Consider the following 288,358-nt stretch of genomic DNA (forward strand, 5'->3'; position numbering starts at 1 on the left):
GTTACAATACCACTTCTATGTCTCCTTGAGAAAACACTTAGGGCGATGATGGAAGAGGAGGTGGCCCAGGAGGAGGAGGAGGAAGAGGGGTCATTTTTAGCACTTTCAGGCCAGTCTCTTCGAAGTGACTCAGAGGGAGGTTTTTTGCAACAGCAGAGGCCAGGTACAAATGTGGCCAGACAGGGCCCACTACTGGAGGACGAGGAGGACGAGGAGGAGGTGGAGGAGGATGAGGATGAAGCAGGTTCATAGCAAGCTGGCACCCAACGCAGCTCGGGCCCATCACTGGTGCGTGGCTGGGGGGAAACGCAGGACGATGACGATACGCCTCCCACAGAGGACAGCTTGTCCTTACCTCTGGGCAGCCTGGCACATATGAGCGACTACATGCTGCAGTGCCTACGCAACGACAGCAGAGTTGCCCACATTTTAACGTGTGCGGACTACTGGGTTGCCACCCTGCTGGATCCACGGTACAAAGACAATGTGCCTACCTTACTTCATGCACTGGAGCGTGATAGTAAAATGCGCGAGTACAAGCGCACGTTGGTAGACGCGCTACTGAGAGCATTCCAAAATGTCACAGGGGAACAAGTGGAAGCCCAAGGCGAAGGCAGAGGAGGAGCAAGAGGTCGCCAACGCAGCTGTGTCACGGCCAGCTCCTCTGAGGGCAGGGTTAGCATGGCAGAGATGTGGAAAAGTTTTGTCACCACGCCACAGCTAACTGCACCACCACCTGATACGGAACGTGTTAGCAGGAGGCAACATTTCAATAAGATGGTGGAACAGTACCTGTGCACACCCCTCCACGTACTGACTGATGGTTCGGCCCCATTCAACTTCTGGGTCTCCAAATTGTCCACGTGGCCAGAGCAAGCCTTTTATGCCTTGGAGGTGCTGGCCTGCCCGGCGGCCAGCGTTTTGTCTGAACGTGTATTCAGCACGGCAGGGGGCGTCATTACAGACAAATGCAGCCGCCTGTCTACAGCCAATGTGGACAAGCTGACGTTCATAAAAATGAACCAGGCATGGATCCCACAGGACCTGTCCATCCCTTGTGCAGATTAGACATTAACTACCTCCCCTTAACAATATATTATTGTACTCCAGGGCACTTCCTCATTCAATCCTATTTTTATTTCCATTTTACCATTATATTGCGGGGCAACCCAAAGTTGAATGAACCTCTCCTCTGTCTGGGTGCCGGGGCCTAAATATGTGACAGTGGCCTGTTCCAGTGGTGGGTGACGTGAAGCCTGATTCTCTGCTATAACATGAAGACTGATTCTGTGCTGACATGAAGCCAGATTCTCTGTTACGGGACCTCTCTCCTCTGTCTGGGTGCCGGGGCCTAAATATGTGACAGTGGCCTGTTCCAGTGGTGGGTGACGTGAAGCCTGATTCTCTGCTATGACATGAAGACTGATTCTCTGCTGACATGAAGCCAGATTCTCTGTTACGGGACCTCTCTCCTCTGTCTGGGTGCCGGGGCCTAAATATGTGACAGTGGCCTGTTCCAGTGGTGGGTGACGTGAACCCTGATTCTCTGCTATAACATGAAGACTGATTCTGTGCTGACATGAAGCCAGATTCTCTGTTACGGGACCTCTCTCCTCTTCCTGGGTGCCTGGGCCTAAATATGTGACAGTGGCCTGTTCCAGTGGTGGGTGACGTGAAGCCTGATTCTCTGCTATGACATGAAGACTGATTCTGTGCTGACATGTAGCCAGATTCTCTGTTACGGGACCTCTCTCCTCTGCCTGGGTGCCTGGGCCTAAATATGTGACAGTGGCCTGTTCCAGTGGTGGGTGACGTGAAGCCTGATTCTCTGCTATAACATGAAGACTGATTCTGTGCTGACATGAAGCCAGATTCTCTGTTATGGGACCTCTCTCCTCTGCCTCGGTGCCGGGGCCTAAATATGTGACAGTAGCCTGTTCCAGTGGTGGGTGACGTGAAGCCTGATTCTCTGCTATGACATGAAGACAGATTCTGTGCTGACATAAGGCCAGATTCTCTGTTACGGGACCTCTCTCCTCTGCCTGGGTGCCTGGGCCTAAATATGTGACAGTGGCCTGTTCCAGTGGTGGGTGACGTGAAGCCTGATTCTCTGCTATGACATGAAGACTGATTCTGTGCTGACATGAAGCCAGATTCTCTGTTACGGGACCTCTCTCCTCTGTCTGGGTGCCGGGGCCTAAATATGTGACAGTGGCCTGTTCCAGTGGTGGGTGACGTGAAGCCTGATTCTCTGCTATGACATGAAGACTGATTCTGTGCTGACATGAAGCCAGATTCTCTGTTACGGGACCTCTCTCCTCTTCCTGGGTGCCTGGGCCTAAATATGTGACAGTGGCCTGTTCCAGTGGTGGGTGACGTGAAGCCTGATTCTCTGCTATGACATGAAGACTGATTCTGTGCTGACATGTAGCCAGATTCTCTGTTACGGGACCTCTCTCCTCTGCCTGGGTGCCTGGGCCTAAATATGTGACAGTGGCCTGTTCCAGTGGTGGGTGACGTGAAGCCTGATTCTCTGCTATAACATGAAGACTGATTCTGTGCTGACATGAAGCCAGATTCTCTGTTATGGGACCTCTCTCCTCTGCCTGGGTGCCTGGGCCTAAATATGTGACAGTGGCCTGTTCCAGTGGTGGGTGACGTGAAGCCTGATTCTCTGCTATGACATGAAGACTGATTCTGTGCTGACATGTAGCCAGATTCTCTGTTACGGGACCTCTCTCCTCTGCCTGGGTGCCTGGGCCTAAATATGTGACAGTGGCCTGTTCCAGTGGTGGGTGACGTGAAGCCTGATTCTCTGCTATGACATGAAGACAGATTCTGTGCTGACATAAGGCCAGATTCTCTGTTACGGGACCTCTCTCCTCTGCCTGGGTGCCTGGGCCTAAATATGTGACAGTGGCCTGTTCCAGTGGTGGGTGACGTGAAGCCTGATTCTCTGCTATGACATGAAGACTGATTCTGTGCTGACATGAAGCCATATTCTCTGTTACGGGACCTCTCTCCTCTGCCTCGGTGCCGGGGCCTAAATATGTGACAGTAGCCTGTTCCAGTGGTGGGTGACGTGAAGCCTGATTCTCTGCTATGACATGAAGACTGATTCTCTGCTGACATGAAGCCAGATTCTCTGCTATGGCATGAAGGGACTGATTCTCTGCTGACGTGAAGCCAGATTCTCTGCTATGGGACCTCTGTCCAATTGATATTGGTTAATTTTTATTTTTTTTATTTTTATTTTTATTCATTTCCCTATCCACATTTGTTTGCAGGGGATTTACCTACCTGTTGCTGCCTTTTGCAGCCCTCTAGCTCTTTCCTGGGCTGTTTTACAGCCTTTTTAGTGCCGAAAAGTTCGGGTTCCCATTGACTTCAATGGGGTTCGGGACGAAGTTCGGGTCGGGTTCGGATCCCGAACCCGAACATTTCCGGAAAGTTCGGCCGAACTTCTCGAACCCGAACATCCAGGTGTTCGCTCAACTCTACTTTTGATGAATAAGAAGAAAGGAAAAATAAACAGTGATGTCAACATGGCCAAACAGTGACACTAGTGGCCCTGTAACAGACTAGTGAGGGTGGCAACAGCATGAAGAGTCACAATACTGGCCCCCTAACAGAGTGGTGAGGGTGGCAACAGCGCAAAGAGTGACAATAGTGGCCCTAGAGCAGACTGGTGAGGATGGCAACAGCATAAAGAGTCACAATAGTGCCCCCTGTAACAGACTGGTTAAGATGGCAACAGCATGAAAAGTCACAATAGTGGCCCAGTAACAGAGTGGGGAGTTGGGGGCAACAGCAATGGCAGTAACAGTACAAAGATGAGAGCAGATCACAGTAGGAATAGATGGCAGTAGAGACTGCAGTCATGTGGCATCAGGCTGGTGATAGGATCAGAATAGAGGCAGTAGCACGTAGAAGTAATGGCCCATTTGTCACAATATTCCAATGTGGCATCACACTACAGTCAGATCATTACTGCCAGAATAATCTAGTCTGTTGTATCAGGCACTGGTGTCTGAAAATCCTGGTTGATCCAGGACTGTTTCATCTTTATAAAGGTTAGTTTCTCAACATTTTGTGTTGAAAGGCTAGTTCTCTTTGGAGTAACTATGAACTAAACACCCGCTCTGATGCCACACTACTGGCCAAACAGGAAAGCTTGCCCAGGGAAAACTCAGCCAGTTGTGGCCACAATTCATGTTTAGATGCCCAGTAGTCCAGGGGATCTCAGATATGAGGTGACAGGGTGCAGTCCAAGTATGTCACCACCTGCTGGTTCAGATTTTGCTCCATGTCCTGCTGCATGGTTTCTTCACTAGGCAGGTGAAGAAAAGTGCTTATTAGAGACTCAAGACTTAAGTTGCTGTTGTTGCTGGTGCTGCTCCTGTCCCCTCATCCCCCTCCCGCAGTAATGGCGGTGGAGCGTGAGCTCAGATGTTTCCCCCGGTTAGACCTTCGTGAGGATGGACGATGGCAGATGTAGGTAGGCATTGCCCAACTGAGTACAAAGAAAGTCTCGATAGTAGTTGAGTTTTCATCCTTCTCAGAAAATATAAAAAAGGCCACCATTTTGGACCTGTAGTGAGGGTCTAACTTTGTGGAGAGCCAGTAGTCATTTCTCTGCCGAATGGTAATAATGCGGCTGTCACTACACAAGCAACTCAGCATGCATCTAGCCATTTGTGCAAGGTGCTCAGACGGACTTCCTGCCTCTATCTCCACTGCATACTGCCAAGGTCTGTCGGGGCCATCTGCATCGTCTTCGTCATCGCCCTCTAGCTCCAACTGCTCCTCCTGCTCCTCTCCTGCCCCTTGGGCAGATAAACCACCTAGTTTTGTATAGAATTCCTTGGCGTTTATGTCCCCCTACTTGTCCTCCTCCTGTGCCAGTACAGCCTCTATAGGGCTCAGGTGGCCATGAGATCGTGAGATGTAGGAGCCACATCTTCTGTCCCCTCGCCATTCAGATTTATCAGCATCCCCTCCAGGACATGAAGGAGTGGAATTACATCATTCATCCTATATTCCTGGCGACTGACAAATAAAGTAGCCTCCTCAAATAGCCTGAGCAAATGGCGGGTGTCACGCATGAACTGCCACTAGCTAACATCAAAATTACACCAGGGAGTAGTCCTGTCCAACTGCATCATCAAGAAATCGGTCACAGGTTTTCTCTGCTCATACAGTGGGTCCAAAATGTGGAGTGCGGAGTTCCAAGGTGTGGAAACGTCGCATATGAGGCAATATAGGGGAACACCATTCTGCCTTTGCAGCTCAAGGAGGGCATATTTTGCATGGTAAGAGTGGCTGAAGTGCATGCACAGTTTCCATTATATTTTCAAGACGTCTTGCAGTTGAGTGGAAGACTTCAGGAACCGGGAGACAACCAAATTGAAGACGTGCGCCATGCAGGGCGCATTGGTTCAGACCTCCCTGATGTAGCGCAGACAAAATGTTCTTCCTGTATAGTCACTATCTCCAGTTGGCGAGAAGACAGCCAGGATTCGATTTCTTGGTTGATCATGCGGAGCAGTTCCACTTCACCCAGACTGACCAGGTGCAGAAGTGCATGACAATCCAGCGCGCTGCATATACTGGAGGACCATTCTGAACTGTACCTACAGTGGAGGCTAAGGACAAGGTGGAGGATGAGGAGGCAGAGGAAGACATTGGCTCAGAAATCCCAAGGAGGCGGCATTGCCAACAAATGGGCAAGTTGCTGGTGTGCCTGGGCCAGACCCACATTTACCCAGTGGGCTATAAAGGACATATATTGTCCTTGACCATAGTTACAACTCCACACTTCAGCGCTGGCATGAACTGCACCAGACATCGGCAGGCTCAATGACTGGCCCACCTTCTGCTCAGCATACGTCTGGAGGGCTGGTACAGCTTTTTGGAGAAGTAATGACTAGAGATGAGCAAATCAAAGTTGACAAAGTGGAATTCGATCTGAAATTCAGGAAAAATTCACCGAATCTGAATTTCCTCACGCTTTGTGGTAATGAATCAAATTTTTTCCTAAAATGGCTGCTGCATGTGTGAGGACATGGAGCAAGGAACACTGGGAAAATGGGATCACCCATAATGCCATGCATGCAGCCAATCAGCAGCCAGCCAGCCTTGTGATGTCACAGCCCTATAAATAGCCTCAGCCATCTTGGATTCTGCCATTTTCCAGTGTACTTAGTGCAGGGAGAGACGTCAGCAGGCGCTAGGAACAGTGCTAGGAAAGACTTCATTGTACTAAAAAAAACGATTTACAAATTGAGGGAAAGATTACCTGGGTAATAGGAACGATCCTATTACACCTTGCTGCACTGACTGGAGATCCAAATTGCCATTATACAGCTCTGTAATTCCAGCAAACCGTTCTTGTTATTGGGGTGCAAGTGCTGTTTGATACAGCCATTAACAGGGTTTATTACAAGGAAATAATTCTATGTCTTATTTGCCCTTGTGCAGTGCAGTTATATGTTCTAAAGCATTTTTTGGCTTGTATTAGTGGGAAAATAGGCTTATTAGCCGTTGTGTGGTTAAGTGCAAAAATTACAGCCCTTTTTGGCGTGTATTAGTGGCACAAACAAAAAGTTTATTTGCCGTTGAGCAGTGCAGTTATATGTTCTAAAGCCCTTTTTGTCATGTATTAGTGGCAAAAGAAAAATATATTTGCCGTTCAGCAGTGCAGTTATATGTTCTAAAGCCTTTTGTGGAGTGTATAAGTGGAAAAAAGAAATATATATTTGCTGTTCAGCGGTGCAGTTATACGTTCTAAAGCCTTTTGTGTCGTATATAAGTGGAAAAAAATAAGGGCCTATTTGCCGTTCAGCGGTGCAGTTATATGTTCTAAAGCCTTATGTGTCGTGTATAAGTGGAAAAAAATAAGGGCCTATTTGCCATTCAGTGGTGCAGTTTTATGTTCTAAAGCCCTTTTGTGGAGTGGAAAAGTGAAAAAATGAAAAATATATTTGCCATTCAGTGGTGCAGTTATACAGTCAGATTCAAAAATATTGGGACATTGACACAATTCTAACATTTTTGGCTCTATACACCACCACAATGGATTTGAAATGAAACAAACAAGATGTGCTTTAACTGCAGACTGTCAGCTTTAATTTGAGGGTATTTACATCCAAATCAGGTAAACGGTGTAGGAATTACAACAGTTTGCATATGTGCCTCCCACTTGTTAAATGACCAAAATTAATAGGACAATTGGCTTCTCAGCTGTTCCATGGCCAGGTGTGTGTTATTCCCTCATTATCCCAATAACAATGAGCAGCTAAAAGGCCCAGAGTTAATTTCAAGTGTGCTATTTGCATTTGGAATCTGTTGCTGTCAACTCTCAAGATGAGATCCAAAGAGCTGTCACTATCAGTGAAGCAAGCCATTATTAGGCTAAAAAAAACAAACAAACCCATCAGAGAGATGGCAAAAACATTAGGCGTGGCCAAAACAACTGTTTGGAACATTCCTAAAAAGAAAGAACACATCGGTGAGCTCAGCAACACCAAAAGACCCGGAAGACCACGGAAAACAACTGTGGTAGATGACCGAAGAATTTTTACCCTGGTGAAGAAAACACCCTTCACAACAGTTGGCCAGATCAAGAACACTCTCCAGGAGGTAGGTGTATGTGTGTCAAAGTCAACAATCAAGAGAAGACTTCACCAGAGTGAATACCGAGGGTTCACCACAAGATGTAAACCATTGGTGAGCCTCAAAAACAGGAAGGTCAGATTAGAGTTTGCCAAGCCTTCACAGATCTGGAACAACATCCTATGGACAGATGAGACCAAGATCAACTTGTACCAGAGTGATGGGAAGAGAAGAGTATGGAGAAGGAAATGAACAGCTCATGATCCTAAGCATACCACCTCATCAGTGAAGCATGGTGGTGGTAGTGTCATGGCGTGGGCATGTATGGCTGCCAATGTAACTTGTATTTATTGATGATGTGACTGCTGACAAAAACAGCAGGATGAATTCTGAAGTGTTTCGGGCAATATTATCTGCTCATATTCAGCCAAATGCTTCAGAACTCATTGGACGGCGCTTCACAGTGCAGATGGACAATGACCCAAAGCATACTGCAAAAGCAACCAAAGAGTTTTTTAAGGGAAAGAAGTGGAATGTTATGCAATGGCATAATCCGATTGGGCATGCATTTCACTTGCTGAAGACAAAACGGAAGGGAAAATGCCCCAAGAACAAGCAGGAACTCAAGACAGTTGCAGTAGAGGCCTGGCAGAGCATCACCAGGGATGAAACCTAGCATCTGGTGATGTCTATGCGTTCCATACTTCAGACTGTAATTGACTGCAAAGGATTTGCAACCAAGTATTAAAAAGTGAAAGTTTGATTTATAATTATCATTAGTATGTCCCATTACTTTTGGTCCCTCAAAAAGTGGGAGGCACATATGCAAACTGTTGTAATTCCTACACCGTTCACCTGATTTGGATGTAAATACCCTCAAATTAAAGCTGACAGTCTGCAGTTAAAGCACATCTTGTTCATTTCATTTCAAATCCATTGTGGTGGTGTATAGAGCCAAAAATGTTAGAATTGTGTAGATGTCCCAATATTTATGGACCTGACTGTATGTTCTAAAGCCTTTTGTGGAGTGTATAAGAAGAAAAAAGAAAAATATATTTGCCGTGCAGTGGTGCAGTTATACACTCACCTAAAGAATTATTAAGAACACCATACTAATACGGTGTTGGACCCCCTTTTGCCTTCAGAACTGCCTTAATTCTACGTGGCATTGATTCAACAAGGTGCTGATAGCATTCTTTAGAAATGTTGGCCCATATGGATAGGATAGCATCTTGCAGTTGATGGAGATTTGAGGGATGCACATCCAGGGCACGAAGCTCCCGTTCCACCACATCCCAAAGATGCTCTATTGGGTTGAGATCTGGTGACTGTGGGGGCCATTTTAGTACAGTGAACTCATTGTCATGTTCAAGAAACCATGGTGTGACATGGTGCATTGTCCTGCTGGAAATAGCCATTAGAGGATGGATACATGTTCTCATTCTGTTTACGCCAAATTCGGACTCTACCATTTGAATGTATCAACAGAAATCGAGACTCATCAGACCAGGCAACATTTTTCCAGTCTTCAACAGTCCAATTTTGGTGAGCTCGTGCAAATTGTAGCCTCTTTTTCCTATTTGTAGTGGAGATGAGTGGTACCCGGTGGGGTCTTCTGCTGTTGTAGACCATCCGCCTCAAGGTTGTGCGTGTTGTGGCTTCACAAATGCCTCTCAAGCGATGTTGAAGGTAGAGATGGACCTGTAATGGTGGATCGCCATATTGGAAGGTGCCAAGCGTGTTCGCCCCTGTACGTTGTTGGATAACAGGGCAGGTAAGCCCTAGAAAGCCCTATGTGAGGGACAGGGACTGTTACCCCCTACCTATCTATACGAGGAACTTGCACCACAAGGGGCGTCCCCGTCCGGATACCTGACCCTGTGGGGGCGGAATCCCTAATAAACCCTATGTGGGTACTCCCGACGTGTCACGTTTCATTCCGTGAGTGAAATCTTCAGGGGAGAAAATCGTTAATTTCTAACGATAATTTGTTTTCCCTTAGTCCTAACAGTGGCACAAATGGGGTATTCTGCCCCTGTGGACTGGTTAGGACAGGTGGAATTTTAATGAAACAATCAAACAAAAAACACTGGCAGGCACACGCCCTCCCTGCCCCCAATAAAGAGGGGTGTGACCCTCCAACCCATGTGTAATTACAAGTAGACAACCACAATCTCAATTAATAAATATAGGGGGGGAAAATTGTGTGCCACTGTTAGGACTAAGGGAAAACAAATTATCGTTAGAAATTAACGATTCCCTTACGTCCTAACCAGTGGCACAAATGGGGATTTAGCAAGTAGAAACCCCCATGGGAGGGTCCTCATGCCTGGCGGAAGATAACACTGTCCGGCCAAATGAGGAATAACTATGTATTCTGGTATCCACTCTATAGTGTGAGATAAAAGTGGAGTGAGAACTCCAAGAAGCTGACTTACAGATCACATCCAATGGGATCGAGCTTCTCTCTGCAAAAGAAGTGGCCACTGCTCGAGTAGAGTGGGCCCTTACAAATTCAGGGGGCTCCGAGCCCTGAGACATATAAGACTCCCGAATTGCCTCTTTAATCCAACGACTGATGGAGGGCTTAGAGGCTTTCCTCCCCTTATGGGTACCGGAAAAAAGGATAAGGAGGTTTTCATCCTTCCTAAATACCTTGGAGCGTTCCAGGTAAATCCTAAGACATCTCGCAATATTGAGGGTATGGAGCCCTCTTTCCTCAGAGGAGGGGGGTGGAGCCAAAGTTGGTAGGGAGATCACCTGATTGATATTGTCAAAGGAAGGAACCTTTGGGATGAAGGTAGGTAAAAATTTTAGAAGTACCCGATCCTGTAGGAACTTTGTATATGGCTCAAAGGCAGAAAAAGCCTGGAGTTCCCCAACTCGCTTTGCAGAGGTAACAGCTAACAAGAAGGTGACTTTCCAGGTCAGGAACCTGAATCCCGCCTCCTCTAGGGGCTCAAAGGGGGGAGATGATAACCCCCTGAGCACGACCGACAAATCCCAGGCCGGGATAGGTCTGATTATTGTAGGCTTTAATCTTGAGGCTCCCTTTAGGAATCTCTTGATAAGGGGGTCTTGAGAAATAGCTCTGTTGAGACAAGCAGAGATAGCTGAAATCTGCACTTTAAGGGTAGCTGGTGATAGCCCCCTGTCCAGACCGTCCTGAAGAAATTGGAGGATCATCGGGATGGAAGCTTCAGCGGATCTTTGCTGATGTCCTGTACACCAGGATGAAAAGATCTTCCAGATTCTGGAGTAGGCTTTATTAGTAGCTTCTGATCTGGAGTGCTCCAGGGTTCTCAAGACAGACCCCGATAGCCCTTCTATCCCTGGAAGGGACTGATCAACCTCCAGGCCGTCAGGTTGAACATTTGAAGATTTGAGGAGACCTGGGTGCCCCCCGACACCAGTACTCTCTCTGGGGGAAGCCTCAGAAATTGACCCCGACTCATCTGTAAGAGTTGGGTAAACCAAGCTCTTTTCGGCCAGTATGGGATAATGGCGATAACTGACGCTTGGTCCTGCCTGATCTTCATCAAGACCCTTGGTATCAAGGAAATTGGAGGGAAGATGTAGGCCAGCCTGAACCTCCATGGGATTGACAGTGCATCTATTGCCACCGGGTTGTCCTCCCTGTAAAGGGAGCAATACTTCTCCACCTTGGTGTTGAACCTCGTTGCCATGAGATCGATCTCTGGCATGCCCCACCTGAGCGTTATCTCCTTGAAGACCTCTGGATGGAGTGACCATTCTCCGGTTGGAAGACCTCGGCTCAGACGATCCGCAATCACATTGTGAACTCCGCGAATGTGAACGGCTGATAAGTGGGTGAGGTTCAGTTCTGCCCAATCCAAAATCACACCTATCTCTCTCAGGAGACTTTGTGACCTCGTGCCTCCCTGCTTGTTGATATACAGTACAGCGGTCATGCTGTCTGACTGTACCTTTACTGCTTTCCCTCGAATGATGGGAGCAAAATGAAGAAGAGCTAGTCTGATTGCTCTGATCTCCAGGAGATTCAATGACAATAACCTCTCCTGAGGTGTCCAAGTTCCCTGGACTGTCTTGTCCTGAAGATGCGCACCCCAGCCTACTAGGGATGCGTCTGAAGTAAGTATGATCCAAGAGGGTTGGATCAGGGACTTGCCGTCCGTGAGGTGGGACCACCACCTCAGAGAGGATCGGACTTTGTAAGGCAGGGAGAGCACGGAATTGAGTCCCACCGGACTGTGATTCCACTTGGCTAATACCTCCGACTGGAGCGGACGTAGGTGCCATAATGCCCAAGGTACCGCCTCTGTGGTTGAAGACATTAGTCCCAACATTCTCATCCATGTTCGAATCGTTACCTGTCTTGGTACAGAGAGAGAACGGGCTGTTTGTTGCACGGATTGCCTTCTTTCGGGAGTGAGATGAATTGTCACCCTGATTGAATCCACCATGAACCCCAGGAACCTTACCGAGGTGGCTGGTTGAAGTTGGGATTTGTCCCAATTGATTATCCATCCTAACTGATGTAGGAATGTAACAGCCAGTTGGATGTGTTGGGACAGGATCGCTTGGGAAGGAGCTCTGAGGAGCCAGTCGTCCAGGTATGGAACTATGCTCAGGCCCTGAAGCCTTAGAGCGGCCACCACAGAGACCACTACTTTGGTGAAAGTGTGTGGGGCTGAAGAAATCCCAAATGGGAGGGCCACAAACTGAAAATGTCTTAGGACCCCCCCGATATTTACCGCGATCCTTAAGAATCTTCTGGACCCAGGATGGATGGGAATATGGAGATAAGCATCCTTGAGGTCTAAGGTTGCCAAGAAATCTCCCGGCATAAGAAGATTGGTCACTGACTGGATAGTTTCCATACGGAACTTCTTCTGTTTTATGAAACGGTTGAAGAACCTCAGATCTATAATCATCCTCCAACCACCGGTACTCTTGGGTACCAGGAAAACTGGGGAGTAGATACCTGTTCCCCTCTCTTGGAGAGGAACCTCCTCTAGGGCCCCCTTCTGGAAGTATTCTAGCACGTAGCTTTCTAGAATCTTCTGCTTGTTGCTGGGAAGAAGCCTTGTCTGGACAAACTTGTCCAGAGGCAAACTGCTCAGGTCTACAAGGTAGCCATGAGAAATTACACGCAGGACCCAATTGTCCTGGATATGATTCTGCCAACAAGGTAGAAAGTGCTGTAGGCGGCCGCCTACAGGAATGTGGGGAGAAGGGAGCCCGAGATCTCCAGTCAGACCGGCTAAATACCAAGAGCCTCGAGGAGGCCCGCAATCAGAGCGCCGAGGACTTCTTGGGGGGTCTAGAACCCCGAGAGGATCTTCCTCCTCTACGGGAACCCGAATTCCTCTGGGGTCTGGGTTGCGGTTCCGCTCTGGAACTATACCCCCTGCCCCGACCACGAAAAGACTGCTGGGGAAGGGACTTGCCCTTCTTGTCCGACAGCCCCTCCATTATGTGGTCAAGCTCTGCACCAAAAAGTTTGCCGGGTTCATATGCCATGGCACAGAGGTTATGCTTTGAGGTCGTATCGGCCTTCCAGGGCTTCAACCAAAGCGGACGCCTGCCCGCGGTTGAAAGCGCCATGGTCTTGGATGCCAGCTTCAGTTGTTGTGGAGCTGCGTCACACAAGAAGTCAATGGGTAGGCTGGCCGTCTTACATGAGGCCAGAATGTCATCCCTAGAGGTCAGACTGTATTTGAGCAAATCTAGACTTTAGAAAATTCGCCACTTCGGACGAGGAAATGGCGACTAAGGCGGAAGCGGAGGCTGAGGAGTAAGCGCGCCTAAGGGCGCAGTCCGCCTTCCGGTCCATCGGGTCCAGCAAACTTGACCCGTCGTCTGAGGGGATCAGGGTCCTTCTGGATAATTTTGCTATTGCCATGTCCACTTTGGGGACAGGCCCCCAGGACGATACCTGATCCTCTTTAACCGGGAACACCGCCTTGAACCTTCTGGTCAACACTGGACCCTTCTCTGGCTTTCTCCACTCTGTTTTCATCAGAGACAGGAGAGAATCATCCGCTTTAAAGGCCCTAGGCCCCCTAGAGGCAGAGGATGAGGCTTCCCCCGGATCAACGTCCTGGTCCCCCGACCGGACGGATTTTAGTAGTCGCTGGGCCTTCTCCAGCGGAAAAAAATATGCAAAACCATCCTCCTCATCCGAGGAGGAAGAGGCTCAACCCTCTCTCGCCTCCTGACCCCCCGAGACCTCCATAGCACGATGGGGGGAGGAGGGACGATGACGCTTGGAGACCAGGGCACTCTTCAATTCCTGAATGGAGGCGTTGACCTGGGTCATGTTGGACTCCATGTACCCCTTCACCCAATCGACCACGTCGTGGACAGATGGCTCCAGCTGGGGGAGGGTCTTGGCCCTGCAGGATGGGCACCGGGAGAAATCATAAGAGTCCTCCAGGACAATCTGACAGTCATGGCACTGCAGGTGGCGCCTCTTGCCCGCGGACTTCCTGCTGGGCTCTCGCTCACCGTCACCGGTAGACGACATGGCTGAAAATTAAAAAGAGACATGAATTTAGCAAAATTCAAGAAAACAGTGCTTAATCGCAAGCTTCAGGACCTTTACCCAGAAGATCCTAGCAAGCTCTATATAAATCAGCACACAAAGAAGTTTTTCAGCACAGAGGTAACAACACTCTAGCACCAAACCACACTCAAGGTTGACAGCAAGCTGCGCTCCAGGAGACTGAACCTGGAGCTTCATCCAGTTTAAATAGGGTTTGTTGGCGCCAAAAAAAGGAAGCCCACAAAGGGGCGGGGTAAACCTCTGAGTTTATATCTTATCTAAAAGAAAAAACTAAAAGACAAAACTATATATTTAGGATCCAAAGAGGGACCCTGAAGCATTTAAAGGCCCCCCACGGCCTCATAACGTAAAAATACACCTCCGGCCGACGACTCAATCGGCCGGAGCGAAAACCCGGAAGTGACGTCACCCGACGTCACTTCCGCCGGAAGGCGGCGCCCGGCCGAACATGCGGGACGCCGCCACCGCCGCTCCAGCACCCAGCTCAGAGAAGGTAAGAGAAGCAGGGCTATCAACAAGGGCGGCAAAGAGCGGCATAAACCGGAGGACATCCTCCGCCGCTCCCAAGGGAACAAAATAAGACCCCCGAGATGATCAAAAAAAGGGGGAAAAAACAAACACTCTCTCCACCGCAGGGATGGAGGAGTGCACCACCCGTCCCGTCCTGTCCGCAGGACAGAAAAAAACACATGGGTTGGAGGGTCACACCCCTCTTTATTGGGGGCAGGGAGGGCGTGTGCCTGCCAGTGTTTTTTGTTTGATTGTTTCATTAAAATTCCACCTGTCCTAACCAGTCCACAGGGGCAGAATACCCCATTTGTGCCACTGGTTAGGACGTAAGGGAATGGTAGTAACAAGACTATGGATGGGGCTTGTATAACCAGAAAAAGATGGTAGAAAAAGGGATTTTGCAAAGGTCAGTCATTAGAAAAAGGACATACAGTGGGGGAAATAATTATTTGACCCCTCACTGATTTTGTAAGTTTGTCCAATGACAAAGAAATGAAAAGTCTCAGAACAGTATCATTTCAATGGTAGGTTTATTGTAACAGTGGCAGATAGCACATCAAAAGGAAAATCGAAAAAATAACTTTAAATAAAAGATAGCAACTGATTTGCATTTCATTGAGTGAAATAAGTATTTGAACCCCTACCAACCATTAAGAGTTCTGGCTCCCACAGAGTGGTTAGACACTTCTACTCAATTAGTCACCCTCATTAAGGACACCTGTCTTAACTAGTCACCTGTATAAAAGACACCTGTCCACAGAATCAATCAATCAAGCAGACTCCAAACTCTCCAACATGGGAAAGACCAAAGAGCTGTCCAAGGATGTCAGAGACAAAATTGTAGACCTGCACAAGGCTGGAATGGGCTACAAAACCATTAGCAAGAAGCTGGGAGAGAAGGTGACAACTGTTGGTGCGATTGTTCGAAAATGGAAGGAGCACAAAATGACCATCAATCGACCTCGCTCTGGGGCTCCACGCAAGATCTCACCTCGTGGGGTGTCAATGGTTCTGAGAAAGGTGAAAAAGCATCCTAGAACTACACGGGAGGAGTTAGTTAATGACCTCAAATTAGCAGGGACCACAGTCACCAAGAAAACCATTGGAAACACATTACACCGCAATGGATTAAAATCCTGCAGGGCTCGCAAGGTCCCCCTGCTCAGGAAGGCACATGTGCAGGCCCGTCTGAAGTTTGCCAATGAACACCTGAATGATTCAGAGAGTGACTGGGAGAAGGTGCTGTGGTCTGATGAGACCAAAATAGAGCTCTTTGGCATTAACTCAACTCGCTGTGTTTGGAGGAAGAAAAATGCTGCCTATGACCCCCAAAACACCGTCCCCACCGTCAAGCATGGGGGTGGAAACATTTTGCTTTGGGGGTGTTTTTCTGCTAAGGGCACAGGACAACTTATTCGCATAAACGGGAAAATGGACGGAGCCATGTATCGTGAAATCCTGAGCGACAACCTCCTTCCCTCTGCCAGGAAACTGAAAATGGGTCGTGGATGGGTGTTCCAGCACGACAATGACCCAAAACATACAGCAAAGGCAACAAAGGAGTGGCTCAAGAAGAAGCACATTAAGGTCATGGAGTGGCCTAGTCAGTCTCCGGACCTTAATCCAATCGAAAACCTATGGAGGGAGCTCAAGCTCAGAGTTGCACAGAGACAGCCTCGAAACCTTAGGGATTTAGAGATGATCTGCAAAGAGGAGTGGACCAACATTCCTCCTAAAATGTGCGCAAACTTGGTCATCAATTACAAGAAACGTTTGACCTCTGTGCTTGCAAACAAGGGTTTTTCCACCAAGTATTAAGTCTTTTTTTGTTAGAGGGTTCAAATACTTATTTCACTCAATGAAATGCAAATCAGTTGCTATCTTTTATTTAAAGTTATTTTTTCGATTTTCCTTTTGATGTGCTATCTGCCACTGTTACAATAAACCTACCATTGAAATGATACTGTTCTGAGACTTTTCATTTCTTTGTCATTGGACAAACTTACAAAATCAGTGAGGGGTCAAATAATTATTTCCCCCACTGTAGGTGAATGGTCAGTCGGACAAAAACACCAGTGAATGACCGCAGCAAACCTCTTAATTAGAGTACAGGTACACCAGTGGGTGATACCTGACAAAGTCAAATTATGACCGCAGGATAATCAAAATCCAAGTGGGCTGTCAGCAGAGAGTGCCCACCTGTCAGCGCCTTTTAAAATGTGCCGAGAATCCGGCCTGTTGCCCTGTAACGCCCTACTTCCGGTCACGTGACTCCGGTGAAAGGAAGTCACGTGTCCGGTGAAACGCAAGGAAGTGAGCGTGCGTTCCAGGGCGATGCGATCTGGAGTGCGCGGCACCACAGGATGACATCACGCATCACGTGGCGAAGCACATGATCGTGAGGGAGCCGACTGCAGAGAGCATCACAGCTAGTAGGCAACGCCCGCAAACTATGCGCCGGAGTAGGAGCGGTTATATGTGTATACAGGGGGCGGGACTGGGCACAGAGCAACCATATTGTCACAAAATGAATGTGAACCAGCATGGTGGTGATTGGGGCCCATAGTTAAAGGGATCCCCTGGTAACAAAATAATAATAATAATATACCAAACTATTAGAGGCAGGCTCTAAGAGACACCAGCCCCAGGGAAGATAAGACTGGTGAAAGCATGGAGATTAGGAATTGGGTAGAAAAAATCTGAAGTTTAAATAAAACAACCAAAATTTAACTGCTCATTCAGGCCCAAAGGGGCCATGGTTTTGAGGTAGTAAATCCAGCGTGTCTCCCGCTGCAGGATGGCGTGATCCCAATCTCCCCCACGTTTAGGGGGTAAGATCACGTGACCGGAAGTAGGGCGTTACAGGGCAACAGGTGCGATTATCGGCACATTTTAAAAGGTGCTGACAGGTGGGCACTCTCTGCTGACAGCCCACTTGGATTTTAATTATCCTGCGGTCATAATTTGACTTTGTCAGGTATCACCCACTGGTGTACCTGTACTCTAATTAAGAGGTTTGCTGCGATCATTCACTGGTGTTTTTGTCCGACTGACCATTCACCTATGTCCTTTTTCTAATGACTGACCTTTGCAAAACCCCTTTTTCTACCATCTTTTTCTGGTTATACAAGCCCCATCCATAGTCTTGTTACTACCATTTTCTCCCCTGAAGATTTCACTCACGGAATGAAACGTGACACGTCGGGAGTACCCACATAGGGTTTATTAGGGATTCCGCCCCCACAGGGTCAGGTATCCGGACGGGGACGCCCCTTGCGGGGCAAGTTCCTCGTATAGATAGGTAGGCCGTAACAGCCCCTGTCCCTCACATAGGGCTTTCTAGGGCTTACCTGCCCTGTTATCCAACAACGTACAGGGGCGAACACGCTTGGCACCTTCCAGTATGGCGATCCACCATTACAGGTCCATCTCTACCTTCAACATCGTTTGAGAGTACCCTCGGTCTACCTCCACACCTGGGTGAGAACGTTCCTGTATATATATTTTTTCACCATATTGTACGTGTATGTTTAGTCTAGGTCCTTAGGGCTGTTTCATGTTGTTTGTCACAGAGGTTCACCCTCTAGCGTCTATCTATTTTAGAATTACCTATATTAAATGCTAAGTTTTACCCCTCTGTCCCCTAGGGGATTAGTACCATTACCATTCTTTGTAAACCTTAGAAATGGTTGTGCGTGAAAATCCCAGTAACTGAGCAGATTGTGAAATACTCAGACCAGCCCGTCTGGCACCAACAACCATGCCACGCTCAAAATTGCTTAAATCACCTTTCTTTCCCATTCTGACATTCAGTTTGGCGTTCAGGAGATTTTCTTGACCAGGACCACACCCCTAAATGCATTGAAGCAACTGCCATGTGATTGGTTGACTAGATAATTGCATTAATGAGAAATAGAACAGGTGTTCCTAATAATTCTTTAGGTGAGTGTATGTTCTAAAACCTTTTGTGGAGTGTATAAGTGGAAAAAAAATAACGGTCTATTTGCCGTTCAGCGGTGCAGTTATATGTTCTAAAGCCCTTTTGTGTACTGTATAAGTGGAAAAAAGAAAAATATATTTGCCATTCAGCGATGCAGTTATATGTTCTAAAGCCCTTTTGTGGAGTGTAGATAAGGGAAGGAAACAGAACACGGCAAAGCAAACAAAACAACTGACTAGGCCCGAAATGCTAGGCAACAAAGGGGTCACCTCTTAGCAATCCCTAAGCTGCTATGCCCATGTGGATATCTCGATGGTAGATATGCACATGCCCATGTATCTAAGACTATAACACACTGAACCAAACCCTCAGCTGTAGGGAAGAGGGAAAGAGACACCCAGATCCTTCAGCAACCAAAGGAACTAGCGAAAAACAGACACAGAAGGAAAAAGGGAAAAGGACTTATCTAGAGATGTGTTGGAGCAGACAAAACACCAAACTTCCAGAGCTCACACAAGGCAGAACTATAACCCGCAAAGGGCTATAGGGAGAGGGAGGAATAGATAGCCTTACCAATTACATAAAGAACATGTCACGAGTTAGAGGTCCCAGGAGAGACCACCGAGTCGTCAAGCAATAAACGGAAATCAGGTACAGACACATAAGAGTTTATTGCACAAACAAAAACATGAAAGGCAGCACAGAGAAAACATGGGCTCTATGTACCGTCAGCACAGTGGGAGAAAACCCCCACTGCGCCACTGTCTAGTAATACTCCAGAGGGGCATGACTAAGCAACTCCTGGTGTTCACTAGAGCCCTAGATGGTAGGGTTAGACTTTGCCGCAGGAAGTTGCCAGGGTCCACTCTGGAGCGTGAACTAGACAGTGACAGCAGGAGCGAATGGACAACAGGTACCAGAAGGTACCGACGGCACATAGGCAAACATAACAGACAGGTAAATACAAAACAGGGCAAATAATAACACAAGCAGGAGTTCATGCAAGGGAGCAGGAGTGGCAATGAGCAGAGAAGGACTTGCTCCACCAGTAGTAAACTGCATGGCCTTGTCATGCCACTCTGCTGCAAAGGCTTGCTGAACACAGAAATATGAATACAAAACAGGGGAACTAATAATATGAGCAGGAGTTCACGCAAGGGAGCAGGAGTGGCAATGAGCAGAGAAGGACTTGCTCCACCAGTAGTAAACTGCATGGCCTTGTCATGCCACTCTGCTACAAAGGCTTGCTGAACACAGACATCAGAATAAACACAAAGTAACTAAAACATAACAGGCAGAACAGATAACAGACAGACGACGTTAATGAACAAGTAGGGAAACCCACAGAGCACAGACAGACAGACACGGATCCTATGGGTCAGCAGCATGGGAGAGAGAGTACAAACCAGGAGCAGGACAGGACAAGACAACACACACCAGGAGAGCTTACACAGAACTGAGGAAACCTCAGCCTTATATACAGGTTCCATGGGTGCAGCAGAGAGGCCACACCCATGGAGCAGACAGAGGATTAACTCCTAATAGGAACACAGGGGAGTTAACCCATACAGAACCACAAACACACAGAAACGAAATCTCAGCAAGGAGCGCTGAACGAGCAAGGACGGAAGGTCACAGTCAGAGGTAACGACTGTGACAGAACAACATCTGGGAAGAGGTGGGATACTGTTCAAACCCACAACAAAACAAACTGTCAGATCGAGTCACGTGCAGCAATTCTGACAGATCTCCTCAGAACACCCACAGGGCAGGGTGTGACAGTACCCCCCCCCCCCCCCCTCTACGGGTGGCCTCCAGACACCCAGGCCCAACTTTATCTGGGTGTGCCCTGTGAAAGGCATTCACAAGGCGACTAGCATTAACATTGGTAGCCGGAACCCACATTCTTTCCTCTGGACCGTATCCCCTCTAATGCACCAGGTATGAAGGGAACCCAGAAGAACACGTGAGTTGAGAATTCTAGAGATCTAAAACTCCAGATCACCATCAACCAAAACAGGAGGAGGAGGCAAAGGAGATGGTTCCGCAAGTTCCACATATTTCTTCAACAAGGACCTGTGAAACACATTATGGATCTTCCAGGCCTGCGGAAGTTCCAGACGAAACGCCACCGAATTGACAATGGCCGAGATTTTGTAATGGCCAATAAATCTTGGACCCAATTTCCAAGAGTGTACCTTCAGCTTAATGTTTTTAGTGGACAACCACACCAAATCTCCCCCACAAAGGTCTGGACCAGTCATACGACTCTTGTCAGCCATCCGTTTATATCTTTCATCCATTTTTTTTTTATTAACTTGAATCTCCCGCCAGATAGATGACAAAGAGGAAGAGAATCTTTCCTCTTCCGGTATCCGAGAAGATTTGGTCCCAGAAAAAGTACCAAACTGAGGGTGAATATGCGCCAAAAAATGGTGACTTATCAGTTGACTCCTGTCTACAGTTATTCAAGGCAAACTTAGCTAAAGACAAGAACGAGGACCACTCATCCTGATTCTCAGCTACAAAACACCTCAAATAGGTCTCCAGGTTTTGGTTAGTGCGCTCAGTTTGACCATTCGACTGAGGATGAAAAGCCAAAGAGAAAGACAACTGAATACCCAGACGAGAACAAAACGCCCATCAAAACCTGACAACAAATTGCGTCCCGCTATCAGACACCACACCAGAGGGAATGCCATGTAATTTCACAATGTTATCAATAAAAACCTGAGCGAGAGTTTTCGCATTGGACAAACCTGATAATGGTACAAAGTGAGCCATCTTGCTGAAGCGGTCCACTACCACCAAAATCACAGTTTTCCCAGAGGAACTCGGCAAATCAGTAATGAAGTCCAAGGATGAGATGGGATGGACAAAGAAAGAAGAGATCCTGTTGGCCGAGTGTGAGCCACCTTCGCGCATGCACAGGTCTCACAAGCTGCTACATAACCCTCAACACTTTTACACAACCCTGGCCACCAGATTCTACAGTGGATCTACTTCCAGGATGCCCCGCAAGGACAGTATCATGATGTTCCTTGAACATCTTGTATCGCAGTTCAGAAGGAACAAACAACTTGCCTGGAGGACAAGAATCAGGTGCCTCCTCTTGAGCCCCCAATACTTCCGTCTCCAGCTCGGGGAAAAGAGCGGAAACCACCACCCCATCAGCCAAAATCGGAGCGGATCCCCCAAATCTCCCCCCCCCCCCTCGGAATCCCAGGGCAATAGGTGACCACAAAATTGAACCTGGTCAAAAACAATGACCATTTAGCCTGCCTACGATTTAAACGCTTTGCAAATTGCAGGTAAGCCATATTCTTATGGTCAGTAAATACCGTAATCGGATGGGTAGCCCCTTCTAGCCAATAACGCCACACTTCAAAGGCCAATTTGATGGCCAGCAACTCTCTATTCCCAACATGATCATTTCTTTCGGCGGCCGAGAGTTTCTTGGAGAAAAAAGCACAAGGGTGCCATTTGCTAGGAGAGGGACCCTGCGACAAGACTGCTCCAACTCTCACTTCTGACTCGTCAACCTCCACAATGAAGGGTTGAGACAAATCAGGTTGCATCAGAATGGGAGCAGAAGCAAAACATTTCTTAATAGCAGAAAAAGCCTGTAATGCCTCATCTGACCAGACAGAGAATTCAGCGCCCTTCCTAGTTATATCTGTCAAAGGTTTGACAATGGTGGAATAATTTAGGATGAATTTTCTGTAGTAATTAGTAAATCTTAAAAACCGCATCAAAGCTTTCTGATTCTCCGGCCGCTCCCATTCCAGTACCCCACGGACCTTTTCGGGATTCATACGAAAACCGGCGGCAGAAAGCAAGTACCCCAAAAACGTCAGCTCCTGAACAGCAAACACACATTTTTCCAACTTAGCATACAATTTATTCTCCCGAAGGATCAATAACACTTGTCTCAAATGATCCTGATGAGTCTTCATATCGGGTTAGTAAATTAGTATGTCATCGAGGTAAATAACAACGAACCTCCCCACCAAATGATGAAAAATTTAATTGATAAAGCACTGAAAGACTGCTGGAGCATTAGTTAAACCAAAGGGCATGACTAGGTTCTCGAAGTGACCCTCGAGGGTATTAAAGGCCGTTTTCCATTCATCCCCTTCCCTGATTCTGATCAGATTATAAGCACCTCTTAAATCCAACTTAGAAAACACCTTGGCACCAACAATCTAATCAAATAGATCCAGAATCCAGGGAAGGGGATAAGGATCACGGACAGTAATGAGATTCAGTTCCCGGAAATCTAGCCATGGTCTAAGGGATCCGTCCTTCTTCTTTACAAAAAAGAAGCCAGCGTCCATAGGAGACTTAGATGGTCTAATATGTCCCTTTGCCAAACTCTCGGCAATATACAGGGAGTGCAGAATTATTAGGCAAATGAGTATTTTGACCACATCATCCTCTTTATGCATGTTGTCTTACTCCAAGCTGTATAGGCTCGAAAGCCTACTACCAATTAAGCATATTAGGTGATGTGCATCTCTGTAATGAGAAGGGGTGTGGTCTAATGACATCAACACCCTATATCAGGTGTGCATAATTAGTAGGCAACTTCCTTTCCTTTGGCAAAATGGGTCAAAAGAAGGACTTGACAGGCTCAGAAAAGTCAAAAATAGTGAGATATCTTGCAGAGGGATGCAGCACTCTTAAAATTGCAAAGCTTCTGAAGCGTGATCATCGAACAATCAAGCGTTTCATTCAAAATAGTCAACAGGGTCGCAAGAAGCGTGTGGAAAAACCAAGGCGCAAAATAACTGCCCATGAACTGAGAAAAGTCAAGCGTGCAGCTGCCAAGATGCCACTTGCCACCAGTTTGGCCATATTCCAGAGCTGCAACATCACTGGAGTGCCCAAAAGCACAAGGTGTGCAATACTCAGAGACATGGCCAAGGTAAGAAAGGCTGAAAGACGACCACCACTGAACAAGACACACAAGCTGAAACGTCAAGATTGGGCCAAGAAATATCTCAAGACTGATTTTTCTAAGGTTTTATGGACTGATGAAATGAGAGTGAGTCTTGATGGGCCAGATGGATGGGCCCGTGGCTGGATTGGTAAAGGGCAGAGAGCTCCAGTCTGACTCAGACGCCAGCAAGGTGGAGGTGGAGTACTGGTTTGGGCTGGTATAATCAAAGATGAGCTTGTGGGGCCTTTTCGGGTTGAGGATGGAGTCAAGCTCAACTCCCAGTCCTACTGCCAGTTTCTGGAAGACACCTTCTTCAAGCAGTGGTACAGGAAGAAGTCTGCATCCTTCAAGAAAAACATGATTTTCATGCAGGACAATGCTCCATCACACGCGTCCAAGTACTCCACAGCGTGGCTGGCAAGAAAGGGTATAAAAGAAGAAAATCTAATGACATGGCCTCCTTGTTCACCTGATCTGAACCCCATTGAGAACCTGTGGTCCATCATCAAATGTGAGATTTACAAGGAGGGAAAACAGTACACCTCTCTGAACAGTGTCTGGGAGGCTGTGGTTGCTGCTGCACGCAATGTTGATGGTGAACAGATCAAAACACTGACAGAATCCATGGATGGCAGGCTTTTGAGTGTCCTTGCAAAGAAAGGTGGCTATATTGGTCACTGATTTGTTTTTGTTTTGTTTTTGAATGTCAGAAATGTATATTTGTGAATGTTGAGATGTTATATTGGTTTCACTGGTAAAAATAAATAATTGAAATGGGTATATATTTGTTTTTTGTTAAGTTGCCTAATAATTATGCACAGTAATAGTCACCTGCACACACAGATATCCCCCTAAAATAGCTAAAACTAAAAACAAACTAAAAACTACTTCCAAAAATATTCAGCTTTGATATTAATGAGTTTTTTGGGTTCATTGAGAACATGGTTGTTGTTCAATAATAAAATTAATCCTCAAAAATACAACTTGCCTAATAATTCTGCACTCCCTGTACTCCCGCATAGCTACTCTTTCAGGTTGAGAAAGTGTCATGCCCCACTCTGACGATGTGCGGAGGTCAGCCAGGATTGCAGCACGAGTTTAGGTTTTGTTTTGATGCCGTGCTGGATCCGCCTCGCATCAGGTGCACTGGGTGGAGTCATTAGTTTAAATGGTCTCCAGCTAAGTGCTCTGAGCGGATTATACTGTTCATTTTGGTCTGGGAAGTTTGGAGGGAAGGTTGGCTGTCAGTTCCTGCTTTTAGCCGATAAGTGTCATTTCTTGTTTGGTTGTTTATGTCATCTATCCCATCCAGGTTCTGTGCGAGCAGGCTGCTCCTTTCTCCCCACTTCACCATCTCAGGGAGTTCAGGGTTCTGTCAGTACAGGCTGGAGGACACAGAAAGCCTACCTTTAAGGTCTGTCTGTGGGCTGAGCAGTGCAGGGAAAGAGGTCAGGGATAAACTAGGAGGTGACCCTTCCCCTGTCTCTCGTCCAGAGCCTGGTTGGTGTGTTATCTGTTATACTGTGCATGTCCGCCGTGACAGAAAGATAAATTAATCGAGATTTTGGCAATTTTGCTCCGGGGGTAAGATTGACCGGACAATCATACTCTCGGTGAGGGGGCAGCTCCTGAGCTCCACCCTCCGAGAATACATCCAAAAAATTGGAAAGAAACTGAGGCAGCACCTTAGTGGACACCCCCGAAATAGAGGCACTAAAACAGTTGTTCATACAAAATTCTCTCCAATTACTGATTTGTCTTGTTTGCCAGTCAATGGTAGGGTTATGTTTTATCAACCATGGTAAACCTAGAACCATCGGAGCAGGCAAACCTTTCATAACAAAACAAGAAATGAATGCAACATGAGACTCACCCACCCTCAAATGAATATCCTGAACAATATGAGTTAGACATTTTTGCGATAGGGGTGGCTGAATCCATAGCAAACACTGGTATCTCTTTGCTTAATGCGCTAGTTTTAAAACCATGACTCTGAAGAAATTGAAAATCAATAAGATTAACCCCTGCGCCACTGTCAACAAATACCTTTAACTCAAAATTTCCAGTCTAGTGCCACCATGGCAGGCAGAAGGAATCGGGTATTGCAGGTAGGATACGAATATGCCTGCTCTGACTCCCCATTCACACTACCAAGAGTAAGGGACCTTTTTTTCCTTTGAAGGAATCCCCTATTTGTTTTTCATTACCACTTTGAGGTTTAATAAAAGGGCACACATTAACAAAATGACCTTCTTTACCACAGAAGTAACAGTCTATTCAGCTTCCTAAAGTTCCTATTACCAGAGCAAGAAGTAACCTGACCCAATTGCATAGGCTCCTCTCTAGCCCCTAATTCAAGTGTCATAGTACCCCGAGGGACAGATTCCCCACCAGACAGCACCCCCTGCCCGAGAGGAACCTTGCACCTCTCCCTAAGATGTCTATCAATCCGTACGGCCAAAGACATGGACGCCTCCAAAGAATCAGGTTTTTCATGAAACTCAAGGGCATCTTTTAATCTCTCAGATAGCCCCTGACAGAACTGACTACAGAGGGCAGGATCATTCCACTCCGAGTCAGTCGCCCATCTTCTAAATTCCGGACAATATGACTCACCAGTACGTTCTCCCTGGCACAAGCTGCACAACTTAGATTCAGCCATAGAGAACCGGTCAGGGTCATCATAAATCAGGCCCAGGGCTCCGAAAAATTCATTCACCGACCGGTGGGACTGTGAACCGGTCGGCAGAGAAAAAGCCCAAGACTGAGCGTCACCTTTTAGCAGAGAAATAATAATCCCTACTCTTTGGTTTTCGTCTCCAGATAAAATCGGACGCAGACGAAAATGCAATTTACATGACTCCATGAACCGAACAAAGTTCTCACTTCCCCCGGAAAACCTATCAGGGAGAGCGACCTTAAGTTCCAGGCAGACCTGGTTTTCCCCGGCGGCGCCAGACTACCAAGTACTCTGACACCTCTGACAGCTCTGATTAGTGTAGGGATAGGATGCTGCTGCTGTGAGGGAGAGAATTGGACAGAATCTTTAATCAGAAGTGCTTGTTAACTCAGCGATCTACCTAGATTTTATTTTGTGGGTGCAGTGCACAATCTTTTTACCCTGCCCTAAGCCCAGTGACCCAGAAAAACAACTTTTATCCATCTGTTAGTTAGGTGGGCGGCAGTGGCGGCCATTTTATGCAAGTTCTGTGCAACAGCACAGCATATATGCATTTGTGGCAGTCAAATAGAAGCAAAAAAATATATATATATTTCATTATTTCCCTGGTTCTTTTCTAGCCCTTTATTTACATGCAACATGCAATAAAACAATCTCTGCCCCTCCCCCTGCTCTGCTAAGGGAGTGGATACAAGTGCTGCTCTGAGTGTCATGTCTGCCTGCTGGGAGAATCAGCAGCATGTTGTATGTGTAGGACTACAAGTCCCAGCTGTATAATGACACTGCTAAGGGAGTGGATACAAGTGCTGCCCTGAGTGACATGTTTGCCTGCTGGGAGAATCAGCAGCATGTTGTATGTGTAGAACTACAAGTTCCACCTGTATAATGACATTGCTAATACACACAGGATCTTCCGCCTACCTTATTGTGCAATGCTCTCTCTAGTCTGTCAGCTCCTGTGCCCAGAATTGTCACTGCCTGCAGCTAGTGTCACGACCGCTATCCCAGCAGCAGTCGTGTCGCACCAGACGGAGGGGAAGGGGGACCCTTATCTACGGATGGGAATAGTATGGCCACCCCTGACTAACCCTAAGCTGGCACCTGTCTGCCCCGATACCCTAGACGGGGTGTGAACCCGTGCGGCGAGCAGTATGCCTAAACCCTCAGTCACCCTAACAAGCCTAGAGTGGGGAAAGGCCGATGGGAGCACTAGTCACCATCACTCATGTCTAGGAGAACAGCAGGGGAAGACAGCAACAAACAAACTATAGCAGAGATAGACTTATCCAGTCACGAGCAGAGAAGGCGATCCCAATCACGACAGTCCACGCCGGACAAGAGCTTCACAGCAACACCATCAAACGATCTCCTTCAAAGGTCAGAATAGAACTGGAAGTAAGGACTATATCTGGCAATGACTGCAAGTGAAACTGAAACTAATATAGTAGCTGGGAGTGGCAGACAGGACTCACCTGAGAAGGATGCCTACAAACTCCCAGTCAGGACAAAAAGGTTCACAAGGCAAAACCCGGATGACATACCCTGAACCATGGAGCAAACTCACAAGCTATCGCGAGTAGCAAGTCGCTGCGACCTTCTCCTCCCAGACCTGTCTGGATCAGTCACAGTCGTGACAGTACCCCCCTTTCTACGAGGGGCCCCCGGACCCTCAAGACCAGGCCTCTTCGGATGGGAGCTATGAAAAGCCCTAATGAGTCTGTCCGCTTTTATCTCTGAAGCTGGAACCCACATTCTCTCTTCGGAACCATAACCTCTCCAGTGCACCAGGTACTGAAGAGAGCGGCGAACATATCGTGAGTCAACAATCTTTTCTACCTGAAACTCAAGACTGCCATCAACAACCACCAGTGGAGGCGGTAGTGGCAATGGTTCTGGAGGTTCTACATATCTCTTAAGCAGAGATCTGTGGAAGACATTATGGATCCTTAGAGTCTGAGGTAGCTCCAGACGAAAAGCCACCGGGTTAATGATCTTAATTACCCTATAAGGACCAATAAATCTCGGACCTAATTTCCACGAGGGAACCTTCAACTTGATATTTCTGGTAGACAACCACACCAAGTCATTCACCCCAAGGTCCGGACCTTCAGAGCGCCTCCTATCAGCCACACGTTTGTATCTACCACCCATTCTCTTCAAACTTTCTTGCACACTCTGCCACACTGAAAAAAGTGAAGACGCAAATCGTTCCTCCTCGGGAATCCCAGACGGCCCCCCCTCACTAAACGTACAAAACTGAGGATGGAAACCATACGCACCAAAAAATGGTGACTTATCGGTGGATTCTTGACAACGATTATTAATGGCAAACTCGGCTAACGGTAAATAGGATGCCCATTCCTCCTGATTTTCGGAAACAAAGCATCTCAAATATGTCTCTAGGTTTTGATTGGTACTTTCAGTCTGACCGTGGATGGAAAGATGAAGAAAACGACAGATGAACCCCTAAACGAGAACAAAAAGCTTTCCAAAATTTAGAAACGAATTGGGTACCACGATCCGAAACAATATCGGAAGGGACCCCGTGAAGCTTTACGATGTGGTCAATAAAAACCTGAGCCAGTGTGTTAGCATTAGGCAATGCGGCAAGAGCAATAAAGTGCACCATTTTACTGAATCTGTCAACAACTACAAGAATAACAGTTTTCCCCGCTGATACTGGTAGATCCGTAATGAAAACCATTGATAGGTGCGTCCAAGGCCTGTTGGGGATGGCTAGAGGTAGAAGACGCCCTGCCGGACGAGTATGATCTACCTTAGAACGAGCACAGGTAGCACATGCAGACACAAAATTCAACACCTCCTGGCGCCACTTAGGCCACCAGAACCGACGAGACACTAATTCAGAGGTTGCCCTACTACCTGGGTGTCCTGCCAGTGTGGAGTTATGGTGTTCTTTTAGTATCTCCAGGCGTAAATTTTCTGGCACAAACAGTTTACCCGAGGGGCAGGAGGCCGGGGCGTCCCCCTGAGCTTCCAACACCCTCCCCTCTAAACCTGAGTGTAATGCAGAGACCACCACCCCCTTTTGCAAAATGGGCTCTGGTACCTCAACATCCCCCCCTCCAGGAAAACTTCGAGACAATGCATCCGCCTTAGTATTTTTTGCCCCCGGGCGATAGGTTATTACAAAATTAAACCTAGTAAAAAATAACGACCACCGAGCCTGTCTAGGGGTGAGACGTTTAGCAGACTCCAGATATAATAAGTTTTTGTGATCAGTAATCACCGTGACGGGATTAACCGCCCCCTCCAAAAAATGACGCCACTCCTCAAAAGCCAACTTAATAGCCAAAAGTTCCCTGTTTCCAATATCATAGTTCCTTTCTGCAGTAGACAATTTCTTCGAAAAGAAAGCACACGGACGCCATTCACCAGGGGACGGGCCCTGAGATAGTACCGCTCCCACCCCCACCTCTGATGCGTCAACCTCTACAATAAAAGGAAGCGAGACATCTGGCTGTACGAGAATAGGGGCCGAGGTGAATCTCTCCTTCAGAGATGCAAAGGCAGTTTTGGCTGCATGTGACCATTTGGAAAAATCGGATCCCTTTCGGGTCATGTCCGTCAGTGGTTTGACCACCAAGGAATAGTTCTTTATAAACTTTCTATAAAAATTGGCAAACCCCAGGAAGCGTTGCAATGCCTTCAGGTTCTCAGGCAGATCCCAGTCTATAATCGCCTGGACTTTCTCTGGATCCATGCGGAAACCTGAATCTGACAACACATACCCCAGAAATGGCAGTTCTTTTACGGCGAACACACATTTTTCTAACTTAGCAAACAATTTGTTGGCCCTTAATATCTGCAGCACTTGTCTCACATGGATCTTATGTGTATCCAGATCCGGGGAATAGACCAGGATGTCATCAAGATATATCACAACAAATCTCCCGATAAGGTGACTAAAAATATCGTTGACAAAATGTTGGAATATCGCAGGCGCATTAGTAAGACCAAATGGCATGACCAGATTTTCATAATGCCCTTCCGGAGTATTAAAAGCCGTCTTCCACTCATCCCCCTCTTTGATGCGAACCAGGTTATAGGCTTCTCTGAGATCCATTTTGGAGAACCATTTAGCACCAGCAACCTGATTAAAGAGGTCGGGAATGAGAGGAAGAGGATAGGGATCTCGGATAGTTATCCGGTTTAATTCCCGGAAATCCAGGCAAGGACGTAGGCCCCCATCTTTCTTTTTAACGAAAAAGAACCCTGCAGCCACAGGTGAAGAAGAGGGTCTGATGTGTCCCTTAGCCAAACTCTCCGAAATATAATCTTTCATAGCCTTCCTCTCCGGGCCGGAAAGATTGTATAACCGGGTTTTAGGTAGTTTTGCCCCAGGTAATAGATTAATCGGGCAATCATATGGACGATGAGGTGGTAACCCCTGACAACCCTTCTCAGAGAACACATCCATAAAATCTGACAGAAAGGCAGGTAAAGATGTTACAGAGAGTGTAGAGCACCTACTACTCAAGCAGTTGTCCTTACAATGTTCACTCCACTCCACAATCTCCCCGGCCTGCCAATCCACCACTGGATTGTGAGTCACCAGCCCCACTGTCCAAAAAGACGGAACAGATCTCAGTCTTATTGCCCGCCTCAACGGTAGCGGACAACAAAAACTGAGACATGCGTATAGAGGAAATGAATACGCCCAGACTGTTATCCTCCGCACAATCTGGGGACTCTAGTTTTCCGGCGGCTCCTTTGTTTGTGGTCTCTTGGGTTCTGAGGGACAAACCTTTACAAAATGACCCCTCCCCCCACAATGAAAACAAACCTCTGACCTACGGCGGAACTTAGGAGGATTCACCCGTCTAGTGGCGCCCCCTATTTGCATTGGTTCGACTGGATCATAACAAACCGATCCCTGCCCTATAGAGGCCTCCGTAAAATTTAATAGTCTCTCCCTGAGTCGTCTGTCGATTCTTATGGACAGAGACATAGCAGCCTCCAGAGACCCAGGGACCTCGTATACCGCCAGCGCGTCTTTTCATTTTTCAGACAACCCCTGGCAGAACTGACTCCTAAGGGCTGAGTCGTTCCATAACGTATCAGTAGCCCACCTACGGAATTCGGAACAATATAGTTCAGCAGACCGGTTCTCTTTGCCGAAGTCTACGTAGCTTAGACTCAGCCAGTGAGATCCTGTCCGGGTCATCATATACGAGACCCAGGGCTTTAAAAAACTCCTCCACTGATCGTAAGGCCAGAGAGTCTGATGGTAGGGAGAAAGCCCAAGCCTGCGGATCTCCTTGCAGGAGAGAAATTACAATGCCCACACGTTGTTCCTCACCGCCGGAGGATCTAGGGCGTAACCTGAAGAACAATTTGCAAGCTTCTCTGAAGGTTACAAATTGGTCTCTCCCTCCTGAGAACCTATCAGGTAAAGCCACTTTTGGCTCAGGAGTACCTTGGTTTCCCGTAGCAACGGTGGAACCCAAGGATGGCTGCTGCTGCTGCAGCACTGTTGCTTTTAATCCTGCCACTTCAAGGGATAATCCCTGTAATTGTTTCGCCAAAACCGTAACCGGATCCATAGTGGAACAGAAAAATACAAAGCAAAACAGCAAGCAAAAAAAAAAAAAAAAGAAATGTCACTTTTTTTTTTTTTTTTTAAAAGGCCAGATATACTGTCACGACCGCTATCCCAGCAGCAGTCGTGACGCACCAGACGGAGGGGAAGGGGGACCCTTATCTACGGATGGGAATAGTATGGCCACCCTGACTAACCCTAAGCTGGCACCTGTCTGCCCTGATACCCTAGACGGGGTGTGAACCCGTGCGGCGAGCAGTATGCCTAAACCCTCAGTCACCCTAACAAGCCTAGAGTGGGGAAAGGCCGATGGGAGCACTAGTCACCATCACTCATGTCTAAGAGAACAGCAGGGGAAGACAGCAACAAACAAACTATAGCAGAGATAGACTTATCCAGTCACGAGCAGAGAAGGCGATCCCAATCACGACAGTCCACGCCGGACAAGAGCTCCACAGCAACACCATCAAACGATCTCCTTCAAAGGTCAGAATAGAACTGGAAGTAAGGACTATATCTGGCAATGACTGCAAGTGAAACTGAAACTAATATAGTAGCTGGGAGTGGCAGACAGGACTCACCTGAGAAGGATGCCTACAAACTCCCAGTCAGGACAAAAAGGTTCACAAGGCAAAACCCGGATGACATACCCTGAACCATGGAGCAAACTCACAAGCTATCGCGAGTAGCAAGTCGCTGCGACCTTCTCCTCCCAGACCTGTCTGGATCAGTCACAGTCGTGACAGCTAGCCAGTCTGTGCACCTGAAGGGGTTAAGAATCCTAGGAGACAGCAGACAGCCCGGCAGTGAAGGTGGCGTGGTCAGCTCAGTGACGTCTCGTTTACAAGCTTGTAAACCAACTTTATCAGAGCAGGGAGAGAAGCTGACATCACAGGTCATGTGACCCTCAGTCAAATCTGATAAACCAGGCACTGCAGATAAAGTGAGTTAATTGTAAAGTTGTTATATTTGCCTAGTTAGGAACATAGAAAGAACAAAAAAAAACTCGGACAACCCCTTTAATTTGCGGCTTTGTCTGCATCTGTCAGTGTGAAATTCAAGCGTTATATACTGCTGTCATATTCTGTTATTAAAAAAAACACCCTTTTTGGGCAAAGTACTTAATATTGCAGCCATTACTGCATCTGTGATTGTTAAAAACAAGCTTGAAATACTTTCATAATTTTCTGGGTTTTAAAAAACAACACTTTTTGGCAATACCTTCCATCTGGGGCCTCTGCCGCATTAGTCAGTGTGCAATTTAAGCTAGAAATACAGCTATAATTTTTGGGGTTTTAAAAAATACCTTTTTTGGGCAAAATACTAAATTTTACAGCCCTTGCTGCATCTGTATGTGTGAAATTCAAGCGTTATATACTGCTGTCCTATTCTGTTATTAAATAAACACCCATTTTGGGAAAAAAACAAAATTTACGGCCTTGTCTACATCTGTCAGTGTGAGATACAATCTTGAAATACAGCAATAATATTCTCATTTTGGGCAAAGTACTTAATATTGCAGCCCTTGCTGCATCTGTCAGTGAAAGATACATGCGTTAGATACTGCTGTTCTATTCGGTTATTAAAAAAAACACCCATTTTGGGCCAAAAACTAAATTTGGGACCTTGTCTGCATCTGTCAGTGTGAGATAAACCCTTTAGATACTGTTGTTCTATTCTGCTATTAAAAAAACACCCATTTTGGTAAAAAAAAACTAAATTTTGAAGCCTTTGCTGCATCTGTCATTGTGAGATACACCCTTTAGATACTGTTGTTCTATTCTGCTATTAAAAAAACACATATTTAGGGAAAAAATCTTAATTTCACAGCCTTTGCTGCATCTGTCATTGTGAGATACTCTTCTATTCTGTTATTAAAAAAAACACCCATCTTGGGCAAGATCCTAAATTTGAGAAATATGAGTAGAGTGTCAAATAAGGGACATGGTCCCCGTCGTGGTGCTGCTGGTGGAGCTGCTGTTGCAGAGAGAGGACGTGGTCAATCTGTGCCAGCTACACACACAAGTAAAACAACTTCCTCAGGTGCGAGTAGGCAACAGAACCTTCAGCGGTATTTGGTCGGGCCTAATGCGGTTCTACGAATGGTGAGGCCAGAATAAGTACAGGCGATAGTAGATTGGGTTGCTGACAGTGCCTCCAGTTCCTTTACATTGTCTCCCACCCAGTCTCCTGCTGAAAGATCAGAGTTGGCTCCTGCAGCCAATGTCCATCAGTCTTTCACCTCATCCCCTTGCAAATCAGCCAATCAGTCTGAGCCCCAAGTCATGCAGCAGTCTTTTCTGCTTTTTGATGACTCTACTAGCAGGGTTTGCCAGGGCCATCCACCTAACCCTGCCCCAGAAGTGGAAGATATTGAGTGCACTGATGCCCAACCACTTATGTTTCAAGATGAGTACATGGGAGGACCATCACAGCACGTCTCGGATGATGGCGAAAAATAGGTGCCAACTGCTGTGGCTTTTTGCAGTGTGCAGACCGACAAGGAGGGCAGGGGTGAAGACTGGGTGGAAGATGATGTGGAGGACGATGAGGTCCTCGACCCCACATGGAATCAAGGTCATGCGAATGACCTGTGTAGTTCGGAGGAAGAGGCAGTGGTTGCACAGAGCCACCAGCACAGCTCCTAGACAGTACGCCTGCTACTGCCCACCACAGCAAGTGACCGAGCACACCAAAGCCAGCTCCAAGGAGTTCCCTGGCGTGGCAGTTCTTTAGACAATGTGCTGACGACAAGACATGAGAGGTTTGCACGCTGTGCAATCAGAGTCTGAAGCGAGGCATAAACGTTCTCAACCTGAGCACAACCTGCATGACCAGGCATCTAAGTGCAAAGCACAAGCTGCAGTGGAGTAGACACCTCAAAAACCAAGAAAGGTCTCTGGCTCCTCCTGCTTCCTCTTCTGCTGCAGTCTCGGCCTCTTCATTAACCTTTGGAGTGACAGTGGCCCTGGCCACACCGCAAACAGAGGATCTGACAGCAACACCACAACCTGGGTCACCAAGCATCTCCACAATGTCCCGGAAGCGTTCATCTCTCCATCTCCCAAACACTGGAGCTGAAGAGGAAGTACCCCCCTACTATGAGCTGTGCGCTGCGATTGGCCAGCACTGCAGCAAGGGACACGCCTCATACAAAAAATCAGTCAGAGGGAGCGCAGACACCGGAGCCTATACCGGGTGAACGGAGCTGCGCCCAGACATACTAGTAAGTGCAGGGGGACCCCTGGGCGCCGCTCTGCCCACTGATATAGTTAGTTTTTAGTTTGTACAGTAGTGGAAGGTCCTCTTTAAGCATGGATCCGGTTTCAGCCTTGATTGACCGCATGCAGGGTCTTTCACTGGAGGTAGCAGATCTCCGTAAAACTGTGTCTCAGTTTCAGGTTACCAGTTCTGCTTGCGTTCATGGAGTTTGTTCCGAGCCTAAGATCTCGCTTCTGGATGCGTTCTCCAGGGGTAGTGAGAATTTTGTTTGTTTTAGAGAGGCTTGCAAACTCCATTTTCGCCTACTTCCCCATTCCTCTGGTGATGAGGAGCAGAGGGTGGAGATCATCATCTCGCTGCTCAGGGATAACGCTAAGTCTTGGGCATTTTCGCTGCCAGAGGGGGCACGGCCCCTCCGATCGGTGGATGAATTTTTTGTAGCCCTGGGGCAGATATATGACGACCCTGATCGTATTGCTCTGGCTGAAGCTAAACTGCATCTTTTATGCCAGGGTAAACAGTCCGCAGAGATATATTGTTCAGAATTTCGGAGATGGGCAGCTGATACTGGTTGGAATGATGCTGCACTTCGAATTCAATTTTGCCATGGTCTTTCGGAGGGATTAAAAGATGCATTTGCCTTTCATGAGAGACCTGCCTCGTTGGAGTCTGCCATGTCTCGAGTAGAGTTGAGCGAACACCTGGATGTTCGGGTTCGAGAAGTTCGGTCGAACTTCCCGGAAATGTTCGGGTTCGGGATCCGAACCCGACCCGAACTTCGTCCCGAACCCGAACCGCATTGAAGTCAATGGGGACCCGAACTTTTGGGCACTAAAAAGGCTGTAAAACAGCCCAGGAAAGAGCTAGAGGGCTGCAAAAGGCAGCAACATGTAGGTAAATCCCCTGCAAACAAATGTGGATAGGGAAATGAATTAAAATAAAAATTAAAAAAAAAAAAATTAAACAATATCAATTGGACAGAGGTCCCATAGCAGAGAATCTGGCTTCCCGTCAGCAGAGAATCAGTCTCTTCATGCCATAGCAAAGAATCTGGCTTCATGTCAGCAGAGAATCAGTCTCTTCATGCCATAGCAGAGAATCTGGCTTCATGTCAGCGCAGAATCAGTCTTCATGTCATAGCAGAGAATCAGGCTTCACGTCACCCACCACTGGAACAGGCCACTGTCACATATTTAGGCCCCGGCACCCAGACAGAGGAGAGAGGTCCCGTAACAGAGAATCTGGACTTATGTCAGCGCAGAATCAGTCTTCATGTCATAGCAGAGAATCAGGCTTCACGTCACCCACCACTGGAACAGGCCACTGTCACATATTTAGGCCCAGGCACCCAGGCAGAGGAGAGAGGTCCCGTAACAGAGAATCTGGCCTTATGTCAGCACAGAATCTGTCTTCATGTCATAGCAGAGAATCAGGCTTCACGTCACCCACCACTGGAACAGGCCACTGTCACATATTTGGGCCCCGGCACCCAGACAGAGGAGAGAGGTCCCGTAACAGAGAATCTGGCCTTATATCAGCGCAGAATCAGTCTTCATGTCATAGCAGAGAATCAGGCTTCACGTCACCCACCACTGGAACAGGCCACTGTCACATATTTAGGCCCAGGCACCCAGGCAGAGGAGAAAGGTCCCGTAACAGAGAATCTGGCCTTATGTCAGCGCAGAATCATTCTTCATGTCATAGCAGAGAATCAGGCTTCACGTCACCCACCACTGGAACAGGCCACTGTCACACATTTAGGCCCCGGCACCCAGGCAGAGGAGAGAGGTCCCGTAACAGAGAATCTGGCCTTATGTCAGCGCAGAATCAGTCTTCATGTCATAGCAGAGAATCAGGCTTCACGTCACCCACCACTGGAACAGGCCACTGTCACACATTTAGGCCCAGGCACCCAGGCAGAGGAGAGGTTCATTCAACTTTGGGTTGCCCCGCAATATAATGGTAAAATGAAAATAAAAATAGTATTGTATGAGGAAGTGCCCTGGAGTAGAATAATATATTGTTAAGGGGAGGTAGTTAATATCTAATCTGCACAAGGGATGGACAGGTCCTGTGGGATCCATGCCTGGTTCATTTTTATGAACGTCAGCTTGTCCACATTGGCTGTAGACAGGCTGCTGCGTTTGTCTGTAATGACGCCCCATGCCGTGCTGAATACACGTTCAGACAAAACGCTGTACGCCGGGCAGGCCAGCACCTCCAAGGCATAAAAGGCTAGCTCTGGCCACGTGGACAATTTGGAGACCCAGAAGTTGAATGGGGCCGAACCATCAGTCAGTACGTGGAGGGGTATGCACAGGTACTGTTCCACCATGTTAGTGAAATGTTGCCTCCTGCTAACACGTTCCGTATCAGGTGGTGGTGCAGTTAGCTGTGGCGTGGTGACAAAACTTTTCCACATCTCTGCCATGCTAACCCTGTCCTCAGAGGAGCTGGCCGTGACACAGCTGCGTTGGCGACCTCTTACTCCTCCTCTGCCTTCGCCTTGGGCTTCCACTGGTTCCCCTGTGACATTTGGGAATGCTCTCAGTAGCGCGTCTACCAACGTGCGCTTGTACTCGCGCATCTTCCTATCACGCTCCAGTGTAGGAAGTAAGGTGGGCACATTGTCTTTGTACCGGGGATCCAGCAGGGTGGCAACCCAGTAGTCCGCACACGTTAAAATGTGGGCAACTCTGCTGTCGTTGCGCAGGCACTGCAGCATGTAGTCGCTCATGTGTGCCAGGCTGCCCAGAGGTAAGGACAAGCTGTCCTCTGTGGGAGGCGTATCGTCATCGTCCTGTGTTTCCCCCCAGCCACGCACCAGTGATGGGCCCGAGCTGCTTTGAGTGCCACCCCACTGTGAACATGCTTCATCCTCATCCTCCTCCACCTCCTCCTCATCCTCGTCCTCCTCGTCCTCCAGTAGTGGGCCCTGTCTGGCCACATTTTACCTGGCCTCTGGTGTTGCAAAAAACCTCCCTCTGAGTCACTTCGAAGAGACTGGCCTGAAAGTGCTAAAAATGACCCCTCTTCCTCCTCTTCCTCCTGGGACACCTCCTCTTCCATCATCGCCCTAAGTGTTTTCTCAAGGAGACATAGAAGTGGTATTGTAACGCTGATAACGGCGTCATCGCCACTGGCCATGTTGGTGGAGTACTCGAAACAGCGCAACAGGGCACACAGGTCTCGCATGGAGGCCCAGTCATTGGTGGTAAAGTGGGGCTGATCCGCAGTGCGACTGACCCGTGCGTGCTGCAGCTGAAACTCCACTATGGCCTGCTGCTGCTCGACAGTCTGTCCAGCATATGCAAGGTGGAGTTCCACCTGGTGGGCACGTCGCATATGAGGCGGTGAGCGGGAAGGCCGAAGTTACGCTGTAGCGCAGACAGGCGAGCAGCGGCAGGGTGTGAACGCCGGAAGCGTGAACAGACGGCCCGCACTTTATGCAGCAGCTCTGACATGTCGGGGTAGTTGCGAATGAACTTCTGCACCACCAAATTCAGCACATGCGCCAGGCAAGGGATGTGCGTCAAACCGGCTAGTCCCAGAGCTGCAACGAGATTTCGCCCATTATCGCACACCACCAGGCCGGGCTTGAGGCTCACCGGCAGCAACCACTCATCGGTCTGTTGTTCTATACCCCGCCACAACTCCTGTGCGGTGTGGGGCCTGTCCCCCAAACATATGAGTTTCAGAACGGCCTGCTGACGTTTAACCCGGGCTGTGCTGAAGTTGGTGGTGAAGGTGTGTGGCTGACTGGATGAGCAGGTGGAAGAAGAGGAGGAGGAAGCTGAGTAGGAGGAGGAGGAGACAGGAGGCAAAGAATGTTGCCCTGCGATCCTTGGCGGCGGAAGGACGTGCGCCAAACAGCTCTCGGCCTGGGGCCCAGCCGCCACTACATTTACCCAGTGTGCAGTTAGGGAGATATAGCGTCCCTGGCCGTGCTTACTGGTCCACGTATCTGTGGTTAGGTGGACCTTGCCACAGATGGCGTTGCGCAGTGCACACTTGATTTTATCGGACACTTGGTTGTGCAGGGAAGGCACGGCTCTCTTGGAGAAGTAGTGCCAGCTGGGAACAACATACTGTGGGACAGCAAGCGACATGAGCTGTTTGAAGCTGTGTGTGTCCACCAGCCTAAATGACAGCATTTCATAGGCCAGTAGTTTAGAAATGCTGGCATTCAGGGCCAGGGATCGAGGGTGGCTAGGTGGGAATTTACGCTTTCTCTCAAATGTTTGTGAGATGGAGAGCTGAACGCTGCCGTGTGACATGGTTGAGATGCTTGGTGACGCAGGTGGTGGTGTTGGTGGTACATCCCATGTTTGCTGGGCGGCAGGTGCCCACGTTCCTCCAGAGGCAGAGGAAGAGGCCGAGGCGGCAGCAGCAGAAGAGGCCGAGGCGGCAGCAGCAGAAGTGGTAGCAGGGGTAGCCTGAGTGACTTCCTTGTTTTTAAGGTGTTTACTCCACTGCAGTTCATGCTTTGCATGCAGGTGCCTGGTCATGCAGGTTGTGCTAAGGTTCAGAACGTTAATGCCTCGCTTCAGGCTCTGATGGCACAGCGTGCAAACCACTCGGGTCTTGTCGTCAGCACAATGTTTGAAGAAGTGCCATGCCAGGGAACTCCTTGAAGCTGCCTTTGGGGTGCTCGGTCCCAGATGGCGGCGGTCAGTAGCATGGGGAGTCTCTTGGCGGCGGGTGTTCTGATTTTGCCCACTGCTCCCTCTTTTTCTACGCTGTTGGCTCGGTCTCACCACTGCCTCTTCCTCCGAACTGTGAAAGTCAGTGGCACGACCTTCATTCCATGTGGGGTCTAGGACCTCATCGTCCCCTGCATCGTCTTCCACCCAGTCTTGATCCCTGACCTCCTGTTCAGTCTGCACACTGCAGAAAGACGCAGCAGTTGGCACCTGTGTTTCGTCATCATCAGAGACGTGCTGAGGTGGTATTCCCATGTCCTCATCAGGAAAAATAAGTGGTTGTGCGTTAGTGCATTCTATCTCTTCCACCCCTGGGGAAGGGCTAGGTGGATGCCGTTGGGAAACTCTGGCAGCAGAGTCTTCAAACAGAATAAGAGACTGCTGCATAACTTGAGGCTCAGACAGTTTCCCTGATATGCATGGGGGTGATGTGACAGACCGATGGGCTTGGTTTTCATGCGCCATCTGTGCGCTTTCTGCAGAAGACTGGGTGGGAGATAATGTGAACGTGCTGGATCCACTGTCGGCCACCCAATTGACTAATGCCTGTACCTGCTCAGGCCTTACCATCCTTAGAACGGCATTGGGCCCCACCAAATATCGCTGTAAATTCTGCTGGCTACTGGGACCTGAGGTAGTTGGTTCACTAGGACGTGTGGCTGTGGCAGAACGGCCATGTCCTCTTCCAGCACCAGAGGGTCCACTAACACCACCACGACCATGTCCACGTCCGCGTCCGCGTCCCTTATTAGATGTTTTCCTCATTGTTCCCGTTCACCACAATTTTGAGAATGGCAAATTTGGGAATAGTTTTTCAACCCAGAACAAAAAGTGTGCTTTTACGGTCACTACAAATAACTTGACCAGCTAAAACAGTACAGATTTGGTTGAATAGAAATGTGAGGCCTGTTTTTTTTTGCGCTGTGTGACAGGTATATGTTTAATCACAGAATTAGACTTCTATCTGCACGGTAGCGTGTGACTTAGGTTTTTCTGAATGACACTATCAGCACCTTCAATGTAAGATATCCTTTTTGGGATAGAGTTCAAGTAGGCCTCATATAGCAGAATCTAGTTATTTTGAGAAAGGCAAATTTGGGAATAGTTTTTCAACCCAGAACAAAAAATGTGCTTTTACGGTCACTACAAATAACTTGACCAGCTAAAACAGTAAAGATTTGGTTGAATAGAAATGTGAGGCCTGTTTTTTTTTTGCGCTGTGTGACAGGTATAGGTTTAATCACAGAATTAGACTTCTATCTGCATGGTAGCGTGTGTCTTAGGTTTTTCTGAATGACACTATTAGCTCCTTCAATGTAAGATATCCTTTTTGGGATAGATTTCAAGTAGGCCTCATATAGCAGAAACTAGTTATTTTGAGAATGGCAAATTTGGGAATAGTTTTTCAACCCAGAACAAAAAGTGTGCTTTTACGGTCACTACAAATAACTTGACCAGCTAAAACAGTACAGATTTGGTTGAATAGAAATGTGAGGCCTGTTTTTTTTTTGCGCTGTGTGACAGGTATAGGTTTAATCACAGAATTAGACTTCGATCTGCACGGTAGCGTGTGTCTTAGGTTTTTCTGAATGACACTATCAGCACCTTTAATGTAAGATATCCTTTTTGGGATAGATTTCAAGTAGGCCTCATATAGCAGAAACTAGTTATTTTGAGAATGGCAAATTTGGGAATAGTTTTTCAACCCAGAACAAAAAGTGTGCTTTTACGGTCACTACAAATAACTTGACCAGCTAAAACAGTCCAAATTTGGTTTAATAGAAATGTCAGGACTATTTTTTAGGCGCTGGGTGACAGGCTCAACTTGCCCCTGATGTAGTATATGGCCAAAAAATAACCACACTATTGATGGTTAAATGCACTTGGGTGACACAGGCTCAGCCTGCACCAGATGTAGTATATGGCCAAAAAATAACCAGACTGTTGATGGTTAAATGCACTTCGGTGACACAGGCTCAGCCTGCAGCTGATGTAGTATATGGCCAAAAAATAACCAGACTGTTGATGGTTAAATGCACTTCGGTGACACAGGCTCAGCCTGCAGCTGATGTAGGATATAGCACAAAATAACCACACTATTGATGGTTAAATACACTTGGTGATAGCTTGTGCTGGCGCACCACAAGCCACAAAATGGCCGCCGATCACCCCAGAAAAATGTGATCTAAAAACGCTCTGGGCAGCCTCAAAAAAGTGAGCAAGTCGATATTAGCACTTCAATGATCCACAGCTGCAGATCGATCACAGAATGAAGTCTTTTGGAGGAGTTAATCTGCCTAATCTCGCCCTAACGTCGCAGCTGCAACCTCTCCCTATGCTTGAATCAGCAGAGTGACGTGCACCTCTACGTGACCCAAGCTTACAGTCATGTGAAAAAATTAGGACACCCTTTGAAAGCATGTGGTTTTTTGTAACATTTTTAATAAATGGTTATTTCATCTCCGTTTCAACAATACAGAGAGATTAAAGTAATCCGACTAAACAAAGAAAACTGAAGAAAAGTCTTTTCAAGATCTTCTGTAAATGTCATTCTACAAAAATGCCTATTCTAACTGAGGAAAAAGATAGGACACCCTTGCCCCTAATAGCGAGTGTTACCTCCTTTGGCTGAAATAACTGCAGTGAGACGGTTCTTGTAGCCATCTACCAGTCTTCGACATCGGTCTGAGGAAATTTTACCCCACTCCTCAATGCAGAACTTTTTCAGCTGTGAGATGTTTGAGGGGTTTCTTGCACGTACAGCCCTTTTCAAGTCACCCCACAGCATCTCAATGGGATTCAAATCTGGACTTTGACTTGGCCATTCCAGGACTCTCCATTTCTTCTTTTTCAGCCAATCTTTGGTTGATTTACTAGTCTGTTTTGGGTCATTGTCATGTTGCATGGTCCAGTTCCGCTTCAGCTTTAATTTTCTAACTGATGGTCTCACATGTTCTTCAAGCACCTTCTGATACACAGTAGAATTCATCGTGGATTCTATGATGGTGAGCTGACCAGGTCCTGCTGCAGCAAAGCAGCCCCAAACCATGACACTTCCACCTCCATGCTTCACAGTTGGTATGAGGTTCTTTTCTTGGAATGCTGTGTTTGGTTTACGCCAAACATGTCCTCTGCTGTTGTGTCCAAATAATTCAATTTTGGACTCATCTGTCCAAAGAACATTATTCCAGAAGTCCTGGTCTTTGTCAACTTTATCGCTGGCAAATGTCAGTCTGGCCTCGATGTTTCTCTTGGAAAGCAAAGGTTTCCTCCTTGCACACCTCCCATGCAAGTTAAACTTGTACAGTCTCTTTCTGATTGTAGAGGCATGTACTTCTACATCAACAGTAGCCAGAGTCTGCTGTAGTTCTCGAGATGACACTTTAGGGTTTTTGGATACCTCTTTTAGCATCTTGCGGTCTGCTCTTGGGGTGAACTTGCTGGGGCGACCAGTCCTGGGCATGTTGGCAGTTGTTTTGAAAGCCCTCCACTTGTAGACTATCTTCCGGACAGTGGAATGGCTGATTTCAAAATCTTTTGAGATCTTTTTAAATCCCTTCCCAGACTCATAGGCTGCTACAATCTTTTTTCTGAAGTCCTCTGACAGCTCTTTTGCTCTCACCATGGTGCTCACTCTCACTTCAACAGTCAGGAGCACACCAAACTAAATGTCTGAGGTTTAAATAGGGCAAGCCTCATTCAACATGCAGAGTAACGATCTACTAATTATGTGCACCTGGTGTGATATACCTGTGTGAGATCTGAGCCAATTTAAGAGGGAATACATGTGAGGGTGTCCTATCTTTTTCCTCAGTTAGAATAGGCATTTTTGTAGAATGACATTTACAGAAGATCTTGAAAAGACTTTTCTTCAGTTTTCTTTGTTTAGTTGGATTACTTTAATCTCTCTGTATTGTTGAAACGGAGATGAAATAACCATTTATTAAAAATGTTACAAAAAACCACATGCTTTCAAAGGGTGTCCTAATTTTTTCACATGACTGTATATAGAGGCTGGGTCACATGCTGCACTGGCCAATCACAGCCATGCCAATAGTAGGCAAGGCTGTGATGGCCTCTTGGGGCAAGAAGTATGACGCTTGTTGATTGGCTGCTTTGCAGCCTTTCAAAAAGCGGCAAGAAAGCGCCGAACACCGAACCCGAACCCGGACTTTTACGAAAATGTTCGGGTTCGGGTCCGTGTCACGGACACCCAAAAATTCGCTCATCCCTAGTCTCGAGCTGTTCGTATTGACAGGCGTCTTAGAGAGAGAGGAGAGATCACTCCTTCCTGTCATATTCAGTCCAAGGACAGTGGGGCGGTCTCATTCAGTGCGCAGGGGCCTCAGTCTCTCTCAATCACCTCTGAGGAGGAGGCCATGCAGCTGGGTTTGCTTGCCTCTGATAGTAGAGGATTCAGCTCTCAGAGGAGGGTTTGTTTCTGTTGTGGAGGTATAAATCATTTGGCAAATGTTTGCCCGTCTAGGAGATTCAGGGAGTTTTCTGAGGGTAATAAAGAAACAAAAAGAAAAACTATTGGCAAGGTTGATGTGGAAATTGAAGGTTTGCCGTTTGCTTGTAGTTCCCGTTTTGTCCTACCTGCCAGGGTGGCACTAGATAGCAAGAACATTGTTTGTGAGATTTTTGTAGATAGTGGAGCAGCTGTCAATCTCATTGATAATCAATTTGCTATAACACATGGCTTCCAGATATGCACTTTGGGAAAGGATATACCTGTTTTTGCTATCGATTCCGCTCCACTTTCTCAAAAATCGTTAAAGGGCATAGTTCACAATATCCGTTTGACTGTGGGTGATGCTCATGTTGAGGATATGTCATGTTTCGTCCTAAGCGGATTACCTACTCCTCTAGCGTTGGGACTACCCAGGCTCACTAAACATAACCCCACCATTGATTGGCAAGCAAGTTGGAGTGACTTTTGCAGATAGAATTGCCTCATGGCGTCTCTTTCAGAGGTTTCTACCAAGACTGTACCATCTTTTCTCTCTAAATTTTCGGATGTGTTTTTAGAGAGTGGTGTCCAGGAGCTACCCCCTCACCGGGAGTACGATTGCCCTATTAATCTCATCCCAGGCGCCAAGCTGCCAAAATCACGTTTATACAATCTCTCCCAACCTGAAAGAGTCGCTATACGTACTTATATCTCTGAGAGCCTGAGAAAGGGACACATCCGACCCTCGAAGTCACCTGTTGCCGCTATTTTTTTTTTGTTAAGAAAAAAGATGGTTAAGACCATGTCTGGATTTCAGGGAGCTGAACTGTATCACAATTCGTGACCCTTATCCGCTTCCTCTGATCCCGGACCTGTTTAACCAGATTGTTGGGGCTAAAGTTTTTTCTAAGTTGGATTTAAGAGGGGCATACAACCTAGTCAGGGTCAGGGAAGGGGACGAATGGAAGATGGCCTTCAATACCCCTGAGGGCCATTTCGAGAATTTGGTTATGCCCTTTGGTTTGATGAATGCTCCAGCCGTCTTCCAACATTTTGTGAACAGCATTTTTTATCATTTAATGGGGAAATTTGTACTGGTGTATCTAGATGACATTTGGATTTTTTCTCCTGATTTCAAAACTCATAGGGACCAGCTACGTCAGGTCTTGCTCATTCTGCGGGAGAATAAATTGTACGCTAAACTGGAAAAATGTGTTTGCGGTTCCAGAAATTAAATTTCTGGGTTTTCTTCTCTCCGCTTCTGGTTTTCGCAAGGACCCTGAGAAGGTCCACGCTGTGCTTGATTGGGAGCTTCTTGAGAATCAGAAGGTGCTGATGCGGTTTTTGGGTTTTGCCAATTATTACAGGAAGTTCATTTTGAATTATTCCTCTGTTGTTAAGACACTCACTGATATGACTAAAAAGGGGGTAGATTTTCCCTCCTGGTCGTTAGATGCGCTTAAGGCCTTTTCTAGTATCAAAGAGAGTTTTGCTTCCACTCCGATCTTGGTACAACCTGATGTCTCTCTGCCTTTCATTGTTGAGGTTGACGCTTCTGAGGTGGGTATGGGTGCGGTCAAATGGAGACTGTGTGCCTTTTTCTCAAGGAAACTCTCCTCTGCAGAGAGAAATTACGATGTGGGAGATAGGGAGTTGTTGGCCATCAAATTAGCTTTTGTGGAATGGCGCCATTGGCTAGAGGGAGCCAGACACCCGATTACCGTGTTTACTGACCATAAGAATCTGGCCTACTTGGAATCAGCCAAGCGTCTGAACCCGAGACAGGCCAGATGGTCTTTATTCTTTTCTAGGTTTTATTTTGTTGTCACGTTCCGCCCTGGGGTTAAAAATGTGAAGGCGGATGCCCTGTCACGTTGTTTTCCGGGAGGGGGGAACTTTGAAGACCCGGGTCCCATTTTGGCTGAAGGGGTGGTCGTTTCTGCTCTTTATCCTGATTTGGAGGCAGAGGTTCAGGCAGCCCAGGCAGAGGCTCCTGATCTTTGTCCTCCTGGGAGGTTGTTTGTGCCTCTCGCTTTACGACACAAGGTTTTTAAATAGTGTTGAGCGAACTTGTGTTTTAAGTTCGGCGTCTAAAGTTCGGGTTCGGGTTATCGAAGTATCCCGTTATGGATTCCGCTACCACGGACCATAACGGAATTTAGAATCCATAACGGGATACTTCGATAACCCGAACTTTAGACGCCGAACTTAAAACACAAGTTCGCTCAACACTATTTTTAAGGAGCACCACAATACTGTCCTTGCTGGGCACCCGGGGAGTAGAGCCACAGTGGATCTCATTGCTCAGAGATTCTGGTGGCCGGCTCTTCGTAAGACCGTTGAGGGTTTTGTGGCAGCCTGTGAGACCTGCGCTCGTGCCAATGTCTCTCATTCACGGCCATCGGGTTCTCTCCTCCCGTTACCCATTCCTTCCCGTCCTTGGACGCATCTGTCCATGGACTTCATTACGGACCTGCCTCGTTCCTCGGGGAAGACTGTGATTCTGGTAGTAGTGGACCGTTTTAGCAAAATGGCGCATTTCATTCCCTTTCCTGGGTTACCCAATGCTAAAACGCTGGCGCAAGCATTTGTTGATCAAATTGTCAAATTGCATGGCATTCCTTCAGACATAGTTTCTGATAGGGGCACACAGTTTGTTTCCAGATTCTGGAAGGCCTTCTGTTCTCGCTTGGGGGTTCGGTTGTCGTTCTCTTCTGCTTTTCACCCGCAGTCGAATGGCCAGACCGAACGCGTCAATCAGAATCTGGAGACATATCTGCGCTGTTTTGTGGCAGAGAATCAGGAGGATTGGTGTTCTTTTTTGTCCCTTGCTGAGTTTGCTTTAAATAACCGTCACCAGGAGTCCTCAGATAAGTCACCATTTTTTGGTGCATATGGGTTTCATCCGCAGTTTGGGACATTCTTTTGAGAGGGGTCTTCTGGTTTACCTGATGAGGAGAGATTTTCCTCGTCTTTGTCATTTATTTGGCAAAAGATTCAGGGTAATCTGAACAGGATGAGTGAGAGATATAAGCGTGTGGCGGATAAGAGACGTGTGCCTGGTCCGGACCTGAATGTGGGTGATCTGGTATGGTTGTCTACAAAGAACATCAAACTGAAGGTTCCCTCCTGGAAGTTGGGTCCTAAGTTTATTGGGCCTTACAAGATCTTGTCCGTCATCAATCCCGTTGCCTTCCATCTTGATCTTCCTCAGACTTGGAAGATCCATAATGTTTTTCACAGGTCCCTATTAAAACCGTATGTCCAACCCACTGTACCCTCCTCTTTGCCTCCCTCTCCGATTGTTGTTGATGGTAATCTTAAATTTCAGGTCTCTAGGATTGTGGATTCTCGCATTATCCGCGGTTCTCTCCAGTACCTCGTTCATTGGGAGGGTTATGGTCCTGAGGAGAGGATGTGGGTCCCAGTGGCGGACATTAAGGCCACTCGTCTTATCAGGTCTTTCCATAGGTCCCATCCTCAGAAGGTGGGCTCTGAGTGTCCGGAGTCCACTCGTAGAGGGAGGGGTACTGTCACCGCCAGCTCTCTGAGAATCTCTGGCAGACGTTCTGCTGTACCTCTTGCATGATGTTCTTTATTTTGGTTTAACTTTGTCATCTCTTTTCCTTCTCCCAGCTGTCATCTATTTACACTGATTGCCTCCCTTTATATTCCCTCCCATACTGCCTCACTTTGCGGTTTATACTACTTCCTGGATTGTGTTCACTGCTAGAGGCTTCAACTGCTGGTTCCTCAGATAAGTCTTTTCCTTTATTTGTGTTTCCGTGCTGGCTTGATTCTAGGTGACCCTGACTTCCTCCGTATTAAGTGCAGGGAGCCGGTGGTCGTGTCCCCTCACTATTATAGGGTTTTCATGTGTCACACAGTCTAGGTACGAGGGCATGCAATTATCTATCATAAAGATCTTTGCATGGGAAAAGCAGTCAGGGAGAGCTCTAGGGGTTTTATAGGGCTCACCCATATGTTCCTTAGTTTGGGATCAAGTCAGTCGGATGTTTATTTATAACTTCCAGTTTTCTGCAACACCATCCGTGACAGCCTCAAGCCCAGCCTGGTGGTGTGCGATAATGGGCGAAATCTCGTAGCAGCTCTGGGACTAGCTTGTTTGACGCACATCCCTTGCCTGGCGCATGTGCCGAATTTGGTAGTGCAGAGGTTCCTTAAAAATTACCCCGATATGTCAGAGCTGCTGCATAAAGTGCGCGCTTTCGGCATTCTCACCCTGCTGCTGCTCGCCTGTCAGTGCTGTAGCGTAACTTCGGCCTACCCGCTCACCGCCTCATATGCGACGTGCCCAAAAGGTGGAACTGCACCTTGCACATGCTGGCCAGACTGTGCGAGCAGCAGCAGGCTATAGTGGAGTTTCAGCTGCAGCACGCACGGGTGAGTCACTCTGCGGAACAGAACCACTTCACCACAAATGACTGGGCCTCCATGCTAGACCTGTGTTCCTTGTTGTGCTGTTTCGAGTACTCCACCAACATGGCCAGTGCCGATAACGCCGTTCTCAGCGTTACTATCCCACTTCTATGCCTCTTTGAAAAAACGCTGCTGGCGATGATGGAAGAGGATGTGGCACAGGAGGAGGAAGAGGAAGAGGGATCATTTCATAGGGTTTCCGGCCAGTCATTCACAAGTGGCTCCGAGGGTGGGTTCCTCCACCCACAAACGCCAGGTACACAGTTGTCCAGCCAGGGTTCTGGAGGATGACGTGGTGGAGGATGAGGAGGAAGAGATGGGGGAGAAGGAACCGTGTTCACAGCAGGGTGGCACCCAAACCAGCTCATGGCCATCACTGGTGCATGGCTGGGGGGATACAAAGGACGCAGACCATACACCTCCCACAGAGGCCAGCTTTTCATTGCCTCTGGGCAGCCTGGCACACAGGAGCGATTACATGCTGCAGTGTCTCCGCAACGACCGCCGAGTTGCCCACATTCTAACTTGTGCTGATTACTGGGTGGCCACACTTCTGGATCCCCGTTACAAGGACAATGTACCGTCCTTAATTCTGTCACTGGAGCATGATTGTAAGATGCGCGAGTACAAGCGCACACTGAAAGACGCGCTGCTGGTCCCACCTGACAGCGGGGACACAGTGGAAGCACAAGGCGAAGGCAGAGGAGGAGGAAGAGGTCGCCAACGCAGCTGGGGCACCACCAGCACCTCAGAAGGCAGGATTAGCATGGCCGAAATGTGGAAAAGCTTTGTCAGCATGCCACAACAACCAGCACCACCAGCTGATATGGAACATCTTAGCAGGAGGCAGCATTTCAGCAACATGGTGGAGCAGTATGTGTGCACACGCCTACACTTACTGAATGACGGGTCTCCCCCCTTCAACTTCTGGGTCTCCTTTACGCCTTAGAGGTGCTGGCCTGCCCTGCAGCCAGTGTATTGTCTGAACGTGTGTTTAGCACAGCAGGAGGTGTTATTACAGACAAGCGCAGCCGCCTGTCCACAGCCAATGTTGACAAGCTCACGTTCATTAAAATGAACCAGGCATGGATCCCACAGGACTTGTCCATACCTTGTGCAGAATAGACATGTATACCGGCCTTAACCAGCCATTGTTATACTACAGCGCAATTGCTCATTGTTGTACTTTGAATATTTCTCTTTTGGAGTGTACCCTAATAAAATAAATAAAAATTAAACAAAAAAACGGTGTTGGCTACCTTGTCCTCCTCCACCGCCGCTTCCAACTACATCGCTACGTCCACCGCCTCCTCAAACTCCTACTCCATATGGACCTCCACCTCATAAATCAAGTTTATTTTTTTTAATTTATACGTATTTTATTTTATTTTATGTAATTTCACTAATTTGTCTGTTACATTTTCAGGTGAAAATCACCAATTTATGGGTGTGATATACCTCTGCTGTACCTAGTAGACAGGTAAAATTTCACTAAATTGTCTGTTACATATTCGGGTGAAATTCTCCACTTTTTGGGTGTGATATACCCCGGCTGTACCTACTAGAAAGGTAAAAACTTTTCACTAATTTCTCTGTTACATATTCGGGTGAAATTCACAAATTTTTGGGTGTGATATACCCCTGCTCTACCTAGTAGACAGGTAACATTTCACTAATTTGTCTGTTACATTCTCGGGTGAAATTAGCAAATTTTTGGCCGTGATATACCCCTGCTATACCTAGTAGACAGGTAAAAACATTTCACTAATTTGTCTGTTACATTCTTGGGGGACATAAATTTCAAAAAATGATCTGTTACAAGGTGACTTTTACCAATTTTGCCGTATACAAACCCCTGCTCTGCATAGCTGACAGGGAATTAAATTTCAAAAATTCTTCTTTAATTGATGCGCGCCCCCTCCTTTCATTCAATACTTAAAGGGAACCTGTCACCAGTTTTATGGTGTCTTAACTAAGGGCAACATAAATAAGTGATTGATTCTCTTAGCACAATGCTGGGTCACTTTCTTTAATTGACCCAGTCAATCTGCCAACATCTTGTATTGAAAAGCTCCAGCTGATAATGATGAGTCCACCTGCTGCTGAATGACAGTTTGTTTCCATATGAACCAGCAGCAGGTGGGCAGGGGAGTGGCTATAGCTCTGAATTAAATATACGCTGGACTCAATGACATCACGCTGGACTCAAATCAGCTCATTAGCATGCGGCATCTTTGTGTGTATATTATGAGATAACCATCTGTCACACCAGTAAGTGAATACATCTAAGGTACTTTTTAGTAGTTAATGATTGTATATAATTAGTTAGATTATAATCAAATATCCACATGACAGGTTCCCTTTAATCTTTAACAACTTGTCCCACATTTGAGCTTCAATAAATTGTCCCACTTTTCCGCTCTATCATATTTAATTTAAAAAAATTAACCTCCCTTGGATGTGGTCTCTCTTTCTCACGCTCCCTCTCCGGCGTGGAACCCTGATTCGCCGATAACCGTGATCAACATGGTAGGCGCAGAAAAGAACATCGAAAGTTGATAGAGCAGATATCCAATTGGACCGTGAACATCACGGGGACGTGCGACATGGTGGGGTAGTATGAGATAACCATCTGTCACACCAGTAAGTGAATACATCTAAGGTACTTTTTAGTAGTTAATGATTGTATATAATTACTTAGATTATAATCAAATATCCACATGACAGGTTCCCTTTAAACTTTAACAACTTGTCCCACATTTGAGCTTCAATAAATTGTCCCACTTTTCCGCTCTATCATATTTAATTTAAAAAAATTAACCTCCCTTGGATGTGGTCTCTCTTTCTCACGCTCCCTCTCCGGCGTGGAACCCTGATTCGCCGATAACCGTGATCAACATGGTAGGCGCAGAAAAGAACATCGAAAGTTGATAGAGAAGATATCCAAATGGATCGTGGACGTCACGGTGACGTGCGATGAGGCAGAAGTTATCTAGAGTCAACAAAGCGGCAGCAGCACCTCTCCTGTGTAACGTTTCCAAATCCTAAATGTATAGTGACATTCCCTATAATTTTTTATTAATCATTCCAATAACAGGGCATCTTAAGAGTCCTGTATTGTTATTTATCGTCACTACCTCCCCAAGTCAGGAGTTGGTAGTTGCCGCGTGCCCCCTCCTTTCCTTTGAGTCTTCCGTTTTAATAACTTTTCCCACATTTCCACTCCATCACAATAAAATTTCATCCATTGATCTCCCTTGGATGTGGTCTCTCTTTCTCACGCTCCCTTTCCGGCGTGGAACCCTGATTCGCCATTAACCATGATCAACAGATATCCAATTGGATCATGAACATCACGGGGACGTGCGACATGGTGGGGCAGTATGTGTGCACATGCCTACACGAACTGACTAATGGGTCTGCCCCCTGCAACTTCTGGGTCTCCAAATTGGGCACGTGGCCTGAGCTTGCCCTTTACACCTCGGAGGTGCTGGCCTGCTCTGCAGCCAGTGTATTGTCTGAATGTGTGTTTAGCACGACTGGAGGGGGTTATTACAGGTTATATTTCCCAATGTTTTGGGGTGTACCCTAATTTTAAAAAATATAAATAAATTTAAAACCAAAAAGCAGTGTAGGATACCTCCTCCTACTCCACTGCCGCTTCCACCTACACTGCCACATCCACTGCCTCCTCAACCTCCTACTCCATATGGACCTCCTAGATCAAGATTATTATTTTTTATTTTTACGTATTTTATGTTATTTAAAGTAATTTCCTGTCCACATTTGTTTGCAGAGCACTTGCCATGCTCTTAACCACATTTTGATGCCATTTGCAGCCCTCTAGCCCTTTCCATGACATTTTTAGAGCCATTTTAATGCTCAAAAGTTAGGGTCCCCATTGACTTCAATGGGGCTCGGGTTCGGGGTCAAGTTCGGGTGCCGAACTTGAAATTTATTGTGAAGTTCGGCCAAACCCGTCGAACCCGAATATCCAGGTGTCCGCTCAACTCTAGTGGTGAAGTGAGAAAATTACAGCCCTTTTTGGCGTGTATTAGTGGGAAAAAAAGGACATTAGCCGTTGTGTGGTAAAGTGAGAAAATTTACAGACTTTTTTAGGGAGTTTTTCCTTTTTATTTATTTATTTTGAACTAACAGTATGTCAGACAGAGAAGTACCAGGCCCTGCACAGGTGAGTGGCAGAGACCTATATGTTTCTGGCATAAGCACAGGTTGCAGTGGAGTAAGGGGGCGTGGCAGCAGGAGTCGCAGCGAGAGGCCTTAGCTCCCGATGTCATCTAGCAGTCGTGTCTTGACCAGCAACCCAGCAGTTCTTGAATGGTTAACTCAGTAATCCACTTCGTCCCAAGTGACATCAGATACCACCAGCCAAGAGTCATTGGGTTTGGCAGACACACCCCTTAGTTGGCATGGCCCGGGAGCAGGCCCTGTCCCCTCACCTGTCCTCAACCTGCCTCACCTGTCCTCCTTTTCTGTTCCCTCAGCCACAGAAGTATTATATGCTGTGGGCTCAGCCCCACTATACAGCGAGGAAGAGCTACTAGAGGACAGTCAGCAGCTACTGGCCAGCCAAAATGTGGAGGAAACATCCGCCGCTTCCTCCGGTTGGCGGGCAAGTAGTGATGAGGAGAGTGGCGTGGGAGCTGGTGTTTTGAGCGACGAGGCTCCTGACCAAGAGACCCGAAAGGGATATTCGTTGCACAGGGAAATATTCATGGGTTGGAGGTCTGATGCCTCATCTTAGCATACCAGCATAAACCTGCCTGAAGAAAACCGCTAACAGTTTGGTGTCAGAAGTGGGATCCACCAGAATACAGTATCGGGTAAGTGATTCTATATTTAAGATATATATTATTACTGCCCTATACTGTAAGAGTGGATTATTTGAACCCGGTAAGCGCTTCTGATAAGCGTCTCCCAGGAATCTGATATTCCTAAAGAAATAGAGGGATCTGATGTCCCCCAGGAATCTGATATTCCTGAAGAAAAAATGGGGTCTGTAGTCCCCTAATCTGAAAAAAACAGTATTTTGTGCAACGAATATCCTTTGCTAAAACTTGTATATTGCTGTATAGTTGCTTAAGCATTTTTTAGTCGTTATATATATAAAGTTGAATTTTACTGTATAGACTGTGTATAGATTATGTATAGATTGTATGTGAGTTCATGCTGAAATTGAAGGTATAAAATTGGCCATCAATAGTTTAAAATCTGCCATAAATTCAGGAGTAGTTATGAACCTGAATTAGAAGAAATAGGATAAAAAAAAAAAAAAAACACAAACTGATAAGCATAAGGTTTATCAGTAAGTATTTTTGCACTGAACACAAACATCCTTTAATAAACCTCCAAATTCAGCTGATCTCACTGTATATTTTAGCTAAGTAAAAATGGGCAATTCTTATGGTAAGGAGGATCCCAAAAAGAAATTGAATTTTAAATTTAGAACTGAAAATCATGTCCCTAAGTCTGCTGCGAATCACTCTATGGTAAAACTGTCTCCTAAAAATGAATTGGTGAAAAGTCCAAAAATGTTTGTCCAGAGGTGTTTAGGTCCATTTTATACTGATCCTTGGGTTGATAATATGCGTAATTGGACAGAAGGAATGAAATGTACTGACCCGTTCCCAAAAGAAGGTTTTTTTTCAGACTTTCATATGGCCATGATCAAGGGCCTATGTCTGAATGACATAGACACTTTTCCATGGTACAAAGGAGACCCTCATTGGAATAAAATGTATATGAAAACTTGTGGCCAAGCATGGCTATCTGTGCAAAAGTTTTGGACTGACTTGTGCAGTTCAAACACAAGACAACAAAGTAAAACCCCCATTGTGATTCCATCTCCTGGTCCACCCCCATATCTGCCATTGTACCCTGTAGAAACAAAATTAACAACAGAATCAGATGATGAGGTATGCGCACACTTGACTCTACCACAGGCTCCTGGCTTTACAGAACCTGTGGAACAAGTTTTGTCTGAGCATGCTAATCAGCCTGGTGTACAGCCCAGTAGAACAATATATGCAAGGGCTGCAAAGATTAAGGGGTTTGAACCAGAAGATACCTCTCCCATAGCAGCTGAAGCATTCCCTTTTGTAATAATGGGAAATCAAATGATAATGAAGCCATTACCATCCACTGTCTTAAATGATATTATTAAGAATTCACCAGACCCCAGAAAAACCCCCGCAGCCACTGTATCATACTTGAAAAGGATGTGTAAGGGACAGCAGTACACTGTAGAGGATTACAGATTGATTCTAGAGGGGGTCACAGGATATCAGGATCCAGCAGAAGGTGGTTTTAATTTTGAAACATGTGACACACTTTTAATACCCGGTGCAGATATCACGCCTGCCAATTATCCTTTACGGACTTCTGTCCAGATAGAGTCAATGTGGACTCAAGTATTGGCGCAATTAAAAAAGATGCATGGTGATAGGAAAGATATTGGAATAGCCACCGCGTGTAAACAGAAACCTGGGGAAAGTGTGTCAGATTTTTCAAAGAGATTTAGACAAATTTGGATAGAGGAAGCAGGTTTGGCAACTGCAGATGATATGGGTTTAGTGTATACACAGACATTTGTTGCAAATTTGCTGCCAGAAGTCGCTAAAACTTATAAAATGATTGTTGATAGTTGGCCTACATTGACCCCTGTAGAATTGCAGTGGCCAATATGGCGGAACTGCTCAAACCCCAAACACTGTAGCGTGTTTCTCATTGGGCGAGCAGTCCCATCGCATGTGAACCACAGAAATATCGTGGCAGATATGGAGGAGCTGCTCAAACCCCAAACACTGTAGCGTGTTTCTCATTGGGGGAGCAGTCCCACCACATGTGGACCGCAGCAAACGACCATCCCGAGCAAATAATGTGTACAAAGGAGGACGCCAACGCGGTCCACATGCACCACAAAAGCATCCTGCACAGGCCAGAGCATTGTGCGGATGAAAATACAATTATATAAATCACTGAAAAAAATGCACCAAAAGGATATGCCACTGACTATACTAGCTGGTCATACAAGCAGATATTAAAAGCTGAGACTTTCGCCAATATATTCCTGTCAGGAAAATATCGTAGCCCTTCATGCACCACGTCACGGTCACTCAGCATGGCAAAGGGTCCTACCACTACGCTAACTGTGGTGTGAACACGGTCTGAAGGTGATGTAATCCAGCTCACAGCCCAGCCTGCACACAAATGCCTAGCAGGACAGCCAGTGCAATGTGAACAAATCAAGACTGTGAGCCCCACCCATATCAGACCATGTGATGGAGGATTCCAGGTGCAAAGGAATGTTCAATTGCCAGATGAAGGCACATTCAAGACATATAAAACAAAATCACTGTAGAATTGCAGTGGCCAATATGGCGGAACTGCTCAAACCCCAAACACTGTAGCGTGTTTCTCATTGGGCGAGCAGTCCCATCGCATGTGAACCACAGAAATATCGTGGCAGATATGGAGGAGCTGCTCAAACCCCAAACACTGTAGCGTGTTTCTCATTGGGGGGAGCAGTCCCACCGCATGTGGACCGCAGCAAACGACCATCCCGAGCAAATAATGCGTACAAAGGAGGACGCCAGCACGGTCCACATGCACCACAAAAGCATCCTGCACAGGCCAGAGCATTGTGCGGATGAAAATACAATTATATAAATCACTGAAAAAAATGCACCAAAAGGATATGCCACTGACTATACTAGCTGGTCATACAAGCAGATATTAAAAGCTGAGACTTTCGCCAATATATTCCTGTCAGGAAAATATCGGAGCCCTTCTTGCTCGGGATGGTCGTTTGCTGCGGTCCACATGCGGTGGGACTGCTCCCCCAATGAGAAACACGCTACAGTGTTTGGGGTTTGAGCAGCTCCTCCATATCTGCCACAATATTTCTGTGGTTCACATGCGATGGGACTGCTCGCCCAATGAGAAACACGCTACAGTGTTTGGGGTTTGAGCAGTTCCGCCATATTGGCCACTGCAATTCTACAGTGATTTTGTTTTATATGTCTTGAATGTGCCTTCATCTGGCAATTGAACATTCCTTTGCACCTGGAATCCTCCATCACATGGTCTGATATGGGTGGGGCTCACAGTCTTGCTTTGTTCACATTGCACTGGCTACATTGACCCCAACACAAACCACGAGACAAGCCATAGCAAAAGACTCAGCGGGATGTTTTGAGGTCCAAAGGCAGACCATAAAATCATCAGCGCATGATATACATTTCTCCCAGCCCCCCCCCCCTCACCATGACAATAGGGGTAGATATACAGACAAGCGCGGTTTCCAGCAGCACACAGGACCTAGACAAACCCCATATGTATGTTTTAGGTGTGAACAACCAGGGCATTTTGTTAGAGACTGCCCTTACCCTCCCCCAGACCAGACTCAGCAAATGCCCATTCAGAGTCAACAAACACAGATTAAATATCCCATTCAGTGGGGAATGAATAGAGCAAACCCACAATGAAGTTGCCCAAACTCCATCGCCATGTGTGATCTAACCTGCACTGCAGAAGAAGTAGCGCATGCACAACTCATCTCAAATCTCCTTGCAGCAATTCAATCCCCAGAGGCCATTGCCGTCATTAAATGTCAGGCGCACACAACCTCAATGACACTAGTTGCCCAGGGAAACAGGTTAGCAGACAGGCACGCAAAAGCAGCCTCCCATGTCACACAAAAGTGTGCAACCAAAGTTTTTATAAATCCCCCGCTAGTACCGCTCACGCCTAAAAAATAAATAAATAAATAAATAAATAAAAAATAAAATAAAATAACATAAAGTTGTCCCAGCTCCAAACATTTGCAACATCAGCAGACATCGCTCATTGGGAGATTCAAGGGCTGACCAAAGACTCTAGCGGTCTATGGTCAAAGGGAGGAGTAGTGTCTAGATGGGAAGACCCTTCCCAACCCCATGGACAAAGGGTCCATTAATTCTGATGCCTAGAGACTTGCAGCAGATATAAGAGGAATATGTGGCAAAACTGATTAAGAAATTAAACATTGACTATGATGATATTTCGCTCTTGTTTCCCTTGCCAACAGGTGCACCAATCCACTTACAGGAATAGATGGCGCTGGATTTTCTTTTTGCTTCTTAGGGGGGTTTCTGTGAGTTTATAGGAGAGGACTACAGATACCAGGGATAAAGTCCAGGCCCATATGGATAAGATCACTGTAATTGAGATAGGGCTATTACTGAGGGATAGAATCCTTTCGCAGCTTTGGGTGGTTTTGGAGATTTCCTGTTTTCATAGGTAACTGGTTGAAGGAAATAGGAATATATATATACTCATGTTGTTGTTTTTCTCTTTATCATATATATCCTGGTGAGATGCTCCTGCTGGTTGGTTGATCGATCGGATCTCCCAGTGACGTGCAGATAATCACATCCTAATCGCAGCTCCCAGATACACCACGGATCAACCTATGTCTTTGATGGAAAGGATGTCCAACTAAACGTTCATCGCCACGCCACACCTTACCACATCAGGACCTGCCTCAGAGTCAACTCCCCAAAGAATCGAACCGAAGGATGGAGCATCATCATGGAGGCAATTACACCCAAGGAGCACCACAATCGACGAGGGCAAGCTGAGAAAACCGAAGATTCAGCAAGAGACTCAAAGAACACAGGGGACATATGACAGAGAGGAGGGAACTGTCGTGGAAAGTTTTATTAAGCATAGGATGACTATAGTAGACTTTCTTTTTGGCTTAGGAATGGTATGTAGGTTTATTTTCTATATGCCTCCCTGTGTAAGGTCTGACCTGATTACGGTTATGAGAGCGTGATCGGGTCAGGTCGTTGCAAGGGAAATTCTATAAATCAGCACTCTGGTCCCTACTCCCCATGTGAAAGCCGCCACCGTTGGTTTGAGAGGGATCTAATGGCTGCTGGCTCTGAGAGAAATGTTCTTAGTGAAAGCTACCAGCGGATCCGCATCAGCAACGGTGGGGTATGGCACACTGATGCCGGTCTCACTGAACCATGGGCGCCCCAACATTGGAACATTGGTTGGTGGGACTGGTGTCCATGTAAATGCTATATCACCTTTATTGGTCGACTCTGTTTTAAAAGACCTTCCTCAGGGACTGATCCCCCCTGTCGGAACCATGTCTAACAGAGATTCACTGTAGGTCAGTAGCATATTTGTACCAGATTAAATAGATGTTGTCCGATTAGGGCCACATTTGTTTAAAAGAAGGCTGATTCATTTGGGAGCATTTGCGCATGTTCTGGGTGTGGTAGTGGATGGTGAGTGTTTGAGCGCCACCCACCGCCACTCTCGGGGAATGTGTGCCTTCCAGGTCTAAAAATAATTTCTATTGGTCAAGGCCTATCTATGTGTAGAGCTTGCATGCCTTCTCACTTTTCTTTTTTCTCTTTCTTCACTATGCAGGAGATTTTTTCCTACTCTGCGCCAAATTACACAGAAGTTTTTTTTTATCTCCTTCATAGTCTTCAGTGTCTTCATGTGTCACACACACACACGCACGATATATATATATATATATATATATATATATACATACATACACACACACACACGGCCTTAGATGGAGGAAAACGTACAGTGATCCCGTTTTTTTATAAATATATATATATATATATATATATATATATAAAAGTTGGGATTAATGGTTGGATCGAAAAGGATATTCGTTGCACAGGGAAATATTCATGGGTTGGAGGTCTGATGCCTCATCTTAGCATACCAGCATAAACCTGCCTTAAGAAAACCGCTAACAAGACCGTTGAGGAGGACATCGGTGATGTGCAGACAGTACTCGATAATGATGATGCAGCTGATCGCACTTGGGAGCCGGAGGAATTAGAAGCTTCATCATCATCAGGAGAAGGGGTGGCCAAGTCAATCAGGTCAGGTGATTGACTTGGCCATTGCAATTGCATAACAATCCACTTTTTTCCCTTAAAAAAACTCTTTGGTTGCTTTTGCAGTATGCTTTGGGTCATTGTCCATCTGCACTGTGAAGCGCCGTCCAATGAGTTCTGAAGCATTTGGCTGAATATGAGCAGATAATATTGCCCGAAACACTTCAGAATTCATCCTGCTGCTTTTGTCAGCAGTCACATCATAAATAAATACAAGAGAATCAGTTCCATTGGCAGCCATACATGCCCACGCCATGATACTACCACCACCATGCTTCACTGATGAGGTGGTATGCTTAGGATCATGAGCAGTTCCTTTCCTTCTCCATACTCTTCTCTTCCTATCACTCTGGATAAAGTTGATCTCATCTGAGTTGGTCTCATCTGTCCACAGGATGTTGTTCCAGAACTGTGAAGGCTTTTTTAGATGTCGTTTGGCAAACTCTAATCTGGCCTTCCTGTTTTTGAGGCTCACCAATGGTTTACATCTTGTGGTGAACCCTCTGTATTCACTCTGGTGAAGTCTTCTCTTGATTGTTGACTTGGACACACATACACCTACCTCCTGGAGAGTGTTCTTGATCTGGCCAACTGTTGTGAAGGGTGTTTTTTTCACCAGGGAAAGAATTCTTCGGTCATCCACCACAGTTGTTTTCCATGGTCTTTTGGGTCCTTTGGTGTTGCTGAGCTCACCGGTGCGTTCCTTCTTTTTGAAGAATGTTCCAAACTGTTGTTTTGGCCACTCCTAATGTTTTTGCTATCTCTCTGATGGGTTTGTTTTTTGTTTTTTCAGCCTAATGATGGCTTGATTCACTGATAGTTACAGCTCTTTGGATCTCATCTTGAGAATTGACAGCAACAGATTCCAAATGCAAATAGCACACTTGAAATGATTTCTGGACCTTTTATCTGCTCATTGTAATTGGGATAATGAGGGAATAACACACACCTGGCCATGGAACAGCTGAGAAGCCAATTGTCCCATTACTTTTGGATCCTTAACAAGTGGGAGGCACAGATGCAAACTGTTGTAATTCCTAAACCGTTCACCTGATTTGGATGTAAATACCCTCAAATTAAAGCTGACAGTCTGCAGTTAAAGCACATCTTGTTTGTTTTATTTCAAATCCATTGTGGTGGTGTATAGAGCCAAAAATGTTACAATTGTGTCGATGTCCCAATATTTATGGACCTGGCTGTAGCTGTTTGAGAAGGCAGCAGTGCTTGCAATAGTTCGGCAGCCTTCTCGAGGTTTCCTGCAAGCAAGTTCCATCACAATTATTATCACTGGCCTGGGAGCGGCTAAGGCCAGTTCACTTTGGAACCCTGCCGATAAATCCAAAGGATAGATCATTAGTAGTGTTAGTTCGAGTAGAACAGAGCACCAGTAATGAGCGGCAGTGATGAGCGGCAGGGCCAATATTCGAATTTGCAATATTTTGTGAATATTTGGGCGAATATTCATCATATATTCGCGAATTTGAGAATTTGTGATCTCGCCATTATTTTCTCGATTGCAAAAATCGGTAATTGGAAAATTCATGATATGAAAATTCGCAATCAACACTATTCCTAATGTCAAAGATATTGCAGCCTTCTCATTGGCTGGGAGGGATCATGGGTACTGATGAAAAAAAATCGAGAATATTCGCGATTACGAAGATATAGCACTATATTGTAGATATTCGCAAATTCTCAAAGTGCCAATGTTAGTGATAAAAATTCACGGATAGAATATTTGTGATCAACACTACAGAGCACCCGAGCACAATGGAAGTCAATTGGAGAACTAGAGCATTAAACCAGGCACCCCCTGCTCTGAAGAGGGGAAGGTGTCTGGTTCACCGGAAAAGGTCAGAAATTGATGGAAACACCACTGAAATGGTTCGGGAACAGCATAGGGGGGATGTCTGGATGCATCTTGGACTCCCAGGTCGCTGCTGGGGACGATGTTGTCCGAGTAGTACGCCACTTTTACAGACTGACAATAATGCGCACAAAACCAAAGATAAAATAGATTTTAGAGGAAAAATTGTTAGGAAACATTCTTTCCTGTATATTTACTTGTATATAAAGTGCAAGTGCTGCCAAAAATTACAAGGATAATATATACAACCTGTACATCACATAAAGGAGGGACTCATTCACATTGTGGTACAATTGTTCAGGTAGTAGGACTCCTACACTCGTAAATCCTAGGCACTAAGTGAAAGGGCTGCCAAAGATTTACAAGGAACAGGAACTACAATTCACCCTTTATTACATATAAAGGAGGACATCCTCCACACCCTTGACAAAATATGATTGATAGCCTGCTGGTGACCCTCAAAAACTATTGGAGTCGGCCTGCTGATCTGACCATCTAAAACATTAGGGGCATGGGCCTGCTGCTGAGCTGACCCTCTAAAACATTAAGGGCGAGTGCCTTCTGCTAATCTGACCCTCTAAAACATTAGGCGTGAGGGTCTGCTGCTGAGCTGACCCTATAAAACATTAGGAGTGAGTGCCTGCTGCTGATCTGACCAACTAAAACATTAGGGGCAAGTGCCTGCCGGTGACCCTCAAAAACATTATGAACAAGGGCCTGCTGGAGACCCTCAAAAACATTATGGGTGAGGGCCTGCTGCTGAGATGACCCTCTAAAACATTAGGAGCGAGGGCAGCCTAAGAAGCATGTTGATATGATGGAGGAGGAAGACGAGAAAAGGGAGATTGAACCATATACCCTTTTTAGTGGTGGAAGTGGTGTATTGAATACACCATAAAAGCCACGTTTAGAGTGCCTTTATGGCTTTCCTCTGGTAGAGTAGAGAAGTCAGGGGCAATCCAGGCCTTGTTCATTTTGATAAGAGTTAACCTGTCAGCATTTTCAGTTGACAGGCGGATGCGCTTATCAGTTATCATGCCTCCAGCAGCACTAAATACATGCTCTGACAAAACGCTGGCGGTGGGGCAGGCCAGCACCTCCAAGACGTAGAGCGCCAGTTCGTGCCACATGTCCAGCTTGGACACCCAACAGTTGTAAGGCACAGAGGGATCACTGAGGACGCTGACGCGGTCTGCTACGTACTCCTTCACCATCTTCCAAAATGTTTCCCTCCTTGTGACACTAGGCCACGCATCAGGTTGAGGGTGCTGGCGTGGTGTCATAAAATGGTCCCAGGCCTTGGACAGTGTTGCCCTGCCTTTGTTGGAACTGCTGTGTGTTCCCCTCGTATCCCCACCTCAGTTGGCCAAGGAACTACGTACTCTGCAGCCAGCATTGTCACCTGAAAATTTTTGGAGCAATTTTTCCATTGAGATGAGAAGTTCTCTTTGTAGCGGGGGTCGAGCCAGTAATCACTGTTGGCCAAAATGAGTACAACGCAAGGGTCAAAAAGGCAGACTAACATAAAGTCAGCCAGAGTCCCAACAGACAAGACTTCGCTGTCCTCATCAGGAGGATGACTCTCAATCTCCTAATCCTTTTCCTCCTCTTCTACCCATCCACGCTGAACAGATGGAAAAAAAGGTCTATGGGTACTACACTCTGTAGTGGAAGCAACCGTCTCCTGCTCCTCCTCCTCATCATCCAGTGCTGAGAAGACGAACGGAGGGTGGTCTGTCTTCCCCCATTTCCACCTCTACCACATGCAAAGCACCCTCCTTAATTGTGAGCAGCAAGCGTTTAAGTAGACACAGAAGTGGGATGGTTACGCTGATAATAGCGTTATCACCCCTCAACATTTGTGTTGATTCTTGAAAGTTGTGTAACATCAATGCCCACTCATCGCTTGTGAAGAGCGGAAGCTGATTGGAAAGGCGACGACCCTGTTTCAGCTGGTATTCCACTACTGCCCTCTGCTGCTCACAAAGCCTGGCCAACATTTGGAACGTCGAGTTCCAGTGCATGCTCACATCGCACAACAGTCGGTGAGCTGGCAATTGCAAGCGCTGCTGCAGCATTGCTAGACCGGCGGAAGCTATTGATGACTTGTGTAAATGGGCACACATGCGGCGCACCTTCACCAGTAGCTCAGGCAAATTGGGGTAGGTCTTGAAAAACCGCTGAGCCACTAGGTTAAACATGTGGGCTAGGCATGGTATGTGTGTGAGCTTGCCGAGCTCCAATGCCGCCTCCAAGTTACTGCCATTATCAGACACAACCATGCCCGGTTCTAGGTTGAGTGGCGAGAGCCACAGCTCAGTCTGGTCCCTTATCCCCTGCCACAGCTGTCACGGCTGAGGATGGGGAAAACCCCTGAGCCGTGCGGTGCCAGAAGATGGAAAGGTCGCTACTTGGCCAGAACCACAGAATTAGGGAGCAGGTCACCTACTAGAGCTTCCCTAATCTGACCCCGACTCCTAGCTGCATGAGCCGCCGATCCCTTAGCTAGTAGCTGGGTAGACAGCCCGTTCCTCCTGGACGCGGAGAAACAGGAGTCTAAAGTGGCCAAGCTCTAAGGGGAACAGAAACAACTTATGGCAATGGCAGGTAAATGCAACAAACACCACACTCACCTGCCACAGACAACAAAGCCTGGAACCCATGTGCAAGTGCTGCTGTCCAGAACACAAACGAAGACAGCACACACCACACATCTCACAGGAACCCAGGATCATAAGCTGCAATAACAATGAGACCACACACACACCTTCATAACACCATGTAACGTAATTTATGACCACAAGGGTGGCCCTCACTGACAGATGGTATTAGCCAGGAGGATGACTTCAGCTAACCATGGCTGAAGAACCCCTCAGAGTCTGGCATCCAGCAGGAGCTAAATAGCCCCAAGTGGCCACACCCACACACAGTGTTCACAAACTAAGAAGGGAGTTAACCCTTCCTACACCAGGCAAGGGAAAAAGCCACTTAAAGGGGAAGTGTCCAAATAAACATCACACTGCAGCTGTTACCGCAGGCAACGACATGCGTGGCAACCATGTCCTGGGAGTCAGCCAGAAGGCAGAGACACTGCCACCACATGTACACAATACCAAACGTTGCCAGGGCAGCCACAGTGAAGGGAAGTGTCACAGTGCACACCTACATAAACCTCGTGCACACCAGACATACAAAGTGCATGCATACACACACACCCAACCAGGTGTAACCGCATGCACTTGACAGCAAGCTGCCCAGCAACAGCTCAGGCTGCTATACTGCCAAGTACAAAATCATGTTACCAGCGGCAACCACACGTGAGGCAACATACCAGCAGCCCTCACCATGTGGTTGACAATAAAACCAAACCGCAGGCAACTGCATGCGGATCCTGAGTCACGACCATGACCATGGTCGTGACAACAGCTCTGCGGCGGTGTGCTGCTTGTCACCTAATCAGTTTAAGCAGGCCTGTTGCCGCTTCCCCACTGCAGTGCTACACTGCTTCCAGCTACTGACTGATGTCTGACTGGTGCTGCAAAATGATAATTCAGAGGTGGAAGCGGAGGAGGAGAGGGAGGGAGGAGGAGAAGTGGGGATTCCAGCCACTAATGTAGGTGGTGGCGGAAACTCTGATGGAAGTAGGGCCCGCAAACTTTGGTGTCGGTATCACCTGTGCCATCCCAGGGTATGACTCGCTCCCAGCTTGCACAACGTTCACCCAGTGTGCAGTCAGGGAAATGTAGCGTCCCTGGCCAAAAGCACTTTTCTGTGTCAGTCGTTAAATGGACCTTCCCAAATACTGCGTTGGTCAGGGCACGATTGATGTTACAGGATACATGCTGGTGTAAGGCTAGGACTGCACACCGTTAAAAATATTGGCAGCTGCGGACAGAGTAACGTGGGACGGCCACCGCCATCAGGCTGCGGAATGCCTCAGTGTCCACAAGCCTAAATGGCAACATTTCCAGGGCCAGCAATTTGGAAAGGTGCGCATTTAGTGCTATGGCCTGTCGGTGGGTGGCTGGGTATTTGCGCTTTCATTCAAAGGCCTGGGGTATAGACATCTGTATGCTGCGCTGGGACACAGAAGTGGATGTGCTAGCTGATGGTGCTTGCAAAGGTCCACGTGCATGGCGGGAGGCATCCAGCCCTGCATCTTGGACAGGGGATTGGCCAGCATGTAACACATGGGAAGAGGAGGTAATGGTGGGACCCACAGACACTGATTGTGGACCCAGGCGTTTGGCCCACCGATTACGGTGCTTTGATGCCATGTGGCGGATCATGCTGGTGGTGGTGAGGCTGCTAGTGTTCACGCCCCTGCTCATTTTGGTACTGCAAAGGTTGCAAATGACAATTCTTTTATCGTTCGCACTTTCCTCAAAAAAGCGTCGGACTGCGGAACATCTACCCCTTGGCAATGGAGATTGCCACAAGGGCATGCTCCGGGGAACAGTTGCGGGCCTGTTTGGTGTGGCCCACCTTCTCCCTTTTGCCACCCCACTGCCTCTTCCAGCCTGTTGCAGTGCTGCGGTCAGTGACTTCATCGTCCACCACCTCCTTTTCTACTTCCTCACTCTAGTTATCCTCCTGACTTGTTGACTTAATAACAACCTCAGTTATTGACAACTGTGTCTCATCCTCATCATGAACCTCTTGAGACACTAATTGCGGTTGACTTATTGGCAACTGTGTCTCATCATCATCATCCACCTCGTGAAACACTAATTGCCGTTCCCTACCATTATCTTCTTGTGACTGTGGACGCTCAAGAGTTTGGGAATCAGGGCAAAATATTTCCTCATGTCCCTCTTCAAGCAGGCTTGTCGAAAGGCCCAAATCAAGGGAGGAAGATGTGAGGATTCTGTTGACCAGACTCTTGGTTACTGAGACTGGACTTTGTAGAAGACAGGGTGGTGCTTAACCGACTGGAAGCATTATCTTCTGCAATCCAACTGACCACCTTCTCGCACTGGTCTGACTTCGAGAGTGGTATCCTGCGCAGCCCTGCAAACTAGGACATGAAGCTAGGTATCGTGGATGAGTGTGTTTCTTGTGCTCTGGCAGCAGGCACAGTTTCACCACGACCAGAGCCACGGCCTCTGCGTGCACCATCAGCAGCACGGCCACTTCCCCATCCCTTACTGCTTGCCTTGCACATATAGGGCCAGATTTATCATTAGCTCAGGTCAGAATAATGGAGTGAAAAAGTCCCAAAAAAGTCCCAAACGCTAAAACTGCGCACAAATTTGCGACTTTTTTCTGCTCTGCACTATGCTCGCCAGTTTTCTGAAAGTGGGCGTGTTTTCTTATGTAAATGAATCTCTAGACAGATTTACTATTGGGACTATTTAAAAAAGTCGCAAAAAAGTCGCAAAAAAGTCCCAATTTCACTCCAGTGAGGACCATGCTTATCTTATGAGACTTTTTAATAGAACATGCGACTTTTTCATAAAAACGTGCGACTTTTTCGTAAAGATGTGCGACTTTTGTAAAGCTGCTTACTGACGGATAAACTGCTACCGTCAAACCAGATTTATTACAGTCTTAAAGGGCCGATCATAAATCTGATTTGGCTAAAACTGACTTTAGCCATATGTGAAAGTGGAGTGAGCTGTCAGAGGAATGATAAATCTGGCCCATTAAATGGTATATATACAGTACAGACCAAAAGTTTGGACACACCTTCTCATTCAAAGAGTTTTCTTTATTTTCATGACTAAAATGTATTGAGCTTAAAGGGGTTGTCCGAGTTCTGAAAAAAAAAAATTATAGCACTGAAAATCTGATGGGCAGCAATATATAAATAAGCTAAGCAAGTTTTATGCAAAAAAATATATACAGTACAGACCAAAAGTTTGGACACACCTTCTCATTCAAAGAGTTTTCTTTATTTTCATGACTATGAAAATTGTAGATTCACACTGAAGGCATCAAAACTATGAATTAACACATGTGGAATTATATACATAACAAAAAAGTGTGAAACAACTGAAAATATGTCATATTCTAGGTTCTTCAAAGTAGCCACCTTTTGCTTTGATTACTGCTTTGCACACTCTAGGCATTCTCTTGATGAGCTTCAAGAGGTAGTCACCTGAAATGGTTTTCACTTCACAGGTGTGCCCTGTCAGGTTTAATAAGTGGGATTTCTTGCCTTATAAATGGGGTTGGGACCATCAGTCGCGTTGAGGAGAAGTCAGGTGGATACACAGCTGATAGTCCTACTGAATAGACTGTTAGAATTTGTATTATGGCAAGAAAAAAGCAGCTAAGTAAAGAAAAACAAGTGGCCATCATTACTTTAAGAAATGAAGGTCAGTCAGTCAGCCGAAAAATTGGGAAAACGTTGAAAGTAAGGGCTATTTGACCATGAAGGAGATTGATGGGGTGCTGCGCCAGATGACCTGGCCTCCACAGTCACCGGACCTGAACCCAATCGAGATGGTTTGGGGTGAGCTGGACCGCAGAGTGAAGGCAAAAGGGCCAACAAGTGCTAAGCATCTCTGGGAACTCCTTCAAAACTGTTGGAAGACCATTTCAGGGGACTACCTCTTGAAGCTCATCAAGAGAATGCCAAGAGTGTGCAAAGCAGTAATCAAAGCAAAAGATGGCTACTTTGAAGAACCTAGAATATGACATATTTCAGTTGTTTCACACTTGTTTGTTATGTATATAATTCCACATGTGTTAATTCATAGTTTTGATGCCTTCATAGTCATGAAAATAAAGAAAACTCTTTGAATGAGAAGGTGTGTCCAAACTTTTGGTCTGTACTGTATGTCACATGTACAGTAGCGCAGGTTTTGTAAGTGCATGCGCAAATAAAGTACACAGAATGTCACAGATATTTTTAGGATGTGTACACGTTAAACAGGAAATGTAGCACAGATAATGTCGCTGTCCGCAGCGTCTATGAAAAAAGTACACTGAATGTCACAGATAATTTTAGGATTCGCAAACGTTATACAGGAGGTATAGTGCAAGTAATGTCGCTGTTACCAGCTGCTAATAAAAAATTACACTGAATGAATGTCACTGATATTTAGGATGAGCAAACATTATACAGGAGGTATAGCGCAAGTAATGTCGCTGTCACCATCACCAGCGGCTAATAAAAAATTACACTGAATTAATGTCACTGATATTTAGGATGCGCAAATGTTATACAGGAGGTATAGCGCAAGTAATGTCGCTGTCACCAGCAGCTAATAAAAAATTACACTGAATTAATATCACTGATATTTAGGATGCGCAAACGTTATACAGGAGATGTAGCGCTGGTAATGTCACTGTCACCAGCGGCCAAATAATTGCACTGAATGTCGCAGATATTTAAGCTGCGCAAATGTAAACCAAAAGATGTAGCAGAGGTTGTGTCACTATCAGAAGCTGCACTAACAATTGCACGCAATTTAGCGCAGGTTGCGCTAATAATATGTATTGCAGCCAGATACAACTATAGTCCTTAAAAGGACTTTTGGGTCTCTTACAATTCCACGCAATTTAGCGCTGGTTGCTCTAATAATTATATTGCTGCCAGATGCAACAATAGTCCTTAAAAGGACTTTTGGGTCATTCTAACAATTCCACGCAATTTACCTCAGGTTGCGCTAATAATTATATTGCGGCCAGATACAACTATAGTCCTTAAAAGGACTTTTGGGTCTCTAACAAGTTTTTTCACTAAAATATTACTATTTCACTACCTACACTATCTGTCCCTTCTTCAGCACAGCTCTCCCTGACTATGGGTCCATTCACATATTCGTGTGTGTTTTGCGGATCAACAGAACACGGACACCGGCAATGTGCGTTCCGCATTTTTGCGGACCGCATATCGCCGGCACTAAATAGAATATGCCTAATCTTGCGGACAAGAATAGGACATGTTCTATTTTTTTCGGGAACGGAAATGCGTACCCGGAAGTGCGGGTCCACATTTCCGGATCCGGGCAGCACATCGTGCGGCCCCATAGAAATGAATGGGTCCGCAATTCCATTCCGCAAAATGCGGAACAGAATTGCGGATGTGTGAATGGACCCTAAGATTGAGCCAAACACGTGTCATCGAGTGCTATCTAGCACCTGATGACGCGTTCTGGCCAGCCAATCACTGTAATGCCAGTAGCCAACATGGTGCGTAGCAGCCAACAAACGTGCGGGGAGGAGACTCGAGCATGCTCGCTCAACACTAATTATTAGTAATAAAAAGGTGTAGAACCCCTTTAATATCAATACTGCAATTGCTTTTAATTCTTTCTCCTAAGCATTATACTGTTTGATATAGTGTATACAATGCTCTCAGTTTCATTTCTACAATGGAACTTTTTTCAAAAATAGTTTTTCATTCAGACACACTAATACATTATTTTGTAACCTGTGGCTCAGGTGTAAAACCAGTTAAATGACTATACAGGAAAAATTCTGCACTTCATCTTTTCAGTCTACCCAATCATTATATGTTTCCATTGCACATTTGACATTTGCAATCATAAACTGCTGGCAACATGCTGGTGGAGAATATTTCACACACATTTTGTAGGGGAATTTACTCATTAATTATCTATATGAGATTAAAGACATGTATAATCAGGTGTAGGATTAAAATGTAAATGTTTGGTGGGGATGCTGTGTATCCCCTTCAGTGATCTAAGACATGTTTGTTGATATGGGAACATTCTAGCTTCGATATAGCTCCAATCAGGACTATGGACAAGATTGATCCTGTTTTATGTTGTAGTAAATTTTATTTTATTCTATCTTTTCATGGGACAACACTGAAGGTATGACACTTTGATTAAATGTAAAGTAGTCAATGTACAACTTGTATAACAGTGTAAATTTGGTGTGCCCTCAAAATAACTCAACACACATTAATGTCTAAAGAGCTGGCAACAAAAGTGAGTACATCCCTAAGTGAAAATCTCCAAACTGTGCCCAAAGTGTCAATATTTGGTTTGGCCACCATTATTTTTTAGCACTGCCTTAACTATCTTGGGCATGGAGTTCACTAGAGCTTCTCAGGTTGCCGCTGGAATCCTTTTCCACTCCTCCATGACAACATCACAGAGCTGGTGGATGTTAGAGACCTTTCGCTCCTCCACCTTCCGTTTGAGGATGCCCCACAGATGCTCAATAAGGTTTAGGTCTAGAGAGTAGAGACATGCTTGGCCAGTCCAGCACCTTTACCCTCAGTTTCTTTAGCAAGTCAGTGGTCATCTTGAAGGTGTGTTTGGGGTCATTATCATGTTGAGATACTGCCCTGCGGTCCAGTTTCCGAAGGGATAGGATCATGCTCTGCTTCAGTATATCACAGTACATGTTGGCATTCATGAACTCAATGAACTGTAGTTCTCCACAGCCGACAGCAGTCATGCTGCCCTAAACCATGACACTCCCACCACAATGCTTGACTGTAGGCAAGACACACTTGTCTTTGGCGGCAACCAGGTGAGGAGTACAAACACGCTTGACACCATCTGAACCAAATAAATTTATCTTGGTCTCATCAGACCACAGGATATGGTTCCAGTAATCCTTGTCCTTAGTCTGCTGATCTTCAGCAAACTGTTTACAGGTTTTGTTCTGCAACATTTTCAGAAAAGACCAATTTGACGCAGTGAATGGCGTATGGTTTGAGCACTGACAGGCTGATCCGCCACCCCCACCCCTTTAACCTCTGCAGCAAGGCTGGCAGCACTCATACGTCTATTTTGAAAAGACAACCTTTGGATATGATGCTGAGCACGTACACTCAACTTCTTTGGTTGACCATGGCAAGGCTAGTTCTGAGTGGAACCTGCTTGTTAAACCGCTATATGGTCTTGGCCACCGTGCTGCAGCTCAGTTTCGGGGTGTTAGCAATCTTGTTATAGCCTAGGCAATCTTTATGTAGAGCCACAATTCTGTTTTTCAGATCCTCAGAGAGTTCTTTGCTACGAGATGCCATGTTGAACTTCAAGTGACCAGTATGAGAGAGTATGAGAGTGATGACACCAAATTTAACACACCTGCTCCCCATTCACACCTGAGACATTGTGACACTAAAACGTCACATAACACAGGGGAGGGAAAATGACTAATTGGACACAATTTGGCTATTTTCACTTAGGGGTGTACTCATTTTTGTTGTCAGAGTACAGTATATGAACCGCTTGGAATTATCTTGATTTCTTCACATTATTAACTACACGGTAGCTGTTTGCTCAAGACATGACTGGTGCAACTGTTTGTGTGTCATTAGTTCAATTGTGTTTGTCTATACTTGTGACAGATAAAAAGCAAGCCACATTTTATTAGCAATTAAGGCAGAAATCCAGGTAATTCTCTTACTTTCTCTTCCCACTATATGAGCCAGAACAGAAATCCACTAGCTAGACTAGTCAGAGCCTTCCTTGTGTTACAATAATGGGCATTCATCTGAATGGCCACCATGAAATACAAGATTTTCTCAGCAGCAGCCATTGCTATATGCAGCAGTTGCTATATGAATTGAATTGAACTGGTGACAGCATGCCTACAAGAACAGGAAAATGAGAATATTTTTTTTTTCTTTCTGGGGACATATTTTAATGTAAATCATTTTATTCCTACAGGACAATGACAAATCTTGATTTAATGCAATGTATTAAAAAATTAATTCTTAAAAAAATATGATACATTTTTGCAGTCATAAAAATATATCTTTTCATAATAAATAATAATGCATATTAGGTTCTGTTAACACTGATGTAATGGCTTCTGTTTATAACAAAAGTTATCACATTGTGACATATCCATTGCATGATATGACGTATAATTGGGTTGGTGTTTCTTTGAGGTTCCCACCCTTTTGATGGCAACAATAGTGCTTGTATCTCCAGTACTATATATGAGAACAAGGATTTCAGTTTCCCATACAGTTTCCCAGTCTTAATCTCTCCCCTTCTTGCTTTCAATGCACTGCAATTATAAATAGATGCATTCATCTTTATATTTGTGGTGCATTTTTGCAGGTCTGTGCAACGAAGCAGAGATTTAGACCAGCAATGGGGCTCGTCTAGATCTCTGCTATAATCTAGGCCAGTTTCCTTGTGTAGATTATAATACATGTGACAGACCACCTACTCCGGCCCCTCATTGCTCGCCAATGAGTAAAATCCCCAAAAAGGTCAAAAAATCCTGTGCAACAGCAGCGTGCGCCAAAGTTTGTTACTTTTTAACACCACTTTCTGCAGCAGAGGAGAATATTAATGTGCACTTAATATGAAACCAGAAATTATGTTAAAGGCTTTGTCCCATCTCAACATTTATGGCCAGATGGGTCAATCCCTTCAATTAAGATTTATTGCCAAAGATTCTGTTTTATGCCAGACAGGGCATAAATTATTTGTTTTAATTATTATTTCTTAATTTATATATTTTATTTACTGCTGCCTTGTGTTGATTTAGCATACATATTTTTTCTTATATAACATTCATTATGTATTACTTTAAAAGGTAATTGTCATAGAAGATTATGAAGTGCCATTTTTCTTAATTAGATAATGAAAATGAGATAACCTTCTCAAACTAATATAAAAAATAAATCAGAAAACATTGATATGGATAATCAGCATATAGACTTCTGTTTTGCTGTTGTAACAATCCTGGTAAACACAGACAGATGGAATAGTTGCTCAGCATATGCAGTTGTCAGCGATTAAAAGGGTGACCAGGATTAGTGGCATAAGGAACACAGGGCTTATGGTTCTTTGGGCGTCGTGGGACAACATTAATATATTCACTCTGTTGAATTTGCATTCTTCTTTTGTTTCTCTGCAAAAAAAAAGTTGCATATTTGTAATAAGGAAATGAAGACAGTATTACAAGAGCCTCTACCACGAATCATAATGTTCATTTTGGAGGAGTTGTACTAAAGGGGTTTTCTGCTTTTTTAGGATAGGTCATCAATATCAGATTGGTGGGGGAGCCAACTGCTGGCACCCCACCAATCAGCTGTTTGAAGAGAACGCAGCAATCGTATGAGTGCAGTGTTCTCTTGTCTGTTTACCTGCTCGCCGTCCACATTGCAGCTAATTTCTTGAGTAGGAAGGAGCCACCCCACTGAAGTGAATGAGGACGGTGGAGTTGTAATTACACCTGCACACCGCTGCATTGTCGAGCGCTATGTTTTCATCATCGGTGGGGGGCTGACTATGGATAGGTTGTCAATATAAAAAAGCAGGCAACCCCTTTTAAGAGATTGTATAGCACTGTTATTAGAGCCATGGTTACTGTTTGTGGATATTATTAGAGTACTTTGTGGTGATATTTACATTGTGTGCCACTGCAGTACTGTATAACTTTTTCATTTAGGCAACTGTATGGAAGTATTATTCATTTGAGATATGACATTGATATTTGGCCATTATTCTGTAGGAGACTTATAATTAGGAATTGTATGATATGGTTAGATGTAATATGAGTGGGGCATCAAAAGAAAGCATATGTACAGTATGTCTATGGAGTTGCTGTTGAAGTGGCAATAAAGCTATTCAATGCTTCATTTTTATTGGGTGTAATTTACAAAGTAATAAAACAAAAAATGAGCCATAGTTTCCTTACCATAATATATACAAATGATGTAGTGATTATAAGGCTGTATGCTGTAAGACATCCCAGTATTATCAAAAGACTCAGGGGCAGATTCTGAATTTCTACAACTTCTGGAAAAAAAAATATTAAAGGGATTGTCCGAGTTGTTTTTTTTTTTTTTTTTGTTCTTTCTATGTTCCTAACTAGGCAAATATAACAACTTTACAATTAACTCACTTTATCTGCAGTGCCTGGTTTATCAGATTTGACTGAGGGTCACATGACCTGTGATGTCAGCTTCTCTCCCTGCTCTGATAAAGTTCATTGCACAAGCCTGTAAACAAGATGTCACTGTGCTGGCCATGCCCCCCTTCACTGCCGGGCTGCCTGCTCTCTCCTAGGATTCTTAACCCCTTCAGCTGCACAGACACTACATTGTATGCCATATTAAATGATGGCATTAGAAAGTACAACTTTTCCCGAAAAAACAAACCCACATATGGATCTATGAATGGAAAAAGCTAGTTGAGTGACTACATCACCGTAACACATGCCTCCTTACAGATTCTTTGCACATAGCTCTGCCATGTGCACAAAGCATTAGAATGATAAAAAGTAATGGCATTATTGGTACTTTATTCAATTGAATAATATACATGTATTTATGACACTATTTCTGCAAAGGAGATGGCCCTGACCATACAGTGGAGATCGTACTTACCTTTTTTCGTGAAAATTCCTGTCAAAAATGATAAAACGTAATATATGAGAAAAACTGATTAACCTCCAATGTACTTGTTATAATGCAATAGCAATTACAACACTGCAAAAAGATTTGTGGTATTTAGGAATAATCAATAAGGTAAAAAATAATGATGTCTCTTCAATAAAATAAAATAACAAATAACATAACAGAAAAATAAAATAAAAAAGATAGAGTTTTTAAAATAATGATGGTATTGCAGCAATTTTAGGACAAGTCCCAAACTCTGGGACTTTACCTTGTTTCCCTCTGTGTTTCGAATGAGTTAATAGTCATCCCCTGAGCCCAGGGGGTCAGTCAGCCTAAGAATAAATGACGCAAGCACCTTGCTGTTATGGATTCTAAATATCAAATAACCAATCAAAATGTACATCAATGTGACCAATCAAAGACGTACAGCAACAGAGTGATGTAATTTGTGATGATATTTGTAATGAGGATCCGTTCTGATATGTTATAAACTATGATACTATTTCTTAATATGCAAATATGTTTTTTGGTGCAATGAGGGTGTCATCTTTGCTCTTCTTGCACCCCGGCTTCATTTCTGTGGCCAGCTCCTCCCTCACTGCTTTGATTGACAGGGCCAGGCAATGGCAAATCAGCAAGGAAGAGGCAGGCCCAGCATCAGACTGGCCTACCAAAGTACCAGAGGATCCTCCGGCGGGCCCAGGCTCTTATGCCATAGAGGGCCCTGTTAATGTAATTGACTCAATTTTGTCTTCAAAACAAACTTTTCTAAACTGCTAAAGGACATTCCAATATAAGGTGTGGGAGGGGGTGGGCTACAAGACTTGTTTCGGTTGCCAAGGGCTAAGGCTAGGCAGACCCCGTCCACATATTCCACTATAACCTGCTTTGTCCTCACATGAGGCTATCATGCCCTGTTATCTATAATCTGATTGGTCAGTGCTCTATATCATAAACATCTGATTGGTTTTGTGTTTGTGTCTTTCTGTATAAATATACACTGAGGAAGGGGAAACCTGGACTCTATTGTACACCAACTTTGTGTGTGCTTGATGTCCCCTGGCCAGTGAATCGCCTGAACCTCGAAAACTAAATTTTTATTAGAGAAAGCTACTCTAACAGCCCCAAAGGTCCAGAAGAAAAAAAATGTATTTGGAGCTGCCTTTGGAACCAATCACTTGCTACTAAGGTCTATTTCTTTGAATCAAAAATCAGACTTTATTGATGACATAAGGGTTGGGCCCCAAAAATAATTGCCTCTGGTGGGCCTAAGGAACCCCAGTTCAACACTGGGCCGGCCACAGAAAGGAGCAGGGTTTCGGAGCAAAAAGAGCAATGGTGACACCCTCATTACACCAAAGGACTAATTTAATATTAAGAAAAACAAAAGAAAAACTGTGCATTATTCAGGTGGACATGGCTTTATGCCTATGCAAACAGTCAGATAGGGAGGTCACTGGTGACAGACTACCTTTAACAACTGGAATGGCTGCGTCAGGAGAGCTAACAGGTATGTGGTTATTGCTATGAAAGATCACATGGGAAGTTCTTCAGGATACAGGATGCTGTGCTAAGCAGTAGTGTCGGGCGAGAATATTCGAATAGTGAATATTAACTTCGAGAATTCGCGAATATTTAGAATATAGTGATATATATTCGTAATTTCGAATATTCTAGATTTTTTTTTTCTCAGTAACCTCCCTTTTTGCTTGTGGGCCAATGAGAAGGCTGCAATGTCTTTGTCTGAGCTTAGCAACATCCCTAGCAACCAATACAAAAGTTTTCTACCCCTTACTATATAAGAACCTCCCCAGCAGCCCTTGTATGCAGTATTTTGCAGATCTGAGAGAGACAGCAGTGTTATTGCTGTGCTCTCTGCTTTCCTGTGTCATTATATTAGATAGTTAGTTACTTACTTAGTTAGTTAGTTAGTTAGTTAGCTTATATATATAATACAGATAGTTAGTGGGAGATAGTCAGTGTAGGTTGGATAGTGATATAGTGTAGCTGATAGGTTCTGCTGTCCATACATACATGATACATACATAGTGCTGTATGCTTGTATGTATGTTTGTATGTATGCTACATACATACATACATACATACATAGTGCTGTGATGTCACAAGTTCACAACAATACTTAGTGCACCAATCACTAATAAGTAGTCAGACCTGTTAAATTGTGCACGTATTGCACCTAAATATTCGCATCATTAGTGCTGATTTTGTAATTGCGAATATATTAGAGCACTCTATCTGCATATAAAGCTATTGTAATGTTCTGCCATGCCAACCATTTTCTCCAGTCTCAGGAATCTTCTAGCAGCTTGAAAAATGTAGCTATAGTGACACGCCTGTATTTCAGGCGCATTACGCAGAAATTATATTGCCGATTTTTCACAATCAAGAAAATAATCTTGAATTTGCAAATATATCATGAATATTCTACCAAATATTTGTGAAATATCGCAAATTCGGATATTGCCCCTGCCGCTTATCACTACTAAGCACTATGGTTTTGTTGGAACAATTGTCTGTACTTACCTTTGACCTGTATGATAGAGCCTTCGTCACACTTGCAGATGTAAGGAGGGGGATAAGCAACCTCCATGCAAAAGAAGTAAATATCTGTATCATTCTCACGGAGACTGGGTAGATGAAAGATGACTTGAGTTGCTGATGGAATTGCTTGGCATCCGTTATAAACAATGGGTAGCAGGGTAGTATTAAAGGATCCTTCAAAAAATCTTCTTGTCTTGTTAATTCCTCCATACAATAACACCCGGAATTCACAGCTTGTGTTATAAAAATTATGGCAATTGCTTGTTTCATTGATATTATGGTAAAACGTTATACTATTGTTGTTGTGAGCCTCAAAAGTGTATCTGGTTTTTACTGGTGGGGAATAAAAAAGAAATGCATAAAGTCAGCAGTCATATTATTAACTAAAGGTGCACTTTAATTTCAGCAAAAATATGTTGTTATAAAGTGATGCAATTTCTGTCCATATAGTTTTTCAGATCTCTGCTTGCTATTGTTTAATAGCTCAAGAATAATATGGAGTTTTGGAGACACTTGCTAGAATGATGACACTTTGTGTGAAGACAAATCATTTAATCGTTAATTTCTAATGATAATTTGTTTTCCCTTAGTCCTAACAGCAGCACAGATGGGGTTAACCACCCCCATGGACTGGTAGGACCGGCAGAATTTTTAATGAGCCCAAGTAATAATTAAACACTTAAACCTCCCCTATAAAGGAGGGAATCACCTCCAGCCCATTGTGTTATAGCAAGAAAAAACTAGTCTTACTAGGGTGGGAAATTTGTGTGCTGCTGTTAGGACTAAGGGAAAACAAATTATCGTTAGAAATTAACAATTCCCTTACATCCTACCAGCAGCACAGATGGGGAGATAGCAAGAAGAAACCCTAGGGAGGGCCATCATGCCTGGCAGAACTAAGAATAGTCTGCCCAAAGGCCGAGTACTCAGCTAATCTGGCATCTAGTCTATAATGGGAGATGAATGTGGATTCAGAGCTCCAGGAGGCAGATTTACAAATCATGTCGAGCGGAAGAAGACTCCTCTCGGCAAAAGAAGTAGCTACAGCCCTCATAGAATGGGCTTTTACAAACCCCGGAGGGTCTAGAGATTGGGAAACAAAGGATTCCCCATTAGCCTCCTTAATCCATCGACTGATGGATGGTTTAGACGCCTTACGGCCTTTAAACTTACCGGCAAACAGGATTAGAAGATTTTCATCTTTCCTGAACTCCTTGATCTATCCACATAGATCCGGAGGCATCTCAAGACATCCAAAGGATGTATAGCAGGTTCCTCGGAGGAGGTAGAAGGTCTAGAAAGAACCGGGAGGGATATCACCTGGTTGATATTCTGGAAAGAAGGAACCTTAGGCCTAAAGTACGGGAGAAATCTTAAAAAGACCCGGTCTTGCAACAAAATGGTATAGGGCTCGTGCGCTGATAGAGCTTGAAGCTCAGAGACCCTCTTGGCCGAAGTCACAGCAAGGAGAAAAACAAGTTTCCATGTGACAAACTTGAAATCTGCCTCCTCCAAAGGCTCAAAAGGGGGAGATGCTAACCCCTTGAGAATTACTGATAAATCCCATTGAGGGATGGGTTTCAGTACTGTAGGCTTTAATCTTTCAGCTCCTCTAAGGAACCGTTTGATGAGCGGGTCCTGCGAAAAAGACTTGTTGAAACAAGCTGAAATGGCTGAAACTTGAACCCTCAGGTAGATGGAGCAAGGCCTTTGTCACGGCCATCTTGCAGAAACTGAAGGATGATGGGGAGGGGCGGATCTGCAGACGCCACCTCCTTTGAGGAACACCAAGAAGAGAATATCCTCATAATCTGTGAGTAGGCTCTCTTAGTAGAGTCTGCTCTTGAATAAGACTGCGTTCTCAGGACCGACTCTGAAAGCCCTTCTATTCTGGGAAGGGACTGATCAACCTCCAGGCTGTCAGGTTGAACCTGTGCAGATCTGGGCAGAGGGGAGTGTCCCATGACACCAGGGTCTGCAGTGGGGGGAGCCTCCAATAATGTCCCCGACTCATCTGAATGAGCTGGGTTAAACAGGATCTCTTGGGCCAAAACGGTATGATGGCTATTACCGAGGCCTGATCCTGACGAATTTTCATCAATACCCTCGGTATCATGGAAAAGGGAGGGAAGATATAAGCCAGCCTGAACCTCCAGGATATTGACAGAACATCTATCGCCAGGGGGTTGTCCTCCCTGTAAAGGGAGCTAAACCTCTCCACCTTGGCGTTGAACCTTCTTGCCATAAGATCCACCTCTGGCATTCCACACTTAAGGACTATCTGCTTGAATATCTCCGGATGTAAAGACCACTCCACTGTTGGAAGACCGCGGCTCAACCGATCCGCTATCATATTGAGGGAGCCTCGAATGTGGATCGCAGATAAGTGTGAAAGGTTCAATTCTGCCCAATCCAGAATCACCCCGATCTCTGATAAGAGGATAAGTGATCTTGTGCCTCCCTGCTTGTTGATGTAAAGTACCGCAGTCATATTGTCTGACTGGACTTTCACCGCGTTGCCACGGATCTGAGGGGCGAAGTGAAGGAGGGCTAGCCGGATAGCTTGAATCTCGTGGAGATTGGATGAGAGGAGCCGCTCCTGAGTAGACCAGGATCTGTGCACTGGAGAATCATCTGGATGAGCACCCCAGCCTACTTGGGACGCATCTGTTGTCAATATGATCCAGGTTGGCTGGGTCATAGACTTCCCATCTAAAAGATGGCTCCACCATCTGAGGGAATGCCAAGTTTGCCAAGACAGGGAGCACAGGGAGTTCAGCCCGGTGGGGCTGCCATTCCATTTGGAGAGAACCTCCGACTGCAGCGGCCGGAGGTGCCATAAAGCCCAAGGGACTGCTTACGCAGACGCTGACATGAGCCCCAACATCTTCATGAGAGTCAAAATTGGAACTCGCCAAGGCACGGATAGGAATTCTGCCATGTTCTGTATTCGGGATCTTCTTTCTGGAGTCAACCGGAGAGATCTCCCAACGGAGTCGATTATGAAGCCTAAATATCTTACTGAAGTCGACGGGCTCACGTTCGACTTCTGCCAGTTGATGATCCACCTTAGGCGGAACAGAAAGGAAATCGCTACATGAAGATGGTGGGTCAGGACCACAAAGGAAGAGGCTTTTAAAAGCCAATTGTCCAGATAAGGAAAGATGGTCAGTCCTTGGAGTCTTGGCCGCCACCATAGAAACTACCACCTTGGTGAAAGTGTGAGGGGCAGAAGAAATGCCGAAGGGAAGGGCAACGAACTGAAGGTGTCTGGTGACACCTGACACCTGGACCGAGATCCTGAGATATTTCCTGGAAGCAGGATGAATCGGGATGTGCAAATATGCATCCTTGAGGTTGCCGTCACATCTCCAGGATTGAGAACGTGAACCACTGACCTGATGGTTTCCATACGGAACCTTACTTTCCTTACGTATCGATTGAAGAATCTCAAATCGATAATCATCCGGAGATCCCCTGATGCCTTGGGAACCAGAAACACTGGTGAGTAAATCCCTAACCCCCGTTCCCCTGCCGGAACCTTCTCCAGAGCCCCCTTGTGGATGTAATCCTGAATGTAAGCCTCCAGAACCGACTGCCTTGCGGCCTGTGGAAGTTTGGTTCTGATGAACCTGTCCGGAGACAGAGAAAGAAGATTGATTGAGTACCCCTCTGATATGACATTCAGGACCCAGGGATCCGAAATCTCTCGGATCCAGATGTCCTTGAAATGGAAGAGCTGACCTCCGATGGGAAGATGAGGCAGGGGAGTGGGGAAGTCTTCTGGCAGGATGGCAGGAGTCACGGGAGTCATCTAAGAGCCTTGAGGAGGCCCGTAGTCAGGATGTGGATTTTTTATCCTTGGCTCCTTCACGAGAGCGCCTCGAACCTCTTTGCTGCGCTCCCCAGTCCCTCCGGGCTCTTGACTGCTGGTCAGACCTACCACCACGGTTTTGTCTGCTCCGCCCCTGAAAGGACTGATGGGGAAGACTCTTCCCCTTTTTATCTGACAGGTCTTCCATAATCTTATCCAACTCTGAGTCGAACAAATGGTTGGGCTCAAAGTGAAGGCTACATAAATTACATTTAGAGGAATTGTCAGCGACCCAAGGCTTAAGCCACAAAGGCCTGCGGGCCGCTGATACCAGGGTCATGGTTTTGGCCGCCAACTTCAGCTGTTGTTGCGCTGTATCAGACAGTAAATCCATTGCCAGGTTGACAGTCTTGAAAGCTTTTTTAAGTCAACAGAACTAGGGATTCCCAACCAGTCTCCCAAGCTGGTATTCGCCAAGCCTTAAGCTGCTTATCTTCTGCAATCTGATGAGTGCAGGTACACTCAGCTTAGAATAACCTTTGACCGCCAGAGACACCTTCTGATCCACATCCATCTGGATCTGGTTTAATCAAGACCGGAGGTAGAACTTCTGTAGCAGCGATGGCCGTGGACGCGGAAGCTGCAGCTGCTGTATAACCTCTCCTGAGTGTGCACTCTGCTCTCCTGTCAAGGGGATCCTGCAGACTCGACCCATCGTCCGCAGGAACCAGAGTGTGCTTGGACAGTTTGGCAATCGCCATGTCCACCTTGGGAATGGAACCCCACGATTTCACCAAGGGTTTAGCCATCGGAAACATGGTTCTGAATCTTTAGTTAGAATCTGACATTTTTCGGGTTTCTTCCACTCTGTGCGCATGACAGAAAGGAGGGTCTCATCCGCTTTAAAGACACGAAGTGCCCGACTAGCGAGATCAGAGGACTCCCCCAGGTCAACATCATGGTCCCCCGACCTGATGGACTTAAGCAACTTTTGCGTCTTATCAGGAGGAAAGAAGCATGAAGTAAGCTCCTCCTCTGAGGAGGAGGAGGAACTCAAGGAGACTACGGAAGGTCTCTCTACTGGAGCCGAAGACTCCATAGGAGTCTGAGTGAGAAGCCTCTCATCTAGCAGGCTTATAACCCCTTTGATGGATCCATCAACATAGGTCTTCACCCACTGATACATATCCTGCATCGTAGGTTCAGTTTGGACCCTCGGACGGCAGCCGTCGCACCTGGAGTAGGGACAGCTATCCTCCAAAAGCGTGCTACAATCATAGCACGCTAAATGTTTCCGCTTGGAACCCGCCTTTCTGCCATTCGAATCCCGTGGAGCGACATCACTGCAGGAAAAGAAGGATAAGTAAAACATTTGTAAACAACCAATAAATGTTTCAGGAGAAAGGTAAAAGAAAGGCAGACCGGCGGAAGCTGAAAATGAGGACCAGAAATAAATGGAGGAACACCAGCTTATAGGACTCTGGGAGCTAGCTTAAAAAGCATGTGCAGCCAGAGAACGACCTGGTTCACAATGTTTCCTTAAATAGGGGAGGGAGTGGTTCAGAACTGAGTCCCCGCCCCCAGGAGAAAAACACATATCAGTAAATAAAAAGGTTTCACCCCAGGAAGGAATACAATAAAACCTCCAATCGCGAATTATATATATAAAAAAATCGCGATAATGACACGAAATCGCGTCGCAAGGAAAAATTCCGTAAGTGACGTCAGATTCCAACATCACTTCCGGAAGATTGCCATGCTCAGCGGCCGCAAGGAAGAAAACCGAGGGCGCCGAAAAACGCACCGCAGCGAAGCACTGCTGCGCAGCGCCGGCAGCAGGTAAGCTGCCGGACAAGCCATAGTAGTAAAAGCGGAGGCAAAGCCCGCAGATAACATGAAAAAAAGATCCCCCCCCCTAAGAGAGGGAGAATCACTGCCTAGTCCACCTGTCCGGAGGACAGAAAAAAACACAATGGGCTGGAGGTGATTCCCTCCTTTATAGGGGAGGTTTAAGTGTTTAATTATTACTTGGGCTCATTAAAAATTCCGCCGATCCTACCAGTCCATGGGGGGTGGTTAACCCCATCTGTGCTGCTGGTAGGACGTAAGGGAATTTGTCTTTATTTAGACTACACATTCATTAAGCCTTAATGCAATTGCAACAAACCTCAGGATTTATTATGCAATAGTTTTAGCAGGTGTGGGGAAAATGCTGCAAAGTAAGAATGCTTTCAAAAATAGAATCGTTAATAGTTTATTTTAGCAATTAACAAAATGCAAAGTGAATGAACAAAGAGAAACAAAGAGAAATTGAAATCAAATCAATGTTTGATGTTTGCGTTCAAGTCAAGGTAACTGCGCCCCCTTCCCTGCCCCTTCACTGTGACTGACAGCGCTTATGCCCGACAGCCAGCTGTCAGTCACAGGCGAAGGGGCAGGGAAGGGGGCGCGCTTACCTTGACTTGAAGCAAAGAGGCCGCTGTCCCTTGACTTCAAGCCTGACTGAAAAATGGCACGGACGGAGGATAAAAGAACCTTTTTCCCACTTCTGCTTCATCTGAATGCATTAAGAAAATCATCATTAAAAACTCACTGCCGACTACTTGAAGGTACTGCTGGCGGTTTGGGATGGCTATTGCTGCTGACAGGTTCCCTTTAAACTATTGTCACTTTTACTTTTGAAAGCATTCTTACTTTGCAGCATTTTTCCACAACTACCTAAAATGATTGCACAGTGCTGAAAGTAATAAAACAGGAAGGAGAAATTACATCATAAGTTTAAGTCATAGGTCAAATCATCAAAGCACCCTTGGTTAGATTTGAACCCAAATCTCAAGTCATGCAACTCACCATCCTTAAATGGGTTGGCCACCTTTTGGTTACTGTTGACCAATGTATTTGTGAGATGTTTATATGGTACCGTACTTACTAACAGGACTGGCTCCAGGTTCATGTGAGCCCTTGGGCGATAAATCTCAGTAGGCCCTCCACATAGTATAATGAGGACACAGTGGCCCTCCATTCAGAAAAATGCCCCCCAGTCGCCCCCCATTCAGAATAATGACCCCCAGTCGCCCCCACACTGGGGGTTATATTGTATGGAGGGGGCACTGGGGATCAATATACTGTGTAAGGGGCTCTCACTAGCTAGAACTGACTGGGCCACGCAGCAAGTTTTTGCACGACCCCCCCCGTCACCCCAGTGGGTTCACATCACATTTTTCTATCCGTTCACATCACGTTTTTCTATCCGCTTGATATATACAAATGTGCAGCACGCCTCGTTTTTGTATCCTGCAGAGTCCAGTAAAAAATACATATGTTAACATATATCTTTTTTTACTATGGAACTGTATGGTGAACGTCCGCCACTGTATAGCATCAGTCTGAAGCATCTGTTAATGTATACGTTTTTGGTACACATTAAACGGATGGAAAAAATGTGATGTGAACCAATTCTTAGTGTCAGAATAAGCAATAGTACATAGCGGAGCAGAGAGGGGAAGCACCATGGACTGACAGAGCACAGCCTAGTTCTGGTGGTCGGCAATCTGCAACTTTTCCCCACTCATGCCAGGTCTAAAAAAGGTGGCGAGGGCAGGGAAGGGGATACAGTTATGGCCATACAGTGACTGGATACTTCCATACAGTGACCAGATAAAACTGCCATATAGTGACTGGATAACACCACCATATAGTGACTGGATAGCACCACCATACAGTAACCAGATAAAACCACCATACAGTGACTGGATAACACCGCCATACAGTGACTGGATACTTCCATACAGAGACCAGATAAAACCGCCATACAGTAACTGGATAACACCACCATGCAGTGACTGGATAGTAGTGTTGAGCGCGAATATTCGAATATCGAAATTGTTTTGCGAATATCGTCACTTCGCTAATTCGCGAATATTTCGAATATAGTGCTATAAATTCGATATTTCGTTTTTAAAAAAAATTTTTTTATTGTTATATTTTTTTCTTTTTTCTTTCCCACTTCCCAAAAGTAGTTCTTACCTGTCCTTAGGATTCCTGGCTTCCTGGCTGCTCCAGTCAGTGCCCGTTGCCGCTTCTAACAACTTCCGTGCTCATGGAGCGTCCCCATCACCATGGGAACGTCTCCATACTAGAATGTACTGTCGGATTTGAGAATTACGTTGAAATCGCAATTCGATTAATTCAAGTTATAATAATCGAATTGCGATTTCAACTTAGCACTGTTATATTCCATATTAGGCTAGAATTAACGAATATGGAATATAACGAATATGGAATATAGCAGTGCTAAGTTGAAATCGCAATTTGATTATTATAACTTGAATTAATCGCATTGCTATTTCAACTTGGACCTGGTTTACTATGGTTGGCTTGGTAGAATTAGCGAATATGACAAATGATATTCGTCATATTCCTCAAAACGAAGATAACGAAGTATTCTCCATCTTCGTTTTAGCTCCATATTCGTCAACTTCGCTAATTCTAGCAGTCAAATAGGAAAGTTGACTATAGAGACAGCTAAGTTTAATTCGCTATGCGATTATATTACTTTGATTTAAAAAAAAAAATTGAATAGTTATAAATAATTCTTGATTATTATAATGATTCTATTTCTAAAAAAAAAAAAAGCAAAGTAATATAATCGCATAGCGAATTAAACACAGCTGTCTATATAGTCAACCTTCCTTTTTGATTGCTAGAATTAGCGAAGTTGACGAATATGGAGCTAAAACGAAGATGGAGAATACTTCGTTATCTTCGTTTTGAGGAATATGACGAATACATTCGTCATATTCGCTAATTCTACCAAGCCAACCATAGTAAACCAGGTCCAAGTTGAAATAGCAATGCGATTAATTCAAGTTATAATAATTGAATAGCGATTTCAACTTGGCACTGCTATATTCCATATTCGTTAATTCTAGCCTAATATGGAATATAGCAGTGCTAAGTTGAAATCGCAAGTCGATTATTATAACTTGAATTAATCGAATTGCGATTTCAACTTAGACCTGGTTTACTATGGTTGGCTTGGTAGAATTAGCGAATATGACGAATGTATTCGTCATATTCCTCAAAACGAAGATAACGAAGTATTGTCCATCTTCGTTTTAGCTACCTATTCGTCAACTTCGCTAATTCTAGCAATCAAATAGGAAGGTTGACTATAGAGACAGCTGTGTTTAATTCGCTATGCGATTATATTACTTTGCTTTTTTTATTTTTATAAATAGAATCATTATAATAATCAAGTATTTAACTATTCAATTAAAAAAAAAAGCAAAGTAATATAATCGCATAGCGAATTAAACTTAGCTGTCTCTATAGTCAACTTTCCTATTTGATTGCTAGAATTAGTGAAGCTGACGAATAGGTAGCTAAAACGAAGATGGAGAATATTTCGTTATCTTCGTTTTGAGGAATATGACGTATACATTCGTCATATTTGTCATCTTCGCTAATTCTAGATATCAAACCAATAGGAAAGTAGCCTTAAAGGGACACTGACAGGGCCAATAAGCATATTGAGGTATATATATGGCAGTACAGGTCTTATAATGGGTATTACAATCATCTAAGTATCCCCCCTGTCCACATTATACATACAGTAAACTTAAGTTTTATAACCTGCTCCAACGGTCTTCAATCTGCCCAAGGGGCGGCGTTTCACCTCTCTTGCGCCCAGCCAGCCTCCCCCAACTGCCGCTTTGAAGCGCCGCCCAGCTCATGAATATTCAGTTTGCTGGGCGGCTTCTGCTGTCCCCGCTCTGAAGCGCTGCGCTTAACAGTGCCCGGCGCATGCACCGGATCTTGTGAAGTCCGGTACAGTAAGCGCCGCCCAGCTCATCAATATTCTCTTCGCTGGGCGGCGCTTACTGTCCCCGACTTCACAAGATCCGGCGCATGCGCAGGGCACTGTTAAGCGCAAAAATATTTGTATAGGTTAATCATGCCCCCCCCTTAGATGTCTCTTCTCAAGAATAAATAAATGTAATCTTTCTTCATCACTAAGACCCTCCATTCCCCTTATCAGTTTAGTCACTCTCCTCTGTACTTTTTCCAGCTGCAGTGCATCCTTTCTATGGACTGGTGCCCAGAACTGAACTGCATATTCCAGATGAGGCCACACCAACGCTTTGTAAAGTGGTAGTATTACCGTATATCCCTGTCCCGTGAGTCCATGCCTCGTTTAATGCATGAGAATATCCTGGTAGCCTTAGAAGCAGCTGATTGACATTGTATGCTGTTACTTAATCTACGATCTACAAGGACACCCAGATCCTTCTCTACAAGTGACTCTCCCAGTGTTACATCACCTAGGACATATGAAGCACAGAGATTATTACTACCAAGATGCGTAACTTTCCATTTATCCACATTGAACCTCATTTGCCACATTGATACCCAATCACTCATAGTATCCAAGTCAGCTTGTAGTTTATGGAAATCTTTCATAGACTGCAAAGTACTACATAGCTTAGTGTCATCTGTGAAAATAGAAATGGTGCTATTTATCCCATCCTCAATATCACTGACCCCTTAAGGACCCGTGTCGTACATGTACGGCGCAGCTGGTTGTGGCTTAAGGACCAGCGCCGTACCTGTACGGCGCAAGGTCCGCCGCATGCTGGGGGAGGATCGAGGGGAATTCGGTGCACCATGGCAGCAACACCCCCCTGCAGCTCCAAGCACTGCGATTGGGCGGTCAATGAAGACCGCATTGGCAGGGCCAAAAGCTGAAAGAAGTTGCCGAGCAGGTCGGGTGGGGGTCAGGGGGAGGTGACCGGTGCTGAACTGGGGTCAGCACGGGTCTCCTCTGAGGTGAGGCAGGGGACACTGTTGTTTGGCGTCCCCTGACAGCTCTGCGATTGGCTGGAACAACGCTCCAGCCAATGGCAGCACTATAGCTGCACAGGAAAGGGCTGAACCTCCCTGCAAGAAGCCATTCTAGCTGGTGACTGCATGTAGAGAGGTTCCTTGCTTTTCTGTGCTGCTGTTGGCTTCCTGGGACTTGTGGTGCACCACCACTGCTATTTCACATTTTCCTGAAGAAAGAAGAAAAGAAGAACATCTGTTCCAGATCCCTAAACCACCCTCCGTCCTTTTTTTACAGACGCCATTTGGTCCGTGCACTTTTTTTTTTTTTTACAATTTTCCAGCTCTCCACCACTTTTTCTGTGTGCGAGCTGTGACCACCAAGTGCTGTTCAGTGCATACCTGCCTGATCAGCACCTGGGGATTATTCTTTGCACATTTTTTTTCACATCTGTGTTTTTGCCAATTTTTCCTTTTTATGGTTCGAAAAGAAGAAATTGTAATTAGGGCTTTATATAAATATATATAGAGAGTTCTATATTTCTAAAGTCAGGTCCATAAATATTGGGACATCGACGCAATTCTAACATTTTCGGCTCTATACACTACCACGATGGATTTGAAATGAAACTAACAAGATGTGCTTTAACTGCAGACTGTCAGCTTTAATATGAGAGTATTAACATCCAAATCAGGTGAACGGTGTAGGAATTACAACAGTTTGCATATGTGCCTCCAACTTGTTAGGGGACCAAAAGTAATGGGACAATTGGCTTCTCAGCTGTTCCACGGCCAGGTGTGTGTTATTCCCTCATTATCCCAATTACAATGAGCAGAAAAAAGGTCCAGAGTTCATTTCAAGTGTGCTATTTGCATTTGGAATCTGTTGCTGTCAACTCTCAAGATGAGATTCAAAGAGCTGTCACTATCAGTGAAGCAAGCCATCATTAGGCTGAAAAAACAAAACCAACCCATCAGAGAGATAGCAAAAGCATTAGGCGTGGCCAATAAACTGTTTGGAACATTCTTAAAAAGTAGGAACGCATCGGTGAGCTCAGGAACACCAAAAGACCCGAAAGACCACAGAAAACAACTGTGGTGGATGACCGAAGAATTCTTTCCCTGGTGAAGAAAACACCCTTCACAACAGTTGGCCAGATCAAGAACACTCTCCAGTAGGTAGGTGTATGTGTGTCAAAGTCAACAATCAAGAGAAGACTTCACCAGAGTGAATACAAAGGGTTCACCACAAGATGTAAACCATTGGTGATCCTCAAAAACAGGAAGGCCGGAATAGAGTTTGCCAAACGACATCTAAAAAAGCCTTCACAGTTCTGGAACTACATCCTATGGACAGATGAGACCAAGATCAACTTGTACCAGAGTGATGGGAAGAGAAGAGTATGGAGAAGGAAAGGAACTGATCATGATCTCAAGCATGCCACCTCATCAGTGAAGCATGGTGGTGGTAGTTTCATGGCGTGAGCATGTATGGCTGCCAATGGAACTGGTTTTCTTATATTTATTGATGATGTAACTGTTGACAAAATCAGCAGGATGAATTCTGAAGTGTTTCGGGCAATATTATCTGCTCATAATCCGCCAAATGCTTCAGAACTCATTGGATGGCGCTTCACAGTGCAGATGGACATTGACCCAAAGCATACTGCAAAAGCAACCAAATAGTTTTTTAAGGGAAAGAAGTGGAATAGTATGCAATGGCCAAGTCAATCACCTGACCTGAATCCGATTAAGCATGCATTTCGCTTGCTGAAGACGAAACTGAAGGGAAAATGCCCCAAGAACAAGCAGGAACTGAAGACAGTTGCAGTAGAGGCCTGGAAGAGCATCACCAGGGATGAAACCCAGCTTCTGGTGATGTCTATGCGTTCCAGACTTCAGGCTGTAATTGACTGCAAAGGATTTGCAACCAAGTATTAAAAAGTGAAAGTTTGATTTATGATTATTATTCTGTCCCATTACTTTTGGTCCCTTAACAAGTGGGAGGCACATATGCAAACTGTTGTAATTCCTACACCGTTCACCTGATTTGGATGTAAATACCCTCAAATTATAGCTGACAGTCTGCAGTTAAAGCACATCTTGTTCATTTCATTTCAAATCCATTGTGGTGGTGTATAGAGCCAAAAATGTTAGAATTGTGTCGATGTCCCAATATTTATGGACCTGACTTGTATATATATATATAGCTATAAATACATTTTTAGCCAGTGTTCACTTTTTTAACACTGTAGTGAATTTTTTATACTACAGTTTTTGCTGCAGAGCACCAATTGGTAGTGTGCTCATTTACATCTGCACATTTTTGTGTGAAAAAAGACCTGCAGTTAGTTAGATATAGATATATATTCAGTTAGTGTCAGTTTAGACACTATCTGCGTGCGTGTATTTTGCAGATCACTGTAGTGAATTTTTATACTACAGTTTTTGCACGCACGATCTGTGTGCGTGCGTGCTGCAGAGCAAAGATCAGTAGTGTGCTCATTTACATCTGCACATTTTTATTTTATTTTTATTTATTTTGTTTGGGTGAAAAAATACCTGCAGTTAGTGGTATTTAGTGATATATATATATATATATATATATATATATATACTGTATATATATTGTAAGGGATCGCTGTAACGGTCACGTCCACACACACACAGGGGGAAGGGTAGTGACTAGTGTTGAGCGAACAGTTCGAGCATAGTTCGGGTCCGTACCGAATTTTGGGGTGTTCGTGACACGGACCCGAACCCGAACTTTTTCGTAAAAGTTCGGGTTCGGGTTCGTCGTTCGGCATGTATTTTGGCGCATTTTGAAAGGCTGCAAAGCAGCCAATCAACATGCATCATACTACTTGCCCTAAGATGCCATCGCAGCCATGCCTACTATTGGCAAGGCTGTGATTGGCCAAGTGCAGCATGTGACTCAGCCTCTTTATAAGCTTGTGCGCACGTCGGGACGTGCTCACTCCCGATGTGAATAGAACAGGGATAGACGCAGCTGATGCTAGGGCGAGAATAGGGAGGGATAATTGAATAACTGGAAGCAAATTTCTCTCCTCCACCTGTGATTCATCTGAACAACTGCAGCTGAGCTGCTTTTTTGATAGGGATTGGCTATTTTTAGAGTGGCCAGAGTGATTTTTTCCATCCACATGTACCTGGGCTGACCGCCGGCCGCCATTTTGCGACTTGTAGTGCTGCAGCAGAAGCTGCCACAGTGTGCATTCCAAAGCTCCAAACAAGTCAGACATCTACACCTGGGATTCAGACCAATAGCGATTTAGCAGCACAGTCCAAGGCTATTTTTTTTTAAAGGTTGTGCAGACCATTTTGTGGCACATGTTACTGGGCTGATAGGCGGCGGCCATCTTGGGACTAGTGCTGCAGCACAATCTCTCCCAACGTCCATTAATCACTTGTAATAGTGGTCTGTGCCATAGAAATCCTACATCAGGGACTTGGGTGTGCTTGTGTCACCCCTACTAATACCAGTCCACCTGTAATCCATACAGTGAAAAGCCATAAAGTATTCCAGTGAGGGAATTTTTTTTTTATTTAAAAAAGGCCAAGTTAGTTTATCTGGCGTTCAATATACTAGATACAGTTAGGCCTGCGTTTCATACATCTGGAATTAGCAAACTAATGTGCTGGGGTTGGGAAAACATATATGTACCCATACTAGAATCTGTCAAAGAAAGCGGGTACTCACATATAACAGTCATTCCATCTGTAATCCATACAGTCAAAAGACTGAAAGTATTCCAGTGAGGGAATTTTTTTTATTTAAAAAAGGCCAAGTTAGTTTATCTGGCGTTCAATATACTAGATACAGTTAGGCCTGCGTTTCATACATCTGGAATTAGCAAACTAATGTGCTGGGGTTGGGAAAACATATATGTACCCATACTAGAATCTGTCAAAGAAAGCGGTACTCACATATAACAGTCATTCCATCTGTAATCCATACAGTCAAAAGACTGAAAGTATTCCAGTGAGGGGATTTTTTTTATTTAAAAAAGGCCAAGTTAGTTTATCTGGCGTTCAATATACTAGATACAGTTAGGCCTGCGTTTCATACATCTGGAATTAGAAAACTAATGTGCTGGGGTTGGGAAAACATATATGTACCCATACTAGAATCTGTCAAAGAAAGCGGTACTCACATATAACAGTCATTCCATCTGTAATCCATACAGTCAAAAGACTGAAAGTATTCCAGTGAGGGAATTTTTTTTTTATTTAAAAAAGGCCAAGTTAGTTTATCTGGCGTTCAATATACTAGATACAGTTAGGCCTGCGTTTCATACATCTGGAATTAGCAAACTAATGTGCTGGGGTTGGGAAAACATATATGTACCCATACTAGAATCTGTCAAAGAAAGCGGTACTCACATATAACAGTCATTCCATCTGTAATCCATACAGTCAAAAGACTGAAAGTATTCCAGTGAGGGAATTTTTTTTATTTAAAAAAGGCCAAGTTAGTTTATCTGGCGTTCAATATACTAGATACAGTTAGGCCTGCGTTTCATACATCTGGAATTAGCAAACTAATGTGCTGGGGTTGGGAAAACATATATGTACCCATACTAGAATCTGTCAAAGAAAGCGGGTACTCACATATAACAGTCATTCCATCTGTAATCCATACAGTCAAAAGACTGAAAGTATTCCAGTGAGGGAATTTTTTTTTTATTTAAAAAAGGCCAAGTTAGTTTATCTGGCGTTCAATATACTAGATACAGTTAGGCCTGCGTTTCATACATCTGGAATTAGCAAACTAATGTGCTGGGGTTGGGAAAACATATATGTACCCATACTAGAATCTGTCAAAGAAAGCGGTACTCACATATAACAGTCATTCCATCTGTAATCCATACAGTCAAAAGACTGAAAGTATTCCAGTGAGGGAATTTTTTTTATTTAAAAAAGGCCAAGTTAGTTTATCTGGCGTTCAATATACTAGATACAGTTAGGCCTGCGTTTCATACATCTGGAATTAGCAAACTAATGTGCTGGGGTTGGGAAAACATATATGTACCCATACTAGAATCTGTCAAAGAAAGCGGTACTCACATATAACAGTCATTCCATCTGTAATCCATACAGTCAAAAGACTGAAAGTATTCCAGTGAGGGAATTTTTTTTTTATTTAAAAAAGGCCAAGTTAGTTTATCTGGCGTTCAATATACTAGATACAGTTAGGCCTGCGTTTCATACATCTGGAATTAGCAAACTAATGTGCTGGGGTTGGGAAAACATATATGTACCCATACTAGAATCTGTCAAAGAAAGCGGTACTCACATATAACAGTCATTCCATCTGTAATCCATACAGTCAAAAGACTGAAAGTATTCCAGTGAGGGGATTTTGCTTATAAAAAATAATATATTTCATTGTGGTGCGAGTTGAATCGCAACAATGAAGAAAAATACTATTAAGGGACGAGGACGTGGTCGTGGTGGTGTCCGTGGAGCCTCTGTTGCTGGTAGAGGACGTGGCCGTTCGGCCCCAGGCGCACACAGTAGGGAACGAACTCCCTCAACTAGCCGGCAGAATGTACCGCAATATCTCGTGGGGCCCAATGCCGCTCTTAGGATGGTAAGGCCTGAGCAGGTACAGGCATTAATCGATTGGGTGGCCGACAGTGCTTCCAGCACGTTCACCACATGGTCTTCCACCCAGTCTTCTGCGGAAAGCGCACAGGTGGCACCTGAAAACCAAGCCCATCAGTCTGTCACATCACCCCCAAGCATATCAGGGAAACGGTCTGAGCCACAAGTTATGCAGCAGTCTCTTCTTCTGTTTGAAGACTCTGCTTCCAGGGTTTCCCAGGGGCGTCCACCTAGCCCTTCCCCAGTGGAGGAAGACATACCATGCACTGACGCACAACCACTTATGTCTCCAGATGAAGAGGACATGGGAATACCACCACAGCAGAGTCACCGACTCTCTGATGATGACGAAACACAGGTGCCCACTGCCGCGTCTTTTTGCAGTGTGCAGACTGAACAGGAGGAGGTCAGGGAGGGAGACTGGGTGGAAGACGATGCAGAGGACGATGAGGTCTTAGACCCCACATGGACTGAAGGTCGTGGCGATGACTTTCACAGTTCAGATGAAGAGGTAGTGGTGAGACCGAGACAACAGCGAAGCCAAAGAGGGAGCAGGGGGCCAAAGCAGACGAGCCGCCGCCCCCAGAGTTCGCCTGCTACTGGACATCGCCAACAGGGACCCAGCCCCACAAAGGCAGCTTCAAAGAGTTCCCTGGCATGGCACTTCTTTAAACAATGTCCTACCGACAAGACCCGAGTGACTTGCACGCTCTGCCATCAGAGCCTGAGGCGAGGCATTAACGTTCTGAACCTCAGCACAACCTGCATGACCAGGCATCTACATGCAAAGCATGAACTGCAGTGGGGTACACACCTTAAAAACCAGGCACTCGCTGAGGCTCCCCCTGCTCCCTCTACCGCTGCTGCCTCGGCTTCCGCCTCGAGAGGAATGTTGCCACCTGCCGAGCAGCAAACAGAGGATGTGCCACCGACACCACCACCACCGCCACCGTCAACTAGCGTCTCCACTATATCACACAGCAGCGTTCAGCTCTCAATATCTCAAACCTTAGAGAGGAAGCGCAAATTCCCCCCGAGTCACCCTCGAGCCCTTGGCCTGAACGCCAGCATTTCTAAACTGCTGGCCTTTGAAATGCTGTCATTCCGGCTGGTGGACACAGACAGCTTCAAACAGCTGATGGCCATGGCTGTCCCGCAGTATGTGGTTCCCAGCCGCCACTACTTCTCCAAGACAGCCGTGCCTTCCCTGCACATGCAAGTGTCCGATAAAATCAAGTGTGCACTGCGCAACGCCATTTGTGGCAAGGTCCACCTAACCACAGATACGTGGACCAGTAAGCACGGCCAGGGACGCTATATCTCACTAACTGCACACTGGATGAATGTAGTGGCGGCTGGGCCCCCGGCGGACAGTTCCTTGGCGCACGTCCTTCCGCCCCCTAGGATCGCAGGGCATCATTCTCTGCCTCCTGTAGCCTCCTCCTCCTACTCGGCTTCCTCCTCCACTGCTTCCACCAGCTCATCCGGTCAGCCACACACCTTCACCACCAACTTCAGCACAGCCCGGGGTAAACGTCAGCAGGCCATTCTGAAACTCATATGTTTGGGGGACAGGCCCCACAGCGCAAAGGAGTTGTGGCGGGGTATTGAACAACAGACCGACGAGTGGTTTCTGCCGGTGGGCCTCAAGCCAGGCCTGGTGGTATGCGATAATGGGCGAAATCTCGTGGCAGCTCTGGGACTAGCCGGTTTGACGCACATCCCTTGCCTGGCGCATGTGCTGAACTTGGTGGTGCAGAGGTTCATTCACCACTACCCCAACATGTCAGAGCTGCTGCATAAAGTGCGGGCCGTCTGTGCGCGCTTCCGCCGTTCACATCCTGCCGCTGCTCGCCTGTCTGCGCTACAGCGGAACTTCGGCCTTCCCGCTCACCGCCTCATATGCGACGTGCCCACCCGGTGGAACTCCACCTTGCACATGCTGGAGAGACTGTGCGAGCAGCAGCAGGCCATAGTGGAGTTTCAGCTGCAGCACGCTCGCGTCAGTCGTACTGCCGAACAGCACCACTTCACCACCAATGATTGGGCCTCCATGCGAGACCTGTGTGCCCTGCTGCGCTGTTTCGAGTACTCCACCAACATGGCCAGTGGCGATGACACTGTTATCAGCGTTACAATACCACTTCTATGTCTCCTTGAGAAAACACTTAGGGCAATGATGTTAGAGGAGGTGGCCCAGGTGGAGGAGGAGGAGGAGGATGAGGGCTCGTTTCTAACACTTTCGGGCCAGTCTGTTCGAAGTGGCTCAGAGGGAGGTTTGTTTAAGCAGCAGAGGACAGGTTCACAAGTCGCCAGCCAAGGCACTGTACTGGAGGACGAGGAGGATGAGGAGGAGGAGGTGGAGGGGGGACGAGGATGACGCAAGTTCACAGCGGGGGTGGCAGCCCAGGCCCATCACTGGTGCGTGGCTGGGGGGATACGGTGGACGATGACGATACGCCTCCCACAGAGGACAGCTTGTCCTTACCCATGGGTTAGCCTGGCCCACATGAGCGAATATATGCTCCAATGCCTGCGCAACGACAGCAGAGTTGCCCACGTTTTAACGTGTGCAGACTACTGGGTGGCCACCCTGCTGGATCCCCGGTTATAAAGACAATGTGCCCACTTTAATTCCTGAACTGGAGCGCGACCGTAAGATGCGCGAGTACAAGCGCACGCTGATAGAGGCGCTCTTGAGAGCATTCCCACATGTCACAGGGGAACAGGTGGAAGGTGAAGGCAGAGGAGTGGCAAGAGGTCGCCAACGCAGCTGTGTCACGGCCAGCTCATCTGAGGGCAGGGTTAGCATGGCAGAAATGTGGAAAAGTTTTGTCTCCACGCCACAGCTATCTGCACCGACACCTGATACGGAACGTGTTAGCAGGAGGCAGCATTTCACTAACATGGTATGAACAGTATGTCTGCACACCCCTCCACATCCTGACGGATGGTTCGGCCCCATTCAACTACTGGGTTTCGAAATTGTCCACGTGGCCAGAGTTAGCATGTTATGCCTTGGAGGTGCTTTCCTGCCCGGCGGCCAGCGTTTTATCTGAACGCGTATTCAGCACGGCAGGGGGCGTCATTACTGACAAGCGCAGCCGCCTGTCCACAGCCAACGTGGACAAGCTGACCTTCATAAAGATGAACCAGGCATGGATCCCACAGGACCTGTCCCTCCCTTGTGCAGAGTAGTCCTTATTAACTGCCTAAAACATGTCTTGTTGTGCTACGGGCCACTTCTTTATTTGATACAAATTTTATGAAACCCACAGTTGAATGAAACTCTTCTCTGTCTGGGCGCCGGGGCCTAACCAGATGAAAGTGGCCGGTTAAACTAACGGGTGACATGAAGCCATAACCTCTGCCATGCTACCTCTGTCTTCTGTCTGGGTGCTGAGGCCTAAGTCAAATAAAGCGGTCTTCTGCTGTGCTGGGGGATATGAAGCTAATCTCTGACCTCTCTCCTCTGTCTGGGTCCAAAGGCCTAAATCACTGAAAGAGGCCTTCTCCTGTGGTGTGTGATATGATGCCAGAATATGTGCTGTGGGGCCTCTCTCCTCTTCCTGGGTGCAGGGGTCAAATAAACTAAATTGTGGCCTACTCCTGTGGTGGTTGATATGATGCCTGATTCTCTGATGTGGAACCTCTCTCCTCTGTTTGGGGTGAAGGGGTCAAAGTAACTAAATGGTGGCTTCTCCTGTGGTGGCTGATATGATGCCAGAATATGTGCTGTGGTGCCTCTCTCCTCTTCCTGGGTGCAGGGGTCAAAGTAACTAAATGGTGGCTTCTCCTGTGGTGGCTTGATATGATGCCAGAATATGTGCTGTGGGGCCTCTCTCCTCTTCCTGGGTGCAGGGGTCAAAGTAACTCAATGGTGGCTTCTCCTGTGGTGGCTGATATGATGCCAGAATATGTGCTGTGGTGCCTCTCTCCTCTTCCTGGGTGCAGGGGTCAAAGTAACTAAATGGTGGCTTCTCCTGTGGTGGCTGATATGATGCCAGGAATATGTGCTGTGGTGCCTCTCTCCTCCTTCATGGGTGCAGGGGTCAAAGTAACTAAATGGCTGGCTTCTCCTGTGGTGGCTGATATGATGCCAGAATATGTGCTGTGGGGCCTCTCTCCTCTTCCTGGGTGCAGGGGTCAAAGTTAACTCAATGGTGGCTTCTCCTGTGGTGGCTGATATGATGCAGAATATGTGCTGTGGTTCCTCTGTCTGGGTCCAAAGGCCCTAAATCACTGAAAGAGGCCTTCTCCTGTGGTGTGTGATATGATGCCCTGAATATGTGCTGTGGTGCCTCTCTCCTCTTCTGGGTGCAGGGGTCAAGTAACTCAATGGTGGCTTCTCCTGTGGTGGCTGATATGATGCCAGAATATGTGCTGTGGTGCCTCTCTCCTCTTCCTGGGTGCGGGGGTCAAAGTAACTCAATGGTGGGCTTATCCTGTGGTGGCTGATATGATGCCAGAATATGTGCTGTGGGGCCTCTCTCCTCTTCTGGGTGCAGGGGTCAAAGTAACTCAATGGTGGCTTCTCCTGTGGTGGTTAGTATGATGCCAGAATATGTGCTGTGGGGCCTCTCTCCTCTTCCTGGGTGCAGGGGTCAAAGTACTCAATGGTGGCTTCTCCTGTGGTGGTTAGTATGATGCCAGAATATGTGCTGTGGGGCCTCTCTCCTCTTCCTGGGTGCAGGGGTCAAAGTAACTCAATGGTGGCTTCTCTGTGGTGGCTGATATGATGCCAGAATATGTGCTGTGGTGCCTCTCTCCTCCTTCCTGGGTGCGGGGGTCAAAAGTAACTCAATGGTTGGCTTTCTCCTGTGGTGGCTGATATGATGCCAGAATATGTGCTGTGGGGCCTCTCTCCCTCTTCCTGGGTGCAGGGGGTCAAAAGTAACTCAATGGTGGCTTCTCCTGTGGTGGTTAGTATGATGCCAGAATATGTGCTGTGGGGCCTCTCTCCTCTTCCTGGGTGCAGGGGTCAAAGTAACTCAATGGTGGCTTCTCCTGTGGTGGCTGATATGATGCCAGAATATGTGCTGTGGTGCCTCTCTCCTCTTCCTGGGTGCGGGGGTCAAAGTAACTCAATGGTGGCTTCTCCTGTGGTGGCTGATATGATGCCAGAATATGTGCTGTGGGGCCTCTCTCCTCTTCCTGGGTGCAGGGGTCAAAGTAACTCAATGGTGGCTTCTCCTGTGCTGATTGATATAAAGCTGATGGTTGTGCCATCTGACATGGTTGCCAGGGTCTGATTCAATGGGGGCCTACTCCTGTGGTGGGTGATCTAAATGCCTGATTCTCTGCTGTGAAACCTCTCTCCTCCGTCTGGGTGTAGGGGTCAAAGTCTTTCAAAGTCGCCTTCTCCTGTGCTGATTGATATGAAGCTGATGGTTGTGCCATCTGACATGGTTGCCAGGGTCCAATTAAATTGTGGCCTACTCCTGTGGTGGTTGATATGATGCCTGATTCTCTGATGTGGAACCTCTCTCCTCTGTTTGGGTGAAGGGGTCAAAGTAACTAAATGGTGGCTTCTCCTGTGGTGGCTGATATGATGCCAGAATATGTGCTGTGGGGCCTCTCTCCTCTTCCTGGGTGCAGGGGTCAAAGTAACTCAATGGTGGCTTCTCCTGTGGTGGCTGATATGATGCCAGAATATGTGCTGTGGTGCCTCTCTCCTCTTCCTGGGTGCGGGGGTCAAAGTAACTCAATGGTGGCTTCTCCTGTGGTGGCTGATATGATGCCAGAATATGTGCTGTGGTGCCTCTCTCCTCTTCCTGGGTGCGGGGGTCAAAGTAACTCAATGGTGGCTTCTCCTGTGGTGGCTGATATGATGCCAGAATATGTGCTGTGGTGCCTCTCTCCTCTTCCTGGGTGCAGGGGTCAAAGTAACTAAATGGTGGCTTCTCCTGTGGTGGTTGATATGATGCCTGATTCTCTGCTGTGAAACCTCTCTCCTCCATCTGGGTGTAGGGGTCAAAGTCTTTCAAAGTCGCCTTCTCCTGTGCTGATTGATATAAAGCTGATGGTTGTGCCATCTGACATGGTTGCCAGGGTCTGATTCAATGGGGGCCTACTCCTGTGGTGGGTGATCTAAATGCCTGATTCTCTGCTGTGAAACCTCTCTCCTCCGTCTGGGTGTAGGGGTCAAAGTCTTTCAAAGTCGCCTTCTCCTGTGCTGATTGATATGAAGCTGATGGTTGTGCCATCTGACATGGTTGCCGGGGTCCCATTAAATTGGGGCCTACTCCTGTGGTGGGTGATCTAAATGCCTGATTCTCTGCTTTGAAACCTCTCTCCTCCGTCCGGGTGTAGGGGTCAAAGTCTGTCAAAGTCGCCTTCTCCTGTGCTGATTGATATAAAGCTTATGCTTGTGCCATCTGACATGGTTGCCGGGGTCTGATTCAATGGTGGCCTACTCCTGTGGTGGGTGATCTAAATGCCTGATTCTCTGCTGTGTAACCTCTCTGCTCCGTCTGGGTGTAGGGGTCAAAGTAACTAAATGGTGGCCTACTCCTGTGGTGGGTGATATGATGCCTGGTTCTCTGCTGTGGGACCTCTCTCCTTTGTCTGGGTGCTGTGGTCAAAATAATAGTAAGTGACCTTCTCCATTGGTGGGTGACTTGAAGCCTGATTCTGTGCTATGGGACCTCACTCCAATTAATATTGTTTAATTTTTATTTATTTTATGTTAACTCATCATTTCCCTATCTACATTTGTTTGCAGGGGATTTAACTACATTTTGCTGCCTTTTGCAGCCCTCTAGCCCTTTCCGGGTGTGTTTTACAGCCTTTTTAGTGCCCAAAAGTTCGGGTCCCCATTGACTTCTATGGGGTTCGGGTTCGGGATGAAGTTCGGGTCGAGTTCGGATCCCGAACCCGAACATTTTTCGAAAGTTCGGCCGAACTCGTCGAACCCGAACATCCAGGTGTTCGCTCAACTCTAGTAGTGACCACTGCGCTCCAACCTCACCCCTGGCCCTGCCTACTTGCCTCACGAGTCCTGATGACAGGGGACAACTGGACGGCAGGTCCCCTAACTTAGGATATGGCAGGGGAAGACAGACAAGACAAAATACGGAACATAGAACGGACCGGGTCAGAACCAAGGAGAGCTACGCAGTACAATGGATTAAGCAAAGAATGATCAGAGAGAAGCCGGGGGTCAAATACCAGGAGAAGTAGCGAAGTACAAGAGGAGTCCTAAGAGAGTTGTCAGGTGGTGGAGCCGAGGTCACATACCAGGATGGGATGCGCAGTACAGGGAGAGCAGGCAGAGGATCGTCAGGGAAACAGGATCAGGGTAAGTATTCAGTAGTCCAACAGATAGCTAGGAACCTAGAAATTAACAGGCAACCTGTGACCAGCAGGCTGCCTGTATTTATAGTGGGGAGTGAGGGGTCATGTGACCCTGGCCAGCATCACATGACCGACAGACCAACCAGTAGAGCACCGAGTGATCAGCTCGAGCGCTCAAGGCAGACTAGGAGCAGGGAGCCACCCAGCCAGCAAAGCCGCCCTGGGAATGAGGTCAAGCACAGATCCTTCATTCCCAAAGCTAAGCAACTGGTCTCTGCGGGAAATGGGGGGACCAAGTGCACCTTCGGAACCCCCGTGACAGTACCCCCCCCCTTTTACGAGGGGCCACCGGACCCAAGACTTCAGGCGATGGCTTTTCAGGGTGTTCTAAATGAAATTTACGAACAAGTCTAGGAGCATGAACCTCCCTAGCAGGTACCCAAGATCTCTCTTCAGGTCCTACCCCTTTCAGTGAATCAGGTACTGCAAGGCATACGCACCTTCCCTGACATCCACTATTTTAGACACCACATACTCGACAGCATCATTAACAAGAACCGGCGGAGGCAGGAGGCTTTTGATGGTACTACCGGTTCAAAATATTTTTTAAGCAGAGATATATGGAACACATATGAATGTGGAATGACTCGGGCAGCTCCAACCTAAAAGATACGGGTTAATCACTTCCGTGATCTTATATGGTTCCAATAAAACGAGGAGCAAATTTTTTAGAAGTTACCTTGAAGAGATAGATTTTTGGGAGGACAACCATACTTTATCCCCAACCTGAAAGTTCACCCCCCCTTGAACGTCTCCTATCGGCCTTGAGTTTTTGAGAACTTTGAGCCTTTTCTATAGGTTCGATTGAACCCGGTGCCAACTGTGCACAGTTCGGAGGAGAGTTTATCCGCTTCAGGGTTAGAGGAGGAGACGGACGACCCCAGAATGAAAACGGGGGATGAAAAACCATGGTTACAAAAATAAGGGGAGACCCCAGCAGAAGAATTGACACAGTTATTCAAAGCAAATTCAGCCAACGGAAGGAATTTGACCCATAATTACTGGTCTCCAGCAACATACAACCTCAAGAATTGTTCCACAGACTGATTAAGGCGTTCAATCTGCCAATACTCTCAGGATGGTAGGCAGAAGAAAAAGACAATGAAATTTTACATCTTTGACAGAAGGCCCTCCAGAATTTGGACACAAACTGCACACCCCTGTCAGAAACAATATTTTCCGGGATGCCATGTAAACGAACAATCTCTCTCACAAAAATAGACGCAGGGTTTTAGCATTCGGAAGTTTAGACAGGGGAATGAAAATGAACCATCCTTGCTAAACCTATCGACCACTACCCAAACCTCATGTCTTACCCTCCGCCAGCGGTAGGTCAGTTATAAAGTCCATCGAGATATGGGACCAGGGTCTTACTGGGAATGGGTAGGGTCGTAGGTTACCAGCAGGGCGAGTCCTAGGTGTCTTAGACCTGGCACAAACCTCACAGGCTGACACGTAGGACTTGACATCCCTGGTCAGAGTGGGCCACCAATAGGACCTAGAAACCAGATCCTTAGTGCCCTCAACACCCAGATGTCCACAAAAGGCAGAATCGTGACACTCCCCAAAGCTGGAGACGAAATTGTACGGAAACAAACAACTTATCTGTTGGGGTGATGCCGGTGCCAGATGTTTTTCAGCCTCAATGCGAGCCGAGATATCCTGGGTTAGAGCTGCTAAGAAGATGTTGCTGGTAGGATGGATTCAGGCGGCGTCTCAGTGGGGTTGAAAGGCATGGAAGCTCCGGGACAATGCGTTTGCCTTCACATTTTTACTTCCACGGCCTGACGTAATGAGAGAAATCAAAACGGGTAAAAAACAGAGCCCATCGGGGCTTGTCGGGTGATTTAACCTCTTAGCCGACTCGAGAAACATTAGGTTTTTTTGATCAGTGACTATACAGTTACTCAATGCCTGGCCCCCCTCCAAAAAATGCCTCCACTCCTCAAATGCCCATTTATAGCCAGCAGCTCCCTATTCCCAATGTCGTAGTTTCTCTCCGTGGGAGCTGAGATTTCCTGGAGAAGAAGGCACACGGTCTCAGGTTAGTGAGGGCTAGCAGGACCCTGTGAAAGAACTGCTCCTGCGCCGTCCTCGGATGGCATCTACCTCCACAATAAAATTGTCTCTCCTGGATCAGTCTGGATCAGAAATGGGAGCGCTACTAAATGCCTTTTTTAATGTTTCAAATGGAGAAATGGCCTTGGTAGACCAATTCTCCAAATCTGCCCCTTTCTTAGTAAGGTCGGTCAATGGCTTAGCAATTTACAGAAAAAATCATGATAAATTTACGATAGTATTTAGCGAAACCCAAAATACGTTGTAAAGCCTTTAAGGATGAAGGCCTTACCCATTCCTTAATTGCTAAAACATTTCCAGGATCCATCTTACATGCCTAGAAACAGTATCTCCTGTACACCAAAAGACACATTTCCTCTTGCTTAGCGGAGAGCTGGTTCTCCCTCAACACCATCTAATACTTGTTTGACATGAGACAACATGAGATTCGAAATCAGGAGAGAATATCAAAATGTCGTCAAGATAGACATAATAAATTTAACCTAAGAAACTCTCTAAGAATATCGTTCATTAAGTTTTGGAACACAGCTGGGGCATTGCAGAGTCCAAAAGGCATCACCTGATATTCAAAGTGTCCTATCGGAGTATTGAACGCTGTCTTCCATTCGTCTCCTCCTTGATTCGGATTAGATTGTATGCCCCTTTCAGGTCAATCTTGGAAAACCACGGTTGCCCCCAGAACCTGGTTAAATAAATCCGGAATTAATGGGAGAGAGTATCTATTTTGGACAGTGATCTTATTTAATCTCCGGTAATCAATACAAGGGCTAAGACCACCATCCTTCTTTTTAGCAAAGAAGAAAACCCTGCTCCCCATAGGAGAGACAGAAGGTCTAATATGCCCATTAGCAAGGCTCTCCTTAATATAATCTTCCATAGCCTTGGGTTCGGGCCCCTGAAAGATTATAAATTCGCCCTTTAGGAAATTCGGCACCCTCTATTAGCTCTATGGCGCATCATAAGGTCTATGGGGGGGTAGAACCTCTGGATAGGGGATGAGAATACATCAGAATATTCTTTAATAACTGAAGGTGAATGTATTAGACCTTACTGAAACCCCAAGCCCTGGACCACAGACAAGCATGAGTCACTCTTAGGTCCCCATTTCACCAACTCTCCTTTGAACCAATCAATTGTGGGGTTATGAGTAAATGAAGCCATGGCAACCCCTAGTACCACCTCAACCGGTTAGGTTCTCCAAGACAAAAAGAGAACATCTCTCAGAGTGGCACCACCCACGGTCAGAGAAATTTCAGAGGTACATGACCCTTACCGTACCACCAATCAGGGGAGTAGCATCAATAGCCATGACATGGATAGGTGTAGGTAAAGCAAACATTGGAATACCCAATTTACTAGCAAATTCTAAGTCAATTAAAGCTGGCCGCTGACCCGGAATCAATAAAGGCCTTACCCGACCACTTATTAAACCCCCCAGAGAAATGTTATGGGTACCAAAAGCTTATATTAAGAAAAATCAGGGTGTAGCTGGTCTTTAGGGTTGTCTTGCCCTTAGGAGACTTGTCAGAGAGGACCTCTTAGGACACTTGTTGATCCAATGGCCAGGATCTCCCCAGTAGAAGCACTCTTCTGCGTCTGCGTCGAAGATTACCCGGGTCATGCCAACCTGCCATGGGATTCCTCGGTGGAGACCTCAGTGTTGTCCCTGGAAAAAGGCCTCTGGCTGGACCACCATCTGAGAACAGAACTGTCGTTCTTGTCGTCTCTCTCTAACTCGTCGGTCATGTCGGACAACTAGGGTCATCATCTCCTCTAAGGTCTCTGGAACTTGATAACTGACTAATAATCTTTTAAATTATCAGACAGACCAGACCCTAAACTGACTCTTCAGGGCTGGTTCATTCCATCCAGAGGGGACACACCACCGTCTGAATTGGGTGCAATACTCCTCCGCAGGGAGATGGCCCTGAACCAGTGCCCTAAGAGCCGTCTCGGCTACCAGGGCCCTGTCTGGTTCGTCATAGAGGGTACCCAGGGCCTGAAAAAACCCCTCCACGGAAGTCAGACAACTGGCCCCAGGGGGTAACGAGAATGCCCAGTCCTGGGGATCACCCTGTAGTAGAGAAATTATAATCCCCACGCGTTGGCTCTCGGGACCAGAGGACACGGGGCGGCAAACGGAAGTAGAGTTTGCAACTCTCCTTAAGTTCTTCCGGTCTCCAGAAAAGGGTTCTGGGAGCTTGATCTGGGGTTCAAAAATGTGGACTGGAGAGCAGAGGAGTGGAAGAACCTTGCCCTAAATGAAAAGAACAGAGTTTCTCTCCTAGCTCCTGCACCATCTGTGTCAAGTTAGAGGACATGGTCAGTCAGGGTAATAAGAGGATTCTGATACAGTGGTTGTTGGGCCTGTTAATCTGTAACGGTCACGTCACAAACACACAGGGGGAAGGGTAGTGACCACTGCGCTCCACCTCACCCCTGGCCCTGCCTACTTGCCTCATGAGTCCTGATGACAGGGGACAACTGGACGGCAGTCCCTAACTTAGGATATGTGCAGGGAAGACAGACAAGACAAAATACGGAAACATGAACGGACCGGGTCAGAACCAAGAGAGCTACGCAGTACAACGGATTAAGCAAAGGAATGGTCAGGAGAAGCGGGGTCAAATACCAGGAGAGTAGCGAAGTACAAGAGGAGTTCTTAAGAGAGTAGTCAGGTGGGAGCCGAGGTCACAATACCAGGATGGATGCGCAGTACAGGAGGAGCAGGCAGAGGATCGTCAGGGAACAGGATCAGGTAAGTATTCAGTAGTCCAACAGATAGCCAGGAACCTAGAAATTAACAGGCAACCTGTGACCAGCAGGCTGCCTGTATTTATAGTGGGGAGTGAGGGTCATGTGACCTGGCCAGCGTCACATGACCGACAGACCAACCAGTAGAGCACCAAGTGATCAGCTCAGCGCTCAAGGCAGACTAGGAGCAGGGAGCCACCCAGCCAGCAAAGCCGCCCTGGGAATGAGGTCAAGCACAGATCCTCATTCCCAAAGCTAAGCAACAGGTCTGCGGGAAATGAGGGACCAAGTGCACCTTCGGAACCCCGGGACATTCGCTCTCTCTCAGGGGTCTCAGTCACAGACTTCTTCGCAGCCACCGGATTTAATGTCCAAACTGGTGCTTTATTGTGGAACCCACACAAGCATAAGCATCAAAATGAAATAAACACCTGCCCATCTGGGCTCTAACTAATACACTGTAGTTTTCCCTGACTCACCTCCAAGTACAGGCTCTACACAGTATCTCAGGCTCCAAGCTTTAGCAGATCCGGTCATCAAACACAAGTCCATACAGAGAAGAGGTCCAGCTACACGTAGCCTCGTGGCCCCTCAGTCCTCCTGGCTGAGACCACCCAGAGCCTCACAAGGGCTCTGTTTACAAGTCCTCTCTCTTACCAGACTGACACACAGATGGTTGGTTTTATGCCTCCTTGATTAAAACAGGCCTCACCTGCGATGACCTCAGGTAAAAGACAATATTCGGACAGGAAGGGTGTGAACTGGCAGATCCGAGTACCAAACCTATCCACCAGTCGAAATGAAATCCATCCCAGAACCAAATGTAAACAAAACTGTCTCAGCAAATTACACTTTGCTGAAACCCCTTGCAGCTTTCTGGATTTTATTTATCTCACCCAGTTGAGGTTTCTGGGTGGAATATACACACCTTCCAGCACTCACACAGTACACATCACCACAATATAACAGTATATATTGTAGGAAGGAACAAGGGGTCATCATTGATGGTCGGTACGTGTCACCGAGGTTCCTGGCCCCGATGAGGTAAGAGCAGTTTTTTTTCTCAAAGTGTCAGTTTGCAGATTGCAGTCTGACACATCAGCTGTGTTAGTATTGGCTGCAAAGCTAACCCGAGACGGCTCTTATTGGGAGTAGTCAAAGTGAGGGTGGGTGGCTACTCCCCACGTTCCAGGCCGGGTCTGGTTTGGGATATAAAACACAGGCAGCACTTTCAGCTGGTGTGGATGACTCCTCTCTGACAATGGGGCGCTGCCAGTCTCTGTGTTGGAGCTGTGGAGATCTCTGTGCTGAGGTCTGAAGCCTGTGTGTCAGCCTGCAAGTGGACTTTCTGAGGCTGAGCATTCAGCCGTTATGTGAACTGACACCCAGGATAACCGAAGTGAACGTTATTTAGTTTTTTCTGTATGTGAACAAGCACCAAGCCTGAAAAGGAACTGTTGTGTTAAGTTATGAGTGTGAATAAACACTGAAGATTGATTTTAAACCTGGTCCGTTGCCTCTATACTGCATCCGCTAACCTGCTATCAGAGCGAATCCCCACAATATATATATATATATATTTTATATATATATATATATGTATATATATATATATTTATATAAAAATAGAAAAACGGGCAGCATTCATAAAGTAAAATCCTGCACTTTTTTCTTTTTTTCTATATATCTTATATATATATAAATTTCAGTTAGTGTCAGTTTAGCACCATATGTGTACGTGCATTTTGCAACCACTGGAGCACCCGATCAGTAGTGTTCATTACTGATCGTGTCTGCTCAGTTTGCACTGCAAGTTTTATTTTTTCAGAAAATACTTTTCTTTTACAGAAAAATACTTTTTTTTACCAATTTTTTTTATTCCTCCTTTTTTTCTTCTAAAATTTAATTTCAAGTTTATAACTAGCCCCTTCACGTGTTAAAAACACAACATTACACACCCCTCACACGAAATAAAGGTTTACTCAGTTCACACGTCACTAGTGATGATCAAGCATGCTCGGCCGAACACCTGTTCGGCTCGAGCATCTCGATGCTCGGCACATGCGGGTTACTGCCCTTCACTGTAATGCCGTAGCCATGTTGGGCTACTGGCATTACAGTGATTGGCTGTCCGGAACACATCATCGGGTGCTATTAAAGCACACAAATGACACGTGTTCGGCTCAGTGTTAGTCAAGGAGAGCTGAGCATAGGAAGAAAAAGACAGTGTAGGGAGTTTTATTGGAAGATTTTTATTACAAAAACTTTTCAGAGACCCAAAAGTAATTTAAGGAATATTGTGTGTGACAGCAGCAATATATGTTTGTAGCGCAACCTGCGCTAAATTGCTCAGTCTTAGGGAGAGCTGTGCATAGGAAGGGACAGAGTGTAAGGAGTGTTATTGGAAGATTTTTATATAGAAAAAACTTTTCAGAGACCCAAAAGTCCCTTTTAAGAACTATTGTGTGTGACAGCAGCAATATATATTTTTAGCGCATCCTGCGCTAAATAGCATCTAATAGGCCGCTGCGAACAGTGAAATTTCCACACCACATCTCCTGTGTAAAGTATGCGCATCCCTAAAATATCAGCGACATTCAGTGTACTTTTTCAAATAGATGGTGTCCGCTGCAGACAGTAAGATTAGCTGCGCCACATCTCCAGTGTAAAGTGTGCACATCCAACAAATATCTGTGACATCCAGTGTACTTTTTCAATAGACGGTGTCCGCTGCAGACAGTGACTTACCAGTGCACAACTCAGTGTAACTTGTGCGCATTCAAAAAATATCTGTGACCTCCACTGTACTTTTTCAATAGACGGTGTCTGCTGCGGACAGTGAGATTATCTACGCCACATCTCCAGTGTAAAGTGTGCGTATCCTAAAAATATCTGTGTCATCCAGTGTACTTTTTCAATAGACGTTGTCCTCTGCGGACTGTGAGATTAGCTGCGCCACATCTCCAGTGTAAAGTGATGCAGATCCAAAAATATCTGTGACATCTAGTGTACTTTTTCAATAGACGGTGGTCCGCTGTGGGACAGTGACATTACCAGTGCCACATTCCAGTGTAACTTGTGCGCCTAAAATTTTTTATCTGTGACATACAGTGTACTTTTTAAGTAGACACTTTGGACAGTGACATTATGCGTATAGGCCACAAATGGGAGTAGCTGCGAGGTAGTCTTGAAATTTTTCAGTGACAGCCCACACAAGTGCTAGGAATTCCAGTTTGAAGGAACTGTAGTTCTGATCATTTCTCTTGGCACCTCTAAGAGATCTGCTAGCATAAGCAATTACTCTCTCCTTACTTTCTTGCAGTTGAGACAGGACAGCTCCCAGGCCTTTCTTACTGGCATCGGTGTAGAGATGGAATGGCTGTACATCCGAACGAGTATACTCAGCTGAAGAGGCATACGCTATTCTTGCCTCCGATACGGAGTCTGCCAGTGAAGGAGAAGAGGATGCTACTTTCCTCTACTCCTCTACCCCCTCATCATCATCATCATCATCATCCGCTGATGAGAAACCTCTAGGAGGCGCCCCCAGGTTAGCATCAGAGGCAGCCCCCCAGACGTGAACGCTTATAAAACCAACCCCCCTGACGATTATCAGCCCCAAATTCTGGATTTTGAGGGCAGGTCCGGAATACAGATAGATAGTGTTGGCTTCACTGAACTAGATTTTTTCAAAATCTTTTTCTCTGAAGATTTTGTATATTTTATTGTGGCCCAAACCAATTTATACACCCAACAATTTATTGATCAGAACCCTACATCGGCATATGCTAGACCCCTAGGTTGGACCCCAGTAAGTGCAGCAGAGATGATGACGTTTTGGGGACTCGTGCTAACTAAACGTTAGACAATATTGTAGTTCGGACATTTTCTACCAGACTCCAATTTACAGTAAGACCATGACCCGGAAGCATTTTGAGTCAATTAGGAAATTCCTACACTACAATGACAATGCACAGTGCCCACCTCAAAACGACCCAACATTTGACCGTCTGTTCAAGGTTAGGCCTATAATTGACCACTTTAACACCAAGTTTTCTGAGGTGTACAACCCAGATAAAAATGTCTGTGTAGATGAGTCCTTATTATTTTTCAAAGGGAAGATTAGATTCTGCCAGTACCTGCCTAGCAAACGGGCAAGGTATGGCATTAAGATTTGCAAACTTTGTGAGATTAGCTACGGGTACACCCACTAGTTCCGCATTTAAGAAGGGAAAGATTCCCGGATAGAACCCCCAGAATGCCCCCCCCCATCCTAGGAGTTAGTAGGAAGAATTGTGTGGGAGTTACTGCACCCACTACTGGATAAGGGTTACCACCTCTATGTGGATAATTATTATACCAACATACCCCTATTCATGTCCCTAACTGCCAGAGTACTGTGGCACAGTGCGCAAAAATCTGAGAGGCCTCCCTAGATCCCTGGTAGGGCAACCACTGAGAATGGGTGAAGTAGGGTTCTCCTCCATCAGAACATGCTGGTGGTTAAGTACAAGGACAAGAGGGATGTCCTTGTACTGACCACCATTCACACTAAACACCAAAACCAGTTTGTATCTGGATACAACAAGACATGTGGAAGAGGTGGATCTTTCAGATCAACTTTTGAAGCCCTATAGTGCCACACGAAAAACGAAAGTGTGGTACAAAAAGCTGGCTGTACACTTTGTACAGATGGCAATGTGCAATGCGTACGTGCTATTTCAATCTTCAGTCCACACAAGAACTTTCCTTCAGTTCCAAGAGGTGGTTTTCAAGGCCCTAATTTTTCAAAGCCAGGCCTGGGAGGGTCCCAGAACTTCAGGAAGTCATGGTGCCCGTGTTGTACCAGGGCAACCTTTCAAATGTCAAGTCCCTCAGACAGCAAGGAAGGGAAGGACCCTGTTGAGGGAAGTGGCATATTCAGATATACATATGTATATATGCCCTGACATATATGCATATGTATGTATATATATATATAGGCCCTTCTCCTGGGCCCGTCCAGTTGGGGTGTGTTGCACATACTGTATAGAGATGTATGTGTGCCCCCTGGGCAGCATGCATCTCTATATGTGTAAGCCATGTTTCAGGGGTATGGGTACATATATATCTATAGATGTGGCCCAGACATCTATGGATGTATATGTGCCCCTATAATATAGGAGGGCTTATTCCTGCCCCTATGTGAATATAATGTCCGTTCATATATGCTTATAGATGTGCCCCAAGCATCTATGGGCATAGATGCCGGAATCCCGCCGAAGTACGCCTGCTAGGTGGGTGGAGGAGACCGACAGTTGGACAATTATGTCCAGCGTCGGCCTCTACAAAGGACAGAGGATCAATAAGATCCTCTGCCCTTTGTCACCATCTCCGGCCGCGCCGGAGATGGTGCGCCTAACAGAGACATGGGAGCAAAGAGTTCCCATGCCCCTGTGAGTGGCTGACCTCCGGCGCTGTAATTTCAGCGCCGGAGGTAAGCGTCTGCTTCACAGGCGGGAGGATCAAAGGATCCCCCCCCTGGAAGCGCGCTCCGAGATCCTCGGGCCAGCGCGGTGACGTCATATCACCGCGCCAGCCCACGGGTTGAGGCCGGCGGTGCGCATGCGCGCGGCCCCAATAGGAAGACTGCGAGCGGGCGCCGCCAAGTTTAAATAGACCGGCGGCGCTCCGCTCAGCAGTCAGGTAAGTTCACCAGCAAGAGAGGCATCCCCTGGACCAACGAGCCCCCCTGGACAACGAGCATATTACCGCTAAGTATACCCTCCCTATACCACCAACGATATATATATATACTACCCTCCCTATACCACCAACGATATATATATATATACTACCCTCCCTATACCACCAATGATATATATATATACCACCAACGATATATATATATATCTATATATCTATATTATCCCCCTGCCCTATACCACCAACGATCCCCTGCCATATCTACCTTCCCCTGCATTAACCCTATACCACCAACGATCCCTGCATTTAACCCTTTTTTATCTTCCCTCATCTCATTTACCCTTACCCCTGCTTTCCCTGGTTTACCCTTAACCCTTGGCAACCCTCATCTCATTTACCCTTACCCCTGCACCCTTGGTAACCCTTAGCTTCCCCTGCCCTGAGCCTAATCCTCCTGTGTTCCCCCAGGATCCCCGCTACCCTGGTGTTACCCCCTTCCCGGCTGCCCTGTTTACCCCAGCTGCCGCAGTGTCTGTATTTACCCCTTGTAATTTCCCCGTAGGGATAGTATATGGTTAGGATTGGGTGGACTCCGGATAAAGTGTATGTATGTGTATTATAGTTAGACACTGGGGAGGAATTGGCACTGTGTTAGCGTAGACAGAACTGCATTAGTGTATTGTTATAGTATGTGTACTTATTGCTGTGTGCTGCTATAACTATATGTATCTATTCCCTTGATATAGATATACAGTATATGGTTATAAACATATGTTTCTTTGTAGAAGTAAGGCACCACAGCAATAGTTTGTAGTGTATTGTTGGTACTGTATGATTAGTGTATTACGTATGTTATATTCTGTAAGGATTAATAAATACTGTGTTATTTATACTTATTGTGTGACGTGTGGTTACTAGCGGTAGTCAGTAAGGCGCACGCAGCTAGTTTAGTGATTAGTGTAAGGCAATCAGTAGCGATTTGTTGTTAAGTAAGGCATAAATAGGCGGAGCTATCATAAGACGACTCACGCCTATTTATGAATATTAATTAGTGAGATTTGCATAAATATCAATAATTAATATCTCTTTTAACAGACCCAAAAAAGATGCAGGGTGTGTTCCAAAAGGAGGATGATGAAAGATACCATTTACCACTGCGAAACCTGCCCTGAAAAACCTGGCCTGTGCATGCAGGAGTGTTTTAAAATCGACCACTTATCCATGGAGTATTAATTAAATTTCGTCCATGATGTACCCTGTAGTTTTACCACCTTATATCTATGATTTAGTCCGCATAGCTTACAGATCCACTTTTCACCAACCACTACATATTAATTTCTGTGAAACACCTGTTAGGTCCAAAGTGCCCTTTCCACCCCTTAAAATGTTCGTACAAGGGTGCTCTTTCCAAAATGGGGTCACTTATTGGGGTTTAAATTTCTGGGGACCTCAGAAATTTTTTAAATGCGACATGGCACCTAAAATCCATGTCTGCCAATTCAGGCTAGCCAAAATCACATTAGCTGTTTGCCTGCTGTGCACCTATACAGCAGGGTACAAGCACATATGGGGTGTTTCCTGAATGGGGAGAAAATGGGGAACACATACTGGGGTGCATTCTCTCTTTTAACCCATTGTGATAGTTAAAAATTGGGGTCTGCTAGAATTTTTTCTTTTTCACAAATGTGTGCTTTGAAATCCTTTAACAAGTGTTTCTGCCTTCTGTAAGACACCTGTTTGGTGAAAAGTACAATTTTCATCACTTAAAATGTTCGTAGGGGGTGCTCTTTCCACAAGAACGTCACTTCTTGGGGTTTTTGATTTCTGAGGACCTCAGGAATCTTTTAAATGCGACATGGATACCAAAAATCCACGTCTGCCAATTCCAGCCAGCCAAATTCACATTAGCTGTTTGCCTGCTGTGCGCCCATACAGCAGGCTACAAGCACATATGGGGTGTTTCCTGAATAGGAAATAAATGGGGAACACATACAGGGGTGCAATCTCTCCTTTAACCCCTTATGAAAGTGAAAAATTGGAGTCTGCTAGTCATTTTTCTTTTTCACAAATGTGTGCTTTGAAATCCTTTTACAAGTGTTTCTGCATTCTGTGAACTGTTTTTTTAGGCGTAGGTTTGCTAGAAAAGCAAAAAAGAAGAGCGCACCATAGGGTAGTATGTTCCAGATAAATGGAACTGGTTATAGGAGCAAAAAATGGAGGCTCACCTTCTAGAGTTGTGATATGAATAGGAACAACTCTACTGTAGGCTTGTAAGAGTTATGGGTCTGGTAGTCAGGTGTGCAGCCGTGGCGTCCAGAAACTTCAGGAGATGAGGCCCAATTCTCTCCAAAGGAGTTGCAATGTAGATATAGTAGGACCGCAAGATGGCGCAATAACCACCGACCAGGATACTTGAATGTAGGATAAGAATCTTCTTCTTTACTGAATATTATTTTAGCCAAATAAAACTACTCGTTTCGGGGATGCTAATGGGAGTGGTACTGTCTACAGGTGCCTCCTCATTTGCATATCATTAAAATACATCAAAACACAAAATTGTTTGAGGCACATAAGAGGTATTATTATTAAAAACTAGGGGGAGTAACTGTATTCCAGGAGTCACATGATAGCACTGTATAGCGCCTAGATGCCGGCCGGCGCGCGCTTGACGGCTGTCAGGCAACGTTCTCTTCCGGTCACGTGATTGCGGACGACGTGATCACGTGACTGGGTTACCGGGGAGCGGTGGGCGTGCGCTCCTCGGCTATGTCGCTCCGTGGCTGAAAACGATCCTCTCGGTTCATGTGATCGCTGTTAGTGCGGCACGGAGATCGGATGGATGTTCTGGAGTTAGCCGCGCTTGCGCACTGGGCCGTTATATTTCCCTACTGAGGCTCACCGGCGCATGCGCAGTGTCCCGGTGTGCAGCTGAACTCTGCTGTGAGATTTTCCCTAAACTGTCGTTTTGTGCATGCGCAGATTGGCACAACTCCGGCACGCCTCCTCACATAATTTCCGGTGTGACCGGATGTTAGGAGGTAGGGAAAGCTCATGAAGTAGGGTAATGTAACGTTACACCGGCTGTCAAGCAGAGTTCTCTTCCGGTCACGTGATCGCGGACGACGCAATCAGGTTACTGGGTTGTCGGGGAGCGGTGGGCGTGCGCTCCATGGCTATGTCGCTCCGTGGCTGAGAACGATCCTCTTGGGTCATGTGAACGCTGTTCATGACCTAGTGGATATTGAAATTGATACAGGATATTTGAGAAAGGGTCGCCTGGGTGAAATAGTGGGGTTCAAAAGAGGCTGATAAAAAGCATGATAATGAAAAACAGCATGTTTTCACACATATAGAAATGCTATATAAAATATAAATATATAAATTGGATAAGAAATCTGATGTAAATATATAAGTAAGATAAGAAACATGATGATATAGCCATCATGTTTTTATAAATATATAAATATATAATTAATATAGATAAATATCTTTACATAAAAGGAAATAAAAAGAAAATAAAAATGGTGTAGAAATTATAAATTAATAAATCTTATTCCAATACCTGGTCAACAATAGGGGTATATGATGTGGAATTTTGTAGGAGGATGGTTCCGTCCCATGGATACATACATAAAGACATCCTATATTATGATGGTGTATGATGGTGTATGGGTGAAAGGGGTTATTAATCTCTAGGGTGCCTGGTGGCAGTGTTTCATCGTTTTAGAGTAAATAATGCAGAAGTCAGGGGTATAGTGGGGATATCAGACCATACTGGTTTTATTATTATACATAATGGGATCCATATAAAATGTTTTCTCACTGAAAGTACATAATCAAGGGGAGGCTTAGGTTATGAACAGTATAATTTAGAGATTAATTTCAAAGGCCTCGTTGAGGCCGTATGGATTTAATGTATTCAGTTTGTATATCAAATACATTTCACAACCTTTTATGCATTGTGGATTGTTTCGCTGGTGGGCTGGAACCTGCTCTATTGATGTAATTTTGAACCCTGAAAATAGACCCCCATGAAAATTGGCCGCATGCCTGGATACACTGTGTTTTTGAAATTGCTTCTTTACATTAGACCTGTACTTGTTTAGTCTTTTTCTTAATGTTTGTGTGGTCCGTCCCACATATTCTAAGCCACACGGGCATTCCAGGATGTAGATCACATGGGTGGAGTTGCAGTCTAAACTGCTCTGGATGTGGAAGGATTCTTCATCTTTTTTATTCTTGAACGTGTTTTTTTGACAGATGGTCTTACAGCATAAGCACCTTGATTGGCCGCATTTTCTACTCCCCAGCCGTAATTGCAGAGTTCTTGAGCTTACTGGGTGCTAGGATATTCTTTAAAGTCTGAGCTCTCCTATAAGTGAGGCGGGGTACTTTTGGGATGATTGAACTAAGGATTGGGTCTTTTCTCAGGAGATACCAGTTCTTAGTGAGGATGGTTCTGATCAGATCGTGGTTCTGATTGTAAGTAGTGATGAAATTCATATGGAACGAGTTTTCTTTTTCTCACGAACTTGATTTCAGTAATAGGCATTCCATTGTGTGAGTTTGGATGCACGTTTTTTTGCTTCTTTCATTACCTTACTTGGGTACACTTTTTCGTTAAACCTTGTTAATAGGATATTGCTTAGCTCCTCAAAGTCTGCTTCTCGGGTGCAATTGCGTCTTCTTCTTTGAAACTGATTGAAAGGGATGTTATTTTTCCACTTTCTGTAATGAGTGCTCCTAAAATCAAGATAGCTATTGCTGTCAACTTTTTAGAAAAATGTCTGGGTTATGATTTTGTTTCGTTGTGAAAATATTTCCAAATCCGGATATTCCATTCTATTTTTATGGTGGGTTCCTGTGAGAGACACTCCCCATTGGTTATTATTCAAAAGTGCAATTACATTTTCTATGGTGGTACTGTCTCCTTTCCATATAAAAATAAGATAAACTTCTGAAGAATATCACATTTTCAGTCCAATACTTTGTTTGGTAGATTCCTCAAAGCTGCCCATGAAGAAATTGGCAAAGCTTGGGGCAAATCTGGTCCCCTTAGCGGTGCCAAGTATTTGTCTAAAAATCCTGTCCTGGAATTGGAACGTATTATGTGTCATGATAAACTTAATGCTTTCAAGAATGAAATTCTTCTGCTGTTCTGACATGGACTCGTCTTTGTTCAGGAAGTCTGATGTACATTTAAATCCTAGGTCATGTGAGATACTTGAGTACAAATCTGACACATCTAAAGTGAGCCAGTTGTAGGAGTCTTCCCATTTGATACTTTTCAGTTCTTTTATAAGGGCTCTTGTGAATTTTAGGAAGGTGGTAGAAAGTGGCAAGTGTGGAATCCGGAACCATTATATACTCACTTTCTTTCTTGTCCAGAATTTGCTCTGCGGATTTGATTAGTGACTGAAAGTCCTTCATATCTTCTTGGGAAGGGTCGGTTTCCAAAGGAATATAGTATTCGGTATCCGATAAGATTCTCAGAGCTTCTTTAATGTAGTGTTCTTTGTTCTGTATCACTATGCCACCCCCATTGTCTGCATTCCGAATTATTATATTTTTTTGTTAGAGCTGATTTCTCATAAGGTTTTAAATTCCCTTTTTTGGCTGAATTTACATTTATTTTCTGGAATTCTTCTGATATGATGGCATAAAAGGTATCTATGAAGTTCCCTTTATAACGTGTTGGGTAAAAGTTGGAATGCGGCTTGAGACCAGATGGTATGTGTCACCGCCAGCTCTCTGAGAATGTCTGGCAGACCTTCTTCTGTACCTTTTGCATGATGTTCTTTGTTTTGGTTTAACTTTGTCATCTCCTTTCCTTCTCCCAGCTGTCACCTATTTACACTAATTGCCTCCCTTTATATTCCCTCCCATACTGCATCACTTTGCGGTTTATACTACTTCCTGGATTGAAGTGGTCACTGCTGGAGACTTCTGTTACTGCTTGCTCAGATAAGTCCTTTCATGTATTGTGTTTTCTTGCTGTCTTGATTCTAGGTGACCCTGACTCCCTCCGTATTAAGTGCAGGGAGCCGGTGGTTGTGTCCCCTCACTATTATAGGGTTTTCAGGTGTCACACAGTCTAGGTACGAGGGCATGCAATCGTCTACCTCTGAGACCCTTGTATGTTCTTAGCAGTCAGGGTGAGCTCTTAGGGTTTTATAGGGGTCACCTTTATGCTCCTTAGTTTGGGATCAAGCCAGTCGGATGTTTATCCATAACTTCCAGCTATCTGCAACATCATCCGTGACATTATAAACCGCCATTACCGTCTTACGCATAGATCCTGTTTCAGCCTTGATTGACCGCATGCAAGGTCTTTCACTGGAGGTAGCAGATCTCCGTAAAACTGTGTCTCAGTTTCAGGTGACCGGTTCTGTTTGCGTTCATGGAGTTGGTTCCGAGCCTAAGATCTCGCTTCCGGATATGTTCTCCGGGGGTAGTGAAAATTTTGTTCGCTTTAGAGAGGCTTGCAAACTCCATTTTCGCCTACTTCCCCATTCCTCTGGTGATGAGGAGCAGAGGGTGGGGATCATCATCTCGCTGCTCAGGGATAACGCTCAGTCTTGGGCCTTTTCGCTGCCGGTGGGGGCACGGCCCCTCCGATCGGTGGATGAATTTTTTGTAGCCCTGAGGCAGATATGTGATGACCCGGATCGTATTGCTCTGGCTGAATCTAAACTACGTCTTTTATGCCAGGGTAAACAGTCCGCAGAGATATATTGTTCTGAATTTCGGAGATGGGCAGCTGATACTGGTTGGAACGATGCTGCACTCCGAAGTCAATTTTGCCATGGTCTTTCGGAGGGATTGAAAGATGCATTTGCTTTTCATGAGAGACCTGCCTCGTTGGAGTCTGCCATGTCTCTAGCTGTTCGTATTGACAGGCGTCTTAGAGAGAGAGGAGAGACCACTCCTTCCTGTCATATTCAGTCCAAGGACAGTGGGGCGGTCTCATTTAGTGCGCAGGGGCCTCAGTCTCTCTCAATCCCCTCTGAGCAGGAGGCCATGCAGCTGGGTTTGCTTGCCTCTGATAGTAGATGATTCTGCTCTGAGGAGGGTTTGTTTCTGTTGTGGGGGTATAAATCATTTGGCTAATGTTTGCCCCTCTAGGAGATTCAGGGAGTTTTCTGAGGGTAATAAAGAAACAAAGAGAAAAAAACCCTCTAAAAACTTTCCATTTGCTACTATTGGCTTGTAGTTCCCGTTTTGTCCTACCTGCCAGGGTGGCGCTAGATAGCAAGAACATTGTTTGTGAGATTTTTGTAGATAGTGGAGCAGCTGTCAATCTCATTGATAATCAATTTGCTATAACACATGGATTCCAGGTATGCACTTTGGAAAAGGATATACCTGTTTTTGCTATCGATTCAAATTTTCTCAAAATTCGTTAAAGGGCATAGTTCACAATATCCGTTTGACTGTGGGTGATGCTCATGTTGAGGATATGTAATGTTTCGTCCTAAGCGGATTACCTACTCCTCTAGTGTTGGGGCTACCCTGGCTCACTAAACATAACCCCACCATTGATTGGCAAGCAAGACAAATAAATGGTTGGAGTGACTTTTGCAGAGAGAATTGCCTCACGGTGTCTCTTTCAGAGGTTTCTACCAAGACTGTACCATCTTTTATCTCAGAATTTTCGGATGTGTTTTCCGAGAGTGGTGTCCAGGAGCTGCCCCCTCACCGGGAGTACAATTGCCCTATTAATCTCATCCCAGGCACCAAGCTGCCAAAATCACGTTTATACAATCTCTCCCAACCTGAAAGAGTCGCTATGCGTACTTATATCTCTGAGAGCCTGAGAAAGGGACACATCTGACCCTCGAAGTCACCTGTTGCCGCTGGTTTTTTTTTTGTTAAGAAAAAAGATGGTTCTTTAAGACCTTGTCTGGATTTCAGGGAGCTGAACTGTATCACAATTTGTGACCCATATCCGCTTCCTCTGATCCAGGACCTGTTTAACCAGATTGTTGGGGCTAAAGTTTTTTCTAAGTTGGATTTAAGAGGGGCATACAACCTAGTCAGGGTCAGGGAAGGGGACGAATGGAAGACGGCCTTCAATACCCCTGAGGGTCATTTTGAGAATTTGGTTATGCCCTTTGGTTTGATGAATGCTCCGGCCGTCTTCCAGCATTTTGTGAACAGCATTTTTTATCATTTAATGGGGAAATTTGTACTGGTGTATATAGATGACATTTGGATTTTTTCTCCTGATTTCAATACTCATAGGGACCACCTACGTCAGGTCTTGCTGATTCTGCGGGAGAATAAATTGTACGCTAAACTGGAAAAATGTGTGTTTGTGGTTCCGGAGATTGAATTTCTTGGTTTTCTTCTCTCCGCATCTGGTTTTTGCATCGACCCTGAGAAGCAGCCCAGGCAGAGGCTCCTGATCTTTGTCCTCCTGGGAGGTTGTTTGTGCCTATCGCTTTACGACAAGGTTTTTAAGGAGCACCACGATACTGTCCTTGCTGGGCACCCGGGGAGTAGAGCCACAGTGGATCTCATTGCTCAGAGATTCTGGTGGCCGGCTCTTCATAAGACGGTTGAGGGTTTTGTGGCAGCCCGCGAGACCTGCGCTCGTGCCAAGGTCCCTCATTCACGGCCATCGGGTTCTCTCCTCCCGTTACCCATTCCTTCCCGTCCTTGGACGCATCTGTCCATGGACTTCATTACGGACCTGCCTCGTTCCTCGGGGAAGACTGTAATTCTGGTAGTAGTGGACCGTTTTAGCAAAATGGCGTATTTTATTCCCTTTCCTGGGTTACCCAATGCTAAGACGCTGGCGCAAGCATTTGTTGATCACATTGTCAAAATGCATGGCATTCCTTCAGACATCGTTTCTGATAGGGGCACGCAATTTGTTTCCAGATTCTGGAAGGCCTTCTGTTCTCGATTGGGGGTTCGGTTGTCGTTCTCTTCTACTTTTCACTCGCAGTCGAATGGTCAGACCGAACGCGTCAATCAGAATCTGGAGACATATCTGCGCTGTTTTGTGGCAGAGAATCAGGAGGATTGGTGTTCTTTTTTGTCCCTTGCTGAGTTTGCTTTAAATAACCGTCACCAGGAGTCCTCTGATAAGTCACCATTTTTTTGGTGCATATGGGTTTCATCCGCAGTTTGGGACATTCTCTGGAGAGGGATCTTCTGGTTTACCTGATGAGGAGAGATTTTCCTCCTCTTTGTCATTTATTTGGCAAAAGATTCAAGGTAATCTGAAGAGGATGAGTGAGAGATATAAGCGTGTGGCGGATAAGAGAGGTGTGCCTGGTCCGGACCTGAATGTGGGTGATCTGGTGTGGTTGTCTACAAAGAATATCAAACTGAAGGTTTCCTCCTGGAAGTTGGGTCCTAAGTTTATTGGGCCTTACAAGATCTTGTCCGTCATCAATCCCGTTGCCTTCCGTCTTGATCTTCCTCAGACTTGGAAGATCCATAATGTTTTTCACAGGTCCCTATTAAAACCTTATGTCCAACCCACTGTTGCCTCCTCCCCCGATTGTTGTTAATGGTAATCTTGAATTTCAGGTCTCTAGGATTGTGGATTCTCGCATTATCTGCGATTCTTTCCAGTACCTCGTTTATTGGGAGGGTTATGGTCCTGAGGAGAGGATGTGGGTCCCAGTAGCGGACATTAAGGCCACTCGTCTCAACAAGGCTTTCCATAGGTCCCATCTCTGAGTGTACGGAGTCCACCCGTAGAGGGAGGAGTACTGTCACCGCCAGCTCTCTGAGAAGGTCTGGCAGACCTTCTTCTGTACCTTTTGCATGATGTTCTTTGTTTTGGTTTCACTTTGTCATCTCCTTTCCTTCTCCCAGCTGTCACCTATTTACACTAATTGCGTCCCTTTATATTCCCTCCCATACTGCCTGACTTTGCGGTTTATACTACTTCCTGGATTGAAGTGGTCACTGCTGGAGACTTCTGTTACTGCTTGTTCAGATAAGTCCTTTCATGTATTGTGTTTTCTTGCTGTCTTGATTCTAGGTGACCCTGACTCCCTCCGTATTAAGTGCAGGGAGCCGGTGGTCGTGTCCCCTCACTATTATAGGGTTTTCAGGTGTCACACTGTCTAGGTACGAGGGCATGCAATCGTCTACCTCTGAGACCCTTGTATGTGCTTAGCAGTCAGGGTGAGCTCTTAGGGTTTTATAGGGGTCACCTTTATGCTCCTTAGTTTGGGATCAAGCCAGTCGGATGTTTATCCATAACTTCCAGCTATCTGCAACATCATCCGTGACAGTATGCCTGAAGGGTGTAGGTCTTTTTTTTTTTTGCTTGCCCTTTCTGTGTGTTTTTTTCAGATTGTTCCTGAATTTTGAAATGCCTTTTTATCTTTTAACTTTTTAATAAATTTATTCAAGTCTAGAAAGAGGTCAAACTCGTTAATTTTAGAGGTCGCACAAAACGATAGGCCCTTTCTCAAAAGGGAAATTTCATACTTAGATAATTTATAAGAAGAGAGATGCCTGAATTCTAAGGTTTTGGTGTTCTTCTCTTGTTAGTGTCTAGAGTCTTCTTTTTGTTTTTGTTCTTGTTTCTGCTGCCTCTTCTGTATTTTTTCTTTTTATCGTTTTTTCGTCCCAGAGGTTAAAAATTGTTTGTGATTGTCATGGTGCTGGGGCTCTCCATGATTGGATATATTGCAGTGGGAGTGATCACCGGAGGAAGGGCTAAAAAAGAAAGAGAGGTGGATGTTCCCGCCAATGAATAGTATTCTGAAATGCTGGTACCTATATTTGAATCTTCTATGTTCAGACTATTTTCATGTGTGTTGGTGATCTTGGGATCGGTTCTGGATGAGGAGTCCTGATCCTTTAGATCTGGGGTATTCGAGGGATTAGGATCCAAAGGGGAGATGTGGTTTTGTATAGTCAACCTATCACATTATATAGATATCTTTCTACAGAAACACTTGACAAGCCTCAGATCATACATTAAGGACCCCACCTCACTTATAAAAGAACTGAAAAGTATCAAATGGAAGACTCCTACCACTGGCTCACTTTAGATGTGTCAGCTTTATACTCAAATATCTCACATGACCTAGGAATTAAATGAACATCAGACTTCCTCAACAAAGACGAGTCCATGTCATAATAGCAGAAGAATTTCATTCTTGAAAGCATTAAGTTTATCATGACACATAATATGTTCCAATTCCAGGACAGGATTTTTAGACAAATACTTGGCACCGCTATGGTGACCAGATTTGCCCCAAGTTTTGCTAATCTCTTTATGGGCAGCTTTGAGGAACACATATACCTAATGAAGTATTGGACAGAAAATAGGATATTCTTCATAAGTAACATACATGATCTGATTTTTATTTGGAAAGGAGACAGTACCAACATAGAAAATGTAATTGCACATTTGAAAAATAACCAATGGAGAGTGTCTTTCATAGGAACCCACCATTAAAAAGGAACGGAATATCTGGATTTGGAAATATTTGCACAAGGAAACAAAATCATAACCCAGACATTTTTTTAAAAAGTTGACAGCAATAGCTATTTTGATTTTAGGAGCACTCATTACAGATAGTGGAAAAATAACATCCCTTTCAATCAGTTTCAAAGAAGAAGACACAATTGCACCCGAGAAGCAGATTTTGAGGAGCAAAGCAATATCCTATTAAAAAGGTTTAACGAAAAAGGGTACCCAAACTCACACAATGGAATGCCTATTACCAAAATCAAGCTTACTAGAAAAATAAAACTCATTCTATATGAATTTCATCACTACTTACAATCAGAAACACGATCTGATCAGAACCATCCTCACTAAGAACTGGTATCTCCTGAGAAAAGACCCAATTCTTAGTTCAATCATCCCAAAAGTACCCCGCCTCACTTATAGGAGAGCTCAGACTTTAAAGAATATCCTAGCACCCAGTAAGCTCAAGAACTCTGCAATTATGGCTGGGGAGTAGAAAATGCGGCCAATCAAGGTGCTTATGATGTAAGACCATCTGTCAAAAAAACACTTTCAAGAACAAAAAAGATGAAGAATCCTTCCAAATCCAGAGCAGTTTAGACTGCAACTCCACCCATGTGATCTACATCCTGGAATGCCCGTGCGGCTTAGAATATGTGGGACGGACCACACAAATATTAAGAAAAAGATTAAACAAGTACAGGTCTAATGTAAAGAAGCAATTTCAAAAACACAGTGTATCCAGGCATGCTGCCAATTTTCATGGGGGTCTGTTTTCAGAGTTCAAAATTACACCAATAGAGCAGGTTCCAGCCCACCAGCAAAACAATCCAAAATGCATAAAACGCAGTGAAATGTATTGGATATACAAATTGAATACATTAAATCCATACGGCCTTTACGAGGCCTTTGAAATTAATCTCTAAATTATACTGTACATTAGTGATGGACGAACATCAGCCGGGACGGTTCGCGAACGCGATCAAATGTTCGCGAACTGCAAGTTTGCGGCGGGCCCCATTCACTTTAATGGCAGGCGAACCTAAAAAAAACTTCAGGTCATATTTGCAGCCACTAAATACTTACAATAAGTGCACAAATTGTTCCACAACAGGAACAGTGACATATCAGATGGGAATCGATTGCAAAAATTCCCCCCAAAAAAATGAATTTTAATCAGGAGCCATTTTAATGTGTCTTAAAGGGATTCCAAAACTTTTACCTCCTTGTGACACTAGGCAGCGCATCAGGGTGAGGCTGCTGTTGGGGTGTCATTAAAAACTGTCCAAGGCCTTGAAGAGTGTTGCCCTGCCTCTGTTGGAACTGCTGTGTGTTCCCCTTGTCTCCCCTCCTCGGTTGCCCAAAGAAGTACGGAATCTGCCGCCAGCGTTGTCAGATGGAAATTTTTGGAGCCATTTTTCAACAAGGACCTTCTGGTATTGCACCGTATTGCTCGTCATCTACACCTGAGGAATGAGAGATGAGAAGTTCTCTTTGTAGTGGGGGACGAGAAGGGTGAACACCCAGTAATCTGTGTTGTCTAAAATGCGTGGTCGCGGGAAAAGCAGCCTAACATGAAGTCAACCATGTGTGCCAGAGTACCAACAGGCAAGACTTCGCTATCGTCATCAGGAGGATGAATGTCCGTCTCCTCATCCTCTTCCTCCTCTTCTGCCCACCCACGCTGAACAGATAGAATTAAACTTCCATGGGTACTACCCTCTGTAGCGGAGGACACAGTCTCCTGCTCCTCCTCCTTCTCCTCCTCTTCATCACCCAATTCGCGCTGAGAAGACGGAGGGTGGTCTGGCTATCACCAATGTGTAATGTCTTCTTCTACCATTTCCACCTCTTCCACATGCAAAGCGTCAGCCTTAATTGTGAGCAGCGAGTGTTTGAGTAGACACAGAAGTGGGATGGTTACGCTGATAATAGCGTTATTGCCGCTCACCATCTGTGTTGATTCCTCAAAGTTATTAAAACCTCACAGAGGTCAGACATCCATGCCCACTCCTCGCTTCTGATTAGCGGAAGCTGACTGAAAATGCGACGACCATGTAGCAGCTGGTATTCCACTACTGCCCTCTGCTGCTCACAAAGCCTGGCCAACATGTGGAACATGGAGTTCCAGCGCGTGCTCACATCGCACAACAGCCGGTGAGCTGGCAATTTCAAGCGCTGCTGCAGCATTGACAGACAGACTGAAGCTGTCGATGAATTGCGGAAATGTGCACACACGCGGCGCACCTTCACCAGTTGCTCAGGCAAATTGGGGTAGGTTTTTAGAAACCGCTGAACCACTAAGTGGGCTAGGCATGGGATGTGTGTGAGCTTGCAGAGCTCCAAAGCCGCCACCAAGTTACGGCCATTATCACACACAACCATGCCTGGTTGTAGGTTGACTGGCGAGAGCCACAGCTTAGTCTGGTGTCTTATCTCCTGCAACAGCTCTGCGGTTGTGTGGTGTTTGTCCCCTAAGCATATCAGCTTTAGCACGGCCTGTTGACACTTCCCCACTGCAGTGCTACACTGCTTCCAGCTACCGGCTGAGGGCTGACTGGTACTGCACATGGATAATTCGGAGGTGGAAGTGGAGGAGGAGGCCAAGGAGAAGAAGTGGGGGTTGCAGCCACTAACGTAGGTGCTGGCGAAAACCCTGATCGACGTAGGGTCCGCAATCCTCGGCGTCGGTAGCACTTGTGCCATCCCAGGGTACGACTCGCTCCCGGCCTCCACAACGTTCACCCAGTGTGCCGTCAGGAAAATGTCCCTGCCCGAATGCACTTGTCCATGTGTCTGTGGATAAGTGGACCTTCCCAGTAACTGCGTTGGTCAGGGCACATGTGACGTTTCGGGACACATGTTGGTGTAAGGCGGGCATGGCACACCTTGAAAAATAGTGGCGTCTGGGGACAGAGTACCGTGGGACGGCCGCCGACATCAGGCTGCGGAAGACCTCAGTGTCCACAAGCCTAAATGGCAAAATTTCTAGGGCCAGTAATTTTGAAAGGTGCACATTTAATGCTATGGCCTGTGGGTGGGTGGCTGGGAATTTGCGCTTGAGTTCAAATGCCTGGGGTAAGGACATTTAGACGCTGCGCTGGGACAGGGAAGTGGATGTGGTCGCTGATGGTGCTTGCGAAGGTCCAGGTGCAGGGCAGGAGGCATCCTCGCCTGCGCCTTCGACAGGCGATTGGCCAGCACGTACCATAGGGGAAGAGGAGGCAGTGGTGTGACACGCAGACACAGATTGTGGACCCAGGCATTCGTCCAACTTATTACAGTTCTTGGATGCCATGTGGCAGATCCTGCTGGTGGTGGTGAGGTTGCTAGTGTTCACAACCCGGCTCATTTTGATGTGGCACAGGTTGCAAACTACTATTCTTTTGTCGTACACACTTTCCTCAAAAAAGCGCCATACTGCGGAACATCTACCCGTTGGCAAGGGAGAATTACGCAAGGGGGTGCTCCATGGAACAGTTGCGGGCATGTTTGGTTTGGCCAACCGTCTCCCTTTTGCCATACCACTGCCTCTTCCAACCTGTTGCGGTGCTTCAGATCCCTCCCCCTCTGTACTGCTGTCCTCGCTCTGATTTCCACCTCCCAGGTTGGGTTCATGACTTCATCGTCCAACACCTCCTCTTCCACTTCCTCACTCTGATCATTCTTCTGATTTGTTTACCTAACCACAACCTCAGTGATTGACAACTGTGTCTCATCCTCTTCATCAACCTCTTCAGACATCAATTGCGGTTGACTCATTGGCAACTGTGTCTCATCATCATCCGCCAAATTAAACACTAATTGCCGTTCCCCACCCTCATGTTCTTGTGACTGGATGCTCAAGAGGTTGGGAATAGAGGCACAAGATCTCATGTCCCTCTTCAAGAGTGCTTGGCGAGAGGGCCAAATCAAGTAATGGCGATGAAGAGAGGTCCTCGGAATATCCGAGTGTGGGATCACTTGTTTGGCCACACTATACATGGTGGGAGGAAGGAGGATCAGGGTGAGGATTGTGTTGACCAGACTCAAGGCTACTAAGACTGGACTTTGTGGAAGACAGGATGGTGCTTAACCGACTGTAAGCATTATCTGCTGCAATCCAACCGACCACCTGCTCGCACTGGGCATCCGGTACACATCTAACCGGAAGATAGGCTTAAGTCCTTATAAGGTACTCTTTGGGAATGCCCCTAGAATATGTCTCTATTTCCTCAAGAGCTCCAGATGCAGAATAATAGTTTTCCAAAATGATGTTGTCTGTTGCACAAATTAATTGTCTAATGTGTATTTCCAAGTTTTAGTTGTTTCCTAGAATCCAGACAGTATAGAAGCGATTCATTCTTTACAATCAGGAGATTGGGTAGTGGTGAAATGAGAGACGTGTGGAAAGTCCAAGAGCTACAGTTTGAAGATCTGAATCAAATCCTGATAACCACCACCACTGCTGTCGAATTAGAAGGAGAAACTGATTGGATCTACATGTCATATTGCAATCAAGTGCCAGGACTATAACAGCCATAATGTTTTGTTTCATGTCATATTGTCTGTTTCATATTGTACAAGGTGGAAATCACAGTCAAATCAAATTCCAATGGTGTTATATTATCAAGATGAGTCAGGAACAACTAAGTTGACTTTTGCAGTATAGTGGACTGTAAGACAGATGACAGATAGGACACTTGGTTTTGGTCTGATAAGTACATCTGTGTGACTGGAACGAACCCAGTCTATGGTAATTATGTTTAGATATGACCATATCAACTGTGGATATTGGAGATGAACAGAATGGAGCATTGGTCTGAAGTGTTGGGAATATCAATTAGTGGCAACTACCTCTAGAGTCAGTAAAGGTGAAGGTTTGTCACAAAGGATGACTGTCTTGAAGGGAACACCACCAAACAGTTGTAAACATAATGACTGTAATCCTCTGTTCCTGTCCATTAGAAATCCTATCCAACAGGATTTGGGGATATATGTTTTAGGAGCATGTGTAAGTGTCAAAGATCCCCTAGGCAAATTCAGAATGTTGGTAAGGGAAAAACCTCAAAGTTCAGTTGCATCTGTGGCTCCTACATCCTTACCTATAATTGGCATTAAATATTTAGCCAATTTAAAAATATAAAGACAAACTGGCCTTAGAGACAGGATTTTATGCAGGAAAGCTTTTGGTGTTTTCCATCCAGGATATTGTTCTTACTTAATTCAGCTGAAGAAGACAAGTAGTGACTCTGATAGTTCTTGACAGTTGGTTTATCAACCAAAATTATCAAAGCGCAGCTATCTGGTGATTGTGTGGAGATTTGAAACTCCGACCCAGGATGCAGGTGGAATGAAGTGGTCAATGTACCCTGATCAAGTCCTGATCAAGCACTGATGCCATTTGTTCTATTCCCACCTCCTGAGTGAGATCAAATAAGAAAACAATGTCCGGTCACAACTAAGGAGGTCACTCCCTACATCCTTTGACTCACATGTATACATGGATGCCATAGGAGTCTGTAGAAGAGTTTCTGATGAATTGAAAGCTAAAAGTCAGATAGCTGCAGGATTTGAGTCATTAATTCCCACAATTAGTAGTAAAAAAAATAAAAGTAAAAAAATGTGTAGATTGGATTAACATCTCTATTGTCATCAACAGAGATTTGTGTATTATACCTGTGATGCTGTGAAGGGAATGGTGGAACATCTGAGTTCTTTTTCGGTGATTACTCTACAGAACCGACTGGTCCTTGACAGCAGAAAAAGGAGGGGTTTACAAGATTGTTGGAAGTTCTGGCTGTATCTACAGATATAGCATTGCTAGCGCTCCCTTCAGAATCGCGGCAGCGCAAAGCGATTTCCAATTCAATTAGCAAACCCGAATCGCGTAAATAGCCATTGAGAAAATTCAGGGTGCAATGTTGGTTTGTGAACACCAGATGGCGCATGGAACTACAGTCAGTTAGTTAGTTCCCGTGTGCTATACAGTGCTATAAAAAGACATTAGGTGTTGAGCAGCGCCCCACTGGCCTCCTGTCGATTAACCTTTTAATCCCCTTTCTACTAGCATTTTTCAGTAGTAAAATTTAATATATATATGTGTATATACATGTGTGCATATATGTGTATATATGTGTGTGTGTCTGTGTATAAATGCATGTATGTATATATATATGTTTGTGCGTGTATATAAATATATATATATACAGTGCAGACCAAAAGTTTGGACACACCTTCTCATTCAAAGAGTTTTCTTTATTTTCATGACTATGAAGGCATCAAAACTATGAATTAACACATGTGGAATTATATACATAACAAACAAGTATGAAACAACTGAAAATATGTCATATTCTAGGTTCTTCAAAGTAGCCACCTTTTGCTTTGATTACTGCTTTGCACACTCTTGGCATTCTCTTGATGAGCTTCAAGAGGTAGTCCCCTGAAATGGTCTTCCAACAGTCTTGAAGGAGTTCCCAGAGATGCTTAGCACTTTTTGGCCCTTTTGCCTTCACTCTGCGGTCCAGCTCACCCCAAACCATCTCGATTGGGTTCAGGTCCGGTGACTGTGGAGGCCAGGTCATCTGGCGCAGCACCCCATCACTCTCCTTCATGGTCAAATAGCCCTTACTTTCAAAGTTTTCCCAATTTTTTCGGCTGACTGACTGACCTTCATTTCTTAAAGTAATGATGGCCACTCGTTTTTCTTTACTTAGCTGCTTTTTTCTTGCCATAATACAAATTCTAACAGTCTATTCAGTAGGACTATCAGCTGTGTATCCACCTGACTTCTCCTCAACGCAACTGATGGTCCCAACCCCATTTATAAGGCAACAAATCCTACTTATTAAACCTGACAGGGCACACCTGTGAAGTGAAAACCATTTCAGGGGACAACCTCTTGAAGCTCAACAAGAGAATGCCTAGAGTGTGCAAAGCAGTAATCAAAGCAAAAGGTGGCTACTTTGAAGAACCTAGAATATGACATATTTTCAAATGTTTCACACTTTTTTGTTATGTATATAATTCCACATGTGTTAATTCATAGTTTTGATGCCTTCAGTGTGAATCTACAATTTTCATAGTCATGAAAATAAAGAAAACTCTTTGAATGAGAAGGTGTGTCCAAACTTTTGGTCTGTACTGTATATATATTTTTATATATATATATATATATATATATATATGTGTATATATATATTTCAAATGCTTTATTGAAAATTATTTTCATCATCATAAAAGCATCTTGGTATATTAAAGAATAATTGTTGAAATACATACAATTTGTTCATACATTAAGTATAGACATACAAGGAAATAAGAAATAAGAAATAATATTAATAGAACAATAACATTTGTCAAATGGAGGTCCTCTAGTGATCCTTAGATGGAGAATAGCAAGTGATTTTAGATAGCATCATGAATATGAACAGGCTGCTCATTTCTAGTTTGAGGTAATATCACGCAGGATAATGCACATTACACTGATAAACTATGTTGTATTCTGGCGTAGTAGGTTGAGGTGACCCAGGGCTCCCATAATTTTTCGAACACTTCAAAAGTGTCCACTCGAATTGCTGAGAGCTTTTCATAAAGAAGTATCCCATTAACTCTATCCAAAACTGCTTGGAAGCTTAAAACACTTGTTTTCCACTTAAACGCTATATGAATTCTGGCTGCCATTAAAATGTGTTGTGATAATTTGAATTTGGCAAAAGTTAGTTCAGGAGGTTTATCCCCCAAGAGGCATAAAGCTGGTGTAATTTGGTAGGGACATCCTAATATTGTAGTAAGCAATTTGCCAATTTTGGACCAGAATAGTTGAACATGAGGGAAGGCCCACCAAATATGGTAAACCGTACCATCTTCGTTACATCCTCTAAAGCATAATGGAGATACATCTGGGTATATACGGTGCAACCGAAATGGTACTAAGTGAGTTCTATAAAGGACCTTCACAGTGGTCTCAGCTAGTGTGGTCTGCCAAGAAGTCTTGGTCAAAGTCTGGGAACGAAGAAACCACTCAGATAGTGGACATTCTTCCTGGGTGTCCCTCTCCCACTCCACCATGTACGGAAGACGAACCCCCTCAGGTGTGAGGTCCAGCATACTATATAGACTCGATAATAAACCCCGTCTACACAAAGAGAAGTTAACAAATCTTTCAAAGGAAGTAAAGTCTAATATTCTATTATCAATCTTCAGGGAATGAAGGAATGAGAAAACTTGATTAGCCCTGAATGATTCACCGCTAGGAAGGTCAACTTTATCTCTAAAATCGCTCAGTGCAATCAATTTCCCCCTAACCAGGAATCTGTGAAGAGTTGTATAATTGTTGTCAATCCACCACTTAAAATTGGAGTATCTCAATCCCGGTGGGAAGGCAGAATTGCCTATTAATTGGAGGAGTGGAGAGGGTTTTGACTGTAATAAAAACTTAAATCTAACCGACCTCCATAACAGTATGGCCTGGTATGATAGTGGTGAGTCGGAACAAATTCTTTTTGGAATGGGTAGCGTAGACCAGATTAAAGCTTTCCATGACCAAGGAGACAAAAGGGACTGCTCCAACGAGACCCATAGTGGATGAGTTTCATATTTGGTGTGTGTCAAGAAAAGCTGGGCTAATCTAGCCGCTTTGTAATATTTTATGAAATCAGGGACTGATAGACCACCTTGTGTTTTGTGTCGGCACATGGTAGCCTTAGCAATACGGGCCCGTTTATTGCCCCATATGAACTTCATTACATCCCTTTGTAGACCTTGAAGATCTCCACTCGGGACTGGGATTGGTATAGTCCTGAATAAGTAAAGGAGTTTGGGTAAGACAACCATCCTGATAACATGTATTCTTCCTATCCAGGATATCGGTAACGTATGCCAGGTTTTAAGGTCATCTCTAATACTTCGGTACAAAGGGATGTAGTTCAACCTATACATCTTATGTGGGAAGTTTGGTAATATTGTGCCTAGATATGGAATGTGATTGGGCAAGAAGTGAAATTGGAAGTTTTTTAAAAGGAGAGACTTCAGGGAGGGAGGATTATTACTAGAGTTGAGCGAACACCTGGATGTTCGGGTTCGAGAAGTTCAGCCGAACTTCCCGGAAATGTTCGGGTTCGGGATCCGAACCCGACCCGAACTTCGTCCCGAACCCGAACCCCATTGAAGTCAATGGGGACCCGAACTTTTGGGCACTAAAAAGGCTGGAAAACAGCCCAGGAAAGAGCTAGAGGGCTGCAAAAGGCAGCAACATGTAGGTAAATCCCCTACAAACAAATGTGGATAGGGAAATGAATTTAAAAAAAAATTAAAAAAATAAAAATGACCCAATATCAATTGGACAGAGGTCCCATAGCAGAGAATCTGGCTTCACGTCAGCAGAGAATCAGTCTCTTCATGCCATAGCAAAGAATCTGGCTTCATGTCAGCACAGAATCAGTCTCTTCATGCCATAGCAGAGAATCTGGCTTCATGTCAGCACAGAATCAGTCTTCATGTCATAGCAGAGAATCAGGCTTCACGTCACCCACCACTGGAACAGGCCACTGTCACACATTTAGGCCCAGGCACCCAGGCAGAGGAGAGAGGTCCCGTAACAGAGAATCTGGCCTTATGTCAGCGCAGAATCAGTCTTCATGTCATAGCAGAGAATCAGGCTTCACGTCACCCACCACTGGAACAGGCCACTGTCACACATTTAGGCCCAGGCAGAGGAGAGAGGTCCCGTAACAGAGAATCTGGCCTTATGTCAGCACAGAATCTGTCTTCATGTCATAGCAGAGAATCAGGCATCACGTCACCCACCACTGGAACAGGCCACTGTCACACATTTAGGCCCAGGCACCCAGGCAGAGGAGAGAGGTCCCGTAACAGAGAATCTGGCCTTATGTCAGCACAGAATCTGTCTTCATGTCATAGCAGAGAATCAGGCATCACGTCACCCACCACTGGAACAGGCCACTGTCACATATTTAGGCCCAGGCACCAAGTCAGTGGTGTAGTACAGTCGATATGAACCACATGAAGTTTCACCAAATATCCAGTCTGCAGGTTTGCAATAGGGTCATACCAATATACAGGAGCTGCAGCAATGATCACTTGTTAAATATAGTTCCATATATTCATAAGCTGTTAGCAGAGAGTCAGGACATGCTAAATAAACCTCTTCAAATGTGCTATTAGATAACAGAAAGTTTTAACAGACAGAGTCTTTACAGTGGACTCTTCCAGAAAGCCCCCTGTGTATTCTGCTACTTGGTTTGGTCTCTTCAGTGCAGACATTTACTGTGAAGGAGGTAGGATCTCTGTCTAAGTTCTCTAAAGCTAAAGTTCATTTATCTATTGTAAAAAGTTATAATATATACCCATAATAGTTCTGTAGAATGTAAAGAGGCGACTGTATGTTTTTTAGCAGCCTTGAAACCCTGCAGCACATGCTAGGCTGAGTAGATGATGTACAGTTAGAGAGCCATGTGTTCTTCCTAAAATGGCTGCAAGACATGCTGTATTCCAGGTCACCCTGCTGCAATATCTTTGTAAATGATTTTCTCTTGTTCATTTTTCTGTATGCTTTGTTATATCCTGTAACATGTATGTGGGAATGTAATATAATGACTGCCTGTTATGATATAGGTGGGCTGGTGACCTGGCTGTATACCACATAGTGGCAGTGTTTCCCTGTTGTATCACAGGCTCCAGCCAAGTGCACTACACCTCAATAAAGCTTTAAACCACAGAAGACCTGAGTGTCGTCCCTTAGAGTCCACTTAGAGTTTATGCCTGGAGGAGCTGGTGACCGAGTGAGTGTGAAAGCTGGAGGTGTCGCAGATGGTGCAAGGAAAAGAGGGTTACATTTGGTGCCGTGACTCGGATGTCATCATTCTGCTCAAAGTGACCAGTGAAGATACCTAAAGTCACCAGTGTGCGAGTTCTGAGGTGATTGTGCCACGGCGGAGCTGCTAGGCGGCAGATTGACCTTATTAGCAGTTTATATCCTCTCAGGAATAGAAGATGAGTGGACGAGCCAGAGCCCGCGGAAGAGCACGTGCCAGGGGGCAGCCCAGCCAAGGACAGCCTGGACAGGAGCAAGAGGCTCAAGAACCTAGACGCATTGAAAGACCCCAGCAGCCACCAGCCGAGCCTTTGCTTGTGGGAAGAGGGCGCCAGAGAGGCCCGCCAGTAGTGGAGAGACCTCCGACTGATGTTCTGCAGCTTTCAGCTGGATTTCAGGACATATCCCTCGGAGAACGGGGTGGCCGCAGGCATGACTTCCATGACCTTGGAGTGAACACCCGGCAGACCATTGAATAGAAATGTGAGACCTGTTTTTTTTTGCACTGTGTGACAGGTTAAGGTTTAATCTCAGAATCAGACTTCTATCTGCACGGTAGCGTGTGTCTTAGGTTTTTCTGAATGACACTATCAGTACCTTCAATGTAAGATATCCTTTTTGGGATAGATTTCAAGTAGGCCTCAAATACCAGAAACTAGTTATTTTGAGAATGGCAAATTTGGGAATAGTTTTTCAACCCAGAAAAAAAATAGGGCTTTTAACGGTCGCTACAAATAACTTGACCAGATTAAACAGTACAGATTTGCTTGAATAGAAATGTGAGACCTGTTTTTTTTTTGCACTGTGTGACAGGTTAAGGTTTAATCTCAGAATCAGACTTCTATCTGCACGGTAGCGTGTGTCTTAGGTTTTTCTGAATGACACTATCAGTACCTTCAATGTAAGATATCCTTTTTGGGATAGATTTCAAGTAGGCCTCAAATACCAGAAACTAGTTATTTTGAGAATGGCAAATTTGGGAATGGTTTTTCAACCCAGAACAAAAAGTGTGCTTTTACGGTCACTACAAATAACTTGACCAGCTAAAACAGTGCAGATTTGGTTGAATAGAGATGTGAGACCTGTTTTTTTTTTGCGCTGTGTGACAGGTATAGGTTTAATCACAGAATCAGACTTCTATCAGCACGCTAGCGTGTGTCTTAGGTTTTCTGAATGACACTATCAGTACCTTCAATGTAAGATTTTCTTTTTGGGATAGATTTCAAGTAGGCCTCAAATACCAGAAACTAGTTATTTTGAGAATGGCAAATTTGGGAATGGTTTTTCAACCCAGAACAAAAAGTGTGCTTTTACGGTCACTACAAATAACTTGACCAGCTAAAACAGTGCAGATTTGGTTGAATAGAGATGTGAGACCTGTTTTTTTTTGCGCTGTGTGACAGGTATAGGTTTAATCACAGAATCAGACTTCTATCTGCACGCTAGTGTGTGTCTTAGGTTTTTCTGAATGACACTATCAGCACCTTCAATGTAAGATATCCTTTTTGGGATAGATTTCAAGTAGGCCTCAAATACCAGAAACTAGTTATTTTGAGAATGGCAAATTTGGGAATAGTTTTTCAACCCAGAAAAAAAAGTGTGCTTTTACGGTCACTACAAATAACTTGACCAGCTAAAACAGTACAGATTTGGTTGAATAGAAATGTCAGGTCTATTTTTTAGGCACTGGGTGACAGGCTCAACTTGCCCCTGATGTAATATATGGCCAAAAAAAACACACACTTTGATGGTTAAATGCACTTGGGTGACACAGGCTCAGCCTGCACCAGATGTAGTATATGGCCAAAAAATAATCAGACTGTTGATGGTTAAATGCACTTGGGTGACACAGGCTCAGCCTGCAGCTGATGTAGTATATGGCCAAAAAATAACCAGACTGTTGATGGTTAAATGCACTTCGGTGACACAGGCTCAGCATGCAGCTGATGTAGGATATAGCACAAAATAACCACACTATCGATGGTTAAATACACTTGGTGATAGCTTGTGCTGGCGCACCACAAGTCACAAAATGGCCGCCGATCACCCCAGAAAAAAAGTGATCTAAAAACGCTCTGGGCAGCCTCAAAAAAGTGAGCAAGTCAATAATATCACTTCAATGATCCACAGCTGCAGATCGATCACAGAATGAAGTCTTTTGGAGGAGTTAATCTGCCTAATCTCGCCCTAACGTCGCAGCTGCAACCTCTCCCTACACTGATCATAGCAGAGTGACGTGCGGCGCTACGTGACTCCAGCTTAAATAGAGGCAGGGGTCACATGCTGCACTGGCCAATCACAGCCATGCCAATAGTAGGCATGGCTGTGATGGCCTCTTGGGCCAAGTAGTATGACGCTTGTTGATTGGCTGCTTTGCAGCCTTTCAAAAAGCGCCAAGAAAGCCCCGAATACCGAACCCGAACACGGACTTTTACGAAAATGTTCGGGTTCGGGTCCGTGTCACGGACACCCCAAAATTCGGTACGAACCCGAACTATACAGTTCGGGTTCGCTCATCCCTAATTATTACATAACATAAGTTCGGATTTTTGATGGTTAATTCATAGCCCAGAGGCCTCTGAGAAGTTTTCTAAAAGACGTAGGAGGTTTGCTAGTGAGACAAGGGGATTGGTAAGGGTAAGGAGGAGGTCATCTGCAAACAAACTCAATTTGTAATCTTTCTCACCAATTTTGACCCCCATCACATTCTGGTCATTTCTAATAGAGATGGCCAGTGGTTCCATCGCCAATGCAAAAAGTGCCGGAGATAGAGGACAGCCCTGTCGTGTGCCTCTAAGTATTTGGATAGGGGAGGGGTTCAGGGACGGGAGTTTAAGTTAAGCTACTGGGTTTGAGTAAAGAGCTTTAATGGCCTGCACAAATGGACCTTTAATACCTATAGATTGGAGGACTGAATACAGGTAATCCCAAGTGACTGAGTCAAATGCTTTTTCTATGTCAAGGGCCAGAAACGGTGTTTTCCCTTTGTTTGCTACTTGGATCAGATTAAGGGTTTTACGGATGTTATCAGGGGCTTCTCTACCTGGAATAAACCATACCTGATCCTTCCCTATAAGATTAGGGAGCAGGTTATTAAGTTGACGTGCAAGTATAGATGTAAGAATTTTTGTGTCCAAATTCAATAAGGAAATTGGTCTAAAGTTGGAGGGGGATAGGTGATCTTTTTTGGGTTTTGGGATGACTGTTATATTAGCCGTCAGAAAGTCAGGGTGCGGGGTGTTACCTTGCATTATGTGATTACAAAATTTTGTGATATGCGGGGTTAGGAGGGAGGCAAATTTTTTATAATAAAGGGCAGACATCCCATCTGGGCCAGGCGCTTTACCTAATTTCAGGGACTTAATTAATAATTCCACCTCTTCATTCACTACTGCTTTTCCCAGATCATGCACTGCCTCGGGGGAGACCTGAGGCATTCTAATAGAAGTTAGGAAGTTGTTAAGGTTCTGTCCCTGTTTGTCACTCGGTTTGGCATATCATTTCTGGTAAAAGGTATGAAAGGTCTGGTAAATAGTTTCAGGGTTGGAAGAGATTTGACCTGTTTTAGATCTATGCTGAAATACCTGATTAATAGTCTGCTTAGCTTTAAGTTGACGGGCCAACATTTTATCGGGTTTATTAGCATACCTATAGTAGTAGGATTCAGTCCACCGTAGGGCTTTTTCCGTTTGGTCCGTAAGGATCATATTAATTTGGAGTTTGGTGTTCTTAATCTCCCTGATAAGATAATATGTGTATATATATATATATATATATATATATATAGAGATAAAAGAAGTCGGACTGCACTCCAAAATAATAGTGAAATACACGGTTTATTCACCCATAGTATGGCAAACTTGCGACGTTTCGGCTCACCAGAGCCTTCCTCAAGCTTGAGGAAGGCTCTGGTGAGCCGAAACGTCGCAAGTTTGCCATACTATGGGTGAACAAACCGTGTATTTCACTATTATTTTGGAGTGCAGTCCGACTTCTTTTATCTCTACAATACTAGGGGTATTACCGTTACCCTGTGCTGGACGTTGCACCCACACCGTGAATGGTGCTCCCGCCGGATTTTCTCCTCCTTCTATATATATATATATATATATATATATATATATATGCACATATTATAATTATATTATTATTATTATTATTATTATTATTATTATTATTTATATTATAATATAACTTGTAATATATTTTTATATTTGCAAAAAATGCATTGCCAGTTATCCCCCTACAGGGATCTTGCTCTCTGTGAATTTGATCGCACACTATCTCTCTACACACTGATTCCCTGCCCTCCCATTCACTGAAAGCCAGTAGACAAAGGGAACTCCCTGTTTGGGGAAAGGGGGGTATTGTCTGCAGATGGCTGAAAGTGCATGTTATTTTCCTGCTGGAGACCCTTTCACTGCTGGTGCCTTTTCACTAAATATTCTGTATTGTATAAAAAGACCTGGCAGTGAAGAAAATGGCAGATTAATGTTATTATGATACAGAGATGCTGCCATTTTTTTAAAATATTAATTAAATACAATGACATTAGGTGTTGAGCAGCACCCCACTGGCCTCCTGTCGATTAACCTTTTAATCCCCTTTCTACTAGCATTCAATTATTTGCTCAGGGGATGAAGTGGTGAGATCAGTTATTTACAGTTTATTTCAGAGCCCCAGTAAAGTACATTTTGTAGATATATATATGTTTGTGCGTGTATATAAATATATATATATATATATATATATATATATATATTATATTATTATTATTTATATCATAATATAACTTGTAATATATTTTTATATTTGCAAAAAATGCATTGCCAGTTATCAATAATATCAGTTTTTACATTTCTATGAAGTCATGCATTGCGATTGGTAGTGGAACTATGTATATACACAATATACTGCTGCACTGGATATAAATATAACATAAAACACTTCTGAGGACTTAAAGGGACACTGATAGGGCCAAAAAGCATATTAAGGTATATATATGACCGTACAGGTCTTATAAAGTGTATAAGAATCATGTAAGTATCCCCCCTGTCCACCTTATAACTACAGTAATGTGAAGTTTTATCACCTGCTGGAATCAGGTTCAATCTGCCCAAGGGGCGGTGTTTCACCTCAGCTTGCGCCCAGCCAGCCTCGCCACAACTGCCGTTTGAAGCGCCGCCCAGCTCATCAATATTCACTTCGCTGGGCGGCTGCTAGTGTCCCCGGCTATCTTCGGCGCATGCGCCCGGCACCCTCACTGGCCGGGATCGCATCGTGCCTGCGCACAGTCTCATTCTCAGAGGCTGCCTCTGAGAATGAGACTGTGCGCAGGCGCGATGCGATCCCGGCCAGTGAGGGTGCCGGGCGCATGCGCCGAAGATAGCCGGGGACACTAGCATGCGCTGAAGATAGTCGGGGACACTAGTAGCCGCCCAGCAAAGTGAATATTGATGAGCTGGGCGGCGCTTCAAACGGCAGTTGTGGCGAGGCTGGCTGGGCGCAAGCTGAGGTGAAACACCGCCCCTTGGGCAGATTGAAACCGATTCCAGCAGGTGATAAAACTTCACATTACTGTAGTTATAAGGTGGACAGGGGGGATACTTACATGATTCTTATACACTTTATAAGACCTGTACGGTCATATAATTACCTTAATATGCTTTTTGGCCCTGTCAGTGTCCCTTTAAGCTTATATTAGCAAATCGAATGTTAGTCAGTTCCTGTAAAGAGCCTTTGTTCTGCTAAAGAAAGTACTGTATGTACTACTCCTTTTTTTTTCTTGGAGAGCAATAGATACCTGAATATATACATGTAATTACAAACATATAATATATATATATATATATATATATATAGATATATAGATACATGTATACACAGACACACACATATATAGACATATATGCATGCATGTACAGTACAGACCAAAAGTTTGGACACACCTTCTCATTCAAAGAGTTTTCTATATTTTAATGACTATGAAGGCATCAAAACTATGAATTAACACATGTGGAATTATATACATAACAAACAAGTGTGAAACAACTGAAAATATGTCATATTCTAGGTTCTTCAAAGTAGCCACCTTTTGCTTTGATTACTGCTTTGCACACTCTTGGCATTCTCTTGATGAGCTTCAAGAGGTAGTCCCCTGAAATGGTCTTCCAACAGTCTTGAAGGAGTTCCCAGAGATGCTTAGCACTTGTTGGCCCTTTTGCCTTCACTCTGCGGTCCAGCTCACTCCAAACCATCTCGATTGGGTTCAGGTCCGGTGACTGTGGAGACCAGGTCATCTGGCGCAGCACCCCATCACTCTCCTTCATGGTCAAATAGCCCTTACTTTCAAAGTTTTGACAATTTTTCAACTGACTGACTGACCTTCATTTCTTAAAGTAATGATGGCCACTCGTTTTTCTTTACTTAGCTGCTTTTTTCTTGCCATAATACAAATTCTAACAGTCTATTCAGTAGGACTATCAGCTGTGTATCCACCTGACTTCTCCTCAACGCAACTGATGGTCCCAACCCCATTTATAAGGCAACAAATCCCACTTATTAAACTTGACTGGGCATACCTATGAAGTGAAAACCATTTCAGGGGACTACCTCTTGAAGCTCATCAAGAGAATGCCTAGAGTGTGCAAAGCAGTAATCAAAGCAAAAGGTGGCTACTTTGAAGAACCTATAATATGACATATTTTCAGTTGTTTCACACTTGTTTGTTATGTATATAATTCCACATGTGTTAATTCATAGTTTTGATGCCTTCAGTGTGAATCTACAATTTTCATAGTCATGAAAATAAAGAAAACTATTTGAATGAGAAGGTGTGTCCAAACTTTTGGTCTGTACTGTATATCAAATGAACTTTACTGGGGCTCTGAATAGGGTTGCATCCCCTCCCCCCAACAGGGATCTTGCTGTCTGTGAATTTGATCACACGCTATCTCTCTACACACTGATGCCCTGCCCTCCCATTCACTGATAGCCGTAGACAAAAGGAACTCCCTGTTTGGGGGAAGGGGGGTATTGTCTGCAGATGGCTGAAAGTGCAGGTTATTTTCCTGCTGGAGACCCTTTCACTGCTGATGCCTTTTCACTGAATATTCTGTATTGAGCGCTCCAGCTATAAAAAGACCTGGCAGTGAAGAAAATGGCAGATTACTGTTATTAGGATACAGAGATGCTGCCATCTTTTTTAAATATTAATTAAATACAATGACATTAGGCATTCAATTATTTGCTCAGGGGATGAAGTGGTGAGATCGGTTATTTACAGTTTATTTCAGAGCCCCAGTAAAGTACATTTTTCAGTATTAAAATTTTATATATATATGTGTATATACATGTGTGCATATATGTGTATATATGTGTGTGAGTCTGTGTATACATGCATGTATGTATATATATGTTTGTGCATGTATATAAATACAGTGGGATGCGAAAGGTTGGGCAACCTTGTTAATCATCATGATTCCTGTATAAATCGTTGGTTGTTACGATAAAAAATGTCAGTTAAATATATCATATAGGAGACACACATAGTGATATTTGAGAAGCGAAATGAAGTTTATTGGATTTACAGAAAGTGAGCTATAATTGTTTAAACAAAATTAGGCAGGTGCATAAATTTGGGCACTGTTGTCATTTTATTGATTCCAAAACCTTTAGAACTAATTATTGGAACTCAAATTGGCTTGGTAAGCTCAGTGACCCCTGACCTACATACACAGGTGAATCCAATTATGAGAAAGAGTATTTAAGGGGGTCATTTGTAAGTTTCCCTCCTCTTTTAATTTTCACTTCTCAAATATCACTGTGTGTGTCTCCTATATGATATATTTAACTGACATTTTTTATCGTAACAACCAACGATTTATACAGGAAAATCATGACGATTAACAAGGTTGCCCAAACTTTCGCATCTTACTGTATATCTATATATATATATATTGTAGGAGAGTACCTGGGGTGGTGGTAAACGGGAGGTACGTGCCAGCTGGGGTCCTGGCCCCGCTGGAATAAGAGCCGGAAAAGTGCATTTTGCAGCGGTTACGCTGTTAACAACGCATCCGGGCCGGCTCTTATTGGGAGCAGGCAGATATGCGGGCGGGTGCCTGTCTCCCCACGGTCCAGGCCAGGTTTTGCAGGGAAGGGTTATAACCTGACCAGCAACAAGGGTGTGGTTCTCAGTGTGGAGCTTCTGTGTTCTCTGGCTGTGAGAGTGAGGAGTGGAGGTGAGCTGGGCTGCGTGCTGAGGCCTGTAAAGGAGTGTGCAGGGACCCGCAGCTGAATCCAGGAGGGATCCATGTCCTGTGGCTAGGAGCTGGACCCATGGACTTACTTCCCCAAGGAGAAAAGGTGACATTACTCCTGGCTTTAAATAGACTTTGCTTTATGTGACTGAATCAGGCCTCAAGCAGCCTGCAGCAGGGACTTGCTGTGTTTGAACTATTATTTTGCTGTGTGTGACCACCCTCCCTGTGAACTGCACCGTCTTTCACAAATATGCACCGTGTGAATAAACAAAGCATTGTGTTTTACACTAAGACCGGTCTGTGATGCCTCTATACTGCACTCGCTACCACTGCCTACCAGAGCGGATCCCCACAATTGGTGGCTTCAGCGGGCAAACAGCAGTGAGGCCGAAAAATTGTGTTGTTTGAACTGTACGTCATATATTAAGCCGGCAAGTTTTGTGGCTCCAGATAAGATGGAGGAAGCCATTAGACACTTGGTGCAAAGTAATGAGGAGGCTACTCGGAGACATGAGGAAGCCCTGAGAGACCAGCGGCAGTTAAATAGTCTACTGGCCCAGCAACTGGCGATTATGCAGGAATCCATGCGTGTGTTACAACACCAAGCCGTCCCAGGGGGAACCGCAGTCCTACCTGCTGCCCGGGATAAGGTGCGCTCAGCGTTAAGAAAGATGGGCCCCGAGGATGATATCGAGGCGTTCCTGATGGTCTTCGAACGCACTGCAGAACAGGAAAGGTTACCTGCAGAACAGTGGGCCGAAGTAGTAGCACCATTTTTAGTGGGAGACGCACAAAAGGCCTACTTCGACCTCAGTCAGGAGGAAGCCAAGAGCTGTAAGAGGCTGAAGGGGGAGGTGTTGGCTCGTCTTGGGGTTAATACCTATGTGCGTGCACATCGAGTCTACCAGTGGGCCTTCTCTGAGTCCCGGCCTGCTCGGTCCCAGGCCTATGGCCTGTTACACCTAGTAAAAAAATGGCTGCAGCCTGAGACATTGAGCCCCTCGCAGATGGTGGAACGGGTGGTGGTCGATCATTTGGTGCGGACCCTGCCAAGGGCCATACAGCGCTGGGTTGGTCAGGGAGACCCCGGCAAACTGGATCAGTTAGTAAGCCTAGTCGAGAGGTATGTGGCGACCCAGGACTTGGTGCGGGACTCAACGCAGGTACGGGAATCCCGTCAGGCTCCCTCACAGGCTAGGGATCCGGAAAAAGGGACCCAACCACAAAGGGGGGGGGGAGGCTAGTCCTACTCCAGGGAAGAGAGACCGGGGAGGGACCACGGGGATTCAATGTTGGCACTGCCACGGCCTGGGACATAGGGCAGCGAACTGTCCTCAAACACCTGAACCCATGGACTGCGGGTTCGCTCGCCGGTCCTCTTTCTTTGCCCGGCCTGTATGTACCGCAGATGCCTGGCCGGACGCCGATATGCCACCTCTGTGCCAAGTCTTGATCGATGGGCATCCAATTAATGCTTTGCTGGACTCTGGGAGCCTGGTAACCCTAGTGCATGAGTCCTTAGTGTCTGAGACACTCCCAGAGAAGCAAACCCTGTCCATTGTCTGTATCCATGGGGATCGCCGGGAGTACCCCACTGCCAGGGTTACCATGTCCGTGTTGGGCAAAGAGGTGCAGCATGTCGTCGGAGTGGGACGCCAAATCCCTTATGCCGCCATACTGGGAAGGGATTTTCCTTTATTCTGGACTCTATGGAAGAGCGATATGCCTTCCCTTAGGGACAGACGACAATCTGGCCCAGTGCCCGAGGATCCCGATGCGGGGATACCAGCCCTAGGGGTCACCACATCACCTGTAGAGTGTCATCCCGATAGGTTTCCCCTAGAGGTGTTGGCAGGCGAATCCGTGGAAACCCCGTCCATTCCGTACCTGGAGGTATCCCGTGACACGTTCGGGACCGCCCAGCTCCAGGATCCGACATTATTGCGGGCGAGGGAAGGGGTGACAGTGGTAAATGGGGTGGCTAAGCACCCAGGGGCCGACTCGGTGTTTCCCCATTTAGCTTTTAACCAGGACCTGCTGTATAGGGTGGACAAAGTGCAGCACGAGGTAGTGGAGCAGCTGGTGGTACCCCAGCCATACCGCCGTGTGGTACTGGACTTGGCCCACTCCCACGTGCTGGGAGGACACTTGGGCGTAAAAAAAAACCCAAGAGCGGATTCTGCAAAGGTTCTATTGGCCCGGGGTTTATGAGGAGGTCAAAAGGTTTTGCCAATCCTGTCCAGTGTGTCAGATGACGAGCCCCCAACCCCACTATCGCAGTCCCCTAGTACCCATGCCCATCATTGAGGTCCCCTTCGAAAGAATAGGGATGGATCTGGTAGGCCCCATAAACAAGTCGGCCAGAGGGCACCAGCATATCTTGGTGGTCTTAGACTATGCCACCAGATATCCTGAAGCGATCCCACTACGTCATACTTCAGCTAAGCTCATAGCTAAAGAACTCATGGGCATGTTCGCAAGAGTGGGGATTCCAAAAGAGATCCTGACCGACCAGGGGACACCCTTCATGTCTAAGGTGACGAGGGAGCTCTGCAAGCTTTTAGGGGTTAAACGGTTACACACGTCCGTATACCATCCTCAAACCGACGGACTAGTGGAGCGCTTTAACAAAACCCTAAAAACTATGCTTAAAAGAACCGTAGCCAAAGACGGAAAGGATTGGGACTTGTTGCTGCCGTACGTATTGTTCGCAGTGCGAGAAGTGCCCCAGGCCTCTACGGGATTCTCGCCCTTCGAGCTATTGTACGGTCGACGGCCGAGAGGGTTGCTGGACATCGCTAAAGAGGCGTGGGAGCAACAGCCCACCCCACACAAGAGTATTATAGAGCATATAGAAAAGATGCAGGACCGTATCGAGACAGTCCTACCAATCGTCCGGGAACACATGGAGGCCGCCCAACTGGCACAGAGCCGGGTATACAACCGGAGTGCCCAGGTCCGGACATTTAACCCGGGTGACCGGGTACTGGTGCTAGTCCCCACCATTGACAGTAAGTTTTTGGCACGGTGGCAAGGTCCCTACGAGGTGAAAGAGAAGGTAGGGCCAGTGAATTACAAGATATCCCAGCCAGGCCGGCGGAAGCCAGAACAGGTATATCATGTAAATTTACTGAAATCGTGGAGAGATAGGGAGTGTCTCATTGGGGACGGCCCAAGCACTGTCTTGTCTGCGGGGAAGATCCCAGCTCCACCCGAGGTCCCGGAGGGCACCTCCACGGTAAAGATAGCGGGTGGTCTGTCGACCAAACAAGCTCAGGAAGCCAAAGAGTTGGTGAGTCGAAATAGGGACGTGTTCTCTGAGCTTCCTGGTCGAACTTCGGTAGTCCGACATGACATCGTCACCGAGCCCCACGTCAGGGTACGGTTAAAGCCGTATCGTGTACCGGAGGCCCGGCGACAGGCCATTTCAGAAGAAGTAAGGTCGATGTTGAGGTTAGGGGTGATTGAGGAGTCAAGGAGCGAGTGGGCCAGCCCCATAGTCCTCATCCCAAAACCTGACGGTACTCTGCGCTTCTGCAATGACTTTAGAAAGCTCAACGAAGTGTCGAAATTCGATGCCTACCCCATGCCCCGGGTAGACGAGCTCATAGAACGGCTAGGGAAAGCTCGCTATTTCTCGGTCCTCGACCTCACAAAAGGATATTGGCAGGTGCCTCTCACGGAGGCGGCAAAGGAGAAGACTGCCTTTGTCACCCCCGAGGGGTTATTTCAGTACCAAGTTTTGCCCTTTGGCCTGCATGGCGCTCCAGCCACCTTCCAGCGATTGATGGACGTCATACTACGGCCCCATTGTCCATATGCTTCGGCATATCTAGATGACATCATCGTGTTTAGCCAGGACTGGGAGAGTCACCTGCCCAAGGTACAGGCCGTAGTCGATTCACTTAGAAAAGCCGGACTGACAGCCAACCCAAAAAAATGTTCGATCGGGTTCGAGGAGGTCCGGTACCTGGGATACGTGATTGGGCGGGGAGTTGTCAAACCTCAGGTAGACAAGGTTGAGGCGATCAAGAGCTGGCCCAGACCTCTTACCACCAAGCAAGTACGTTCGTTCCTAGGGATGATAGGATATTACAGGCGCTTTATCCCCAACTTTGTCACAGTAGCGGCCCCATTGACAAGACTTTTAAAGGGGAGGAAGACTGTGATGGTCCGCTAGGATGAGCAGGCGGAAGAGGCGTTCTCCCGTTTGAAGTCGGCTCTGTGTGGGTCCCCGGTTTTGGTGACACCAGACTTCACACGGGAATTTGTCGTTCAGACGGACGCCTCTGGAGTGGGCCTAGGGGCAGTACTCTCTCAGGAAATCAGTGGGGAGGAACACCCTGTTGTCTTCCTGAGTCGCAAACTCACCCCAGCGGAAACCAGGTACAGCGTGATAGAGAGAGAATGCCTGGCCATTAAGTGGGCCTTCGAGTCCCTTAGGTACTATCTGTTAGGGAGAAGGTTCCGTCTGGTGACCGACCATTCCCCTCTTCAGTGGATGAGCCGGGCCAAGGAGGGGAGTGCCCGGGTCACCAGGTGGTTCTTATCCCTCCAGAATTTTAAGTTCAGTGTCGAACACAGGGCAGGCCGCTTACAGGGGAATGCCGATGCCCTGTCCCAGGCACACTGTTGTACGTGTGTCCAACCGCTCAGGATTGAACAGGGTGTGCAACCCTTCAGGATTGAACAAAGGGGGGGGATATGTAGGAGAGTACCTGGGGTGGTGGTAAACGGGAGGTACGTGCCAGCGGGGGTCCTGGCCCCGCTGGAGTAAGAGCCGGAAAAGTGCATTTTGCAGCGGTTACGCTGTTAACAACGGATCCGGGCCGGCTCTTATTGGGAGCAAGTAGATATGCGGGCGGGTGCCTGTCTCCCCACGGTCCAGGCCAGGTTTTGCAGGGAAGGGTTATATCCTGACCAGCAACAAGGGTGTGGTTCTCAGTGTGGAGCTTCTGTGTTCTCTGGCTGTGAGAGTGAGGAGTGGAGGTGAGCTGGGCTGCATGCTGAGGCCTGTAAAGGAGTGTGCAGGGACCCGCAGCTGAATCCAGGAGGGATCCATGTCCTGTGGCTAGGAGCCGGACCCATGGACTTACTTCCCCAAGGAGAAAAGGTGACATTACTCCTGGCTTTAAATAGACTTTGCTTTATGTGACTGAATCAGGCCTCAAGCAGCCTGCAGCAGGGACTTGCTGTGTTTGAACTATTATTTTGCTGTGTGTGACCACCCTCCCTGTGAACTGCACCGTCTTTCACAAATATGCACCGTGTGAATAAACAAAGCATTGTGTTTTACACTAAGACCGGTCTGTGATGCCTCTATACTGCACTCGCTACCACTGCCTACCAGAGCGGATCCCCACAATATATATATATATATATATATATATATATATATGTATATATATATATATATATATATATATATATATATATATATATTTATTATCATGCATCAAAAAATGTAGACTGCCATTTTCTTTTCTGACTGGTCCTTATATAAATAAATCAATAAAATATATGTAAAAGTATGTAAATAGGAAAAATGCAAAAATAATAATTTAAAAATTAATGCAAGTTTTTCACATATAAAAATATTTGGTTGCTCAACCAGGAGTAATAATGGATAGGTGCACTGCTAAAAGACTCATCCAATCTAGTTGTAAATAAATAAATAGTAGCAGGCAACACTTACAAGTGGAGTACGTGTTTAATAACTAAAATCAGGACAATAGCTAAAATAATGACCAGCAATAAAAAATAGCAATACATATAAAATAGTGATAGATCCAGGAGCATACACAAACAAATAAATTAATATCCCATAATAGGTCCTTCACTAACTGCATGCTGTCTCTGTTATATGGCAAATTCCATTTAAAGATCGAAGCGCTGACATTGATAGTTACTTACCAACTACTGCCACCTTGTCTATACTGCAACAAATTGCTGTGAACTTGGATACATATATATATATATTTATATACACTCGCCTAAAGAATTATCAGGAACACCATACTAATACGGGGTTGGACCCCCTTTTGCCTTCAGAACTGCCTTAATTCTACGTGGCATTGATTCAACAAGGTGCTGATAGCATTCTTTAGAAATGTTGGCCCATATTGATAGGATAGCATCCTGCAGTTGATGGAGATTTGAGGGATGCACATCCAGGGCACGAAGCTCCCGTTCAACCACATCCCAAAGATGCTCTATTAGGTTGAGATCTGGTGACTGTGGGGGCCATTTTAGTACAGTGAACTCATTGTCATGTTCAAGAAACCAATTTGAAATGATTCGAGCTTTGTGACATGGTGCATTATCCTGCTGGAAGTAGCCATCAGAGGATGGATACATGTTCTCATTCTGTTTACGCCAAATTCGGACTCTACCATTTGAATGTCTCAACAGAAATCGAGACTCATCAGACCAGGCAACATTTTTCCAGTCTTCAACAGTCCAATTTTGGTGAGCTCGTGCAAATTGTAGCCTCTTTTTTCTGTTGTTGCTGTTGTAGCCCATCCGCCTCAAGGTTGTGCGTGTTGTGGCTTCACAAATGCTTTGCTGCATACCTCGGTTGTAACGAGTGGTTATTTCAGTCAACGTTGCTCTTCTATCAGCTTGAATCAGTCGGCCCATTCTCCTCTGACCTCTAGCATCCACAAGGCATTTTTGCCCACAGGACTGCCGCATACTGGATGTTTTTCATACCATTCTTTGTAAACCCTAGAAATGGTTGTGCGTGAAAATCCCAGTAACTGAGCAGATTGTGAAATACTCAGACAGGCCCGTCTGGCACCAAAAACCATGCCACGCTCAAAATTGCTTAAATCACCTTTCTTTCCCATTCTGACATTCAGTTTGGAGTTCAGGAGATTGTCTTGACCAGGACCACACCCCTAAATGCATTGAAGCAACTGCCATGTGATTGGTTGACTAGATAATTGCATTAATGAGAATTAGAACAGGTGTTCCTAATAATTCTTTAGGTGAGTGTATGTGTGTGTATATATATATATATATATATATATATATATATATATATTATTCTCTATTCTCCTATTCTATGCTGCTACAATTATATTAGAATATGGAAGTGACCTGAACTTGTCTTATTCCCCTCTGTGAATTGGAACACTATCTAACTCAGGTGCTGCTACATAAACTATGATATTTATGGGAAATTAATTTATTTGTTTGTGTATGCTCCTGGATCTATCACTATTTTAAATTTATTGCTATTTTTATTCATTGCTATTTTTTATTGCTGGTCATTATTTTAGCAATTTTCCTGATTTTAGTTAATAAACACGTACTCCACTTCTAAGGCCCCCTTCACACGGGCGAGATTTTCGCGTGGCTGCAATACGTGAGGTGAACGCATTGCACCCGCACTGAATCCGGACCCATTCATTTCTATGGGGCTGTGCAGATAAGCAGTGATTTTCACGCATCACTTGTGCATTGCGTGAAAATCGCAGCATGCTCCTCTTTGTGCGTTTTCCAAGCAACGCAGGCCCCATAGAAGTGAATGGGGTTGCGTGAAAATCACAAGCATCCGCAAGCAAGTGCGGATGTGGTGCGATTTTCACGCACGGTTTCTAGGAGACAATCGGGATGGAGATCCGCTCATTATTATTTTCCCTTATAACATGGTTATAAGGGAAAATAATAGCATTCTTAATACAGAATGCATAGTACAATAGGGCTGGAGGGGTTAAAAATAAAAAATAAAATAATTTAACCACCCCTGTCCTGTAAAAAAATATGTTCAGTACATATAAGAATATGTTAAAATTACACAGGCAATAATATAACCCAGCTATAGCGCTTATTAATATCATACTGGTGCAATCCAAACCAAGTATGATATTATTAAGCTATCTATCAATTTATCGATCTAAAAGTAAAACTTTTTGGTGTGCACACCTTCTGCTGGTCTTGCATCTAAGTTTATTTAACAAATAGCACTGTGAGATAACATACTCCTAATGATTAAAAATTTAAAAATAAAATAAAAAAATAAGCATAGAAAGATAGCCTAATCGCCTAATTAAATAAAAAAAATACATACAGTACAAATATATATATCACTGTATATGGTGTTACTTTACACCCTACCCCCCACTCTCAGTATGGCTACATTAGGATCTAAGGCCCCTTTCACACGGGCGAGGAGGGGCTGGAGGGGTCAAAAATAGGGCTGGAGGGGTTAAAAATAAATAAAAAATAATAAACTACTGTACAATGGGCTAACTGTACATTCATATATTTATGTATCGATCACAATTATGATTCAGTACATCGAGAATATTAGACTATATATTTGCATATGCAGCTCTATAATATATCTGTATTCACCGCTCCATTATGTCTTTAGATCTGTGATACAAGTGGATTAGTTTTGGATAACACCTTGTGATACATTGTACCGGATTTTTTGCGGTCTACTGCATACAGATATATAATAGAGCGGTGTGTACAGATATATAATGAAGTGTTGTATACAGATATGTAATGGAGCAGTGTACAGTATACAGATATATAATGTAGTGGATACAGAGTGTATTTATTAGCTATGTTCCTATAGTGGCTGAATGTTAATACAGTATTGAAAAATCACATATACAGTATGGATACATTTGTATTTAGCAAAGCCTTTTGATCATTTACTCCTTGACGGCCCCCCCCCCCCCCCCCAACGACCCCCCCTCCCCCCCGCTTCCTTCTGCCAGGACAATTCCCACACCTATTCTTGCTATTCTTAATGTTGGATCTCTTTCTCCACAATTGCACAATGGAAACCTAATATGAATTATGATGTTAACACCATTAAAACAAATTATATTATATTTCTTATTAACATTCAGCCACTATAGGAACATAGCTAATAAATACACTCTGTATCCACTACTTCAGAGAAAAGCAAATAATAAATAAAAATAAATATGGAAAACTGCATCAAGATACAAAACAATATACACTTAAAGGATAAAAAAAACAGATGAATGCAATAATATTAATTGTGTATCTGACATACTTGAAGCAAACTTATTACTTGAAATTGGGACATTCTCAAATAACTTTCTTATCCCCTAAACACTGAAGGTATTTAGATGCAAATCGCGATTCATATGCTAATGCCACCCTTCATTAACCGCCTCCGGACCGCCTAACGCAGGATCGCGTTCCGAAGGCAGCTCACTCAGGCAGAGTCACGCATATACGGGTTATCTCGCGAGACGCGAGATTTCCTGTGAACGCGCGCACACAGGCGTGCGCGTTTACAGGAACTGCAGGTAAGCGAGTGGATCTACAGCCTGCCAGCGGTGATCGTTCGCTGGCAGGCTGTAGATGCGATTTTTTTTAACCCCTAACAGGTATATTAGACGCTGTTTTGATAACAGCGTCTAATATACCTGCTACCTGGTCCTCTGGTGGTCCCTTTTGCTTGGATAGACCACCAGAGGACACAGGCAGCTCTGTAATAAGTAGCACCAAGCACCACACTACACTACACCCCCCCCTGTCACTTATTAACCCCTTATTAACCCCTGATCACCCCATGTAGACTCCCTGACCACCCCCCTGTCATTGATCACCCCCCTGTCATTGATCACCCCCCTGTAAGGCTCCATTCAGACGTCCGTATGTGTTTTACGGATCCACGGATCCATGGATCGTATCCGCAAAACACATATGGACGTCTGAATGGAGCCTTACAGGGGGGTGATCAATGACAGGGGGGTGATCACCTCATATAGACTCCCTGATCACCCCCCTGCCATTGATCACCCCCCTGTCATTGATCACCCCCCTGTAAGGCTCCATTCAGACGTCCGTATGTGTTTTACGGATCCATGGATCGGATCCGCAAAACACATACGGACGTCTGAACGGAGCCTTACAGGGGGGTGATCAATGACAGGGGGGTGATCACCCCATATAAATTCCCTGATCACCCCCCTGTCATTGATCACCCCCCTGTAAGGCTCCATTCAGACGTCCGTATGTGTTTTACGGATCCATGGATCGGATTCACAAAACACATACGGACATCTGAATGGAGCCTTACAGGGGGGTGATCAATGACAGGGGGGTGATCACCCCATATAAACTCCCTGATCACCCCCTGTGATTGATCACCCCCCTGTGATTGATCACCCCTCTTTAAGGCTCCATTCAGACCTCCGTATGTGTTTTGCGGATCCGATCCATGGATCCGTAAAACACATACGGACGTCTGAATGGAGCCTTACAGGGGGGTGACCAATGACAGGGTGGTGATCACCCCATATAGACTCCCTGATCACCCCCCTGTCATTGATCACCCCCCCTGTAAGGCTCCATTCAGATATTTTTTGGGCACAAGTTAGTGGCAATAGATTTTTTAGTTTTTTTGTTTTTTTTGTTTTTTTCTTACAAAGTCTCATATTCCACTAACTTGTGACAAAAAATAAAATCTCACATGAAATCACCATACCCCTCACGGAATCCAAATGCGTAAATTTTTTAGACATTTATATTCCAGACTTCTTCTCACGCTTTAGGGCCCCTAAAATGCCATGGCAGTATAAATACCTCACAAGTGACCCCATTTTCGAAAGAAGACACCTCAAGGTATTTCGTGAGGGGCATGGCGAGTTCATGTAAAATTTAATTTTTTGTCACAAGTTAGTGGAATATGAGACTTTGTAAGAGAAAAAAAATAAAAAATAAAAAATAAATCATTTTCCGCTAACTTGTGCCAAAAAAAATATATTCTAGGACCTCGCCATGCCCCTCACGGAATACCTTGGGGTGTCTTCTTTCCAAAATGGGGTCACTTGTGGGGTATTTATACTGCCCTGGCATTTTAAGGGACCTAAAGCGTGAGAAGTAGTTTGGAATCCAAATGCGTAAAAAATGCCCTGTGAAATCGTAAAGATTCTCATTGAAATTTGGGCCCCTTTGCGCATCTAGGCTGCAAAAAAGTGTCACACATGTGGTATCGCCGTACTCAGGAGAAGTAGGGCAATGTGTTTTGGGGTGTATTTTTTTCATATACCCATACTGTGTGTGAGAAATATCTCTGTAAATGACAACTTTTTTAATTTTTTTATACAAAGTTGTCAATTTACAGAGATATTTCTCTCACCCAGCATGGGTATATGTAAAAAGACACATCAAAACACATTGCCCTACTTCTCCTGAGTACGGCGATACCACATGTGTGACACTTTTTTGCAGCCTAGGTGCATAAAGGGGCCGAAAGTCCAACGAGTACCTTTAGGCTTTACAGGGTTGCTCACAATTTAGCCCAGCCCAAAATGCCAGAACAGTAAACACACCCCACAAATGACCCCATTTCGGAAAGTAGACACTCCAAGGTATTCGTTGAGGGGCATATTAAGTCCATGAAAGATTGAACTTTTTGTCCCAAGTTAGCGGAAAGGGAGACTTTGTGAGAAAAAACTAAAATAAATAAATTTCCGCTAACTTGTGGCAAAAAAAAATAATCTTCTATGAACTCGCCATACCCCTCATTGAATACCTTGGGGTGTCTTCTTTCCAAAATGGGGTCACATGTGGGGCATTTATACTGCCCTTGCATTTTAGGGGCCCTAAAGCGTGAGAAGAAGTCTGGGATCCAAATGTCTAAAAATGCCCTCCTAAAAGGAATTTGGGCCCCTTTGCGCATCTAGGCTGCAAATAAGTGTCACACTTGTGGTATCCACATACTCAGGAGAAGTTGGGCAATGTTTTTTAGGGTGTCATTTTACATATACCCATGCTGGGTGAGATAAATATCTCGGTCAAATCCCAACTTTGTATAAAGAAAATAGGAAAAGTTGTCTTTTAGAGAGATATTTCTCTCACCCAGCATGGGTATATGTAAAAAGACACCCCAAAACACATTGCCCAACTACTCCTGAGTACGGCGATACCACATGTGTGACACTTTTTTGCAGCCTAGGTGGGCAAAGGGGCCCACATTCCAAAGAGCACCTTTAGGATTTCACAGGGCATTTTTTACACATTTTGATTTCAAACTACTTCTCACGCATTAGGTCCCCTAAAATGCCAGGGCAGTATAAATACCCAACAAGTGACCCCATTTTGGAAAGAAGACACCCCAAGGTATTCTGTGAGGGGCATGGCGAGTTCCTAGAATTTTTTATTTTTTGTCACAAGTTAGCGGAAAATGATGATTTTTTTTTTTTCTTACAAAGTCTCATATTCCACTAACTTGTGACAAAAAATAAAAACTTCCATAAACTCACTATGCCAATCACGAAATACCTTGGGGTGTCTTCTTTCCAAAATGGGGTCACTTGTGGGGTAGTTATACTGCCCTGGCATTTTAGGGGCCCTAATGCGTGAAAAGTAGTTTGAAATCAAAATGTGTAAAAAATGCCCTGTGAAATCCTAAAGGTGCTTTTTGGAATGTGGGCCCCTTTGCCCACCTAGGCTGCAAAAAAGTGTCACACATGTGGTATCGCCGTACTCAGGAGAATTTGGGCAATGTGTTTTGGGGTGTCTTTTTACATATACCCATGCTGGGTGAGAGAAATATCTCTCTAAAAGGCAACTTTTCCCATTTTTTTAATGCAAAGTTGTCATTTGACAGAGATATTTATCTCACCCAGCATGGGCATGTGTAAAAAGACACCCCAAAAAACATTGCCCAACTTCTCCTGAGTACGGCGATACCACATGTGTGACACTTTGCAGCCTAGGTGGGTAAAGGGGCCCACATTCCAAAGAGCACCTTTAGGATTTCACAGGGCATTTTTTACACATTTTGATTTCAAACTACTTCTCACGCATTAGGGCCCCTAAAATGCCAGGGCAGTATAACTACCCCACAAGTGACCCCATTTTGGAAAGAAGACACGCCAAGGTATTTCGTGATGGGCATAGTGAGTTCATGGAAGTTTTTATTTTTTGTCACAAGTTAGTGGAATATGAGACTTTGTAAGAAAAAAAAAAATCATAATTTTCCGCTAACTTGTGACAAAAAATAAAAAGTTCTATGAACTCACTATGCCCATCAGCGAATACCTTAGGGTGTCTACTTTCCGAAATGGGGTAATTTGTGGGGTGTTTTTACTGTCTGGGCATTGTAGAACCTCAGGAAACATGACAGGTGCTCAGAAAGTCAGAGCTGCTTCAAAAAGCGGAAATTCACATTTTTGTACCACAGTTTGCAAACGCTATAACTTTTACCCAAACCATTTTTTTTTACCCAAACATTTTTTTTAATCAAAGGCATATAGAACAATAAATTTTGAGAAAAATTTATATAGAAATGTAGTTTTAAAAAAAAAAAAAATACAACTCAAAGTGAAAAATGTCATTTTTTTGCAAAAATTTCGGTAAATTTCGATTAATAACAAAAAAAGTAAAAATGTCAGCAGCAATTAAATACCACCAAATGAAAGCACTATTAGTGAGAAGAAAAGGAAGTAAAATTCATTCGGGTAGTAAGTTGCATGACCGAGCAATAAACCGTGAAAGTTGTGTAGTGCAGAATTGTAAAAAGTGGTCTGGTCATTAAGGGTGTTTAAGCTAGGGGAGCTGAGGTGGTTAAGGTTGCAAGTACATACAAGAGGATCGATTAATGGTGTACATTGCAGTATTATACCTCAGTATCGCTGACTACACTGCCTGCGCCTGACTCTGGTGAACAGCTAGCTGGCTTAAAAATAGGGCTGGAGGGGTTAAAAATTTATAAAAAAAATAATTTAACTCACCTTAATCCACTTGTTCGCCCAGCCCGTCTTCTCTTTTGTCTTCTTCTGTGCTGTGCACAGGAAAAGGACCTTTGATGACGTCACTGCGCTCATCACATGGTCCATCACATGATCTGTTACCATGGTGATGGATCATGTGACGGACCATGTGATGAGCGTAGTGACATCACCACAGGTCCTTTTCCTGTGCACAGCACAGAAGAAGACAGAAGAGAAGACGGGCTGCGCGAGCAAGTGGATTAAGGTGAATTACATTTTTTTTTATTAATTTCTAACCCCTCCAGCCCTGTTTTTAACCCCTCTAGCCCTATTTTTAACCCCGCTAGCTGTTCACCAGAGTCAGGCGCAGGCAGTGTAGTCAGCGATACTGAGATATAATACTGCAATGTACACCATTAATCGATGCTTTTGTATGTACTTGCCACCTTAATGAAGGGTGGCATTAGCATATGAATCGCGATTTGCATCTAAATACCTTCAGTGTTTAGGGGATAAGAAAGTTATTAAAGAATATCCCAATTTCAAGTAATACGATAGTTTGCTTCAAGTATGTCAGATACACAATCAATATTATTGCATTCATCAGTTTTTTTATCCTTTAAGTGTATATTGTTTTGTATCTTGATGCAGTTTTCCATATTTATTTTTATTTATTATTTGTTTTTCTCTGAAGTAGTGGATACAGAGTGTATTTATTAGCTATGTTCCTATAGTGGCTGAATGTTAATACAGTATTTATATTATATATACACATTTACATATAGTATAATTAGTGTAATATTGTATAATTATTTATTCCATGATCCATATGAGGTATGGTGATTTAGATATAGTGTATTGTACAGTATAATGGACATATATAGATATAGATAGAAAGATAGATAACCTCTGTATTAAAAAATTTATTTTTGTTTTTCATGTAACAATATTATTTGTTTTAATGGTGTCAGTGTTAACATCATAATTCATATTAGGTTTCCATTGCGCAATTGTGGAGAAAGAGATCCAACATTAAGAATAGCAAGAATAGGTTTGGGAATTGTCCTGGCAGAAGGAAGCAGGGGGGGGGGAGGGGGGGTCGGTGGGGGGTGCCGTCAAGGAGGAAATGATCAAAAGGCTATGCTAAATACAAATGTATCCATACTGTACATGTTGTTTTTCGATACTGTATTAACATTCAGCCACTATAGGAACATAGCTAATAAATACACTCTGTATCCACTACATTATATATCTGTATACTGTACACTGCTCCATTACATATCTGTATACAACACTTCATTATATAGCTGTACACATTGCTCTATTGTATATCTGTATGCAGTAGACCGCAAAAAATTTGGTACAATGTATCACCAGGTGTTATCCAAATCTAATTCACTTGTATCACAGATCTAAAGACATAGATGAGCGGTGTATACAGATATATTATAGAGCTGCATATGCAAATATATAGTCTAATATTCTCGATGTACTGAATCATAATTGTGATCGATACATAAATATATGAATGTACAGTTAGTCCATTGTACAGTAGTTTATTTTTTTATTTTTATTTTTTTAACCCCTCCAGACCTATTTTTAACCCCTCCAGCCCCTCCTCGCCTGTGTGAAAGGGGCCTTAGATCCTAATATAGCCATACTGAGAGTGGGGGGTAGGGTGTAAAGTATCACCATATACAGTAATATATATTTGTACTGTATGTATTTTTTTTATTTAATTAGGCGATTAGGCTTATTTTTTTATTTTATTTTTAAATTTTTAATCATTAGGAGTATGTTATCTCACAGTGCTATTTGTTAAATAAACTTAGATGCAAGACCAGCAGAAGGTGTGCACACCAAAAAGTTTTACTTTTAGATCGATAAATTGATAGATAGCTTAATAATATCATACTTGGTTTGGATTGCACCAGTATGATATTAATAAGCGCTATAGCTGGGTTATATTACTGCCTGTGTAATTTTAACATATTCTTATATGTATTGAACATATTTTTTACAGGACAGGGGTACAGGACAGTACAGTCGGGTGCAGTGGGGCACAGGACAGTACAGTCGGGTGCAGTGGGGCACAGGACAGTACAGTCGGGTGCAGTGGGGTACAGGACCATTTTTTAAAATGATTTAATGTTGAGGTGCCATCGCCCAACTACTGTATAGTGTCGGGATGACTACGGGCTGTATCAGGAGCCGGATAGTGATATTAACTTTAACTCAACACCGCCATCTACTGGCATTGGTGTGTATTGATAGACTGGAGGAGATAAAATCACGTTTAGTTAGTAACGAATTGCGAAATAAGGGAGCGGTAGCGATGACACATCTGTATATTCCGGACAACACTGCCCCTGATGGAAGGATCACCAAGGATCTGAAGAAACTGATGGACTTTATCAAATAAACTGACAGGAAAACTTCTGAAATGAATCACATCATGGCCAGAACAATGTTTTGGGAACTGGTTCAGCAACTACAATGTTTTTAGCATTTGGTTTTAACACGCTGTTATATAGTTCTCCATTTTAGGAAAACTGTTTTTAAGAATGCTTAATACATCCATGCCCACACTATGTATATGCGCTTACACCCCCCCCCCATCCATGCCACATACATTTCTCCCTGCAGGCCACACAGACAGACTACTCAGAGACATTTGTCCACACAGTTACTCACCACCAACAGCTCCGCCTCCAGTCTCCAGACCTCCGCTCCCCAGTCTACACCAGTTGCTGCTGCCTGCCGCCCGCCACCGCAGCACCACTCGTCAGTCACCCCCCCTGACCTCGTGACTGTCTGTGTTGCCAATGCCGTGCTGCTGCTGAGCCTGTGTGCCACTCTGTGAGGAGGTTAGGGCCGGGGCCGCACTGCACACCTGCAGGCTGGGGCGGGCAGCCGGGCCCGGCGGGGCAAGTGCGCAAGTTATGTATTTAAAAATAAATACTTTTTTTTTTTTAATGTTTCTGCCCTGGCGCCGCACCCCCATTCTCTGCGCCCTCAGGCAGCCGCTTGGTCTGCCTTATTATAGAGCCGGACCTGACTGTAATGCCAGTAACCAACAAGGCTACGGCATTACAATGATGGCAGTACTTACCTGCACGTTTATTGGCTGCATAGCAGCCAAGAAACGTGCAGGGAGGAGACTCGAGCATGGCGCTCGAGCAGATGCGGCTGAGCATACTCGCTCAACACTACTAATTATCTATATATTTATAAAAAACATGATGGCTATATCATCATGTTTTTTATCTTACTTATATATTTACATCATGTTTCTTATCCAATTTATATATTTATATTTTATATAGCATTTCAATATGTGTGAAAATATGCTGTTTTTCGTTATCAGCCTCTTCTTATCAGCCTCCTATTTATATTTTATACATGCATTTTTATATGTGTGAAAACATGCTGTTTTCAGCCTCCTATTTATATTTTATACATACATGTTTTTCATTATCATTCTTTTTATCAGCCCCTTTTGAACCCCACAATTTCACCAAGGCGGTCCTTTCTTAAATATCCTGTATCAATTTCAATATCCACTAGGTCATGAACAGCGTTCACATGACCCAAGAGGATCGTTCTCAGCCACGGAGCGACATAGCCATGGAGCGCACGCCCACCGCTCCCCGACAACCCAGTAACCTGATTGCGTCGTCCGCGATCACGTGACCGGAAGAGAACTCTGCTTGACAGCCGGTGTAACGTTACATTACCCTACTTCATGAGCTTTCCCTACCTCCTAACATCCGGTCACACCGGAAATGATGTGAGGAGGCGTGCCGGAGTTGTGCCAATCTGCGCATGCACAAAACGACAGTTTAGGGAAAATCTCACAGCGGAGTTCAGCTGCACACCGGGACACTGCGCATGCGCCGGTGAGCCTCAGTAGGGAAATATAACGGCCCAGTGCGCAAGCGCGGCTAACTCCAGAACATCCATCCGATCTCCGTGCCTGCGCAGTGTGGGGGTAGGGAGATCTGATGGCCACTTTTTCTGTTAAATAGATATAGATAGATGAAGAAAAGACCGGCACTCGCTGTAGATGTTTGCGGAATTAAAGAAAAAACAGAACAAAATAAGGAAGGAAAATTAATATTGCTTTATTTATTGAAGGAATGCAGTAGCAAGGCCTGATTTTGTTATTTTCATATGTTTTGATTTATTGTTGATTGGTGGGAGGGGTTATCTGTGTGATGTCAATTCCGTGTGTTTTGGCGGTCTATTTAAACATGCTTCATTCATGTATGTCGATAAGTCTGATGAAGCTGCAGTAGCACCGAAACGCGTCACTTATTAACTATATATGTGACAATAAAGCAGCAAGATTTCATCTACACATCTACAGCGAGTGTCGGTCTTTTCTTCAGTGTTTTATTGGGAAAGCCATCCCACAGAAATGTGCACCGCGACTTCAGCAAGCAGTGCCGACCTGTGAATATTATATATATATATATATATATATATATGGGGGTTGTCTGCCTGCGCAGTGTGGGGGTAGGGAGATGGGATGGATGTTCTGAAGTTAGCCGCGCTTGCACACTGGGCCGTTATATTTCCCTACTGAGGCTGTCACTTTATGTGTGAATAACTTTAAAACGCTTTTACTTATCCAGGCCATTCTGAGATTGTTTTTTTCGTCACATATTGTACTTCATGACACTGGTAAAATGGAGTAAAAAAAAATCATTTTTATTTATCAAAAATACCAAATTTAACAAAAATTTGAAAAATTAGCAAATTTCCAAATTTCAATTTCTCTACTTTTATAATAGATAGTAATAACTCCAAAAATAGTTATTATTTTACATTCCCCATATGTCTACTTCATGTTTGGATCATTTTGGGAATTACATTTTATTTTTTGGGGACGTTACAAGGCTTAGAAGTTTAGAAGCAAATCTTTGTTTTAGTGTCTCAAATCTGAGAACCATAGTTAATTTTTTCCCGATTGTCAGTGGCTAAATGGAATTAAAATTGGGGAAGGGGATTATAGATTTAGTACTCCATGGAAGTGTGGTACTCCCTGAAGCAACCAATAATGCAGAGGCCCGGATGATCGGGGCACGTGTCATACTGAGGGGTGGTATCCTTCTGTATCCCCCTCCTGTGACACACTCTGCACCTTTTTTGGGTCCGTCCCTTCTTATCAATATGGGGGACCACACCTGGAAAGTGTTGGCCAGGGACGATCCGGGCGCCTCCAGTTCCCGAGGTACTCCAACATGCTCTTTCCCGGTCAGAAAAGATCAGGGCCTTGAGGACTGCCTCATAGAACTGGAGGAATTTCCCTGTGTTGCCAGCGCTCCGGGACAGCACAAAAGGGTTATACAAGGCAACCTGTACCAAGTAGACCGCAACTTTTTAGTACCATGCCCGGGATTTGCGCATGGCATTATATGGCTTGAGGACTTGATCAGAGAGATCAACTCCTCCCATATACCGATTGTAGTCAACGATACAATCGGGCTTGAGGACCGTTGCCGCACAGGGACAGGGGTGATGCCATTACCGTGAATTGTGAACAGTACAAGGACATCCCTCTTGTCCTTATATCTGACCAGCAACAGGTTTCCACTGGTAAGGGCACGGGTCTCACCCCTGGGGATAGGTACCTGGAGGGGGTGGGTAGGGAGGCCGCGTTGATTTTTCTGCATGGTCCCACAAGCGGACGTGGATCTGGCAGCGAGGGACTGGAACAAGGGGATACTAGTATAAAAGTTATCCACGTACAGGTGGTAACCCTTATCTAGCAGTGGGTGCATAAGGTCCCACACAAGTTTCCCACTAACACCCAGAATGTGGGGACATTCTGGGGGTTCAATACGGGAATCTCGCCCCTAGTACACACGAAACTTGTAAGTGTACCCTGAGGTACTCTCACAAAGTTTGTACAGCTTCACACTATACCTCGCCCGCTTAGAGGGAACATACTGGCGGAAAATGAGTCTCCTCTTGAAAGCAATAAGAGACTCATCAACCGCGATCTCCCTTCTAGGTACATAGGCCTGCATAATGCAGGGATTTTCGGATGGCCTCAAACCGGGTACGTGTCATGGCCGTACTGTAAAGTGGGGTCTGGTAGAGGATGTCCCCACTCCAGTAATGCCTGACACTGGGTTTTTTGACTAAGCCCATGTGCAGCACGAGGCCCCAAAACCTCCTCATCTCGGCTGCACTGACCGGAGTCCAGCTACCGGCCCTAGCCAAAAAAGAGCACGGGTGTTGAGCAATGAACTGTTTGCTCCACCATCAGATTCACAAAGTGGTCACTGAAAATCAGAAATCGCAGGCTCAAAGTGCTCTGGGGTACACCATGCAAATTCACCGGCAGGGGGCTCCGGTGAACTTAACTGGTGGGCCAGAAAACTAGTTCAAGCCCCAGAGCTTCTCGTACTAGGGTGGGCCACAGGGTCCCTAGCATGGCAGTTCCCTTGCTCCGGCTGGCGATGTCTCCGTCGCCTTGGGGGCTCATCATCATCGCTAGATGATGAGGAGGACGCGGATGACAAAAGAAAAGTGGGGTCATTCTTGTCCTCACTGGGGCTCTCGGAGTCGGAGAAAAGCTGGGCGTATGCCTCCTCGGCCGAGAACATCCAGCGGGCCATAGGGGAGTGTGTGTGTGTGTGCGTGTGGAAATCTTTATTTAGTGTGCGTGTGTGTGGGGGGGCACGGGTGTTCGCGGACTTTGCCCTAAAATTAATAGAAAAAAAAAAAGTTAAATCGAAAAATGAGCGGGCACTCATACACTTGGCAACCAAATTGAGATATGCAGAAAAGATTTATTATTACCCCATAAAATCAAATAATAAAAATATGATAAAACAATGCAATAATATAATAGATATTAAAAACAATCACATATACTAAATTATTGGTATAGTCGATAATGTGAATCGCACCGGAGATCTTTAAGTTATATACCCAGACTTTCTATGTAGTTATTCCACAGGAAGAGGTATTTATTTTTGTGTCTCTATTCCAGATTTGGACGGTGAATGTCACTTGAGATGTTGTAGATACATTTACTATGAGACCGCAATATGTTCATGCAGTGTCCAAAGGAATCCAATAGTACTAGGTTTATAGTCTCTTATAGCATTTCCTTTATAAATGGAGGTAAACTTTTGATCAATGTTCGGCTTACCATCTAGTGTCTGCTGTCTCCCGGTTGCTTGAACGGAGCTTTCAATATTCGCCGGCTTGTTTAATCGCTCCTTGAGGCAAGCTGGTTTGAATCCCGCGGGAGTTCCAAAGATCGCGGGAGTTCACACTCTTATCCGCGATTTCCTTTGGTACAGCATTCAACGACAAAGGTCTTTAATCCTTTCCTGTAAGAGTTTTTCTCTATGGCCATACAGTTGTATCGGAGGATTTTCAATGCAGGTACATCACTTGTTTCACCATACGCGTTTCGGGTAGATTCACTCTCCCTTCCACAGTGGTCAAGTGTCTGCCTGCCTAACCTCCATCTTTATCCTTTCTTTAATTGCATCCAAAACCACAAGCACCTGCTCTTCATGCTGTTCCCAATTAGTCAAGGAATCATCCTATACTGCATTTTCTTTTATTCTCTATCAAATTTCTGAAATCTCTCAAATTTCTCCAATCTCAAGTTTCTTCTATCAAATTTCTCCAATCTTTTAAATTCCGTAAATCTCTTAAAGGTCACAACTATGTTTGTGTTTTATGTATTAAGAATATTTTGATTTTTTAGTTATTATGATAATGAAAAATGGGATTTTATAATGTTAGCAATCAGATATAAAGTTTAGATTACATACAGAGGTATATCGCACCAATTGAGATACTTGGGCAAAAAAACGCATATGTTCCCCCAAAAAAACGCATGAAAATCGCAGAGGGAGAAATTATGAAAATGCAATATAGGATGATGGAAAAATTTGATTTTATAATGTAAGCAACCAGATATAAAGTCTATATTCCATACAGAGGTATATTGCACCGATTGGGACATCTGGGCAAAAAAACACACATGTTCCCAAAAAAACGCATGAAAACCGCAAAGGGAGAAATTATGAAAATGCAGTATAGGATGATTCCTTGACTAATTGGGAACAGCATGAAGAGCAGGTGCTTGTGGTTTTGGATGCAATTAAAGAAAGGATAAAGATGGAGGTTAGGCAGGCAGACACTTGACCACTGAGGAAGGGAGAGTGAATCTACCCGAAACGCGTATGGTGAAACAAGTGATGTACCTGCATTGAAAATCCTCCGATACAACTGTATGGCCATACAGAAAAACTCTTACAGGAAAGGATTAAAGACCTTTGTCGTTGAATGCTGTACCAAAGGAAATCGCGGATTAGAGTGTGAACTCCCGCGATCTTTGGAACTCCCGCGGGATTCAAACCAGCTTGCCTCAAGGAGCGATTAAACAAGCCGGCGATTGAAAGCTCCGTTCAAGCAACCGGGAGACAGCAGACACTAGATGGTAAGCCGAACATTGATCAAAAGTTTACCTGTCATGGTCTTACCTTCTTGCTGTTCTCCTTCGTTTGACATGTGCTGGCGGCCATCTTGGTTTCTGGGTTTCTTGTAGCCTTCCACCCTGCGGCTCCTCCTTCCCACTGGGAGGAGCTGGATGCCTAGCTCATATATATAGGAGGTCTGTGGCTTCAGTTCCTTGCTTGGTCCTCCTGTGTTCACATGCTTCTAAGACTGCTGCTGCTTCTGGTTCCTGATCCTGGTTTCGTCTGACTACCCTGCTGGTTCCTGATCCTGGCTTCGTCTGACTACCCTGCTGGTTCCTGATCCTGGCTTCGTCTGACTACCCTTCTGGTTCCTGATCTCTGGCCTCTCAAAGACTCTGCTTCGGTTTCACCATTCGTTTGGACTTTTGCTTTACAGCTTTATTTTTAATAAAGCCTTCTTATTTTCACTTATCTCTTGTTGTACGTCTGGTTCATGGTTCCGTGACATTAGGACCAAGCCATGAGTTCTGACGGTACAGGGCCATCCTCGCTACCCATGCTGGTTGCCAGACTTGATCAGCAGGATCACCTGTTGGGTCGGTTCGCTGTGGCGTTGCAAACCCTGCTTGAACGCACGGCTCATTTCGCTCCCGTTGCCGATGGGTCGGTTGTCGCTCCTACTGCCGCTCCGGTTGTTGCGCCAGAGTCTACCCCGACACCTGTTGTTGCGCCTGCGGTGTTTCGGGGTATGACCGGTTCTGCCCCTCTTCCACAGCGCTTTGGGGGAGAGCCAACTCAGTGCCGAGGTTTCCTTAACCAGGTGGGCATTTATTTCGAGTTGCTGCCACATGCCTTTCCTACTGAGAGATCAAAGGTGGGCTTCTTGATCTCGCTGCTCTCGGACAAGGCCTTGGCCTGGGCCAGCCCTTTATGGGAGAACAACAATCCGGTGGTTGCCGAGTTTTCCGGTTTTGTTGCTTCTCTTCGGAAGGTATTCGATGTGCCGGCTCGTGCTGCCTCTGCTGCGAAGCTCCTTATGTCCATCAGACAGGGTTCACGATCCGTAGCTGAATACGCCATTGAGTTTCGTACCCTGGCAGCAGAGGTGGGCTGGAATAATGAGGCTCTGGTCGCTGCTTTCTCTCATGGTCTCTCGGATGCCTTGAAGGATGAGGTTGCAGCTAAGGACCTACCAGTGGAGCTCGAGTCTCTTATTTCTTTCCTGATTTTGATTGACACCAGACTCAGGGAGAGACCTTCCTTTAAGGAGAGCCTGCGGAGGTCTGCTAACAGATTGGCGCCTACGTTTGCTGTCCCACCCGTGCCTCCCTCTCCTCCCACGCCTCCTGGGGATGACTTGTCTGGGGGTGAACCCATGCAGCTGGGGTTTGCTCGCCTGTCCGAGGGGGAGAGGGTACTCCGGAGACGCGAGGGTCGATGCATGTACTGTGGTCTCGGTGGGCATTTTCGGTTGGCATGTCCGAACCGTCCGGGAAACGCTCGTACCTGAGATCCTGTCGGGGGCAGATCTTGGGTGGAGTCTCCTCGTCCCCGGTTTCCTGTGTTGACAAACCACTGATCACTGTTGTCCTCTCCTGGGTCGGGGGCTCGGTGACGACCCAGGCGTTGGTGGACTCTGGTGCTGGTGGTTTGTTCATTGATAGTGTGTTCGCTGCCGCCAATTCCATTCCTCTGCAGGCTCGAGGTTCCCCACTGGCTCTTGAGGCGATAGACGGCAGACCCCTTCTGTCGTCACACGTGACTCATGAGACCCTTCCAGTGGGGATAGCCATTGGTGCCGTTCACAGAGAGTCGGTCTGTCTCCAGGTTATTTCGTCTCCACACTACTCGGTGGTCTTGGGGTACCCCTGGCTCCAGAAGCATAATCCGACTTTCGATTGGAGATCGGCCGAGATCCTCTCGTGGTCACCGCAGTGTGGGGCTAGTTGCATCCATGGGTCTGTCAAGTTGCTGTGTACTTCCTCGGACTCTCTGTTGCCTCCTGAATACGAGGAGTACCGGGATGTATTCGATAAGGTGCGCGCGGTTGCCCTACCTCCGCACCGCCCATACGATTGTGCCATAGAGTTACAACCTGGTGCCGTTCCTCCTCGTGGCAAAGTCTATCCACTGTCGGTAGCGGAGAATGAGGCCATGGAGGAGTACGTGAGGGAGTCGTTTTCACGCGGACACATTCGCAAATCCTCGTCCCCGGCAGGGGCTGGATTTTTCTTTGTGAAAAAGAAGGGCGGTGAGTTGAGGCCTTGCATCGATTACAGGGGTCTCAATCGCATCACGATCAAGAACGCTTACCCGATACCCTTGATTTCCGAGCTGTTCGATCGCCTTAAAGGGGCCACGGTCTTTACCAAACTCGACCTGAGGGCGGCATATAACCTGGTAAGGATCAAGGCGGGCGATGAGTGGAAGACCGCGTTTAACACCAGGACCGGTCATTATGAATCCTTGGTTATGCCCTTTGGGTTGTGCAATGCGCCCGCAGTCTTTCAGGAATTCATCAACGATGTTTTCCGTGACCTGTTGCAGCAGTGTGTGGTGGTCTATTTGGATGACATCTTGGTATATTCTGAATCCATGGAGGCCCACATTCTGGATGTCAGACGAGTGTTGCAACGATTACGAGAGAACAAGCTGTTCGGTAAGCTTGAGAAATGCGAATTTCACCGATCCCAGGTAACCTTCTTAGGTTACATTATTTCCGCTGAGGGGTTCTCCATGGATCCTGAGAAGGTTTCGGCTGTCTTACAGTGGCCCCAGCCCAGTGGTCTTCGTTCCCTGCAGCGCTTTTTGGGCTTCGCCAATTATTATCGGAAGTTCATCAGGGACTTTTCAATGCTGGCCAAGCCTCTCACGGATCTGACCAGGAAGGGCAGTAATTCCCAGGTCTGGCCGCTCGAGGCCATCCGAGCTTTTGAGGCCCTAAAGTCCGCTTTTGTGTCAGCTCCGATTCTGTCGCATCCCAACCCTGGGTTGCCCTTTGTCCTCGAGGTGGACGCGTCTGAGACGGGAGTAGGCGCCCTTCTGTCTCAGCGTAGAACACCAGAGGGTCCTCTGCTTCCTTGTGGGTTTTACTCCCGGAAACTGTCTTCCGCGGAGTGCAACTATCAGATTGGTGACAGGGAGTTATTGGCCATCGTGCAGGCCCTTAAAGAATGGAGGCACTTGCTCGAGGGTTCGGTGGTTCCGGTTCTCATCCTGACGGACCATAAGAATCTGACCTACCTTTCTGAGGCCAAGAGATTGACACCACGTCAGGCCAGATGGGCTCTGTTCTTGTCACGTTTTAATTACGTGGTCTCCTACCTACCCAGTTCCAAGAACATCAGGGCGGATGCCCTATCACGGCAGTACTCCGAGCTGTCCAGGGAGGAGTCGATTCCGACTTCGGTCATACCTCCGAATCAGATCCTGGCCGCCATTCGCACCAGCCTGACCTCTCCCCTGGGTGAGCAGATTTTGGCGGCTCAATCTGGTGCTCCCTCTGGGAGACCCAACGGCAGATGTTTTGTGCCTGAGGAGTTGCGCACTCGGTTGTTGCGAACCTACCATAACTCCAAGACCGCGGGGCATCCTGGAAAGAATCAGCTGTCCTGGGCTGTTTCACGTCTGTTCTGGTGGCCTTCCCTACGTTCTGACATCGCCGCATATGTAGCGGCATGCTCCGTTTGTGCCCAGAGTAAGTCCCCTCGGCACCTTCCGTTGGGCCTTCTGCAACCCATAGCCACCGGGGAGCGCCCATGGTCACACCTGGGGATGGATTTCATTGTGGACCTCCCTGCATCCCGAGGCCATACGGTCATTCTCATGATTGTGGATCGGTTTTCCAAAATGTGCCACTGTGTTCCTCTCAAGAAGTTACCCTCTGCAGAAGAGTTGGCCACGATTTTTGCCAGGGAGGTCTTCCGGTTGCACGGTTTGCCCAAGGAGATTGTGTCGGATCGGGGGAGTCAGTTTGTGTCCAGGTTCTGGCGCGCCTTTTGCTCCCAGTTGGGGATTCATCTCTCCTTCTCCTCGGCCTACCACCCTCAGTCCAATGGGGCCGCAGAACGATCCAATCAGGCCTTGGAGCAATTCCTTCGTTGCTATGTCTCCGATCACCAAGACAATTGGGTTGACCTTCTGCCTTGGGCTGAGTTTGCCAGGAACACGGCGGTGAACTCTTCCTCTGGGACGTCTCCCTTCATGGCCAATTATGGGTTCCAACCTGCCGTGTTACCGGAGGTATTCTCTCCCCAGGATATTCCGGCGGTGGAGGATCACCTTTCCGTCCTTTGTGCTTCTTGGGTACAGATCCAGAAGTCCCTTGAGGCCTCTGCGCAGCGCCAGAGACTCCAGGCTGATCGCAGACGAGCGCCTGCTCCTTCCTACCAGGTCGGAGACCGTGTATGGTTGTCCACCCGCAACCTCAACCTTCGAGTGCCCACTCCCAAGCTGGCGCCTCGCTTTGTTGGTCCCTTTCGAGTGCTTCGCAGGGTAAACCCGGTAGCCTATGCCCTTGCGCTTCCTCCTGGCATGCGGATCTCTAACGTGTTTCATGTCTCCCTGTTGAAGCCACTGGTGTGTAATCGTTTCACTTCCTCGGTTCCTCGGCCTCGTCCGGTCCGAGTGGGCAATCATGAGGAGTATGAGGTGAGCAATATCCTGGACTCACGCCTGGTCCGCGGTCGGGTGCAGTTTTTGGTCCATTGGCGTGGTTATGGTCCAGAGATGCGTTCCTGGGTTCCCTCTGCAGATGTCCATGCTCCTGCCTTGCTCCGAGCCTTCCACGCACGCTTCCCTCAGAAACCGTTTTTTGCTCCGCGGAGGAGGGGCCCTTGAGGGGGAGGTACTGTCATGGTCTTACCTTCTTGCTGTTCTCCTTCGTTTGACATGTGCTGGCGGCCATCTTGGTTTCTGGGTTTCTTGTAGCCTTCCACCCTGCGGCTCCTCCTTCCCACTGGGAGGAGCTGGATGCCTAGCTCATATATATAGGAGGTCTGTGGCTTCAGTTCCTTGCTTGGTCCTCCTGTGTTCACATGCTTCTAAGACTGCTGCTGCTTCTGGTTCCTGATCCTGGCTTCGTCTGACTACCCTGCTGGTTCGTGATCCTGGCTTCGTCTGACTACCCTGCTGGTTCCTGATCCTGGCTTCGTCTGACTACCCTTCTGGTTCCTGATCTCTGGCCTCTCAAAGACTCTGCTTCGGTTTCACCATTCGTTTGGACTTTTGCTTTACAGCTTTATTTTCAATAAAGCCTTCTTATTTTCACTTATCTCTTGTTGTACGTCTGGTTCATGGTTCCGTGACATTACCTCCATTTATAAAGGAAATGCTATAAGAGACTATAAACCTAGTACTATTGGATTCCTTTGGACGCTGCATGAACATATTGCGGTCTCATAATAAATGTATCTACAACATCTCAAGTGACATTCACCGTCCCAATCTGGGATAGAGACACAAAATGAAATACCTCTTTCTGTGGAATAACTACATAGAAAGTCTGGGTATATAACTTGAAGATCTCCGGTGCGATTCACATTATCGACTATACCGATTATTTAGTATATGTGATTGTTTTTAATATCTATTATTTTATTGCATTGTTTTATCATATTTTTATTATTTGATTTTATGGGGATATAATAAATATTTTCTGCATATCTCAATTTGGTTGCGAAGTGTATGAGTGGCCGCTCATTTTTCGATTTTACATTCACTTTTCACTAGAGGGTAGGGTGATTCCCTCCATATGAGCTTGTAGCACCATACCATAACTACTAACGAGTGAGCCACCACAACCCATTATCACTAAATAAAAAAAAAGGCCAAAAATATGAAAAATAAAAAATTCTAACTCGCTGACCAGCCGTCCGAAGCTGATCAGCGGTGGGGTGTGCGATGTGCTAACAGTGGCCGGAGGCTTAGAGTGCCGGCCACAGTCAGCGTACGCAGAAAAAAAAACTGCTTGCGCCCCAAAAAATGTGTGTGGGGGGAGGGAGGCAAGCTGCAGCACCCCTGGGGAGTCTAGGGTCACACAGCTGTGCTGTGGGCCCCATACACCCGATTTTTCACTGAACTTTCACTGAACTTTCCCTGAATATCCCTGCCTTACCTAACCTGTCCCTAACTTTTCCCTAAATACCTTTTAGTGCCAGATGGCACTGTGGAGGGTCAGAAGGGGGTGCTGGGCACAGATGGAGATGCTGGCACTGGAGATCCGATTGCAGGCTCCTCTCTCCTCGCTCCCGGACACAGAAAGGAGGAGGAGAGGAGAGCTGCAATAATTTGAACCTCCTGCCCGCCCTGCAGCCAATCAGAATGGTGATTGGTGGTGTATTATCACACCACCGATCCCTATCCTGGTTCGGGTTATCGGGTCCCCAGAGACCCGAATAACCCAGAAACGCAGCAAACTGCAGGTCTGAATTGACCTGCGGTTTGCCACAATCGCCGATACAGGGGGTCACAGGACCCCCCTGCACATTGTCCCAGGGTGCCTGCTGATTGATTTCAGCAGGCACCCAGTTCCGATCACTGCCCACCGCGTGGCGGTGATCGGAACTACACATGATGTATCGGTACATCATGTGTCCTTAAGTACCGGGACATCATGACGTCATGTGTCCCCAAGAGGTTAAGAACTCTTGGGTGTAATCCATTTGGACCCAGAGTTTTGTTCACATTTACCTTATTTAACTTAGCTTGGACCATATCTATATTCATAATGTTAATATTCACAAAATATGCCGCGGGTAAGTCCCAGGTTTAAATAGCAAAACGCCATGGGACTTCAGTCGCGCTGCCACAATAGGTTGCTGAAGACATCTATACTTCCCCACCTAGATGGAGCAGTCGCTGCTGGGTTGCTAAATAACTGAGTATTCTGCCGTAACTCAGTAAATGGTTAACACCGTTGGAAAACACAAGAGCTTCCCGCGCTGGACAGATGAAACAACAGTAATTTACATAATACGAGAGTCAGCAGAAAAAGTTATTGTCCATACCTACATTTATATGTAGAGAGCGTATAAGTATTTCTCCAATGTTGCTTTCGTTTCTTCTCCGAAGATAGTGTATCTCCTTAGCGTCTTCTGCTTCAACCCTCTGCGATTGCGCGGCTCCGGCCGGCAGCTAGCGCATGCGGGGGAAGCTTATGGCTAGTTACTAGAAGCGTTCCTATGTGATGTCACACTCGGTACGGAAGCCTGTGAGGGTCAAAATTGAACCAACGCATTTCAAAATATGCATATTCCTTCGTGAGGGATGAACATACGCATATTCCGAAAAGCGTCAGCTCAATTTTGACCCTCACAGGCTTCCGTATCCGAGTGTGACGTCACATAGGAACGCTTCTAGTACAGAAGCGCGATGCTCGAGTCAGTGTATTTGAATATAATTTAGCATCTATTTCTGAAAAACTTCTGCTGGGATTTGAACACCCTACCTATTGCACATTATAGGCAAAGACCTTATCCACTCAGCTATAAAGCTGAACACTAAACTGTATCAGAAAAACCTCATAGTAGTCTCTGATGTAGTGAGTATTCCTATTCAGCAGAAGACTTATTTTATATTTCTGTGCAGGTTAACATATAGCTGTATAGTGTAGTGTTTAACGTCCTTGCCTCTAATGTGCAAGGTTTGTGAGTTTATATCCCGGCAAAAACATTTGTTTAAAAATATAAAAAAACAGCAGCACCGTCCAAAGAAAAGCACGGGTGCAATGCCCAGACCAGCACAGTCCCAAAGTACAAAAAAATAAAAACCGGACAGCACTCCAAAATGAAAAAGTAAAAAAACTTTTATTTACCCATGTGGGAGGAAAGCAATGTTTCGGCTCAACACTAGAGCCTTTATCAAGCTTAGTGTTGAGCCGAAACGTCGCTTTCTTCCCACATGAGTGAATAAAAGTTTTTTTACTTTTTCATATTGGAGTGCTGCCCGGTTAAAATGTTATATATATATACAGTACAGACCAAAAGTTTGGACACACCTTCTCATTCAAAGAGTTTTTATTTTCATGACTATGAAAATTGTAGATTCACACTGAAGGCATCAAAACTATGAATTAACACATGTGGAATTATATACATAACAAACAAGTGTGAAACAACTGAAAATATGTCATATTCTAGGTTCTTCCAAGTAGCCACCTTTTGCTTTGATTACTGCATTGCACACTCTTGGCATTCTCTTGATGAGCTTCAAGAGGTAGCCCCCTGAAATGGTTTTCACTTCATAGGTGTGCCCTGTCAGGGAAGTGGGAATTCTTGCCTTATAAATGGGGTTGGGACCATCAGTTGCGTTGAGGAGAAGTCAGGTGGATACACAGCTAATAGTCCTACTGAATAGACTGTTAGAATTTGTATTATGGCAAGAAAAAAGCAGCTAAGTAAAGAAAAACGAGTGGCCATCATTACTTTTAAGAAATGAAGGTCGGTCAGTCAGCCGAAAAATTGGGAAAACTTTGAAAGTAAGGGCTATTTGACCATGAAGGAGAGTGATGGGGTGCTGCGCCAGATGACCTGGCCTCCACAGTCACCGGGCCTGAACCCAATCGAGATGGTTTGGGGTGAGCTGGACCGCAGAGTGAAGGCAAAAGGGCCAACAAGTGCTAAGCATCTCTGGGAACTCCTTCAAGACTGTTGGAAGACCATTTCAGGGGACTACCTCTTGAAGCTCATCAAGAGAATGCCAAGAGTGTGCAAAGCAGTAATCAAAGCAAAAGGTGGCTACTTTGAAGAACCTAGAATATGACATATTTTCAGTTGTTTCACACTTATTTGTTATGTATATAATTCCACATGTGTTAATTCATAGTTTTGATGCCTTCATAGTCATGAAAATAAAGCAAACTCTTTGAATGAGAAGATGTGTCCAAACTTTTGGTCTGTACTGTGTATATATATATATATATATATATATATATATATATATATTATTTTTTTTTTGTAATTACAATTTTTTTTGTGCCGAACATTTTTTACAATTACAATTTTTTTTTTAAAATGTGTCAAATTAATCTTTCTGTCGGGATTTGAACTCCCAACCTTAAACATTAGAAGCAAAGATGTTACCCACTACACTATACAGCTGCATGTTAACCTGCACACAAATATAAAATAAGTCTTCTGCTGAATAGGAATACTCACTGCATCAGAAACTACTATGAGGTTTTTCTGACAGTTTAGCATTCAGCTTTATAGCTGAGTGGATAAGGTCCTTGCCTCTAACGTACAACGTTGGGAGTTCAAATCTCAGCAGAAACTTTTTAGAAATTAGATTTAAATACACTGGGGTGTCCCCAAGCACTGACTCCATAAATGGATATAGCTACAGTCAGGTCCATAAATATTGGGACATTGACAGAATTTTTTGGCTCTATACACCACCACAATGGATTTGAAATTAAACAAACAAGATGTGCTTTAACTGCAGACTGTCAGCTTTAATTTGTGGGTATTTACATCCAAATCAGGTGAACGGTGTAGGAATTACAACAGTTTGCATATGTGCCTCCCACTTTTTAAGGGGCCAAAAGTAATGGGACAGAATAATAATCATAAATCAAACTTTCACTTTTTAATACTTGGTTGCAAATCCTTTGCAGTCAATTACAGCCTGAAGTCTGGAACGCATAGACATCACCAGACGCTGGGTTTCATCTCTGGTGATGCTCTGCCAGGCCTCTACTGCAACTGTCTTGAGTTCCTACTTGTTCTTGGGGCATTTTTCCTTCAGTTTTGTCTTCAGCAAGTGAAATGCATGCTCAATCGGATTCAGGTCAGGTGATTGACTTGGCCATTGCAAAACATTCCACTTCTTTCCCTTAAAAAACTCTTTGGTTTCTTTGCAGTATGCTTTGGGTCATTGTCCATCTGCACTGTGAAGGGCCGTCCAATGAGTTCTGAAGCATTTGGCTGAATATGAGCAGATAATATTGCCCGAAACACTTCAGAATTCATCCTGCTGCTTTTGTCAGCAGTCACATAATTAATAAATACAAGAGCACTAGTTCCATTGGCAGCCATACATGCCCACGCCATGACACTACCACCACCATGCTTCACTGATGAGGTGGTATGCTTAGGATCATGAGCAGTTCCTTTCCTTCTCCATACTCTTCTCTTCCCATCACTCTGGTACAAGTTGATCTTGGTCTCATCTGTCCATAGGATGTAGTTCCAGAACTGTGAAGGCTTTTTTAGATGTCGTTTGGCAAACTCTAATCTGGCCTTCCTGTTTTTGAGGCTCACCAATGGTTTACATCTTGTGGTGAACCCTCTGTATTCACTCTGGTGAAGTCTTCTCTTGATTGTTAACTTTGACACACATACACCTACCTCCTGGAGAGTGTTCTTGATCTGGCCAACTGTTGTGAAGGGTGTTTTCTTCACCAGGGAAAGAATTCTTCAGTCATCCACCACAGTTGTTTTCCGTGGTTTCCCGGGTCTTTTGGTGTTTCTGAGCTCACCAAAAGACCTTCTTTTTAAGAATGTTCCAAACAGTTGTTTTGGCCATGCCTAATGTTTTTTCGATCTCTCTGATGTTTTTTTTTGTTTTTTCAGCCAAATGATGGCTTGCTTCACTGATAGTGACAGCTCTTTGGATCTCATCTTGAGAGTTGACAGCAACAGATTCCAAATGCAAATAGCACACTTGAAATTAACTCTGGACCTTTTATCTGCTCATTGTAATTCGGATAATGAGGGAATAACACATGGCTGGCCATGGAACAGCTGAGAAGCCAATAGTCCCATTAGATTTGGTCCCTTAATAAGTGGGAGGCACATATGCAAACTGTTGTAATTCCTACACCGTTCACCTGATTTGAATGTAAATACCCTCAAATTAAAGCTGACAGTCTGCAGTTAAAGCACATCTTGTTTGTTTCATTTCAAATCCATTGTGGTGGTGTATAGAGCCAAAAATGTTAGAATTCTGTCAATGTCCCAATATTTATGGACCTGACTGTATATATGGAGTCAGAGCAGGAACTCCTAAGCCAAACTAAAGTCCCAACACCCTCCTCTCTTCAGAGCAGGGTTTGCCTGGGGTTCTCCCATTGACTTCCATTGTGCTCGGGTGGTCGGTAGAGCACCCGAGCATTGCGAAGTGTTCTACTCGAGCACATGAGCAATTTGGTGCTCGCCCAACACTAGAGGTGACCAAATAACACATTTTTCAAGTTGATGGATAACTCCTTCATGACCCATATAATTTTAGTTTTTTTTTCATTTTTTTTCCTACATGGTTTCTTAGAGACATAACCTTTTCTGTTCACATAGCCAGACAAGAGCTTGTTTTTCATGAGACAGGTTGTATTTTTTAATGGAACCATTTAATTTACAACATCAAAATAGAAAAAATGTGGTGAGTTGAAATTGAAAGAAAAATGCAATTCTGTCATTTTTTGGGATTTTGTTTTTATGCAGTTCACTGTGCGCTAAAAATTACATGACAACCTTATTCTGGTGGCCATGATTTCTGCTATAGAACCAAACTTACAGATTTTTTAAAAATGTTTTACTACTAATTTTCTTTACATCATCATGTTCTGCTAACCATACTTTTTTATATCTCCTTCTTTCAAACTGTGTGAGAAATTGTATTTTGCGGGGTGATCTGTCCATTGGACCATTTTGGGGTACATACTGTGAGAAGGGTATGGTTTGGGAGAACCGATATCTGCCGTTGAAACAGTTAAACTGTGTGTGGTAAGCCTTGGATTTGTCTCTGGGAACTGAGAGGTTAACCCAGACACGATATAAGCAGGGTTGATAGTCTGTTTTGTCTAGGTTAGCCATAGCTAACATAGACATATTTGTAACTGGGACCTGCTTATTCTGGAGTGAGTGAGGTTGGCAGGGGATGCTTACTCCACCCAGGCTTCGGTCCTGGGATTCCATAGCCCACAGCTGTGGGTCACATGGGTCATTACGGCTTAATTTAAAGCTCAGTGTAGAGTAGTGTGGTCATACCTGGAGAAACTGACTGCTGAACTAAAGAAGGTATTGCATGTGCCACACAATACTTACTATTGATACCTGTGGGCCGGGTAGCCGGTCCCACGTATAGTCAGGGATTGTCTTTTGTATCAGGTACTTGCTCAGCCAAGCAGGGTTTTGTTTGTTTAAGCCAATTTGTTAAGGCTATGCTTATGTTTAAATTTATGTGTGAAATAAAAACACTTAAATCAGACTTTAACCTGTCTGTGTCTCTGCTTCCTGCACAGCTACCAAGTGTCTACCAGAGCAACCTCCCACAATACAAATATTTGATACAGTGCTAAATTCTTATTACATCTACTGATGTCTCCTCTGGTGTAGACATTCACTTTCCTCATCTTCTCCATTTGACCCAGACAGCTATGATGATTTGTTTCAGCCACATCTAGTGTCTGCAGAGTTTTCCACACAGACATCTTAGGTTCCTCGGTTTTCTATAAACCCTCTCCTCCTGGTGCCGCTACAGTGTTATCCCAATTCTACCTCCAATCCTGTGTCCACTATGTTCCCCAATGCGACCCAAATACTATACTTATGAGGTACAGACGTAGTCAGCAGGCCGAGTTGTAACCAGGAGCAACGGTGCAGAACTGAATGATGACGCAGAGGTGAAGTCAAACCAGAAATAGGTCAGGCAGCACAGATACTGGTCAGGCAATGCCAATCGGCAACAGGAAAGTCAAGGCAAGCAGGTAGGGTTTAAACAGGTAGTGGGGTCCAGAAACATAAGCAAGGGTCAATTAAACAGGAGCACAAGCAGAGATAACAGCAACCTTTGCAGGACAAAAGGACCTTAATGCTCTGGCACCTGGGAAGGGGGCTGAACCACTTATATAGGTGCAGGAAGGCTAGGATTGGTCAACAAGATCACATGTGCTAAACCCATAAATCACAGGAAGTGACACTCGTCGGCCCTTATGAAGGTGCTACAGGAAACAAGCTGAAATCATGCTGTGTCCAGGGCTGGAACGAAACCGTGGAGCAGATTCACAGCCGAACACGGAGCCCAGGACAGTGGCGGTAAGCAGGGGGACATTGGCGGACAGCTGTTACAACTGTGAAGAAAATATATTTAGATAAGTTGAATTATTAGGTGGAAATTCAGGTCTTATCAGTACAGAGAGCATAGGGCAAATCTTATTTAGTTCAGAATAATCTACTGTTTCTTTCGATAATACTGCTTGTGCATACATCAATTGTCAGGCCAGTTGGAGCACTCTTGATTCTGGTAGAATCAATTTGGACTTGAGTCAAATGTTTTGACCGATTTGTTAGAATTGGACCAGAAATTAATTTAAAGAAGGTCATTCATCTGTGCCAGCATGTAATTTTTAGCACATAGTGAGCGGCATAAAAACAAAACTTATAAAACAAAGGAGAAATTGCATTTTTTTCTATTTCTGGATCCGTAATGTTGGCCATAGACTTCTATTATGATGGAATGCATAATGTAATGCCTCTAAAGGCATTCAGTTATGCATTCCATCGTTGAATTGCATTATGTTCCGTTGTAACGAAATCCATAACGCAATTCAGCAAAAACCTGAACCTGAACTTCAAAAACTGAAGTCTGCTCATCCCTAATTGTCACACAAAATCCCTTTAACAACCTGCTACCTTTATCCACACTAGAAGGAGCTGGGAAGCTTCCATCACAACTTTGCATCAAAAATCGGAGCTCTGCTATAATAGATTAATAATAGATGTTAACGTGGATCTGTCAACTGTGCTATTTTACCTGAGGCAGCATAAAATGGAGGAGACACTCAACTCAGGAATGTCGTTTTCTATGATTTCAGCTGTTTAAATACTTGTACAGGGTGGCCTACGAAAAACTAGCTCAACTTCAGCGATAGTAGACAAGATGAACGAGCAAGTGGATAGTTGTTTTTTTTTTTATTACCCACAATGGTGCAGAAGTAAATATGTCCTGCAACTGTCACGAGGGTGTAAAGAGCCACGTCTGACTCTGTTATACCCGGGGTCAGGAAGTCACAGCGGGTGGCTGCGCGTTCTATGTATAAAGACAGTGCTGTTTCGTAATGGTAGCTTTCTGGGTTTGCCTTGCAACCCATTTTGGCTCACTCAGAGATCTGTAGCTTCTTCTCCTCAGCTGTTTCTTGTCCAGCACTTCTAACCTCCTTATATTCCCCTCTCTCACTTCTCTGGTTGCCAGATATAGAGCTTCCTGCCTGGACTTCTATACTGACCCACTGGAGCTGTGTAGCTGTGTTCTCTGGTTATTGTTCCAGAACGTTACCCTCCGGATCCCTGTTGGGCCTTGGTGGTCTGCTGTTGTCGCCCACCTGGGATTATATGTTTGTTTGTATTGTCTGTCCTCTCCTTGGTGTTTTCCTCTTAGTGTCAGTGGTGCGGACTAGTGATCCCACCGCCCCGTTCACTACATAGGGCTCATCTTAGGGAAAGCCAGGGTTTAGGCACGTGATCGGCGTACGGGTGAGGAACCCGTCTAGGGACGTCAGGGCAGTCAGGTGCCAGCCGCAAGGTGAGTCAGGGGTCACCACCTTTCCCTCTCCCTTGGACAGGGCCTTCCCATTTCCCTCCCTTTGCGTGACGCCGGTCATTACATTATATCTGGCCTGTGTAGGTAAAAAAAAAAACTTTTTCTTTCTACCTACTTAGAATCCAGTATGGATCCAATTGCTGCTTTGTCAAAACAACTTCAAGGCCTGTCTTTGGAGGTGGCAGGATTGAAGGCGTCGGTCCTCCAGCAACAGCAGCAATTGCAACAGACCGCAAGCCCAACGGTTGCTACAGGTAACCAGTTTGTTGCGGAACCCAAGGTTGCTCTTCCTGACAGATTTTCTGGGGGAAGGGACAAATTTGTGACGTTCCGTGAGGCCTGTAAATTATATTTTAAGCTGCGCCCTTACTCCTCTGGTAATGAAGAACAGCAGGTGGGGGTTGTTATTTCCCTGCTGCAGGGGGACCCGCAATCCTGGGCGTTCTCTTTACCCACTGATTCCCAGGCTCTCCAGTCAGTGGATGAATTTTTTGGGGCCTTGGGTCTCATATATGACGACCCTGACCGATTCGCACTGACTGAATCAAAATTACGGAGACTCCTACAGGGAGAGCGGCCAGTAGAGGAGTATTGCTCAGAGTTCCGTAGGTGGGCTACGGATACCCAGTGGAACGACCCGGCTCTCAGGAGTCAGTTCTGCTCTGGGTTATCCGAAAGGATTAAGGATGCGCTTGCGCTGTATGAGACTCCCTTTTCCCTTGATGCGGTGATGTCCCTTTCTATCAGAATATATAGACGTCTTAGGGACAGATTGAAAAATCCGGAGCAATTGGTAACCCCTCCCAAGCAGCAGTTAGTCTGTACGGACTTAGACAAGCCTATGCAGCTAGGAGGAACTACTCGTCAGCTCCGTCCTCCTGAGGCTCGCCGTAGGCGTGGGGTTTGTTTTTTCTGTGGGGAGAGGGGTCATTTTATTAATGTCTGTCCTTCCTTCCTCAAAAACAAAAGACCGTCGGAAAACTACTAACCCCAGGCTGTGTGGAGGATGTCAGCCGGGGGGTATACGTTTCCTCCATCCGAACATCGCAATTTGTGTTGCCAGCGGTTGTTGTTTTTGGCGTTAAGACGGAGACTATTTCTTTTTTTCTAGACAGTGGAGCAGGAGTAAATTTGATAGATGCCCATTTTGCCCACACTATGGGTTTGTCTCTCTGTACGCTACAGAGACCTATTCCCATATTCGCTATTGATTCTGCTCCTCTGTCTCAGAGAAACCTCACTCACATTGTCCATAACTTACACCTTCGGGTAGGGGACCACCATAACGAGTTGCTTTCATGTTATGTTCTGGAGGGGCTTCCCACTCCGGTGGTGTTGGGTCTTTCCTGGTTGGTAGCGCACAATCCAGTGGTGGATTGGCAGGCCAGGGAGATATTGGAGTGGAGTGAGCAGTGCAGAGAAAATTGCTTAAATAGCAATTGCTTAGTCGCCTCCATAGCTACCCTACCTACATTTGTTTCGGACTTTGAGGACGTTTTTTCTGAAAAGGGTTGTCAGAAGTTACCACCTCACCGTCCTTATGATTGCCCGGTTAACCTGATTCCCGGTGCAAAATTACCCAAGACCAGGTTATATAATCTTTCGGGTCCAGAGAGACAAGCCATGAAAGATTATATCTCCGAGAGCTTGGCTAAGGGACACATCAGACCCTCTTCTTCACCCGTGGCTGCAGGGTTTTTCTTCGTTAAAAAGAAAGATGGGGGCCTGCGTCCTTGCCTAGATTTTCGCAAATTAAACCGGATAACCATCCGAGACCCATACCCTCTTCCTCTCATTCCTGACCTGTTTAATCAGATTGCGGGTGCTAGGTGGTTCTCCAAACTTGATCTTAGGGGGGCCTACAATCTGATTCGTATCAAGGAAGGGGATGAGTGGAAGACAGCTTTTAACACCCCTGAGGGGCATTATGAAAATCCAGTCATGTCTTTCGGTCTGACCAATGCTCCTGCTGTCTTCCAACATTTCGTTAATTACATTTTTAGTCATCTTATCGGCAGGTTTGTGGTGATATACCTAGATGATATTTTAATTTATTCGTCGGCTCTGAAAACACATGAGGTGCATGTCAGACAGGTACTGCAGGTCCTACGGACGAATAAATTATATGCTAAAATTGAAAAGTGTGTTTTCGCCGTTCAGGAAATACAGTTCCTAGGTTATTTATTATCTGCTTCAGGTTTCCGTATGGATCCTAGGAAGGTCCAGGCAATTTTAGATTGGGATCTTCCTGAGAACCTCAAAGCACTGCAACGGTTCTTGGGCTTCGCAAATTTCTATAGAAAATTCATTAAAAATTATTCGGTGATTGTAAAACCCCTTACTGACATGACTAGGAAGGGGACTGATTTTTCTAAATGGTCTGACTTCGCTAAAATTGCTTTTTCCTCTCTAAAAGAGAGGTTTACCTCGGCACCTGTACTAATCCAACCTGATGTCTCCCAGCCTTTTATTGTTGAAGTAGATGCGTCAGAGGTGGGAGTGGGGACTGTGCTGTCTCAGGGTCCGTCTCCTGGCAAATGGCGTCCTTGTGCTTTCTTTTCTAAAAAAACTATCTGCAGCAGAGAAGAACTATGATATTGGCAATAGGGAACTATTAGCTATTAAACTAGCGTTTGAAGAATGGCGTCACTTTTTAGAGGGGGCAAACCACCCCGTCACTGTGATTACGGACCACAAAAACCTTCTGTACCTCGAATCAGCTAAGCGTCTCACCCCTAGACAAGCTAGGTGGTCGCTATTTTTTACCAGGTTTAACTTTGTATTACCTATCGTCCTGGGGCAAAAAATACCAAGGCAGATGCATTATCTCGTTGTTTCCCTGGAGGGGGTAATGTGAGTGATCCGGTACCCATTCTACAAAGAGGAGTGGTTGTCTCTGCGGTACACTCTGTTCTGGAGGGGAAGGTGTTAGAGGCCCAGGGGGACGCCCCGATCTCTTGCCCCTCAGAGAAATTGTTTGTACCGTTGAACTTGCGTCTCGAATTATTAAAGGAACATCATAATTCGGCACTTGCTGAGCACCCGGGTAGTAAAGCAACCTTGGAGCTATTGTCTCGTCGTTTTTGGTGGCCAAGGTTGCGTCAGGATGTAATGGATTTTGTGTCTTCTTGTTCTACTTGTGCGCGCGCGAAAGTCTTTCATACACATCCTGCAGGGTCTTTATTGCCACTTGTCATTCCCAATAGGCCATGGACACATCTGTCAATGGATTTTATCACTGACTTACCTTTGTCTGCGGGTAAAACAGTTATCTTGGTAGTAGGGACAGGTTTAGCAAAATGGTACATTTCATTGCGATACCCGCACTACCTAATGCTAAGACACTTGCTCAGGTATTCATCAGTGAAATCGTGAAGCTTCACGGGGTTCCTTCCGATGTTGTTTCGGATCGGGGAACCCAGTGTATTTCTACATTTTGGAAAGCTTTTTGTTCCCGTTTGGGGGTACACTTGTCCTTTTCCTCAGCTTTCCATCCTCAGTCGAATGGACAGACTGAGCGTACCAACCAAAACCTTGAGACATATCTAAGATGTTTTGTGTCTGAAAACCAAGAGGTGTGGTCATCATATTTACCGTTAGCCGAGTTTGCCATAAATAATCGCCGTCAGGAATCTACTGGAAAGTCACTATTTCTTGGTGCATATGGTTTTCATCCCCAATTCTGTACTTTCAAAGAGGGGGGGTCTTCTGGGGTTCCCGAAGAGGAACCGTTTTCGTCGTCGTCTCTTTCATCTGTATGGCAGAAAGTGCAAGCTAATTTGAAAAATATGGGAGGTAAATATAAATGCATTGCTGATGAAAAACGGTCGCCAGGTCCGGACCTAGGAGTGAATGACTATGTGTGGTTATCTACTAGGAATATTAAATTAAAGGTTCCCTCTTGGAAACTGGGTCCTAGGTTTATTGGTCCTTACAAAATAGTAGCCATCATTAACCCCGTGCCTTTTCGCCTGGAGCTACATCAGACTTTTAAAATTCATAACGTCTTCCATAAGTCGTTACTCAAACGACTACTGTTCCACCTCTAGGACCATCACCGCTGCCACCCCCTCCTGTTATTGTGGATGGTAATCTAGAGTTTCAAATATCCAAAATTGTTGATTCTCGTCGGGTCCGCCTTTCTCTTCAATATCTGGTGCATTGGAGGGGTTACGGTCCCGAGGAAAGAATGTGGGTTCCAGCGTCTGAGGTTTTTCATGCCTCTCATCCTGAGAGACCTAGTCCTGAGTGTCCGGAGGCCCCTCGTAGAGAGGGGGGTACTGTCATGAGGGTGTCAAGAGCCACGTCTGACTCCGTTATACCCGGGGTCAGGAAGTTGCAGCGGGTGGCTGCGCGTTCTATGTATAAAGACGTGCTGTTTCGTAATGGTAGCTTTCTGGGTTTGCCTTGCAACCCATTTTGGCTCACTCAGGGATCCGTAGCTTCTTCTCCTCAGCTGTTTCTTGTCCAGCACTTCTAACCTCCTTATATTCCCCTCTCTCACTTCTCTGGTTGCCAGATATAGAGCTTCCTGCCTGGACTTCTATACTGACCCACTGGAGCTGTGTAGCTGTGATCCCTGGTTGTTGTTCCAGAACGTTACCCTCAGGATCCCTGTTGGGCCTTGGTGGTCTGCTGTTGTCGCCCACCTGGGATTATATGTTTGTTTGTATTGTCTGTCCTCTCCTTGGTGTCAGTGGTGCGGACTAGTGATCCCACCGCCCAGTTCACTACATAGGGCTCATCTTAGGGAAAGCCAGGGTTTAGGCACGTGATCGGCGTACGGGTGAGGAACCCGTCTAGGGACGTCAGGGCAGTCAGGTGCCAGCCGCAAGGTGAGTCAGGGGTCACCACCTTTCCCTCTCGCTTGGACAGGGCCTTCCCATTTCCCTCCCTTTGTGTGACGCCGGTCACAGCAACATGCCAAATATCACAGAACTCACTGGCATGGATTCATAAACTGTTTACAGAGGAGTGAAGGAGTGAGCAAGGGGTTATGACCACCTTGTTCCACAGACTGGTCCACATGCAATTTTTATCTGTGGGGAAATTTAAAACAGAAAGTGTACGCTAACTATCCACATACCATGGATGAACTCAAGGAAAAAATCACAAAAGTAAATAAAAAACACTATCCACAGTATCACTGTTGAAGAGCTGCAAGCAGTATCAGCCAACATAACCCGACGTGCCCAAAGATGCATAGACGTGAACAGGGGACCACTTTCAGCATCTTTTGTGACTTGTGGGTAATTAAAACAAAACAATCCACTTGCTTATTCATCTTGTCATACTATCTCTTTGGCTCATTTTATAATCCACACCTCTTTGAGTGCAGATGGTATACAAAGTTATTACAGACTGCTTTGAAGGTTCTGGAGTAATGTATAGGTGTATTGTTTATTTCCTTTTCAAGTAATAGTCAAAACTGCAATCCTCATAACATTGGCTGACTTAGCATAATAGCATAAAAATGGTCCTAGTCTTTTATTTGTATTGTACATTTATAAAACCATAAGATAATGCCGACGTTAAATGATGAAAAGTGACGCTCACTCTGCTTCTAATCAGGGGCGTAAGCATAACATACAATGTGAAGGTATGGACTGGCATAATGTTCACAATGATGTTCACGTGCAGCAATAGGACTCACAGTGATATCACAACAGTATGATAATACACTTGGTGATGTACAGAAATGAATCAGTGATGTCACAATGCTGATATAACGTACACTGTGAAGGTACAGCAAGGCATAATGTTCACAATGATATCACAGTGATATCACAACAGTGTGATATACCATACATGGTGATGTAATGAAATGATGCCACAGCACAGGAACAAAGCAAAAAGTAATGCACTCTTTTATTGTCCATACACATAAAAAACTGCACATATATCTGAGTGGAGATGGCCACCTTAGTCACTGGGGCCCCAAAGCAGCTGTGCTACCCTGATAGTTATGCCTAAAGCTACCACATCTTGGCAAATTCTTAGCATTACTGCAGTGTTGTAATACAGTCAGGTCCATAAACATTGGGACATCAACACAATTCTAACATATTTAGCTCTATACACCACCACAATGGATTTGAAATAAAACGAACAAGATGTGCTTTAACTGCAGACTGTCAGCTTTAATTTGAGGGTATTTACATCCAAATCATGTTAACGGTTTAGGAATTACAACAGTTTGCATATATGCCTCCCACTTGTTAAGGGACCAAAAGTAATGGGACAATTGGCTGTTCTATGTCCAGGTGTGTGTTATTCCCTCATTATCCCAATTACAATGAGCAGATAAAAGGTCCAGAGTTCATTTCAAGTGTGCTATTTGCATTTGGAATCTGTTGCTGTCAACTCTCAAGATGAGATCCAAAGAGCTGTCACTATCAGTGAGGCAAGCCATCATTAGGCTGAAAAAACTAAGCAAACCCATCAGAGAGATAGCAAAAACATTAGGCGTGGCCAAAACAACTGTTTGGAAAATTCTTAAAAAGAAGGAACGCACCGGTGAGCTCAGCAACACCAAAAGACCCAGAAGACCACGGAAAACAACTGTGATGGATGACCAAAGAATTCTTTGCCTGGTGAAGAAAACACCCTTCACAACAGTTGGCCAGATCAAGAAAATTATCCAGAAGGTAGGTGTATGTGTGTCAAATTCCACAATCAAGAGAAGACTTCACCAAAGTGAATACACAGGGTTCACCACAAGATGTAAACCATTGGTGAGCCTCAAAAACAGGAAGGCCAGATTAAAGTTTGCCAAACCACATCTAAAAAAGCATTCACAGTTATGAAACAACATCCTATGGACAGATGAGACCAAGATTAACTTGTACCAGAGTGATAGGAAGAGAAGAGTATGGAGAAGGAAAGGAACTGCTGACTGCTCATGATCCTAAGCATACCACCTCATCAGTGAAGCATGGTGGTGGTAGTGTCATGGCGTGGGCATGTATGGCTGCCAATGGAACTGGTTCTCTTGTATTTATTGATGATGTGACTACTGACAAAAGCAGCAGGATGAATTCTGAAGTGTTTCAGGCAATATTATCTGCTCATATTCAGCCAAATGCTTCAGAACTCAATGGACAGCGCTTCACAGTGCAGATGGACAATGACCCCAAGCATACTGCAAAAGCAACCAAAGAGTTTTTTAAGGGAAAGAAGTGGAATGTTATGCAATGGCCAAGTCAATCACCTGACCGGAATCCGATTGAGCATGCATTTCACTTGCTGAAGACAAAACTGAAGGGAAAATGCCACAAGAACAACCAGGAACTGAAGACAGTTGCAGTAGAGGCCTGGCAGAGCATCACGAGGGATGAAACCCAACGTCTGGTGATGTCTATGCATTCCAGACTTCAGGCTGTAATTGACTGCAAAGGATTTGCAACCAAGTATTAAAAAGTGAAAGTTTGATTTATGATTATTATTCTGTCCCATTACTTTTGGCCCCTTAACAAGTGGGAGGCACATATGCAAACTGTTGTAATTCCTACACCGTTCATCTGATTTGGATGTAAATACTCTCAAATTAAAGCTGACCGTCTGCAGTTAAAGCACATCTTGTTAGTTTCATTTCAAATCCATTGTGGTGGTGTATAGAGCCAAAAAATTTAGAATTGTGTCGATGTCCCAATATTTATGGACCTGGCTGTAGTTAGCCTGGAGCTGGGTTTATATTTACCACCTAGACAGCCAGCTTTAAAAAAAAATTGTCTAGTACTAAACCCAGATTATACCATGATGTATACAGTAGAGCTCATATTTTCTGTTTACAGAACAAATGAAAAACTACATGGATGAATACAAGGTATTTAAATAGTGATTTCATTTTATGATGTATCACTGTTCTGTATTACTAAAGTATATCTACGTGAAATCTGGTTCTACTTATAATGAAAGTTTTTTATTTATTTTTTTTGCAACATATAGTTGCGGTTAACTTAAGCAGCCACAGTTTTACTTTATCATATGGAAGACCCCTCTGCTTATGGGAACAATCTACTTCCTCTTCTTCAAGGGTCTTCCCTGACAATGTAATAAACTCTAATCCAGACTGCTTATTTTGCAAAAAGCAGCGGTTAAGTAACAACCTCAACCCAATTTTAACACAGGAAGTCATGTGCAGTTAACTAAACCACAATACAAAGGTGAAGAAAAACAAAATGTGTTTTGGTATAGGATTCTGCAGAGGTTTTGAAACGGTGAAGACTCTTAACAAAAGTATATATCTCTTAATTAAAAAAATTAAAATAAAAACAATCCTTGTCATTTCAGCTAGTCAAGCTCCTAGCAAACAGACGATATTGCTATGGAGAAGATGCAATACACTTGGCAGTTCAAGTCCATCAGAGAGAGCTAGCTGTTGCTTGTAATTAGACCTCTGCTGTGCCTCATAGAGGGGGGCCCAATTGGTGGACCCCTTCTATAATATCCATAGGGTCTTTAAGCTCCATCCTGGTGTCAGATGTGATCTAACAGCAACGTTATAAGAGTGTAACTAGGCTCACACAATGCTCCGCTCGCTGGTATCCAGCAGAATTCTGAATCTACTTTTATGTCCGAACAACCAACATCATGTAATTAAAAAGTGGACACTATATTTGACTTTCTCAGGAGTTCCCTAGGGAATGAATGAAATGGCAGGGCGCATTCCCGACCTCACGTTAGAATGGGTTTATGGGGCCCCCATTCTTGAGATTGTTGGGGATCCTAGTGGAAGACCTCTATTGATTAGTTAGTTATTATCCCATATGCAATGGGTAGCAGGTAATTTATAGCTCCTAAAATACCCCCTTTAATAAAGGCCTCTGGCCTCTTAATGGGAACCTGTCAAGTCAGCACAATCTGTGGTATATATGTCATGTACAGCGTACAAAAGATTGTTCATTCTCATCAATAGTTTTCTTAAACCCTGCCTGAAAGCGTTTTCTGGCATTTTCTACCATATAGGTGAGGTGACCAATATTAGATAGGTCATCAATATGAGATCGGCGGGGGTCTAACTACCAGTACCCTCTGTTGATTAGCTGTTTGAGGAAGCAGTGACACTCATCTCTCGTGCAGCTTACCAAGCACAGCACCATTCATTGGATGGGACTAAGCTGTGCCCAGGCCATGTAACTGATGTACAGTGACATTAGTCATATGGCCTAGAAAGAGGTTGTCCAGGATCAGAAAAATTATATATACTTTTTATTTCAGGAACAGCATCTCACCTGTCCGCAAGTGGTGTGTGGTATTACAACTCAGCTCTATTCAATTCATTGGGGCTGAGCTGCAATACCAGACACAACCCATGGACAGGTGTTGCACTGTTTCTGGAAAAAAAGCAGCCATATTTTTCTAATCCCAGACAACCCCTTTAGGCGCTCATGGAGCTCCACAGCCTCTTTATACAGCTTATCAGCAGGGGTGGTGGAAGTCGGACCCCCACGATAATATATTGATGACCTTGATTGATGATTTCCTGAGGACAGGCCAAAAGTCTTTTGCACCATATGTAAATTAATTGTAGGGAGTCTGCTAAAAAATTCTGCTAAACATCTCATTTCATGAGATTTGTCAGCTCCTCCTCCTCCCTTGACTTCATTGACACTGCCGCCTTCTGGAATGGCTATTTAAAATTCCATGCATCTGCGACCAGACTTCAAACACCTACTGAGGCTCACAGCATTTAGAAATACCCCTTTAAAGCTTAAAATGTGTTTCATGGTGTAAACCTCTTTCTCAGGAAACAGAGACTTATATAACCTTGATATTAATAAAGTACTTTCTCCTTTATAACTTCACATGAACTTTTCTGAATCTCCATCAACTTTGTTTCCATTCACCAGCTGCTGTCTCCCTGAAGCTGGATATGATTCTTCAGATCCCATAGGCTTACACACCATTGACATGTGATTTGGTTGTTGCGTTATTTCCACCTGTACAATATATACAGGTGCATCTCAATTAATTAGATTATCATAGAAAAGTTAATTTATTAATTTTCAGTAATTTAATTCCAAAAAGTGAAACTCACATATATGCCAGCAAACTCGCCTGACCTAAACCCTATATCTATTGGGTATTGTCAATAGGAAGAGAATTCAGATCCAACAAGGCTTCTATAATACCTCAGAAGTGTCACAGGTTGATGCCATGCTGCATTGATGCAGTAATTCATGCAAATGGGGCCCAACCAAGCATTGAGTGCATAAACTGTACATACTTTTCACTTGACCCAAATTTCTACATTAAAACTCATTTTTTTATTGGTCTTATACAATATTCAAATTTTCTGAGATAATGACGTTTTTTTTTATTAGCTATAAGCCATAATCATCAGCATTAATAGAAATAAACACTTAAAATAGATCACTATGTGTGTAATAAATCTTTATAATATATGAGTTTCACTTTTTTAATTGAATTACTGAAATAAATTAACTTTTTAATGATATTCAAATTTATTGAGATGCACCTGTATTTATCCATTGTCCATGCATACTGTCATATGTGCCACTCATACAGGGAGTGCAGAATTATTAGGCAAATGAGTATTTTGACCACATCATCCTCTTTATGCATGTTGTCTTACTCCAAGCTGTATAGGCTCGAAAGCCTACTACCAATTAAGCATATTAGGTGATGTGCATCTCTGTAATGAGAAGGGGTGTGGTCTAATGACATCAACACCCTATATTAGGTGTGCATAATTATTAGGCAACTTCCTTTCCTTTGGCAAAATGGGTCAAAAGAAGGACTTGACAGGCTCAGAAAAGTCAAAAATAGTGAGATATCTTGCAGAGGGATGCAGCACTCTTAAAATTGAAAAGCTTTTGAAGCGTGATCATCGAACAATCAAGCGTTTCATTCAAAATAGTCAACATGGTCGCAAGAAGCGTGTGGAAAAACCAAGGCGCAAAATAACTGCCCATGAACTGAGAAAAGTCAAGCGTGCAGCTGCCAAGATGCTACTTGCCACCAGTTTGGCCATATTTCAGAGCTGCAACATCACTGGAGTGCCCAAAAGCACAAGGTGTGCAATACTCAGAGACATGGCCAAGGTAAGAAAGGCTGAAAGACGACCACCACTGAACAAGACACACAAGCTGAAACGTCAAGACTGGGCCAAGAAATATCTCAAGACTGATTTTTCTAAGGTTTTATGGACTGATGAAATGAGAGTGAGTCTTGATGAGCCAGATGGATGGGCCCGTGGCTGGATTGGTAAAGGGCAGAGAGCTCCAGTCCGACTCAGACGCCAGCAAGGTGGAGGTGGAGTACTGGTTTGGGCTGGTATCATCAAAGATGAGCTTGTGGGGCCTTTTCGGGTTGAGGATGGAGTCAAGCTCAACTCCCAGTCCTACTGCCAGTTTCTGGAAGACACCTTCTTCAAGCAGTGGTACAGGAAGAAGTCTGCATCCTTCAAGAAAAACATGATTTTCATGCAGGACAATGCTCCATCACACGCGTCCAAGTACTCCACAGCGTGGCTGGCAAGAAAGGGTATAAAAGAAGAAAATCTAATGACATGGCCTCCTTGTTCACCTGATCTGAACCCCATTGAGAACCTGTGGTCCATCATCAAATGTGAGATTTACAAGGAGGGAAAACAGTACACCTCTCTGAACAGTGTCTGGGAGGCTGTGGTTGCTGCTGCACGCAATGTTGATGGTGAACAGATCAAAACACTGACAGAATCCATGGATGGCAGGCTTTTGAGTGTCCTTGCAAAGAAAGGTGGCTATATTGGTCACTGATTTGTTTTTGAATGTCAGAAATGTATATTTGTGAATGTTGAGATGTTATATTGGTTTCACTGGTAAAAATAAATAATTGAAATGGGTATATATTTGTTTTTTGTTAAGTTGCCTAATAATTATGCACAGTAATAGTCACCTGCACACACAGATATCCCCCTAAAATAACTAAAACTAAAAACAAACTAAAAACTACTTCCAAAAATATTCAGCTTTGATATTAATGAGTTTTTTGGGTTCATTGAGAACATGGTTGTTGTTCAATAATAAAATTAATCCTCAAAAATACAACTTGCCTAATAATTCTGCACTCCCTGTATGAGTCTATGTAGCATATGGATTTCATTACACCAATTCTTCATCCATCCCTACCTCAGCTATCTTTCCCACAGTCTTGAGACAGTCTTGAGAAGACTTGCACTTGCATCATGTAAGGAACAGCAACACATAGCAAATGGAAGGCTTACCGGAGCTCAGATGAAGTTGTCCGTTAAAATGTTGTGATTCCTTCTTCTCCGGGACCAAGCATGAGCTGTGAACACCTGTGGCACCATTTTCTCCTACGACGACAAGCCCTGCAAAGCAAAGGTAGATGTTGCTATACCCATCTCCAGTTAGACCAGATGTTGTGAACAAAACAACACTGTGTCAATACCCACTAAGTCTAACTTCTGATCAATCAGTATCTGAAACTATTTATAAAGAAGTAGCAATCCTTCCAGAAGGACATTAATGAGATCCACTCTCTCTTATCAACACTTCTGTCACCTGCTTGGATAATATAGTTTATAATTGAAGTCAAAATGTATGACTTTGCTTTATCTTATGCAAGCAGTCATTGGTTCATGCCCACTGCTGTTGGCCCCCCTGCCAGTCAGTTCCGGCCCAAGAGTTACACTGTCCTCCCACGCAAGCTGAAGCCTGCTTCTTGCCACATATGCCTCTCACTGCCCATAGGGCACACTCTCTCTCTCTGGCTCTTAAAGGGCCAGTGCATTCACACCCTAAACTTCCCCAGCCAATGGCTGGCTACCCTCTAGCACTTAAGATATTGCCCTTAGGAGTAGTCCTAAGTCAAATCTGTTCAAGTGACACAGTCGATCCACATCCACTTCAACAACAATACAAGATTTTAATTGGTCTCTGAAAAGGTCTCACTATCACAGATGAAAGAAAATGCCCCTAGCAGAAAGAAATACATTGGGCACAGATTTACTAATCCAGTCTGAAATTTACACAGTGTGAACTAAAAGTCCTTTAGTTTGGGGAAACACTTGTTCCTGAAAATTCTTCTGTGTAAAAAGTGCTGGTGATCAACCAATGAACAAGCGAGCACTATGTATATCTAAACGACCTTTAGATATACATAGTCTAAGGATGTGCCAAATTGATAGATTTGTTGACTCTTTAAACACATGTCAAAGTTTATAAACCAAAAGAAAAGAAAGCACATGCAAGTGGCGCACCTCACCAAATACAAAGAATAATAATAGTGATCCTTTATTTAAGCAGATGACATAGACATAGACCATTTAAAAACATCCAAAAACAAGAAAACATCTTTCAGGAGACAATAAATATGAACATGTCCCTGTATATGGCATGACCCTCAGTAAGGTGAAAATTTCATGTTCCAAAAAGCATTAACCCCTTAAGGACTCGGCCCTATTTCACCTTCTGGACTTGGCCATTTTTTGCAAATCTGACCAGTGTCACTTTAAGTGCTGATAACTTTAAAACGCTTTGACTTATCCAGGCCATTCTGAGATTGTTTTTTTGTCACATATTGTACATCATGACACTGGTAAAATGAAGTAAAAAAAATCATTTTTACTTATAAAAAAAATACCAAATTTACCAAAAATTAGTAAAAAATTGCAAATTTCCAAGTAAAAATTTCTCTATTTCAATAATACATAGTAATACCTCCAAAAATAGTTATTACTTTACATTCCCCATATGTCTACTTCATGTTTGGATCATTTTGGGAAGGATATTTTTTTTTTTTGGGGATGTTACAAGGCCTAGAAGTTTAGAAGCAAATCTTGAAATTTTTCAGAAATTTTCAAAAACCCAATTTTTAGGGACAGTTCAGGTCTGAAGTCACTTTGCGAGGCTTACATAATAGAAACAACCCAAAAATGACCCCATTATATAAACTACACCCCTCAAGGTATTCAAAACTGATTTTACAAACTTTGTTAACCCTTTAGGTGTTCCACAAGAATTAATGGAAAATAGAGATACAATTAAAAAAAATTACTTTTTTGGCAGATTTTCCATTTTAATTTTTTTTTCCAGTTACAAAGCAAGAGTTAACAGCCAAACCAAACTCAATATTTATGGCCCTGATTCTGTAGTTTACAGAAACACCCCATATGTGGTCGTAAACCGCTGTACGGGCACACTGCAGGGCGCAGAAGGAAAGGAATGCCAAACGGTTTTTGGAAGGCAGGTTTTGCTGGACAGTTTTTTTTTACACCATGTCCCATTTGAAGCCACCCTGATGCACCACTAGAGTAGAAACTCCAAAAAAGTGACCCCATTTTAGAAACTACGGGATAGGGTGGCAGTATTGTTGGTACTAGTTTAGGGTACATATGATTTTTGGTTGCTCTATATTACACTTTTTGTGAGGCAAGGTAACAAGAAATAGCTGTTTTGGCACAGTTTATTTTTTTTGCTATTTACAACATTCGTCTGACAGGTTAGATCATGTGATATTTTTATAGACCAGGTTTTCACGGACGCTGCGATACCTAATATGTATACTTTTTTTCATTTATGTAAGTTTTACACAATGATTTCATTTTTGAAGCAAAAAAAATCATGTTTTAGTGTTTCCATAGTCTGAGAGTCATAATTTTTTCAGTTTTTGGGCGATTACCTTGGGTAGGGTATGGTTTTTGCAGGATGAGATGACCGTTCTATTGGCACTATTTTGGGGTGTGTGTGACTTTTTGATCGCTTGCTATTACACTTTTTGTGATGTAAGGTGACAAAAAATGGCTTTTTTTACACCGTTTTTATTTTTATTTTTTTACGGTATTCACCTGAGGGGTTAGGTCATGTGATATTTTTATAGAGCAAGTTATTACAGATGCTGCGATATCTCATATGTATAATTTTTTTTTTATTTATGTAAGTTTTACACAATGATTTCATTTTTGAAGCAAAAAAAATCATGTTTTGGTGTTTCCATAATCTGAGAGCCATAATTCTTTCAGTTTTTGGGCGATTATCTTAGGTAGGTCTCATTTTTTGCGGGATGAGATGACTGTTTTATTAGCACTATTTTGGGGTGCATATGACTTTTTGATCGCTTACTATTACACTTTTTGTGATGTAAGGTGACAAAAAATGTTTTTTTTAGCACAGTTTTTATTTTTTAAGGTGTTCATCTCAGGGGATAGGTCATGTGATATTTTTATAGAGCCAGTTGATACGGACGCGGCGATACCTAATATGTATACATTTTTTTTATTTATGTAAGTTTTACACAATAATATAATTTTTGAAACAAAAAAAAAGTCATGTTTTAGTGTCTCCATATTCTGAAAGCCATAGTTTTTTCACTTTTTGGGCGATTATCTTAGGTAGGGTCTCCTTTTTTGCGTAATGAGATGACAGTTTGATTGGCACTATTTTGGAGTGCATATGACTTTTTGATCGCTTGCTATTACACTTTTTGTGATGTAAGGTGACAAAAAATTGTTTATTTAGCACAGTTTTTATTTTTTATTTTTTACGGTGTTCATCTCAGAGGTTAGGTCATGTGATGTTTTAGTGTCTCCATATTCTGAGCCATAGTTTTTTTTATTTTTTGGGACATTGTCTCAGGTAGGGGCTCATTTTTTGCGGGATGAGGTGACGGTTATATTGGTACTATTTTGGTGGGCAAACGCCTTTTTGATCGCTTGCTGTTGTACTTTTTGTGATGTAAGGTGACAAAAAAATTGTTTATTTAGCACAGTTTTTATTTTTTATCTTTTACGGTGTTCATCTGAGGGGTTAGTTCATGTGATATGTTTATAGAGCCGGTCGATACGGACACGGCGATACCTAATATGTATACTTTTTTTCCCCCCCTATTTTTTACCAATTTTTTTTAACTTTATTTGGGGAAAATGACGTTTTTGTTTATTTTTACTTGAAACTTTTAATTTTTTGATGGGAAAACTTTATTTTTTCAACTTTTATTTCACTTTATTTTTTGTCCCACTTTGGGACTTGAACTTTTGGGGGTCTAATCCCCTTTACAATGCATTCCAATACTTCTGTATTGGAATGCATTGGCTGTATGAGTAATACTGTGTGTATTACTCATACAGCTTCCAGCCTGTGAGATCCAGGGGCTGGATCTCACAGGCTCGTCACTGGAAGGCAGCGCGATGCCTTCCTTAGACATCGCGCTGCCTTCCATGACATTGGGTCCCTCCTACAGCCGCACGGGGACTCGATGGCACCGCCGCCCACCGCTGCCGCACCAGGTAAAAACCGCAAACCGCAGGTCTGAATTGACCTGCGGTTTGCGGCGATCGCCGACACGGGGTGGTCGCGTGACCCCCCCGGCATTGTGACAGGATGCCCGCTGAATGATTTCAGCGGACATCCTGTTCCGATTAAGCCGCGCCGCAATCGCGTTTTAAAGTTAGGACGTACCGGTACGCCCTGGGTCCTTAAGGACTCGGGAAACAGGGCGTACCGGTACGCCCTAAGTCCCTAAGGGGTTAAAGTCCTAAGACACATGATTATCAATTAACATTGATTCAGAACGTGATCAAGATTAATGGGCTTCTGTCACCCCACTAAACCTTTTTTTTTTTTTTTATGACATCTCAAATCAACAATCCCATGATAGATTAGGGATACAGGACTGCGACCTGGCAGATCTTGCAATCCTAATGGACTTATGGGAGGAGGGTTGTAAAAAAACAGGAGAAGGTCCCTTCACAAAACTGCATCCAAAAAGTAGGAAAATGCCCCCACAACTTAATTATGAGCACATTGACATCTTCCAACGACTGGTTACCACAGAATTGGAAAAAATAAAAATATCCCCCTCACATGGCAGAAACTTGACTAAAGGGGAATTTGAGGCCTTGAGGACACTGGAGAAAGACAATTCCATTGTCATCAAGCCCTCCGACAAAGGGGGCAACCTGGTAATCATGAATCATGATATGTATAAAAAAATGTGTATGGATCTTTTGAGGGATAAAAGTGGATATCGAATTTTGCCTGGTGACCCGACTGATGACTATCTAACAGAACTCCAACAAATCCTAGAGACCGGATTGGAGCATAGGGTCATCGGAAAATCAGAATACCACTTTTTATTATCAAGTAAGCCGCAGATCGCAACCTTTTACGAACTTCCCAAAGTCCATAAGGGGACGACCCCTCTAAAGGGTCGACCGATAGTATCCGGTGTAAATTCCATCACACAAAACTGCGGTCTCTACCTTGACCAGGTATTGAAGGATTTGTGGTGTCCCTTGCGTCATACACAAGGGACACCATGGATTTTCTGAAACAAACTGAGTCCCTGGGTATTGAACCTTCCTGCCTACTAGCTAGTATTGATGTCGAGTCCCTATATAGCAGCATCCCGCATGATAAGGGCCTTCTGGCAGTTACCTACTATCTAGGCACAAGAGGGAATCACTTCCAGGACCACAACCATTTCATCTTAACCCTGCTTAACTTCATTCTAAGGCACATTTTTTTCCTGTTCAGCAGGCGGTTTTACCACCAGCTCAGGAAGACGGCGATGGGATGCCCCTGTGCCCCTACATACGCCAACCTCTTCCTGGGCTGGTGGGAAGACAATATCGTCTTTCCAGGCCACCATACTTGGTGGAGTGAGAAGGTAGCCTTCTGGACGAGGTACATCGACGACATTTTTGTGCTTTGGAATGGGAGCAGGAGGGAATTCGCCGATTTTATAAATGCCTTGAATATCAATGACATAGGTCTCAAATTCACATCTGAGATACACGAAGATTGTATTAATTTCCTGGATGTGACAATACGTAAACAGGGTGAAAAACTAGTCAGTACAATTTTCAGAAAACCAACAGCTACAAACTCAATTTTACACTGGGGAAGCCACCACCCCAGTCCACAAAAAAGAGGTATCCCAAGGGGACAATACCTGAGGATTCGCAGGAATTGTTCGGGTTTAACCGACTTTCACTGTGAATCTAGGAAACTTTACAAAAGAATGACGGATAGGGAATATCCAAAAACCACACTAAGAAATGCGTTTCAGCAGGCCCTAGCAACAGACAGGGAAAGTTTACTTATCCCCAAAACACGTGGGAATGATATATATTAGAAGGGTCTGAGCTATATCATGCTGTTACAATATCTTAAATTATCTCAATATTTTTTTATTTTTCTGATCGGATGATAACGTCTATCTTTTTCGTATCCCCTGACCAGAAAAGCTACAACCTAGAAGTAATTATGTCCTGTTAATATTCTGTTGTTTCACAGTAGAGTGGGGCTTATTCAGTCTGGGTAAGTGTAACCGGAAGTAGCGGAGCGTGCGTTCCACCTACCGGATACGCGGCTCCCGACAGGGAAAGGCGCGCATGCACTTCCATTTAAAAACTGGACTAACACACGGATGCCCCACTGCCCTATTAAGCGCGGCAGGCGGCAGTCCAAACGTCAGGGGGACACCTCACTTGTAAGTTATCCTGAATTTGGGACCTCAAAAAACGAGATAACCGCATAGGTAAATACCAACAGTGGGTTTATTTTTGCCACTTTTTCCTCAGGTGACACTTCCTCTTCATCAGGAGAACAAGCGTGAGTCATCTCTCCCTCCTACATGGCCTGCCCCATGGCATATACCAGGACACAGTAACTACATTTAATATTATCTGTTTTGTCATCCTGTTATCTGATTTATGATGTAAGGGCTCTTTCACACTTGCGTTCTTGTCTTCCGGCATAGAGTTCCGTCGTCGGGGCTCTATGCCGGAAGAATCCTGATCAGGATTATCCTAATGCATTCTGAATGGAGAGAAATCCGTTCAGGATGCATCAGGATGTCTTCAGTTCCGGAACGGAACGTTTTTTGGCCGGAGAAAATACCGCAGCATGCTGCGCTTTTTGCTCCGGCCAAAAATCCGGAACACTTGCCGCAAGGCCGGATCCGGAATTAATGCCCATTGAAAGGCATTGATCCGGATCCGGCCTTAAGCTAAACGTCGTTTCGGCGCATTGCCGGAGCCGACATTTAGCTTTTTCAGAGTGGTTACCATGGCTGCCGGGACGCTAAAGTCCTGGCAGCCATGGTAAAGTGTAGCGGGGGAGCAGCATACTTACCGTCCGTGCGGCTCCCCGGGCGCTCCAGAGTGACGTCAGGGCGCCCCAAGCGCATGGATCATGTGATCACATGGATCACGTCATCCATGCGCATGGGGCGCTCTGACGTCACTCTGGAGCGCCCCGGGAGCCGCACGGACTGTAAGTATGCTGCTCCCCCGCTCCCCACTACTACTATGGCAACCAGGACTTTAATAGCGTCCTGGGTGCCATAGTAACACTGAACGCATTTGGAAGACTGTTCCGTCTTCAAATGCTTTCAGTACACTTGCGTTTTTCCGGATCCGGCGTGTAATTCCGGCAAGTGGAGTACACGCCGGATCCGGACAACGCAAGTGTGAAAGAGGCCTTACCTATTACAATTACTATCATTTAACCGACCCCTTGATGAACCATAGTGGGGAAACGCGTCGGGTTAGAAACTGACATCAATTGTGTAAAAAATTCCAAATGTACAGGGCTAGACAGGGTAGGTACGGGGACAGGGTGATCCCACCATCAGTGTTCATCCCTGGGCAGAGGACTATCTTAGGGTGGGTATAGGGAGAGAATCATCCCCAATACCCATAGTAAGGTGCCCAACCCTCCACCCACTCCCCAACCTCCATTGAATGTCAATAATGCCCCTGGAATTTTTACCTATCTTATCTACTTTATTCACTATATTCACTAATTCACGGTGGTAGCTGGGCAACATCTTATCCTGTTATTATTTTGGATACCCGGTTATCAGAGGGTGTACATTTATTTCTGCTTTTTAAAGTAAATTTAATAAAAGCACTCCTAACAAACCCATCTTTTCCACAGGATGTTATTGCAGTAGATAAATGTAGCCTCGATGGGCGTAACTATAACTGTCTGGGCCCCACATCAAATTGAAGGCCTATCCCCCAGACAACTTCTATTAAATCTAGTGAGCACCCGAGCACAATGGAAGTCAATGGGAGAACCAGAGCATTAAACCTCTGAAGAGGGGAAGGTGTCTGGTTCACAGGAAAAGGTCAGAAATTGATAGAAACACCACTGAAATGGTTCGGGAACAGCATGGGGAGGATGTCTGGATGCATCTTGGACTCCCAGGTCGCTGCTGGGAACGATGTTGTCCGAGTAGTACGCCACTTTTGCATACTGACAATAGTACGCACAAAACCGAAGATAACATCTATTTTAGAGGAAAAATTGTTAGGAAACATTCTTTTCTGTATATTTATTTGCATATAAAGTGCAAGTGCTGCCAAAAACTACAAGGAAAAGGCACTCCGATACAACCTGTATATCACATAAAAGAGGGCCTCATTCACATTGTGGTACAATTGTTCAGGTAGTGGGACTCCTACACTCATAAAGCCTATGCACTAAGTGAAAGGGCTGCCAAAAATTACAAGGAACCGGAACTACAATACACCCTATATTACACATAAAGGAGGGCATCATACACCCTTGAAAAATTATGATTGCTGGCCTGCTGGTGACCCTCAAAAACTATTGGAGCAAGGGCCTGCTGATCTGACCATCTAAAACATTAGGGGCGAGTGCTTGCTGCTGAGCTGACCCTCTAAAACATTAGGGGAGAGTGCCTGCTGCTGATCTGAACTTCTAAAACATTAGGGGCGAGGGCCTGCTGCTGATGTGACCATCTAAAATATTAGGGATGAGGGTCTGTTGCTGAGCTGACTCTCTAAAACATTAGTGGCGAGTGCCTGCTGTTGATCTGACCTTCTAAAACATTAGGGGCGAGGGCCTGCTGATGAACTGACCTTCTAAAACATTAGGGGTGAGGGCCTGCTGCTGAGCTGACCATATAAAACATTAGAGGCGAGTGCCTGCTGCTGATCTGACCAACTAAAACATTAGGGGTGAGCGCCTGCTGCTGATCTGACCATCTAAAACATTAGGGGTGAGGGTCTGCTGCTGAGCTGACCATCTAAAACATTAAGGGTGAGGGTCTGCTGCTCAGCTGACCGTCTAAAACATTAGGGGCGAGTTCCTGCTGCTGATCTGACCATCTAAAACATTTGGGGTGAGGGCCTGCTGGTGACCCTCTAAAACATTATGGGCGAAAGCCTGCTGGTAACCCTCAAAAACATTAGGAGCAAGGGCCTGCTGGTGACCCTATAAAACATTAAGAACAAGGGCCTGCTGGTGACCCTCTAACACATTATGGGCGAGGGCCTGCGGGTGACCCTCAAAAACATTATGGGCGAGGGCCTGCTGGTGACTCTCTAAAACATTATGGGTGAGGGCATGCTGGTAACCCTCAAAAACATTATGGGCGAGGGCCTGCTGGGGACCCTCTAAAACATTATGGGTGAGGGCCTGCTGCTGATCTGACCCTCTAAAACATTAGGAGCGAGGGCAACCTAATAAGCATGTTGATATGATGGATATGAAAGAGGAGGAGGATGAGAAAAGGGAGATCGAACCATATACCATTTTTAGTTGTGGAAGGGGTGCATGGGAATACAGTGTATTCAATACACCATAAAAGCCACAATTAGGCCTCATTCACACATCAGTGTTTTGGTCAGTGATTTCCATCAGTGATTGTGAGCCAAAACCAGAAATGAAGCCTCCACAGACATAAGGTATAAGGGAAAGATCTGCACCTGTTCTGTGGTTAGACCCGCACCTGGTTTTGGCTCAAAATCACTGATAGAAATAACTGAGCAAACACTGACTGTGTGAATGAAGCCTTAGAGTGCCTTTATGTTCAGCCACTTTCCTCTGGTGGAGTAGAGAAGTCAGGGACGATCCAGGCCTTGTTCATTTTTATAAGAGTCAACCTGTCAGCATTTTCAGTTGACAGGCGGATGAGCTTAACAGTTATTTTACCCCCAGCAGCACTAAATACACGCTCTGACAAAACGCTGGCGGAAGGGCAGGCCAACACCTCCATGGCGTAGAGCGCCAGTTCTTGCCATGTGTCCAGTTTAGACACCCAATAGATGTAAGGCACAGAGGGATACCTGAGGACGCTGACACGGTCAGCTACGTACTCCTTCACCATCTTCCAAAATTTTTCCCTCCTGGTGTCATAAAACTGTCCCAGGCCTTGGAGAGGGTTGCCCTGCCTCTGTTGGAACTGCTGTGTTCCCCTCGTCTCCTCTCCTCGGTTGGCCAAGGAACTACGTACTCTGCAGCCAGCGTTGTCAGCTGGAAATTTTAGGAGCAATTTTTCCACAAGAACCTTCTGGTATTGCACCATTTTGCTCGTCCTCTCCATGACAGGAATGAGAGATGATAAGTTCTCTTTGTAGCAGGGGTCGAGAAGGGTGAACAACCAGTAATTGGTGTTGGCCAAAATGTGTACAATGCGAGGGTCACGGGAAAGGCAGCCTAACATAAAGTCAGCCATGTGTGCCTGAGTCCCAACAGACAAGACTCGCTGTCCTCATCAGGCGGATGACTCTCAATCTCCTCATCCTCTTCCTCCTCTTCTACCCATCCACGCTGAACAGATGGAATAAAACTTCCATGGATACAACCCTCTGTAGCAGAGGCAACCGTCTCCTGCTCCTCCTCCTCATGATCCAATTTGCGCTGAGAAGACAAACTGAGGGTGGTCTGGCTATCACCCTGTGTAATGTCTTCCCCCATTCCACCTCTTCCACATGCAAATCGTCGGTCTTAATTGTGAGCAGCGAGCGTTTGAGTAGACACAGAAGGGGGATGGTTACGCTGATGATAGCGTTATCGCCCTCAAGTCACCATCTGTGTTGATTCCTCAAAGTTGCGTAAAGCCTCAGAGAGGTCAGACATCAATGCCCACTCGTCGCTTGTGAAGAGTGGAACTGCCAATGCGACGACCATATTGCAGCTGCTATTCCACTACTGCCCACTGCTGCTCACAAAGCCTGGCCAAAACGTGGAACGGCGAGTTCAAGCGTGTGCTCACGTTGCACAACAGTCGGTGAGCTGGCAATTGCAAGTGCTGCTGCAGCATTGCCAGACTGGCAGAAGCTGTCGATGACTTGCAGAAATGGACACACATGCGGGACACCTTCACCAGTAGCTCAGGCAAATTGGGGTAGGTTTTGAGAAACTGCTGAACCACTAGGTTGAATCGTGGGCTAGGCATGGTATGTGTGTGAGCTTGCTGAGCTCCAATGCCACCACCAAGTTATGGCCATTATCAGACACAACCATGCATGGTTGTAGGTTGAGTGGCAAGAGCCATAGCTCAGTCTGGTCCCTTATCCCCTGCCACAGCTCTGCGGCGGTGTGCTGTTTATCACCTAAGCATATCAGTTTAAGGGTCCATTCACACGTCCGTTTTTTCTTTCCTGATCTGTTCCGTTTTTTCAGGAACAGATCTAGACCAGATCTGGACCCATTCATTTTCAATGGGTCCTGGAAAAAATCGGACAGCACAATGTGTGCTGTCCGTTTCCGTTGTTACGTTCCGCATGTCCGAAAAAATATAAAACATGTCCTATTCTTTTCCGCAAAAATCGGATCCTGGGCCAATACAAAGTCAATGGATCCGCAAAAAACGGAAGACATTAGTATGTCATTACGTATGTCATCCGTTTTATGCGGATTTCGTTCCTGGAAATTAGGCTTCCTCCCCAGTATTAAATGTGACCAGTGCGGCCCCCCTCCCTCTATATTCATTGGTGGCCAGTGCGGCAGTGTGGATTCCCAGTAAGTTTTCTACAGATCAGATTTTTCACTTCGTGAAAAACTCAGATCCGACAGTATATTCTAACACAGAGACGTTCCCATGGTGATGGGGACGCTTCTAGTTAGAATATACTGACAACGGTGTACATGACTGCCCCCTGCTGCCTGGCAGCACCCGATCTCTTACAGGGGGCTGTGATCTGCACAATTAACCCCTCAGGTGCTGCACCTGAGGGGTTAATTGTGCAGATCATAGCCCCCTATAAGAGATCAGGGGCTGCCAGGCAGCAGGGGGCAGACCCCCTCCCTCCCCTGTATTAAATGTGACCAGTGCGGCCTCACCTCTCCCCCCTTTCCCCATCATTGGTGGCCAGTGCGGATTCCCATTATTAATAAATGTGACCAGTGCGGCCTCACCTCTCCCCCCCCCCCCATCATTGGTGGCCAGTGCGGATTCCCAGTATTAATAAATGTGCCCAGTGCGGCCTCACCTCTCCCCCCTCCCCCCCATCATTGGTGGCCAGTGCGGATTCCCAGTATTAATAAATGTGCCCAGTGCGGCCTCACCTCTTCCCCCCCCCCATCATTCGTGGCAGCGGAGAGTTCCGATCAGAGTCCCAGTTTAATCGCTGGGGCTCCGATCGGTTACCATGGCAGCCAAGACGCTATTGCAGTCTTGGCTGCCATGGTTACTTAGCAATAAATACAAGCATTATACTTACCTGGTAAGTGACAGGTCTGTGCTAAAAGCAATGCGCCGCACAGACCTTTCACTTACCAGTAGGAAGAGCTCCCGGCCGGTCACACATCGCAGCTCGCAGTTGCAGGTAAGTATAATGCTTGTATTTATTGCTAAGTAACCATGGCAGCCAAGACTGCAATAGCGTCTTGGCTGCCATGGTAACCGATCGGAGCCCCAGCGATTTAAACTGGGACTCCGATCGGAACTCTTCGCTGCCACCAATGATGGGGGGGGGGGAAGAGGTGAGACCTCACTGGGCACATTTATTAATACTGGGAATCCGCACTGGCCACCAATGATGGGGGGGGGAGAGGTGAGGGGAGGCCGCACTGGTCACATCCGCACTGGCCACCAATGAATATAGAGGGGGGGGGGGGCCGCACTAGTCACATTTAATACAGGGGAGGGAGGGGGTCTGCCCCCTCCTGCCTGGCAGCAACTGATCTCTCACAGGGGGCTATGATTCGCACAATAATTGTGCGGATCACAGCCCCCTGTAAGAGATAGGGTGCTGCCAGGCAGCAGGGGGCAGTCATGTACACAGTTCTCAGTATATTCTAACTAGAAGCGTCCCCATCACCATGGGAACGCCTCTGTGTTAGAATAGACTGTCGGATTTGAGTTTTCACATGTTTCCGTTTTTTGCGGATCCGCAAAAAACGGATGACATACGGAAACATTTTCAGGAACAACGGATCCGCAAAAAACGGACCGAAAATCGGGATGTAGAAAAATACTGACGTGTGAATGTAGCCTAAGCATGGCATGTTGCTGCTTCCCCACTGCAGTGCTACACTGCTTCCAGCTACTGACTGATGTCTGACCTGTGTTGCAAGATGATAATTCAGAGGTGGAAGTGGAGGGGGAGGTGGAGGAGGAGAAGGGGGGTTGAAGCCACTAACGTAGGTGGTGGCGGAAATCCTGATGGAAGTAGGGTCTGCAATCCTTGGCGCCGGTAGCATCTGTGCCATCCCAGGGTATGACTTGCTCCTGGCCTCCACAACGTTCACCCAGTGTGCTGTCAGGGAAATGTAGTGTCCCTGGCCAAAAGCACTTATCCGTGTGTCAGTCATTAAGTGGACCTTTCCAATAACTGTGTTGGTCAGGGCACGGGTGATATTACGGGACAGGCTGGGACTGCACACAGTGCACACAGTGAAAAATATTGGCTGCTGGGGACAGAGTACCGTGGGACAGCCACCGCCATCAGGCTGCGGAAAGCCTCAGTGTCCACAAGCCTAAATGGCAACATTTCCAGGGCCAGAAATTTCGAAAGGTGCGCTTTTAGTGCTATGGTCTGTGGCTGGGTATTTGTGCTCTCGTTCAAAGGCCTGGGGTATAGACATCTGTACGCTGCGCTGGGACACAGAAGTGGATGTGCTAGCTGATGGTGCTTGCGAAGGTGCATGGCGAGAGGCATCCGGGCATGCGACTTGGATAGGGGATTGGCCAGCACGTAACACAGGGGAAGAGGAGGTAGTAGTGTGACCTGCAGATAGTGATGGACGAACATCTGCCGGGACGGTTCGCGAACGCGATCGGGCGAACGCGATCAAATGTTCGTGAACCGCAAGTTCGCTGCGGGTCCCATTCATTTTAATGGCAGACGAACCTGAAAAACCTTCAGCTCATATTTGCAGCCAATAAATAATTACTAGAAGTGCTGAAATAGTCCCACAACATGGTCAGTGACATACCAGATGTATTATTAAAATTTCAATGCGAAATATTGGCAATTTTGCCACCCCACTGCCTCTTCCAGACTGTTGCGGTGCTGCGGATTCCTCCTCCTCTGTACTGCTGTCCTCGCTCGGCTTGCCACCTTCCCAGGTTGGGTTAGTGACTTTATCGTCCACCACCTCCTCTTCCACTTCCTCACTCTGATTATCCTCCTGAATTGTTGACCTAACAACACCCTAAGTTATTGACAACTGTGTCTCATCCTCATCATCAACCTCGTGAAACACTAATTGTCGTTCTCCAACGTCATCTTTTTGTGACTGTGGATGCTCAAGAGTTTGGGAATCAGGGCACAATATCTCCTCATGTCCCTCTTCAAGCGGGCTTGTCGAGTGGCCCAAATCAAGGAATGGCGATGAAAAGAGCTCCTCGGACTATCCAAGTGTGGGATCGCTTGTTTTCCAAGACTCTCCATGGTGGGAGAAAGGAGTATCAGGGTGAGGATTCTGTTGACGAGACTCTTGGCTACTGAGACTGGATTTTGTGGAAGACAGGGTGGTGCTTAATGGACTGGAAGCATTATCTGCTGCAATTCAACTGACCACCTGGTCGCACTGGTCTGACTTTGAGAGTGGTGTCCTGCGCTGCCCTGCAAACTGGGACATGAAGCTAGGTATCGTGGATGAGTGTGTTTCTTGTGCTCTGGCAGCAGGCACAGTTTTGCCACGGCCTCTGTGTGCACCAACAGCAGCACGGCCACTTCCCCGTCCCTTACTGCTCGCCTTGCACATATTAAATGGTATATACAGGGAGTGCAGAATTATTAGGCAAGTTGTATTTTTGAGGATTAATTTTATTATTGAACAACAACCATGTTCTCAATGAACCCAAAAAACTCATTAATATCAAAGCTGAATATTTTTGGAAGTAGTTTTTAGTTTGTTTTTAGTTTTAGCTATTTTAGGGGGATATCTGTGTGTGCAGGTGACTATTACTGTGCATAATTATTAGGCAACTTAACAAAAAACAAATATATACCCATTTCAATTATTTATTTTTACCAGTGAAACCAATATAACATCTCAACATTCACAAATATACATTTCTGACATTCAAAAACAAAACAAAAACAAATCAGTGACCAATATAGCCACCTTTCTTTGCAAGGACACTCAAAAGCCTGCCATCCATGGATTCTGTCAGTGTTTTGATCTGTTCACCATCAACATTGCGTGCAGCAGCAACCACAGCCTCCCAGACACTGTTCAGAGAGGTGTACTGTTTTCCCTCCTTGTAAATCTCACATTTGATGATGGACCACAGGTTCACAATGGGGTTCAGATCAGGTGAACAAGGAGGCCATGTCATTAGATTTTCTTCTTTTATACCCTTTCTTGCCAGCCACGCTGTGGAGTACTTGGACGCGTGTGATGGAGCATTGTCCTGCATGAAAATCATGTTTTTCTTGAAGGATGCAGACTTCTTCCTGTACCACTGCTTGAAGAAGGTGTCTTCCAGAAACTGGCAGTAGGACTGGAGTTGAGCTTGACTCCATCCTCAACCCGAAAAGGCCCCACAAGCTAATCTTTGATGATACCAGCCCAAACCAGTACTCCACCTCCACCTTGCTGGCGTCTGAGTCGGACTGGAGCTCTCTGCCCTTTACCAATCCAGCCACGGGCCCATCCATCTGGCCCATCAAGACTCACTCTCATTTCATCAGTCCATAAAACCTTAGAAAAATCAGTCTTGAGATATTTCTTGGCCCAGTCTTGACGTTTCAGCTTGTGTGTCTTGTTCAGTGGTGGTCGTCTTTCAGCCTTTCTTACCTTGGCCATGTCTCTGAGTATTGCACACCTTGTGCTTTTGGGCATTCCAGTGATGTTGCAGCTCTGAAATATGGCCAAACTGGTGGCAAGTGGCATCTTGGCAGCTGCACGCGTGACTTTTCTCCGTTCATGGGCAGTTATTTTGCGCCTTGGTTTTTCCACACGCTTCTTGCGACCCTGTTGACTATTTTGAATGAAACGCTTGATTGTTCGATGATCACGCTTCAGAAGCTTTGCAATTTTAAGAGTGCTGCATCCCTCTGCAAGATATCTCACTATTTTTGACTTTTCTGAGCCTGTCAAGTCCTTCTTTTGACCCATTTTCCCAAAGGAAAGGAAGTTGCCTAATAATTATGCACACCTAATATAGGGTGTTGATGTCATTAGACCACACCCCTTCTCATTACAGAGATGCACATCACCTAATATGCTTAATTGGTAGTAGGCTTTCGAGCCTATACAGCTTGGAGTAAGACAACATGCATAAAGAGGATGATGTGGTCAAAATACTCATTTGCCTAATAATTCTGCACGCAGTGTATGCTTGCAAGTATGTCACACATACAGTAGATCAAGTTTTGTAAGTGTATGCGCAAATAAAGTACACAGAATGTCACAGATGCGCACACGTTAAACAGGAGATGTAGCACAGATAAGGTCGCTGTCCGCAGCATCTATGAAAAATGTATACTGAATGTCACAGATAATTTTAGGATGCGCAAACATTATACAGGAGGTATACACTCACCTAAAGAATTATTAGGAACACCATACTAATACAGTGTTGGACCCCCTTTTGCCTTCAGAACTGCCTTAATTCTACGTGGCATTGATTCAACAATGTGCTGATAGCATTCTTTAGAAATGTTGGCCCATATTGATAGGATAGCATCTTGCAGTTGATGGAGATTTGAGGGATGCACATCCAGGGCACGAAGCTCCCGTTCCACCACATCCCAAAGATGCTCTATTGGGTTCAGATCTGGTGACTGTGGGGGCCATTTTAGTACAGTGAACTCATTGTCATGTTCAAGAAACCAATTTGAAATGATTCGAGCTTTGTGACATGGTGCATTATCCTGCTGGAAGTTGCCATCAGAGGATGAGTACATGGTGGTCATGAAGGGATGGACATGGTCAGAAGCAATGCTCAGGTAGCCCGTGGCATTTAAACGATGCCCAATTGGCACTAAGGGGCCTAAAGTGTGCCCAGAAAACATCCCCCACACCATTACACCACCACCACCAGCCTGCACAGTGGTAACAAGGCATGATGGATACATGTTTTCATTCTGTTTACGCCAAATTCGGACTCTACCATTTGAATGTCTCAACAGAAATCGAGACTCATCAGACCAGGCAACATTTTTCCAGTCTTCAACAGTCCAATTTTGGTGAGCTCATGCAAATTGTAGCCTCTTTTTCCTATTTGTAGTGGAGATGAGTGGTACCCGGTGGGGTCTTCTGCTGTTGTAGCCCATCCGCCTCAATGTTGTGCGTGTTGTGGCTTCACAAATGCTTTGCTGCATACCTCGGTTGTAACGAGTGGTTATTTCAGTCAACGTTGCTCTTCTATCAGCTTGAATCAGTCGGCCCATTCTCCTCTGACCTCTAGCATCCACAAGGCATTTTTGCCCACAGGACTGCAGCATACTGGATGTTTTTCCCTTTTCACACCATTCTTTGTAAACCCTAGAAATGGTTGTGCGTGAAAATCTGAGTAACTGAGCGGATTGTGAAATACTCAGACCGGCCCGTCTGGCACCAACAACCATGCCACGCTCAAAATTGCTTAAATCACCTTTCTTTCCCATTCTGACATTCAGTTTGGAGTTCAGGAGATTGTCTTGACCAGGACCACACCCCTAAATGCATTGAAGCAACTGCCATGTGATTGGTTGACTAGATAATTGCATTAATGAGAAATAGAACAGGTGTTCCTAATAATTCTTTAGGTGAGTGTAGAGCAAGTAATGTCGCTGTCACCAGCGGCTATTAAAAAATTGCAGAGGAGCGTGGCCGGATGCCTCCTTACCCTCTGCAACCCTCTAGCAGCTTTCCTGATGATGACGAGGGGGAAAAAAACAGCAAGTCCAAAGAAGAAGACGGCGTTCTTCCCTCCAGTGCCCGGTCTCTCTCAAGAGCGATTCTGGCACACAGCACTCCTCAGCGGGATCCCATAGCTCCCACTCACCAAGGACCCCTTCTGAAATTGAACATGCTAAAAAACAAAGATCACTAGCACAGGATGGCAGATAATTTTAGGATGCGCAAACGTTATACAGGAGGTATAGAGCAAGTAATGTCGCTGTCACCAGCGGCTATTAAAAAATTGCGGAGGGGCGTGGCCGGATGCCGAGAGGAGCAGACGTGTAAGAGGTGAACTCTGTGCCTTGTGGATCACAGCGGCCCAAAGAACACACCTAAAGGGGACTTCTCAACATTAGGGATGAGCGAACCCGAACTGTATAGTTCGGGTTTGTACCGAATTTTGGGGTGTCCGTGACACGGACCCGAACCCGAACATTTTCGTAAAAGTCCGGGTTCGGGTTCGGTGTTCGGCGCTTTCTTGGCGCTTTTTGAAAGGCTGCAAAGCAGCCAATCAACAAGCGTCATACTACTTGCCCCAAGAGGCCATCACAGCCTTGCCTACTATTGGCATGGCTGTGATTGGCCAGTGCACCATGTGACCCAGCCTCTATTTAGGCTGGAGTCACGTAGCGCCGCACGTCACTCTGCTATGATCAGTATAGGGAGAGGTTGCAGCTGCGACGTTAGGGCGAGATTAGGCAGATTAACTCCTCCAAAAGACTTCATTCTGTGATCGATCTGCAGCTGTGGATCATTGAAGTGCTATTATTGACTTGCTCACTTTTTTGAGGCTGCCCAGAGCGTTTTTCTGGGGTGATCGGCGGCCATTTTGTGACTTGTGGTGCGCCAGCACGAGCTATCACCAAGTGTATTTAACCATCGATAGTGTGGTTATTTTGTGCTATATCCTACATCAGCTGCAGGCTGAGCCTGTGTCACCGAAGTGCATTTAACCATCAACAGTCTGGTTATTTTTTGGCCATATACTACATCAGCTGCAGGCTGAGCCTGTTTCACCCAAGTGCATTTAACCATCAACAGTCTGATTATTTTTTGGCCATATACTACATCAGCTGCAGGCTGAGCCTGTGTCACCGAAGTGCATTTAACCATCAACAGTCTGGTTATTTTTTGGCCATATATTACATCAGGGGCAAGTTGAGCCTGTCACCCAGCGCCTAAAAAATAGACCTGACATTTCTATTCAACCAAATCTGCACAGTTTTAGCTGGTCAAGTTATTTGTAGTGACCGTCAAAGCAGACTTTTTGTTCTGGGTTGAAAAAGCATTCAGGCCTACTTGAAATCTATCCCAAAAAGAAAATCTTACATTGAAGTTATTGATAGTATCATTCAGAAAAACCTAAGACACACGCTAGCGTGCTGATAGAAGTGTCATTCTGTGATTAAAGCTATAACTGTCACACAGCGCAAAAAAAAACAGGTCTCACATCTCTATTCAACCAAATCTGCACAGTTTTAGCTGGTCAAGTTATTTGTAGTGACCGTCAAAGCAGACTTTTTGTTCTGGGTTGAAAAAGCATTCCCAAATTTGCCATTCTGAAAATAACTAGTTTGTGGTATTTCAGGCCTACTTGAAATCTATCCCAAAAAGAAAATCTTCCATTAAAGTTATTGATAGTATCATTCAGAAAAACCTAAGACACACGCTAGCGTGCTGATAGAAGTGTCATTCTGTGATTAAAGCTATAACTGTCACACAGCGCAAAAAAAAACAGGTCTCACATCTCTATTCAACCAAATCTGCACAGTTTTAGCTGGTCAAGTTATTTGTAGTGACCGTCAAAGCAGACTTTTTGTTCTGGGTTGAAAAAGCATTCCCAAATTTGCCATTCTGAAAATAACTAGTTTGTGGTATTTCAGGCCTACTTGAAATCTATCCCAAAAAGAAAATCTTCCATTAAAGTTATTGATAGTATCATTCAGAAAAACCTAAGACACACGCTAGCGTGCTGATAGAAGTGTCATTCTGTGATTAAACCTATAACTGTCACACAGCGCAAAAAAAAACAGGTCTCACATCTCTATTCAACCAAATCTGCACAGTTTTAGCTGGTCAAGTTATTTGTAGTGACAGTCAAAGCAGACTTTTTGTTCTGGGTTGAAAAAGCATTCCCAAATTTGCCATTCTCAAAATTGTGGTGAACGGGAACAATGAGGAAAACATCTAATAAGGGACGCGGACGTGGACATGGTCGTGGTGGTGTTAGTGGACCCTCTGGTGCTGGGAGAGGACGTGGCCGTTCTGCCACAGCCACACGTCCTAGTGAACCAACTACCTCAGGTCCCAGTAGACGCCAGAATTTACAGGGATATTTGGTGGGGCCCAATGCCGTTCTAAGGATGGTAAGGCCTGAGCAGGTACAGGCATTAGTCAATTGGGTGGCCGACAGTGCATCCAGCACGTTCACATTATCTCCCACCCAGTCTTCTGCAGAAAGCGCACAGATGGCGCATGAAAACCAAGCCCATCAGTCTGTCACATCACCCCCATGCATATCAGGGAAACTGTCTGAGCCTCAAGTTATGCAGCAGTCTCTTATGCTGTTTGAAGACTCTGCTGCCAGGGTTTTCCAAGGGCATCCACCTAGCCCTTCACCAGGGGTGGAAGAGATAGAATGCACTAACGCACAACCACTTATGTTTCCTGATGATGAGGACATGGAAATACCACCTCAGCACGTCTCTGATGATGACGAAACACAGGTGCCAACTGCTGCGTCTTTCTGCAGTGTGCAGACTGAACAGGAGGTCAGGGGTCAAGACTGGGTGGAAGACGAGGCAGGGGACGATGAGGTCCTAGACCCCACATGGAATGAAGGTCGTGCCACTGACTTTCAGAGTTCGGAGGAAGAGGCAGTGGTGAGACCGAGCCAACAGCGTAGCAAAAGAGGGAGCAGTGGGCAAAATCAGAACACCCGCCACCAAGAGACTCCGCCTGCTACTGACCGCCGCCATCTGGGACCGAGCACCCCAAAGGCAGCTTCAAGGAGTTCCCTGGCATGGCACTTCTTCAGACAATGTGCTGACGACAAGACCCGAGTGGTTTGCACGCTGTGCCATCAGAGCCTGAAGCGAGGCATTAACGTTCTGAACCTTAGCACAACCTGCATGACCAGGCACCTGCATGCAAAGCATGAACTGCAGTGGAGTAAACACCTTAAAAACAAGGAAGTCACTCAGGCTCCCCCTGCTACCTCTTCTGCTGCTGCCGCCTCGGCCTCTTCTGCTGCTGCCGCCGCCTCGGCCTCTTCTGCTGCTGCTGCCGCCGCCTCGGCCTCTTCCTCTGCCTCTGGAGGAACGTTGGCACCTGCCGCCCAGCAAACATGGGATGTACCACCAACACCACCACCTGCGTCACCAAGCATCTCAACCATGTCACACGGCAGCGTTCAGCTCTCCATCTCACAAACATTTGAGAGAAAGCGTAAATTCCCACCTAGCCACCCTCGATCCCTGGCCCTGAATGCCAGCATTTCTAAACTACTGGCCTATGAAATGCTGTCATTTAGGCTGGTGGACACACACAGCTTCAAACAGCTCATGTCACTTGCTGTCCCACAGTATGTTGTTCCCAGCCGCCACTACTTCTCTAAGAGAGCCGTGCCTTCCCTGCACAAACAAGTGTCTGATAAAATCAAGTGTGCACTGCGCAACGCCATCTGTGGCAAGGTCCACCTAACCACAGATACGTGGACCAGTAAGCACGGCCAGGGACGCTATATCTCCCTAACTGCACACTGGGTAAATGTAGTGGCGGCTGGGCCCCAGGCGGAGAGCTATTTGGCGCACGTCCTTCCGCCGCCAAGGATCGCAGGGCAACATTCTTTGCCTCCTGTCTCCTCCTCCTCCTACTCCTACTCAGCTTCCTCCTCCTCTTCTTCCACCTGCTCATCTAGTCAGCCACACACCTTCACCACAGCACGGGGTAAACGTCAGCAGGCCATTCTGAAACTCATATGTTTGGTTGACAGGCCCCACACCGCACAGGAGTTGTGGCGGGGTATAGAACAACAGACCGACGAGTGGCTGCTGCCGGTGAGCCTCAAGCCCGGCCTGGTGGTGTGCGATAATGGGCGAAATCTCGTTGCAGCTCTGGGACTAGCCGGTTTGACGCACATCCCTTGCCTGGCGCATGTGCTGAATTTGGTGGTGCAGAAGTTCATTCGCAACTACCCCGACATGTCAGAGCTGCTGCATAAAGTGCGGGCCGTCTGTTCGCGCTTCCGGCGTTCACACCCTGCCGCTGCTCGCCTGTCTGCGCTACAGCGTAACTTCGGCCTTCCCGCTCACCGCCTCATATGCGACGTGCCCACCAGGTGGAACTCCATCTTGCATATGCTGGACAGACTGTGCGAGCAGCAGCAGGCCATAGTGGAGTTTCAGCTGCAGCACGCACGGGTCAGTCGCACTGCGGATCAGACCCACTTCACCACCAATGACTGGGCCTCCATGCGAGACCTGTGTGCCCTGTTGCGCTGTTTCGAGTACTCCACCAACATGGCCAGTGGCGATGACGCCGTTATCAGCGTTACAATACCACTTCTATGTCTCCTTGAGAAAACACTTAGGGCGATGATGGAAGAGGAGGTGGCCCAGGAGGAAGAGGAGGAAGAGGGGTCATTTTTAGCACTTTCAGGCCAGTCTCTTCAAAGTGACTCAGAGGGAGGTTTTTTTCAACAGCAGAAGCCAGGTACAAATGTGGCCAGACAGGGCCCACTACTGGAGGACGAGAAGGACGAGGATGAGGAGGAGGTGGAGGAGGATGAGGATGAAGCATGTTCACAGCGGGGTGGCACCCAAAGCAGCTCGGGCCCATCACTGGTGCGTGGCTGGGGGGAAACACAGGACGATGACGATACGCCTCCCACAGAGGACAGCTTGTCCTTACCTCTGGGCAGCCTGGCACACATGAGCGACTACATGCTGCAGTGCCTGCGCAACGACAGCAGAGTTGCCCACATTTTAACGTGTGCAGACTACTGGGTTGCCACCCTGCTGGATCCCCGGTACAAAGACAATGTGCCCACCTTACTTCCTACACTGGAGCATGAAAGGAAGATGCGCGAGTACAAGCGCACGTTGGTAGACGCGCTACTGAGAGCATTCCCAAATGTCACAGGGGAACCAGTGGAAGCACAAGGCGAAGGCAGAGGAGGAGCAAGAGGTCGCCAACGCAGCTGTGTCACGGCCAGCTCCTCTGAGGGCAGGGTTAGCATGGCAGAGATGTGGAAAAGTTTTGTCACCACGCCACAGCTAACTGCACCACCTCCTGATACGGAACGTGTTAGCAGGAGACAACATTTCACTAACATGGTGGAACAGTACCTGTGCACACCCCTCCACATACTGACTGATGGTTCGGCCCCATTCAAGTTCTGGGTCTCCAAATTGTCCACGTGGCCAGAGCTAGTCTTTTATGCCTTGGAGGTGCTGGCCTGCCCGGCGGCCAGCGTTTTGTCTGAACGTGTATTCAGCAAGGCAGGGGGCGTCATTACAGACAAACGCAGCCGCCTGTCTAGAGCCAATGTGGACAAGCTGACGTTCATAAAAATGAACCAGGCATGGATCCCACAGGACCTGTCCATCCCTTGTGCAGATTAGATATTAACTACCTCCCCTTAACAATATATTATTCTACTCCAGGGCAATTCCTCATTTAATACTATTTTTAATTTCATTTTACCATTATATTGTGGGGCAACCCAAAGTTGAATGAACCTCTCCTCTGTCTGGGTGCCGGGGCCTAAATGTGTGACAGTGGCCTGTTCCAGTGGTGGGTGACGTGAAGCCTGATTCTCTGCTATGACATGAATACAGATTCTGCGCTGACATAAGGCCAGATTCTCTGTTACGGGACCTCTCTCCTCTGCCTGGGTGCCTGGGCCTAAATGTGTGACAGTGGCCTGTTCCAGTGGTGGCTGACGTGAAGCCTGATTCTCTGCTATGACATGAAGACAGATTCTGCGCTGACATAAGGCCAGATTCTCTGTTACGGGACCGCTCTCCTCTGTCTGGGTGCCGGGGCCTAAATGTGTGACAGTGGCCTGTTCCAGTGGTGGGTGACGTGAAGCCTGATTCTCTGCTATGACATGAATACAGATTCTGCGCTGACATAAGGCCAGATTCTCTGTTACGGGACCTCTCTCCTCTGCCTGGGTGCCTGGGCCTAAATGTGTGACAGTGGCCTGTTCCAGTGGTTGCTGACGTGAAGCCTGATTCTCTGCTATGACATGAAGACAGATTCTGCGCTGACATAAGGCCAGATTCTCTGTTACGGGACCGCTCTCCTCTGTCTGGGTGCCGGGGCCTAAATGTGTGACAGTGGCCTGTTCCAGTGGTGGGTGACGTGAAGCCTGATTCTCTGCTATGACATGAATACAGATTCTGCGCTGCATTAAGGCCAGATTCTCTGTTACGGGACCTCTCTCCTCTGCCTGGGTGCCTGGGCCTAAATGTGTGACAGTGGCCTGTTCCAGTGGTGGGTGACGTGAAGCCTGATTCTCTGCTATGACATGAAGACAGATTCTGCGCTGACATAAGGCCAGATTCTCTGTTACGGGACCTCTCTCCTCTGCCTGGGTGCCTGGGCCTAAATGTGTGACAGTGGCCTGTTCCAGTGGTGGGTGACGTGAAGCCTGATTCTCTGCTATGACATTAAGACAGATTCTGTGCTGACATAAGGCCAGATTCTCTGTTACGGGACCTCTCTCCTCTGCCTGGGTGCCTGGGCCTAAATGTGTGACAGTGGCCTGTTCCAGTGGTGGGTGACGTGATGCCTGATTCTCTGCTATGACATGAAGACAGATTCTGTGCTGACATAAGGCCAGATTCTCTGTTACAGGACCTCTCTCCTCTGTCTGGGTGCCGGGGCCTAAATGTGTGACAGTGGCCTGTTCCAGTGGTGGGTGACGTGAAGCCTGATTCTCTGCTATGACATGAATACAGATTCTGCGCTGACATAAGGCCAGATTCTCTGTTACGGGACCTCTCTCCTCTGCCTGGGTGCCTGGGCCTAAATGTGTGACAGTGGCCTGTTCCAGTGGTGGGTGACGTGAAGCCTGATTCTCTGCTATGACATTAAGACAGATTCTGTGCTGACATAAGGCCAGATTCTCTGTTACGGGACCTCTCTCCTCTGCCTGGGTGCCTGGGCCTAAATGTGTGACAGTGGCCTGTTCCAGTGGTGGCTGACGTGAAGCCTGATTCTCTGCTATGACATGAAGACAGATTCTGTGCTGACATAAGGCCAGATTATCTGTTACGGGACCGCTCTCCTCTGTCTGGGTGCCGGGGCCTAAATGTGTGACAGTGGCCTGTTCCAGTGGTGGGTGACGTGAAGCCTGATTCTCTGCTATGACATTAAGACAGATTCTGTGCTGACATAAGGCCAGATTCTCTGTTACGGGACCTCTCTCCTCTGCCTGGGTGCCTGGGCCTAAATGTGTGACAGTGGCCTGTTCCAGTGGTGGGTCACGTGATGCCTGATTCTCTGCTATGACATGAAGACAGATTCTGTGCTGACATAAGGCCAGATTCTCTGTTACAGGACCTCTCTCCTCTGTCTGGGTGCCGGGGCCTAAATGTGTGACAGTGGCTTGTACCAGTGTTGGGTGACGTGAAGCTTGATTCTCTGCTATGACATGAAGACAGATTCTGCGCTGACATAAGGCCAGATTCTCTGTTACGGGACCGCTCTCCTCTGTCTGGGTGCCGGGGCCTAAATGTGTGACAGTGGCCTGTTCCAGTGGTGGGTGACGTGAAGCCTGATTCTCTGCTATGACATGAATACAGATTCTGCGCTGACATAAGGCCAGATTCTCTGTTACGGGACCTCTCTCCTCTGCCTGGGTGCCTGGGCCTAAATGTGTGACAGTGGCCTGTTCCAGTGGTGGGTAACGTGAAGCCTGATTCTCTGCTATGACATGAATACAGATTCTGCGCTGACATAAGGCCAGATTCTCTGTTACGGGACCTCTCTCCTCTGCCTGGGTGCCTGGGCCTAAATGTGTGACAGTGGCCTGTTCCAGTGGTGGGTGACGTGAAGCCTGATTCTCTGCTATGACATGAAGACAGATTCTGTGCTGACATAAGGCCAGATTCTCTGTTACAGGACCTCTCTCCTCTGTCTGGGTGCCGGGGCCTAAATGTGTGACAGTGGCCTGTTCCAGTGGTGGGTGACGTGAAGCTTGATTCTCTGCTATGACATGAAGACAGATTCTGCGCTGACATAAGGCCAGATTCTCTGTTACGGGACTGCTCTCCTCTGTCTGGGTGCTGGGGCCTAAATGTGTGACAGTGGCCTGTTCCAGTGGTGGGTGACGTGAAGCCTGATTCTCTGCTATGACATGAAGACTGATTCTGCGCTGACATGAAGCCAGATTCTCTGCTATGGCATGAAGAGACTGATTCTCTGCTGACATGAAGCCAGATTCTTTGCTATGGCATGAAGAGACTGATTCTCTGCTGACGTGAAGCCAGATTCTCTGCTATGGGACCTCTGTCCAATTGATATTGGTTCATTTTTATTTTTTTAATTTTTATTTTAATTCATTCCCCTATCCACATTTGTTTGCAGGGGATTTACCTACATGTTGCTGCCTTTTGCAGCCCTCTAGCTCTTTCCTGGGCTGTTTTACAGCCTTTTTAGTGCCCAAAAGTTCGGGTCCCCATTGACTTCAATGGGGTTCGGGACGAAGTTCGAATCGGGTTCGGATCCCGAACCCGAACATTTCCGGGAAGTTCGGCCGAACTTCTCGAACCCGAACATCCAGGTGTTCGCTCAACTCTACTCAACATCATAGGTGCCTCCTTACCCTCTGCAACCCTCTAGCAGCTTTCCTGATGATGACGAGGGGAAAAAAAAACAGCAAGTCCAAAGAAGAAGACGGCGTTCTTCCCTCCAGCGCCGGTCTCTCTCAAGAGCGATTCCGGCACACAGCACTCCTCAGCGGGATCCCATAGCTCCCGCTCACCAAGGACCCCTTCTGAAATTGAACACACTAAGCAACAAAGATCACTAGCACAGGATGGCAGTACCAAGGAGTTGGTGAGTGATGATCTCCATATATTATCCTCAGACAAAAGTGGGTCTCATAAAGAGTAGTGTTGAGCACGACTATTTGAATTACGAATATTTATCGCAAATATCGCAACTTCGAGAATTTGCGAATATTTCTAATATAGTGCTATATATAAAAAAAAATAATATTCGTAATTTTTTTTACTCTAATAATATGCAATGTAATGATCGTGTAATATACAAATATTACACGATCAATACAAGCGTGGGTCAAAAAACAATATATAGCACTATATTAAATATAGTGCTATACAGTGGGATGCGAAAGTTTGGGCAACCTTGTTAATCGTCATGATTTTCTTGTATAAATCGTTGGTTGTTATGATAAAAAATGTCAGTTAAATATATTATATAGGAGACACACACAGTGATATTTGAGAAGTGAAATGAAGTTTATTGGATTTACAGAAAGTGTGCTATAATTGTTTAAACAAAATTAGGCAGGTGCATAAATTTGGGCACTGTTGTTATTTTATTGATTCCAAAACCTTTAGAACTAATTATTGGAACTCAAATTGGCTTGGTAAGCTCAGTGACCCCTGACCTACATATACAGGTGAATCCAATTATGAGAAAGAGTATTTAAGGGGGTCAATTGTAAGTTTCCCTCCTCTTTTAATTTTCTCTGAAGAGTAGCAACATGGGGGTCTCAAAACAACTCTCAAATGACCTGAAGACAAAGATTGTTCACCATCATGGTTTAGGGGAAGGACACAGAAAACTGTCTCAGAGATTTCAGCTGTCTGTTTCCACCGTTAGGAACATTCAGAGTCAACCCACAGACCAGCACCAAAGACCTACAACATCATCTTGCTGCAGATGGAGTCACTGTGCATCGTTCAACCATTCGGCACACTTTACACAAGGAGATGCTGTACGCGAGAGTGATGCAGAGGAAGCCTTTTCTCCGCCCACAGCACAAAAAGTGCCGCTTGAGGTGGGCTAAAGCACATTTGGACAAGCCAGCTTCATTTTGGAATAAGGTGCTGTGGACTGATGAAACTAAAATTGAGTTATTTGGCCATAACAAGGGGCGTTATGCAAGGAGGAAAAAGGACACAGCATTCCAAGAAAAACACCTGCTACCTACAGTAAAATATGGTGGTAGTTCCATCATGCTGTGGGGCTGTGTGGCCAGTGTAGGGACTGGGAATCTTGTCAAAGTTGAGGGACGCATGGATTCCACTCAGTATCAGCAGATTCTGGAGACCAATGTCCAGGAATCAGTGACAAAGCTGAAGCTGCGTCGGGGCTGGATCTTTCAACAAGACCACGACCCTAAACACTGCTCAAAATCCACTAAGGCATTTATGCAGAGGAACAAGTGCAACGTTCTTGAATGGCCATCTCAGTCCCCAGACCTGAATATAATTGAAAATCTGTGGTGTGACTTAAAGAGAGCTGTCCATGCTCAGAAGCCATCAAACCTGAATGAACTAAAGATGTTTTGTAAAGAGGAATGGTCCAAAATACCTTCAACCAGAATCCAGACTCTCATTGGAACCTACAGGAAGCGTTTAGAGGCTGTAATTTCTGCAAAAGGAGGATCTACTAAATATTGATTTCATTTCTTTTTTGTGGTGCCCAAATTTATGCACCTGCCTAATTTTGTTTAAACAATTATAGCACACTTTCTGTAAATCCAATAAACTTCATTTCACTTCTCAAATATTACTGTGTGTGTCTCCTATATGATATATTTAACTGACATTTTTTTTTCGTAACAACCAACGATTTATACAGGAAAATCATGACGATTAACAAGGTTGCCCAAACTTTCGCATCCCACTGTATATTCGTTTTTTAGAATATTCGTAATTTTTTCCATCTGATGTTATGACTCCTCCCTGCTTAAGTTGCTTGTCAAGCAACTTAAGCTGGAAGGAATCATGACTTGAGATGGAAAAAAATTACGAATATATTCTAAAAATTACAAATATATTCATCCCTGGTGATGCTCTGCCAGGCATCTACTGCAACTGTCTTCCATTCCTGCTTGTTCTTGGGGCATTTTCCCTTCAGTTTTGTCTTCAGCAAGTGAAATGCATGCTCAATCGGATTCTGGTCAGGTGATTGACTTGGCCATTGCATAACATTCCACTTCTTTCCCTTAAAAAACTCTTTGGTTGCTTTTGCAGTATGCTTTGGGTCATTGTCCATCTGCACTGTGAAGCGCCGTCCAATGAGTTCTGAAGCATTTGACTGAATATGAGCAGATAATATTGCCCGAAACACTTCAGAATTCATCCTGCTGCTTTTGTCAGCAGTCACAACATCAATATATGCAAGAGAACCAGTTCCATTGGCAGCCATACATGCCCATGCCATGACACTACCACCACCATGCTTCACTGATGAGGTGGTGTGCTTAGGATCATGAGCTGTTCCTTTCCTTTTCCATACTCTTCTCTTCCCATCACTCTTGGTCTCATCTATTCATAGGATGTTGTTCCAGAACTGTGAAGGCTTTTTTAGATGTCGTTTGGTAAACTCTAATCTGGCCTTCCTGTTTTTTAGGCTCACCAATGGTTTATATCTTGCGATGAACCCTCTGTATGCACTCTGGTGAAGTCTTCTCTTAATTGTTGACTTTGACACACATACACCTACCTCCTGGAGAGTGTTCCTGATCTGGCCAACTGTTGTGAAGGGTGTTTTCTTCACGAGGGAAAGAATTCTTCGGTCATCCACCACAGTTGTTTTCCGTGGTCTTCCGGGTCTTTTGGTGTTGCTGAGCTCACTGGAACATTCCTTGTTTTTAAGAATGTTCCAAACAGTTGTTTTGGCCACGCCTAATGTTTTTGCTATCGCTCTTTTTTTTTTTTTTTGGCCTAATGATGGCTTGCTTCACTGATAGTGACAGCTCTTTGGATCTTATCTTGAGAGTTGACAGCAACAGATTCCAAATGCAAATAGCACACTTGAAATGAACTCTGGACCTTTTATCTGCTCATTGTAATTGGAATAACGAGGGAATAACACACACCTGGCCCTGGAACAGCTGAAATAGCCAATTGTCCCATTAATTTTTGTCCCTTAACAAGTGGGAGGCAAATATAAAAACAGTTGTAATTCCTACACCGTTCCCCTGATTTGGATGTAAATACCCTCAAATTAAAGCTGACAGTCTGCAGTTTAAAGCAGTTTGTTTAATTTCAAATCCTGTGTGGTGGTGTATAGAGCCAAAAATGTTAGAATTGTGTTGATGTCCCAATATTTATGGACCTGACTGTATATTTGTTTTTTAGAATATTCGTCACATCTGAAGTCATGATTCCTCCCTGTTTAAGTTGCTTGACGAGCAAAAAAATGAACAATATTCTAAAAAACGAATATAGAGCACTATACTGTATTCAATATAGTGCCATATATTCGTTTTTGACCCACGCCTGTATTGATCGTGTAATATTCACATATTACGCAATCATTACATTGCTGATTTTTCGAGTAAAAATTTAGAATATAACGAATATTCGAATTCGTGAATATCCAACGAATATTCTACAAAATATTCGCGAAATATTGTGAATTCTAATATGACCCCTGCCGCTCATCACTAATAAAGAGCAATCCACCTCCACCATATCCTTAAGCATTATGCAAACCATCTTCAGGGATCTCAAAGAATCTATGAAAAGGGACTTTAGAGAATCCATTGCCACCCTTCATACTGATCTGATCTCAATTGGGGAACACACAGCCCATTTGGAAGAAAAAATTGAGGAATTTGTGTCCGGCCATAATGCATTGGTAGATGGCCACAACATAGTTGAAGACGAGCTTGCTGTTATTAAACTAAAAAATCGCAGATCTTTAAGACCGTTCTAGAAGGAATAATATAAGGTTCAGAAACATCCCAGAAAATGTGAAAAATTCCCAGCTTATGGAGTTCATTACTAATCTAATAGTGGCATACCTGCCTGATACTCCCTGCATTAAATTAATAATTGATAGGGCTCACAGAGTGCACAAACCTAAATCACTTCCTGCTTCTGTTCCAAGGGAAGAAGAATCGTTAATGAAAGCAGGGCAAAAGAAACAAGACATACCAGAAAGATTTTAAAAAATAGCCTTGTTTACGGATCTTTCACCCGTGACTCCGGCGAGAAGAAGAGAATATATGCAATTCACCAAAATCCTGACCTAAGCCTACACAACATCCCTTATAAATGGGGTTATCCAGTTAAACTAATAGTCCGTTATCTTAACTCCACTCATATTATCTCTTCCCCCTCTGAGGCGGCAGAAACGCTTCACAAATGGAACATCTTTGGCCCACCAGAGGGACCAGACAAAGAAAAAGCTTCATCAAAATCTCCTCCAAGAAAAAAACCTTCCACACTAGCTCAAGAATGGATAAAAGTGGGATCCTCATCTCCTCATCTTCACAGATGATTCCCTCCTTGGAACTTGTATTACTTTCACCTTAAGAATCCACATTAGACCACTCAAAAGAAAATCTCCAACACATACGGGTTCACTTAGGAAAAAGGCGCCCTTTCCTATTTGGGAATCAAATTAGCCTTTCCCTCCAACAACCTATTTAAAGCAAAATACTATCCCCTATATGAAGATATTAAAACCCACATAAATAACTTAAATCTCCACTCCCATTTATGGCTAGGCAAAATGGCCGCAATAAAAATGATTACCCTCCTCAACATTCTGTATCTGTTTTGTAACGTTCCTATCCCCCTACCCATCACATATATACAAAAGTTGCAATCATTATTGAACCACCGCATATGGGGCAAACTTAAACCAAGAGTAAAGTCAACCATCCTATATAGAGCCCTAAAGTTAGGAGGTCTTAACTTTACATCTCTTATTCATTACTACAGAGCAACTATTCTAGACCAGCTAAGATCGTTAATAACAGACAATCCTTATAAAAAAAAATGGGTATCTATAGAAAAGTCTTCCTTGGGTAACCCCCCCATTTCACAACATCTCGCAGCTCAGAGCATATGTAACGCTAAAATAAAAAGCCCACTAATATATATTCAAGCTATATCCAATATTTGGAATCCTTTTACAAAAGCAGAGAGATTATTCCCTGCTCCCTTTTCGTCCACTTCACAAAAAATTTGCGAAATTGCAATCCTGGATTTATCTATTTCCCACTGGGAAAAACAAGGATTATCTCATATTTCCCAATTATGGCATAATAATGTATTCGTAGATTTTGCCCACCTAAACCATAATTATGGTATTGCCAACAAGCATTTTTATAAATTTTTACAACTGGGACACTTGTTTCAATCCCCAAAAATCCTTTTTTCTGAAAAAACGTTTCACCTCTTCATGATTGGTTTTCATCTACCAGAATCTCTGACAAAGGTATCTCCAAAGGATACCAAATTCTGAAAAGTGAGCAGGAGGACCCTCTATCTCGCATTATAGAATTATGGCACTCTGTCCTAAACAAGTCTTTATCTAATAATCAATGGCATGAAGCATTTACCGCATTATCAAAACTATCAAGTTGCGCAGGTCATCTTGAAGGAGCCAGGAAGATCTTATATCGATGGTATAAAACCCCTCAACATTTGAATAAAATCTTCCCTGAGCTCTCTCCTGTGTGTTGGAGATGCCAGTCCTCCCTAGGTAGTTACTTTCATATATGGTGGGAATGCTCATATGTGGAAGCTTTGTGGTCCCAAACCTTCATTCTTATTTTGGAGATATGTAAAACCCTGATTTCACCTTCTCCAGAACTAGCATTACTTTCTATTGGCATCATTGATTTTCCAATACACCATAGAACAATAAGTATGCATTGCATTATAGCAACCCGCAACAAAATTGCATCCTGTTGGGAAAAAAAACACTCTACCTTCAATTCATAGAATTACTAGAGAACTCGACAATAACTGCTGGTTCGAAGGTGTTTGGGCATCAGCCAATAATAACAAAGCTACATTCCTTCATAGATGGGAGACCTGGCTCGACAACAAAATTTGCAATATTCCTCTTCTCTGATAAGAAAATAAAAAACTGTGCTGCTGAGCAATGTTATTCACTATGCCTTAAAACGTAATTAATTTGATAACTGACATGTTACCTATCTGTTATTATACCGCAATTTTACCTCCCCTATCTCTCCTAATTATCCTCCCCCGTTCCTATCCCTCTTTTACACTACTTCCCTTCCTCTAACCCCCTTCCTATCTAAAAATAAATAAATGATAAAAATGGGTTGAGATTTGACTGATGTTATTCTCTATATACCATATGTTATTGTTTCCGGTACTATCATACAATATGTTCCTCAATGATATTGTATTTTATTTCAATTCATCACTTGAATGTTACAGCTTTGTAAAATTTTTCTTTTACTAAAATATGCAATAAAAATATATTGTTTAAAAAAATTACACTGAATTAATGTCACTGATATTTAGGACGCGCAAATGTTATACAGGAGGTATAGCGCAAGTAATGTTGCTGTCACCAGTGGCTAATAAAAAATTACACTGAATTAATGTCACTGAAATTTAGGATGAGCAAACGTTATACAGGAGGTATAGCGCAAGTAATGTCGCTGTCACCAGTGGCTAATAAAAAATTACACTGAATTATTGTCACTGATAATTCTGATACGCAAACATTATACAGGAGATGTAGCGCAGGTAATGTAACTGTCCACAGCAGACCCCATCTACGGAAAAAGTACACTGGATGTCAGAGATATTTTTAGGCTGCGCACACGTTACACAGGAGATGTAGCGCAGATAATGTCGCTATCACCAGTGGCAAAAAAAATTACACTGAATGTCACTGATATTTCGGATGCGCTAACGTTATACTGGAGATGTAGTGTTGGTAATGTTGCTGCCACCAGCAGCAAAAAAATTTGACTGGATGTCACTGATATTTCGGATACGCATACGTTATACAGGAGATGTAGCGCAGGTAATGTAACTGTCCGCAGTGGACACCGTCTACGGAAAAAGTACACTGGATGTCACAGACATTTTTAGGCTGCGCACACGTTACACAGGAGATGTAGCGCAGAAAATGCCGCTGTCTACAGTGGCCAAACAATTGCAAGCTATTTAACACAGGTTGCACTAAAAATATACACTCACCTAAAGAATTATTAGGAACACCTGTTCTATTTCTCATTAATGCGATTATCTAGTCAACCAATCACATGGCAGTTGCTTCAATGAATTTAGGGGGGTGGTCCTGGTCAAGACAATCTCCTGAACTCCAAACTGAATGTCAGAATGGGAAAGAAAGGTGATTTAAGCAATTTTGAGCTTGGCATGGTTGTTGGTGCCAGAAGGGCCGGTCTGAGTATTTCACAATCTGCTCAGTTACTGGGATTTTCACGCACAACCATTTCTAGGGTTTACAAAGAATGGTGAAAAGGGAAAAACATCCAGTATGCGGCAGTCCTGTGGGCAAAAATGCCTCGTGGATGCTAGAGGTCAGAGGAGAATGGGCCGACTGATTCAAGCTGATAGCAGAGCAACGTTGACTGAAATAACCACTCATTACAACCGAGGTATGCAGCAAAGCATTAGTGAAGCCACAACACGCACAACATTGAGGCGGATGGGCTACAACAGCAGAAGACCCCACCGGGTACCACTCATCTCCACTACAAATAGGAAAGAGAGGCTACAATTTGCACGAGCCCACCAAAATTGGCCTGTTGAAGAAAGGAAAAATGTTGCCTGGTCTGATGAGTCTCGATTTCTGTTGAGACATTCAAATGTTAGAGTCCAAATTTGGCGTAAACAGAATGAGAACATGTATCCATCATGCCTTGTTACCAATGTGCAGGCTGGTGGTGATGGTGTAATGGTGTGGGGGATGTTTTCTGGGCACACTTTAGGCCCTTTAGTGCCAATTGGGCATCGTTTAAATGCCACGGGCTACCTGAGCATTGTTTCTGACCATGTCCATCCCTTCATGACCACCATGTACCCATCCTCTGATGGCTATTTCCAGGAGGATAATGCACCATGTCACAAAGCTTGAATCATTTCAAATTGGTTTCTTGAACATGACAATGAGTTCACTGTACTAAAATGGCCCCCACAGTCACCAGATCTCAACCCAATAGAGAATCTTTGGGATGTGGTGGAACGGGAGCTTCGTGCCCTGGATGTGCATCCCTCAAATCTCCATCAACTGCAAGATGCTATCCTATCAATATGGGCCAACATTTCTAAAGAATGCTATCAGCACCTTGTTAAATCAATGCCACGTAGAATTAAGGCAGTTCTGAAGGCAAAAGGGGGTCCAACACCGTATTAGTATGGCGTTCCTAATAATTCTTTAGGTGAGTGTATATTGCTGCCAGATACAACAATAGTCCTTAAAAGGACTTTTCACTCTCTCTAACAATTCCGTGCAATATAGCACAGGTTGCATTAATAATTATATCGCTGCCCGATACAACAGTAGTCCTTAAAAGGACTTTTGGGTCTCTAACAAGTTTTTTCAATAAAATATTACTATTTCACTCCCTACACTATCTTTCCCTTCTTCAGCACAGTTCTCGCTGACTAAGACTGAGCTGAACACATGTAATCGGGTGATATATAGCCCCGATGAAGTCTTCCTGCAGTGACCAGGAACGGGGTACGCTGACGCCACTTATGCAGTGGGCATGTACGGGTTGTTAAAGTTCTGTATTTGTCGTGACGCCAATTGCAGCGTGCGCAGGGTACTTTCCCAGGGCCCTTCCAAGGTGTTATAACGCACGTCCCAGATTAGGAATGCCAGAGTGGTGTAATGGCCTATAAATAGGGATGAGCGAACCCGAACTGTATAGTTAGGGTTCGTACCGAATTTTGGGGTGTTCGTGACACGGACCCGAACCCGAACATTTTCGTAAAAGTCCGGGTTCGGAGGAATAGTGGAGTTTCAGCTGCAGCACGCACGGGTCAGTCGCACTGCGGAACAGCACCACTTCACCACCAATGACTGGGCCTCCATGCGAGACCTGTGTGCCCTGTTGCGCTGTTTCGAGTACTCCACCAACATGGCCAGTGGCGATGACGCCGTTATCAGCGTTACAATACCACTTCTATGTCTCCTTGAGAAAACACTTAGGGCGATGATGGAAGAGGAGGTGGCCCAGGAGGAGGAGGAGGCGGAAGAGGGGTAATTTTAAGCACTTTCAGGCCAGTCTCTTAGAAGTGACTCAGAGGGAGGTTTTTTTCAACAGCAGAGGCCAGGTACAAATGTGGCCAGACAGGGCCCACTACTGTAGGACGAGGAGGATGAGGAGGAGGTGGATGAGGATGAAGCATGTTCACAGCAGGGTGGCACCCAACGCAGCTCGGGCCCATCACTGGTGCGTGGCTGGGGGAACCGCAGGACGATGACGATACGCCTCCCACAGAGGACAACTTGTCCTTACCTCTGGGCAGCCTGGCACACATGAGCGACTACATGCTGCAGTGCCTGTGCAACGACAGCAGAGTTGCCCACATTTTAACGTGTGCGGACTACTGGGTTGCCACCCTGCTGGATCCCCGGTACAAAGACAATGTGCCCACCTTACTTCCTGCACTGGAGCATGATAGGAAGATGCCCGAGTACAAGCGCACGTTGGTAGACGCGCTACTAAGAGCATTCCCAAATGTCACAGGGGAAAAGTGGAAGCCCGAGGCGAAGGCAGAGGAGGAGCAAGAGGTCGCCAACACAGCTGTGTCACGGCCAGCTCCTCTGAGGGCACGGTTAGCATGGCAGAGATGTGGAAAAGTTTTGTCACCACGCCACAGCTAACTGCACAACCACCTGATACGGAACGTGTTAGCAGGAGGCAGCATTTCACTAACATGGTGGAACAGTACGTGTGCACACCCCTCCACGTACTGACTGATGGTTCGGCCCCATTCAACTTCTGGGTCTCCAAATTGTCCACGTGGCCAGAGCTAGCCTTTTATGCCTTGGAGGTGCCGGCCAGCCTTTTGTCTGAACGTGTATTCAGCACGGCAGGGGGCGTCATTACAGACAAACGCAGCCGCCTATCCACAGCCAATGTGGACAAGCTGACGTTCATAAAAATTAACCAGGCATGGATCCCACAGGACCTGTCCATCCCTTGTGCAGATTAGACATTTATAACTACCTCCCCTTAACAATATATTCTTGTACTCCAGGGCACTTCATTCAATCCTCTTTTTTTAATTTTACCATTATATTGCGAGGCAACCCAAAGTTGAATCCCCCCCTCCCTTGTCACTCTCATTTCTCCCCCTCCCTTGTCACTCTCATTCCCCCCTCCTTTGTCACTCTCACCCCCCCCCCTCCCTTGTCACTCTCATTTCCCCCCTCCCTTGTCACTCTCATCATTCCCCCCCACTCCCTTGTCTCTCTCATCATTTCCTCCCCCCCTCCCTTGTCACACTCATTCCCCCCCACTCCCTTGTCACTCTCATTCTTCCCCCCCCCACTCCCTTGTCACTCTCATTCTTCCCCCCACTCCCTTGTCACTCTCATCATTTCCTCCCCCCCCCTTGTCACTCTCATTCCATTTCTCCCCCACCTCTAGTGTAGCGTGGCCGAGCTCTGTTCGGTCCGCGGTACAGGAGCATTTGTTTCCTGTACCCTGCCGGACTGAAAGGAAGTGCACACTAAGTGAGCACTTGCTGTCAGTCCGGCCGGGTACAGGAAACAAAAGCTCCTGTACCGCAGATTGAACAGAGCTCAGCCACGCTACATTGGAGGCGCTTCCCTCCTGTCAGTCCCTCTCTCTGGGCAGTGCGGCAGCCGCCCGGTGCGGGGGAGGGCCCGCCGTCGCCCGCCGTACTTTAAAAAAAAAACTTGCGGCAACCCTTTTTATAAACCGTGCGGTTGCCTAGGTCGCCTTACAGGTGGCGCCAGCCCTGCTGCCTTGCTTGGATGTGGTATCCGTAGCCGTTTCTCAGGGTCCCTCTCCGGAATCGAACCATGATTCCCCCATTATCCATGGTCTACATGGTTTGGGCTGAAAATAACATCGAAAGCTGATAGGGCAGAAATCCGAATGGATCGTCGCCGTCACGGCGACGAGCGATCGTCCCCAGGTTATCTAGAGTCACCAAAGCGGTAGCAGGCCCTCGCACAGAATGTTTTAGATGGTCAGATCAGCAGGCCCTTGCTCCAAATGTTTTTGAGGGTCACCAGACGGCCATCAATCATAATTTGTTAAGGGTGTGTATGATGCCCTCCCTTATGTGTAACAAAGGGTGTATTGGAGTGGCGGTTCCTTGTAATTTATGGCAGCCCTTTCACTTAGTGCATAGGCTTTATGAGTGTAGGAGTCCCACTACATGATCAATTGTACCACAATGTGAATGAAGCCCTCCTTTATCTGATATACAGGTTGTATCGGAGTGCCTCTTCGATTTTTGGCAGCACTTGCACTTTATATGCAAGTAAATATACAGGAAAGAATGTTTCCTATCAATTTTTCCTCTAAATCGATTTTTTTCTTTGGTTTTGTGCGTATTATTGTCAGTCTGTGAAAATGCCGTTCTATTATGACAACATAGCTCCCAGCAGCGACCTGCGAGTGCAAGATGCATCCAGACATCCTCCCCATGCTGTTCCAGGACCATTTCGGTAGTGTTTCCATCAATTTCTTACATTTTCCTATGAACCAGGCACCCTCCCCTCTTCAGAGTAGGGTTCTCACATTGACTTCCATTGTGCTCGGGTGCGAGCACCTGAACCTCTCGATGTGTTCGGCCCGAGCCCCAAGTACCAGAGCACTACGGTGCTCGATCAACACTACCAGTAAGTCAAAAAAAGGCACAGCAACAACTTATTTAGTGATGCATATCTACTAAGACAATAATCCAAGACAAGTCTATGGTACATCTGAAGGGTTACGGTGAAACAAAACTGGTAGGAAAACTTACCAATTAATGTAGTTCTTCAAAGTAGACAACATTTTTCAACAGGAGGGTGAATATCAAATTATGTGAACCTTTCATTTCAATTTTTGCTGCTAACGGTGGTACACTTGCTTAAAAATGATGAAGGAGTGTGAAGGAACAGCTGTAGGTGGTAAAATTAACAGAAACCAACAGCTTGAAGCAACACATATAATAAAACTTTAGCAGTAACCAAACCTCAGCACTGTTCTAATAAGTAAAAGCTACAGGTTTACACTCTAAGTAATTGTTTAACAGAAACATTTCAGTAAGAGACAAGTGATATGAAACCTCATAGGAGCACATTTCATTTTTAAAAGGCACTAAGTTATTATGTAGTAGCAATCAGACACGAGGCAGGAACCAATCCAGTCTACCTGATGTCTGAATATTTGTCATTGTCTAAATACAGATTGATGATGGACTTACCTATACTTTGAACCAGCATGATGAGACCTACAGACCAGATCATCCTCTGAACCATGGTTGCATTAATGCTTGGTATATATACCTTCTTACACCTGTGAAAACTATAAAAAGTGACCAGGACTAGTTGGCATAAAAGTCAGCTAACTTAACATGAATAAATTACTAGAACCAGAGAAACAGTCAACTAAACATGTTTCACTATTTTCTACAGACACTACACTGACTATTATACCTGTCTCACTTTTTCCTAAGCCTGTCTCCACCTCTATCTTACCATAATTGTTAAGCAAGTTACTTTCATTCAGCTCTTGAATATATGAAGCAGGAAACAACGATGATAACTTTTTTTCTACACAGCATTTAAAGGGAACCTGTCATCAACTTTATGCTGACCGTACTGAGGGCAGCATAAAATAGTGACAGAAATGCTGATGTCAGCGGTGTGTCACTCATGAGCTAAATGTAAGTGATTGCCGAGAACCAGGATCATAATCGTTGCAGCTCAGCCATTAAGAAGAGTCAAATCTACCTATTTATTTATTCCCATAATCAAAGGCAAATATTTTCACTATTGTAAAAGCAACAGGATATACCCAATGGGCCAACATGCCATCTCTTTGGATCTGGCCGTACTCCATAACGTGCCAAAAACAATGAACTGTATTTTACTTATTTTCTGTCACTTAGGCTTTTCAAGCCAATATATTCCAATACATTCCATTATGAAAAATATTAGTTTTTAATCACAATGGGACTACCCTCAGTAATATATATGATATTCCGTACAGTTGTTTTTGTGTTAAATTTATAGAATACATACATTCTCCCCCCCCCACACTTTTTTTTATATATATATATTTTTTATATTTTTTTATTTTCAACTTTTCATGGACTACCTATTGAATGTGATCATGTATTTATTATTGTTGTATTTTTATATATAGAGAAAGTTTTATTTTTTATATATACAGTACAGACCAAAAGTTTGGACACACCATTTTCATTCAAAGAGTTTTCTTTATTTTCATGACTATGAAAATTGTAGATTCACACTGAAGGCATCAAAACTATGAATTAACACATGTGGAATTATATACATAACAAACAAGTGTGAAACAACTGAAAATATGTAATATTCTAGGTTCTTCAAAGTAGCCACCTTTTGCTTTGATTACTGCTTTGCACACTCTTGGCATTCTCTTGATGAGCTTCAAGAGGTAGTCCCCTGAAATGGTTTTCACTTCACAGGTGTGCCCTGTCAGGTTTAATAAGTGGGATTTCTTGCCTTATAAATGGGGTTGGGACCATCAGTTGCGTTGAGGAGAAGTCAGGTGGATACACAGCTGATAGTCCTACTGCCTAGACTGTTAGAATTTGTATTATGGCAAGAAAAAAGAAGCTAAGTAAAGAAAAACGAGTGGCCATCATTACTTTAAGAAATGAAAATCAGTCAGTCAGCCGAAAAATTGGTAAAACTTTGAAAGTAAGGGCTATTTGACCATGAAGGAGATTGATGGGGTGCTGCGCCAGATGACCTGGCCTCCATAGTCACCGGACCTGAACCCAATCGAGATGGTTTGGGGTTAGCTGGACCGCAGAGTGAAGGCAAAAGGGCCAACAAGTGCTAAGCATCTCTGGGAACTCCTTCAAGACTGTTGGAAGACCATTTCAGGGGACTACCTCTTGAAGCTCATCAAGAGAATGCCAAGAGTGTGCAAAGCAGTAATCAAAGCAAAAGATGGCTACTTTGAAGAACCTAGAATATGACATATTTTCAGTTGTTTCACACTTGTTTGTTATGTATATAATTCCACATGTGTTAATTCATAGTTTTGATGCCTTCATAGTCATGAAAATAAAGAAAACTCTTTGAATGAGAAGGTGTGTCCAAACTTTTGGTCTGTACTGTATATATTTTTCCTTTTGGATAAGTTAAGTGCAGATGTATTTATTGGGATGAAATTGATTACTATCTATGCTGTGCATCTATTTTGTTTTTTTATATATATACTCATATCTTTCTAGAATAGCCCAAATATTTATGGGATGTAAAAAGGTGGAATAGACGGCTCTACCGCTCAGGTAAATGGTAGAGGTGCAAAACTGCTTGTTCTGACTCACCCAGTCAGAGGCATAAAATTACAAAGGATAAAGGATAAGCAGGCACACTCTTAATTTGGGTACAAGGTGTAATTTATTTATGTTCTGGTATTAATGGGATATGGTAGATAAATAAAATGTGAATAAAAAGTTGAATAAAAAGTCATCCCTTTTGTAAATTGTAAAAAATGGAGGATAGTAGAGTGATCGATGGTCACCAGTAGGTGAGAGGTGATAGATGCCCTGGAAAAATTTGTCCTAAGAAAAATAGTGATATATAGGGTGTATAGAAGAATTGTGGCGAGGATACCTAGATAAAGGTAAAATATTCAGATGCAAATCCCTCAGAAAAAATGTACACAAAGTCTTTCATGAAACGAATGAAAAAAATATATAAATAAAAAAAAATATAATAAAAAAAAACTTGGAAAAATTGTCCTTCTTAAAAATACTAGAAAAATATTAGAAAAATGTTCATACAGTCTTTTATAAACAGTTTTCTTATGGTAGTGGCCACTGAACAGAAAATAAAATCAAGTAAAAGATGTAATCATTCTATAGAGGATTATTATCCAATGTTGCCCCTTTATATAGTTGTGACTCTGTTAATGGGATATATAATGGGTAGCAATTCGCTGCTCAGCAGAGGATGGTGCGCCTTTGCAATATGTTTGCAGATAGTAGTTTTGCAAATATGGCAATAACTGTTAATGGTGATAATCCATATGTCACTCTGTGGAGGAAAGGGGTGCTCTGTGCCTGAGTGCGGCGTCCCGCACTGTCTCTGGCTACAGAGATCACTTACCCTTCCCGACGCTTGTATTCTTGGGTCCTCTGATGGTAGTCGGCTGTTCCTGGGAGGCTGTTACAATCCAGTCCGATTCTCAGGAGTCGGCGGCGTGCCTCGTGTTGCCTAGGACGCCGGGGGGCGTGGTTCGCGCGTTTGAAGAGTGACGTATGTGGTCACGTGATCGCAGACTTTCTGTCAAGCTTGTTCACAGTGCTTCTCCTGCTCTGTAGCGAGTGGTGAATATTCCAGTAATTCTCTTAAACGCGTTTCGGGAGTCTATCCCTTCATCAGTAAGTGGAGGATTATAGTGGATACTGTGGTATTTATAGAGCAATGATCAATTAGTTTATCAACCAATTATACCTATCAATAAGGTTGATATATTCAATTGGTTGTTTTGTTTCAGTTTCGTTTGGGCCATTAGGTTTGTGGCCAGAATAAAATATACGAGTTATTAAAAAATAGATAGATGAATAAAAATATATAGCAAAATGAAAGTTTATACGGCTAGGAGTGGTATGTAAATATATAGATGGTGTTAATCAGTCCTATAATAAGGTAATTGTTTTTGCAAGTTGGTTGATTTGATGGATTTTGTGGTTTTAGTATTTTATTTTTCAAGAGGAACCCTCATATATCCTATGTATCAAATACCTATTTAATGGTATAAGGGAATAATGGTATTGAATATGGTTTAGCAATGTGGGTTGCTTGCTATGTAGGTGTTTGATTGTTGGTAGTATTTGTAATGTGGGGAGCTTGTTTATTTCAGGGGATACAGACATATTCTAATTTTTGTTTTCTGTATTTTCTAGTTGTGAGTGTTGTTACTTAATAGGAGGCTTACAGTAGTCCTGATGTGTTCTAGTTGTGGATACATGTTGGGGATGTGCCCATAGTGTCACTGGTCCGTAGCGTGAAAGACCCAGTGAGTATTTGGGTTTATCATTCTTGCATGTACCAAAAGGAGAAGGGCTATAAGAACTATAACTTAAAAGGTAAGATTTAGTATTATGGACTAAGAAGTCTTGGTATATCTTAGTTATCAGCAAAAGCCTTTTTGGTACACAATGGGAGATGTCCATTGTATCACTGGTCCGTAGTAAGAAAGACCCAGTGGATACCCGGTTTTATCTTCCCTGTGTATATCCAAAGAAGGGGGACAAGGGGAAAAGTGCATGGGTGGGTTCATGATATAGGGTATCTTGGATGTAGTAGTGATGTCAATATGGTGGCAGCCCAAAGTTTAGGGCATGTCAGACACCGGGAATGTTTTCCAAGTGTGGTAGGGGGCTCATCACACCCTGGAATTCGAGGCCTAGTTAGTGTCGAAATCTTTTTGTTTCTTTATCTAATTGTCTCATGTGTTTTACTGGATTCTTGTTGGTGGAGTAGTAGATGTCTGTGTATGTGGGTGATAACGTTGTTAATGAGGGGCAGCCGCTCGCCAAGGGGCAACCGGAAGGAATAAGATGACCATCCCGGTTACTCATCGAGGAGCGGCAACCCCCCAATCAGAGGAACCCAAAAATCTCCATCTCTGCGTTTAATCCATTAGGCAGAACAGAGTTGAATTCAAAGATTCTTCTGGATTCCACTCTGGACATTTTATGTATGAAGTTGCCCCCTCTCCAATCTTTTTTTACCTTTTCTAGTGCTGTGTATTTTAATCCGGAGGGGTCCTTGTTATGAATGATTCTAAAATGGTTTGATACTGTGTGTTTGTCGTAACCTTTTCTTATATTTGCTATGTGTTCTGATAGACGTTTTTGGAGTGTCCGTTTAGTGTGGCCTATATACAATTTTTGGCATGGGCATTCTAGAACGTATATAACTTCTGTTGAGCTACATGTTAGGAATTCTTTAATTTCTTGTTTATGGAAGTTTGTTTTGGATGTGACGCAGGTGGTTTTCTTGGGAAATGATGTTATTCGACAGTTGTTACATTTTCCGCATCTGAAGAAGCCTGTGATGTCTGCCCATTTTTGGATTGTTGTTATATGTTCTCTGTTGTATTTGATAGTGGGGGCAATTTTTAGGCCTAGATTTGGGGCTTTGGTGAAAGTGATTAACGGAGTGTCTTTAATGATGGTCCCTATTATTTTATCCTGTTTTATATGGTACCAATGACTATTTATAATCTTTTTAATTTTTTTGTACTGTGGGTTGTATGGTATTATAATTCTGGGTGTTGCGTCTTCTTCTTCTGGTTTTTTGATTAATTTATTAAAGAATGTTTTCCTTTCCATTTTTTTTACTTTATTTAATGATGAATCTAACAGTTCGATGGGATATTTTTTATCCATAAATTGTGTTTTCATTTTCTCTGATTCCTTATCAAAATGAGATTCTGTTGTGCAGTTTCTCTTAACCCTGCGGAATTGTCCTTGTAAGATATTTATAAGCCATGATGGTAAGTGGCAGCTGTCATATTGGATAAAACTATTTTTAGATGTTGGTTTGTGATAGGTGGTACATATGAATTTGTCCTTTTCTATTGTTATTTGTAAATCCAGGAATTCTATTTTGGATGTACTGATGGATGAGGTGAATTTTAGACCATATGGATTTGTATTAATTGTAGTTAGAAATGTGTCCAAGTTGTCCCTGCCGTCTTGCCAAATGAATATGATGTCGATATAACGTTGCCAGAGCACCAGATCCGACCCCAGTCTGGGCGCTATAGTTTCATCCTCCCACTGCGCCATGAATAGGTTTGCGTAACTGGGGGCGAATCTGGTGCCCATGGCCGTTCCTTGAGTCTGTAAGTAAAAATCTGAGTTCCAGTAAAAGTAATTATGATTGAGTATAAATTCTATGCCTCCTATTATGTAGTCTATTTGTTCCGGTAGTAATGTAGCTTCTTTAGTTAGTTGTTTTTTAACTGCTTCTGTTCCCTGTTGGTGATTGATGCTGGTGTAAAGTGATTGGACATATAGTGTTCCTAAATGCCAATGTGTTTCGAATTTTAGGTTTTCAATTATTTTAATGATTTGTGTGGTGTCAGTTGACGTATGAATTAATATTTTTGACTCTTGGTTGTAGAAGTGTGTCAATGTATTGTGATAGATTGCTTGTTAATGATTGTATACCGGAGATGATGGGACGGCCAGGTGGGTTATCTTTGTTTTTGTGTATTTTCGGGAGGCAGTATAATGCTGGTAATCTTTGGGGCGTGTTTACTATAAAGGTGTATTCTGTTTCGGATATGATCCCCTTTTCTTTTCCTTTTTCACAGTATTGTATTAATTCTTGATAGTATTGTTCCGTTGGGTTATTTTTAAGTTTTTTGTATGTACTGCTATCTGCTAATTGTCTCATGCACTCGTTATTGTAATCAGAGACACTTTGAATAACGATCGCTCCTCCCTTATCTGCTGGATGTATTATTATATCATTTTCCTTTTGTAGTTGTTTTATAGCCTCTGTTTCCTTTCTAGATAGGTTATTCCATTTCCTTGGTTGTTCTTTCATCTTTCGTATGTCTCTTTCTACACATTGTTTAAATGCTGCCAGTTCCTGTCCTATTTCTTGTCGCGGATATTTTTTGGAGATACTTTTTAGTGAGGTGTGTTCATATGTTTTGTTGATTGTGTTTTCTTTCATTATGGGATTCTTCATATGATATTTCTTCAGGCAGAGTTTGCAGATGAATTTTTCTATACCTATAAATGTGTCAAATTAGTTAAGTGTGTTGTTGGGTGCAAATTTTAAACCTTTGTTTAGAAGGCTGATTTGGGCCTTATTTAGCGTGACGTTACTTAAATTTATAATTGTGTCCTCGTGGTGATCTATCTGTTGTATTTTGGTCTTGTATCCCCTTCCTCTGCGTATCTTTTTCTTGCGTCGTGTTGTCTTGTTTGGTAAGTTTGATGATTGTCTCTCCTTTGTGGTGCTTGGTGATTCTCTCCTGACTGTTGTGTTCTTTTCGGGTGTTGTGAGTTGTGTTGATGATGTGGTCTGTATTCTTGTTCTGGTGATCGTTGTCTGTATCGTAGATTGTATTTGTGGTTTTGGGGGGTAGGTGATGGGGAGCGGTGTGGTCTCTGTCTGGTGTGGGGTCTGTGGTGTGGGGGGGTTCGGTCTAAAAAATTGTTCTGTTCTTCCAACACTTCGAATCTATTACTTGTGGATATTGGATATTTCAGTTTTTGAGGTGCAATCTGTTGAGGTGCAATACTTATTAATAAAACAACTCAAGCAAAGATGGGAGATAAAATCATTAAAACAATACATTGAACATAGAAAAGTATCAAAGGGACTCCAATTGATCAAGACACCTGCCCAAGACTTATGGGAAAGGGAATTCAATGAAGAATGGGACTCACTACTACACGAACACTCCCTATTACTCATGCACTTAATCATAAAAAGGAGAACCACTATATTAAAAGAAACCACTACACAAATAGATGAAATTAAAATTAAAATGGAAAAATTCACCAATAACGATAACTATAACACTTGGCAACAAAAACTTTGTAATAATCTAGACAAAGCATAACAAGAAATTATGAATAAAAAAGTTAGGAAACTGAGAAACAACATTTCCCAAAAAAAGGAACAGAGGGAGAAACAAAACACTAACCTCACAGATAGGGAGATAGACAATCACAGGGAAAAAAGACAATAGTCAACAGATTGCACCTCAAAAACTGAATAAATATCCAATATCCACAAGTAATAGATTCGAAGTGTTGGAAGAACAGAACCATTTTTTAGACCGAACCCCCCCCCCACACCACAGACCCCACACCAGAGAGAGACCACCCCGCTCCCCATCACCTACCCCCCAAAACCACAAATACAATCTACGATACAGACAACGATCTCCAGAACAAGAATACAGACCACATCATCAACACAACTCACAACACCCGAAAAGAACACAACAATCAGGAGAGAATCACCAAGCACCACAAAGGAGAGACAATTATCAAACTTACCAAACAAGACAACACGACGCAAGAAAAAGATACGTAGAGGAAGGGGATACAAGACCAAAATACAACAGATAGATCACCACGAGGACACAATTATAAATTTAAGTAACGTCACGCTAAATAAGGCCCAAATCAGCCTTCTAAACAAAGGTTTAAAATTTGCACCCACCAACACACTTAACAAATTTGACACATTTATAGGTATAAAAAAATTCATCCGCAAACTCTGCCTGAAGAAATATCATATGAAGAATCCCATAATGAAAGAAAACACAATCAACAAAACATATGAACACACCTCACTAAAAAGTATCTCCAAAAAATATCAGCGACAAGAAATAGGACAGGAACTGGCAGCATTTAAACAATGTGTAGAAAGAGACATACGAAAGATGAAAGAACAACCAAGGAAATGGAATAACCTATCTAGAATGGAAACAGAGGCTATAAAACAACTACAAAAGGAAAAAGATATAATAATACATCCAGCAGATAAGGGAGGAGCGATCGTTATTCAAAGTGTCTCTAATTACAATAACGAGTGCATGAGACAAATAGCAGATAGCAGTACATACAAAAAACTTAAAAATAACCCAACGGAACAATACTATCAAGAATTAATACAATACTGTGAAAAAGGGAAAGAAAAGGGGATCATATCCGAAACAGAATACACCTTTATAGTAAACACGCCCCAAAGATTACCAGCATTATACTGCCTCCCGAAAATACACAAAAACAAAGATAACCCACCTGGCCGTCCCATCATCTCCGGTATACAATCATTAACAAGCAATCTATCACAATACATTGACACACTTCTACAACCAAGAGTCAAAAATATTAATTCATACGTCAAAGACACCACACAAATAGTGTTGAGCGAACAGTTCGAGCATAGTTCGGGTCCGTACCGAATTTTGGGGTGTTCGTGACACGGACCCGAACCCGAACTTTTTCGTAAAAGTTCGGGTTCCGGTTCGTCGTTCGGCATGTATTTTGGCGCATTTTGAAAGGCTGCAAAGCAGCCAATCAACATGCATCATACTACTTGCCCTAAGATGCCATCGCAGCCATGCCTACTATTGGCAAGGCTGTGATTGGCCAAGTGCAGCATGTGACTCAGCCTCTTTATAAGCTTGTGCGCACGTCGGGACGTGCTCACTCCTGATGTGAATAGAACAGGGATAGACGCAGCTGATGCTAGGGCGAGAATAGGCAGGGATAATTGAATAACTGGAAGCAAATTTCTCTCCTCCACCTGTGATTCATCTGAACAACTGCAGCTGAGCTGCTTTTTTGATAGGGATTGGCTATTTTTAGAGTGGCCAGAGTGATTTTTCCATCCACATGTACCTGGGCTGACCGCCGGCCGCCATTTTGCGACTTGTAGTGCTGCAGCAGAAGCTGCCACAGTGTGCATTCCAAAGCTCCAAACAAGTCAGACATCTACACCTGGGATTCAGACCAATAGCGATTTAGCAGCACAGTCCAAGGCTATTTTTTTTAAAGGTTGTGCAGACCATTTTGTGGCACATGTTACTGGGCTGATAGGCGGCGGCCATCTTGGGACTAGTGCTGCAGCACAATCTCTCCCAACGTCCATTAATCACTTGTAATAGTGGTCTGTGCCATAGAAATCCTACATCAGGGACTTGGGTGTGCTTGTGTCACCCCTACTAATACCAGTCCACCTGTAATCCATACAGTGAAAAGCCATAAAGTATTCCAGTGAGGGAATTTTTTTTTTATTTAAAAAAGGCCAAGTTAGTTTATCTGGCGTTCAATATACTAGATACAGTTAGGCCTGCGTTTCATACATCTGGAATTAGCAAACTAATGTGCTGGGGTTGGGAAAACATATATGTACCCATACTAGAATCTGTCAAAGAAAGCGGTACTCACATATAACAGTCATTCCATCTGTAATCCATACAGTCAAAAGACTGAAAGTATTCCAGTGAGGGAATTTTTTTTATTTAAAAAAGGCCAAGTTAGTTTATCTGGCGTTCAATATACTAGATACAGTTAGGCCTGCGTTTCATACATCTGGAATTAGCAAACTAATGTGCTGGGGTTGGGAAAACATATATGTACCCATACTAGAATCTGTCAAAGAAAGCGGTACTCACATATAACAGTCATTCCATCTGTAATCCATACAGTCAAAAGACTGAAAGTATTCCAGTGAGGGAATTTTTTTTATTTAAAAAAGGCCAAGTTAGTTTATCTGGCGTTCAATATACTAGATACAGTTAGGCCTGCGTTTCATACATCTGGAATTAGCAAACTAATGTGCTGGGGTTGGGAAAACATATATGTACCCATACTAGAATCTGTCAAAGAAAGCGGTACTCACATATAACAGTCATTCCATCTGTAATCCATACAGTCAAAAGACTGAAAGTATTCCAGTGAGGGGATTTTTTTTATTTAAAAAAGGCCAAGTTAGTTTATCTGGCGTTCAATATACTAGATACAGTTAGGCCTGCGTTTCATACATCTGGAATTAGCAAACTAATGTGCTGGGGTTGGGAAAACATATATGTACCCATACTAGAATCTGTCAAAGAAAGCGGTACTCACATATAACAGTCATTCCATCTGTAATCCATACAGTCAAAAGACTGAAAGTATTCCAGTGAGGGAATTTTTTTTATTTAAAAAAGGCCAAGTTAGTTTATCTGGCGTTCAATATACTAGATACAGTTAGGCCTGCGTTTCATACATCTGGAATTAGCAAACTAATGTGCTGGGGTTGGGAAAACATATATGTACCCATACTAGAATCTGTCAAAGAAAGCGGTACTCACATATAACAGTCATTCCATCTGTAATCCATACAGTCAAAAGACTGAAAGTATTCCAGTGAGGGAATTTTTTTTATTTAAAAAAGGCCAAGTTAGTTTATCTGGCGTTCAATATACTAGATACAGTTAGGCCTGCGTTTCATACATCTGGAATTAGCAAACTAATGTGCTGGGGTTGGGAAAACATATATGTACCCATACTAGAATCTGTCAAAGAAAGCGGTACTCACATATAACAGTCATTCCATCTGTAATCCATACAGTCAAAAGACTGAAAGTATTCCAGTGAGGGGATTTTTTTTATTTAAAAAAGGCCAAGTTAGTTTATCTGGCGTTCAATATACTAGATACAGTTAGGCCTGCGTTTCATACATCTGGAATTAGCAAACTAATGTGCTGGGGTTGGGAAAACATATATGTACCCATACTAGAATCTGTCAAAGAAAGCGGTACTCACATATAACAGTCATTCCATCTGTAATCCATACAGTCAAAAGACTGAAAGTATTCCAGTGAGGGAATTTTTTTATTTAAAAAAGGCCAAGTTAGTTTATCTGGCGTTCAATATACTAGATACAGTTAGGCCTGCGTTTCATACATCTGGAATTAGCAAACTAATGTGCTGGGGTTGGGAAAACATATATGTACCCATACTAGAATCTGTCAAAGAAAGCGGTACTCACATATAACAGTCATTCCATCTGTAATCCATACAGTCAAAAGACTGAAAGTATTCCAGTGAGGGGATTTTTTTTATTTAAAAAAGGCCAAGTTAGTTTATCTGGCGTTCAATATACTAGATACAGTTAGGCCTGCGTTTCATACATCTGGAATTAGCAAACTAATGTGCTGGGGTTGGGAAAACATATATGTACCCATACTAGAATCTGTCAAAGAAAGCGGTACTCACATATAACAGTCATTCCATCTGTAATCCATACAGTCAAAAGCCATAAAGTATTCCAGTGAGGGAATTTTTTTTATTTAAAAAAGGCCAAGTTAGTTTATCTGGCGTTCAATATACTAGATACAGTTAGGCCTGCGTTTCATACATCTGGAATTAGCAAACTAATGTGCTGGGGTTGGGAAAACATATATGTACCCATACTAGAATCTGTCAAAGAAAGCGGTACTCACATATAACAGTCATTCCATCTGTAATCCATACAGTCAAAAGACTGAAAGTATTCCAGTGAGGGAATTTTTTTTTTATTTAAAAAAGGCCAAGTTAGTTTATCTGGCGTTCAATATACTAGATACAGTTAGGCCTGCGTTTCATACATCTGGAATTAGCAAACTAATGTGCTGGGGTTGGGAAAACATATATGTACCCATACTAGAATCTGTCAAAGAAAGCGGTACTCACATATAACAGTCATTCCATCTGTAATCCATACAGTCAAAAGACTGAAAGTATTCCAGTGAGGGGATTTTGCTTATAAAAAATAATATATTTCATTGTGGTGCGAGTTGAATCGCAACAATGAAGAAAAATACTATTAAGGGACGAGGACGCGGTCGTGGTGGTGTCCGTGGAGCCTCTGTTGCTGGTAGAGGACGTGGCCGTTCGGCCCCAGGCGCACACAGTAGGGAACGAACTCCCTCAACTAGCCGGCAGAATGTACCGCAATATCTCGTGGGGCCCAATACCGCTCTTAGGATGGTAAGGCCTGAGCAGGTAGAGGCATTAATCGATTGGGTGGCCGACAGTGCTTCCAGCACGTTCACCACATGGTCTTCCACCCAGTCTTCTGCGGAAAGTGCACAGGTGGCACCTGAAAACCAAGCCCATCAGTCTGTCACATCACCCCCAAGCATATCAGGGAAACGGTCTGAGCCACAAGTTATGCAGCAGTCTCTTCTTCTGTTTGAAGACTCTGCTTCCAGGGTTTCCCAGGGGCGTCCACCTAGCCCTTCCCCAGTGGAGGAAGACATACCATGCACTGACGCACAACCACTTATGTCTCCAGATGAAGAGGACATGGGAATACCACCACAGCAGAGTCACCGACTCTCTGATGATGACGAAACACAGGTGCCCACTGCCGCGTCTTTTTGCAGTGTGCAGACTGAACAGGAGGAGGTCAGGGAGGGAGACTGGGTGGAAGACGATGCAGAGGACGATGAGGTCTTAGACCCCACATGGACTGAAGGTCGTGGCGATGACTTTCACAGTTCAGAGGAAGAGGTAGTGGTGAGACCGAGACAACAGCGAAGCCAAAGAGGGAGCAGGGGGCCAAAGCAGACGAGCCGCCGCCCCCAGAGTTCGCCTGCTACTGGACATCGCCAACAGGGACCCAGCCCCCCAAAGGCAGCTTCAAAGAGTTCCCTGGCATGGCACTTCTTTAAACAATGTCCTACCGACAAGACCCGAGTGACTTGCACGCTCTGCCATCAGAGCCTGAGGCGAGGCATTAACGTTCTGAACCTCAGCACAACCTGCATGACCAGGCATCTACATGCAAAGCATGAACTGCAGTGGGGTACACACCTTAAAAACCAGGCACTCGCTGAGGCTCCCCCTGCTCCCTCTACCGCTGCTGCCTCGGCTTCCGCCTCGAGAGGAATGTTGCCACCTGCCGAGCAGCAAACAGAGGATGTGCCACCGACACCACCACCACCGCCACCGTCAACTAGCGTCTCCACTATATCACACAGCAGCGTTCAGCTCTCAATATCTCAAACCTTAGAGAGGAAGCGCAAATTCCCCCCGAGTCACCCTCGAGCCCTTGGCCTGAACGCCAGCATTTCTAAACTGTTGGCCTTTGAAATGCTGTCATTCCGGCTGGTGGACACAGACAGCTTCAAACAGCTGATGGCCATGGCTGTCCCGCAGTATGTGGTTCCCAGCCGCCACTACTTCTCCAAGACAGCCGTGCCTTCCCTGCACATGCAAGTGTCCGATAAAATCAAGTGTGCACTGCGCAACGCCATTTGTGGCAAGGTCCACCTAACCACAGATACGTGGACCAGTAAGCACGGCCAGGGACGCTATATCTCACTAACTGCACACTGGATGAATGTAGTGGCGGCTGGGCCCCCGGCGGACAGTTCCTTGGCGCACGTCCTTCCGCCCCCTAGGATCGCAGGGCATCATTCTCTGCCTCCTGTAGCCTCCTCCTCCTACTCGGTTTCCTCCTCCACTGCTTCCACCAGCTCATCCGGTCAGCCACACACCTTCACCACCAACTTCAGCACAGCCCGGGGTAAACGTCAGCAGGCCATTCTGAAACTCATATGTTTGGGGGACAGGCCCCACAGCGCAAAGGAGTTGTGGCGGGGTATTGAACAACAGACCGACGAGTGGTTTCTGCCGGTGGGCCTCAAGCCAGGCCTGGTGGTATGCGATAATGGGCGAAATCTCGTGGCAGCTCTGGGACTAGCCGGTTTGACGCACATCCCTTGCCTGGCGCATGTGCTGAACTTGGTGGTGCAGAGGTTCATTCACCACTACCCCAACATGTCAGAGCTGCTGCATAAAGTGCGGGCCGTCTGTGCGCGCTTCCGCTGTTCACATCCTGCCGCTGCTCGCCTGTCTGCGCTACAGCGGAACTTCGGCCTTCCCGCTCACCGCCTCATATGCGACGTGCCCACCCGGTGGAACTCCACCTTGCACATGCTGGAGAGACTGTGCGAGCAGCAGCAGGCCATAGTGGAGTTTTAGCTGCAGCACGCTCGCGTCAGTCGTACTGCCGAACAGCACCACTTCACCACCAATGATTGGGCCTCCATGCGAGACCTGTGTGCCCTGCTGCGCTGTTTCGAGTACTCCACCAACATGGCTAGTGGCGATGACACTGTTATCAGCGTTACAATACCACTTCTATGTCTCCTTGAGAAAACACTTAGGGCAATGATGTTAGAGGAGGTGGCCCAGGTGGAGGAGGAGGAGGAGGATGAGGGCTCGTTTCTAACACTTTCGGGCCAGTCTGTTCGAAGTGGCTCAGAGGGAGGTTTGTTTAAGCAGCAGAGGACAGGTTCACAAGTCGCCAGCCAAGGCACTGTACTGGAGGACGAGGAGGATGAGGAGGAGGAGGTGGAGGGGGACGAGGATGACGCAAGTTCACAGCGGGGTGGCAGCCCAGGCCCATCACTGGTGCGTGGCTGGGGGGATACGGTGGACGATGACGATACGCCTCCCACAGAGGACAGCTTGTCCTTACCCATGGGTAGCCTGGCCCACATGAGCGAATATATGCTCCAATGCCTGCGCAACGACAGCAGAGTTGCCCACGTTTTAACGTGTGCAGACTACTGGGTGGCCACCCTGCTGGATCCCCGGTATAAAGACAATGTGCCCACTTTAATTCCTGAACTGGAGCGCGACCGTAAGATGCGCGAGTACAAGCGCACGCTGATAGAGGCGCTCTTGAGAGCATTCCCACATGTCACAGGGGAACAGGTGGAAGGTGAAGGCAGAGGAGTGGCAAGAGGTCGCCAACGCAGCTGTGTCACGGCCAGCTCATCTGAGGGCAGGGTTAGCATGGCAGAAATGTGGAAAAGTTTTGTCTCCACGCCACAGCTATCTGCACCGACACCTGATACGGAACGTGTTAGCAGGAGGCAGCATTTCACTAACATGGTTGAACAGTATGTCTGCACACCCCTCCACATCCTGACGGATGGTTCGGCCCCATTTAACTACTGGGTTTCGAAATTGTCCACGTGGCCAGAGTTAGCATGTTATGCCTTGGAGGTGCTTTCCTGCCCGGCGGCCAGCGTTTTATCTGAACGCGTATTCAGCACGGCAGGGGGCGTCATTACTGACAAGCGCAGCCGCCTGTCCACAGCCAACGTGGACAAGCTGACCTTCATAAAGATGAACCAGGCATGGATCCCACAGGACCTGTCCCTCCCTTGTGCAGAGTAGTCCTTATTAACTGCCTAAAACATGTCTTGTTGTGCTACGGGCCACTTCTTTATTTGATACAAATTTTATGAAACCCACAGTTGAATGAAACTCTTCTCTGTCTGGGCGCCGGGGCCTAACCAGATGAAAGTGGCCGGTTAAACTAACGGGTGACATGAAGCCATAACCTCTGCCATGCTACCTCTGTCTTCTGTCTGGGTGCTGAGGCCTAAGTCAAATAAAGCGGTCTTCTGCTGTGCTGGGGGATATGAAGCTAATCTCTGACCTCTCTCCTCTGTCTGGGTCCAAAGGCCTAAATCACTGAAAGAGGCCTTCTCCTGTGGTGTGTGATATGATGCCAGAATATGTGCTGTGGGGCCTCTCTCCTCTTCCTGGGTGCAGGGGTCAAATAAACTAAATTGTGGCCTACTCCTGTGGTGGTTGATATGATGCCTGATTCTCTGATGTGGAACCTCTCTCCTCTGTTTGGGTGAAGGGGTCAAAGTAACTAAATGGTGGCTTCTCCTGTGGTGGCTGATATGATGCCAGAATATGTGCTGTGGTGCCTCTCTCCTCTTCCTGGGTGCAGGGGTCAAAGTAACTAAATGGTGGCTTCTCCTGTGGTGGCTGATATGATGCCAGAATATGTGCTGTGGGGCCTCTCTCCTCTTCCTGGGTGCAGGGGTCAAAGTAACTCAATGGTGGCTTCTCCTGTGGTGGCTGATATGATGCCAGAATATGTGCTGTGGTGCCTCTCTCCTCTTCCTGGGTGCAGGGGTCAAAGTAACTCAATGGTGGCTTCTCCTGTGGTGGCTGATATGATGCCAGAATATGTGCTGTGGTGCCTCTCTCCTCTTCCTGGGTGCAGGGGTCAAAGTAACTAAATGGTGGCTTCTCCTGTGGTGGCTGATATGATGCCAGAATATGTGCTGTGGGGCCTCTCTCCTCTTCCTGGGTGCAGGGGTCAAAGTAACTCAATGGTGGCTTCTCCTGTGGTGGCTGATATGATGCCAGAATATGTGCTGTGGTGCCTCTCTCCTCTGTCTGGGTCCAAAGGACTAAATCACTGAAAGAGGCCTTCTCCTGTGGTGTGTGATATGATGCCTGAATATGTGCTGTGGTGCCTCTCTCCTCTTCCTGGGTGCGGGGGTCAAAGTAACTCAATGGTGGCTTCTCCTGTGGTGGCTGATATGATGCCAGAATATGTGCTGTGGTGCCTCTCTCCTCTTCCTGGGTGCGGGGGTCAAAGTAACTCAATGGTGGCTTCTCCTGTGGTGGCTGATATGATGCCAGAATATGTGCTGTGGGGCCTCTCTCCTCTTCCTGGGTGCAGGGGTCAAAGTAACTCAATGGTGGCTTCTCCTGTGGTGGTTAGTATTATGCCAGAATATGTGCTGTGGGGCCTCTCTCCTCTTCCTGGGTGCAGGGGTCAAAGTAACTCAATGGTGGCTTCTCCTGTGGTGGCTGATATGATGCCAGAATATGTGCTGTGGTGCCTCTCTCCTCTTCCTGGGTGCGGGGGTCAAAGTAACTCAATGGTGGCTTCTCCTGTGGTGGCTGATATGATGCCAGAATATGTGCTGTGGGGCCTCTCTCCTCTTCCTGGGTGCAGGGGTCAAAGTAACTCAATGGTGGCTTCTCCTGTGCTGATTGATATAAAGCTGATGGTTGTGCCATCTGACATGGTTGCCAGGGTCTGATTCAATGGGGGCCTACTCCTGTGGTGGGTGATCTAAATGCCTGATTCTCTGCTGTGAAACCTCTCTCCTCCGTCTGGGTGTAGGGGTCAAAGTCTTTCAAAGTCGCCTTCTCCTGTGCTGATTGATATGAAGCTGATGGTTGTGCCATCTGACATGGTTGCCGGGGTCCCATTAAATTGTGGCCTACTCCTGTGGTGGTTGATATGATGCCTGATTCTCTGATGTGGAACCTCTCTCCTCTGTTTGGGTGAAGGGGTCAAAGTAACTAAATGGTGGCTTCTCCTGTGGTGGCTGATATGATGCCAGAATATGTGCTGTGGGGCCTCTCTCCTCTTCCTGGGTGCAGGGGTCAAAGTAACTCAATGGTGGCTTCTCCTGTGGTGGCTGATATGATGCCAGAATATGTGCTGTGGTGCCTCTCTCCTCTTCCTGGGTGCGGGGGTCAAAGTAACTCAATGGTGGCTTCTCCTGTGGTGGCTGATATGATGCCAGAATATGTGCTGTGGTGCCTCTCTCCTCTTCCTGGGTGCGGGGGTCAAAGTAACTCAATGGTGGCTTCTCCTGTGGTGGCTGATATGATGCCAGAATATGTGCTGTGGTGCCTCTCTCCTCTTCCTGGGTGCAGGGGTCAAAGTAACTAAATGGTGGCTTCTCCTGTGGTGGTTGATATGATGCCTGATTCTCTGCTGTGAAACCTCTCTCCTCCATCTGGGTGTAGGGGTCAAAGTCTTTCAAAGTCGCCTTCTCCTGTGCTGATTGATATAAAGCTGATGGTTGTGCCATCTGACATGGTTGCCAGGGTCTGATTCAATGGGGGCCTACTCCTGTGGTGGGTGATCTAAATGCCTGATTCTCTGCTGTGAAACCTCTCTCCTCCGTCTGGGTGTAGGGGTCAAAGTCTTTCAAAGTCGCCTTCTCCTGTGCTGATTGATATGAAGCTGATGGTTGTGCCATCTGACATGGTTGCCGGGGTCCCATTAAATTGGGGCCTACTCCTGTGGTGGGTGATCTAAATGCCTGATTCTCTGCTTTGAAACCTCTCCCCTCCGTCCGGGTGTAGGGGTCAAAGTCTGTCAAAGTCGCCTTCTCCTGTGCTGATTGATATAAAGCTTATGCTTGTGCCATCTGACATGGTTGCCGGGGTCTGATTCAATGGTGGCCTACTCCTGTGGTGGGTGATCTAAATGCCTGATTCTCTGCTGTGTAACCTCTCTCCTCCGTCTGGGTGTAGGGGTCAAAGTAACTAAATGGTGGCCTACTCCTGTGGTGGGTGATATGATGCCTGGTTCTCTGCTGTGGGACCTCTCTCCTTTGTCTGGGTGCTGTGGTCAAAATAATAGTAAGTGACCTTCTCCATTGGTGGGTGACTTGAAGCCTGATTCTGTGCTATGGGACCTCACTCCAATTAATATTGTTTAATTTTTATTTATTTTATGTTAACTCATCATTTCCCTATCTACATTTGTTTGCAGGGGATTTAACTACATTTTGCTGCCTTTTGCAGCCCTCTAGCCCTTTCCGGGTGTGTTTTACAGCCTTTTTAGTGCCCAAAAGTTCGGGTCCCCATTGACTTCTATGGGGTTCGGGTTCGGGATGAAGTTCGGGTCGAGTTCGGATCCCGAACCCGAACATTTTTCGAAAGTTCGGCCGAACTCGTCGAACCCGAACATCCAGGTGTTCGCTCAACTCTACACACAAATCATTAAAATAATTGAAAACCTAAAATTCGAAACACATTGGCATTTAGGAACACTATATGTCCAATCACTTTACACCAGCATCAATCACCAACAGGGAACAGAAGCAGTTAAAAAACAACTAACTAAAGAAGCTACATTACTACCGGAACAAATAGACTACATAATAGGAGGCATAGAATTTATACTCAATCATAACTACTTTTACTGGAACTCAGATTTTTACTTACAGACTCAAGGAACGGCCATGGGCACCAGATTCGCCCCCAGTTATGCAAACCTATTCATGGCGCAGTGGGAGGATGAAACCATAGCGCCCAGACTGGGGTCGGATCTGGTGCTCTGGCAACGTTATATCGACGACATCATATTCATTTGGCAAGACAGCAGGGACAACTTGGACACATTTCTAACTACAATTAATACAAATCCATATGGTCTAAAATTCACCTCATCCATCAGTACATCCAAAATAGAATTCCTGGATTTACAAATAACAATAGAAAAGGACAAATTCATATGTACCACCTATCACAAACCAACATCTAAAAATAGTTTTATCCAATATGACAGCTGCCACTTACCATCATGGCTTATAAATATCCCACAAGGACAATTCCGCAGGGTTAAGTGAAACTGCACAACAGAATCTCATTTTGATAAGGAATCAGAGAAAATGAAAACACAATTTATGGATAAAAAATATCCCATCGAACTGTTAGATTCATCATTAAATAAAGTCAAAAAAATGGAAAGGAAAACATTCTTTAATAAATTAATCAAAAAACCAGAAGAAGGAGACGCAACACCCAGAATTATAATACCATACAACCCACAGTACAAAAAAATTAAAAAGATTATAAATAGTCATTGGTACCATATAAAACAGGATAACATAATAGGGACCATCATTAAAGACACTCCGTTAATCACTTTCACCAAAGCCCCAAATCTAGGCCTAAAAATTGCCCCCCCTATCAAATACAACAGAGAACATATAACAACAATCCAAAAATGGGCAGACATCACAGGCTTCTTCAGATGCGGAAAATGCAACAACTGTCGAATAACATCATTTCCCAAGAAAACCACCTGCGTCACATCCAAAACAGACTTCCATAAACAAGAAATTAAAGAATTCCTAACATGTAGCTCAACAGAAGTTATATACGCTCTAGAATGCCCATGCCAAAAATTGTATATAGGCCACACTAAACGGACACTTCAAAAACGTGTATCAGAACACATAGCAAATATAAGAAAAGGTTACGACAAACACACAGTATCAAACCATTTTAGAATCATTCATAACAAAGACCCCTCCGGATTAAAATACACAGCACTAGAAAAGGTAAAAAAAAGATTGGAGAGGGGGCAACTTCATACATAAAATGTCCAGAGTGGAATCCAGAAGAATCTTTGAATTCAACTCTGTTCTGCCTAATGGATTAAACGCAGAGATGGAGATTTTTGGGTTCCTCTGATTGGGGGGTTGCCGCTCCTCGATGAGTAACCGGGATGGTCATCTTATTCCTTCCGGTTGCCCCTTGGCGAGCGGCTGCCCCTCATTAACAACGTTATCACCCACATACACAGACATCTACTACTCCACCAACAAGAATCCAGTAAAACACATGAGACAATTAGATAAAGAAACAAAAAGATTTCGACACTAACTAGGCCTCGAATTCCAGGGTGTGATGAGCCCCCTACCACACTTGGAAAACATTCCCGGTGTCTGACATGCCCTAAACTTTGGGCTGCCACCATATTGACATCACTACTACATCCAAGATACCCTATATCATGAACCCACCCATGCACTTTTCCCCTTGTCCCCCTTCTTTGGATATACACAGGGAAGATAAACCCGGGTATCCACTGGGTCTTTCTTACTACGGACCAGTAATACAATGGACATCTCCCATTGTGTACCAAAAAGGCTTTTGCTGATAACTAAGATATACCAAGACTTCTTAGTCCATAATACTAAATCTTACCTTTTAAGTTATAGTTCTTATAGTCCTTCTCCTTTTGGTACATGCAAGAATGATAAACCCAAATACTCACTGGGTCTTTCACGCTACGGACCAGTGACACTATGGGCACATCCCCAACATGTATCCACAACTAGAACACATCAGGACTACTGTAAGCCTCCTATTAAGAAACAAAACTCACAACTAGAAAATACAGAAAACAAAAATTAGAATATGTCTGTATCCCCTGAAATAAACAAGCTCCCCACATTACAAATACTACCAACAATCAAACACCTACATAGCAAGCAACCCACATTGTTAAACCATATTAAATACCATTATTCCCTTATACCATTAAATAGGTATTTGATACATAGGATATATGAGGGTTCCTCTTGAAAAATAAAATACTAAAACCACAAAATCCATCAAACCAACCAACTTGCAAAAACAATTACCTTATTATAGGACTGATTAACACCATCTATATATTTACATACCACCCCTAGCCGTAAAAATTTACATTTTGCTATATATTTTTATTCATCTATCTATTTTTTGATAACTCATATATTTTATTCTGGCCACAAACCTAATGGGCCAAACAAAACTGAAACAAAACAACCAATTGAATATATCAACCTTATTGATAGGTATAATTGGTTGATAAACTAATTGATCATTGCTCTATAAATACCACAGTATCCACTATAATCCTCCACTTACTGATGAAGGGATAGACTCCCGAAACGCGTTTAAGAGGATGACTGGAATATTCACCACTCGCTACAGAGCAGGAGAAGCACTGTGAACAAGCTTGACAGAAAGTCCGCGATCACGTGACCACATACGTCACTCTTCAGACGCGCGAACCACGCCCCCCGGCGTCCTAGGCAACACGAGGCACGCCGCCGACTCCTGAGAATCGGACTGGATTGTAACAGCCTCCCAGGAACAGCCGACTACCATCAGAGGACCCAAGAATACAAGCGTCGGGAAGGGTAAGTGATCTCTGTAGCCAGAGACAGTGCGGGACGCCGCACTCAGGCACAGAGCACCCCTTTCCTCCACAGAGTGACATATGGATTATCACCATTAACAGTTATTGCCATATTTGCAAAACTACTATCTGCAAACATATCTGCAAAGGCGCACCATCCTCTGCTGAGCAGCGAATTGCTACCCATTATATATCCCATTAACAGAGTCACAACTATATAAAGGGGCAACATTGGATAATAATCCTCTATAGAATGATTACATCTTTTACTTGATTTTATTTTCTGTTCAGTGGCCACTACCATAAGAAAACTGTTTATAAAAGACTGTATGAACATTTTTCTAATATTTTTCTAGTATTTTTAAGGACAATTTTTCCAAGTTTTTTTTTATTATATTTTTTTCATTGATGTATTTTTTTCATTCGTTTCATGAAAGACTTTGTGTACATTTTTTCAGAGGGATTTGCATCTGGATATTTTACCTTTATCTAGGTATCCTCGCCACAATTCTTCTATACACCCTATATATCACTATTTTTCTTAGGACAAATTTTTCCAGGGCATCTATCACCTCTCACCTACTGGTGACCATCGATCACTCTATTATCCTCCATTTTTTACAATTTACAAAAGGGATAACTTTTTATTCAACTTTTTATTCACATTTTATTTATCTACCATATCCCATTAATACCAGAACATAAATAAATTACACCTTGTACCCAAATTAAGAGTGTGCCTGCTTATCCTTTATCCTTTGTATATTTATGGGATATACCTATGAATATATGTATATAGGCCATATACACTCACCTAAAGAATTATTAGGAACACCATACTAATACGGTGTTGGACCCCCTTTTGCCTTCAGAACTGCCTTAATTCTACGTGGCATTGATTCAACAAGGTGCTGATAGCATTCTTTAGAAATGTTGGCCCATATTGATAGAATAGCATGTTGCAGTTGATGGAGATTTGAGGGATGCACATCCAGGGCACGAAGCTCCCGTTCCACCACATCCCAAAGATGCTCTATTGGGTTGAGATCTGGTGATTGTGGGGGCCATTTTAGTACAGTGAACTCATTGTCATGTTCAAGAAACCAATTTGAAATGATTTGAGCTTTGTGACATGGTGCATTATCCTGCTGGAAGTAGCCATCAGAGGATGGGTACATGGTGGTCATGAAGGGATGGACATGGTCAGAAACAATGCTCAGGTAGCCCGTGGCATTTAAACGATGCCCAATTGGCACTAAGGGGCCTAAAGTGTGCCCAGAAAACATCCCCCACACCATTACTCCACCACCACCAGCCTGCACAGTGGTAACAAGGCATGATGGATACATGTTCTCATTCTGTTTACGCCAAATTCGGACTCTACCATTTGAATGTCTCAACAGAAATCGAGACTCATCAGACCAGGCAACATTTTTCCTTTCTTCAACAGGCCAATTTTGGTGGGCTCGTGCAAATTGTAGCCTCTCTTTCCTATTTGTAGTGGAGATGAGTGGTACCCGGTGGGGTCTTCTGCTGTTGTAGCCCATCCGCCTCAAGGTTGTGCGTGTTGTGGCTTCACAAATGCTTTGCTGCATACCTCGGTTGTAACGAGTGGTTATTTCAGTCAACGTTGCTCTTCTATCACCCATTCTCCTCTGACCTCTAGCATCCACAAGGCATTTTTGCCCACAGGACTGCCGCATACTGGATGTTTTTACCTTTTCACACCATTCTTTGTAAACCCTAGAAATGGTTGTGCGTGAAAATCCCAGTAACTGAGCAGATTGTGAAATACTCAGACTGGCCCGTCTGGCACCAACAACCATGCCACGCTCAAAATTGCTTAAATCACCTTTCTTTCCCATTCTGACATTCAGTTTGGAGTTCAGGAGATTGTCTTGACCAGGACCACAGCCCTAAATGCATTGAAGCAACTGCCATGTGATTGGTTGACTAGATAATTGCATTAATGAGAAATAGAACAGCTGTTCCTAATAATTCTTTAGGTGAGTGTATATATTTCTATAAATTGATTTATTTTCAGATCTATATATTAATTTATATTTATTTTAGATAAATCTCTTATAATGGATATTATCTTATTTAGAAGGGAAATTTTATATAGAATACCATTAACCCTATAATTTTTGAGCTGGCCACCTTGCATTTAGTTTGTGAAGTGCATAATCAATTTATATCTCCTTTTTTGACACACCCTTTAGTCCACATTGGACTTAGTACTATGTTGTTAGTTAGATCCAGCACTATGTAAATCTTGTGGGCGCCTCGTCCTCAGATCATGTGACCGGGGGGTCAGGAGTTTACAAACATAAAATCGGAGATGCGCCCGATCAGCTGGGCAGTCCTCTGTCCCCGTGATCGGGCTGCGTTCCACAGGTGGAACGCATGCCCAGATCTCTAGTCTGTAGGCCGGCCTGGGGCTTGTGGGGCCGGACTTCCGGTTTGCGCGTTCCACGGGTGGAACGCACGCCCGAACTTCCGGTTTTGCCAGCCGGGAACCTACAAACAATATATACGAACCCGGGCGTTTATCCATGTGTGTACGCTAGGAGGGCACTTTGAGGAATTCAAGTAAGACGGCCTTTCGTCTAAATTAAAGAGGGGATCTGTATTTATAATGTATTTCCAAAGAACAAGTGCACTTCCGGTTTCGGAGTGACGAGACCGGAGGTGCAAGCTGTACCATGTGACCTTATTCCTTTTTCCCTACTAATTGATTATAGTATATATAGATGCCATAGTGCACTGTTGTTTTTATACATTGCTCCTGATGAAGTGGGTTTAATACCCCGAAACCCGTTGAGCTACACAATAAAAGAACTACCTTGTTACAACTTGAGAGTCCACCGGGTCATCTGTTTGGAGGACACCAAGGAGTTTAAATCTACATGCGATCTCGGCAAGGTAGGGCACGGCGTCAAGTGTCTTGAGCTTATCTTGCGCCCCCCCTCTCTGGTGAAGTGAGTACCTGTGTTAGTGTATGGGATCCATATGGGTCTATATACACGAACAACTTTGATTTGATTTGTTTTGTATCCACTATTAATCCTGGAAATTAATTCTGGAAATTGATTTGCTTTTGATTTTAATCGATGCACTTTATCTAATCATTGACAATATTCTACAAACGATCATTATATAGTGGTTATCTGATAACCATATAATAAGAGGCACTGCCTACCAGTCTAATTGTATAACCTGGGAATTCTAAGGTTTTCCCTCTATCACTTGGGATCCCCCTTCCCTTTTGACTGGTCCAATCTATACAGCTTTCACCTTTCCAACTTACTTTTGGCGCTCCATCACTCTTCCTTTTTTCTCCTCACGTACCTGAGAAGAGTCATGGTTATTCATAATCTCCTGCTCTCCCCACCAGGGGCCTACATAGAAATCATTGGGCCCCATAGCAAGAATCTGAACGGGGCCCCACTAACTCCACCCACTAACCACCATTGGCCCATCCATCCACCTGCCCTGGCTCCTCCCCTGCCATACCCCCAGCAGTTGCAGCCGTGTAGGCATTAGGAGCGACGCAGGTGCCGGGGATCGGGGTATGTATTAGGCTACTTTCACACTTGCGTTTCTATTTTCCGGTATTGAGATCCGCCATAGGGTCTCAATACCGGGAAAAAAACGCTTCTGATTGGCCCCATTCATTGTCTGAGGGCACTGTCCACTATAAGCAGCACACAGGCACAGTTAATGGGGAGGGGGGCTATGGTGGTGCTGGCACAATAGTATACCAGTGCCACCATAGCCCCCCTTGCCTTATGAACTATGTCTGCTCTTCTGTGTGCCAACAGGCCCCCTTATGAACTGTACCTGCTAAATAAATTGCCATTGAGGGGTTAAAAAATAATAATTAACTCAGTGTGTCACATAAAAGTTTGCATCTATAGTCTTGAGGACAAATTAACTATTATAAATCTATAGAGCTCAGGTATAAAATGAAAACAAAAAAACTTTATTAGTTATTACTAATTAAAATGTGGCTAGCTGCCAAAAGTGAATATATCTAGTTGGGGACTTTCACCCAGCTATGGACACTGTGCAGCATACAGTTATAGCTCAGTGATATATATTGAGACACTGTCCCCCATTTGTTGGAATGTGGGGATGTCAGGTGTGCCTTATTGAGATATAGCACCACTGCTATTAGCATTCAGTAATCCCCTGAGCCTAACATAAGGCTCACAGGGGTCCCTGGTTTGAGGTGTGCTATACAAAGAGGTGCCACCTGCTTAACAATCCCTATACCTCCCTTTGAGGTCCTCCCTAAGCCAGCAGTTCCTCAGGAGTCAAGCGCGGGGAAAAGAGCACCAAACAAACAATGGATGTGCTGCACGCGGCTGATATTGAGCATACAGCGATGTGTAGCCTCCGGCACTATGATGGCCGCCTCGCTATACGCTCAATATCAGCCGCGTGCAGCATCCATTAAGGTTTGTTTGGTGCTCTTTTCCCCACGCTTGACTCCTAAGGAACTGCTGGCTTATGTCCAGTAGAGAAACGCATCGAGCAGGATGCGAGTTAGGGAATCAGTATATCTGTAGCCAGCCTTAAAGGAGGGTATAGGGATTGTTAAACAGGTAGCACCTCTTTGTATAGCACACCTCAAAGCCGGAACCCCCGTGAGCCGTATGTTAGGCTCAGGGGATTACTGAATGCTATATCTCAATAAGGCACACCTGACATCCCCACCCTCCAACAAATGGGGGACAGTGTCTCGATATATATCACTGAACTATAGCGCTATAACTGTATGCTGCACAGTATCCATAGCTGGGTGAAAGTCCCCATCGAGATATATTCACTTTTGGCAGCTAGCCACATTTTAATTAGTAATAGTTAAAAATAATGAAAAAAACTCACCTCATCCACTTGATCATGCAGCCGTCATCCTCTTCTATCTTCATTCAGCAGGACCTGCGGTGACGTCATTGCGCTCACCACGTGGTGAGCGCTATGACATCATCGCAGGTCCTTTTGCAGGTCCTGCAGAAAGAAGAAAGAAGAGGATGCCGGCTGCGCGATCAAGTGGATGAGGTGAGTTTTTTTTATTATTTTTAACCCCTCAGGGGAGGGAGGATGAAGGGGCCCGCACACCTACCTGAACAGAAGGAAAGCAGGACCCGGGACGGAAGACAAGTGGGCCGCCTCAATGCTCAATATGACTATAATACAGATGTAGGGGGTGGGGCCTTCCATGCGCTCCGGGCCCCATAGCAGCTGCGTGGTCTGCCTATATGGGCGGTACACCACTGACCTCAGCTGATGCAGAACCTCATAATACACAGCTCATCTGCTGCTGCAGAACCTCATAATACACAGCTCAGCTGTTGCAGAACCTCCTAATACACATCTCAGCTGCTGCAGAACCTCCTAATACACATCTCAGCTGCTGCAGAACCTCCTAATACACACCTCAGCTGCTGCAGAACCTCCTAATACACACCTCAGCTGCTGCAGAACCTCCTAATACACACCTCAGCTGCTGCAGAACCTCCCAATACACACCTCAGCTGCTGCAGAACCTCCCAATACACACCTCAGCTGCTGCAGAACATCATAATCTGATGCTAGAGAGCATAAAAGGCTTTGACCACATCTGTGTTGGGGCCTCAGTCACAGATCAGGTCATAAATGCTCGACACATTTTTATAGCCTGGCAGATGGAAACCCGTCAGATCTCATCGTAGTCAGAGGGATCCGTCAGGTGTTGACTTCCATGAAGTGCCATATCCGGATTTACAGTGATTTTCGTTGTTGTGCTCCTATGGCGACAGAACAGCGACCGTCACCAGCACAGATCTGAACAAAGCCTAATACACACCTCAGCGGCTGCAGAACATTATAATACTGACAAGGGAACTATAAGTCTCATCATCACCAGATTATTATTATTGGAAATTTGGGAGCAACACAGGGAGAGGTAAAATAGAGAGAACTACAACTCCCAACATGACCAGGCTGTTATTATTGGATACAAGTGAATAATACACAGAGAGAGTATAACGCCGGGTTCATATCACAGTTTAGTTTTCCGTTTTCTTCTGATCCGTCAGATGAACAGAAAAATAAAGAAAAAATGGATCCTGTATTTCAAGAATCAGTTCTGCACATTTGGCATCCGTTTATGCCATTTCTGTCAGAGATCCGTTATTTTAGACGGAAAAAAGTCCAGCACGCAAAACGGAAAACTAAACGGTGATGAGAACCCAGCCTAAGAAGAGAGAACTACAACTCCCAGCGTGTCCAGATTATTATAGTACATCATCTAGTTGTACCAGGTGAGAGTTTTAAAAATAAATAACTATAACCCCCAGTATGGCCAGACTTATTATGGGGCATCAGTATACATGACAGAGAGGGGGTATAAGAGGAGAGAACTACAACTCCCAGCATTGCCAAACTGTACTAGGGCATAAATTGAAAATACATGGAGAGGGATACAATAGGACAGAAGAACTACAACTCCCAGCATTACCAGACTGTACTAGGGCATACATTTAAATTACATGGAGAGATATAATAGGACAGAACTACAACTCTCAGCTTTTCTAGGATGTTATGGGTTATCCTAGAACACCACTAACCTCTCCTCCAGGCACCAAACAGAAGCTCCGCCCCCTCACAGGGATATGCCACAGGTCTTTCACCACTGGTCACATGATGATGACATCACCAAAGGTCCTTTAGACTTCTGCTGCTCTGCTATTGTCTTCCTGCACTGGTCACATGGTTGATGATATCACCAAAGGTCCTTCTCCACCTCTTACATTCTCAGGTAGCCATACAAAAGTAATTAGTGGGTGGGGCCTATACTCCACTGCGGGCCCCCTTCCCCCATAGCAGCTGCGTGGTCTGCCGCTATTGGAGGTACGCCCCTGCTCCCCACCCATCTGCTAATTATTGGCAGTTCTCTCCTAGACAGAAAGGGAGAAAACTAGGTAGAAGCCTCTCCGTCATCAGCAGGTGGTTAGGGAGAGCAGGAATTCTCTGGTGGCTGGGACTCTTTTCTAGGCCCAGTCTGCAAGGATTGTGATATTAGTTCTCAGCAACCACTTACTTGTAACTTTTAAATGACAGACCGCTGAAATCAACTCACCTGTCTCTACTTTATGCTGCCGTTAGTATGATCAGCATAAAGTTGATGACAGGTTCCCTTTAACCCCTTAAGGACACAGGGCGTACCGGTACGCCCTATTTCCCGAGTCCTTAAGGACTCAGGGCGTACTGGTACGTCCTAACTTTAAATCGTTATTCCGGCGCCGCGGGGGTTAATCGGAATGGGATGCCGGCTGAAATCATTCAGCCGGCATCCTGTCACAACGCCAGGAGGGGTCATGTGACCCCCCCGTATCGGCGATCGCCGCAAACCGCAGGTCAATTCAGACCTGCGGTTTGCTGCGCTTTCTGCAGTTTCTGACCGCGGGGATCAGAAACTTTAGTGTCCCTAAAATGAAGATTTTGCAACCCTGCATGATTTTTTGCCGGCGGGTGGTGCAGGAAGGGGGAGTTGTGGGGGCGGTGCGGCAGGCGGGATCGCGATCCCCCGCCCGCCTCCTCTTGAAAATTCGTTGGTGTACAGTGGGTATACCAGGGTGTCAGCACATTGCTGACACCCTGGTATAAACGGCTGACATCTGTGCAGATGTCAGCCGTTTAACCCTTTTCATACCGCGGTCCGTACCGACCGCTGTATGGAAAAAGTTAACAGTAGGAGGGAGCTCCCTCCTTCTCCCATCGGGGGGCTGCAGTGCCTTTGCAGCCCCCCGATAGAGAGGGAGAGAGCTCCCAGACAGCCCCGTCCTTACCTTTCCCCGTCTGCGAAGTTCTGACCAGTACTGAGCAGACGGGGAAGGTTCCCATGGCAACAGGACGCCGTCTCAGGCGTCCTGCTGTCCATGGTGCTGAACAGATCTGTGCTAAAAGCAGAGATCTGTTCAGACAAAGTGTAAGTAAAATACAGTACAGTACACTATATATTGTACTGTACTGTATTATACAGACATCAGACCCATTGGATCTTCAAGAACCAAGTGGGTCTGGGTCAAAAAAAATGTGAAAAAAAGTAAAAATCAAAAAACACATTTATCACTGATTAAAAATGAAAAAAATAAAATTCCCTACACATGTTTGGTATCGCCGCGTCCGTAACGACCTGATCTATAAAACAGTCATGTTACTTTCCCCGCACGGTGAACGCCATAAAAAGAAAAAAATTTAAACTATTAGGAAATTGAAATTTTGCCCACCTTACTTCCCAAAAAAGGTAATAAAAGTGATCAAAAAAGTCGCATGTACGCCAAAATAGTACCAATCAAACCGTCATCTCATCCCGCAAAAATCATACCCTACCCAAGATAATCGCCCAAAAACTGAAAAAACTATGGCTCTTAGACTATGGAAACACTAAAACATGATTTTTTTGGTTTCAAAAATGAAATCATTGTGTAAAACTTAAATAAATAAAAAAAAGTATACATATTAGGTATTGCCGCATCCGCATAGACCGGCTCTATAAAAATATCACATGACCTAACCCCTCAGGTGACCACCGTAAAAAAATAAAAATAAAAACGGTGTAAAAAAAGCAATTTTTTGTCATCTTACGTCACAAAAAGTGTAATAGCAAGCGATCAAAAAGTCATATGCACCCCAAAATAGTGCCAATCAAACCGTCATCTCATCCTGCAAAAAATGAGACCCTACTTAAGATAATCGCCCAAAAACTGAAAAAACTATGGCTCTTAGACTATGGAGACACTAAAACATTTTTTTTGTTTTAAAAATGAAATCATTGTGTAAAACGTACATAAATAAAAAAAATTGTATACATATTAGGTATCGCCGCGTCCGTGACAACCTGCTCTATAAAATTACCACATGATCTAACCTGTCAGATGAATGTTGTAAATAACAAAAAAAAAACGTGCCAAAAAATCCATTTCTTGTTACCTTGCCGCACAAAAAAGTGTAATATAGAGCAACCAAAAATCATATGTACCCTAAACTAGTACCAACAAAACTGCCACCCTATCCCGTAGTTTCTAAAATGGGGTCACTTTTTTGGAGTTTCTACTCTAGGGGTGCATCAGGGGGGCTTCAAATGGGACATGGTGGCAAAAAAACCAGTCCAGCAAAATCTGGCTTCCAAAAACCGTATGGCATTCCTTTCCTTCTGCGCCCTTCCGTGTGCCCGTACAGCGGTTTACGACCACATATGGGGTGTTTCTGTAAACTACAGAATCAGGGCCATAAATAATGAGTTTTGTTTGGCTGTTAATCCTTGCTTTGTAACTGGAAAAAAAATATAAAAATGGAAAATCTGCCAAAAAAGTGAAATTTTGAAATTGTATCTCTATTTTCCATTAAATCTTGTGCAACACCTAAAGGGTTAACAAAGTTAGTAAAATCAGTTTTGAATACCTTGAGGGGTGTAGTTTCTTAGATGGGGTCACTTTTATGGAGTTTCTACTCTAGGGGTGCATCAGGGGGGCTTCAAATGGGACATGGTGTCAAAAAAACAGTCCAGCAAAATCTGGCTTCCAAAAACCATACGGCGCACCTTTCCCTCTACGCCCTACTGTGTGCCCGTACAGTAGTTTACGGCCACATATGGGGTGTTTCTGTAAATGGCAGCAGAGTCAGGGCAATAAAGATACAGTCTTGTTTGGCTGTTAACCCTTGCTTTGTTAGTGGAAAAAATGGGTTAAAATGGAAATTAGGCAAAAAAATTTAATTCTCAAATTTCATCCCCATTTGCCAACAACTCTTGTGCAACACCTAAAGGGTTAACGAAGTTTGTAAAATCAGTTTTGAATACCTTGAGGGGTGTAGTTTATAGAATGGGGTCATTTTTGGGCGGTTTCTATTATGTAAGCCTCGCAAAGTGACTTCAGACCTGTAGTGGTCCCTAAAAATTGGGTTTTTGTAAATTTCTGAAAAATTTCAAGATTTGCTTCTAAACTTCTAAGCCTTGTAACATCCCCAAAAAATAAAATCATTCCCAAAATGCTACAAACATGAAGTAGACATATGGGGAATGTAAAGTCATCACAATTTTTGGGGGTATTACTATGTATTACAGAAGTAGAGAAACTGAAACTTAAAAAATTTGCTAATTTTTCTAAAGTTTTGGTAAATCTGGTATTTTTTTATGCAAAAAAACAATCTCAGAACGGCCTGGATAAGTCAAAGCGTTTTAAAGTTATCAGCACTTAAAGTGACACTGGTCAGATTTGCAAAAAATGGCCAAGTCCTTAAGGTGAAATATGGCTGAGTCCTTAAGGGGTTAAAGGAGTGTTAAAGGTGTTGTGCAGCCAGTACATGTTAATGACCTATCCTCAGGATAGGTCATCATTATCAGATTGGCGGGGTACGACTCTCGGCACCACCACAATCAGCTGATTGAATTGAACGCAGCGTTCGTACGGCAAGCAGGTAAACAGCTGATCAGAAGGGGTACCAGGAGTTGGGTATACCAGTGAAGTTTTTGATTGAAAAGCATAAAAATATTTGTAGATCAGGTACTTGAGATATGCCATTTTAAGTATTGTAATGTTGATATTAATATATCATTAAAATACATAGGATGAATATGTAATCAGGGTATTAAGTCAATTTTAATTGAGTCATTGTTTATTGCACATTGCTTGTTAAGTCTATAGCATTTTTAAGACTTTTGTCTACAGATGAGCGTACTATAATAACAGTGGTGGCTCACTTCTGGTTAGCTCTGGCGTGGTGCTTCTAGCCCAGAAGAGGGATCACCCTACCCTCTGAAAGAGTAGTAGTAAAAATATGGATCAGGGCGAGCACTCATACATTCAGCATTAAGTGATATGTATAAAATACAATTTATTAAAATAAAAGCACATGAAATATTAAAAGATATTAAATACTATTTAGAGAAATCAAACAGACAGTGTATAGGACAGTTGCCCTGAATGGTTCCAAATTGCAGTTGTCTTCAGACAATTGATATCCTAACTCAAAGCAACTTTTAGTCCCAACATAAATTCATATGGTCATAATGTTCCTTGAGTCCTTATAAAATAAGCCCATGAGGATCTGTGAAGATGTCCTTGAGGGTTTTTATAAAAGCACCTAAATAATCACTGTTGCACCTGAGTGATTCCTAATGAGATGTATCGTATTGCACACATGTATAGCGACCATAGGAACCTTTATAAGTTCAGTGTCTCAGTATAGTCCAGCTTATATATTTGCATATGGACACTCCAATGTCATTAGAGTCGTTCTCTTACGTCCCTCCTTTCGTTTTGTCCGGATCGTCCCCGGTGGCTTGGCGAGGGGCGAGTGGAGCAGAGAGTTATCGGCGTCTCGCGTCGCACTCCTCAAGCCAATGCAACTAGGATCTCGCGAGAATGAGCGGTTGCCGTTTGCTTGATATTAGGAGCAGATGTAGTGAAATATTAGTTTCTATTTCTTCTAGGATTTTTTCTGCATGGCCATGTGAATCTCTTGGAGGACTTTGTAGAGGGTGCGCCCACCTTCCGACCAGACGCGTTTCGGGATACTGCACTATCCCTTTCTCAGTGGTTAGGTGTTAATTTAATTGCTTGTGGTTAATAACGGTGAATCTTATATCAGTGCAATCACCATATTCTCATGATACATTCCAAGTATACACAACATGTATAACATATATAAAACATATAAAAAGTATAAAAAATATATATAAAGGGTATATATGACAAATACTTTTTATATGTTTTATATATGTTATACATGTTTTGTATACTTGAAATGTATACTAGAAGTACAGCCTGAATGGATTATAGGCACACTTGACATTCAATCACTCTATACTGTGATTGACCATCATCAAGGAACAAATGCCATCAAGCAACAACAAGAGAGGGAGGGGTCATTAGGAACAACAAAGAGAGATTTCATTATAGATGAGATAGAATATATTCTAAACCACAAATATTTCTTTTTCGAGGGGGAATACTTCCTACAGAAACGTGGCACCATGGGGACCATGGGGACCAGATTCTCCCCTAGTTATGCAAATTTGTTCTTGGCCGAATGGGAACATAATTATATTGAGCCAAGACTGGGGGCGGATCTGGCCCTATGGCATCGCTATATAGATGACGTTATCCTCATTTGGAAACAAGACAGAGAAGGGTTGGAAGCATTCTTGAAAGAGATCAATAACAATCAATTAAATTTAGTTTTCACCTCTAGAATGAAAGAAAATACAGAATTCTTAGATCTGGTGATTACGAAACAAGAGAGCAAATATATCTGTAAGACATTCTATAAACCTACAACTAGAAATAGTTATATTCAGTTCTCTAGCTGTCATTTGCCAAGATGGCTGATTAATATTCCTTCCGGTCAGTTCCGCAGAATTAAGCGAAACTGCACGGAAGGCCATACTTTTGAAGAAGAAGCAATTGAGATGAAGAAACAATTTTTAGAAAGGAAATACCCAGAAGACTTAGTGGAGGAATCACTTAACAAAATTAGGAAGATAGAGAGAAAGGATTTTTTTGATAAAAAAGCACAAGTGATTAAAAAAGAACAGGAAACCAAAGAGAATAATGTAAGAGTTATCCTTCCATTCAATGATAACTACAAAAAAATCCCAAAAAATCATCAAGACACATTGGCACCATATACTAAGTGATAAAGTCTTAGGACACTTGCTACCAACTATTCCGTAATTCACTTTTACGAAAGCACCAAATTTGGGTATTAAGGTAGCCCCTACGGTCAAGCCGCGGAAACAAAATAAGATCAGTTTTTCGGGAACTTGGCCAAACTTAAAGGGCTTCTACAAATGTGGGAGATGTATGAGTTGCAAACTTAATAACAAACCTCGTAAAACTACCACCGTCTCCTTGACTCAAAATGCCTTTAAATGGGAAATAAAGGATTGTCTCACGTGTAACACCTCCGGAGTTATCTACCTTGTGCAATGTCCGTGTAACAGACAGTATATAGGGCGGACAAAAAGTCCATTAAAGAGAAGACTGGCGGAACAATATAAAGAAAGGCTATGATAAACATTCTTTGTCTAAGCACCTTAAAGATGCTCATAATCGAGATCCGTCAAATCTTATGTTCACGGCGTTGGAGAAGGTGGGTAGACATTGGAGAGGAGGTAATTACATCAAACAAATGTCCAGGATAGAATCCCGGCGCATCTATGAATTCGGGTCTTTACTACCGAAAGAATTAAACTCAGACTTGGAGATATTTGGATTTCTGTAGGCTGGGCGTCTCAGACCCGATGGGATGTCACATGTCAGGCCGTTTTCCGGCGCTGTGATATCCCCTTGGGTAGGAGAATCCCATCTGTTTTTCTCCTATCAATATCAATATACAGTTGAATTATGAATGTTGGATATATTCCCCTAAGAATGTAGAAAGCGATTAAAATACTACACTAAGTTCATATAACTAATGGGTCGTTTTATAATTTTTTGTAGAATTTGTTATATATACCCTTTATATATTTTTTTTATACTTTTTATATGTTTTATATATGTTATACATGTTGTGTATACTTGGAATGTATCATGAGAATATGGTGATTGCACTGATATAAGAGTCACCGTTATTGACCAAAAGCAATTACAGATTGAAATTTCACTACATACAGTAGTGCACCATGTCATGAGAAACACCTGGGTAAAAAAACGCACCTATACAAAAAACCGCAATAAAAATCGCAAGCAAAACGCACAGATCATGCACCTTATTTTGGAGTTAATGAGAGTGTGGAGAATCCAGTTTCCGTATTTTTGATTTAATTAGAGTCAATATAAAAGATGGAGGCATGGCGGGTAACACCTAACCACTGAGGAAGGGATAGTGCAGTATCCCGAAACGCGTCTGATCGGAAGGTGGGCGCACCCGCTACAAAGTCCTCCAAGAGATTCGCATGGCCATGCAGAAAAAAATCCTAGAAGAAATAGAAACTAGTATTTCACTACCTCTGCTTCTAATATCAAGCAAACGGCAACTAGGGTAACAGGAAGACATCCTGATTTGGATGTAAATACCCTCAAATTAAAGCTGACAGTCTGCAGTTAAAGCACATCTTGTTTGTTTCATTTCAAATCCATTGTGGTGGTGTATAGAGCCAAAAATGTTAGAATTGTGTTGATGTCCCAATATTTATGGACCTGACTGTATAAGCTGGACTATACTGAGACACTGAACTTATAAAGGTTCCTATGGTCGCTATACATGTGTGCAATACGATACATCTCATTAGGAATCATGCAGGTGCAACAGTGATTATTTAGGTGCTTTTATAAAAACTTTCAAGGACATCTTCACAGATCCTCATGGACTGAAGGAACATTATGACCATATGAATTTATGTTGGGTCTAAAAGTTGCTTTGAGTTAGGATATCAATTGTCTGAAGACAACTGCAATTTGGAACCATTCAGGGCAACTGTCCTATACACTGTCTGTTTGATTTCTCTAGATAGTATTTAATATCTTTTAATATTTCATGTGCTTTTATTTGAATAAATTGTCTTTTATACATATCAATTAATGCTGAATGTATGAATGCTCGCCCATTATAGCTCCATATTTTGTCTACAGATGCTACTCTATTTATTTTTTACGTCCCCCAACCCCCCACTGGACTTGACTGAGTTTGTGATTTTTTACAAAGTCGAAGTGAAAAATCTGTAGTGAAACTATTTACATAACTAACCACTCCCACTTCCCAACCCAATTTTCAAAACTGCAGTGAATGATGTAATGCATAAAGTCACACATTTTTTGTATCTTGTGCTTTTTTGAAAGAGTGCAGGGTATGATAAATCAACAAGAAGGCTTCTTTAAATGGGTAGTCCAGCTTTCCAGCACTTTTGGGCAGCCTCCCCCCCAGGGGTGCACCACCAATGAGGCGAGGTGAGGCAATTGCCTCAGGCAGCACCAGGTAGGGTCAAGAGCGGGGCAGCGTAAGGGGGATTATCTGTTTCTGCAGTATAGTATTGGAAAGCACAATGGGCACAGTATGTGGCACTGTATTACCCAGTATGTTTTGTAGCTCTGTATGTAATGTTTTTCAAGTATGTCTTTAACAGTAGGGCTGAAGGGAAAGGGTTAGGTTAAGAAATTGGCATTGGGGGTTGGGGCGCCGTTTCAGTCTTCACCATAGCCAGCAAAAATGCTAGGTGCACCTTTGCTCCACTGGACCTGTGGAGGGAAAATATTTACCTGCTTCCTGCCACTCAGTTCCGGCTTGTTTGATCTACCATGCACTAGTCCCTGTTTGTTATCTTTCAGAATGGATAGGGTTCTTATGTGCCATTGCAACCAATGACTGGCCCCAGCAGCGATGTGTCTCCCAAGCTGCCATATCACTGGGCCATGTGTACATGGGTGAGATGTCATCAGCAAATGAATTTGACCACCATATCTTCTGGAAGTTGGCAAGCGGGGACCAGAGCACAGTGGACCAAGGAAGTCAGGATTGAGCATTGGGGAGCAAGTAAGTATATTTTCCTCCACAGGTCCAGTGGGGAAGAGGATGGGTCTGCCACATAAGGTTGTGAAATCTCCTGCACCGTTTTCTGCACCACAACTACAGTCATCCACCCACTGTTTGCATACAAGGCTACAGCAGTAGCCAATCACTTCCTTCAGCTGTCTCATTGTACAGATCTGTGACTTGACACCTATGGAAGCCAACTTTGTATACACTGCAGGGTGTAGTGTAGGTTAGATAGAGATATAGTATAGTGTAGGCTTTGTCTGTTTCATGTGTAAAAAGAAAAAAGTTTATTTCTGTGTTTTAGGGTTTCATGTGGGTAGGATTAGTGTCAGTGTTTTTTGTGTTTGAAAAAAAAAGTTTTTTTCTGTGTTTTAGAGTTAGGGCTCTTTCACACCTGCGTTATTGTCTTCCGGCATAGAGTTCCGTCGTCGGGGCTCTATGCCGGAAGAATCCTGATCAGGATTATCCTAATGCATTCTGAATGGAGAGTAATCCGTTCAGGATGCATCAGGATGTCTTCAGTTCCGGTACGGAACGTTTGTTGGCCGGAGAAAATACCGCAGCATGCTGCGCTTTTTGCTCCGGCCAAAAATCCGGAACACTTGCCGCAAGGCCGGATCCGGAATTAATGCCCATTGAAAGGCATTGATCCGGATCCGGCCTTAAGCTAAACGTCGTTTCGGCGCATTGCCGGAGCCGACATTTAGCTTTTTCAGAGTGGTTACCATGGCTGCCGGGACGCTAAAGTCCTGACAGCCATGGTAAGTGTAGCGGGGAGCGGGGGAGCAGTGTACTTACCGTCCGTGCGGCTCCCCGGGCGCTCCAGAGTGACGTCAGGGCGCCCCAAGCGCATGGATCACGTGATCGCATGGATCACGTCATCCATGCGCATGGGGCGCTCTGACGTCATTCTGGAGCGCCCGGGGAGCCGCACGGACTGTAAGTATACCGCTCCCCCGCTCCCCGCTCCTACTATGGCAACCAGGACTTTAATAGCGTCCTGGGTGCCATAGTAACACTGAAAGCATTTGGAAGACGGTTCCGTCTTCAAATGCTTTCAGTACACTTGCGTTTTTCCGGATCCGGAGTGTAATTCCGGCAAGTGGAGTACACGCCGGATCCGGACAACGCAAGTGTGAAAGAGGCCTTAGTGTTTTAGGGTTTCGTGATTAGTGTCAGCATCCTTTGTGAAAAAAAATGTATTTTTCTGTGTTTTAGGGTTAGTGTTTTAGGGTTTCGTGTGGGTAGTGATTAGTGTCAGAGTCTTTTTTCTGTGGAAAAAAAAAAAAATATATTTCTGGGTTTTTGGGTTTCGTGTATATTTTATTTTACCCTTTTTGCCCCATTGTTCCCAACCCAATAAAGTTTGCCCAAATTCCCTCATTATTTTCCTTATATTTTTTTTTGTATATAAAAACACATCATGAGTGCACATGGGCGTGTTGGCAGCCGTGGTCGTGGTAAGGGAGTTGGTTCCAATGCTGGACATCTTGGGGGTGGTAATGTAGGAGAGTGAGCTAGAGCTTGGTCCGGATGCTCAGGACCTTTTGGAGGGGATGGAGGAGGAGGAGGAGGGGGTACCGTCCATCAGTACCCCAGTGACATACCTTCCAACTGGTGCGGGTGGTTTCAGCCACAGAACCCCCGCACATAGTCAGACATAGTGGAGCCAGGTCAGGGGCTCCACGTCTGCTGTTCTCCTCAGTCAACCACTGGTCGAGTTTGGGTCTGACATTACAGGGGATGAAGAGGAGGGTGACTAAAAATGGGTGCCACCTCCCTTGTCAGGTGACAGCAGCACTGATGAGGAAGGTAGGCACCCGAGGCAAACGGTGTGCCAGGTCACCAGGGAGCCCAGTGGCAGGGGCTCCACTGGTAATGGCAGCAGGAGGTGGCGGCAGCAGCAGCAGCTGTAGCAGGTGCCGCCTCCACTTGTGCGCACCGAGCCCAAACAGGCGCAATCCAGCACCACCCCATCTGACAGAAGGTCGGTGTGTATGTAAGTCGCCTGTTTGGGCAGGGTGAGGAGAGGGAGGTCTATTGCTCGGCTGGGTACCATTGCCCTTACCCAGCACCTGAGAGTCAACCACTGGCGGGAGTGGGAACAGATGCACGGTGGTCACAGCAGCCCCAGCAGCAGTGCGCAGGGGAGAGCAGCTCCTGCCACTGTCCTGCAGCCACCCTACCCCCTTCCAATAATTCATTTCCACTCCTACACTCCCTCTCCTAGAGGTACTGGTACCGGCAGCCAGACCTCTGCTCTTCTGCACCCTACTCTATCGCCTCAACTGCCGTCTGGTGGCAGCCGTCGGTTGCCGACGCATGTGAACGCACCACGCCCTACACCCCTGGGGACCGAAGCGTGCGTTCACTCGATGGGCTCTTGGCAAGGGTTAATGCCCAATATATGCTGCCCTTCAATATTGTGGATTATAATCCAATCCGGCAGATGTTGGAGCAGGCCCAACCCAGATGGCGTGTCCCCAGCCGCCATTTCTTTGCCAGGACCAGCGTCCCTGCCCTACACCAGCACATTGTGCAGAGCGTATCCCTGTCGCCGAATCACGCTGTCAGCAACAGGGTGCATCTGACAATGGATGCCTGGACCAGCAGACATGGGCAGGGACAATACATAAATTTTACAGCCCATTGGGTGTCCCCCTGAGGCACTGGGGAGGGATCATCAGATGTGGCGGCATCTCAGTTTGTGGTGCCACCCCAGCGTGTCCGAAGGAGAACTGCTGCTCACCCTCAAGCCACTGTCTCCACCGCTGCTAAGCCCCCAGCAAGCATCCCCATAGCTACGCAAGTGTGGGGCATGTCCGTTGCCAGGCCGTGCTCCAGCTTGGGACTGGACCTGATGTTCTGGCCGCCTTCCAGGCTCAGATCCACAAGTGGCTGACAGCCCGAAGGCTCGAGGCAGGTATGGTTTTCTGTGACAATGGCAGCAACCTCCTCGCCGCCCTAAATGCTGGTAGTCTAACACACATAAGCTGCATGGCACATGTCCTCAACCTTGTGGTACAGAAGTTCCTATGCACATACCCCAGGTTATGCGACATCGTGCAACGTGTACATAGGATTGCCAGCCACTTCCGTCGCTCCCCAACCGCCACTGCGTCCCTGTCCAAACTCCAGCAGGACAACAGCTTGCCACCTCACAGCCTGATTGTTGACAGCGTAACTCGGTGGAACTCCACCCTCCACATACTGGAGAGGGTGTGGGAGCAGCGACGGGCGGTGAAAGAATACCTGCTGGACCAAGGCACTTCCGGGCCATCACACCAACTCTCCTACATCACCAATGCAATCCCTTTACTTGGCTCTCCCTCCCAAACTTCATAGTTTTTTAACTTCTGTATATATTTCATGATGAATTTATTTATTTATTTATTTATTTATGGATGAATTTTTTAATATATTTATTTATTTATTTATAACTTTATTTATATATTCTGTATTGATGAATTTATTTATGTATTTATTGATTATTTTATTCATGTATTTATTTATGAATGCATTTATTAATATATTTATTTATTTATTGATGACTTTATTTATATATTTCTCTATTATTGAATTTCTTTCCTTTTTTTTGGCGAACAACTTTTATTTTTTTTCCAATTGATGAGTTTATATATATATTTTTTCATTAATTTATTAAACCTCTCATTCATTCATTTAACTAATTGTTGAAATATATATATATATATATATATATATATATACTACACATTAAGCCTGCTAGAATAACGGGCGCTAGGACAGTAGTGCATAAACATTAGTAGAAACAGTAGATCTTAAATGTCAAGGGAACTTGATCACATTGTTTTTTTGTGTCAAATAACTAGATTAAATTGATTAATCGCTTTAGCCCTAGTATAGTGTAACCCTTAGTCCTTTGTGTGATCTCTGGACAATGCCATCCATACATAAACTATACTGGAAAATAGACCTCTCAGATACCAATTGGCTAGAGTTAGGCGGACACCTGGATGTTCGGGTTCGACGAGTTTGGCCGAACTTCACAAAAAAGTTCAAGTTTGGGACCCGAACTTGACCCGAACTTAAACCCAAACCCGAACCCCATTGAATTCAATGGTGACCCGAACTTTGAAGCACTAAAATGGCTTTAAAAAAGTCATGGAAAGGGCTAGAGGGCTGAAAATGGCAGCAAAATGTGGTTAAGAGCAAGGCAAGTGGATATGGAAATGACTTAAAATAACATAAAATACGTAAAAATAAAAAATAATAATCTTGATCTTGGAGGAGGAGGTCCATATGGAGTAGGACGTTGAGGAGACAGTGGATGTGGAGGTGTAGGTGGGAGCGGCGGTTGAAGAGGTAGCCTACACTGCTTTTTGGTTTTATTTTTTTATTAATTTTCTTGTTTAAATTAGGGTACACCCCAAAACATTGGGAAATATAACCTGTGATAACCCCCTCCAGCCGTGCTAAACAAACGTTCAGACAATACACTGGCTGCAGGGCAGGCTAGCACCTCCAAGGCGTAAAGGGCAAGCTCAGGCCAAGTGCCCAATTTGGAGACCCAGAAGTTGAAGCTGGCAGATCCATAAGTCAGTACGTGTAGGCATGTGCACATATACTGCTCCACCATGTCGCACGTTCCCGTGATGTCCACGATCCAATTGGATATCTGCTCTATCAACTTTCGATGTTCTTTTCTGCGACTACTATGTTGATCACGGTTAGCAGTTAGCGGTTAGCGGTGAATCAGGGTTCCATGCCAGAGAGGGAGGGAGACAAAGGGATACCACATGCAAGGGAGGTCAATGGATGAAATTAAATTTGATCCAGCGGAAATGTGGGACAAATTATTGAAGCCAAAGCTTCCAAGTAAAGGAGGGGGCGCGCGGCAATTACCCACTACCGACTCTGGGAGGTAGTGATGATAAATAACAATACAGGACTCTTAAGATGCCCTGTTATTGGAATGAGTAATAAAACATTATAGGGCATGTCACTGGGGTATTTTGGATTGGGAAATAATAGACAAAAGAGGCCCTGCTGCCGCTTTGTTGACTCTAGATAACTTCTGCCTGATCGCACGTCCCCGTGACGTCTACGATCCATTTGGATATCTTCTCTATCAACTTTGGATGTTCTTTTCTGCACCTACCATGTTGATCACGGTTAACGGCGAATTAGGGTTCCACGCCAGCGAGGGAGTGTGAGAAAGAGATACCACATCCAAGGGAGGTCAATGGCTCCAATGTGATCGAGCGGAAATGTGGGACAAGTTGTTAAAAAAAAATTCACAGTATGAAATAATATATAGTGTAGGAATATAAGGCTGTATATCACTGAATAATTATCCTACTAAAACTTAACTTTTATATCATTAACAATTAAAATAAGTCCCACAAATAAAGTGTTTAGATAGCTGCATATATAAGATAAGATAGGCTTATGCACAAATAGGCACAGGGTATATAGGCATAAGGAGTACGATTTTGGACTAGATAGTCCCCACTCACGGTTTGATGAATTTGCTGTTGTGGAGATGTATCGTGCCACAGCAGAGTATACGTGTTTGTGGTAGGAGGGTCCACAGGAACAAAATGGTAGATATTCACTGCAGGTATCATAGAAAAGTGATGTAGTCACCGGCTCTCCTTATGCAGGACAGGTAGGTAGCTGGGAGAACTGATGTCCCTAGCCAACTAGTGAGGCCCTGCCTAAAAGCGGAGAGGTCTCCGCTTTTAGGCAGGGCCTCACTAGTTGGCTAGGGACATCAGTTCTCCCAGCTACCTACCTGTCCTGCATAAGGAGAGCCGGTGACTACATCACTTTTCTATGATACCTGCAGTGAATATCTACCATTTTATTCCTGTGGACCCTCCTACCACAAACACGTATACTCTGCTGTGGCACGATACCACTCCACAACAGCAAATTCATCAAACCGTGAGTGGGGACTATCTAGTCCAAAATCGTACTCCTTATGCCTATATACCCTGTGCCTATTTGTGCATAAGCCTATCTTATCTTATATATGCAGCTATCTAAACACTTTATTTGTGGGACTTATTTAATTGTTAATGATATAACAGTTAAGTTTTAGTAGGATAATTATTCAGTGAGACAAGTTGTTAAAGTTGAAGCATCAAATGAAAGGAGGGGGCGCTCGTCAATTAAAGACAAATTTTTGAAATTTAATTCCCTGTTACCTATGCAGAGCAGGGGGTTTTCATCGCCAAAAATGGGTTAATGTCACCCACCAATGGAACAGGTATTTTTTTTAAATTTTGGGTCCTGTCAACTGTGCAGAGCAGGGGTTTATTCACGACAAAACTGGGTTTATGTCACCCACCAATTGAACAGACTATTTTACAAATATAAGGTCCCTGTCACCTATGCAGAGCAGGGGTTTGTATACGGCAAAAATGGTAAAATTTCACCCAAGAATGTAACAGACGAATTAGTGAAATGTATTTCCTTGTCCACTAGGTAGAGCAGGGGTATATCACAGCCAAAAATTAGTAAATTTCACCCGACAATGTAACAGACAAATTAGTGAAATTTATTAACCTGTCCACTAGGTAGAGCAGGGGTATATCACAGCCAAAAATTGGTGAATTTCACCCGACAATGTAAGAGACAAATTTGTGAAATTTATTAACCTGTCCCCTAGGTAGAGCAGGGGTACATCAAAGCCAAAAATGTGGGATATGTAACCCAACAATGTATCAGACAAATGACTGAAATTACTTAAAATAAAATAAAATACGTAAAAATTAACAAAAAATTATCTTGATGTATGAGGTGGAGGTCCATATGGATTAGGAGGTTGAGGAGGAGGTGGATGTAGTGGTTTAGGAGGAAGCGGTGGTGGAGGAGGACGAGGTAGCCAACACTGTTTTTTGGTTTTAATTTTTTTTTTTTTTTTTTTATTAGGGTACACCCCAAAAGAGTGGGAAATATCAAAAATACAACAATGAGCAATTGCGCTGTAGTATAACAATGGCTGGGTAAGGCCGGTATACATGTCTATTCTGCACAAGGTACGGACAAGTCCTGTGGGATCCATACCTGGTTCATTTTAAAGAACATGAGATTGTCCACATTGGCTGTGGACAGGCGGCTGCGCTTGTCTGTGATAATGCCACCTGCCGTGCTAAACACACGTTAAGACAATACACTGGCTGCAGGGCAGGCCAGCACCTCCAAGGCGTAAAGGGCAAGCTCAGGCGATGTGCCCAATTTGGAGACCCAGAAGTTGAAGGGGGCAGACCCATCATTCAGTACTTGTAGGCGTGTGCACACATACTGCTCCACCATGTTGCTGAAATGCTGCCTCTTGCTAAGACGTTCTATATCAGTTGGTGGTGCTGGTTGTTGTGGCGTGCTGACAAAGCTTTTCCACATTTCGGCCATGCTAACCCGGCCTTCTGAGGTGCTGGTGGTGCCACAGCTGTGTTGGCGACTTCTTCCTCCTCCTCTGCCCTCGCCTTGTGCTTCCACTGTGCCCACACTGTCAGGTGGGAATGCCACCATCAGCGCAACTACCAGCGTGCGCTTGTACTCGCGCATCTTATGATCACGCTCCAGTGACGGAATTAAGGACGGTTGTCCTTGTAACGGGGATCCAGAAGCGTGGCCACCCAGTAATCAGCACAAGTTAGAATGTGGCCAACTCGACGGTCGTTGCGGAGACACTGCGTCATATAATCACTCATGTGTGCCAGGCTGCCCAGAGGTAACGACAAGCTGTCCTTTGTGGGAGGTGTATCGTCTGTGTCCTCTGTATCCCCCCAGCCACGCACCAGTGATAGCCATGAGCTGGTTTGGGCGCCACCCTTCTGTGAACACGGTTCCTCCTCCTCCATCTCCTCATCCTCCACCTCCTCATCCTCCAGAACTGTGCCCTTACTGGACGATTGTGTACCTAGCGTTTGTGGGTGCAGGAACCCACCCTTGGAGCCACTTGTGAATGACTGGCCTGAAACCCTTGGAAATGATCCTTCTTCCTCCTCCTCCTCCTGTGCCACGCCTGAAGTGTTTTTTCAAGGAGGCATAGATGTGGGATAGTAATGCTGAGAACGGCGTCATCGGCACTCGCCATGTTGGTGGAGTACTCGAAACAGCGCAACAAGGCACACAGGAGGCCCACTCATTGGTGGTGAAGTGGTGCCGTTCCGCAGAGCAACTCACCCGTGCGTGCTGCAGCTGAAACTTCACTATCGCCTGCTGCTGCTCGCACAGTCTGACCAGCATGTGCAAGGTGGAGTTCCACCTTGTGGGCACGTTGCATATGAGGCGGTGAGCAGGAAGGCCGAAGTTATGCTGCAGTGCTGACAGGCGAGCAGCAGCAGGATGAGAACGCCGAAAGCGCGCACAGACGGCCTGCACTTTCTGCAGCAGCTCTGACATATCGGGGTAATTTTTAAGGAACCTTTGCACCACCAAATTCAGCACATGCGCCAGGCAAGGGATGTGCGTCAAACCGGCTAGTCCCAGAGCTGGTATGAGATTTCTTCCATTATCGCACACCACCAGGCCTGGCTTGAGGCTTACTGGCACCAACCACTCATCGGTCTGTTGTTCCATGCCCGTCCACAGCTCCTGCGCGGTGTGGGGTTTGTCCCCCAAACAGATAAGTTTTAAAACTGCCTGGTGTCGTTTACCCCTGGCTGTGCTGAAGTTGGTGGTAAAGGTGTTAAGCTGACCGGATGAGGAGCCGGTAGAGGATGATGAAGCAGCAGGAGGCAAACTAAAGCGCTCTTCAATCCTCCGGGGTGGAAGGACATGCGCCAAACTGCTATCCTCCTCAGGCCCAGCTGCCACTGCATTTACCCAGTGTGCTGTTAGGGAGCTATAACATCCCTGACCGTGCTTACTGGTCCACGTATCCGTAGTTATGTCGACCTTGCCACAGATGGCGTTGCGCAGTGCACACCTGATTTTGTCCCCCACTTGGTTGTGCAGGGAAGGGATGGCTCGCCTGGAAAAGTAGTGGCGGCTAGGCACGACGTACTGTGGGACAGCCACCGCCATAAGGCTTTTAAAACTCTCGATCTCCACCAGACGGAATGACAGCATTTCAAAGGCCAGTGATTTTGAAATGCTGCCTTTCAGGGACAGGGATCGCGGATGGGTAGGGGGGTACTTCCTCTTCCGCTCCAGTGTTTGGGAGATAGAGAGCTGAACACTTCCATGGGAAATTGTGGAGATGCTTGGTGATCCAGGTGGTGGTGTTGCTGGCAGCTCCTCTGTTTGTGGGGTGGCAGGTGCCACTGTCACTATAGAGGTGGATGAAGAGGCCGAGACTGCAGCAGAAGAGGAAGCAGGAGGAGTCAGAGACCTTTCTTGGTTTTTGAGGTGTCTACTCCACTGCAGCTTGTGCTTTGCACTTAGATGCCTGGTCATGCAGGTTGTGCTCAGGTTTAGAACGTTTATGCCTCGCTTCAGGCTCTGATTGCACAGCGTGCAAACCACTCGTGTCTTGTCGTCAGCACATTGTCTGAAGAACTGCCACGCCAGGGAACTCCTTGGAGCTGGCTTTGGTGTGCTCGGTCTCTTGCTGCATTAGGAAGCAGCAGGCATACTGTCTAGGGGATGGCAGCTCTGCTTTTGCACCCTGCTCCCTCTTCTGCTGTGCTGGTGGCTCTGTGCGACCACTGCCTCTTCCTCCGAACTACACAGGTCACTCGCATGACCTTGATTCCATGTGGGGTCGAGGACCTCATCGTCCTCCACATCATCTTCCATTTAGTCTTCACCCCTGCCCTCCTTGTCAGTCTGCACACTGCAGAAAGCCACAACAGTTGGCACCTGTGTTTCGTCATCATCCGAGACGTGCTCCGGTGGTTCTCTAATGTACTGATCTTAAAACATAAGTGGTTGGGCATCGGTGCACTCAATCTCTTCCACTGCTGGGGCAGGGCTATGTGGATGGCCCTGGGAAAAAAAGCAGAACTGCTGCATGACTTGGGGCTCAGACTGCTTGGCTGATTTGCAAGGGGGTGAGGTGAAAGACTGATGGACATCGGCTCTAGGTGCCAACTCTGATCTTTCAGCAGGAGACTGGGTGGGAGACAATGTGAAGGAATTGGAGGCACTGTCAGCAACCCAATCTACTATCGCCTGTACTTGTTCTGGCCTCACCATTCGTAGAGCCGCATTAGGCCCGACCAAATAACGCTGAAGGTTCTGTCGCCTACTCGCACCTGAGGAAGGTGTTTCACTTGTGCGTGTAGCTGGCACAGATCGACCACGTCCTCTCCCTGCAATAGGAGCTCCACCATCAGCACCACGACCGGGGCCACGTCCCTTATTTGACGCTCTACTCATTCTCTGCAAATTTAGGATTTCACACTGACAAATGCAGCAAAGGCCGCTAATTTAGTATTTTGCCCAAAATGGGTGTTTTTTAAATAACAGAATATAACAGCAGTATCTAACGCTTGTATTTCACACTGACAAATGCAGCAAAGGAAGCTAATTTAGTATTTTGCCCAAAATGGGTGTTTTTTTTAAACACAGAATATTATTGCAGTATTTCAAGATTGTATTTCACACTGACAGATGCAGCAAAGGCCGCCAATTTAGTATTTTGCCCAAAATGGGTGTTTTTTTAATAACAGAATATAACAGCAGTATCTAACGCTTGTATTTCACACTGACAAATGCAGCAAAGGGCGTCAATTTCGTATTTTGCCCAAAATGGGTGTTTTTTTTATAACAGAATATTATTGCAGTATTTCAAGCTTGTATTTGACACTGACAGATGAAGCAAATGCCGCAGATGTAGGGTATTGCCAAAAATGGGTGTTTTTGTTAACCCACAATATTATTGCAGTATTTCAAGCTTGTATTTCACACTGACAGATGCAGCAAAGGCTTCTAATTTAGTATTTTGCCCAAAATGTTTTTTTTTTTAATAACAGAATATAACAGCAGTATCTAACGCTTGTATTTCACACTGACAAATGCAGCAAGGGCCGCTAATTTAGTATTTTGCCCAAAATGGGTGTTTTTTTAATAACAGAATATAATAGCAGTATCTAACGCTTGTATTTCACATTGACAAATCCAGCAAAGGCCGCTAATTTAGTATTTTGCCCAAAATGGGTGTTTTTTTATAACAGAATTTTATTGCAGTATTTCAAGCTTGTATTTCACACTGACAAATGCAGCAAAGGCCCCAGATGTAGGGTTTTGCCCAAAATTTGTGTTTTTTTAAACCCAGAATATTATTGCAGTATTTCAAGCTTGTATTTCACACTAACAAATGCAGCAAAAGCCCCAAATGTAGGGTATTGCCCAAAATTGGTGTTTTTTTAAACCCAGAATATTATTGCAGTATTTCAAGCTTGTATTTCACACTGACAAATGCAGCAAAGGCCCCAGATGTAGGGTATTGCCAAAAATTGGTGTTTTTTTAAACCCAGAATATTATTGCAGTATTTCAAGCTTGTATTTGTCTGTTACAAAAGCACATATGCTGTGCTGGTGTCACTACCAGAGCTTTGGGACGTTCTCACAGCTCTGTTTCTCCACCCCTGTGATGATGTCACTACTAGAGCTGGGAGGAGTTCTCACTGCTCTGTTTACTTTTGGTTTCCTTCCTCCCAGCTGTTCCTCATGCGTTTGATTTCCCTCTTTTTATATCACCCCTCCTCCTATTGTAGGGCGTGGATTATAGTTCTCATTTCAGTTGTAGCTCTTGCTTTTGTATCTTCACTTGTAGCAATCAGTTCACTGGACCTGTGTTCTGCTGCAGCAAGCACTCCGGATATTGCCAGCTGTCCTTGGATCCGTCTTCTCTGCGGCTGCAACACCTTCAGCTAAGTGTACAGACATTGTTGTGTACCTGATTATTTTCTGACTGGATCTGAGGTGGCCACGGTTCCCTCCATATACTGAGTAGGGCACCGGTGGCCGTGCCCCTTCCACTATTGTAGGGGTTACAGTGGTCATCAGTCTTAGGCACGTGGGCATGCCTCGTTCCGCCATTTGGATCCGGGCATGTGCTTTAGCAGAATAGGGAGCGCTTTGAGGGTCTGACAGGGGTCACCCTTTATCCTCCCTAGTTTGGGTCCGGTCAGTAGCTCTTTTACTGTGTATACTATTGTTGCTCACATACAGCCGTGACAGCTGGTGCACTGAACTTGCATAAAATGGCCGCCGACGCCCACCTAACTAACAGACGGATAAAAGTTATTTTTCAGTGTCCCTGGGCTCACAGCAGGGTAAAAATATTGTGCACTGCACCCACAAAACGAAATCACTTTAGATTGCTGAGTTAAACAAGCACTTCTGATTAAAGATTCTTGTCACCGCCAGTTCTGTGAGAAGGTCTGCTAGACGTTCTTCTCTACCTCTTGCATGAGGTTCTTTGTTTTGGTTTCACTTTGTCATCTCCTTTTCTTCTCCCAGCTGTCACCTATTTACAATAATTGTCTCCCTTTATATTCCCTCCCATACTGCTTCACTTTGCGGTTTATACTTCTTCCTGGATGAGTTGTTCACTGCTGGAGGCTGCTACTGCTGATTCCTCAGATAAGTCCAGTTCCTTTATTTGTGTTTCCTTGCTGGCTTGATTCTAGGTGACCCTGACTCCGTCCGTATTAAGTGCAGGGAGCCGGTGGTCGTGTCCCCTCACTATTATAGGGTTTTCAGGTGTCACACAGTATAAGGTACGTGGGCATGCAATCGTCTACCATAAAGACCTTTGCATGGGCATAGCAGTCAGGGAGAGCTCTAGGGGTTTTATAGGGCTCACCCATATGCTCCTTAGTTTGTGATCAAGCCAGTCGGATGTTTATTTATAAGTTCCAGCTTTCTGCAACACCATCCGTGACAATTCTTTCCTATTCTCTCCCTCACAACAGCAGCAGGGCTGGTGCAAGGATTTTTGGCAACACAAGCAAAGCTACAATTTGGCGCCCCACCCCCACCCCCACAGCTCTCCTGGCCCTGGTCCCGTCTGAATCAGCTGGCTTCTCCTCTGTGTGGTCCTGGTATCTTCGCTCTGCTTCAGACAATCGCTGGTTTGAGGATCGTATTTTTCGCCCTATTAGAAACACCGGCCCATAAGACGCACCTAGGTTTTAGAGGACGATAATAAGAAAATAAAATTTTCCATTACGTCCTCAGGTCCGACCAACAATCAGACCCCCAATGTTAATCAGACGTCAGATCAGATCCCCAATGCCTCAGATCAGCCCCCCATGTCAGCCTTAGAGAAAAATCAGGTGGTCTCTAGGACCTTAGCGTGTTATTGCAACCTCACTGGCAGTACATTAAAACTAAGTCTTTATTGTGATTTTTAAAAAATATATATATATTTCTTGGAATCAGGTGGTTAAAACTCTCAGGAATGAGTTATTAACGGGATGTGGTCTCTGATACTAGGAAGTGATTGACCTCTTGACTAATGTCTCCCCCAAGGGGTTGGGGTACACTCAGGGTGCTTAGGTACATCTATTAGGGATCCCTATATAACATTCCTGCCTAAAATCTGAAACCTGCTTCCCTACATGTTTCGCCGAACGATTCAGCGTCTTCAGGGGAAAACTAACAGGTTCTGAGTTGGGGGCGGGGTCTGGGCATTTAAACCCTCGGTTTCACTTTGCGATTGGTGTCAGCCAATCGCTGCCGCCTGTCTACCTTAGGAGCATGTCTGGGTCAGGTCCGACCTCCTACCTCAAGGCCGGAATCCGCTACGGTCATGATCAGGTGCCTGTGACAGGGGGTGCGCGACGCATGCGCCTTTCCGGGGTTGATGTCAATATCCCATCGCGTCCTCCCGTGCATGCGCAGTACTCCTTAATTCTCCCGAACCTGTTTGCGGGCCTCTGCGCATGCTCCGGGTCATTACTCCTCACACATCGTAGGTATACTGCGCATGCGTCCGAACTTGTATTTTCAGGGATCTATGTTATCCCCTGTGCTGGGTGTTCCGTCCTTCAGGGGGAGATTCTGCATGCAGAAGAGGGACAAATAGAGATATCAAGGATATTTATATCCCTTAACAGGTATCTGGTATATCGATGTTATATTTGGATTTATTATAACATAAATTATAAATTGCAAATTATCTGGCATATATATATATCCCCATGTCAGCCTTAGGATACCCCCCACAACCTAAAAGTGGGTGGGTTGATGTCATCTGTACTGCTCTGTCCCTACATTTATTAGTAAGTTATAATAGTGTCTTAAATAAGACTTTCTGACATGTTACTGCATGTCATCTTGAACAGTCCATATCCCACCACCGAGGGGTAGGTGGGTTGCTGGCCCTCATATTACTCCATTACTGTATTTCCTAGTGCATTATTAGTGTGTCTTAGATCATCATTTCTGACATGTCCCTATACGCCATCTTGAACAGTATTCCCCTGAATCTGATCTTTATAGATAGTTTTTATTAATTTATTTATACATATATGTCATTTTAATCCTTGTTATAAAAGATTTACAGTGATCAATTACTCTTTCAAATAATAACCTATCTATCCATAGGACTATTGATCGAGCATCCTCGTCCTGGATCAGCGGGGCATCCAGCGGGACGGCATGGCTTACCCAGGTGAGTGGTATCAGCATTGCTGTCTATAATGTTATAATTCATGTATACCTTTATGCCCCTTTTAGAATTCAGCCCCTGCCCCCAATATTTTCAGGGGGATGAACTAAACTGATCTCTTTTATTAACTTATTTAAGATTGTCTAGTTTACCTCAAATTCCTTGAACATTAGAAAGCGCCGGTTAACTTACATTTACAAAGATGAAGTGAAGGTAAAGCCTTCATTCAGCCCATTAGGGGCCAATGAGTGGAGACGGTATATCCACCGCGCCTCCTCTTGCTGTAATTTGCGGTCCACGCTGCCCTGCCTGGAAGAACTCCGCACCTTCTGTATCCCCCAGACCCTCAAACCATGTGTCTTGCCATCATGGCATTCCTGTAGGTGTCTGGATAATGGCATCTCCTCACTTGTATTAAGTATACTAAAATGTTTGGAGAGCCTTCTCCTCAGTTCCTGGATAGTTTTGCCAATATATAGTTTATCACACTCACATTGTATACAGTACACTACCCCAGTGCTTTTGCAGTTTATGAATTCACAGATTTTGAAGGTTCGCCCATTTTGTGGGTTGATGAACTCTCTTTTAGGAGTCATGAATTTACAGAAGCTGCATGCTCCACATGGGTAGGATCCTGTAGTTTTGAGCCATGTTCCCTTGCTCTTCGATGCTCTCTGAAAATGACTTAGAACCAGCATTTCTTTTAGATTAGGGCCTCGTCTATATGTAATGCTGGGATTGTCAGGGAGTATCTGTTTCTGATCTTTGTCCATCTTCAGGATATGCCAATGTCTTTTGAGAACCTCGTAAACCTTTTTGTTTTGCACATCAAATGTGCCTATGCATCTCACGACCCTATCTCCTTCTGCTTTCCTTTTAAACAGCAATTCCTCTCTATCCGTATTAATGGCTCTATTATAGGCTCAGTGCAAAACCTTCTTAGGGTAGCCCCTCATTCGAAATCTGGAGTAAAGGACATCACTCTCTTTTTGGAAGGCCTCATCATCTGAGCAGTTTCGTCGGGCCCTCAGGTATTGGCCCACGGGGATACCTCTTTTTAACAGTAAAGGGTGATGGCTTTGCCAATGTAGGAAGCTATTTGACGCCGTGGGATTCCTATACACCTCAGTTTTAATACCTCCTTCCCCATCCAGAGTAATTTTAAGATCAAGGAAGCTGATGGTCTCCATTTGGATCTTCATGGTAAGAAGTAAGCCTAGCTGGTTGCCATTTAGCTTGTCTATGAATTCAGTGAATTCTGTGACCGTGCCCTCCCAGAAAATTAAAATGTCGTCCAAATAGCGACCCCAATAAGAAATTAAATCCGTGTACTGTGTATTCTCCTCAGTGAAAACGTGTTGGTCTTCCCACCACCCTAGGAACAGGTTAGCGAAACTTGGTGCGCAATCCGTCCCCATTGCGATGCCGTGTGTCTGCAAATAATATGTGCCGTCGAACATAAAATAATTGTGAGTGAGTAAAAAACGTAAAAGGTGAATAACAAAATCATTGTGTTTGTAGAAATGTGTCCCTTTAGTGTATAGATAGTGCTTAACTGCACATATCCCCTTTTCGTGTTCTATATTTGTGTATAGGGCCTCGACATCGAGGCTAGCTATGAGTGTAGTGGGGCCTATTTGGATATCCTTTAATTTTTTTACCAAGTCCAGTGTATCTTTTACATAGGATAGGAGGATTTCGACAAAGGGCCTCATAAAGAGGTCCACATATGTGCTGATTCCTTCGCACATACTATCATTACCGTGCACCTTCGGAAGCGCATAAAAGGTAGCGGTAGTGGGATTGGCATTAAATAGGATCTTATACTCGTCTTTGGAGATCAAGTTTTCATCTTTAGCTGCCTTTAAGAGGGCCTCTAGTTCTAATTTGTATTTTATCGTGGGGTTGGAGTCTAGTTTCTTATAGGTTTTTTGATCTTTTAATAATCTCATGACCATATCTATATAATCATCTTGTTTTAGTAGGACGATGTTCCCCCCTTTATCCGAGGGCTTTATAACTATTCCATCCTTTTTGGTCAAATCCTCCAACACCACCTTCTCATCTGGCGTCAAGTTGTTATTCACATCACTTTTTTTAGTCCTGATTCTCTCTAGGTCCCTAGTCACTAGGTTCACAAAGGTCTCCACATTGGCATATCCTGAAAAGGGGGGGGTGTATCTGGACTTGGGCCCCAAGTCCGTTAGAGGGGCTGAAGGGGAGAAAACTTCGCCCTCACCCTCTCTAGACAGTTCTTCTAAAACAGACAAAGCCTCCCGTTCTCTCCTGCCAGGGTCTTGCCTCTCCTTTTCCTTAAATTCTTTATGCAACGCCAACTTTCTGGCAAAAAGATTAACGTCTTTTACCCAGGTAAAGCAGTTAAATCCTGGGGTCGGGGTGAAGGAGAGACCCTTACTGAGTAGAGATTCATATTGGGGTCCTAGATCAACTCCAGATATATTAATAATTTGCAACGTATTAATATTCTCTATATTTTCTGCTGGTTGTAGCCCCACTTGTCTCTGTCTCTTAATTGTACGCCTGGCACTAAAAAAGGCGGTGGTATGGCATTGATCCCTGGTGCTAGCATTTGTGATACGGCTCCCTGTGCTCCATGTAGTGAGGAAGATGAGGGTACAGAGGATATAGAGGAGGTCATCAATTGTGCATTTACATCTTGTAGATTGGACGTCTGATTTGTCAACAGTGTGTTTTGCCATTTTTGATTAGAATTGGATCCCGTAGGCTCCCCTGGATTATGTGGATATTTTTTTGTTTGATACCCTCCTCTATAGTACCTATTCCTCCTCTTCGTTCCCACTTGGGGATTTCTCGTGTTTCCCTCTGACTCTGAGATATCTGATTCTGAGATATCAGTATAGTCTCTCTGTTCTGTCTTCCTAGGGTAGAAGGCCTTGTTGCTGTTCGTATTGTTATAGATATACCCAGTCTCAAAATCTCTTCTGTCTCTTAGGTACTTTTTGTGCTTCCTCTCTTTTATTTCAGTTTGTAGGTTCTCTATATTTTTTTTGGAGTCTATTTTCAAGTATGGGAAATTCTTGCTGCGTCCGAAAAGTCTGTATATCTCCTATTTCTTTTTCCAGCTGTGAGGCTAATTTGGTTAGAAGCTTTTTTTCATAGTCACATATATAGGCCTGCATACGTAAAGAGTTGTCTGTAAGCAGGTCCTCCCACCCTTTCACAAAGTCGGTATCCCCCTGATTAGGGGTAATGCGTATTCGCATACCTCTATAAACAATTTTTTGCTGTCAGCCGTAAGCCCCCATGTCAGCCATCAGCCCCCCATGCCACATTTCTCCCCCTCAATGTCACATTTCTCCCCCTTCATGTCACATTTATCCCCCTCCATTTCAAATCACCTGTGTCACATCAGCCCTCACATTTCTCCACCTCCATCCATGTTGTGACATTTCTCCCCCCTCCATCCATGTTGTCACATTTCTCCCCCCTCCATCCATGTTGTCACATTTCTCGCCCCTCCATCCATGTTGTCACATTTCTCGCCCCTCCATCCATGTTGCCATATTTCTCCCTCCTGCATCCATGTTGTCACATTTCTACCCCTCCATCAATGTTGTCACATTTCTCCCCCTCCATCCATGTTGTCACATTTCTCCCCCCTCCATCCATGTTGTCACATTTCTCCCCCCTCCATCCATGTTGTCACATTTCTCCCCCCTCCATCCATGTTGTCACATTTCTCCCCCCTCCATCCATGTTGTCACATTTCTCCCCACTCCATCCATGTTGTCACATTTCTCCCCCCTCCACCCATGTTGCCACATCCCCCCTCCTTCCATGTTGTCACATTTCTCCCCATCCATCCATGTTGTTGCATTTCTCCCCTTCCATCCATGTTGTCACATTTCTCCCCCCTCTATACATGTTGTCACATTTCTCCCCCCTCCATCCATGTTGCCATATCCCCCCCTCCATCCATGTTGTCACATTTCTCCCCCTCCATCCATATATCCATATTTTCACATTTCTCCCCCTCCATCCATGTTGTCACATTTCTCCCCTTCCATCCATGTTGTCACATTTCTCCCCCTCATCCATTTTGTCACATCTCTCCCCCCTCCATCCATGTTGTCACATTTCTCCTTCCTCCATCCATGTTGTCACATTTCTCCCCCCTCCATCCATGTTGCCATATTTCTCCCCCCTCCATCCATGTTGTCACATTTCTCCCCCTCCATCCAAGTTGTCACATTTCTCCCCCCTCCATCATGTCCAATTCCCCCCCCCCCCATGCCACATACATTTCTCCCTGCAGGCCGCACAGACAGACTACTCAGAGACATTTTTCCAAATGTCTTGTTGTCCCCCCTCCATTCATGTCACATTGTAATGTCACCCACCTCACCCCCATTAATTTTCTTCTGTTTCTGCGCAGCATGCACTCAATGAGATCACCTTGACCTACCTACCTGTCTGTGCCACCTATGGCAGTCGGCAGTCCGGACAATCTGGTCTGGGCCTGGCTGTGTGAGTCTGTCACTGTCTGATGTCTCACAGACTCACTCACACACAGTTACTCACCACCAACAGCTCCGGCCTCCAGTCTCCAGACCTCCGCTCTCCAGTCTGCACCAGTTGCTGCTGCCTGCCGCCCGCCACCGCAGCACCACTCGGCAGTCACACTCCCCTGACCCCGTGACTGTCTGTGTTGCCGATGCCGTGCTGCTGCTGAGCCTGCGTGCCGCTCTGTGAGGAGGTGAGGGCCACGGCCGCATGGCACACCTGCAGGCTGGGGTGGGCGGCCGGGCCCGGCGGGGCAAGTCCGCAAGTTATGTATTTAAAAAATAATAATAATAAAAAATTATTTTTTTTTTTACGCCCTGGTACCACCCCCTCCTTCTCTGCGCCCTCAGGCAGCTGCTTGGTCTGCCTTATTATAGAGAAGGCCCTGAGCAGCAGCATTCTATCCCTACACTAATCATAGCAGAATGACGTGACTCCAGCTTATATAGAGGCTGGTTTACATGCTGCACTGGCCAATCACAGCCATCCTATTAGTACGCATGGCTGTGATAGCTTCTAAGGGATCACGAGTTAAACGCTCTGCAGCCTTTCAAAAAGCACCATTAACTCGCCGAACTCGAATATATATATATATTTCTGTGTGTGTAAAATGCTCAAAATCAGCCTGTTACATCATACTGTAGAGTAATTCACGGCACTCAAAATTTGATATGAATAAAGTAAATAATTTTATTTGAAATGCCACTGTTACATCATACATCTGTACCTCGCTGTGTGTATAAATATATATATATATATATATATATATATATACACTGCTCAAAAAAATAAAGGGAACACTTAAACAACACAATGTAACTCCAAGTCAATCACACTTCTGTGAAATCAAACTGTCCACTTAGGAAGCAACACTGAGTGACAATCAATTTCACATGCTGTTGTGCAAATGGGATAGACAACAGGTGGAAATTATAGGCAATTAGAAAGACACCCCTAATAAAGGAGTGGTTCTGCAGGTGGTGACCTGACCACTTCTCAGTTCCTATGCTTCCTGGCTGATGTTTTGGTCACTTTTGAATGCTGCCGGTGATTTCACTCTAGTGGTCGCAGCATGAGACGGAGTCTACAACCCACACAAGTGGCTCAGGTAGTGCAGCTTATCCAGGATGGCACATCAATGCGAGCTGTGGCAAGAAGGTTTGCTGTGTGTGTCAGCGTAGTGTCCAGAGCATGAAGGCGAAACCAGGAGACAGGCCAGTACATCAGGAGACGTGGAGGAGGCCGTAGGAGGGCAACAACCCAGCAGCAGGACCACTACCTCCGCCTTTGTGCAAGGAGGAACAGGAGGAGCACTGCCAGAGCCCTGCAAAATGATCTCCAGCAGGCCACAAATGTGCATGTGTCTGCTCAAACGGTCAGAAACAGACTCCATGAGGGTGATATGAGGGCCCGACGTCCACAGGTGGGGGTTGTGCTTACAGACCAACACCGTGCAGGACGTTTGGCATTTGCCAGAAAACACCAAGATTGGCAAATTCGCCACTGGCGCCCTGTGCTCTTCACAGATGAAAGCAGGTTCACACTGAGCACATGTGACAGACGTGACAGAGTCTGGAGACGCCATGGAGAACGTTCTGCTGCCTGCAACATCCTCCAGCATGACCGGTTTGGCATTAGGTCAGTAATGGTGTGGGGTGGCATTTCTTTGGAGGGCCCCACAACCCTCCATGTGCTCGCCAGAGGTAGCCTGACTGCC

The 288,358-nt window shown here is 44.9% G+C and overlaps 1 protein-coding gene across 1 annotated transcript; it reads right to left on the reverse strand.

Moving 5' to 3' along the window:
• Positions 1-71,935: 71,935 nt before the first annotated feature.
• Positions 71,936-230,400, reverse strand: LOC121008793 (T-cell-specific surface glycoprotein CD28-like). Its single transcript, XM_040441487.1, has 6 exons — positions 230,144-230,400; positions 190,889-190,996; positions 77,263-77,613; positions 74,707-74,724; positions 74,016-74,116; positions 71,936-73,226 (listed from the first exon to the last, which is right to left on the reverse strand). The coding sequence occupies exons 1-6, from the start codon at positions 230,196-230,198 to the stop codon at positions 73,104-73,106; spliced, it is 756 nt and encodes a 251-aa protein (XP_040297421.1). The 5' UTR covers positions 230,199-230,400; the 3' UTR covers positions 71,936-73,103.
• Positions 230,401-288,358: the final 57,958 nt, after the last annotated feature.

This window comes from Bufo bufo, chromosome 7 (genome assembly GCF_905171765.1).
Source record: "Bufo bufo chromosome 7, aBufBuf1.1, whole genome shotgun sequence".
Classification (NCBI taxonomy): domain Eukaryota; kingdom Metazoa; phylum Chordata; class Amphibia; order Anura; family Bufonidae; genus Bufo; species Bufo bufo.

Excerpts from the sequence above, each read along its gene's own strand:
- LOC121008793 (XM_040441487.1), bottom strand. The coding sequence starts at position 230,198 with ATGGTTCAGAGGATGATCTGGTCTGTAGGTCTCATCATGCTGGTTCAA. Across the intron at positions 190,997-230,143 it reads CATGCTGGTTCAAAGTATAG|GGCTTGTCGTCGTAGGAGAA; the intron begins GTAAGTCCATCA and ends TTTGCTTTGCAG. Across the intron at positions 73,227-74,015 it reads CATCATTTGTATATATTATG|AGAAACAAAAGAAGAATGCA; the intron begins GTAAGGAAACTA and ends TTTTTTTTGCAG.